General features: G+C 47.6%; 2 protein-coding genes and 1 long non-coding RNA gene across 9 annotated transcripts in view; 2 read left to right on the top strand and 1 right to left on the bottom strand.

The window, feature by feature from the left end:
• The first annotated feature begins 12,520 nt into the window (after window positions 1-12,520).
• On the top strand, window positions 12,521-212,123 carry ZNF385A (zinc finger protein 385A). Of its 7 annotated transcripts, none has more exons than XM_028709213.2 (8): window positions 12,521-12,548; window positions 121,724-121,866; window positions 167,582-167,692; window positions 171,755-171,920; window positions 195,940-196,284; window positions 205,099-205,277; window positions 206,504-206,599; window positions 209,716-212,123. In XM_028709213.2, the coding sequence occupies exons 1-8, from the start codon at window positions 12,536-12,538 to the stop codon at window positions 209,944-209,946; spliced, it is 1,284 nt and encodes a 427-aa protein (XP_028565046.2). In that variant the 5' UTR covers window positions 12,521-12,535; the 3' UTR covers window positions 209,947-212,123. The 7 variants fall into 7 exon arrangements, with proteins under 7 accessions (XP_028565046.2, XP_028565043.2, XP_028565027.2 ...); XM_028709210.2 differs by having other exon boundaries at window positions 121,724-121,896; XM_028709194.2 differs by having other exon boundaries at window positions 121,724-121,908.
• Window positions 141,064-239,648, bottom strand: LOC114586183 (uncharacterized). The gene is made up of 4 exons (XR_003704074.2): window positions 239,196-239,648; window positions 215,263-215,324; window positions 147,163-147,240; window positions 141,064-144,470 (listed from the first exon to the last, which is right to left on the bottom strand). It is a non-coding gene; the product is annotated as an uncharacterized LOC114586183 (long non-coding RNA).
• A 2,458-nt stretch (window positions 239,649-242,106) lies between these two features.
• GPR84 (G protein-coupled receptor 84) overlaps window positions 242,107-248,015 on the top strand; it is an 8,098-nt gene continuing 2,189 nt past the window's right edge. The window contains exons 1-2 of the mRNA XM_028709180.2: window positions 242,107-242,346; window positions 247,400-248,015. The exon at window positions 247,400-248,015 is cut by the window's right edge and continues 2,189 nt beyond it. Of these exons, the coding sequence (XP_028565013.1) occupies window positions 247,475-248,015 (541 nt within the window). The 5' untranslated portion in view covers window positions 242,107-242,346; window positions 247,400-247,474. The remainder of the gene's footprint in view (window positions 242,347-247,399) is intronic.

The raw sequence follows: 248,015 nt of genomic DNA, 5'->3' as shown, positions 1-248,015 counted from the left end.
TGCCTTGCTCTGGCTGGCAGCGGCTGATGCCATTGCCAGTGGAAGCCGGATGGGCAGAGTGGAGGCTCAGCAGACGCTGCTGGCAATGTGGTTGTTTATGACTATGATAAAGTTGTGCGTGGTCAACAGTTTCGAGAGGCAATTTTTTCTAAAGCAGTATTGCGAAAAGAAATTTTGTCAGTTGATTCATGTTGACAAGCAGGGCTGATGATGGCAGGATCTTATATTTTGGAGGGTTTTTTTATCATCATCATCATTATTATTAGGATTGGAAGTTCCTTTTGGACCAAAGCTTTTGTGAACTGTATTTTCTTCCATTAGTTGCACTTGCCATAGTGTGAACCTATTTGGCCCAGGACTTTTCTCCTGCAAATGTGTTTAGGCTCTTCTGAGGACAGCCAACAAATGAAATCCAACTATTAGGCCGCTCAGAGACATGGCTGCATTAGGGATTCTGAGATATATCTGTACCGTATTTTTTGCTCTATAAGATACACTTTTTCCCTCCTAAAAAGTAAGGGGAAATGTGTGTGTGTGTTATGGAGCGAATGCAGGCTGCGCAGCTATCCCAGAAGCCAGAACAGCAAGAGGGATTGCTGCTTTCACTGCGCAGCGGTCCCTCTTGCTGTTCTGGCTTCTGACATCCAGAATATTTTTTTTCTTGTTTTCCTCCTCCAAAAACTAGGTGCGTCTTGTGGTCTGGTGCGTGTTGTAGAGCGAAAAATACGGTAACTATAACCATCCAGTTTTAGAGTAGTGTAAAGTAGCTATCTTTGTTTCTTTGGTTGGCTTAGCAATAAAAAGAAAGCAAGTTTTAAACACATCAGTTAGCTTACTTATGTGTGGACTTTGTAACGTAGGCATAGTGCCAAGTTTTGGTTGACTGGAACAGAGGGATTCTTCAGAGGGTTGTCCTGAATTTTGAAGAGCTTATGGTACTCTATGCACAGATTGTGTGTTGTCATGAAACCTTGTTTGTTTTTGTAGCAGCAAGACATCGTGATGCCATTTTCAGCTTTGGTTCTGGTGGCAAAATGCCCTGGGCTGGTCCTGGAGGTGGCACGATTTCACAAAAGTCTGTGATCAAAGACAGAACATGTAGTACAATGAACAAAGAGTACATGTTCTGCCTAGGAGCCATGCAGATATCAGATAGCATTGTGGATAAGATGGTACAGTGGTACCTTGGGTTACAGACGCTTCAGGTTACAGACTCCGCTAACCCAGAAATAGTACCTCGGGTTAAGAACTTTGCTTCAGGATGAAAACAGAAATTGCGGCGTGGCGGCAGCAGGAGGCCCCATTAGCTAAAGTGGTGCTTTAGGTTAAGAACAGTTTCAGGTTAAGAACAGGCCTCCAGAATGAATTAAATTCTTAACCTGAGGTACCACTGTACAACATAATTGCTGGGAAGGGAGGGGGGCAGTTGAGATATCCAATGAAACCAACCCTGGAGATAGGACCATAATCACTGTAAAACAGGGCTCCCAATGTCATATCAGAGAATCAGGGCTATTAAAAGCTGCTGAGAGATCAAGTAAGGAAAAACAGAGTCACACTCCCTCTGCCCTTCTCCAGATAAAGGTCATCCACCACGACAACCGAGGCTGATCCAATCCTATAAACAGGCCAGAGCCCCTGTTGAAATGGGTCAAGGCAATTGGTTTCCTCCAAGAATACTTAGAGCTATCCTACCTCAATCCTCTCTGAGAGAGGTTATTTGTGGCAAGGCGATGTCACCAGTCAATGGATCCAATGGAGGATTTCAGCAACTGTCAAATCACCACCTCTTTTAAGACGGCCAGGACCACTCCCTCCTGCAAGGATGTCTTGACCCCACAAATACCCCTTTGGGAAGTTTTAGTGAGCCAAGAGGGGCAAGAATCGAGGGAACATGTTGTAGGATGCATTGCCACAAGAACCTTGCCCTGTCATCAGGCTGCATCAATTCCATTGTGTTGGACACCTCAGTGTAAACATTGGCTTCAGACTAGGATGAGAAGCCTATTATTATTAATAATATTATTACTTGATATCATGAATGTAAGGTCCAGTGCAGACAACCAGCTCATCTAGTTGGAATATTATCTGCCAAAAATTTGCTCAGTTGTCTGCACAGACAAAAGTGATAAAATACCCCTCTCCTCCTTTCATGGTTCGAGGTTGGAGGTCTACCAGATGGCAAGCCTGCTACTCATTGACCAACTTGGTGAGATCTAGCTTGGTGACAAGCTGGAAATGGTGCAGAAGAGAGCAGTCAAGATGATCAAGGGTCTGGAAACCAGGCCTTATCAGGCAAGCTTGAAGGAGCTGGATATGTTTAGCCTGGAAAAGAGGAGACTGAAAGGAGACATGATTGTTGTTGTTGTTGTTTAGTCATTTAGTCATGTCCGACTCTTTGTGACCCCATGGACCAGAGCATGCCAGGCACTTCTGTCTTCCACTGCCTCCCGCAGTTTGGTCAAACTCATGCTGGTAGCTTCGAGAACACTATCCAACCATCTCGTCCTCTGTCCTCCCCTTTTCCTTGTGCCCTCCATCTTTCCCAACATCAGGGTCTTTTCCAGGGAGTCTTCTCTTCTCCTGAGGTGGCCAAAGTATTGGAGTCTCAGCTTCACGATCTGTCCTTCCAATGGGCACTCAGGGCTGATTTCCTTCAGAATGGATAGGTTTGTTCTTCTTGCAGTCCACGGGACTCTCAAGAGTCTCCTCCAGCACCATAATTCAAAAGCATCAATTCTTCGGCAATTAGCCTTCTTTATGGTCCAGCTCTCACTTCCATACATCACTACTGGGAAAACCATAGGTTTAACTATACAGACCTTTGTTGGCAAGGTAATGTCTCTACTTTTAAAGATGCTGAGATGATAACCACCTTCAAATATCTCAAGGGCTGTCACATGTAAGGTGGAACAAGCTTGTTTTCTCTTGCTTGGGAGGGTAGAACTCGAACCCATGGCTTCAAGTTACAAGAAAGGAGATTCCGACTCAAGATCAAGAAAAACCTTCTGACAGTAAGAGATGTTTGGCAGTTGAACGGTTTCCCTCGGGAGGTTGTGGACTCTCCTTCCTTGGTGGTTTTTAAGCAGAAGTTGGACGGCCAACTACCGTTTTGTGATTCTATGATTCTTTGAGATAGTAATCTGTATTAGCAGGCTGTGGAATGAGATGTTATGCTGCTTTTCAGGAAAAGTGAGATTTTTTCCCCTTCTGAGCAACGCAATCTCCACCTGCTTCCTGAGTTCCAAGCAAGTCTGAGAAGCCTGGGGGCAAGGAAAATTCTTCTCCTTTGCCCCAAACCTCTTGCTGCATTAGACAGCTCCCAGGCATTAAGGTTGGTCCATAAGGGCAAATAGGGCTCTGCCAAACAACCTCAGCCTGTTTTTAAAAAGTATTTGCTATAATATGGTGCACTTGCGCTCACATGCAGTTTTCATACACACATCAACTGCCTCATACATGCCAAGGAAATAGCATAATGAAACCCTCCCATTAAATAATTGATTTATATGCTGGGGTTGAAGATAACTCGTTCCAAGGAGGGAAATTAATTAAGGCGTTGCTAGCACTGGTGCAGAGAGCCAGAAGCAGGTACCACTTCAGGTCACAGCAAATTATTATTATTATTATTATTATTATTATTATTATTATTATTATTATTAATTTTTTATTTATACCCCGCCCTTCCCAGTTCAGGAAACTGGGCTCAGGGCAGCTAACAACAAATTTAAGACACTTAATTAATGCAACAAAACCAGCATAAAATACAGTATAAAATACACATTTTAAGGTAAAATAAGAAGAGCAGCCAAATGATTTTTTTTTAAAAAAGGCAGAACTCTTTAGAGGAAAGGACTTGAATTTTAAGACACAAAATTCACCACATCACGTCCGGACAACCTGTGTATTCAGCATTCATTCTGGGTTTTTTTGTGGGGAGGTTAGACAAAGTTGTCTTTCTCTCATGCTTCCCAGGGCCTTTTCTTGAGGAAGTGGGTCTGTTTCTCAAGAGCACCAAATCAACTGTCAATGCACAGCCTGAATTTACTAGCACATAACTGAAAACGGCAACGGTCTAACAAGAAATATTACATAAAAGGTACCCCTCCACCCCCGCTCCCACATCCATTTCCCCCCAATGTTGCATCTCCAAGCTCCATTGCCCCTCTTCTGAATTTTTCCATTTTTCTGGCCATTCATATCTCTATAGACAGTGGTACCTTGGTTCTCAATCTTAATCCGTTCCGGAAGTCTGTTCCAAAACCAAAGCGTTCCACAACCAAGGCACACTTTCCAAAATGGATTAATCCATTCTAGACTTTTAAAAACAACCCCTAAAACAGCAATTTAACATGAATTTTACTAACGAGACCATTGATCCATAAAATGAAAGCAATAATCAATGTACTGTACTATAAAATAAATAAGACAGTATTGTAGATGATAAAAATAAAAATAAATTTTTTTTCTTACCTGCACTGATGATAGTCATTGTTTGGATGGGGGGCTTTTATCCATTTCCGCAGTCACAGAATCAATCAATCCGTATCTGAACTGGGTTCCACACAGTCACAAAAACAAATTAACCAAAAGAGCCTCAAAAACAAAAACGCAAAATAAATAGCAAAAACAAAAGCACCAAATACAGTGGTACCTTGGTTCTCGAACTTAATCCATTCCAGAAGTCTGTTTGACTTCCGAAATGTTTGAAAACCAAGGCACAGCTTCTGATTGGTGCCTGCGCCTCAGAAACAATAGCCGACAGCCACATCGGACTTTCGGCTTCCGAAAAACAGAACACTTACTTCCGGGTTTTTGGGAACCAAGGCGTTTGAGAACCAAGGTACCACTGTACTGTTACTGCTGTGGCACATCTGTGGGCCTTGCCTAAATGTAACATTTTAGTCTCTTAAGAGCTGGCAGCTGCATATACCCTGCTCCACAAGGGTAACCAATTCGCAGGGAAACCAAAATGCTTGTTTACAAAGCTATTGTACTACCAACCTTACTATATGCTTGTGAAACGTGGACCACTTATAAGCGCCATCTCCAACTCCTCAGAATATTCCATCAACGGTGTCTCCGAAAAATTTTACACATCACTTGGGAAGACAGGCGAACTAATATCAGTGTACTGGAAGAAGCAAAGAACACCAGCGTTGAAGCAATGATTCTTCAACATCAACTTTGTTGGACTGGTCATGTTGTGCGGATGCCTGATGATCGTCTTCCAAAGCAACTATGCTATTCCAAACTTAAAAATGGAAAGCGTAATGCTGGTGGTCAACAAAAGAGGTTTAAAGACTGTCTCAAGGCAAATCTAAAAAAATGTAGTATAAACACTGACAACTGGGAAACACTGGCCTGCGAGCTTTCCAGTTGGAGAACAGCCTTTACCAAAGGTGTCACGGGCTTTGAAGACACTCGAACTCAGGACACAAGGGAGAAACGTGCTAAGAGGAAGGCCCGCTTGGCAAATCCACACCGTGATCAACTCCCACCCAGAAACCAATGACCCCACTGTGGAAGGACGTGTGGATCCAGAATTCGCCTCCACAGTCACTTATGGACTCAATGTTAAAACCATGTTTATGGAAGACAATCTTACTTGGCTACGAGGGATCGCCAAAGAAGATACCCTGTGCCACAAGATACCCTGCTCCACAAGCAGTGGCATAGTGTGGGTTGCCAGTGCCTGGGGCAGGGCAAGTGTTGCACCCCCTGGTGGACTAAGCAGGAGGCGCATTCCGGGGGGGGGCTTCCACTTGGGTGTTTTCTTGCCTCCATCCTCAGTGGGCAGCCCTGGTGCCCTCTCCCTCTCTCCCTCTCATCATGCAGGTGGCTGTGGTGTGGCACGGGGTTGGGGGCGCATATTGGTGGGCCAACACCAGGAGTGCTGCGTGGAGGTGCCACCATTTTGACTGCAGCAACCTTGGCTCGGCCTCTGCCACAGCCTCCTCTTCCCCCCTCCACAGGAACAGACTCTTCCTCCCCGGCCTGGGCCTGGGCCACCAGTGCCCAGAGCTCCCTAGGCCTTGCCCCCTCCATCCATCTCTGCCTCACAGGCTGGGCAGGCCCTCGCCTCTCAGCCAGCCCAAGAGCAGGGCATGCAAGGAGATGGAGGCACCTCCCCAGCCGTGAAAGTCGAAGGCCCAGTCTGGGTGCAGCTTGCCTCCCTGCGGCTCTGGAAGGCGGCAGGAGCACAGCAGGTAGCTTGTCATGGGGGCTGTTATGTACTGAGTGGAATAGCATTCTGAATCCTATTGTTCTAGGACCAACCAGACTGCTGCATTCTGAATCCTATTGTTCTTGGACCAACCAGACTGCTGCATTCTGAATCCTATTCAACTCAGTACATAACACCACATGCGTTCGAATCCCACCTTCGTCACCAGTGAAATATACTCGGAGTCGAGAGTGGATTTCATGCTCTTTATTCAGCTCATAGTGGTGAGGAGGAATGGAAGTTCCCCCAGAATGTCTGCTTTATATACCTTATTTACACAATGGGCCCCACATGATTGGCTAATTCTGGGATTCACCTGTAGGCCAATCAGGTTGCGGGTTCACTTCCACCTGGAGCTGGATTGGGTGGCTCCTGTGGACCAATCAGACTGCTGCATTCTGAATCCTATTCAACTCAGTACATAACGGGGCACCTGGTTGTGCCCCTCTCAGAATTTTGCGCCCGGGGCCACTGCCCCCTGGCCCCCCAAGCTTTGCCCCCTGCCACAAGTCTCAGACTGTGGGGTGCACGAACAAGGTCTAGCAAGCCAAAACTTCTAGGATCTAGCAGGAGGGAGAGAAAGGAGGCAGAGGTGGCTCCTTCCATATAGTTTGATCTTCCATGTCAAAACGCTTAAGGGCCGCTGTGTCAAATGGGACCGGTGTCTCAGATCTATGGCAGACATCAAGGCACTTGCTCCACTCCAGAGCTGGCAAGGGACTTAATTCCCTCCACTTATCATTTTTACATTAAGCTCGTTTTCTTGTGCTTGGCTAAAGTGTCTCTCTTAGACGGGTTATCAAATCTTAATTGGGGGATTGTAAGTGAAGGGAAATCCATCTTTCTCCCTAGGCAGCCTGCCCAGGCTTTTCTGCTAAAAGACCATTGGTGCCTTGTTTTCAAAAACAGAAAGAAAGGAAAAGAAAGGAATATATCCAGCTTTAGCTCCCAAATATTGATTCTTGGTCTGGCTTCCAGTCTAGTGGGTATAGCCATCAGTGTGCGATGCTGGATAAGACAAGCTGATCCAGGTTGTTAGACCTTAGTTTTCAGACTAAGCAATGGAGGCGAGTCCATTAGAGCAAAACAGGGGGCTGCCTCCCCCTTGGTCCCCTACCTACCTGTCTTCTTCTTCCCCCACAGGCTACACACATACTATACCTTTAAAAGCACATTTCCCCCTCAAAGAATTCTGAGCACTGTAGTCTACCCCTCGCAATGTTGCAATTCCCAGTAACCCTTAAACTGCAGTGCTCCTCTTTGAGGAGGAAATGCAATTCAAATGTGCTTTAAAGATACAGTGCATACACAGAGACCTTCCAAGTGTCTCTATTTTCCAGGGAGAGTCCCGGATTTCAGAAGCTGTCCTGGTTTCTGATTTGATCCTGGAATGTCCCGCTTTTCCTTTGTTGTTGTTGTTTAGTCGTTTAGTTGTGTCTGACTCTTCGTGACCCCATGGACCAGAGCACGCCAGGCACTCCTGTCTTCCACTGCCTCCCACAGTTTGGTCAAACTCATGCTGGTAGCTTTGAGAACACTGTCCAACCATCTCGTCCTCTGTCATCCCCTTCTCCTTGTGCCTCCATCTTTCCCAACATCAGGGTCTTTTCCAGGGAGTCTTCTCTTCTCATGAGGTGGCCAAAGTATGGGAGCCTCAGCTTCAGGATCTGTCCTTCCAGTGAGCACTCAGGGCTGATTTCCTTCAGAATGGATAGGTTTGATCTTCTTGCAGTCCATGGGACTGTCAAGAGTCTCCTCCAGCACCATAATTCAAAAGCATCAATTCTTTGGTGATCAGCCTTCTTTATGGTCCAGCTCTCACTTCCATACATCACTACTGGGAAAACCATAGCTTTAACTATACAGACCTTTGTTGGCAAGGTGATGTCTCTGCTTTTTCCTTAGGACTTCCCTATTTCATTGAAGAAATGTTGGAGGGTATGGATTGGACGTCCCCAGGGCTTTCCCCCCCAGCTGGAACTCACCAGATCTCAGTTCCGGCACCTCTCAGGTGGGCACCTTTGTGCTTCTAAGAGAGCGAGGGAGGTGTTCATGGTGAGTTCCGGCACCTCTTTTTCTAGAAAAACAGCACTGGAGATCCTTATTTTCATTAGACAAATGTTGGAGGGTATGCATAGCTGCAAGTCTCAGTGTTGCCCTTGTAGAACGCAGCATGGGAGGAGGATGGGGACAAAAATGAGACTTACTTGGCTCTGCCTGTCATTGGCTCCACCTGCTGTTGGTGCCTCTGCCTTCCACGTGACCAGTCAGCACTGCAGACCAGGGACCCCCCTTTAACCCAAACATGTGTTTGGGGACTGAATGCTTGTTATAATCTCAGGGGCTGTCACGTTGAAGGTGGAGCACGTTTGTTTTCTCCTGCTCTGCAGGGTAGGGCTCAAACCAATGGCTTCAAGCTATGAGATTCTGACTAAGCATTAAGAATAACTTTTTGACAGCAAGAGCTGTTCGACACTGGAACGCACTCTCTTGGGAGGTTGTGGACACTCCTTCCTTGGTGGTTTTTAGGCAGGGGTTGGCTGTCCATCTGCCATGGATGCTGTAGGGATGATCGGTGGGTGCAGAGCACATTCTCCACCCATGGGCAGCCTCAGCTGCCTGCACGCGTGACCTTGGGGTGTGGGGCACATTCCCCATCACAGATAAAGCCACAGCTGTCTGAACATCTTGCCCTCTGTCTAACATTTTGTGATCTCAGTAGACTGCGGTGTCCTGTCTGTGACCTTTGTCTCTGAGACCTTTGTCTCCTTTGTCATACACTGTGCAAGGGGAAAATGACATGGTGGAAACAGGTGCCAAAATAGCTTTGTACCACCCCACGATCTCAGGACTGGAAGACATGTAAAGGTCACAGCCCAAAATGTATCTGCCTGGGTTTGCATATTGTGTCAATAAAAGGAGCCTCCACAGAGCTGGACGGCAGCTTGCTTGCAGCTCACCTGTGTGCAGCTCACCTGCATTACCATCTCCTGCCTCATGTCCTTCACTTCAGATGCTTTAGTTGAGATTCCTGCATTGCAGGGGGTTGGGCTGGGGGGTCCCTTCCAACTCCATGATTCCATGAGGCTGAGTTATGGCAAACACTTGCTCCAATGAAGCCTTGCTCCAACCAGATATACTTCCATGCTATGCATTGAGGAGTTCCCAGGTTCAGTCCCTGGCATCTTGAGATAGCCCTGGAGGGAAGCATCCTGTCCTGCCTGAAACCCTGAAGAGTCGTTGTGTAGCTAGATGGGCCAGTGGTCAGAACTGGGCTTTGTTCACACTCTTGTTTACTGCGCAATCACTGTGTTTCCAGGGCAGGGCTTTTAGTCCATGAACCCAGGGTGCTATCCGAAATGCATACGTTATAAAACACAGTGGTACCTCAGGTTACAGACGCTTCAGGTTACAGACGCTTCAGGTTACAGACTCCGCTAACCTAGAAATAGTACCTCGGGTTAAGAACTTTGCTTCAGGATGAGAACAGAAATCGCGCGGCGGCAGCGGGAGGCCCCATTAGCTAAAGTGGTGCTTCAGGTTAAGAACAGTTTCGGATTAAGAATGGACCTCTGGAACAAATTAAGTTCTTAACCCGAGGTACCACTGTACTGCTGTTTGATGCATTGCTTCTTAGACCGGTTTTCTGCTCCAGCCAAGGTGTGGACATCTTTACGTAGGGTAAAGTCATTCCCACCTGTCAACACTCCCTCGGTGTGTACACAAACAGAAACAAATCTGACATTAATGAAGCTTTGCTGATGTGAACAGCTTGAGAGGGGGCTGAGAGCTGTGAAACACATCTGGGGTGGGAAGACTTCACTGCACTCTAAGGTGGTCATATGTGAGCACCTCTTTGCTATAAAGAACAAGCTTGGCAAACATTTCTTGTGTTCTTGAGCATAGGTTAGAAAGCCTCAGTGCAATAGCAGAGGACAACCGCGAGAGGGCAGTGTCTCATTAAAAATACACCTTGAACCCCACAACCCCTCCACCTGCCCCTATAAGCTGCTGCTGCTGCTGTTTTAATTAAGTGCTACTGATATCCTTGGCCTGCTCTTTATGGGCCACAGCTTTTTCTTAGAGGGGTCCTGCAAGGTTTTCAGGGGGGAGAAATCCCAGTGCTACATTTTAACTTTCTGGCCATCAACCATCAACGCTGTATACAGGCACATGATGTCTCCTTTAAAGGTTATTACAGCATAAGAAGGGGCACTGCAGGGTCATCGAATCCACCCATCTTTCTTTATTCTGTAGTGGTTAGCCAGCTGCTTCTGGGAAGTCCGCAAGCAGGTCATGAAGATAGCAGCCCCTCCTTATTGTTTGCCATAGAATTGTAGAACTGTAGAGTTGGAAGGGACCCTGAGGATCATGTAAAGGGATGCGGGTGGTGCTGTGGTCTAAACCACAGAGCCTAGGGCTTGCCGATCAGAAGGTCAGCAGTTCGAATCCCCGCGACGGGGTGAGCTCCCATTGCTCAGTCCCTACTCCTGCCAACCTAGGAGTTCGAAAGCATGTCAAAGTGCAAGTAGATAAATAGGTACCGCTCCGGAGGGAAGGTAAACAGCGTTCCCATGCGCTGTTCTTGTTCGCCAGAAGCGACTTAGTCGTGGTGGCCACATGACCTGGAAAAACTGTCTGTGGACAAACGTCGGCTCCCTCAGCCAGTAAAATGAGATGAGCACTGCAACCCCAGAGTCGTCCGCAACTGGACTTAACGGTCAGGGGTCCATTTACCTTTATCTTTACTGAGGATCATCTAGTCCAACCCCCTTGCAATGCAAGAATATAAAGCTGTTTTATATGGGCATTGACCTTGGCATTATCAGCACCACACTCTAACCAACAGGTGATATGCAGAGGTCAGTGGGACTTACTCGCAGGTAAGTGTGCACAGGATTGTGGCCTAAATTAATGGAGTGAAATAAACATGGTCCCCCCCCCCTTTTCATGTAAGAAGTGCATGTGTAAGCTACTTATCTTCTAGTTAGTGAGCATCATCCTATCTTAGCAATGAATTACGTATGCCAACTATGCATTTTATGAAAACACCCTCCCTTTCCTCTGTCCTAAGCAGACTGGCCAGTCAACTTACCTGGAGGACACAGAGGTTATGGGAGAGAACATGAGAGTTGTTTCCTTCAAAGGATCTGCCTTCTTGTGCCTTAAGAACGTAAGAGGAGCCTGCAGGATCAAGCCAATGGCCGGTCTAAGTCTACAGCTCAAGAGCAGTTTCTCCTCTTGTGGTTTCCAGCAACTGGTGTTCAGAAGCATCGCTGCCTCCAACTGTGGCAGGCTCCCTTCAATTTCCGTGTGACACCCGGACAGCGAAAGAAGAGAGATACTTGATCGCATAAAGCTTCCCTCGACAGGAAGATAATTGGGGAGGGAAGCCCACTACTCAGGTCATAGGAGCGAGGGCAGGCAGAGAAGGTGGCAACCCCAAGAGACTGCGGTCCTTTTTTGGGGACTGTGATTGGTGTGTGTGTAAGTTCAAGGCTTCCCAGTGTTGGTTCTGCACTGGGTAAGACCTGCTGCCCCTCTGCTGGTTTTTAGAAGGGCCCCCACGGCGGCTCACTTCCACCTCTCCCGGCGGGTGAAAGCCAACACCACTTCCCAGCTGTGCAAACTGTCCTGCCTCCTCTCGGGACCGGCTCCCAGAACTTGTTGGCTCAGCAAGGAGAGGAATTCCCAGCGCCCGCGTCAGCTGCTTGCACGGCCAAAGGGAGAGCTTGTGGCTAAGCTGAGCAAGGGAGACACCGGTCCCCATGCCCCGTCCAGGCCTCCTTTGGGCTCCGGGGGTCTGCCTGCCTTCCGCCTGCCTCTGCCTCCCTCTGCCAAAGGGACTGGTGAAGCCCTGACGTCCGCGCGCCGCCTTTCAAGTCCTCTCTTTGCTGTCGTCTTTGCCTTCTCGCTCTGCCTTTGATGAGAGATGCAGTGAGACAGAGCGGCCCCATTGTGTCATGCCGTGGTGGCTTTGGCAAGCAAACTGGGACGCACCCCGGTGGGATCAGCCTCCCCCCCCCCCCGCGCGGCTCCTTCTCCTTGTAACCCGCCTCTTGAGACATCTCCCACGGTGGGTTGCCATGTGAGGTCGCTTTGCATGATGGATCTCCTCCTAGTGGCTCCTTCTGACCAGCTCTGATGGTGGCAGACCCTGCAGGACTTCCGCTGGGGTTTTTGGCTCCTGTCTCTCTTGTGGTATCTGGATCTGCTTGAGCTTTCCTCCGCTGGTGACCTCTGACCTTTCCCAGATCTGCATCTTCATGTGAACGGTTCTTACGGCCCCGCTCTCTGGATTTCATCCACATGTTGGGCTCAGGTAAGGGATACAATAGCATTCCTCCTGCTGGTGTTTGTATGATTGCTGGATCGCTTAGGAAATATTCTCCTAAGGCAGGAGCGGACAACCCGTGGCCCTCCAGATCTTTTTGGATTCCATCTCCCACCAGCATGGCCCAGTGGTCAGGGACAATGATGGGATCTGATGTCCAGCCACATCTGGAGAGCCAGAGGTGAGCTGTCCCTGCTGGAAAGTATCGAGCATACTCTGCAAGCCAACTTTTAAGTCTTATTTTAAGTACAGGTTTGGTTGGCGGGTTTACAGAGGACTATATGAAACTGCCTTATACACTGTGATGTCTAGGAACACAGGGGCGCTGGTTCTAAACATTATGGGAAGCTGCCAGACCCTGCAGATCCAACATTGACTCTATGGAGTCCCCTCCCTCCCTAAATCTTCTTCCTCCCTGCGGCGACTGTGCTGACCCTTGACCCCATCCCTGCATTGGTTCACCTGGTACTTAACTCTGGCCCTGTGCTAGCAGGAGCTGATGAGGGGTTGTAGTCTAAAGCATCTTGAAGGGCCCAAGTTGGGGAAGAACGATCTGTGCTGACTGGTAATGGCTTTCCAGGCATTGAGATGCAGGGGTTTTCGTAGCCATATCAGGAGACACTGGGGATTATATATCTGGGAGCATTTGCATGTGAAGCAGATGCTCTGCCACTGAGCAAAAGCCTGTCCCTTTTATATTGGTATTTATAGCTGCAAGTGATACGGCAGGCCTAACGGCATGTGACATTAATTGCTTTGGTCCTCATGTGCCCCCTCAATTGTTAATTGGCATCTGGGTGTCCTCCTAAACACGGCTTCCCAGGAGTTCCAGGCAGGAGTATTTGGGCCTCTTTCATACCAGGAAGAGTTGTCCTAGCTGGTAGTGCTTTTCAGATTGTTGCAGTTGGTTTCCAGATCACAAGAGAGTCAGTGTGGTGTAGTGGTTAGAGTACGGGACACACACCAAGGCATCCCTAACCCTCTGTGTCCCACTTTAAGTCCTCCTAGCTGAGTCTACTTTTCCCTGAACTTGGGGCCAATGAGTGGAGAGAGAGAAATGTGTGATGGTTTGATCTCCACTGAAGTACAGAGCACGGTTGGGAGATATATGAATATTTCGTCCAAAACCAGTTTGAAGTCCATATCGTGATATCGGTTTCATAATTTTTGACCTGGAAATATATTGCAAATCATGGTGTGTGTGTGTGTGCTGTGCAAAAATCACAGTGTGGGGGAAACTGCCAGCTGATGCCTCTACATAGCTCCATCCTTATTTCAGGCATCATGATGTATCAGTGCATCACAATATTTAGTTGGTGATAGATCACAATGTTGAAAACCAGATATCGTCAAGCCCTACTGTTCGCTTCCACATAGTTCCATCCTTATTTCAGACATAATGATATATTGGTATAGTGGAACCTCGGTTGTTGAACACCTCCGTTGTCATATGTTTCGGTTCCCGAATCCCAAAAACCCGGAAGTAACTGCTCTGGTTTTCAAATGATCTCCGGAAGCCGAACGTGCTACACGGCTTCTGTTTTGAGTTTCCTATATTGTATTGAGGCTTCCGCTTTCAGTTTTCGGTTTTCGAATGTTTTGGAAGTCGAACGGTCTTCTGGAACGGATTACATTCAGAAACTGAGGTTCCACTGTATATCACAATGTTTAGCTGATGTTATATCGTGTTGTTGAAAACCAAATATCGCCCAGTCCTAGTACAGAGGGTCCTGAGGTGGAGAGAGTTTGACCGCTGGCGCTAATGTAAGAGGGGACGATTGCCGTTTCAGAAAGATGACTTGGAACTGTGAACTGCACTCTTGAGTTCTCGCACACTCTCCCACAAGGACCGTGTGGGTCTCCTGCTCAGCATGGCTGGAATTCCTCCATGCTTGAAATGCCGCCTTTGAAGTCAGAATGAGAGAAAGCCTTGCGCTCGCTGTTTGCCTGACAGCAGGAGACGTTCTCTTTGTTGCTGGCAATGACAGGGAAAGAAATGTTTACAGTATGTTTGCCTGTTGAAGGCGGGTGCGATGCACAGCCACCGTGCTAAGCTAGGCTTCTCCGGGGCTCAGGCTGGCCTGGAACAGATTGAGATGAAGAGGAGAATGCCTCTGACCATGTGCAGAGCGCATTCAAAGGCCATTCCAGGAAAAGCCTTTTGCAGTGGGTTCCCCACCCTGGCGAGGAGGGTATATTGAGACTTAACATTTTGGGTGCTATCTGTTCATTTACAAGCTTGCAAGCTTAGCAGCAGGGAGTCACCCTGGCAGACAATGCTAGTCTCTCAAACAATGTCAGTTCCCCATGGAGGAAACAGCATGAGCAGCCTCTCTTCCAAAGGTTGATTCTTGCCAGCGAGCAGCAGGATCCGCACTGCTGTCTTGTCAGGGACTGGCTGGATGCAGAGGAGCGGTGGGAGGCAGCAGTTGGGGAACCCCCCAAGAGAAGAAGACTCAGAGCTCAGGGAGCGGTGGTGGGGTGACAATGAGTGGTCAGAGGGAGAAGAGGGGGCAGACTGGGGGGAGGAGGTGTCGGAAGCAGAAGAGGCAACAGGGTTTAGTGAGTGGGAAGACTCTGGAGCAGAGAGCAGTCCAAAATCAGAGGCAGAAGCAGAGACTGGAGAGGAGGAGGGCCAACAGGCGAGACCAGGCAGGGTGCTTAAGAAGTCTCCCACTCCTGCTGTGACCAGCTCCCCTCTCCCCAGTCTCCTAGAACACACAGAGCAGAGCAGAGATTGGTTGTGTGCAGGGCAGGCACAGTTTGTGGATGCTTGGGGAAAACCCTGGAGAGGATGGGACAGGCAGATGTGGGGAGGCAGGGACCTTCACTGCCTCATTCAGCTGCCTTCTTGGGGCAAGACCTGCTGGGAAATGTTGCTGGGATCTCTAGGCCCGTGCTGTTTTGGTTTCTTTGAATAAAGAGTTAACTGACTCTGGGTGTTTTCTTGCTACTTACACCTGACTCCAGCTCCTGACAGATGTCTCTCTCGCTGGCTTCGTTCAGTTTGCCACCCTTCCAATCGAACACGTGCAAAATGTTCACTGCTTGTACTTTTTAAAATCTGTCCTCCTGAATCTCCTAGCGTTCAGCTTCATAGTATGTCCACGAGCCCTGTGCCAGCTGAGTTTTGCTTGAGCAACTTCTTGAGCTCTAGCGTGCTCCTGGTCTTCAACCCTGGCTTGTTCTCTGGTTCTGACCTAATTTCTGACCTTGCCTCCTGGTTTCTCCTGTTGGTTCCTGGTTGCTGGGTTACGTTGTATTACACATTACAGCCTTGAAAAGGCCCCTATTGGCTAGTGCCTGTGTCATCACTGGCTCTCGCGTCACAACCTCACTTGTGTTCTGATAACATTTAAAAGCAGTCATAGGAGTGATCATGTAGCCTTTTAAAAATAGGGTATGGGGAATCCACGCAAGGCTAAAACTTCCTTTACACCAGGGATGGGAACCTGTGGTCTTTCAGAAGTTGTTAGACTGCAGCTACCATCAGCCTGAGTCAGCATGGTCATTGGTCAGGGATAATGGGAGTTATGATCCAGCAACATCTTGGTTCTCCACTCCTGGTCTACAGTAATCTCCTACCAATTTTATGTGTCACTTTTCTATTTAGCTATAGAACAATGTGCTGCTGTTCTTTAACAATGGGAAGCGCATCTCCTGTGTTTAATTAAACAAAAGTAATGACCACAGGATGCCCGTGGCACAGCTAACCCTCTTTTATTACACTGCTTACAGTGCCGTTCTAGTGTCCCAGGCATCTCACCTACCTGTTCTTCGGCCTATTAGGTATATAGTTGCAGCAGAATGAGCTAGTAAAATGAACTGTACCACTAAAGACTGTGTGCGGTATGTGTTGGTGCATGATATTTTTGAATGCGCCATGTAACAACTCCTCGCAAGTAGAAAACTAACGTGTCAGGAAGAGGGCTAGCTTAAAACTGGACGCATCAGAAAGGAAGTTTCTAATGTACCTCTTCCAGTGTTAGTTTTCTACTTACCCTGAGTCTCTTTCTTTTTGTGTAGGAAAGCATTCAAAATTTTGCTTCCTGCCACTTGCAGCCTGAAGTGGCACAGTCCACCCTTCCATTTTGTTCTGCTGTGCTTGTAGTCTCTATAATCTTTGCAACAGCTCTGGAAATGTGGGTTGTATGAGAAATTCACATTAAGACACCGAAGTTTCATGAAAAGTTAAAAATACAGTGATCTTGGTTTTCGAACGTCTCTGTTGCTTCAGTTTTCTAACATGCCTCGGAAGTCAAACATGCCACACAGCTTCCATAGTGAGGTTTCCATATTGAGTTTTCAGTTTTTGAACATTTCAGAACTCGAACGGTCTTCTGGAACGGATTATACTCAACAACCGGGGTACCACTGTAATAATCGCAAGTTGCTGCTGAAATGTGGAGACCTGAGTTTAAGCTTAGAAAAATGAGAAACTGAGAGAGACCCAAATTGACCAATTGGCCCATCCATAGGGGCTACTTCCAAGTATCCTGGAATCCCTCTACCTTTTGTTTTAGCAATTTATAAATGGGACGGGAAACAGGCAAACATTGCCTCCTGCTTCACATGAGAGATTGCCATTTCGGGAGGCTAAAGGCAGCTCTCTAGCTGTCCTGATCGAAGCGGTTTTTGAAGGAGCCCGGGAATTCTGCCTCCAGCACCAGGCCACCTGCCGTCCATCCAACTTGCTTCAGTTCGCCCACAGCATGTGGGAGAGACCGCAGCCAATCCATGGGCTGGGCCAGAGCAGCTGAAGAATCCCAAACTTTGCAGCCTGTAAATAGCACTGGGAGGTTGGGACGTGGGCCAGAGAGCCCTGGCTCTACCTCATCCTAAGCAGCGAGGGAAGCCAAGGCTCGGGTCTTTCTGAAAGCATCCCATTGAGAAAGGAGCCAGCCCTGGGCCAGCTCCAGGGAGCTTGTCTCTTCCCCTGACTAGGCTCGGGGATGACCAAAGGCAATAAAGCAGGGATGGGCGGACTGACTCCCAGTCCTGCATGACCCACTTTAGTTTTAAATAGAATTCTACCACTCGGCCCACTAATGTATTTTGCATTGACAAAAGAAGGATGTGCACTCTCTGTTAAGTGATCTTGAGCACTTTGGCTTAGGAACATAGGAAATGCCTTGCCAGATCAGAGGAAGAGGAAGAGCCACCTAGACTGACATTCTTTACAGCAGGAGTAGCCAAAGTGGTGCCCTTCTGATGTTGCACAACTACAACTCCCATCATCCCTGACCGATGCCCATGCTGCCTGGGGCTGATGGGACTTGGAGTCCAGTAACATCAGAAGGGCACCATCTTGGGCTTTCCCTACTTACAATAACCCCAGCAACAAGGAAGTGCTACAGCTTGTATACATTTAGTCCAGAGGGCAGGTCTCCTAGATCTTCTGGCACGTCTCTGGGAGATTTGAAGAAGATCAACAAAAGGGGGCTTGACTCCCATTTGTTTCACAGGATGTTATGTACTGAGTTGAATAGGATCCAAATGGCAGCAGTCTGATTGGTCCTAGAACAATAGGATTCAGAATGCAGCAGTCTGATTGGTCCTAGAACAATAGGATTCAGAATGCAGCAGTCTGATTGGTCCTGGAACAATAGGGTTCAGAATGCAGCATTCTGATTGGTCCACAGGAACCACCCAATCCAGCTCCAGGTGGAAGTGAACCCGCAGCCTGATTGGCCTACAGGTGAATCCTGGAATCAGCCAATCATGTGGGGCCCATTGTGTAAATAATGTCTATAAAGCAGACATTCTGGGTGAACTTCCATTCTTCCTCACCACTATGAGCTGAATAAAGAGTGTGAAATCCACTCTCGACTCTGAGTATAGTTCACAGGAGCAACAACTAAATGATTTCCCCCACCTACATCAGGCTGCTGAAAAGAAAGCAGTTAAGCAGGCGCGACTGGCACGCTGGGGCTGTGCCCTAGAGCTGTCTTCCAGACCCCAGCATTGCTGCCACGTTCAAGGATGGTTCAAGGATGAGGCAGGGCACCAGCAAGTTCAGGGCTGCATGAGTATAGTGCCAACCCAGTACTCCTGCCAGTACAGTGCCCCCCACCTTGCCACTGCCCCACCCTGGTAAGGATCCGCCAGGCTAGCATTAGGATAGAAGGTTGGCTCTGTGGCACTGCCCTACAATGCCAGCTGCTTCTGCCGCTAACCTGGAGTGGATTTGGTGTTAAAGGACTTTGAGCCCAGGTCAAGTCTGGGACTGCAAACAAATTCCTTAGCACAGAATGTGCTCAGAGGCAGACCTGTTCTTTAATTCTTACTGGTTGTTGTTTTCTTTGCACTTGATTATAACACTGGTAGATCTTGGGGTTGTAGTAAAAAGTGAAGTAGATATGACAAGCCTGAGATCCATAGCTGTCAACTTTCAGATTTGAAAATAAGGGATCAGCACCCTCACCTGTCCCAGGGACAGTCTATGGGATATCTAACAATCTGGGATAGCAGCAGGAAGCAGCGAGAAACAGCGCTAGAATAAGGGAATTTCCCGCAAAAAAAGGGAAAGTTGACAGCTATGCTGAGGTCTGATTACTCTCATCCTGGGGTACCTTTATGAGTTGCGTAGAACCGAGAAGTGCTGGGATTTAGCAGCTTTTCATATCACACTGCCTCACAGGTGAGAATTTTTTACTTCCTGAAATTCCCTCTTGTTCTGGGTTGCTATTAAAAGAAACATCTTTTGCAGCAGCATGTTGTACATCAGACACAAAACATTGTTCCCACTGCTGACAGTGGTAGCCAATTCAGATTTAAACCTTATCAGTCCCTGCAGGCCCTAAACAAGCATAGCTATTGATTGGGAGCAGAGTTTTGACCAAAGTGGGGCTGGCAAGAGGGAGAGATAGTAAATTCCCAAGAGAGGGTGGCTCTGGAAGCAGGAGCAGCTGTAGGATGCCTCCAGACTTGTCACTATTTTGCAAGAGGCACATAAGCGCATAGCAGAACTGTAGGTTTGCTCAGTTAAAATGCATTAATGAGCTTTGTCACCCTACTGTAACAAATCCACTATATATATATATATATAGAGAGAGAGAGAGAGAGAGAGAGAGAGAGACTTTTTGCAGTTTGGAAAAGGTAAAGGTAAAGGGACCCCTGACCATTAGGTCCAGTCGTGGCCGACTCTGGGGTTGTGGTGCTCATCTCGCTTTATTGGCCGGGGGAGCCGGCGTACAGCTTCCGGGTCATGTGGCCAGCATGACTAAGCCGCTTCTGACGAACCAGAGCAGCACATGGAAACGCCATTTACCTTCCCGCCGGAGTGGTACCTATTTATCTACTTGCACTTTGATGTGCTTTTGAACTGCTAGGTTGGCAGGAGCAGGGACTGAGCGACGGGAGCTCACCCCGTCATGGGGATTCAAACCGCCGACCTTCTGATTGGCAAGTCCTAGGCTCTGTGGTTTAACCCACAGCACTGTTTGGAAAGTGATGGCTAAATGCACCAAAAAGAACGGGATGGATGAATGATTAATAGGAATGCTTATAAATACCCCACAAGCGTATCCGGATGAATGCCGGATAATTTCTCGTTGTCATATCACTGCGTCATAAACAAATAGGAAGGAATGCTCAACAAAGACTGGATATAATCTAACCACCTCCTAAAATTTGTGCCAGCAAATGAGGATAGTTGCTGGATAAACAAGATGTCTGAAGGGGCCTATGGCTCCCCAATATCCCACAATTTGCACCTCCAAGCATTTCCAGTGTCCCACCAGGAGAGTTAGGCAGTCTCTTGGCAACACTGCCAAGTTTTTATGTGCAGGGGCAATGGAATCTTCTCTTCTCGTTTTCCACTGGCTCCCACTCCTGGTGAGGACATAATCCTCTGCCAGTGACATCATAACCTGGCTGCCGTGATGCGTCTGCCTGCAATGTCATTGGGATCGAAGATGACGAGTCAATGTAGGGCAGTAAACAAAAGAGCTGCTTTGACTGCAGGCTCCCAGGAGGAAGATTAGCTAGGGCTGAGAGAGGCTGGGAATGTGTCCGGCATCCACAAGGGAAGCTAAATATAGATAGCTTAGCGAGGGAGGTATTCTCAGCTCTTTAATGAGGGAGTTGGAGCTGCAACCTGGAACTTGGCCTGGACACATGCACCTGGAACATGTAAATCATGTTTATACCCCAGCTGAAGTCTGCCCCCCGCCCCGGCGCTTCCTGCCCCAGTAAAAGTGGACTCTGCAATGTGACGAGCATTTTTCACCCCTGCCTGGTGCGTGCAGTTTGATGGATTCTCCCTTGTTAAGGGGCCTGTCACAATGGCTTTGGGCACTGAGCAGGCTTCCCGTTCCAGCGCTCGGAAATCTTTGCGGTAAAAATAGGTGCCTCTTGCTTTTGCTTGTTTGTTTGATTGAAAAGCTTTTTGATTCTGCCTTTTCCATTGCAAATACCCCGAAGACGCCTTGCGCGTTCAGTTTAAAAAGCCTTAAAATAATATGCCAATCACGAATAGCGTGAGAGCAGGTGAAGTAACCAGGCTAAACGAGTGTTTAAAAACCAGATCCATTTTAATTTGCCGCAGTCTTGCAGTGCTAACAGCATGGGCGTAGGTGTAGGTATTGGGGGGTAATCGTTCAAACCCCTTTAAGCACGAGTTTCACTGACGATTACACAGCATTAACAAAAAACAGGTTTGTTTATTTGGGGAACAATGAAAACAAATTCACAGTAAACTGAAGTTTGGTATGATTCGAATACTGATCTCCCAAACCAGGGGTGAGGACCCTCCAGGCCATGGGACAGATTCTGCCAATGGTGCCTCCCCTCACCACTTTCTGCTCATGGCACTTTTGGGGTGTGTTTTTAAAAAGTTTTCATTGGCATCATGGGAAATTCGTTTAGGAAGCCTAAAATCTACCTTTGACATCTACAAGTAATAATCATGGCACAAGGGGAAGATACCTAGGGTAAGGATGACAAAACAAATTTTCAGGGTTTTTTGTTTTTTTTTAAAAGAAGTTTATTATTCTAGCCAAAGGCCATGACAAACTTGTAGCAATGATATTAATTGTTAGGTTGTGGGTGAACATATCAGACGACACAGCGATTCTTCAAACAGCTCTTGTTTATTCGCAGGCCAGAACAGAACTGAACTGAACTGAACTGAAGGGTTCAGCCAGTTTATGTAGAGCTCCACTACAACGCAACAGTAACAACTTTCTGTAACTATCCAATCACTGAACGTCACTTTCAATTCCTTATTTGCATATGTGGACCTGAGTGAAAACTATCTACAGTATCCCCCTGCTGGCCCAGGGTGAGAACTTCAGTACATAACATTAATAATACAGAATATATATCCATAATGTGTGTGAGAGAGAGGACAGACACGAACAAGCTTAAAACTAGCTTGATTTCAGATTAAACCTCTGAATCACCACAACAATTTATAGCGATTTCATCGAACCCAAGGTTTCCCAAACTTGAGTCTCCAGCTGTTTTTGGACTGCAACTCCCATCATCCCTAGCTAGCAGGACCAGTGGTCAGGGATGATGGGAACTGTAGTCCAAGAACAGCTGGAGACTCAAGTTTGGGAAACACTGATCTAACTCCTTTTTCCTGATTTCATTATATTTTTTTGCAGCCAGTGCATAGAGGGCCACTCTGTGTATTTTGAAGCTATTATTATCACTCAAAAGAAACTGAACCATTCCTGATGGGGTGTACCTGTTTGCTTATGTGCACAAAGGTTTCAGAAACCCATCTCTTGGGTTTCTATATAAAGGGCAGGCTAACAGTTAATGAGTTATGTCTTCCACCTGATGTTGACCACAAGATACAGTCTGTCTGCATAAGGGACCTTGTTGTACTGGCCATCCAAGACTGCAGTGGGCATAACTTGGAAACACAGCTCAATAAAGACATTTCTTATGGAAACTGGTGAGAGTTTGGTCAGATTAGCTCTAAACTATAGGGCCACAGATTCCCCATCCCTGAGCTAGATGGATCCATGGTCCTCATCAATAGGAGGCAGCTTCTTAAATATCCTTAAACAGAAGAATTCTGGTACAGCATGATGGCTAGACTGAGGTATCTCTTCAAGCTGCATGCAGAAGTCCTGCCGTGTACAGTGGTACCTCTGGTTACATACTTAATTTGTTCTGGAGGTCCGTTCTTAACGTGAAACTGTTCTTAACCTGAAGCACCACTTTAGCTAATGGGGCCTCCCGCTGCCGCCGCGCCACCAGAGCACGATTTCTGTTCTCATCCTGAAGCGAAGTTTTTAACCCGAGGTAATATTTCTGGGTTAGCGGAGTCTGTAACCTGAAGCGTATGTAACCTGAAGCATATGTAACCCGAGGTACCACTGTAATCCTATAATTGTACATGTGGGCTGTGATCCCTTTGTGGTGAGGGAAATTAACTTTCCACGTCCTCAGAAGAAATCTCCTCTTCACTGTTGTTCCTGGCACTAGATGATGCAATTCAGGAGTGATTTTTGCTCTCTCAACCCTGGCTTGCTTTCCACAGCTAGTGTCGTGCACCCTCAGAAAAACAGACCCTCCCAAGTGTCCCTATTTTCCATGGACAGTTCCGGATTTACAGAAGCTGTCCTGGTTTCTGAGTTGATCCCAGAATGTCCTGCTTTTCCTTAAGACGTCCCTATTTTCATCAGAGAAATGTTGGAGGGTATGGAATTATACGAGCCAAGGAGATAAGTAACAACTTTTAGAAGACATCTGAAGGCAGCCCTGTATAGGGAAGGTTTTTTTAATTTTTAATGTTTTATTAAAACATGTTTTCATATATGTTGGAAGCTGCCCAGAGTGGCGGGGCAAGCCAGATTGGCGGGGTATAAATAATAAAATCATGAGAGAAATGTTGGAGGGTATGGGAAAGATCACCTGCCTTTCCACCTTGTCCCCTGAGTATATATACAGTCGTACCTTGGATCTCAAACGCCTTGGCTCCTGAACAAATCAGCTCCTGAACGATCGAAACCCGGAAGTGAGTGTTTCGGTTTCTGAACGATTTTTGGAAGCCAAATGTCCAGCATGGCTTCCGATTGGCTGCAGGAGCTACTGTCTGTGTCTGTGTATGGAAAGCTGATGTTGCTAAGTATGAACACACCCTCCACCTACCACAGAGCAGAGCTTCAAGGATACCTTCCCTCTGTCATTTATTTCAGTTTGGAGCAGGGAAAGGAGGTTTGCAGGAGAGGCAGGGAGAAACCAGCTTTCCATTTCCGGACACTAGAGGGCACTGCAACTTTTGCAAGAACCTTCAAACATAGGACTGAGACAAACGGGGCGACCTTCTGCTGTACCATCCGATGATGCAGCAGAGGAAAAGAAGGAATCATAGAATTGTAGAGTTGGAAGGGACCCTGAGGACCATCTAGTCCAACCCCCTGCAATGCGGGAATATTCAGCTGCCCCATACAGGGTTCAAACCTTCAACCTTGGTGTTGTCAGGGTTTGACATCACACACCGGAAATACTTGAGCTGCAATGGTGTGTAGTGCAGGCATCCCCAACCTGTGGCCCTCCAGATGTTTTGGCCTACAATTCCCATGATCCCTAGCTAACAGGACCAGTGGTCAGGGATGATGGGAATTGTAGTCCAAAATATCTGGAGGGCTGAAGGTTGGGGGGTGCCTGGTCTAGTGGCTTATGGGGACCCCTGGAGCTCCAGTGCCTCCTAATGCTGTCTTTAGCAATCTACTCCAATGTAATTTGGAGGTGGGTGGAACTTGTAGCCCTCCAGATGTTGTTGGACTCCAAATCCCATCAGCTCCAGCCAGCATGGTCAATGGTTGAGAAGAATGGGGCTTGTAGTTTAGCAACATCCAGAGCACCATATGTTTTAGATATTCTTAGAGCAATACGCCCCTTGCATAGGCAACCATATGGGTGGGATCTCAGCTCTTTCTAATGATGGCATCCATCTTGCTCAGTAATGTGCAGCTCATTGAGCATGTCTGCTGAACAGAAAAGCCTGCGGGTGCGCAGTTAATGCTAAAGTGCAGCTTTTTGACGCATGGGTCCAAACTGTAGGAACAATCTACAGAGGAAAGGGCGGATTTTGGTAATATGGTGTCCTGAGCCAGGATGAAATTTGGCAGTCCCCCCCCCCCCAAATGCTTCTTATTTTCACAAAAATTCTTTCTTTCTTTCTTATTATTTTGTGTCCCCTTGGCACAGCGCCCTGTGCAGGGGAACCACCTGCACCACCCTAAATCCAGTGCTGCCAGAGGGCTAACAGTGTTACTCTATTGCAGGCCCAAATGGGGTGTGTGCCAGAGCCCATGTCTGTCCTTTGTGATGCTGGGTGGTATGTACCACCAAGGATTTTTGGAGATACGTCTTGCTCCATGGTGCCTGGCCTTCATAGCAAGACGGACAATTTTTTGCAAGCGATTACACACTGCTCCAATAATTCCATGGTTAAACTATGGCATTCACTCACACAAGAAGTTGTGGTGACCACCAACATAGGTAAAGGTAATGGGACCCCTGACCATTAGGTCCAGTCATGGCCGACTCTGGGATTGCGGCGCTCATCTCGCTTTATTGGCCGAGGGAGCTGGCATACAGCTTCCGGGTCATGTGGCCAGCATGACTAAGCCGCTTCTGGTGAACCAGAGCAGTGCACGGAAACACCGTTTACCTTCCCGCCAGAGTGGTACCTATTTATCTACTTGCACTTTGACGTGCTTTCGAACTGCTAGGTTGGCAGGAGCAGGGATCAAAAAACGGGAGCAACCCTGTCGCGGGGATTCAAACTGCCGACCTTCTGATTAGCAAGTCCTAGGCTCTGTGGTTTAACCCACAGCGCCACCCGCGTCCCTGACCACCAACATAAAAGGTAAAGGTAAAGGTACCCCTGCCCGTACGGGCCAGTCTTGCCAGACTCTAGGGTTGTGCGCCCATCTCACTCTATAGGCCAGGGACCAGCGCTGTCCGCAGACACTTCCGGGTCACGTGGCCAGCGTGACGAGCTGCATCTGGTGAGCCAGCGCAGCACACGGAACGCCGTTTACCTTCCCGCTAGTAAGCGGTCCCTATTTATCTACTTGCACCCGGGGGTGCTTTCGAACTGCTAGGTTGGCAGGTGCTGGGACCGAGCAACGGGAGCGCACCCCGCTGCTGGGATTTGAACCGCCGACCTTTCGATCAGCAAGTCCTAGGCGCTGAGACTTTAACCCACAGCGCCACCCGTGTCCCCAACATAGATAGCTTTAAAACAGGGGCAGAGAGCCTGTGGTTGAACTCCAGCATCCATCAGCCCAAGCCTGCTCACGCAATGGTCTGGGATAACGGGAGTTGTAGTTCAGTGCCATGTGGAGACCATGGGTTCCCTGTCCCTGGTTTAAAAGAGGATTAGACAAATTCATGGAGGATCTCAGTGGCTTCTAGCCATGATGACTATGGCTTGTGTTCACTGTTGGAGGCAGTATGTCTCTGAATTGCAGGTGAGTTTCTGCTCTCAAGTTTACTGTGGGAACCAAATGCTAGGTTAGATAGCAGGGTGCTTCTTATGAGCATAAGCAATATAGATCAAATAGATGCCAGCAGTAGGGGCACCCGAGGCATATCTGTCATCACAGCTCCAGGCAGTGGTTCTCAACCTGCGGGTCCCCAGATGTTGTTGGACTACAACTCCCATCATCCCTGACCACTGGTCATGCTGGCTAGGAAGGATGGGAGTTGTAGTCCAACAACATCTGGGGACCCACAGGTTGAGAAACATTAGAATTGACTTTTTCCAAAAAGCTTCCATCTTCCCTGGAGCTTGTTCACACCCTCCAAGTGCCCTTATTTCCCAGGGATCGTGCCAGATTTACAGAAGCCTAATTGGTTTCTGATTTGATCCTGGAATGCCCCGCTTTTCCTTAGAACACCCCATCTTCATTGGAGAAATGTTGGAGGGTATAGGACAGGGGTAGGCAACCTATGGCCCGGGGGCTGGATGTGGCCCAACTGCCTTCTCAATCTGGCATGCGGATGTTCCAGGAATCGGCGTGTTTTTACTTGAGTAGAATGTGTGCTTTTATTTAAATGCATCTCTGGGTTATTTGTGGGGCATAGGAATTCATTCATTCCCCCCCCCAATATAGTCCAGCCCACCACATGGTCTGAAGGGCGGTGGACCGGCCCATGGCTGGAAAAGGTTGCTGACCCCTGGTATAAAGCTAAAGGGTAAAGGGACCCCTGACCATTAGGTCCAATTGTGACCGACTCTGGGGTTGCGGCACTCATCTCGCTTTATTGGTCAAGGGAGCTGGCGTAGAGCTTCCAGGTCATGTGGCCAGCATGACCAAGCTGCTTCTGGCGAACCAGAGCAGCGCACGGAAATGTCGTTTACCTTCCTGTCAGAGTGGTACCTATTTATCTACTTGCACTTTGCTGTGCTTTTGAACTGCTAGGCAGGGACCGAGCAACGGAAGCTCACCCCGTCGCGGGGATTTGAACCGCTGACCTTCTGATCAGCAAGTCCTAGGCTCTGTGGTTTAACCCACAGTGCCACCCACGTCCCAACCCCTGGTATAGGATGTCTCTATTTTCAATGGAGAAATGTTGGAGGGTATGGTAGGACATCCCTAGCTCTAGGAGCAGGGGTGTGATTCATCAGCTGGAATAGGCTTGGAACAGGTGATGGTCACCTGTCACACGAAGCCCAGGTGCTGCAATCAGCAGGCAAAGTATAAAAGGGAAGCAGAGTTGAGGTGCTGTGTCTGCTCAGCTGCCCATGTTAATAGACCTCAGCTTGGATGCTGCAAGATGTCTGCAGGACTGTGCTTCAGGCTGGACTTTATCAAGTCCCCCTAGTCTGGGAGACAATATGGGCTTGCTGCCAGGTAGGCCAGGGGTTCAGGACAATCTCTCTATGTGGGTAACAGGGTGTCCTCTGAGCACCCTTACAGTTCCCATGATTCTTGCTGGGGAGACACAACTGTTTATAATACGGCTTTAAATGTACAGTGCAGATCTAGATCTATATTTGTAAAGACAGTTCATTTTATTGATAGTTCTGTACCGCTTTTAATGGTTTTTATGTTGTTATATTGCTAGACATTGCCTTGACAGTTTACGAGAGGGTAGTATATAAATAAAAATATCTATATAGATATAGATGCTGGAGTCAGACAGGAATAACTTCTGCTTGCTTTCCAGAATGGTAGCTGTGTTGCTCTGTGTCACTAAACAAACAAGCAAATATATTCCATATACTTATTTGATAGTAAACCCCGTGAACTTACTTCTGCACAGATCTACACAGGATTGGGCATTTTGATCTGAAGTAGCCATGTTGAAAATTGAAGCAGAACAAGTGTGCTTTTTTTATAACAAGAATACAGTGGTACCTCTGGTTGTGAACGGGATCCGTTCCAGAGGCCCGTTTGCAACATGAAAGGAACGCAACCCGTGTCTGCGCATGTGCGGGTCGCGATTCGCCGCTTCTGCGCATGCACGTGACATCATCTTGTGCGTCTGCGCATGCGGGAGCGGCAAAACCCGGAAGTAACCCTTTCTGGTACTTCTAGATAGCTGTGGGACACAACCTGAAAAAACGTAAGATGAAGCAAACGTAACAAGAGGTATGACTGTACAAAGCTGAAAATGAATGAACTGCAACTAAAATATTATGTTAATTTTTCACATGGTCTAGTGTCCCTCCCCTGCCCACCCCCCTAATATTCTTAAGAGGGTCTCTTCTCCAGTCTTCAGAGAGTAGCTGGAAGTGGGGAGGCAGAAAAAGGTCCTCATTTCCTTCCATGCTGCAGTTTTACCGTAATTTGAAATTTTAGGCGCAGTACTGTGCTCAGAGCTCGGAAACTGCTTGCACTAATGAAATTCCCTGTTGAAAAATGTGCCTAGAACAATGGGAGTTTTGAACACTGGTTACAGGTATATATGCGCATGGGTAGCCAGGTAACTAGTCCAGCATCAGAAATATAAACACGGTTGTCTTAGCATTGTTGAGTAAATTAAGACTTCTAGACATTGAGGAAATCGTTTGTTGCTGTTCAGACACAAATGACCTTTTGGAACTTTTGAGTAAGTTGTAATTCAGTTTCCGGCTGGAGTTTCCCTGTTACGTTCCTTTGCTCAAGGATAGCCTCCATAAAGACCAATAGCAGAGTGTCTGGCTAGGCTAAAATGTTCCTGTACTGGTTTGTGATGGTTACCAATTCTCATGTCTGCTCTGTGCCCACTTATTCTTCTGCTTGGAAACCGGTGGAACTTAATATCCAAACAGAGATCTAGGTTTCCTGTGTCCAAAACAAACATGCTAGCCGCTGTGCTACAATTGCCTCTTAAAGAGAGGCGCTGTCTGGGACTAATTCTGCATGGAAGCCACAGCCTCTGGCTCTGAGGCCCAGGTGCTAGGAGAGAATGTGTTGTGGTTAGTGACTTGCAAGGGAAATCACACTATGTTTTCAGTCTCGTGATTATCAATAACGAGCATTTGTGTTTTAAAAAACCACCTTGGTACTCCTCACAACAACCCCATAAGCAGAGACGTACCTGGGGTCCCTTGTACCCCCCTCCAAAAAATCACTTTATCACAATAGCCACATTAGAAATGACTACATTTTACAAGACCCAAAGCGCCTGTAGTGAGAGTGAGGCAGGGAGGAAGGGCTAAAGATTTGCGTGTTTTTGTGTCGTGCGTTGCATCACCCCACAAATATGTCTGGATTTTTTTTGGTAATTTTTGTAATTGAATTTTCAAAAGTTTGACATATATACATAATCAGTTTTCTCGACTTTTCTCGACTTCCTGTCCCATTTCCTATGGTGTTTTAATTCCTCCCCTCCCCACTGCACAAACCCTTTTATTTATTATACCAACACATCAATACTGTGTTCTCTAATTCCTTCTGTTGCTCATATTTCAAATCTGGCTTATGAGTACCTCCAACTATTACATTCTTCCACAAAGCAATCATCATTAGGTTCTCTTATTTTTGCTGTCAACTTTGCCATTTCTGCATAGTCCATCACCTTACTTGCATTTTCTTCTTTGGTGGGAACTTCTTCCATTTTTGTGCATAGAGAATTATGGCTGCTGTTGTCTGATTTTTGTGTTCGCCCCCCCCCCCCGGCCTATGCCCATGGTGGGGACCGGTTGCACCAACCCCTAGGTACAGCTCTGCCTTAATGAAATCCTAAAGCTCCGCTGGCCCCCACAAATTTAATCAAATCATGGTTCTTACCTGTAGCCTAAAGGGAACCAAACCACTTTCAGCATCCCTGTCATCTGAGCAATGGGGAAGAAGAGGCTGAGAGATGGGGATTTGCTTATAACAGGGGTGGGGGCCTGTGGATCTCCAGTTTTTGCTGAACTATAACTCCCATCATTAGTTGCTGATTCATTTTTGGACCCAATTCAAGGTGCGCACATTAAAGCCCTAAACAACTTAGGCCACCAAATACCTGTGAAGATTGGCAGAGGTTGTTCCACTGCCCTCAGAAATTCAGGTTGCAGGTAGCAGCCTTGTTGAAAAGCCTGCCCACAGAGGCACATTTTGCACATTCACTATGTAGTTTCTGTAATATACTAAAGTTCCACCCTCCTTCTCCTCCGTCTTTGACACTTGTAACACAATATTTCCGGACTCGCCCTATTCTCTTGACTAGGATTTGTCCTAACTCTTTCTAATATTGCAATTTTAAATTGCTGTAAACCGTCCTGGGACCTCATGGTGAAGGGTAGGTAAGGAATAACGCGATGTCATCCCTGAACATTGGCCATGCCAGCTGGGGCTGATGGGAGTTGTGGTCCATTAACCCCTGGAGGACCACACAGCTTAGCCACAGCAAGGGAAGGGTGGGGAACCTTTGGCCTTCCAGGTACCATTGGGCCTTCCAGCTGACGACACCTCCATCCAGCATGGCCAATGGTTTGGGAGGATGAGAACTGTGGTCCAGCAGCATCTCAAGTGCCACCCAGGATAGCCTTCCCTGCCTTACATGTTTAACCATTCGCTTCCCTTGCCCAGAGGGCCTGTGACATATGCCTGGAGCAGGGACCCTATGGGATGCGGATGCAAGCTTCCCACCTGGTCCTCTTTTGCTGTTGGAAAGAAAGGCCACATGGGTGGAGCAGAAGGCGCCCTTGGGACAAGCAACACCAGAAGGTGCGAGGGGGGTGGAAGGGAGGGTCGGCCAGGAGGTGAAGCCTCGTCAAATTTCCCTGATCCCGTGGAAACCTAAGGCTCGCCCTACTGGCAATGCGGAGGGGGTGGGGGTGGCGTGCCCTGCTCCTGAGCCACGCAGCTGGCGGCACGGCTGGGTTGGGATCCGGCTCTCAGGTTTCCGCCTCTCATCATTACATCCATTAAAGTCCCGTTCGGCCGGTGCACAAAAGGATAGAACAGCAAATTAGCAGCAAGCTATTGAGCACGACACGGCCCGGCCTGCATTATTAATGTCACGGGAGAATGGGAAACGTGAGCCTCCCCGCAAGGTCGGCAGCGAAGCCTGCTTGGGGGTGGTCGTGTGGGTGACTCCCCCTGCTACCAGCACCTCAGGGCAAGTTGGTGGAAAGCTGCCCTGCAAAAGCAGTTGGCTCTTGGGTGCCTCTGAGTAACCCCATGTGCACTGCGGCAGGCAGAGGGGTCAGGACAAGATGGAATGACGCCCTTGGGAGGAATAGGGGAATCTGCTCCTCCAAGCCAGTCTTGGATTTCCCTGTTTTAGGAGAGATCCCTTTTTTAAAGGTAAAGGGACCCCTGACCATTAGGTCCAGTCATGGCCAACTCTGGGGATGCGGCACTCATCTCGCTTTATTGGCCAAGTGAGCCGGCGTACAGCTTCCGGGTCATGTGGCCAGCATGACTAAGCCACTTCTGGCAAACCAGAGCAGCGCACGGAAATGCCGTTTATCTTCCCACCGGAGCAGTACCTATTTATCTACTTGCACTTTGACGTGCTTTCAAACTGCTAGGTTGGCAGGAGCAGGGACCGAGCAACGGGAGCTCACCCCGTCACGGGGATTTGAACCGCCGACCTTCTGATCGGCAAGTCCTAGGCTCTGTGGTTTAACCCACAGCGCCACCCACGTCCCTGATCCCTTTTTTACCCAGTCATTATTTCATTTAAGCCCTGTTCTTCACGTCAGCTTTCAGCCTGTCTCATGGGAAGGAGAGAGTGTTTCTGAGTATGTGCAGAGGGCATGCCTTCTAAGCTGATATGAGCCCTTGCAGCTCTTCTTTAAAAGATGACTGCTGGGGTGGCTCAGTCAGTAGAGCATGAGACTCTTAATCTCAGGTTCATAGGTTGAAGACTCACATTGGGCGAAAAGATTCCTGCATTGCAGGGAGTTGGAATAGATGACCTTTGTGGTTCCTTCCAATTCTACAATTCTGTGAGCCACAGGACCTATCAACATATGTCCAGGGATCTTTGCTGCATCCTTTGACAGAGTCCTCCCTACTTCTGCAGCCTCTGTTTCTTTCTGGGAATAGGATGAGGAAAGGGCTCTTGCTTATCTCCTCCCTTCCACATGTCTCCAACAATGAACAAACACATGCACAGCTGCAGGTGCCAGTTTTCACTACAGACTTGGACTGATGTGTTACCAGCAATCTTATACAGTGGTACCTCGGGTTACATATGCTTCAGGTTAAATACGCTTCAGGTTACAGACTCTGCTAAACCAGAAATAGTACCTCAGGTTAAGAACTTTGCTTCAGGATGAGAACAGAAATCGCGCAGGGGCAGCACGGCAGCAGCGGGAGGCCCCACTAGCTAAAGTGGTGCTTCAGGTTAAGAGCAGTTTCAGGTTAAGAACGGACCTCCAGAACGAATTAAGTTCTTAACCTGAGGTACCACTGTATAGGCTTGTTTGAGCACTGTGGCCAGTGCATTTTTTCCTAAAAGAAATGTTTAGGGGTACAGTGGTACCTTGGGTTACATATGCTTCAGGTTGCATACGCTTCAGGTTACAGACTCCACTAACCCAGAAAAATTACCTCGGGTTAAGAACTTTGCTTCAGCAGCAGGAGGCCCCATTAGCTAAAGTGGTGCTTCAGGTTAAGAACAGTTTCAGGTTAAGAACAGACCTCCAGAATGAATTAAGTTCTTAACCTGAAGTACCACTGTACTCTCATTTTGACTCAAGAATATTACCATTTTATAGTTCAAATCGGGGAAAATAAATACAGCAAATGGACAAAAGTACAAAGATTCACAAAATGTTTAGGGGTATGCGTACCCCCAGAAAAAAAAGCACTGACTGTGGCCAAGAGGCAACCAAGCCATATGACCTGTAGCACAGGCCAGTTAGTGGCATGCCATTGGCATCTGCTTGGCATAAGCTGTACCCTCAGCTCCACATCAGATTGCCCTGCCTGCCAAGTGGGGCCATTTTCATCAGTATAAAACCTGATTTCTTTCTTTATGCATCATACAGAACAGCATATTGGCGCTGGGAAGGGTACTGCAGATGACCTAGTCCACTCCCCCCAGTGTTGCTGGAAATCTTCTGCTACAGCATCCCTGCTAGACAGCTATCCGGCTTCTGCTGAAAACATGCAGAAAAGGAGAGCCTGAAACTTTCCGATACTGAACTGCTCATACCTTCAGGAAGTTTTTCCTAATCTTTTGTCAAAATCCCCTTTCTTGTAATTCAAACCCATCGAACCCACTGAAGCAACAGAAAACAAATTTGCCCCATTTTCTATGTGACAGTCCTTCAGATAGCTGAGCAGGGCTAATCTCTCTTCCCCCAGGCAAAACATACCCACACTTTCTGCAGCAGAGCAAATCAGAGACCAAATCTTTCCTGGCTTGGGGACTATATATCATCCAGACATAGCAAAGCACTGGACTCTTCGCTTCTTTCCTTTTCTTTTTTGTGCCTGTTCCAACCATTTTGCTCAGCAGTTACTATGATTTTTTATTTTTTTTAAAGGATTTTGTTTTAGGAAGTGTGTTTGCGTTTATCATCTCCTTATATAGCCCAAGGCGATGCGTGCTAAAATACATAAGCCAATACAATAAAATAACACATTAAACCAAACGAAAACCTTTTTCAGAGGAGAGTGCTTAGATGCAAGCCGGCTCACAGCCCAAAAGCTTGCTCCGAGAGGAAGCTCCCGCTACCCCCACCTGCCTTCTGAAGTTGCAGGAAGAACAGGCTGAGGCAGGCCCAGCTGAAAGAGAATTCCAGAGGGCAGGGAAGCAAATCCCCCTTGATCTAACATCCAGAGAGGATGGGGCAGAAGGCTTAGCCCCCTCATACCCCCCTCAGGAAACTGGAAGGGGGTGTGCGAGAGTGTTCATATAGGTGGAGCTGTCCATCCCCAAAGATCACAGGCTGCGCTATAGGTAAAGGTAAAGGGACCCCTGACCATTAGGTCCAGTCGTGACCGACTCTGGGGTTGCAGCACTTATCTCGCTTTATTGGCCGAGGGAGCCGACATACAGCTTCCGGGTCATGTGGCCAGCATGACTAAGCCACTTCTGGCGAACCAGAGCAGTGCACGGAAACACCGTTTACCTTCCCGCCAGAGCGGTACCTATTTATCTACTTGCACTTTGAGGTGCTTTCGAACTGCTAGGTTGGCAGGAGCAGGGACCGAGCAACGGGAGCTCAGGGCAAGATGCAGTGACACCCTTGGGAGGAATAGGGGAATCTGCTCCTCCAAGCCAGTCTTGGATTTCCCTGTTTTAGGAGAGATCCCCTTTTTAAACATAAAGGGACCCCTGACCGTTAGGTCCTGTCATGACCGACTCTGGGGTTGCGCGCTCATCTCGCTTTATTGGCCAAGGGAGCCAGCGTACAGCTTCCGGGTCATGTGGCTAGCATGACTAAGCCGCTTCTAGCAAACCAGAGCAGCGCACGGAAACACCGTTTACCTTCCCGCCAGAGCGGTACCTATTTATCTACTTGCACTTTGAGGTGCTTTCGAACTGCTATGTTGGCAGGAGCAGGGACCGAGCAACGGGAGCTCACCCCGTCGTGGGGATTCAAACTGCTGACCTTCTGATTGGCAAGTCCTGGGCTCTGTGGTTTAACCCACAGCACCATACAGGTAACACTAGCCAAAAACCTTGAATTGTGTCTGGAAGAAGCTGGTGCAAATGCAGGAGAATTGCTGCTGCATGTTCACCCTTGTCTTCTCTCATCAGGAGAAGGGGTGCTGCTTTTTGCACTAGGCTGAAGTTCTAGATAGTCTTCAAGGCAGCCCCAGAGTGTGCCTTGACCATGCCTCCGAATTTACTATGGCATCGAGGCTATGCTTCTCAGTGCACTTTATTGCCTATGTTTTGTCCATTGCTTTCTTTCTGGGACAGCTGATGACTTAGTGTGTTGTGGGGAGGGGGGCATCCTTCCTTCGATTAGGACTAATTTGGCATATGGCATCCCATAAAGGACTGACACACCAGCCAGTTAATTCTTTGGTCCAAAGGCAGCCTGGCCCTGAATGGACCCCAATGTTCTCTTTCCTGTCGCATGGTGCTAACCTAGGGATGTGCAAATCTGTCATGTTTTGGATTCTCTGTTTCACCATCAGTTCATTCTTTCTTTCTTTTTTAAAAATAAAGCTCTCGTGAAAATTCATCAGCATTTTAGTGCAAACTTATCCTATTATACATATTTTTGTATGCAGTTTCCCATGATGTAATGCATTTTCCTATGTTAATTTCACTAATACGTCCATGCACACTTTACCCAAATACACTCCTGGTATGCCCCACGGAGGACCTTAAGGTTCATCAGTAGCAACACCCTAGTGGTCCCGGGCCCTAAGGAAGTTAGATTAGCCTCAACCAAAGCCAGGGCCTTTTCAACACTGGCTCCGGCCTGGTGGAACTTTCTGCCTCATGAGACCAGGGCCCTGAAGGATCTGATTTCTTTCCACAGGGCCTGTAAGACAGAGTTGTTCCGCCTGGCCTTTGGCTTGGAGCCAGTTTGATTCCCTCCCCCTCTTTCTATTTCCTTTCTCCTCCTGCGAAGAGGCTGCATCCTAATGTTTTACTGTTGTATTTTAATCTTGTTTTTTAAATTGTATTTTAATCAACTTGTTTTTATTATTGGTTGTTAGCCACCCTGAGCCCGGTCTTGGCTGGGGAGGGTGGGATATAAATATAAATAAATAAATAATAAATAAATAAATATATGAAGCATTTTCATAAACCTTACTTGGCTGGAGAACCACATTGCAAAATTCAGAAAAGTGCAAATTTTGAAAGCTGGGTTTTAGTTTGCGTATTGTTTTGGGACGTTTGATTTGTTTAAATGTGAACTGAATTTCTGTGCCATCCCTACTGATAAGAGCAAATTAGTGAACAGCCCCAAAATACCCAAGAGGGAGTGATACCTAGAGAGGACCTCTTCCCTATTATGCAATCTCAGCATCCAGACTGAGGTGTCTGCTCAGATGGGAGACACATAGAGATCAACACCAGAAGAGAGATGGCAGAAACCATGCCAAGGGGCTTTGGGGGGGGGGGAGGGAGGCAATTGGTGCCTTTCATCTTGGGAAGCGTTTCCCTTCTCAGGCCTAGGAGTCAGAAACTGAATCCCCACCCGGGCGACTGTAACCCAACCTCCCGCTGCCAATGGGACGTGAGGCCCGGAGGACGCCTCAAAGTCACAAGCTTCATCGGGAACAGGGAAAATAGAGAAGCATCTTGGTGTAAGATATTTAAAAGTCAAGGGCTGGAGCAGAAATAGAGGTGGAGGCTCAGGAAGATAGCATCCAACATCACCTTCATGAGTCCTAGCAACCTGTGGGCCCCAGTTATGAGAAAGAACATTGGAGGGTTTTTTTTAATAGGGGTTCATGGAAGCAGCAAGCTGTGTTTATATTGAGCCAAGACAATAAGAATTCTGCACCAAGCCACACCTAAAACCTGAACTTTAAGCCAACTTCAGGATGTTACACACATTAAATATTTTACATATGCTTCCCATTGGGCAGAATTTACTGATAGAAATAAATTATACCCCAAAAGGCAATGTATGTAATGAGTAATTCTTCTGCTAGCCATGGGCAAAATGCTATGCGGAAAACGATCAGTAGTTCTTCCCATTTCTCCCTCTGGTTTCTGAGAATCCACAAGACGACACCTACTCACCTGTGTTTTCAAATTGCTGTCTGCAAACTTGTGGACTAGAAACTTAAAAACAGTTGGGGAACTCAGATTATGTATTTTGATGTCTGAAACTAAATTTGTATGTGTGGTGCAATAGTGGGTCACAGCAGGGTGGGAAATGTACATATTGGGTGGTATTCAGTTAAGTTTTATTCTTGATATGTGTTTTGAAATCCATGGAGCTAACTTTGTCTTGTTAATTCATCTGAATGAGTCTACGCTGTGCGAAACCTGGCTGAATATTACCCATACTGTTCACATGGTAGGAGCCCTAAGCAGTGCATCCGTTGTGCTGGAGAGGAGTACAGTGGGCATGCAAACCGGTTATCCCACACCTTTTCCATGCCAACTCAGGAATGCAGAAAGAGTGAGCATGTGGATGAAATAATAAAAGGAATGACCTTTCCCAGGGATGCCCAAAGAGCCACCCAATAGAGGCATAAGCACAAGCCATGTCCCTTAGGATCTATGCCAGACTGCTTGAGAGTCCATCTCATCCTCTCTCTCCTGCACAATGATGCCTGATTGTCCACTCAGTGCTTCCATGATGTTGTTTATAATAAACCATGCTATGCTGAGGTCAGGGACACGGGTGGCGCTGTGGGTTAAACCACAAAGCTTAGGACTTGCCGATCAGAAGGTCGGCGGTTCGAATCCCCGTGACGGGGTGAGCGCCTGTTGCTCAGTCCCTGCTCCTGCCAACCTAGCAGTTCGAAAGCACGTCAAAGTGCAAGTACAGTGGTACCTCGCAAGACGAATGCCTTGCAAGACAAAAACCTCGCTAGACGAAAGGGTTTTTTGTTTTTTGAGCTGCTTCGCAAGACGATTTTCCCTATGGGCTTGCTTCGCAAGATGGAAACGTCTTGCAAGTTTGTTTCCTTTTTCTTAACACCGTTAATACAGTTGCGACTTGACTTCGAGGAGCAACTCATAGAACGCGGTGTGGTAGCCTTTTTTGAGGTTTTTAAAGACTTTGGTGATTTTTGAAGCTTTTCCAAAACTTTCCCGACACCATGCTTCGCAAGACGAGAAAAATCGCAAGACGAAAAAACTCGCGGAACGAATTAATTTCGTCTTGAGAGGCACCACTGTAGATAAATAGGTACCGCTCCGGCGGGAAGGTAAACGGCGTTTCCGTGCGCTGCTCTGGTCACATGACCCGGAAGCTGTACGCTGGCTCCCTCAGCCAATAAAGCGAGATGAGCGCCGCAACTCCAGAGTCGGTCACGACTGGACCTAATGGTCAGGGGTCCCTTTACCTTTACCTATGCTGAGGTCAGTTTACCTTCAATGGCAAACAGTTTACCTTCAATGCATTCTTGCCCCCCCTTTAACTTTTTCACTGGAAAACTTTCTCATTAAAAAATGAAAGAGGTAAACAAACCACATTGGAAAACTTCAAAAGCTATACATTAGACGAAATGATCCCTGTCTCATTCTCCTCCTCCTCCAGGCATTCCTGGCTTGAATCAATCCAGCCAGTGGGTTACCAGGATTGTGTGTTTGTGTGTGTATTTGGTTGCTCCCCAGTTGATTGGGAGCACCACACCCGCATTCCCTGAGCTTTTCACTTCCTTAGAACGTCTTACCAGACGCCTCCAACCCATGTGGGCTGGCTCCTTCCTTTTCCCTTTGATCTGCCTGCCTTTTTTGGACCCGTGACAAAAGTGAGCATCAGCAGCCAAGTTGCATGCCTTTGTCATGCTTGAAGAAACGACTCCGCCCCAGCAGAGAGCGCCTTGCTGTGGCAAAGTATGGGAACCATCTTGTCCAAGGGCTATTCCTCAATGTGTGTAGATAAATTTAGGATTTTTTTCTAGCCGGAAATCACTTCTGGCACCTCTCAGGTGGGCACCATCGCCTTTCTAAGAGAACGAAGGAGGTGTTCATGGTGAGTTACAGCAACTCTTTTACTAGAAAAACAGCACTGGATAGATTAGAATAGATGGATGGAGGGACGGACAGACAGACAGACAGATGGATGGATGGATCAATCCAACTTGCTTCAGGAGTCTTCCTACTCAAGGCACCAATCCGTTCCACACTTGCTTAGCTTCAGCAGTTCTTCACCATCAAATGTTCCCAAATTACTCACAAGGTTGAACTGGTTTGCAGTTGTCACTCAGTTGTTGTTAAGGGAGGGGACAGGAGGGCCCAAGAGAGCTCTTCTGCATGGTGGTCTGTTGCTGGAAAAATGTGATCCTCACTTCTTCTCCAGTCACTTGGGCCTCGTTCCACAATGGAGTTTAGTGTGGATTTAAAGGCAGGTGTGGGGAGCCTTTGGCACTGCAGATGTTGTGGAACCTCAACTCTCTTCAAACATCAGCAAGGTGGCCAAGGAATGATAGGAGCTTCAAAACAACCAGACTTTTTGCAGTAAGGGAAGTGATGGGAAATTGCACTGGAAACTGTGGGATAACAGTTGCCTGAGGTGGCATTGTATAACTTCCCCGCAAGCAAATCAGAATGAATGCTAAATAAACAGCTGGCCCCATATAACCTTCCTGCAAACAAATCAGAATGAATGCTAAATGGGTAGTTTGACTGGGAGCAACTGCAATTGGATTATCACCCATTGTAATATTGTGTGTGATCTGGATGCACAAAGGTTGTGGGGATTAGAGGATTACGCTTGTTGTGATGCCACTCAGTGTGACAGGGTGGCGTCACGCAATATGTTGTGGCAAACACACTTGTCATGTTAGCTCCACGCTAAAGTGGCTCCATGCGATCAGAGGCACCCTAGGCTGCCGGAGATTAAGGGGAGACACGATAGCTGCCTTCAAATATCTGAAAGGCTGTCATGCAGAAGATGGAGCAGACTTGTTCTTTGTTGCTCCACAGGGCAAGATTAGAACCAGGGAAAAATCACAGGGGAACAGCTTTTGGTAAAACACAAGGAGACATTTCCCAGTGGGATGAGCTTTTTCGACAGCAGAACAAATGGGCTCTTCTTCACTGGGGAGGCATTTGAGCAGAGGCTGCATGCTCACCTCTTAGGCGCAATGTAGTTGCATCATTTCCGTATTGAGCTAGGGGTTGGACTGGATGATCTTTTAAGATCCTTTCCATTTTTTTTAAATAAATTTTTATTGATTTTCCAAACACATAATAAAAACAAACAATACACAAAACAAAAACATACAAACATATAAACATGTATAATTTCATAATCTTATTTTCATACACCTTACTTCCTGGACTTCCCCATACCTCCCCTTTTCTGCATCCTTGTTTTACATTTCTTCAGCAACTCCTCCAATTAACTAATTATTTAATTCACTTTCATTAGGTTCTTTTTTCTTTAAGTTATTGATTACAGCTGCAATTCTCTATTTCTTAGTTCCTTAACATCTTAACACTCCTCAATTTTACAGCAATTTTTAAGATATATTTTAAATTTCTTCCAGTCTTCTTCCACAGTCTCTTTCCCCTGGTCACGGATTCTGCCGGTCATCTCTGCCAGTCCCATATAGTCAATCACCTTCGTCTGCCATTCTTCCAGAGTGGGTAGTTCTTGTGCCTTCCAATACTTTGCCAAAAGAATTCTTGCTGCTGTAGTGGCATACATGAAAAACGTCCTATCCTTCCTTGACACCAATTGGCGAACCATGCCCAGGAGAAAAGCCTCAGGTTTCTTAGGAAAGGTCCACTTAAGGACTTTCTTGATTTCATTATAGATCATTTCCCAAAAGGCTTTGATCTTCGGGCAGGTCCACCAAAGGTGATAAAAGGTACCTTCAGTCTCATTACATTTCCAGCATTTATTATTGGGCGAATGGTAAATTTTTGCAAGCTTGACTGGGGTCATGTACCACCTGTAAATCATTTTCATTATGTTTTCTCTTAAGGCATTACATGCCGTAAACTTAACACCGGTGGTCCATAACTGTTCCCAGTCAGCAAACATAATGTCATGACCAATGTCTTGTGCCCATTTAATCATAGCTGATTTCAGCTATCATCACTATCAGCTATCATCAGTTAAGATCCTTTCCAACTCTAAAATTATTTTACTCCTATGAGTATCAAGTGCTGAGGACAGAGAAAAGGGAAGGTATGTTGCAGGGGTAGGCAACCTAAGGCCCGGGGCCCGGATGCGGCCCAATCGCCTTCTCAATCTGGCCTGCAGACGTTCCGGGAATTAGCATGTTTTTACATGAGTAGAATGTGTGCTTTAATTTAAAATGCATCTCTGGGTTATTTGTGGGGCCTGCCTGGTGTTTTTTATGCCGCATCCTCACATTCAGTCCTCAATGTGACAGGAGCATCTACAATGTTTTGCATGCATACCTGAATCAGATGTTTGAAGCGAGGGACTCGTCTGCCATTTACTTATCTTTTTTTTAAAAAAAGATATTTATTAAAGTTTCAACGTTTTACAAAAATAAGAAAGAAAAACAGAAAATACAAAGTAAAAACAGTTAAAAACAGATCAGTTTTTCCAAATCTTAGCTTTCATTTACTTGTTTCCCTGACCTCCTCACACCTCCCTTTTTTGTATTCCAGTTCAATTAGTTAATTCAGCAAATCATTTCCCTCTTTGAATTTATCTTAATATTTTATCTTAATATATTATAGCTTTATATTATTACCTGTTAACAAACCATTTGACATATTCCTTTATAACATTGCTACTAAAAACCACTTAATTTCAATCCAACATCATTCTAACATTCATTAATTTTGCAGTGTTTCTGTAAATAGTCTTTAAATTTCTTCCAATCTTCTTCCACCGACTCTTCTCCCTGGTCTCGGATTCTGCTGGTCATTTCCGCCAGTTCCATATACAGTGGTGCCTCGCAAGACGAAAAGAATCCGTTCCGCGATTCTCTTCGTCTAGCGGTTTTTTCATCTTGCGAAGCAAGCCCATTGACAGCTTAGCGGATTAGCGCTACAGCGGTCTAGCGGCTTTTCGTGATCAGCTGTTAAGCGGCTTATCAGCGGAACAGCTGATAAGCGGCTTAGCGCCTTAGGAAAAGGGGGGGGGGAAGCGGAAAAAAAAAACACGGGGACTTGCGAGATTTTTTCGTCTTGTGAAGCAACCCCATAGGGAAATTTGTTTTGCGAAGCGCCTCCAAAACGGAAAACCCTTTCGTCTAGCGGGTTTTCCGTCTTGCGAGGCGTTCGTCTTGTGGGGCACCACTGTAGTCCATCACTTTCATCTGCCATTCTTCCAGAGTGGGTAAGTCTTGTGTCTTCCAGTACTTTGCAATAAGTATTCTTGCTGCTGTGGTAGCATACATAAAGAAAGTTCTGTCCATCTTTGGCACCCGTCTGCCATTTACTTATCAGGTATTTTGCTGTACTCAATGTGGCCCACAGCAGTCTGCCTAGCCAGACTCCACGGGACTACTGCACACCACTTCCCCTTCCATTTAAATGCCTCCTTCTGCACTGCAGCTCCAGGGTCATGGAATCATGGAATCGTAGAGTTGGAAAGGACCGTGGGAGTCTTCTCGTCCAACCCCCTGCAATGCAGGAATCTTTTGCCCAATGTGGGGCTGAAACCCCATGACTCTGAGATTAAGAGATTGGAGATCTCTATCAGCAGTTTGCAGCCACAGGAGGAAAGAAGGGTGTGAAATGCGGATGGCAACACTGGCTGACGGCACATGGTCTGTAGGAAAAGGAGACTTGGGTAACAGGGCTGTTGGGTCTGGCAGGGTAGGAGAGCAGCTCTTCTGGCATGTCAGATTATTTCAGCACAGGGGAAGGAGGCTGCAAACGCTGTCAGCAGTTTCAGCGGGGAGGTGCAGGTAAATCTCTTTCCCCAGAATAAGGCTCTCTAGACTGGACTGACTAGCTCAGTTGGTTGGAGCATGGTGCCGATAACACCAAGGTTGCAAGTTTGAGCCCTGTATGGGATCGCTGCATATTCCTGCACTGCAGGGAGTTGGACTAGATTATCCTCAAGGTCCCTTTCGGCTCTACAGTTCTAGGATTCTACTGTACAGTGGTACCTCGGGTTACAGACGCTTCAGGTTACAGACGCTTCAGGTTACAGACTCCGCTAACCCAGAAATAGTACCTCAGGTTCAGAACTTTGCTTCAGGATGAGAACAGAAATTGCGGCGCGGTGGCAGCGGGAGGCCCCATTAGCTAAAGTGGTGCTTCAGGTTAAGAACAGAGCTCCAGAGCGAATTAAGTTCTTAACCCAAGGTACCACTGTATGTTGTTTTGACTATCTGACTGTTAGCCACCCTGACAGGGCCCAATGGGAGCTGGAGCTGGAGTCTAATGACTTCTGAAGGGCCACAAGTCCCCTTTCCCTGCCCTCAAGGAGGGAAATGAGCAGATTCCCTCATCCTGTGCCTGATGCCCACTCAGATTCTAGCTGCCTCAGTGTACAGTGGGAGGGGACAAACAAAAAAACAGGAGCAGATCGAAAAATGCTTGGGTCAAGAGGTCAATGCTGTGGAAGAGGGCAGGAGCAAAACTGGGTTGAACGACGTTGAGATTTGGTACCTGTGTGACAGGTGACATCCAACCCCTTCTTTAAAACAGTTACGAAGTTTCCAGCTGCAGGGCAGCAGAATTTGCTAGTTTGGTCCTGTGGCCTTAGTTTGCATGAGAAATGAACATGTGAGTAGTGTGGTCAGTTTCAGTGGCTCAACGGTATCAAACTTGCTGGAATAAGCACAGTTCAGGGGTGAGTTTGCGGGGAGGTACTTGTAGAAGAGGACGCAGGTAGCGCTGTGGGTTAAACCACAGAGCCTAGGACTTGCCGATCAGAAGGTTGGCAGTTCGAATCCCTGCGACGGGGTGAGCTCCCGTTGCTCGGTCCCTGCTCCTGCCAACCTAGCAGTTCGAAAGCACGTCAAAGTGCAAGTAGATAAATAGGTACCGCTCCAGCGGTAAGGTAAACGGCATTTCCGTGCGCTGCTCTGGTTCGCCAGAAGCGGCTTAGTCATGCTGGCCACATGACCCGGAAGCTGTCTGCGGACAAACGCCGGCTCCCTCGGCCAATAAAGCGAGATGAGCGCCGCAACCCCAAAGTCGGTCACGACTGGACCTAATGGTCAGGGGTCCCTTTACCTTTACTTGTAGAAGAAAAAGTGTAGCTTGTGGGACAAGAATATGCCCACCAACTAGGCCTTACTTATGGGGCTCTATTGTCCACAACTCTGACTTTAGAGGTTTTGAGCAGTGCATCCTAAGCATATCAGATTGTTGGGACCTGGACCAGAGAGACCTAAATTCATGTCCTGTTCGTCCATGAAGTGCACAGGATGGCCTTGAGCAAGCAAGCCCCCCTCTGTTTAGCCTACCTCACAGGGTTGTTCTGAGCGTTTTAAAAATGGTTAACTGCATGTATGCTTCTGCTAATTCTTAACACTACCCCACCTTTGCTGGAATTGTGATAACAGATGCTTCTGTTACGTATTATTTGATTGTTTATCTGCCAATTTTATTCTTGCTTTTACTCTGGTTTTGTAAGCCTGGAAATGCTATTGCCCTGAAGGGCAGGGGTGTGTGTGTGTGTGTGTGTGTGTGTGTGTGTGTGTGTGTGTGTGATTCTTTAGCTGAAATTCCTGCATTGCAAGGGGTTGGAGTAGATGACCCTTTGGGTCCCTTCCAATTCTACAATTCTATGAACAGAGGGGGAAAGAGAGGTGGAATGAGGCATATTTGTGTGCATGGTTCTTTGGGGATCGTATGGAAGTCAAGACAGATGAGACAGCAGCTCCATCATTAGACAGAGGGACCCCTCCAGATGCCCTGCTTGTTGCATGTACAACCTGATTTGCTTGCACAGAGTTTATGCAGAAGTTAGACTGCGTCTAGTCTTTATTCTGCATTTGTCCTGGTTTGTTTGCAGGGAGGAAATATAACAATGGACAGTCATCCCGATTTGCTTTCAGGGTATTAGCACATCTTCCCGTTAAACATTTGTTCATTCCACACTTTTCAATGCATCTACCTGTCACTTTCCATACTGCAAAAAGCCTGGTACTGTATTTTTTTATATATAAAAAAAATAGATTTGTTGTGCTAAGGCCTCTGAGAACCTCAATGCACTTTAAAAAGTGCAGACTTAAAGTTCTGCTATGTGATTGGATCACTTCCGAGCCCCACAAAAAGTGGTATAGGGGAGCCTTGAGGTTCCTTCAGTTTGTTTTAGTCAGAGAACCAGAGATCCCCAAAGGCTTGATGAAGAAAAGCAAGGATTGCCACTTTTTTCCTATCTGCCCGGCTCCCATGCAGCTTTTACCAGATGCACGACATATAAAGAAATTAAGCAAGGGAAGCTTTTCACGGCATAGACACAAATTAAAGCCATGGTTATAAGGCCATGGCACCCATCTCCTAGTAGATCTTTCTTGAACCGTATTTCTCAGAACTGATGATGGTGCTTTGGTGAGGTCTACTTGTTCCCTTTCATTCATTGTATTACTTCTACAATGTCATCACACATGACACCTATTAGCGTTTCATAGGCAGACTAGTCTCAGCTCCCAAGGAGCTTACAGTCTAAAGCAGATAAAAGGGAAAACAATGGAGTGGGAGACAAAGCGTGTTCTCCCTAACAGAGAGCACGTGTTGCGGTTGGGGGTAACAAGCCACCATGCCATGACTAGGCAGATTTGAGAAAGACCCAAGCCTCCTAAGGGGTTAAGATTGGGTTGCTGGGGCAGTTTGGTTGTTGCCAAATTTGGAGGAGGGGTTAGAGTCTTTAAATACAGGGGCCAGACGTTAGACGTCCTCTTGGCCGTTTTTGCATCGGATCACCCGCCCTCCCTCCCTTTAACGGAGTGGTTCTACAGTTCGCTTGACCTTGCTATGCCTGTCATGGGGGTCGTCCGCCTTGGTGTGGGGGCCTGGTAGGAATTTTGCAATCTGGCTGATTGGCTGGTGCCATTTGGTTTTCGCCTACTGCGTAGCAAATCGTCACAACTTGTAAGGTTGGCGGTTAGGCATTGGTTAATTGGTGCTTGGAGGGGTAAGTGCCTACCCCTCCAAATGATGCGATGGGAATTCCGTTAAAGGAATCCAGGGGCTTGCCATTCTTTCGTCCTTGTTCATGGAGATGGACCTGGGCCGTGCAAGCCCCACAGGAACATGAGGGTGAGTAGTGGGAGATTGATACCCAGCTTCACTTTCTCACCCAATACTTGTTTCCCACACTGGCTTCCGTTGGTGTCCGGAATGCCAGCTCTGTCCCTGAGGGCATGGACAGATAGTCATAACCAATGCCTAAGCAACCACTCACATTTTTTGTATTTGAATAAAGTTGTGGCCAAAATTATGCCAAAAACCTAAACAAAAATTGATGTGTGAAGTGTGAATTTTTTGGGGGTGGCAATTGTGGGACTCAACACGCAAAGGCTGGGGAGGGATGACCGCACCTCTCTGCTTACTGTGCCTTACTCTCTCCTATGCGGAAATGTATGCAGCTCTCTGTCTCCGCTGAGCTACGGATCAGCTTTGCCCTGTAGCGAAGTTGTGTCTGCCTGCTTGCTTTGCCATGTGCCCTGCTTCCTATTCTGTGCACGATGCGCTGAGTAAACTTGCTCCCTCGGCTCATTGTGCGATTAGCCTTGCATTCATCATTTGCCGGAATCAGCAGAATCAGTCATGTTCATAGGCTGAAAATGGAATGGGAAGTCGAGAGCAAAAACTTCTGATTTGAGGTTCCCACATATGATCTGCTGGCAAGTCCTGATGCTATAGGTGACGCTCCCTTTCCTGCCTATTCCCCTTTCATATCTGGGCTGCCAGCTGGAGGCGGTGCAAGCGGCGTTCTTCTGATCACTGCATTTTTGTTCAGAGGCCTCCGTTTGTATTTTGATAACACTGATGAAGCTCGTTTCGAAGCTGCACAGAATTCTTCCGTTGAAAAAAGAGTGCTGTGTAGCCTGAAAACTTGCCAACAAACCAACAAAGGGTACGTTATCACCACCTGGCTTTGCTCTCTGCTGGGTGCCAATGTGGCCTGGTTGGATTCATAGGTGTTCAAAGTACCTTGGAACTGCTGCAAGCCTCGCCACTGGCTCATAGCACACACCTCCCTCTCTCCCCTGCACTGAGACCAATTTGTTTTTAAGTGTGGGTGTTCTAGAGAGGTGTGATGGATTCCTACACTCTCTTTTACCAGAGCAAGAGATCCAGTCATGCTGAGTCATGGTAGGTTTATTGACTCACTTATGCAGAGGCTGCTGCCTTGAAGCACCTGCTGACGGAGCCGTGAAGAGCTGATGGAAAGGGCCCTCATCTTGGTTAGCAAAAGGAGGCACTGACTGCTAGGACTCAGCAGGCCAGCGGGATGCAGCACTCATATTCACACAAGTGATGGAGGAGGAGATGCACCTACATGCCACTCTTGTTCTGGACTTCCAGACCCTCCAAGTGTCCCTGTTTTCCAGGGACAGTCCTGGATTTACAGAGCTCATCCCAGTTTCTGATTTGATCCCAGAATGTCCCACTTTTCCTTAAAGGTAAAGGGACCCCTGACCGTTAAGTCCAGCCTGATCCAGTAGGCTCTTCTTATGTTCTTAAGGCACAAGAAGGCAGATCCATTGAAGGAAACAGCTCTCTTGTTCTCTCCCATAACCTCTGCGTCTTCCAGTTAAGTTGACTGGCCAGTCTGCTTAGGACAGAGGAAAGGGAGGGTGTTTTCATAAAATGCATAGTTGGCATATGTAATTCATTGCTAAGATAGGATGATGCTCACTAACTAGAAGATAAGTAGCTTACACATGCACTTCTTACATGAAAAAGAGTGGGGGGACCATGTTTATTTTACTCCATTAATTTAGGCCACAATCCTGTACACACTTACCTGCAAGTAAGTCCCACTGACCTCTGAATATCATCTGTTGGTTAGAGTGTGGTGCTGATCATGCCCATACGAGACAGCTGTATATTCCTGCATTGCAAGGGGGTTGGACTAGATGATCCTCAGTAAAGATAAAGGTAAATGGACCCCTGACCGTTAAGTCCAGTTGCGGATGACTCTGGGGTTGTGGCGCTCATCTTGCTTTACTGGCCGAGGGAGCTAGTGTTTGTCCGCAGACAGCTTCCGTGTCATGTAGCTAGCATGACTAAGCCATTTCTGGTGAAACCAGAGCAGCGCACGGAAACACTGTTTACCTTCCCGCCAGAGTGGTACCTATTTATCTACTTGCACTTTGACGTGCTTTTGTCCCTATTTTCATTGGAGAAATGTTGGAGGGTATGGACTTCTAATTTTGACCACTACTGAGTTTTCTCTGAGGATTAGGCTGCAGGGCACTTAGGGATGCTTGTCAGTTTCAGTTTCTCAATCCCTGTCCACAACCTTCTTGTATACAGTGTTGTATGCATGTTTTTGCAAAGCAGTTCCCCCTGATATAATGCATGTTCGTATGCCATTTTCACTAATGCATACATTTATGAGTGCACTTTATACTAGCATATGTATGTTGGTACACCTGACTTGGCTGGAGGACCGCAGTGCAAAATTCAGACTGCAAATTTCGAAGGATAGACACTTTTTTGGTTCGTATCACAGCAGGGTCTCAATGCAGAATCTTAACGCATGTGGCGGGTTATATTTCTCAGTGTGGCTTACTGTCAAGTAATCTTGCATGGAGTTCGGCTGCATGGAGATGTGGGACTGTCTTTGCTGAAGAATTAGACCTTATGGAGAGTCTTAAAGGAGGCAATGGAGGCAGCCAAAAGAGGAGACTCGGGCGTCCAGAACTGATTTTGACCCACGAGTCCTGGGATAACTGAGAAGCACTTACAAACCTATTTTCTAGACTTGCCTGAGCTCCTAACTACATGCTATGCAGTTGTTATTATTATTATTATTTATTACATTTGTATACTGCTCTTCTTCCCAAAATCACAGGGTGTTTCACAGCATAAAAATACAAAACAAGAAGACAAAATACACAATAAAACAAAGGCAAACCAATAACTCCTCTCTCACAAACACATTTAAAAGGCCATAGAACGTTAATCAGCCAAAGGCCTGTTTATAGAGAAATGCCTAAAGTTATGTAATGAAGGTGCCAGGTGGGCTTCCTCGGGGAGAGCATTCCACAAACGGGGGGCCACCACAGAAAAGGCCTGTCCTTGTGTTGCCATGCTCTGGACCTCTTGTGGAGGAGGCACACAAAGTAGGGCCTCAGATCCCAGGGTCCAGATTGGTTCTTATGGGGAGAGGTGGTCCTTGAGGTATTGTGATCCTGAGCTGTTTAAAGCTTTATAGGTCAAAACCAGCACTTTGAATTGGGCCCAGTGCAGTTGGACCAGGATTGGTGTAACATGTTCAAACTGTCTTGCACTGCTGAGCAACCTGGCTACCGAACTCTGCACCAGGTGAAGTTTCCGAACTGTCTTCAGAGGCAGCCCTATGTACGTACAGTGGTACCTTGGGTTAAGTACTTAATTCGTTCCGGAGGTCCGTTCTTAACCTGAAACTGTTCTTAACCTGAAGCACCACTTTAGCCAATGGGGCCTCCTGCTGCCGCCACGCCGCCGGAGCATGATTTCTGTTCTTAGCCTAAAGCAAAGTTCTTAACCTGAAGCACTATTTCTGGGTTAGCGGAGTGTGTAACCTGAAGCGTATGTAACCTGAAGCGTATGTAACCCGAGGTACCACTGTATATGTATGTGCCAGAAGGCATGTGTTTAGGGTATGCATTTGGAAGACCACTGGTCTGGAGTATGGGGAGGCAGGGAGAATTGGGGATTGAGAAGCAGTGACACCATCTCCCAACACCACTTCCCATTTCCAATTCCCTTTTCTGAAGATCCTGTTACCTTACCCGAAGAGCAACTATCTAGATTTTGTTGCATACGTACCTGGCTGCATGCATACCATACATTTAAAGCACATAGCTTCCCACAAGGAATTATGGGAATGGTTGTTTGTTAAGGGTGCTGGGAATTGTAGCACTGTGAAGGGTAAGCTACGGTTCCCAGGATTCTTTGGGGGAAGTCACACACTTTAAATGTACACGTTTTTATTGACCTTCTGTCCTGCCCTTCCTCCCAAAGGAACCCAAGGCACCACACATCCACAATTTTTTTAAAAAAATAAACCTAAAACATTCTAAAACAGTTGAGAACATCTATAAACAGTTTAAAACATTCAGAAAATAGTTAAGATTATTTCATCCAGTGACCTCAGGGTTGCCAGGATTGGAGTTCTTCAGCCACCAAATGCCTGAGTAAACAGGAATAGTTTCAGATTCCTCTGGAAAGTTAATAATGTTGAAGACAGAAACATACCATTAGGGAAGGAATTCCACAAGCAGGGAGCTACCACCGAAAAGTCCCTGTCACGGTTCAACACCAGCTGGGTAGCACCACCAAACAAGCTTCACTTGCCAAACTTAGGGTCTGAGATGGTTGATACTGGGGAAGGTGGTCTTTTGGGTACTTGTGTCTCAAGCCAATTAGGGCTTTATATGCTACTACTAACATCTTTAATTGGGTCCAGTGGTTCACTGGCAGCCTGTGACATATGATCTCATCAGGCTGCTCCACTTACCAACCTAGTACAGTCGTACCTTGGAAGCCAAACGGAATCTGTTCGACTTCCAAAACATTCGGAAACCAAAGTACGGCTTCTGATTGGCTGCAGAAAGCTCCTGGAGCCAATCAGAAGCCACGGAAGCCCCGTCAGATGTTTGGCTTCCAAAAGAACATTAAAAAACCAGAACACTCACTTCTGGGTTTCTATCATTTGGGAGCCGATTTGTTTGGGAGTTTGAAATCCAAGTTACGACTGTAGTCTCATTCTGCACTGGCGGCAGCCTCTGGACTGTCTTCAAGGGCAGCCCCACATTACAGTAGCCCACACATTACGGTAGTCCAAGCAGGACTAGGGCATGGACAACTGAAGCCAGGCTATCCCATTCTAGGAGTATTTGTAGCTAGGGAACAACTTAAGCAACCCAGTCAGACGGGCAGGATATAAATAATGTTGTTGTTGCTGTTAATAATAATAATAATAATAATAATTAATTTAATAACTTCTAGCCACAAAGCCACCTGAGACTCCAGTGACAAGTTGGAATACTCCCAGATTTTGAACTTCTTGCTTCTGGAGGAGTGCAATCCCTTCCAGAGCAAGTCGTAGACCTAATTTCCACTCGCAGGAAACACCCTGTTTTAATGGCACCTATCCATCAATGTTTCTAGAATCTGTCAAACACCTTCATATCCTCTCCTGATTACAATGGAATGCGGAGATAGAGCTGTCGAAGATGGAGTTCTCCTGTTAGGCAGATTCAGCACAGGTTGGGCAAATTTATGGGGACTGGGAAAGCTGTGAGTAGCTAGGATTGGAACAGGAGCTTCAGAGTCCATGTACGTTGCAGGGGATAAACACTCATCCTCACCACATGCTGCCTGTAGGTATCTAATGCAAGGATTCTTAGCCGAGGGTGCCTGGGTGTTGGTAGACTGTAGTTTCAGCCAGGCTGGGCCAGTGGATAGGGAGCTGGGCTGGATGGAGCCATTGCTCTGAACTAGCAAAGCACTTCTCATGTTCTTAAGCGTGTGGCAAGCACACCTCAGTCTGGACATGCTTTGATGTTCCTGACTATTCAGATCTTCCCCAGGTGCTATAACAGTGGATCTGTCATGTACCAAAGGGGAAACAGTGTCATTATGCAGTACATAGGCTGACTTTTGCTCCCTGGCTTTAAGAATTATTATGTACAGCTAGCTACATTTGCAGAAGGGGGTGGGGTGGGGAGAGATAACATGGGTATTAAGTCTGCACTTATCTCAGGAGGCGGCTGTGAGTGTTGCAATTAAATGCGGCTTTTGAAAGCATGTCTGCACCTGTCTTTGTGCACGAGTTGACATACAAGCTGGTAGTTTTGAATGGCACTCAGCTACTCAGCTTATTGAGATGACGGACGCGTTTGGCTGTTGATTTGAAAACAACAACAACAGCAAACCGAGAAATTGCCAAAAAGAAAATGCCTCAAATGATCAAAATCTTTGCTGGGACCCCACACTGAGCCGGCAAACTTCTTAGGCTGCGTTCTTCAAACAAGAGGTTATGCCACTCAAATGCACAATAAACCATTTATACCTTTTCTTGTGTTCTTATTCTTCTGTTCTCATAGTGGGCTGATTCACAGGACCACATTCGAGGCAGATGAATAACCACATGGCAACTTTCTGCCTCAGTACTCACATGACAAAATGGGGCGGGGAGAAAATAGTCTCCCACATAGTAAAAGCACATGTTTCAGAGCACTTGTGAAATAAGTGTCTGTGCTCACAAGTGATCTCAGCTTCCTCCCCCCCCCCTTCCACAAACTATTAGCCCAGGTGGTGGAGCCTCCACTGATGTCAACAGATTTTTCTTCTTTTGAGGCAAAGAGAAATGCTGGGCTGACTTTTGTCAGGGTCGTCACAAGGAATAAATCGGTTAAATTTCCCCTCTGAACATATTGCTGTCTTAATGACAACACGCCCCCCCCCCCACACGCATACAGGGTATGCTGCTGTTAGTGATTTTTAATATATATATTTTATTATAAAACCCTGGTCTTAATGCACAGATAGCGGTCAGGTCAGATTTCCTTTCCTGGGCAGAAATCAACAAATTAAATGTTTTTCTCATCACTGCATCATTGGCATCCTGTCAAATAGCTGTTAGTGGCACAATCTGGTGGGAATCCTACCTGACGGAAGAGAGTGCAGTTGGAATAATAGTAGTAGTAGTAATAATAATAATAATGTTGTTGTTTAGTCGTTTCCGACTCTTCGTGACCCCATGGACCAGAGCACGCCAGGCCCTCCTGTCTTCCACAGCCTCCCGCAGTAATAATAATAATAATAATAATAGTTTATTATTTATACCCCGCCCATTGGCTGGGTTTCCCCAGCCACTCTGGGCGGCTTCCAACAGAACACTAAAATACAATAACCTATTAAACATTAAAAGCTTCCCTAAACAGGGCTGCCTTCAGATGTCTTCTAAAAGTTTGGTAGTTATTTTTCTCTTTGACATCTGGTGGGAGGGCGTTCCACAGGGCGGGTGCTACTACCGAGAAGGCCCTCTGCCTGGTTCCCTGTAACTTGGCTTCTTGTAGCGAGGGAACCGCCAGAAGGCCCTCGGCGCTGGACCACAATGTCCGGGTAGAACAATGGAGGTGGAGATGCTCCTTTATAATCCTTTATAATAATCAAACGTTATAATAATCAAACGTTTTTTGTGTGTATGTGAACCTTACAAGAGCAGGATAGTCTCCACCTCTTCCCATCAGGAAGGATTATTTTGACTCCATGGCTTTGCTGAGCATTCAGCTGCTGGGGGTAGGAGCTGAATACTTAATTTACACGGAGAGCATGAGTAAGTGTTCCTAGGTCTAATTCTGAAGCACAAGTGAAAGTGGATGTGAAGAAAGCTTTTATCAACTACATGGATACACTAACTGCACCCCTTCCTGGAGGACTAGGACCACGTTTTGGTAAAATAGGGGATTGACTGCTGCAGTGCACTTTATGTGGGGCTGCCCTTGATTACTGTTAAGAAAGCAGAGCTAATGCAGAATGTTGTGGCCCTCCAGTTCACTTGTGTAAGTTGCTGAAAACAGGTAAGAATGGTGTTGCATTCATTTCACTGGCTTTCTGTTTGCTTCTGCTCATGAGGCAAGGTGCTGCTTTTTTTGCTGTGAAAGTTTACACTAGCTGCATACCTAAGGAAGTGTCTTCTTCCATACGAACCCACATAAGCAAATAAAGATTTTCATGAAGGCCTTACTCAGAGTGCTTTCTGCCTGTGAAATGAAATCTATTATATCACATGGCCTTTTTTGCTGTGGCACCCCAGCTGTGGAATTCTCTTCCTAAGAAGTCCTACCTGCAAGGGCTGGAAACCTTCCTGATGCTGCTGGACTCTAAATCCAATCATCCCTGCCAACTGGCTAAAGTGGCTGAGGCTGATGGGACTTGGAGTCCAACAACATCTAGAGAACCACAGGCTCCCTCTTCATCCATGTATTTTTAATCTTTTGTTGGAAGCCACCCAGAGTGGCAGGGGAAACCCAGTCAGATGGGCAGGGTATAAATAATAATAATAATAATCCCTGCCCTGCCGCACGTCATTTTAGAAGGATGGCGATTGCTCAATTGTTTCGGCAGGATTTTATCAGTCAATCAGAGTCAGTTACCAATGGTGTTTCATCGTGGTTTAGGCTGCTTTTTTTAAAAAAAAAAATCATAGCCTATTTGTTTGCTGCCTTGCACCTCCTTTTTTGGAGAGTTAAGATAGAAAACCATCACTGCGATGCATGCCCTGATACTCCTACACAGAGCCCTGTTTGTTTAGCCGCAGTCTTTGAGAGAGTGCTGCTCCACGCCCTGCCCCCACACCCCCGCCATATTCCTGCCCAAGCCTGCTGCTCCACGTCAGAGCGGTTTCCACACCTTTCCCCCGAGCCTGTCCCACGCTGGAGCCCTTTCCCACTTCTGCCCAAGCCCATCCCAAGCCAGCACCTCCTCACGAGACAGGGGAGAAGATGTGGAAGGAGCTAATGCAGCTCTCCTACGACATAGGTGAGTTGAGATTTTCGTGTTAGATCCAACTCCTGTTCAGGAAAGTCGGAGGCGCTGAGCCGGTTGCTTCTAACCTCCCATCTGAAGTAGCGTTCTGTGTAAGCAAAAGGCTTCTCTCACCTTCCTTTGCTATAAAAAGCAAGCTTCATGCTTGATGGGTGCTGTGTTACAGGACTTCAGCAGGCATAGGCAAGATAATTGTGGGGCTTTAAGGAGGTGGGTACTTTCTAATAACCAGCATGGAATGGGTGCTTGTCCACACGCCTCTTAAGGGCTGAACCACTTGTGTATGTGTACCAGTGTTTCATCACTTTGTGTCCTTACATCTGAACTTGTGAATGTTCTCCCTTGGAAAGTATTTGAGAACCCAGTATGTCTTCTTTGAGTAGAACTAGGAGAACAACCCAATGTGTGGAGTCCTTGGAAGAAAGGCAGCATCTCAGACGCTAATAGCAAATTCATTCTCCAAGTGTGGCTCCTTCTGTAGTCTCCAAAGGCACCACCCACATCCCAGAGGGAGGTATCAGCAGCCTTGAGGAAATCCCAGGGTTTGCAGAAGTTCAAAAAATCTTTAGGGGAACAGAACTTCTAAGAGAGGGAAATAATAATAAAGAAAAGCCAGTCTGATGAGAATCGAGCACACTAAGTGAACATAGAAATGTAGATGGATTGGTAGAAAGAGGGAAGGGAGGCAGCAGGGGCAGGACTGGAATCGATTATCCTGAAAAGGGGCATGGCTGGCTGGCTGGCTCCACACGGCAACGTTTTGCTACTAGCACCACTTGGAAAATTAAAAAAGAAAGGAAAACGAAAACCACTTGTGGTTGATTATTTTGTAATGACTCTTCCGCACGTGCAGGATATCTCTGGATATTTCTGTATTCATCAAGTAGGGTGGTCAACTTTCTTTCCTGGCCTTCCTCCAATGCCTTTAACAACTCAATAGCAAAAGAGAAACTTAGCAGGGGAAGCTTTCTCCATCACCGCACCTGCACTCTGTTGAAAAGCTCTGGCTGCTGTATTTCTGCTTGTCAGGCAGTTGTTAAAAATCAGGAGAGCCTTGCCAGGAAAAGAAGCTGGCAGTCCTATTGTTGAGCGGCGATGGATATTTTTGTGCAAATTAACCCTAAGAATCATACATATCCATGACTATTCAGGGCATGCCTAGATACTGTTCTGGCAGTAAGCAGCATGCAAATACAGGATGGCAATGATGAGCTGTATATGTGGGGGTTTGGTGAGGAGTTTCAGGGTTTCCTGTACTTGACAGTGTTTCATCCCATACTGGTCTTCTCTCTCTCAGTCCTCACAGCCAATAGGAACCTGACTGGATATGTAGCTCTTAAGGAGGTTGGTGCAGACTATGTTAATTGGATTAGACAGAGACCTTGGACAAGAGGCTCAGGGTCCCCCCCCCCCTCACAAGCCTGTCAGAGGCAACGCAGCAAGCAGGAGAAAAGATCTTTGACTTGTCTGTGCCCTATACTCCCCTGCCCTGGAGGATTAGACATGCTCATCAGACGTGCTGTCTGCAAAGGGTTTTTCCATGCTCCACAGTAACATCTACCTGGTGCATGTGGGCGGTAGCTTCTCTTGGCTTAGCATTAGCATATTAGCACCCTAATACACGTTTTCTGGCCATGGAGAACCTGTGGCCCTCCCAGAGGCTGAGCAAGGTGGGGGTGGTGGGGGCCGCTTGACCCTGGTGTCATCCCTGAGGGGGGGTGACATTGCCACGGGTGGTGCCTCCCCGGGATGCTACCTGCGCCCCCCCGGGGACACACGCCACCGCTAGCTCTGCCTCTGCCCATCCCTGGGTGCACTTTCCCAGGTGCCCAAGAGGCTTCCTCTGCCACTGGGCCCTCCAGACGTTGTTGGGACTCCCAACTCCATCAGCCACAGCATGATGGGAGCTGTAGTCCAGCAACATCGGGAAGGTCACAGGTCCCAACTCCTTGTATGCGTTGCACCAACATGGCTACCAATTTTGGAAAGTCCCCCCCCCCAGAACAGTCGGATCATCCATATTTATTTTTGTGGGTGCTTCCAAGTCTTATACAGTGGGGAGCACTATTCTCAGGGGCATCCCCATGACAAATGCAACAGGTACTTCGTGCCTCAGACAGGAAGAACAGCCTCACTCCTTGTGGCAGACTTGCAGTGTTTCCCAACCTTGTGCCTCCAGATGTTTTTGGCCTACAACTCCCATCATCCCTGACTAGCAAGACCAGTGGCAAGGGATGATGGGAATTGTAGGCCAAAAACAGCTGGAGGCACAAGGTTGGGAAACACTGGACTAAAGGACCCTCAAGCAGATTGGCATTCTGTCTCCAACAGTGCCCAACCATAGGTACCTGAGAAGTTCATAAGCAAAGTTATGACAGAGGCGTTCGTCTCTACTCATTATCAAAGCGGTATGGTTGTTTGGCATGGCTTCATTTCGATATCAGAGCCAGAAGCTGTTTCTGCTCCACCCACTTGGTTGACTAATACTGTATGTTCTTAAGCAGTCACAAGATGTGGCAAAGACACAGGCCATCATCCCATCTTGTGACAATGAATTCCACAGGTGAATGTGCAAAGGTGTGAAGTAATTTAAATGTTGCTTATGTAATTTGTAGTACATTGTGTTTGTTCTGTGCATATAATATTCCAGCTGCTATTGTCACATACATAAATGGTTTGGTCATCTTTGGACTTATTTGCTAATACACCCCTAAGCTGCCTACAAACTCATTTGGAAGCCTGCAGTGCTACGGGGCTTCAAGATGCATAGCCCGCCCGCCCTCATTCGCAGAATAGTAAAAATGCAAGTTTTATATGTAAAAGGTGCGATTTTCAAAAACGGCGGGAGGTTGCAAAATCCCTTTCCTTGGCACGGAATTTAGAAATCATGCTGCTGCTGATAATGATAATAGTCATATTTTAGCATTCTCCACCATGAGCTCTCCAACTAACCCTGCTGTTCAGGCAGAGATATTCCTGGACCCCTTTCTCTATCCCCCCTCCCCAAAACCCTCTGGCGGCGCTTTTTCGCCAGAAGTGAAGGCGCGCAAAGAAAGCACCGGCCTGCAGAAAGCGTCCCCGCCTCGTCGCGGCGCGCGGGCTGCTGTCCTGCCACGCCAGGTGTGCGCGCGTGCTCGTGTGCCTTCGTGCGCGCGCGCTTGCTGGTTCTGACGACCCGGCCGCCTCCTCGCGTCCCCCCTCAGCCCGGTTTCGGCGGCCGGGGGGGGCTCGCGGCGTGGCCCAGCGCGCGCGGCGCCCGAGAGGCGCCGAAGGTGGTGCGTTTCTACCTGCAGCCGCCACTGCGGAGAGAGAGCGCGTGTGGTGGGCCGGCTACGCAGACTTTGAGGGGCAGGAGGAGCGGGTCGAGGAGGGGGGGGGGCCCTCCCGCCGCTCGAGGGCTTTGGCGCTGAGTGTGCGTGTGAGTGTTTTCGGCGAGTTGGCTCCGGCCCGCTCTCATTGGGCGCCCGCCTTTGCGCCGCGGCCAATGGCGAGCCGGAGAGGGCGCGCGCGAGCCGCCTGCCGGGGGGTGTAGAGGGAGGGGGGGGAAGCGTGTGTGCTTCGCTGCGCTGACATTTTTTTGGCGATGCCTCCTGTTACTCCGGCTCTGCCGCTCGCCAGCCCTGCTGCAGCCGGCGCTGCTCCTGCGCCGGCGCTGCTACTCCGGCCGCCGCCGCCACCGCTGCTGTCGTCCAACCCAGCTCGCTCCTAGCGCTGCTGCTGCCTCCGCCACCACCACCAGCAGCACCGCAGCGGACACGGGGGAGGCGGAGGCGGAGGAGGAAGAAGAGGAGGCGGCGGCGGCAGCTGATCCTCTGCCTCGGCGGCTGCCTGCCATCCTGCTGCGCCGCTGCCAGACGTCAGGTGCTGCTCCGGCAGCGTGAGCTCAGCGGGGATGATCCTAGGTGAGTGACGCTGCTGCTGCTGCCTCCTCCGGCTTCTGCACCTCCTTCCTGCCTTCCCGCCTGGGTCTCATTCACTTTTTTGCCCCGGGAATTCCCCCCCCCCCGACACCCGTCCTGGGAAAAATCCCATACTTATTCCCAAGGCTCCGATCCCTCTCCGACCAACCCCTATGGAGAAGAACCCTACTCTTCCCCCCCCCCCCATAAAAATTGGGATCTTTGGCTGCCTGGGATTCGCGAAACGAAATAGAGAGGGGGGGTGGGAAGGGGGCAATGTTCCCTATTCCTTAATTTCTCAGCCGTCCCAGTGATGCTGCATAGGGCACAATCTAGACTCGTCTCCCCAAGATCCGGATCGGGAAGGGACGACCGTGTGAATGCCGGGTTGCAGTGCCTCTCGGGTGACGAGTGAAGGGCAATGCTTGGAAGATCGTTCTGCTCGCTTTCGCCCTCTCACCCCATTAGAAAAGGGGTTTGTGGTATTACGAGGGAGCCCGTCACCTTCCTCCCATCTAGCATTGCATCGCCCCCTTTCCCCCTCCCCAAACACAGCTCAGGTCTGCGTCACAAGGTGGAAGTTATTGAACTGTTCTGAACAGCGCTACTTGGGGCGGGGGGGGGGGGTAGAAGGAGGCACGAGGGCTGGCAATGCGGTGTCGGGAGCCGGGCGGGGGTGGGAAACACGGCAGAGGAGGGGTGCATTGGGGCAAATGTGGGGGGACAAACTACCCCGGGGACAGAGACAGGGCAGCCAGCGATTGCCTCCCTTGCACACCCACGGAAACAGGGCACCCAGATCTCCAGCAAGTTGAGAAACACGACCCCCCCCCCTCGACCTTTGCCTGGCTTATGGAGGGTCTCTCTGATGAGCTGACCCCACCACTGGGTTGTTTGCCCAGAAGCTGAAGAGGAGGGGTAGGGGGAGAGACAAGCTAGTTGCCAGGCAGGAGATATGGGGGGGGGGGGGGAGAGAGAGAGAAAGGAAAGAGATGAGATGAATCCCTTATTCTGACAAACTGTCCAAAGCTTGAAGCATCAGTGTTGACCTAGATCTCTGTGCGTGAGGAGGGGGGGGGGGGGACGACTCAGAGGCTCCTCCTCCTCTCTCTCCCCTCCTTCGCAGGCGCTTTCCTTTCCTGTTCCATGTGGGAGAAAGACAGGTCTGCTGTTTGAACCGGCTCCCCATCATAGGTGGGGCTGCTTAGCAAGGGGTCTTTTCCTTTCTCTTTCCAGGCCCCCCAACAGCAGTGTCATTGAGCTGAATGGTGGCTTGGTTGTTGAGCCATTGGGAACAAGGAACAGGAAGTGGGTTGGAGCTGAGAACAGGGTTGCAATCCCCTAACACGGGTTAGTTTCCCCCTTTAGGTACCCTTGTGTAACTAAAGGGGGAGGTTAAAAGGTAAAGGGACCCCTGAGCATTAGGTCCAGTCATGGACGACTCTGGGGTTGCGGCACTTATCTTGCTTTATTGGCCAAGGAAGCCAGCGTACAGCTTCCAGGTCATGCGGCCAGCATGACTGAGCCGCTTCTGGCAAACCAGAGCAGCGCACGGAAACGCCGTTTACCTTCCCGCCGGAGCGGTACCTATTTATCTACTTGCACTTTGACGTGCTTTCGAACCGCTAGGTTGGCAGGAGCAGAGACCGAGCAACGGCAGCTCACCCCGTCGCGGGGATTCGAACTGCCGACCTTCTGATCGGCAAGTCCTAGTCTCTGTGGTTTAACCCACAGCGCCACCCGTGAAAGGAGGAGGTTAAGGTCCTGCAAAGGGTGGCCTTCCTTCCCAAGCAAAAGCGGGGAGCAGTTTTGATCTGTGTCAAATGGCTGTGAGTACATGATCCACGGTTCTGGGTTACTTAATCTGGACCGAGGGACATGATGTTGTGAATGCAGTGAAAGAACAGCACTCCCCACCACAAACATACATCTTGGCCAATCTGGAGGTACAGCTACGGTGCATAAAATATATCCAGGAATGGATGTGCCCCTGGAGCTCCAAGCTGGAGCAGATCTAGGCTGCAGAGACCAGCTGGGCCAATGCTTCAGGTGTATGTCTCAGCTATAGTAAAGTGCATTGGAGGGAGAGAGAGAGAGAGAGAGAGAGAGAGAGAGAGAGAGAGAGAGAGAGGGAAAGACTTCACTTTGAAGGAGGTGCACAGAGGAAGCTTGTCCTCTGTTGAGTGATACCCCCCCACCCGCATTCCAGTAGACATAATTGAGAGCCTTCTTGATCCCCACTGCCTGGGGGCATAGATTCAATTGTAAAGGAGAAGCGAGGAAAGAAGTGACAGACCTTACAAATGAAACTTGGGTGGGGGGGAGATATTGACTTGGTTATCTCTTGGGTCCTTTAATGTGCTCTTGTTATGCTGCTGAGCACAGGAGAGGGGTGGGGAGCAATGTTTTAATTTCCCTAAGCAAGAAATCTTGAGCCAGGCCTGTTGGGCTGTGATCCGGTCTTATCGTCCCACACAAGGAAGACCTTGGGCAAAATAAAATGCAACTAAAAGGGATAACGTCCAGCATGCCTGAGTGATGCCTTTCAGAACCCCATCCTTCTCCCAGTCGCTCTTCCCCCCCGCAATGACAACCTCCTATCCAGCTCTGTAAGTGCCCATCTTGACCTTGCAAAAAATGCATGCGCTTTGGGTTGCCTGTTGGCAAATCTCTCTTTACTAGCTGCCTGCCTGCTTTGCCTTGGCAAATGCAGGCATTCTCTCCACTCCACCCTGCCCCCCCCCCCCCGCACTCCAGCCCAAATTGGCCCCTGGCCTCTATTGCCTGTGGCAGTGGTGTGGCCTGTCTCTTCTCACCCCACCCCCATCACTATGGATCACAGTAGCTTCCCCTTTTCTGGATGTCTTGCATCTCACAAGGATCCTAAGGAGGAGCAAAGATCTGACTTACGGGACTCTGCTGATCTGTGACCCATGTTGTTCAGGCCTGGCAGCCACTTGCCCACGTGTCTCACCCGACTCGTTGATAAAGGGGCTCCGTAACACTGCCTTCCTTCCATTCACAGTCCTTGCACTTGCATCCTTCGGCTCCGCTGTTGCCTTTTAACTGATTTGGGAGAAGGGCTGTGCATGCAGGTACTTCTCCCTGTAGGACTAGGGAAGACTCCCCTCCTGAAACTCTGGACAGCTGCTGCCAGTCAGTGCTGACAATACTGATTTAGATGGACCAGTGGTCTGACTCAGAATAAATCAGCTTCCCTGTAAGAATCTGCCTCGGGGATTGAAAGGATTGGGGGGAGAGGGGAGGGACTGACTTTATCTCATTCTTGGGCCTCCAGGCAAGGATTGGAGTTTGCTGGGGAAGCCCTCGCTGCATCTGGTCTGTGCTCACAGCCCTCCTTCTCTCTTGTTGTCTTTCCCCTTACGCTTCCTTGCCTATTTCTAATTCTCCACTATGTCCTAAACTTCCCTCCCCTTTCCTCACTTTCTCTTTTCTGTATCCATCTGTCTCTCTGCTCCAGCTCTGTTTCATGCTGCCGGGTAGCTTGTGTGTGTGAGACATGGAATCGGGCCAGAGTCCCAGGTATTTCCCAGGTAGGTGCCAGACTTGCCTCTGGGGTGGGAAATGCCGCACAAAGATTCCATGGCACGGCCCTGTGGCCTGTGGCCTTTAGCCTTTGTTTCAGCTCCGGCTAATGCAGTTCCACTTACTGATCTGGGCTGGAGAACCCGTGGCTCTTTAAGATGTTGGGCACCACCTCCCATCCCCCTGCTTGTATGGCCAGGGCAGATAGGAGTTGTGGTCTACAAACACCTGGCAGATGACAGGTTCTCTGTCGTCAATTTATTGCTAATTCTTTCTCCCACTTCCTCCTTTTCCACTGGGGAATCTTGTCATGGTCCAGCAGAGACATTGCAGCGAAGATGCTCCTAATCCAGAGGCTTCCCAGATTCAGTCATTGCATGTGGCTTGGAATTCCTCTGCGTCAAATTCCAACACAATCCTGGGCTTCATTGGACACAGTTGCGCAACAGCCAGCTTCAGTCCTGATCAGCCATTGAGAGGATTTGCAGATGCAGGTGACAAGCTACGTTGTGACAGAAATAGTGAATAATAGTGGTCAGGTGGCTGTGTTCTGAGCTGCAGGGTCATTCCAGTGAAGATTTCTGGGAAAGATGGTGGCACAGTCAGTTAACAAGGACAAAACGCACAGGCTCCGTGGGGAGCACCCTTGCTGCGGTGATCACGGGGCATGGAGTGTCTCCAACAAGAAGCGTTCAGAGGCAGTGTATGTAAAGGAGAGTTTAGAGAATGGCAAGGGTGCCTGTAATGTCGGTGATGAACTATGCTAGTAAGATGAGTGAGTTGGTATGGGATGAGAAGCTGGTGAGTACAGGGCAACAGAACAGCAGTGAGTGTGCCTAGGAAAGGGGATAATAGTGTAAAGAGCAATGACAGCCACTAACTGGGGTGGGGAATGCCATGCAGTGCTGAGGGGCTGATCAAAATAATGTGCTGTGAAAAGCAGTGATGGAAGTCTTGTGAGTAGTGTTGGTGCCTGGCAGGGCAATTGCGGGGCAGCAGATCTACCCGCTCTGCAGCATCAAGATGGACCGTGGGATCCCACTCTTGGGGCAGCAGCTTGGGCTGAAATTCAGCCCCTTTTCTTCCAAAGACTTAATGCTTTATGATTATGATTATGATTATTATTACTACTACTACTATTGGCACAAAACTTTGCAGGTTTATATCTTCCCAGACCATTAGATTTAGCCTTCCACACATAATGTAAACTGGGGTCAGCAAACTTTTTCAGCAGGGGGCCGGTCCACTGCCCCTCAGACCTTGTGGGGGGCTGGACTATATTTTGGAGAGAAAAATGAACAGATTCCTATGCCCCACAAATAACCCAGAGATGCATTTTAAATAAAAGGACACATTCTACTCATGTAAGAATCACTGATCCCTGGACCGTCCGCAGGCTGGATTTAGAAGGCGATTGGGCCAGATCTGGCCCCCGGGCCTTAGTTTGCATACCCATGACGTAAACTGTCCAGTGCGTCTCAGTGTGCAGTGTGTTATATCCCCTGGGAGTCCAAACTGAATTTGGCCCTCCTTGCTCAGGCTGGCTGGGGGAACTGGCCCTGGTGCTGTTTGCATTTTAGCTCCTTTGGCCAGTTTCTCAGCCAAGTTTGCTTTGTGCTGCCTTTGGCATAGCTGACTGGTTGTTGTCAATTATGCCAGAGGCTGAATGTGTCCAGGATGCGCTGTTAAAAGACGGGTCTCGTTCGGCTTTTGCTTGGAATTGGGACTGTCTTTTTCTTTCTTTCTAAGAAATCAGATTATTGGCCTGACTAGCTCAGTATTGTCCACTTACTGGCAGTAGCTCTTCAGGGATTCAGGCAGGGGACATTCCCAGCTCTACCTGGAGATGCCAGGAATTCCACCTGAGACCTTCTGCAAGCCAAGCACTGCCACTGCACTGCAGTCCTTCTCTCCTGATCTGCCTGACACCTCTCTTATCTCATCTGTTTTGAGAATACAGGAAGAAGAGGGGGTTTTTTGGGGGGGAGGAGTTTGGATGGACAGAAACCTCTAGAAGCAGAGTCAAAACACAGCGAATATCCCAGACGCTGGTGTTCAGGGAGAAGATGGAAGAGTAGGACGCAAGACGGTTGCGTTCTTTGAGACGATGGCCTTTGGCTGACGAAGTTATGTGAAATAAATATAGCTCATTCTGTGTCAATTTGTATCATTCCACATTAAGATCAAGAGTTCAGCTTTTTGTCCTAAAGGGAAATGGAAAGGCGCATCAGCAGAATGAAAAGGGGAAGTGTGTGTGTGTGTGTGTGTGTGTGTGTGTGTGTGTGTGAGAGAGAGAGAGAGAGAGAGAGAGAGAGAGAGAGAGCGCGAGAGACTTGTCCAGGTGGCTCCAAAGCTTCTCTTAGCATGAACTTGTAGGTCTAGGCTGGAAATAAGAAGTGGGATGTGTGGCCTGTATCCAGTCCTAGTCCCCCACCACACAGAGTGGACCCATTGGAATTAATGGACACATATAACTTAAATGACATTACTTTCAATGAGTTAACTCTAAGCAGGACTAGGACTGGAGAAGGCACGCCCCCTTTAAGTCAGTGGCATCTTGCAGCACACGTTACTCAAGAGTCAGGCTGCCCCTGCTGCTATTGGTCTAGAAGGGCTCAGTGTTAGTTTGTTTGGTGGTGGAGCAACTTCAGAGTTCCCTTTTCTCTCGCCACACCACAGAGCAGGACACTGACCAGATTTTCTATCGTTCTTTATGGAAAGCAAATGAAAATACACTGTGCTGGAAATGAACCACAGACCCTTCTTCCCTGTGGCTCTGTGCAAACTCTTCCGTGTTGTGTGCCTAAATGAGTTAGCTTAAGGCTTCAATGCCACAGCGAGGACTAGTACTGATGTTGCACTTCTTACAAGATTGGCTCCAACTCTTCTTTGATGCCAGAGTTTTCCAGCATCCTCCTGATTTAGGTGGCTGCCTTTTGGCCAGGATGCTGTGACAAGACTCAGCCTTAGCTTATTATAAAACAAAGAAATGTCTGAGCCTTCTGTTAGGCTGTTACAGCAACAAGACTCTGGGCCAAACTGCCTGTGATCAGGAGCTGAACTTGCTGTGCGTTGAAAGAAGTCCTTCTCTCATGGGTATTGTTCTTCTCTTGACAACTCTGCGGAACTTAGCGACTCTCTTCTCTCCAGCCTATGTGGTGGGAAAGGCAGCGTGTTGCCCTCCAGGTGTTGCTGAACTCCAACTCCCAGCCATTGTGGCCAATGCTCAGAGATTATGGGAGTTGTAGTCCCAACAACTACTAGAAGGCACCATGTTGTCTATCCCTGTTCTATGCCGTTCTTTCTTATTTTATGCCAGTGATTTTTCAAGCTTTAAACCTTTGGCAAACCCTTTTCTTATTGGCTGGGCTGCCAAAGAACTGTGTCCATGCTGCCAAGGATTCTGGAACATGTTCCATAGTATACATTTGGTACATGTAGGGCATTGGCCTAGATGCCTGGCTTTTGCTGTGTGTTGTCCCATGTGAACTTAAGGCACACTAGTTAGAACAGAGGAAGGGAATCAGATGTTGTCTTGGACCCACAACTTCCATGAGCTCAATCCAGCATAGCCAGTGGCCAAGGATGATGGGAGCTGTAATCCAAAAATATCCAAAGAGATGCACATCTCCATCTCTGGTTTAGATGGCTCCCATGTGGCTGTTAATTGCATGATTGGTGGACCAGCTCTCATTTCAGGGACTCTTGTCTGCCATTTCTTGCCCTGTCAGTCAGTACCCCCTGAAAAGTTTCTGAAAAGGACTCCAGGGATCACCCAAACACAGTCTGAAAACCACTTCTCTTGGGCTTGCAGCTTCCCCTCTCCCAGCAAATTCCTTGAAAAAGCCGAACACTGAAAGCAGAATAAATTACATAAGAGTAGGCCAATGCATGCAAATTCTTTTGATAACTGAATTTGGGTTTCCTGCATGCAGATTACACGAGGGAGGATTATTTCATTGTGGACTGCACAGGGTTGTGATGTGAGCAGAGTGGCAGCAAAGGCTTGGCTGTCCCTGGGCTTTGCTACACCAGCTCTGTGGGGGCTTGAATAATCCCTCAGCTGCTAAGTCCAGCTGGGAAGCGGGGTTAAGTGAGGATGCAGATGGGATCGGCAGGCAGCAATAGCAACAGGCCCTGACCCCTGATTTGACTTGTGGAGGCTGCTGCCTTCCCTTATCCCCATTCCTAACCAGTGAGCCAATGTGGTTCAGTGGGAGAGTCTGCCCTGACATCCTGACTGTGCCATGGCCACCACAGTTCCTTATCTGCAGAACTGAAATCTTACTGCCCTGTGACTTGTCTCCCCTCCCCTGCTTCCTAGGCATGCAGTGAAGGCAAATAAGACCATATTTGTTACATAAACCAGCATGATCTGTGATCAGGGATGATGGGAGCTGTATCTCAACAGCATCCGAGATAATCATGTTGCCTAGCTCGGCATTAGACCATGTTGGCAGGGTGGCAAGCTTTTGGATTTCACAGAATAATTTTATGTGAAGAAGCTTTCTGTGCAGCTTGAAAGCATACTTTACTTTATCATACCGACACAGCTGGATCGAGACACCAGAGGCCTTCTTTGAGCATTTTGAATCCTGACTTTATTTAAAGTGCATTACAAACAAGAAAAGGAAAGGGGAGGAAAAGAATTGCAGTGTGAGAGCATCCCAGAGGTGTCCCTGTAGTTTGAAACTCTTCCATTTGGCAATGCGCCTTTTTTTAATGGAAGGAATTGGCTGTTTTGAGACAGCTGCTACTTGGACGAAGGAGGCTGGGTGGTAGGCTCTCCCATTCTTCTCTCTCATGCTTACTGGCTTGACTCAAGCAGGGTGTTGTATTCAAATGATGCTTCCTGTAATTGGCCACCCACTAGCAGCTGCTGGGAATTAGTCCTGGGAATCTTGATCCCCAACATTCCAGTCCTGTTTCGCTTAAACAATGTTACATAACCCCATTGTGCATGAGGTGGTGGTGGGCATTCACTAGCCTGGCTCCCCAGTGGAGGTAAAGACTTGCTTTCCTGGTTTGCACCTTGGCCCAAGGGCATAGGTGGGTAAGATCTGGGCAGGGAGTGGGCCACACATGCGAATGAGCATTTTATACCCCTTTGAGGATCTCACTATGATTATCGGCCAATCTCCAGTCAAGTACAGTGGTACCTTGGGTTACATACGCTTCAGGTTACATACGCTTCAGGTTACAGACTCCGCTAACCCAGAAATAGTACCTTGGGTTAAGAACTTTGCTTCAGGATGAGAACAGAAATCGTGCGGCGGCAGCGTGGCAGCAGTGGGAGGCCGCATTAGCTAAAGTGGTGCTTCAGGTTAAGAACAGTTTCAGGGTAAGAACGGATCTCCAGAATGAATTAAGTACTTAACCTGAGGTACCACTGTATCTATACCTAAAGAGTGCAGTGGGGACCAGCGTGTTAGTTGTCTGTTTTAAACTAGCATTTTTGCTATTTATAATTGTCTCTCGCAATCTTGCATGTGCTATTTCACCGGATGTTCTTATCCAGTGAAAATTAAACTCTGGTTTATAACCATGGTTTTCAAGAAAACACTTGTGGCTGTTCCTCTAATGGCCTACTGATCACTGATGGCCCTCTGTTCTGGTTTGTTATGGGGGAGGAAGGGAAAGGAGATTGTTAGCCGCTTTGAGACTCTCTAGGGCAGGGGTCTGCAACCTTTAAGACAAAAAGAGCCACTTGGACCCGTTTCCGAGGAAAAAAAACCTGGGAGCCGCAAAACTCGTCATTATAAAAATAACTTTTTTGTCACTTTTTTATTATTTCTTTGTTTGACCCCTCAGAATTACTCCTCCTCATAGAAATAAACGTTAAATTAGCAAGTTACCTTTTTGTGTGTGTGTGTGTGTGTTCTTCACTCCCCTTCAAAACAGTGACCAGCGTACATGCCAGTACAGCACCTGCCACAGTGGGGAGTGTCGGGGCGCACAATGCGCCTCCTCCCCTCACTAGTATCCGCCCCGGAGCCGCGGCGAAGGTGTAAAAGAGCCACATGCGGCTCCGGAGCCGCAGATTGCAGACCCCTGCTCTAGGGTAATGATAAAGTGGGATATCAAATCCAAACTCCTCCTCCTCTTCTTCTGGTATAGAATTGTAGGTGGTTTGTAGTGATTAGATCAAAATAGACGTCTGTGCTCTTCCCAGGAACAAAAATTCCTTTGTTGGAATGTGAATTCCAATATGAAGAAATAGAGGCTCTTTTGTATTGGGAGTGGTGGGTCCCCCCTCTTTTAACTTGTTCATAAATGACCTGGGGTTAGAGGTGAATAGAGAGGTGGTCACATTTGCGGAGAGCACCAAATTGTTTAGGGTGGTATAAACCACAAGGGATTGTGAGGTGCTGCAAAAGGATATCATAAAAGCTAAGAGCAGGGAAGCAAGTTGTCTGCTTCAACATGTGGTCTGCAATTCAACAGAAATGGTGGCATGAAGTTCTTTTGATTCACTGGATCTCCAGCGAAAGCAGCTTATTGAATTTAACTCAGAAATCAGAGGAGCCCTCTTTTATTTTCAGTGCCACTCAAAATATTGTCTGCATCATTTGACCTTGGGATGGTAATGGGGTCCCAGAAAACAGTCCTCTCATGTAACCGTCTTTTCCACTGCTTTGACCTAAGCCGTGAGCAATATCTGGACATCTCCAGATGAATGCTATACTTTTGCAGGGCTGAAAAAAACAAATAAATTTAAGTGTCTGCTCACCCGGGCACTTTAAACATTGCTTCTGACGCCTAGAAAATCTTTCTTCTCTTTCTGCTGCCTCCTATTCATGTGACACTTTGAGATTTACCTAAAAGTTTTGTATGATAATGTACACACACACACCCAAAAAAGTTATTCATTTGTTGCACTCGTGAACAACCACACAAATATTTGTCAGCATATTGTTTCTGAGTTTGGATTTCTGTTGGGGGGATATTCCATTTCCCCCCCAGCACCAAAATTTCAGTATTTTGAACCTGGGAAATACATACCCCCCCTTCCATTTCTTTTGTTGTTGATACTGTTGTTGGTTTTTTTTAAAAAAAATAATGCTTCAGAAGTTGAGCTCTCCTGATCATGTCTATACTGCAGATTTAAACGGGTTGAGCAGTTATTCCCTTTCCCCAGGAAACCTTGCAAAATGTGCTTCTCTTAATAAAATTCTCAGCACTGTTATTCCAATTCCCCGTTTTCTTTGGAGTGGTATAAATGTGAAACATGTCTGTAGTGCAGATATTAAAAATTTATTTTAAAGGGAAGGTATTTGAAGTGATACGGTGCCCCTCTTTAATTACTGTATTTGCAATGGTGCTGGATTTGGGCTTGCATAGTGTAGGAATGGTGCTGTGCACACACACATACACCCCATTTACTCTGCAGCCTGCCCTCCCACTGCAGGTTTGGGAAGCAGTTAGCCACCATCCGTATCTATCCTGTATCTGTCCTGCTGTTTCTTAGGAAATGCTGTGTTTTGATGTGTTTCTTCTGCAAATTGAGGTAAAAACCACCTTCGCCTGCTATGTTTTAAGCCGGTAGTGTGTTCACAGCCTCAGTATGCTTAATGCCTAAGAAGACCTATCTCCTTCATCTTTAATAGTTGCGGAGAAGGAATCTTCAGACGAGCTCTACCTTCTGAAATTCCTCCTTCTGCACCAGGAGTGAGCAGAAAGTAGAAGGGAGCCTACCAGCAGGTCTCTGGGCGATTGCACTAGATTGTAAAAGGATTTCTGACTCTGTATTGTTTCGGCAATAGTAGGAGCAAAATTACTCTCCCTGCCTCCCAAATTAGACTGCTGAAATGAGGAGAGCTGTGGGGTAGCGCAGCTCTGGTACTCAGAAATGCCTCGGCTTGTCCGATGCTTTGAGGCACCCAGTTATGAATGCCTTGCACTGGACTCTGCTGCATCTCGTGGTTCTAGGACAGGGGTCAGCAACCTTTTTCAGCCGTGGGCCGGTCCACCGTCCCTCAGACGGACTATATTTTGAGGGGGGAAATGAATGAATTCCTATGCCCCACAAATAACCCAGAGATGCATTTTAGATAAAAGGACACCTTCTACTCATGTAAATACACGCTGATTCCTGAGCAGTCCCCTGGCCGGATTGAGAAGGCGATTGGGCCGCATCCGGCCCCCGGGCCTTAGGTTGCCTACCCCTGTTCTGGGAAGACGCAGATGAGGTCCCCACAAGCCAACCCTGCATGCCCAAGGTCAAAATGGAGTTGGGGCAGAACGATGTGCTGTAAAAAGGTTATTCTTGCCGTGACGGGGCCCGTGTGCTATCAAATTATATGGAAAGGAGACGATTCCTAAAGATAAAAGTGTGAAAGCAAAAAAAAGGGGAGGGGGAGTGACTTGTGAAGAAATGACCTGACTTATGCTGTTTAAACACAGATTCTTATTGATTATGGACCGTGGCAGTGGGGGGTGACTTTTACCACCCAGCATGCGAACGAGACAGAGTGGTTAAAGTGTGCGACATTAATATGCAGACATTGATTATTTTAGTCTACTTCCTTCTTGGGCCTTAAAGCAAGGACCTGCTTGGTTGTGCCAGGTTCAAACATGGGCCCCCACCCCAGTGGCTGGATGTTTGCTCAAGGTTTTCGTTTGCTGCTGCTGCTGCTGGGCTTTAGTAATCCCACAAGATGCTTGAGACCAGCCCATCTGAATGGAGGCTCCCAGCTGGGTCAGACTCCCCCCCCCCCCCGCCATGCTTTTGGAGGCTGAGCCGGGTGCCCAGACAGCCTTTACATAACCAGGTAACCACAGCTTTAGTGGCTATTTTTATCGCCTGAGCAGGATCTCATTTGAGGGCTGGTTTGTAACAATTGCCCAGATTTTCAGCTGCAGTAAATCTAGAGATAGCAAGCCACAGCGCTTCGCTCTGCTCTGTCCCAGAAAGGGAGGGAGACCATTTCAGGCACCGCCAACCTGTCCTGTCCTTGTCTTTGCTGCAACCTTGAGTTTTTTGGGGCCTGTGATATAGTGATGCTATTTTGGACAGGGCTGCAGTAGCAAGCTGGACCTGAGTATCCTGAGAAATCTCTGTGTGTCCATAGGAAAAGCTCTGCTTTTCTGTAGCTGAGGTACACAGGGCTTTGTATACGGTGTGTATGACACTAATTTCTCAAATTTCTTTTCTAAAAAGCGCAGGAATTTCCTGGTTTGGGAAGCACTTACTCAGAACAATAGCCATGGACCGACAAAAATTTGGATTTGTATCACAGGTTGGCCATGGGCTTTCTAGTTGACCATGGGCAATGTCCAGTTTTTGACTGTTGTGGTTCTGCTTGTAATATGAGAATAATCAGCGGTTGATTTAAAGAAGTGTTGGGACTCCTATTGGCTGGAGTGATGCTCTGTTTCATCGCAGTTGTTTGTGGTGACGGTGCGGCTCCTCAACTGGTATGGAAATTCCATTTTGCCCATGGCCAAAACATCCTCACATCTTTCCTGCATTGCAGGGTGTTGGACTACATGACCAGTGAGGTCCCTTCTGACCCTTTAATTCTATGATTCATTATTTGGTCCTGGTAAATGATGGCTCAAAGGAAATCCTATGGGAGGAGTAATCATAGGATCCACAATAAGGACAGTAATGTAGCTCTATCATGCACGTGCACGCACACTAAATAACACGAGCAGCATAATTCTTGGCCTTCAAATGTTGCTTCACATGTGCTATTTCAGCAAGTCTTAGGCAGGGCTAGTCCAAGACATTTTGTTGCCTGAAGTGAAGAGCAACATGGTGGCCCTTTGGGCAGAAGGTGACTTGACTGGCAATTTACTGTATTGGCGACCAGACAACGTCATCCATTCCACCTGAGAGCAGTACACTAGCTTAGGAGGCCCACTCAGTGCCAGTGGCGGTTGCCACTCAGGGGTGTGTGTGTGTGTGTGTGAGAGAGAGAGATGCCTGCTTTATGATCTTGCATAGGCTAAATAGCTCCTGTTCAGTGGGGCCCTAGAGTCATAGGTGCATTCACTTTCTCCTACAGCAATAAATGCTTGTCAGGGACTTCTGGGGCGCAGAATATGTAAAGCCCGCCATACTTACAAACTGTTTGCTAGTTCTTGCCTTGCTTTTTGCCCCTCTAATGGCAGCCTGGCTGGAGCAGACTTTAGAACAGAGATGGGGAGCGCTTGGCTCCAAACCCCATCATCCCAGGCCATTGGCCATGCTGGCGGGAGTTGTAGCCCAGTAACCTCTAGTGGGTCTCAAGTTCTCCTGTTCTTGCTCTAGAATCATTCATTTATAGCAGGGTTTTCCCAAACCTGGGGACGCAGGTGGCGCTGTGGGTTAAACCACAGAGCCTAGGACTTACTGATCAGAAGGTTGGCGGTTCGAATCCCCGCTACGGGGTGAGCTCCCGTTGCTCGGTCCCTGCTCCTGCCAACCTAGCAGTTCGAAAGCACGTCAAGTGCAAGTAGATAAATAGGTACCGCTCCGGCGGGAAGGTAAACAACGTTTCTGTGCGCTGCTCTGGTTTGCCAGAAGCGGCTTAGTCATGCTGGCCACATGACCCGGATATGCCGGCTCCCTCGGCCAGTAAAGCGAGATGAGTGCCACAACCCCAGAGTCGGCCACGACTGGACCTAATGGTCAGGGGCCCCTTTACCCTTACTTTTCCCAAACTTGGGACTTCAGCTGTTGTTACACTACAACTCCAATCACCCCTAGCTAGTAGGACCAGTGGTCAGGGATGATGAGAACTGTAGTTGGAGAACCAAGTTTGGGAAACCCTGATTGATAGGCTAAAACCACTATCTCTTGCTTCTGTTCCTGGCCAGGTATCTATTGAGGGTGGAGGGAACCAGGTCCAGGCCTGGTGGCAGCAAACTGTTACGCTTCCTAGATAGCTTCACTGGCTGCTACTTGCTTGAGGGAGGGAATTTTGTATTGAGTACCAACCATCAAGTTTTATTTTATTAAAAACAACAACACCCAGTCCCAAACCAAATCTTCTGTTTCCAAAGCTCAGATGTTAGTCTGCTGTGATTGTTTGTTCATTGGAAGGTCCATTTGCTGTGATTTGTGAAGTGGCTGTGCGATAGTGGCACCCTTTTGGAATTGTTCCTGAGCTGGTGAAGTTTTGCCCCCTCTCTTCTCTTCCCCTCCCCATCACTTTATCCCATGCCAGGAAAACCTTCACCTGCCCCGTGCTTGCGTTGAGCTTTTGACAAAAGCCCAGGAGCCACCTCCATCAAGAGGGTGCAGGGCTATGCTGTCATTATATGCCCCCAGCCAGGCCCTGAGGAAAACCACAAGATGTTCCCTCTCCCACTCACGCCGGAGAAGCTGAGTGGACTGGCAACTGAATCTTCAACACTGGCAGTGTGATAGCATCCTCCAATGCATCAGTTTCTGGGCAGGAGGCGTGTATGATCGATCCACAGGACATCAGCTCTAAACAGAGGGGAATGACCAAGGGGTTGGGAAGAACGGCTGTTGGGCTGCCACTTCTTTGCCCCATCCCCAGCATATGTCACCTGAGGCGCCTTCCTCATTCTGCCTTCCTCATTCTGCCTAATGGTAGGGCCGGGCTAGTGTCCAGCATATTACTGGTGAGGATAGGAATATGTAGCACCCCTGTTTGTTTATGGGTCTCATAACACCTCTGTTCTTATGCCAAGGATGTTTTGCAAGCCTCACTGTCTGCCAGCACACATTAACAAAGTTTTTTCATTCTTCTGTATTTGTTGACTTTGCGATAGCTTGTCTGCCTTGCCTTCAGAGCCACAGAAGCTCTTACTGACAGTTCAAAATATGCCCCATTGCCACAAGAAATGGCAGGCTGTGTTCCATATGGCATCTTGGTATATATGACTTGGTTTGTACATAATGCTAGTGGGAGATGTCCTACAAATGAGGAAGCAAACCATGGTTGGCTTCTCCAAAGTTGGTTTTGTTTTCCACTTGCTCTTGCCTTAGGTCTTTTATCACTTGGTGTCTAGTATGGGGTGGCCAAGCTAACCATGGTTATGGAAAGGTGCTGGTGTTGTACATAAATCTAAGGTGTAATTAATATAAAACAAGGTCTGTAAGCAAACAAAAGAACTGCAGCTTCAATTCATGATTCATTTGCAGTAAACGAACCATAGTTTGGCAGGCTATGGATGATCAAACAAACCATGTTTTGATAAATCATGGCTTAGCACTACAGGCAAACCTAGCCTTGTGTTCACAGTTGCATGTGTGTGCATTAGATGCAAGGTGTTTACATCCCAGTTAAGAGATATTGATCTCCTGGGGCAGGAGCTTGAACCATGGACATCTCTGGATCATGTGTGTTTTAACGTTATCATTTGATGCACAGCCAGTTCATGTACGAAGGTTTATTTCTGCATGCATTGGGCTTCACCCCAGTAGATGACCCTCAGTAGAACTCTATATATTGGTCAAGTTCAGACATAATGACCTCAGTCTGATAAGCCATTGTGCCTACGTCTACCTTCTTCTATTCTCTCTTGTGCCTTCATGCAAGACTTCCAGGATTTGTTAAACAGCAGAGTCCTCTTACCAACTCAACCAAGAAACAATGGTTTTCTCCTAGTTTGCAAGCCAGGGCGGATCTTAAACCATGGTTTCCAACTACCAGACTTTTAGAAGATATCTGAAGGCAGCCCTGTTTAGGGAAGCTTTTAATGTTTGATGCATTACTGTATTTTAATATTTTGTTGGAAGCTGCCCAGAGTGGCTGGGGAAGCCCAGCCAGATGGGTGGGGTATAAATAATAAATTATTATTATTATTATTATTATTATTATTATTATTATTATTATTATTATTATTATTAGATAGAATGGAAAACTAACAGATCCTGGAAATCCAACATTAAGGTGGAGAGGAAGTGTTAGGGCTTGATGCTTGCTTTTAGTTTGATAAACCATGGTTCACCAAACTGAGATCATAGCAACTGAATCAGGCCATTATGTGCTTCGCCAGCATTCTGGTACTGGGCACAGAATTCCATATTCTCAGACTCCGAGCTTTTGCTTTCTTTAAAAATGAAAACCTCTGAGGGCAAGCTTGAAAGGGTGTGGGCAACGACATGTAATTTCAGATGATGATGTGGGAGGGAAGACTATCTGGGGCTTTCAACAGCTAGGGAAAATGACCTCAGGGTTCTGCATATAATTTCATATAAATTATCCGGTCTGTGTAAGTGTATGCACACACTTGCATAATAAATGCAGGTTTTCGAAACTGGCATTTAGTGGCACATGATAGAAATTGTACGCAGGTGCGGGCGTAGCCTGGCAAGGTGAGTTCAGGATTCTCAGGAGGCCTTGTCTGGCCACCTCTGTGCAGGGCTTGTCGGGATATGGGAATTTACCCAGTTTCTCACCAGCCATATAATGTTGGTGTACACCTGGAGCTGATTTGTCTCCTCCCTTTCTCCTCCTCCCAGGAATGCATGGAGAAGTCCCAGGACAACTGCAAACCAAACCACACCTACAAAAGCACCAGTCAATATGGGTGCCTTAAGAATACCTTGGCAAGCAGCACAGGAAGCCCCCAAGCCACTGTGTCTTTTGCAGCCCCCCCCCCCCCCTGATTGGCTTTTAGTACCTGAAAACATTCACAGTTGCACCAGTCTGCAAGATAGTGGGTTGGGAGAACCTGAGCAAGGGTTGTGCCCAGAGGTCTTTTTAGTGGTGATTATGTCCAAGGTGGGATGCGGGTGGCGCTGTGGGTTAAACCACAGAGCCTAGGACTTGCCACTCAGAAGGTCGGCGGTTCGAATCCCCACGACAGGGTGAGCTCCCGTTGCTCGGTCCCTGCTCCTGCCAACCTAGCAGTTTGAAAGCATGTCAAAGTGCAAGTAGATAAATAGGTACTGCTCTGGCAGAAAGGTAAACGGCATTTCCGTGCGCTGCTCTGGTTCACCAGAAGCAGCTTAGTCATGCTGGCCACATGACCCGGAAGCTGTACGCCGGCTCCCTCGGCCAATAAAGCGAGATGAGCGCCGCAACCCCAGAGTCGGCCACGACTGGACCTAATGGTCAGGGGTCCCTTTGCCTTTACCTATGTCCAAGGTACTCTTTGTGCATCAGTGTCACGTGACAAGTCTAAAAAGGGCAAAGGCCCCTTTTCCAACCAATGCCATTTTGGAAGGAACAATGCCAATTCCCAGTACACAAGGCAGGTCAGGACCACTCCTCTTGCTTTTCTTTTCTTTTCTTTTCTTTTCTTTTCTTTTCTTTTCTTTTCTTTTCTTTTCTTTTCTTTTCTTTTCTTTTCTTTTCTGACATGAGGGACTATTGGGGTGGGGTGAGGTGGGAAGAAGCAGCTGTCATAAGGTGGCCTATTTATGATGCCTTTATTTATCAACTCTCTGTCTCAAATTTATCAGCTACTTAAAGGTAAAGGTAAAGGGACCCCTGATCATTAGGTCCAGTCGTGGCCGACTCTGGGGTTGCGGCGCTCATCTCGCTTTATTGGGCAAGGGAGCCGGCGTACAGCTTCCGGGTCATGTGGCCAGCATGACTAAGCTGTTTCTGGCAAACCAGAGCAGCGCACGGAAACGCGTTTACCTTTCCGCCAGAGCAGTACCTATTTATCTACTTGCACTTTGACGTGCTTTTGAACTGCTAGGTTGGCAGGAGCAGGGACTGAGCAACGGGAGCTCACCCCATCACGGGGATTCAAACCGCCGACCTTCTGATCGGCAAGTCCTAGGCTCTGTGGTTTAACCCACAGCGCCACCCACGTCCCTATCAGCTACTCAGCCCATGGTATTTTATTTTCTGCTTTTTCATTTGCATTGTGTTTTATTGTACAGTAGGGATAGGGGACCTGCATCCCTTTTGATTTCCTTGGACCCCCAACTCCCATCAGCCCCAGACAGCCTGCTTGTGGTTGGGCATGATGGGAGTTGTAGTCCAGCAACGTGCAGGGGTCTGCAAGTTCCCCCTCCCTGCTATACACTGGGCAGTCATGTATGGCAAAGCCCAGCAAACCTGCCTGTCACACATCAGCACGAATAGCTGTCGGGGATTTTCAATTTTGAAAGAGGAAGTGATCTCACAATTAAGGTAGCTCGCTTTTTCTTTTGATCGTGACTTTTACAAATGTCCTACTTCAGCGGAACGCATCCTACCCTTGGGGCTTAGCAACAGTTACAGTGTGTTTGCAAGGTCAGGCCGAGGCATGCACAAACTTCAGACCCAAATGGTGCCCCTTGTGGGTGATCTCACACAGCCATGTTTCCTCTCAATCCAAGTAAGCTTCTTGCTGGCTGCCAAGAGCGCTGCTTGCTCCCCAGGGGCCTTTGAGAGAGCCGGGTGCTTGTCTGAGCAGTAGATCAGAAAACACATGTAGCTGTGGTGATGGGATTCGTGCAGCTTTAGTGAGTGCTTATTCTGTGTAAAGGTTTGGAAAGAGTGGGGAGAGGTTGCTCCAAGAGATGGACAGGACCTCTCCCACATCTTTTCTGACCTACGTGTTGGATTTGTGCTGAAGTAGAAACAAGCCTCATTGGCTTGGCATTACGTACTTAACCCGAGGTACCACTGTATTGCAAAAGGAGCCTTTTCATCTCCAAGCAGTGGCCTCTCATATCTGGTGTGAGCAACCAGGCCTGTGGGTACCCTCTGGTGGGGGAAGGGAACTTGCTATGAAGTTCCCATACCAAATGTGTAATATACAGTGGTACCTCAGGTTAAGTACTTAATTCGTTCCGGAGGTCCGTTCTTAACCTGAAACTGTTCTTAACCTGAAGCACCACTTTAGCTAATGGGGCCTCCTGCTGCTGCCGCGCCGCCGGAGCGCGATTTCTGTTCTCACCCTGAAGCAAAGTTCTTAACCTGAAGCACTATTTCTGGGTTAGTGGAGTCTATAACCTGAAGCGTATGTAACCCGAGGTACCACTGTAAAGATATTCCAGTTTTTGAGCTTTTGGAAAAACTCCTGGAACTATTAAGTTCTGATACGACTCAAGTTGGTTTTGCAAGAGCTGGAGGAGAGAGGGCTTTGTATTAAGTGGAGCTGAATGAGTGAGGCCCCATCATTACACTGCTTTAGGCTATAGGTAAATTGTGTGTGTGGTGGTGTTGTTTTTAATAGGCTACTGTTTTACTACTTAGGGTGTTTTCTCTGTTTTAGCTTGGGCATGTGTGGGTGTTTAATTTGACAGCTATTTTGGAACTGTTTGATTTGTTTTCAGTTTGCATCAATACAGCTGTACCTTGGAAGGCGAACGGAATCTGTTCCGGAAGTCCGTTCGACTTCCAAAACGTTCGGAAACCAAAGTGCGGCTTCTGATTGGCTGCAGGAAGCTGCTGCAGCCAATCAGAAGCCGTGGAAGTCCCGCTGGATGTTCGGCTTCCAAAAATAGTTCACAAACCGGAACAATCACTTCGGGGTTTGCGGCGTTCGGGAGCCAAAAGGTTTGAGAACTAAGCTGTTAGAAAACCAAGGTACGACTGTACAGTGGTTCCCCCTTGTTAAGTACTTAATACGTTCCGGAGGTCCATTCTTAACCTGAAACTGTTCTTAACCTGAAGCACCACTTTAGCTGATGGGGCCTCCTGCTGCTGCCGCGCCACCGGAGCACGATTTCTGTTCTCATCCTGAAGCAAAGTTCTTAACCCAAGGTACTATTTCTGGGTTAGCGGAGTCTGTAACCTGAGCGTATGTAACCCGAAGTACCACTGTATTTGATTCTATGATTTAAGAATAATAATAATAATAATAATAATTTTTATTTATATCCCGCCCTCCCCAGCCGAAGCCGGGCTCAGGGCGGCTAACAACAATAAAACAGTACAAAAGTACAGCATAAACAACATTCTAAAATCATTCATTATAAAATTAATAATAATAATAATAATAATAATAATAATAATAATAATTAATTTATTATTTATACCCCGCCCATCTGGCTGAGTTTCCCCAGCCACTCTGGGCTGCTTCCAATCAAGTGTTAAAAACAACACAGCATTAAATATTAAAAACTTCCCTAAACAAGGCTGCCTTCAGATGTCTTTTAAAGAGAAGATAGCTGCTTATTTCCTTCACATCTGAAGGGAGTGTGTTCCACAGGGCAGGCGCTACTACTGAGAAGGCCCTCTGTGTGGTTCCCTGTAACCTCACTTCTCGCAATGAGGGAACCGCCAGAAGGCCCTCAGCGATGGCTGAACAATGGGGGATTGGGCTTCATTTGGGGAGCCTTGCTACTGCTTTGTGTGCCCCTTTGAGTTTCTTTGTAAAACCGGGCAGGATAGGGAAAGTTTTGAACTAGCCATCTAACCAGCTGAGCGCCAAGCCTCTTGATACAGGCTTATCTTAAGGACCGCATTGGGTGCCACTACTTGGTGTCACAGTGTTTGGATCTGGCCCCTTGCCATGTCATAGATGGCTGCTCATGCATGTTGGCAGTGGATGTGATGGAGGTCACCTTCCACGATGGACCAGGCAGGTGGCATCATCTGGTGCTTTGGCTGCCCTTTGCGGTTGTCGGCTGACTCCGACACGCCCGGGATGCTCTTGGGATGGTGGGAGTAGAGAAGGATGCATTGGGGAGGGGAGACTGGTCCCTTGCCAGGCACCTGCTCCTGGGGGGAATTTGGCTGAGACAGATTTCAGCTGCCAAGGAGGAGGAATTGCCTTGTGTTTTGTGTGTGGTGCCTGTCTTTGCTTTAAGCTGTTGGCAGGGAAACCCCCAGGATGTGCTCGTTGTTAGGGGTCTACTTGCTGCTTCATCTGCACAACCAATTCCCAGGCCACCCCATTAGACGTGTGAAAGTGGGATACATGCATTCCGTTTGTTATTCTGCGGTGAGGTCACGGAATGCTCTTGGGCAATTCATGGTCAGATGACCTCCAGTTCTGCTGTATGTTAATGCCTGGAAGGGCTGTTGGATGAATGAAATAGAGCACAAAGCATACTGCATTCTGGAAGTTGCATTTGGATTCTCTGGATCTGCTCTGCAGGGCTGGGTCCTTGTATCATTTACAGGAATGTAGAAGAAGTTTGTTTTTGAAGGCCTACACTTGGAACGAGGGACACGGGTGGCGCTGTGGGTTAAACCACAGAGCCTAGGACTTGCCGATCAGAAGGTCAGTGGTTCGAATCCCCGCGACGGGGTGAGCTCCTGTCGCTCGGTCCCTGCTCCTGCCAACCTAGCAGTTCGAAAGCACGTCAGAGTGCAAGTAGATAAATACGTACCGCTCTGGCGGGAAGGTAAATGGTGTTTCCGTGCGCTGCTCTGGTTCGCCAGAAGCGGCTTAGGCATGCTGGCCACATGACCCGGAAGCTGTACGCCGGCTCCCTCGGCCAATAAAGCGAGATGAGCGCCGCAACCCCAGAGTTGGCCACGACTGGACCTAATGGTCAGGGGTCCCTTTACCTTTACCTTTACACTTGGAACACCCAAGGCAAGTTCTTTGGGCTGGGGCAGAGATGGATTTCTTGATGGAAGTATAGATTCCAAATCCAGATTACTTATTAAATGAATTGTGCCATACCCAAAATGTGGCATGCACTGCCAACCTGAGCATCCCTTCCTTAGTGTTGAGAACCTACTTGAGTGTCAGCTGAGCATCAGCAAATGTAAAGAACAACAAGGGTGTACTGTATCTCAACAGTTGCTGTCCACATGCACTAGTTGTAATTCCAGGTTGCAGTGTGGATAAAAGAATAAGTTTCTGGTCTTTGGGCAGAAAAGGGGAAAAAGTTAGGCAGCATCTACTCAAATCTCTGAGGCTTGACAGATATTTACAACTAGATGAAGGTTTCATTTTTGGAATTATAAGTTTTCAGAGTAGTTTTTACAGTTATAACAAAAATGACTGATTTGGTTATACTATTAGAAATACATAGACAGATAATTATGAAATTATGGTGAGGTTTAATAAGTTAACTGTTTATATTTTGACAACTTTTCTGCTGTACTTTATTGGAAGGAGAAAAATAATTATTCCCTTAACAACAATTTAAACAATTTATTTAACTTAAGAATAACATTATAGCATATGTAACAATGTTTGTTAATTGATGTGGTTAAACATGAAAAAACCACACACAACTTGGACTGAGTTTTAGCACACAGGAAAAACTTATTTCCTGATGAATAGCCTTTGGACTACAGTGGTACCTCTGGTTACGTACTTAATTCGTTCCGGAGGTCCGTTCTTAACCTGAAACTGTTCTTAACTGTTCTTAACTTTAGCTAATGGGGCCTCCCGCTGCTGCCGCGCAATTTCTGTTCTCATCCTGAAGCAAAGTTCTTAACCCACTAACTTGGGTTAGTGGAGTCTGTAACCTGAAGCGTATGTAACCTGAAGCGTTTGTAACCCGAGGTACCACTGTACGTATAATGTAACTTAAATAGAAAACTATCTGTAGAAAGATTTTCCCTCCAAAGGCATTTTATTTTAAAAATCCGATTTAAATTAAAAAAAATCCGATTTAAATAAAAAAAATCTTTCTTTTTTAAAAATTGATTTTTATCCACCCTGCTTTGTATGCATAAGGTCTCGGATTCAGTCACCAGCCTTTTCATGTAGAACTCGGAGAGAACCCAGTCTGATATCTTGGGAGAGCCACTGCCAGCAGAAAAGACTTCTGACTGTAGAAGATGAAGCTGCCTTGTACACAAGCTTGTTCCATCTAGCTCAGCTTTCTCTATATATTGACAGGCAGCAGCTGTTCAGGGTTTTGGACTGAGCTCTCTCCCTGTCCTACCTGGAGATACCAGGGATTGAACCTGGGACCTTGTACATGCAAGGCATGGGCTCTACCCACTGAGCCACAGCCCTTCCCCAGCTTTCCCCCCCGTCCCTCTGTGCAAGGAAAGGCCAAACTAGGTAGGATACCTGGTGTGTTTGATCTCCCCCCACCCCCAGTAAATAAATAGGTGGAAGAGGGGCCCATGAGTCTGATTGCGACTATTGTGTAGAGGGCGAAGGAATTAACCCTTTGCCCTCCAGGTAACCCCTCAATTCTGCTATTAGCAGTTGGTGGAAAGCTCCCATTTGCACCAGTTTCATAACGAATGCCAGTTTCTTCGAACAGTAGACACTGGGAAGGAGCGGGGGCACAAATCTAATGAAAACCACAATGGGGCAAAAGGTTGAAACTTGTTTCCTCCTACATAAGGACCAAAACTATCTCATCACCTTTTTGATTTAATTAGGGTTTTTTTTATGTTGTAACCCGTCTTCTGGCCTTAGGGTGAAGGATGGGAAATAACTAAAGGCGGGAAATTAATACCTGTTGCCAGTTCTGTTGATATAGAGTGGAATTCTGCCCACGCCTGAGTCTGATTTATTAAAGCCTTTCATGATTTGATTTAGCACAGAGCATCTTTTTCATGTTCTACCTCCATGCGCTGCTTGTGAGCTTCCCATAGGGGCAGCTGGCTGGCCACTGTGAGAACAGGATTCTGTTCTCGTTCTCGTTACTATTCTTGCCCAATACGAATGGCATGCAGCCAAGTTTTACTCAAGAGTAGACTCATTGAAATGAATAAGCATGGCTAAGTTAGACCGATTTACTGTTCTAAGTCAAACTTTGTTGAATGCCACCATGCACATTGATTAGAGGGCTTGGTTCACCTGGTCATAGAATCATAGAAATGTATAGTCGGAAGGGACCCCAAGAGTAATCTTATCCAAGCCCTTGCAGTGCAAGAATCCTAAGATTGCAGCTTGCGGTAAATCAGTGTCCCTTGGGATTACCGTATTTTTCGCTCCATAAAATGCACCTGACAATAAGACGCACCTAGTTTTTAGAGGAGGAAAAGAAGAAAAAAAATATTCTTAATGAAACAGTGGATGTATGATTTTTGTGGTTCATGCTGTGGCCACAGACATGATATGTGATTTGACGGTGAGTTTGGGGTTGTTGCTGTTGTTTAGTCGTTTAGTCGTGTCCGACTCTTCGTGACCCCATGGACCAGAACACGCCAGGCACTCCTTGTTTGGGGTAGCCCAATGCAAAAATATTGAGGATCCATGTGGATCCGTGCTTTGTAACCATGTTTTTGCACCATTGCGGCCCCATGAAACAGTGGATGCGTGTTTTTTTGGGTGCAGGCTGTAGCCATGGACATGCTATGTGGTCTGATGGTGAATTTGGGGTGACCCAATGCAAAAATCCTGAAGACCCATGGGCTTTTACCTCCCCCCTCCCAGTCAGCCTCCTTTATCGCTAGAGTCCCTTATCTCTCTCCTGATTACTTGCCGATCAGCTGCTTCCTTTCAATACCCCCTTCCCTCTTGTTTGCCTTAGTGTCTTTTCCTTAGCTGGAGCAGTTTTTTGCTCCTCCTTTTCTTCCAATTTCTCTCCTCATTGCTTGTTTTTAGTATTCCTGTCTCCTTTCCTTGCAAGTTCCTTTCTTTATCTGGCAGGCTCCTTTACCAGCAGCCTTACCTCCCTCCCGATCGCTTGCCGATCAGCGGCTTTGTTTCAACACCCACTTCCCTCTTTCTAAAAAAAAAAAAAAGCATGATCTGCTTTTCGCCCCTGGGCAATTTGGCTCCAGGGACCACACATTCGCTCCATAAGATGCACAGACGTTTCCCCTTACTTTTTAGGAGGAGAAAAGTGCGTCCTATGGAGCGAAAAATACGGTAAGTCCTGGACTGTGCAAGTCACCTAAAACACCAAAAGTATTTTGCAGTTCACCATCACTTGTGCCAGGTTAGCTTCAAGAAAGGGACTGCAGTGCTTTCAAGTCTGTCTAACCCCCCCCCCCCGGCCCCACTCTTCAGTCCAAGATCTATCCACACCTCTGATTATAATTTGAAAGGCTGTAGTTGAACAGCAGAGCTCATACGATGCATGCAGAAGGTCCTTGGTTCTATCCCTGGCATCTCCTGTTAAAAGAGAATCTGGTAGCAAGTGATATGAAAGGCCTTTGCCTGGAGTGCTGAACAATACTGAGCTGCATAGACAAAAATAGTCTGATCAGGTATAAGGCAACTTCCTGGTTTTCCTCTCCCATTTGCATGCCACCCTCCCACTAAGATGCTTAGGATAGCATGCTTGGGGCATCCTATTTTATCGTCATGATGACCATAGATTAGGCTAAGAAAAGATGCTTTGTGGCTGATCAGGAATTTGAACCTGGCTACCCTACCCTCAGGGACGCGGGTGCCACTGTGGGTTAAACCAGAGAGCCTAGGGCTTGCCAATCAGAAGGTCGGCAGTTCGAATCCGTGTGATGGGGTGAGCTGTTGCTCGGTCCCTTCTCCTGCCAACCTAGCAGTTCAGAAGCACGTCAAAGTGCAAGTAGATAAATAGGTACCGCTCCAACGGGAAGGTAAACGGCATTTCTGTGCACTGCTCTGGTTCACCATGCTGGCCACATGACCCGGAAGCTGTACACCGGCTCCCTCGGCCAGTAAAGCGAGATGAGCGCCGCAACCCCAGAGTTGGCCACGACTGGACCTAATGGTCAGGGGTCCCTTTACTTTTACCTTTTACCCTACCCTCAGGAACTGGGCCTCAGCACAGGAACAAATGATGGGTTCTATCCCTGCCACACTGTACCCAGAACTGTATGCACTGTAACCCAGACCTCCTTCTGCGCCCAGATTCTGCACCAAATAACGAGACAAATGCTGTGACCTATATAGATTATGCAAATTAGGAAAGCCTCCCTAAAACAGCTTTATTTTGCACAACATCGTCTTCTAAACATGTTGATCGGCAAAGGGTTCTGCAGGATACATAAGTCGGTGGCTTTAGCCCACAAAACCTTATGCCACAATAAAATGTGTTTGTCTTTAGGGATTCCATTGTTGTTATTGTTTTTCCGTAACACACACACACCCTCTGGAAATTCCTGCATGCTAGAAATGTTACTTCTCCCTGGTCTGGTTCCTGGAATTTGAGCATGTATTGCTTGAGCATTTTCATGCTTATCACTGCAGCCGTGACACATAACAACTTATTATTATTAAGGGCTCTACCAGATTTCCTGAAAGGATATTTTTATTGGGTTGTATATTTCCTACTCTCTCTCTTTTTTTAAAAAAAATACTTTTTTATTCAAAATTAAAACAAAACATATTATCCTTATTTCCCCCCATTTTTCCTCCCTCCCCCCTCCTCCCACAGAACCCCACCCCACCCCCCGACTTCCCTCAGTTCCAATCTTTGATTTCTCTGAAAATGTTGTTTTCTGCATATTACACAGTTCTATAGATCCTCAAACTATTTAGCTGATTATTATCAATAAAAAGTTTGTGAATGTTTATTGAAAACCAGCCAAGGAGTCCAGTTCGCTTTGTTGCGTCTTCAAATACTTTGTAAAGGGTTCCCATTCATCTTTAAAGTCACAGTTATCCTTGTCCCATAGCTTGTATGACAGTTTTGCCAGTTCTGCATAGTCCATCAATTTTTCTTGCCATGATTCTTTAGTTGGGGTTTCTTCAGTCTTCCATCCTTGTGCTATTAAAACTCTCGCGGCCGTTGTCGCATACATGTAGATGTTTTTCAGCTTTTTTGGCAGATCTTTCCCTACAATCCCTAATAAAAATGTTTCAGGTTTTTTAACAAATGTTAAAAGGAACATTTTCTTCAATTCGTTATATATCATTTCCCAAATTTTTTTAATTACCTTACAATCCCACCACATATGATAAAATGTCCCCTCCTTCTCTTTACATTTCCAACATATATTTGAACTAGTTTTGTACATTTTCCCTAACTGCACTGGTGTTATGTACCATCTGTACATCATCTTCATGTAATTCTCCTTCAATAGGGAACAGTCTGTAAATTTTAAATCAGTTTTCAGTTTTCCATAATTTTTCCCAATCTTCCATCATAATGTTGTGACCTACATCCTGTGCCCATTTAATCATAACTGATTTTACCTCTTCATCTTTCGTCTCCCATTCTAATAGTATGCTGTATACAGCATACAGCGTATATTTCCTACTCTCCATCCCCATATCTAGCTGGGGCACTACCTGATTCCCTAGAAGAGGGGGGTGGGGTTCTGACCACTGCCAGTCAGTATAGATAAGCTAGATGGACCCCAAGGTTTGACTCTGTATAAAGCAGCTTCCTCTATTCCTATGTAAGCTAAAGATCCCATTCATTTATGTAGGAAGGAAAATCAAAACCCTTTTCTGTCTACAACTGAAGGCCCCTCAAAGAAAACGTTATCTCCAGCAGGGACAGACTTTGGTAATATAGTGTCCTGAGCGAGGTCAAAATGTGGTGTCCCTCTGCAAAAAACAAACAAACTTTGAGTAGCTACAGTGGTACCTCGGGTTAAGTACTTAATATGTCCCAGAGGTCTGTTCTTAACCTGAAACTGTTCTTAACCTGAAGCACCACTTTAGCTAATGGGGCCTCCTGCTGCTGCCGCGCAATTTCTGTTCTCATCCTGAAGCAAAGTTCTTAACCCGAGGTACTGTTTCTGGGTTAGCGGAGTCTGTAACCTGAAGCATATGTAAGTTGAAGCGTATGTAACCCGGGGTACCACTGTACTCATATAAATATAGGGTTTTAATAATTATTATTTTGCACCCTGTCGGCTCAGCACCCTGTGCTGGGAAACTTCTCGCATTGCCGTAAATCCGGTTCCATCCTGAAAGTCCTTTGCTAACACAGGTGCCTTGGGGAAACTATTCCTGGATTTTCTACACCTACGACTCTCCCAACCTGTGCCCATGATGGGTCTTGTCTCCCAGGTAAACGAAATACACAGTGGATGACAGCTTTGGGGCACATCTTTTACTGTAAACAAGGGGACCCTGTTCCATTCTTCCAGCAATGGAGTGGAACTGTTCAGTCTAGACAGACCAGGTGGTTTAGCTAGCCATGGTCCCCTCCTGATCCTACTATTGTTTTCCTGCCGACTTCTTTAGGCACAGGCTGTGGTCTAAACCACTGAGCCTCTTTGGCATGCTGATCAGAAAGTCAGCGGTTCGAATCCTCGCGACTACCATTGCTCTGTTCCAGCTCCTGCCAACCTAGCAGTTCGAAGCACACTTTTTGGGACCCGGGTGGCGCTGTGGGTTAACCACAGAGCCTAGGACTTGCCGATCAGAAGGTAGGCAATTCGAATCCCCGCAATGGGGTGAGCTCCCGTTGCTTGGTCCCTGCTCCTGCCAACCTAGCAGTTCGAAAGCACATCAAAGTGCAAGTAGATAAATAGGTACCACTCCGGCGGGAAGGTAAATGGCGTTTCCATGCACTGCTCTGGTTCGTCAGAAGCGGCTTAGTCATGCTGGCCACATGACCCGGAAGCTGTACACCAGCTCCCTCGGCCAATAAAGCGAGATGAGCGCCGCAACCCCAGAGTTGGCCACGACTGGACCTAATGGTCCAGTGGACCTTTACCTTTAAGTAAATAATGGACCTTTACCTTTCAGTAAATAATACAAGACTTCTGCACTCTTTGAGGTTCCCTGTAAGCCCCTAGACTTCATGTCTAAAATCTGGCTCTAGAACACAGGTTGATGTGGCCTCCTTGTCTAGCCACACAACCCTCTCACAACTGAACCTCTCTGCTTCGGCTATTCAGTTATAGACACAGCTAGCTACTGCTTGCTCCCTTTCATGCACTCTCTCATGTCACAACCAGCCGTCCCTCCCCCCCCCCCCCGTTTCCCCCTCCCCACAACTCCTGCCTTGCCACTAACCTTGGGCTCCCCCTTAGCTGCCTCCTCCACACCCTTGGCTGCTGCAGCGGCAGCAGGAAACTGGGCCAGATTGTCAGGACAGATCAGAGTCTCTTCTGCCTCAGCGCGTCCTTGCTCCGCACGCAGCAATGGTTGGATCGGGGTGGGGGCGAGAAGAGGAAGGGGGTGCATGGCGTGCCGGGCAGCCAGAACATGGGGCGGGGGGGGGGGAGGAAAGAACCTCTCGTTGCTCAGACATAGCAGAGCCGCAAGGCATAGGAGAGCTCTGTGTGGGTGGCCAAGTGATGCATGATGGGGAGAGGGGGCCTGATCCTGACTTGTTTCAAGGCTGTGAGTCGCGGCGGAGCTGCTTTTCATGACTCCCAAGGCCTTGGCTCATGAACCTGGGTCCACTTCGCCACGGCTGTGCTTTAGGAGACACTTACAATTTTAAGGGACACCCCCATACATCAGCATCTTCTCCCCCCCCCCCCCCGCTTCCATTTAGATCCGTAAGATTTTTGTTTTAAGTGGGGGGTGGGGGTGGAGGAGAAAAGGTCACCAGCTCAGCATCACACAAATCTCTTGAATCATCAGATCCAATAGATTTATCACTTTAATCAGCTTCGTCCACATAGAGACGCCTGGAAGGAGAATGAGACTGGAGATGGCGATAAGCGTATTCTGTTGGTCCCCCTTCCCTTTTTTTAATGCATGTTTTGCACCAAGGGATCCAAATTCTCTGCTCCAAAATGAATTAAATTATAAGACTGGAATAATTATGCAGATTAAGTATCTTGGCGTGTTTTCTTATTTTGTGTAATTTATTTTCTCCGATAAACTTGACCAGGAGGAGAAAGACCTGCGCAAGTTCCTAAAAGCATAATCTCTCAACCAGTGGAAGTCCCCAGTTTGAGATTTTCACCCAGTTATGAGGACTAGAAACCTTCTTTTAAAAAGAGAAGAGAGTACGGGGTGGGAAGGTGGGGGAGAGTTGAGGTTTTTGAAGTGCAAAGTATTGTGCTACGCTTGCAAAACGGGAGTGAGGTCACCTGGAATGCCCACGCAGCCCTGCTCACACCTAGAGGCTTTCTCATATGCAGGTGGGCTGTGGATTGCCAGTTTCTGTATAAGATGGGGCCCTAAGCCTTTTGATAGCTGTTTAGAAGGGAGAACTTTGGCAAGTGCGCCTTTTCTTTTGCAGTGCTGTGTAAACAAAAATGCCGCAGGACAAAAGTTGTGCATTCTGAATTTTCCTCTTAAATCATCCATTCTGTCAAGGCTTAATTTGAGCCGGGGATTAGCCCTGCAACCAGTGTTTAATGCCAGACTCAACCCGTTGCAATGATGACAAATGTGCGCTTCTGAACTTGTGCAATGCGCCTTTCCCCCCATCGCCAATTAACCGGTATCCCTTTACCTATGTGCCTCCACTTGTACGCCTGAGGTAGGCTTCCAATAATAGTAATATAGTGTGCATGAGAGAGGGGTGTGTGGAGGGGGAGGAACAATAGTGACATAAATACCCCATAAAAGTATTGTAGCAAAGTCCCAAATTCTCGTTGCTTGTAACCTGGTGTGCAACCCCCCCTCCCCCGCTGACCTGATCATTTGCTGCCTGACCTCATAACTCCCATTTTCCTTTTTTCCAGCTGGGATTATTTTGAATGTGCTGTACTGTGTTAGGCTGCAGGTGCAGGGATAATGAGAAGCTGCCTACACTGCTACAGGGTCAGACCTTCTGCCCTCACCAGGCCTCTGAGCAAGCTAATGTTTGGCTTTTCATCTAGCATTGTGCAGACAGGCTTAATTATTCTATACTGAAAGAACACATCCCTAGCTGTCAGTATTTTCAGTGTGTGGCTCTGTTTTGTTTTTGCATTTCCATTCCAGCTGTTCCAAGAAGAGGTGCTCTTATTGCTCCCTAGGGTTGCCAGCTGACTAGAAAATAACCGGCCTGGTTTCCTCTTGTGCCTTTAGCAGCAGTTGGATGTGCAGAAGCCACATCGGTTGAAGTTTTTCACAGCTGGAGGTGGAAGGTTCTCAAGCTGTTAATGTTTGCACATCAAACTGCTGTTAAAGGCACAGTGGTACTAGCATACCGTCTGACATTTCTCGGATGAAAATAGGAATGTTCCATACTTCTACTACTAATAATAATAATAATTCTACTATTTATACCCTGCCCATCTGACTGGGTTGCCCCAGCCACTCTGGGCGGTTTCCAATGTATATAAAAACATAATAAAACATTAAACATTGAAAAGAACTTCCCTATACAGGGCTGCCTTCAGATGTCTTCTAAAGGTTGTACTTATCTTCTTGGCTTGGGGGTCATGTAACCATACCATCCAACATGTCGCCAAGGAAAATAGGGACATCCTAAGGAAAAGCGGGAAAATTCTGGGATCAAATCAGAAACTGGGACAGCTTCTGGAAATCTAGGACGGTCCCTGGAAAATAGGGACACTTGCAGGGTCTGTCCTAGCTGTTCGAAAAGATGACTGCTCTGTGCCCCAGCCTTGTAACATTGCTGTATTGTGGGATTGGACACCTCCGTCTTCAGGTTACACAGTGTTTATCTCCTTGAAGGCTTGGATCCATGTATGATGATTTAGAAATTTAGCCCTCTGGTGCCATGATGCACTTAATGTAAAGGGTTAATTCAGCCCTGGTCCCAAATGAGGCAAAAGCACGATGATAGTAGTAATTCTGTAAATAGTCCATAGCCGGGCTTCTTCTTCTTCTTCTCTGTCTCTCTCCCCACTCCCCAAATTCACTGGGATCACCCAGTGAAATTGATCTGGCTGTGCATTCAGGGTTGCTGAAAGCAAGGAAGCAAGCCTTCATATACATAACTAACATGGAATTTGCTGTCACAAGATATGGGGTTGACCACAGGCTTAGATGTTTCATCTTCTTTTAAAGCCAAATTTATGGGGGATAGGTCCAGCTACCTCTTAGTCATTAAAGCTCTGAGGAACGATTTCCAGACACTATTGGGAGGAAGCCAACCAATTGCTGAGGGCTGTTTGCCTCCATGCTCTGCTTCTGCTTCGAGAGCCAATGTGGTGTAGTGGTTAAGAGCGGTAGTCTAGTAATCTGGGGAATCGGGTTCGTGTCTCCACTCCTCCACATGCAGCTGCTGGGTGACCTTGGGCCAGTCACACTTCTTTGAAGTCTCTCAGCCCCACTCACCTCACAGAGTGTTTGTTGTGGGGGAGGAAGGGAAAGGAGAACGTTAGCCGCTTTGAGACTCCTTAGGGTAGTGATAAAGCGGGATATCAAATCCAAACTCTTCTACTCTTCTTCTGGGCTTCTTAGAGGCATCTATCTGGCCACTGTTGTGTACCAGACTTGATGGACTCCCGGATTCACCTGGCAAGGCTGCTCTTAGGATTTATGCAGGCACAAATGTTTGTTCCCAGTGCTTGGGAATGGTGTGGCAGCAGATTTCCTGCATTGACAAGCCTATATTAATGGCTATGGTTCTGCAGACATTGTCAGAGACAGTATGCTTCTGAATACTGCTGCTGCCGTGTTCATGTCTTCCTTGTGGGCTTTGCCAGACATCTTTCTGACCACTGCAAGAACAGGATGGTAGACTAGATGGGCCGTTGGCCTTATCCAGCAGTTCTCTTTTTTATGTTCTTAAGGGGATGGACCAGGTGACCTCTGAGATAACCTTCCTACTCTGGGATTCTATTTTTTGACTGAATAGCGCTGCTGTTGCCTAGTTTTTGTCAAATGACCTTCTTATGCACTTTGATGAAGCTTGCATTGCATACTAAAGCTTGCAACCATTTTTCTTTTTTTTTTAAATTGCCTGGATGATGGCAAACGTGCTTAGAAAAGGTTCCTACCCTTGGCCTGCTCTCTAATTTAAAGGCCTCTTAATTTGGTGCACTGGTCTCCTCTACCCATGCAGCATTTAGGAACCTATGGCCTGGTTTGGAGGCCGAGTTGAGTGGGCTAATTCTGTGTTGTACACAGATGAAATACTGGGCTGCATGGAGCACTGGTTTTCCGTTTGTGCTGGGAAGGAGAGGATTAAAGAACGCCTCTCACCTACCTTCCCAGTAGTCAGCTGGCAGAGTCAGCGCTGCTGGCCTTTCAACCCTTTCTCAATTTAAAGTATGGCTCTGTGAGGGGAACAACAGGGGTCTCCTAATAACTTTCAGCATCTTTAACAAACTACTCGGCATTCATTGAGGGAAGCCATGACTGTTTAAAGTGGCACAAGAATGCTTTAAAATGTATGGTGCTGATGTCGACTTAGTTAAGTGATGCTGATTGCAGTCGGATAAATGCCCTCTTGCTCCCAAAGGGTAGGTTAGAGAGAAACCAAGGGAGCCGTTTGCCCAGGGGGCAAAAGATGAGCTTCTACTGGGCGCTTGAACGACATCCCAGCACAGTTGCTCCATCCAGACCTTCACATAACTCTTCCTCCCTTTTGAGCTGCTTCTCTACCTGGCTCCATGACAAAAAAGTCCACCAGTAGCCAAGTGATCTATCTTTGTTCTGTCGTAATTACAGTTGGTGATTATTATTTTTCTTCTTCTTCTTGGCCTGGGAGGCTTGTTATGGCAAAGCTTGAAAAAAACCATTTATCTTCGCTCACAAAGCTTGGATGGTCATTTTGTGTGAGTGAAGTAGGGGAGGGGGGGAGAGCGCGAGACAGACTCTGCAGCGTCTCCTGCTATGACAGAGACCCCTTGAAAAGAGCTGAGGTGGTGCCTGCTGGCAGCAGTGATTATGGGCAGGGAGCCATCTCTCGTCCAGGCCAGGGCAGTTTGCTGTCAAGGGCAGGAGCAGAGTTACACCGATTCTGTAGAATAAGATGTTACTGCCAAGGTGCACACTGTAATGTCATCGCTGCTGATGTGCGAAAGAGAGACAAATATGTCGGTCACTGCAGTGGCTGAGGTCACCCTGCATCTACTGTTATCTCTCGCTCTATAATTTCAGACCACCCTGATCTCCCACACCCTCATTTTTCTTTAAAGTTGTGGCTATGTGGTGAAGTTGTTGCACACTGACTTCAAGGGCTGAGGGGAGGGAGGTGGGATGAATGTGCCACAGATTGCCTCCAGCACGCCAATGGTTTCCAGTCTCTCTACATTCAAGGAGTCATTTCCATGCTAATGTGTCTGCCGGAGGACCTGCTAGGACCCTAGATTCTTTAGGGGCCCAGGAAAAAGCAAAGAACCGCCATCAATACATTGCGCTAGATGAACTACTAGCCTGACTGAGTCTTCACCCAGAGGAATGTTGAGACACCAAAGGAACTTTGGGTGAAGAGTCCTTAGCCTAGAATGAACCCAACACTCCACTACAGTGATGCATTATAGGGGAAGGTCACCAGTGCCAGGAAATTCCTGTTGTCAGGATATTGTCTTGACTGCCACGACTCTCGGAGAAGCCCCCCCATTCAGCTTTCGATGTTATCAGAGCTCTCTTTGAAAGTCACTCTTGTGTGTGGTTTTGTACATCTTGGGACAAGTGTGACTCCATCTTTCTGTGGGCCATTTTGGCAACATTTTCGATGGGCTCCTAACTCTACCTTTTCCTCACATATGGGAAGGATCACATAAGGGCCTCTAAGCTGAGCTTGCTTCCTCCACCTTTTTAAACACCAAGTGCCTGCACAGAGTCAAAAATGCTGTGGTTGCTTACTTATATAACCGGGATGAGGGACCTGCGGGGATCTAGGTGTTTATTGGACTGCAGGTCCCATTACAGTTTGACTCCTGGAAGCATTCAAAAACCAAGGCATGGCTTCCAATTGGCTGCAGGAGCTTCCTGCACTCAATCGGAAGCCACATAAGGTGCGTCGGATGTTCAGCTTCCAAAAAATGTTCACAAATCGGAACACTCACTTCCGGATTTGCAGTGTTCGGGAGACAATTTGTTCAGGAGCCAAGCCATTCAACAACCAAGGTTCCACTGTATTTGCTTTTCAGATAGCTCAGTCTCAGGGTTGTGGGTTTGAACCCCACATTAGGCAAAAGATTCCTACATCGCATTGGGTTGGACTGGATCACTTTCATGGTACCTTCCAATTCTACAGTTCTATGATCCCTGTCCATTGGCTGTGCTGGCTGGAGCTGCTGAAAGTTGGGAGTCTAGCATCATCTAAAGTGTTCACAGGCAGGGATACAAGAAGGCAGCATTACCTGTTTTACCCTACATTTGTTCCATGTAGAGCTGTTTCCATTCTTCTGCAGTTCATAGTCCACCCAAAGCTGAGCTATTCATCTCGCTGTCCGCTTTGCTGAATTTTTCGGCAATTAATTCGATAGCTACATAATGACATTGCCATTGCATTATCCCACCACATTCATTTCATTGCAAAGGCCATTCATTGCAGGAAGAACACTGCAAATGACAGGTGGAAGGGAAGCCATCTATTACCTACCACTTGTGGACTGAAGGCAACAGCAGCAGTGAATACTGATCATATTCCCTGGATTGATTTTTGTTCCGGACATGGGGCGAGGAAGCAACCACGCTTCTGCTTCCATTAGAATTCTCTGACATCCTCTATTCACAGGGTCCCCATTCTTCTCCTCTCTTTCTAACTGACAAATAAGAAAATACAGGGAGGATACTATGATCCGTATTGAGCTTATCACAAGAGTTCTCTGAAGCAGGGCGCTTGTAATTCATAGAATCATGGAACCATAGAGTCATCTACTCCAACCCCCCCTGCAATGCAGGAATCTCAACTAAATCATACGTGACTGGTGGCCATCCAACTTCTGCCTAAAAACCTCAAATGAAGGAAAGTCCACCACCGAGGGAACCACAACCGAGAACCGAGGCCAAGAATGAATGAGCCACTTGTGTGGGACCACATAATGAACCTATGGGAGGAGGATACTTGAGTCTGTAAGTTCAGCTTTCTCTAGTCTCTAGAACACCATTGGGCTTGCTGACAAAAAGCATGGGTAGCCAAACAGGTCCATTAAGACTGAATTCCAAAGTACCAGCAGTGCATTGCCTTTTGCATCAGACCTAGCTGTAAAAAAGTGAGCAAGCTTCCAAGAACTGCTCTAGAGGCGGGATGAACCATCATGCTCTGAAAGGTTTGCCTGCTGCTCCAGCTGGCCTCAATAATTAATTAATTAATTTAATGAAATTTATATACTGCTTGATTGCAGGAAAAACCCCTCAAAGGGGTTAAAGAAAGTATTATGTTTCTGTTGCTTTTGCATTGGCTTTCTGAATATCACTCCTGTATCCATTACGCTGCTTCCAAACAGCCCCCACCAACATGCCTGGACACTGAGGTCCAGCGCCAAGGGCCTCCTGGTGGTTCCCTCACTGCGAGAAGCCAAGTTACAGGGAACCAGGCAGAGGGCCTTCTCAGTAGCGGCACCCGCCCTGTGGGAGCGCCCTCCCACCAGATGTCAAAGAGAAAAATAACTACCAAACTTTTAGAAGACATCTGAAGGCAGCCCTGTTTAGGGAAGCTTTTAATGTTGAATAGGTTATTGTATTTTAGTGTTTTGTTGGAAGCCGCCCAGAGTGGCTGGGGAAACCCAGCCAGATGGGTGGGGTACAAATAAAAAATTATTATTATTATTATTATTATTATTATTATTATGCTGCAGCTGCCATGAAGAGGACTTCCCAGTCCCATTCATCAATGTGTTGTAGCCCCTTCCAAATCCCATTGCTGACTAAGCATGGGCTACAGTGCCGGATTACCAAATAAGCAGATTACCAAATTACCATGCCTTTTAGGAGTGCCACAACAACGGATCAAAACAATATATATTTGATCTTGAAAGAAAAGTATAAAAACCTATTAGGAGATCATTTGCAAGGCCCCCCCGCCCCCCAATATTCTGACTGCCTAGGGCAGGCATAGGCAAACTTGGCCCTCCAGATGTTTTGGGACTACAGCCCCCATAATCCCTGACCACTGGTCCTGTTAGCTAGGGATGATGGGAGTTGTAGTCCCAAAACATCTGGAGGGCCGAGCTTGCCTATGCCTGCCCTAGGGGTCTCCACAGGGTTTAATCCGGCACTGAGGGGCTAGCAGTCTCTGAGGAACTCCACGAGCAAAATCCACATACAGACAGTCCGGAAGTCAGGGAAGCCAGATGGTCACAGAGCCAGGGGTCCAGTCCAGAGGACAGGGAACCCAGATGGTGAGCAGGAAGCAGCAAGGTAGGGCCAGAAACTACAGGCATTGTTTTCCAGAAGGCCAGAGCCAGCTGGTTCTCATCAGGGCCTTCTCCTCTGTGAAGGGTGATGAGCTGCAGGTGGAGTCATTCCTCCTTCTCCTTCAGGCAAGGCTGACTTGGCCCATGAGACACTGCTGGTCCTGTGTGGAGGCTACAATGAACTATGTCCTGGAGCATCATTTAAAAGTGGCGTTCAGCTAAGAGGAGGAATATGTGGGGAAGGGCTGCGGCTCAGTGGGCAGAGCAAATGCTTTGCATACAGAAAGTCACAGGTTCAATTTCCAGCAACCCCAGGTAGGGAAACTCCTGTCTGAAACCTTGCAGAGTCACTACCAGTCTCTTTGTAGACAGTATTAAGCTAGATGGGACAAAAGCCTGACTTGGTGTGTGTGCGCGCACACATGCGCTGGGGGGTGGCCCTGTCCCGAGGCAAGATGAGGCAACCATCTTGGGCGACAGTCTTTGGGTGCCTTTTAGAAGCAGCCAAGAAGGAGGCAGATCTGACCCAAGAGGCACAATACCCTGAGTAATTTTTCTGCCCAAATCTTATTGAGGGTGAATAGCAGTGGTCTGATCTGGCTCTCCTCCCAGGCTGGAAAGTGTAGAAAGAGTCCTAGGCAAAATAATTTTGTAGTGGATTGTTTGATTGTGCCTCGTGTTAATTAGTGGAGGAGAGATGCTGCTATTTGCATTTTTTATCTCGGGCACCAAAATGTCTGCGAGCTGCGCATAATCACAAGGTTGCTTATATTAAATGATTGCACTGGGTAAGCATAGGAACTGTATTTTCGCATATGTTGCTGTGTATGTATTTTATACTTAATTAAGCTGCCCAGAGAAGTTTATGTTATAGCCTAACAATCTCATTTACTGTGAGTAGACCTATGTTTCTAGCTACTGAGGCTGTGAAGATGTGTGTGTGAGTGTGCAAGCAATATATGATAAACTTTGGGAAGCCTTGGAGGAGACCCAAGCAAGCTTCGGCTGCATACACACATTTTATTCTATAATTAATGGAGACTGAGGAGTTGGTGGTTTTTTCCCTTCTTAATCCAAACAAACAGTGCCTCTGAAACGCATTTCTAGAGATTAATCTGAATTACCCCGCAGTGTGCCCATTTGAAATCGGATCAAAGCCCATGTAGGCTGTCCTAGCAATGGAGGGTATCCCCCTTGTGGGTGGGTGGGTGCTAAGATTGCAATTGCCACTTCCCCCTTTATAGGCATGAGCAAGGAGGAAAATACTGGGTAACCTATGAAGAGGAGAATATTCAAATGTGAATCAAATAGTCATATTCTTGTGGACAGCAGGATCTATGTATCTATATGTAAAATCTAGACTGAAAGAAGCATGTTGGGGGATAAGCATAAATAATTCTGGATTAAGAAAAAACGACATTCTTGTGCTGCAAAAAGGCTAGTGTGTTCACTGCTTCGGTGATCAGAAAGACTTGGGTGGAACAAGACACAGTGTGAATTAAAATTGGCCCATGAGACATTGGGGACACAGATCAGGGTGGTGATCTGCCCCTGAGTCTTTGTGATGCAAGCCCTTTGTTCTTGGGACTCGCCATTTCAAGTGGGTAGTTCATCGTCTAATTAATATTGAAAGTGCCAATCAGGGTCATGTTGAGACTGGATCCTCTTTATTCATGGTTACCTTTCCTGCAAAGAAATCAAAGTGGTGCGCATGGGTGTCTTGCTTTCAATTTTATCGTCGCAAGAACCCTTTGAGGCAGGTTAGGTTGAGAGGGAGAGAGTTAATGGCCCAAGGTAACCCAGTGAGGATTTGAATCCTTGTCTCCTGGGTGCTAGCCTGACGCTTTAAACTACCACACCATGGTGGCTCAGCTGGGACTAAATCATTTCCCACCTTTTGAAGGCGATAGAACAGAATTCTAACTGAACTTGCGGAGGATTCTGTTGCTCGTGTAACCTTTTTTTACTGCCTGGAGAGCAACAACTTTTTCCTCTGAGTGGAATTTTGGGTTGTTTCTAGAGTCTGTGTAGCTTGAACTCGCATTCCTTCAGAAATTCAACTTGTGGTGACTTTGCCACTCCCCCTTCGGTCTGACGTCTTTGGTGATTCTGTAGTGTAGGGAAGGACTTAATTCCTCACCCCGGTCTTTGAATGTTGCAGCAGAAGATGTTTCGCAGCCAGCTCAGGGTTTCTCTCTGCCTCCTACATTTCCTTCGATTGCTTCCCCCCCCCCCCCCAACATATCCCATCAGATGTGGCTTGACTTGCTTTTGTGAGCCATCTGGAGGGGTTGCTCGATAAGCAGCTCTTGCCGTGCACCTGTTCTTTGTTGGTGGCACATGGGGACAAGGGGGTGGAGAAAATGGCTTTCCCGCTTCCACCCCTTATAGGACATATAAAGCACTCCTGTGCCACTTTCCTACCCCCACCCAAAGAATATTGGGAGCTGTAGTTTGTTAAAGATGCTGAGAGTTGATAGGAGACACGGTGTGCATGTGACCTCAGCCTCCAGCTTAGCCAGTTTCCTCTAACTTGTCACTAACGTCCATGCCGGAGCCTTTCGTTTTGCTGGGGTGGGTGGGTCCCTGCCACAGCTTTTGCCACCCTTGTGGTTGCAGCCAGGACTCTGTAGAAGCCTGGCTTGGTGCCTCATTCCCTGTGACCTTCACATCTTTGTTTTAGTTGCAGTTTAGTAATTTGAGCATCTCTTTGGTCCTAGCTGTTTCCCCTGCTGGCTAGAGAGAGAGAGCAAGTAGGCAATGGGCAGCCTTTGCTACTTGCTCTGTCTGCTGCTGCCTCCTGCTACCTTCTCTACACAAAACTACTGCAGATCGTCACCTCTGGGATTGTGGCACCGAAGCTGAAACTCCTGCATTTCTGGAGAGAGGACTTAGTGCACTGCAAGGCAGAGGGCTGCTTTGGGACTCCTGGGTCCTAATTGGTTAGTTGGCTTATCTCACATTTTGCTCTCCAGCCCCCTCCACACACCCCATCATACACACAGTTCGGTGCTGAATTCCCCCATGCTTCAAGGCTTCTGGTGCCTAAGTCTCTGTGTGCACCTGCATCTTCCAGGGAACAAAATCTTCTCCCATTCTGAGTGTGTCTCGGAACCGGTGAGTGTGTGTGTGGGAGGGGGATTGCAGAGAAACCTTGTACAGTCGGCTTCCCTGCCGTCCCTCACTCAAAGAGGAGTGGCACGGGCCATACCACTCCCAGCACCTGCCTTCCCCCAAACAAAGGGCTTTTGTCTTACCTGCTTCCCTCCTCCCTCTTGACCGTACTATGACCTGGCCAATGGCGGCAAGGAACAGAGCTCCTTTGAGGTTTGCATCTGGTCCTGGTCCTGGGCAGCAGAGTTGGGCTGAAGCGGGGTGGGTGGATGAAGGAAAGAGATGGGATCTGTGGCTGTTGGTGGCTCTGTTTTGCAGAGTGGACAGGAGCTAGAGAGCCATGCCTGGACCCCCCCCCCCACCACTGATGATTCAATACTGCTGGCACTTCTGTCTCCAGTGTTGCAGGAGGGGTTTAGGTGCAGAGATGATGTGCTTCCTGCAAGTGTGTGTATAGAAAGACACGTAGTTCTGCCTGCATGTGCGTACAGGGGAGCGATGCCTGTAAGTCTGCGAATTGTGGATTTTCGCTGGAGAAACAGGGCGAACTGGGTGGGGGAGAAAGAGCGGACTGCTGAGGATTTGTGGCAAAGGCATATTTGTGATGCGTTCGCCTGTGATACATGTAAGTGCATGCGTGTGTTAGGCATGCGTGTGAGAGAACGCAATGGTTAACACTGCTGTATGGCAAGCATGTACTGTGTGGCCTGAAAAGTGCATGCACTCACAGGTTAAGAATGTTTGGGTGCTTCAGTATTCCCTGTTCAGGAACACACACACAGGTGTGGGAACATGTGTGTGTGTGTGTGCATCAATGTGGGGTATGTGGACTTTAGGCCTCACCCCTGCCCCTGGTTGTTGTTTTTTGCTAAGCCTCACAAAACCAGGACTAGCTGAGCACTCCCTGCGGCTTCCCCCACCCCCAAGCCCAGGGACAAACTCAATTACACTTGGATTTCATTTCAGCTGTATCTTTTTCATGCTGAGACCTGCCTAGGGAGGAAAAGAGTTCTCAGAGGTGGCAGGATGAGGGGAGCCAACTCCCGGTAACAGAAGGGGATGGGAGAAGCCCCACAGGCATGCTGGGAGACCGGTGGGCAGGGAACTGGGAAGCTTCTCTCCAGGAGAGGCCCTGGCCTACAGGGGAGTCAGCAGAATGCAGTGTAAATGAGCCAGTGGAGCCCCAAGGGGGTGTTGAACAGACTGAACTACTTCAGACTGAAGGGCTGTGTGGGTGTGATGTCATTGTTTTTGTTTTTGTTTAAAAAATGCTCCCTTCCATAAATCGCATGCATGCACACATGCACAAAGCAGATAGGACTGTGTTAGGCTTTTTTCTCCCTGCCGCAATACCTTTGTGGGTTTTGTTTTTACTTGTAGGGATGTCTTTAGATGAGTAATTACAAGAGCAAACATTTGCTTGCAGCTTGAAGTGCCCCAATCCGTTCTGCTCCGAATGGGCAGACCAGACCTGCTTTGATGGTGTTGGGGTGCTCGGCACCAGATGGTCTGAAATAAGGATGGTGGGGGAAGACTGTGCCCCCCCCCAGATGTTGTGGGACTCTCACTCCTATTAGCCCCACTCAGCATGGCCAAGAGTCAGGGGTCAGGGCTAAGCATTCCACTTCCTTGTCCTGGATGGGCAGTGGTGTTGTTGTTTAGTCGTTTGGCGTGTCCGACTCTTCGTGACCCCCTGGACCAGAGCACGCCAGGCACTCCTGTCTTCCACTGCCTCCTGCAGTTTGGTCAAACTCATGCTGGTAGCTTCGAGAACACTATCCAACCATCTTGTCCTCTGTCGTCCCCTTCTCCTTGTGCCCTCAATCTTTCCCAACATCAGGGTCTTTTCCAGGGAGACTTCTCTTCTCATGAGGTGGCCAAAGTATTGGAGCCTCAGCTTCAGGATCTGTCTTTCCAGTGAGCACTCAGGGCTGATTTCCTTCAGAATGGATAGGTTTGATCTTCTTGCAGTCCATGGGACTCTCAAGAGTCTCCTCCAGCACCATAATTCAAAAGCATCAATTCTTCGGCGATCAGCCTTCTTTATGGTCCAGCTCTCACTTCCATACATCACTACTGGGAAAACCATAGCTTTAACTATACGGACCTTTGTTGGCAAGGTTTGTTGGCAAAACTCCATGGACAAAGATGGGCAGTGGTACTATGGGAACTATCCCATTACTCAATGAGTACTACTACTAACATGGACATCTGGTCTGGTTCCCATGTGGCCACATACACATCACCAAAAAAGAGGAAATACATCTCTCTCACGCACACACAAAGAACCCAGATTTGCACAGAAATTGCATGTGCTAATTGATGTGTCCAACACAACTCATCATGGTGGAGGGCAGGGCAGAAGACGGGGATTTGGTGACCTGTGTCCTTCCACAGCCTGCCGCCCAGGTACTGCTAACTCCTGGATAGGCAACTTCAAGACCCTCTCCTCCTCTTCTTCTTATGGTTCCTGCTTTTTAAACTAGGCTAGGACTGACAGCCCTTCAAACAGAGGACTGCTCTCTGCAAAGTGAAACACATGGGTTATGCCATCAGCAGCCCTAAATCTTCTGCCAAGACAGTAGTTTGCTAAACAACGGTTGGGAGGAATTGGCCCACTGGACTCTCTATCTGACTTTGACAGAGATGTCCTTGTTTATCTTTGTCCCTTCCCCCATTTTGGCGGCGAGGAGACGTAACTCTGCCAGAGAGGTCTGCAGAGATTCTGCGGGAACTGTTCAGAGATGGGCAAGAGAAGGCTGAGATGGACAGCAGAAGGATAGGTCCTGGCCGCTAGAAAAACACAGTGCTTTGGTCCCCTAGGCTTGCTGCCTCTTTGATCCTGACAAATGACCTAACAGTAGTTAAGGATCATATCCTTAGTTGCCTAGTAACTGTATCACATTCCCTTATGATCCAAAACACCAACTTAGAGGCAATAGTGATGGTTCCTCTTTCAAGCCAATGACACCCAGGGACAAATGTCCAGTGTTTGGACTAGCTGTTGGGAACTATTTCCTCTTCTCTTGCAAGAAATCTTCCTATGGGGCCACTATTTAAGGTAAAAGAATCATCCATTACTCATCCAACTCATCACAGGTCCATGGCTTGTAGGGGTGTGTTTCTTAGTCCTGGCATTCAAATCCCTAGAATTTCCTTTATTTTGATCCAAGCACCCTAAGTAGGGTCTTGTCCTTTGCTCCTCAAACATGACCGTCTTGAGGTGTGGGGCTCCCAAAAAGTTGGGACTCTGATATGAGGCCAGACAGCAATGTGCCCCATATACTAAGACCCGCTCAACACAGCCTTGCATTGGTGAAAGAACCCAGGAGTCCTGCCTCCCAGCTGCCACTTGTGCTGTCTGTTTCACTTCATTGGATAATATTTGGAGAGCCAATGTGGTGTAGTGGTTAAGAGCGGTAGACTCGTAATCTGGTGGACCGGGTTCGCGTCTCTGCTCCTCCACATGCAGCTGCTGGGTGACCTTGGGCTAGTCACACTTCTCTGAAGTCTCTCAGCCCCACTCACCTCACAGAGTGTTTGTTGTGGGGAAGGAAGGGAAAGGAGAATGTTAGCCGCTTTGAGACTCCTTAGGGTAGTGATAAAGCAGGATATCAGATCCAATCTGCAGAGAGAATTGTGTGTCACACAATTATTATGTGGGGTGTATGTGTATGTCATTCTGCGCCATCCCTCCTTTCCATTGGCTTGTCACCTGCAGTCCCTTTTGGAACCTGGGAGGCGGCAAATTGATTCTAGGGTGGTGGGGATGGTCATATCGCTATCCCCTATCCCACAAGACCCCCCCCCATCTGCAGTTTTTCCAGCAGCACCCCTCCTCCCTCTGCTGCATGCTTGCCCCACTTTTGAGCGTCTTTAATTGGCTGTGCTTTCCAGAGCCCCTTATGAGCGGTTGGGGTGGGGAGGGAGGGCAGCTCCATGGTGGTGGGGGAAGGGTGGCTTGGGTTCTTGATGGGGGGAGGAAAGGAACGGGGAACTGGGAATCACTGCATCTGGGCTATTTCCAGCTCTGTCTTTTTTATGTAATCGCCCTGCGTTTTCCTGCATGTGCGAGTGAGCGAAGCTACTGGGGGATGGGGAGGCCACGGGGTGGGGGTGGGGTGGGGCCTTTGGTCAGGTAAATGGCATGCTGCACCCCCCCCCACCTTCCCCTCTCCAAAAGAAATCCCAAGGGAGACATTAGCTGGGAGAATCGGTGGTGCTGTCGCGCCTGTCTGGTCCACTTAGTTTCGTGCCCTTCTGGGATTTGTTGCCGCTGCAGCTCAGCGGCATCAATGATTTTGCTCTGTTGCATCTCCTCCCGCTGCCCCCGAGCTTGTGAAATGCTTCCACTACCTGCTTATGAGCGGAGGGACTTGGATCACAAAAGTAGCTTGCAGCCGGTCTTGACCTGGGGACAGGAGCTCACCTCTGGCACCTCTGCAGTGACTTGGTAGTTCTTTGGTGGCCCTTGACATTGAAGCGGCAATGGGGGTGAGGAGCAAGGGCATCATGGCGTCTCCTGTGTTCTGCTCCCCTCTGAGGGGCCAGCAATACCTTTTGGAAGGGTGTTTTCGATAGGGAAAACGAAGATGGGAGGGGAAGGGTTAAGTGCCTCCCCCACCTCCACAGTGCTACTGCTCTTGTCCGATTCAGAAGGCTCTCACCTCAGCTTCTTTAAAAACTAGAGATAAAAATGTCGGGCAATCCAATTGGGGAATCTCCTGCGTGTGCTTGGGGGAAATGAAACAGCATGACTGCCTGCTAGGAATTGCTAAGAAGTCGAAGAGTGTTGAAAAGAGGCTGTTCCCTGATGCCTCCTGCTTGTTCTGTGCTCCTTTGGAGAGGCAGGAACAGACCCAGGGGGATAGACATGATGATTGGCTAAGCCAGCTCTATCCACTTCGCACTAAAGCCTGGGCCGGCTTGTTTGTTGGGCAGGTGGGGTATTTGCTCTGCGTGCTGGAACTGCAAAGGCCAGAGTGGTGCATATAACCCTGGTGACTCTCTTGCTGCTCCTGTTAATGCCATCTCTTCTTGGTTGGGGAAGAGAGTTTTGCATACGTTTTCCTCCTTAAAGAAAAATAGGCCCTGACTGACAGGCGAGTTGTAGGGTCTGTAAGAAAAGATGTGTGTGCTTGCCATAAAATTTTGAGTTGCGTTCCCTAAATTAATTGGGACCTAATTCGGCATGTTTACTGGACTTACCTTTAGTAAACAAAGCTAAGGAGAATAAATTCACCGTTTATTGGGAAGGCGGTTGAAAGGGTTTTGGCAGTAGCTGCGGTTGTTCTTGGATTGAACTGATAATCTAGGCCCACTCCATTCTAGGTTCAGACCTGGTTTGGGGGCCAAATTGTCTTGGTTGCCCTGACGAACAGTATTTATTGAGTGAGGGGCAATGGGAGTGATACCTGGCTAGTAGTCTGTCTCTCTGGATTGGCTCCATGGGAACAGGGTCACTGTTTAAGGTGGTTCTGTTCCACTCTGCAGGGTCGAATACAGAGAGTAGCATTGGGGGAGTAATCCATGGCCCCCTTGTGCTATGGTGCTTTGTAGGGCACTATTCTGTGCTCCGTGTTATTTAATACCTACATGAAACCACTGGGGGCAGTCATCTGTATGCTGATGACACAGAGCTCCAGATCTCTTTAACATCTGAATCAGGAGTGACCATGCAGGTATCTGCAAGCAGTGATGGGCTGGACGAGGGCCAGTGAACCGAATTTGAATCCTTGCAAGATGGAGGATCTGAGAGTGAGTGGTCCCCGTGTCTGATAAATAGGCCAAGTTCCTGCTCTGAATGGGGTTGCAGGTGCACAGTCCAGGAGTGCTCTTCAATGCATCTATGCCCCTGGAATATCAGTAGCTAGGAGAGCCTCTTATCAGCTTTTGCTGGGAAGGCAGCTATGACCATTCTTGGAGCATGGGAGCTAGACCACAGTGGTCTTTGTTGTTTAGTCGTGTCCAACTCTTCATGACCCCATGGACCAGAGCACGCCAGGCACTCCTGTCTTCCATTGCCTCCTGCAGCTTGGTCAAACTCATCTTCGTATCTTCAAGAACACTGTCCAACCATCTCATCCTCTGTCGTCCCCTTCTCCTTGTGCCCTCCATCTTTCCCAACATCAGGGTCTTTTCCAGGGAGACTTCTCTTCTCATGAGGTGGCCAAAGTATTGGAGCTGTGGTCTAGGCACTGATAACTGCAAGACTGGATTACTGTGACACACCCTATGTGGGGCTTCCCTTGGCCATGGTCTGTAAGCTGTAGCTAGTGCAAAACATGGCAACTAGGCTGTTGCCTGGGGCATCCTCTCAACACCACCGCCAAGGGAACTGCACTGGCGGCCAATAGGGTACCAGTCTCAGTTGCTTCTAACACTGAAAGCCGTATGCAACTAGTGCCCATGTTACCTGAGGGGTCTCCTTGTCCCATACACACCTGGCTGGAACTGTGTTACTCTGGTGGAGCATTGTTAAAAGGACTGCACACCTGACATCAGCTAAAAACCAGTCATTTAGAATTGCAGTTCCAAGCCTCTGGAATCTGGTTCCGATTGAAATTAGGCAAATGCATAGCAGAGACTACCGATAACTTATCTTTTAAAGAGGGCCTTCCCTAAAGCTCGTTGAAGCCATTTTATAATGCATACTGAATCTGGTGTTTCTGAGATTTGCTTTTAAATTGCTGTGCATGTAGTTCTCGTATACATTAGGTTTGCTTACACCTTTACTGAACACTGCTTTGGAAAACTTGTTTGCGAAGCAGCTTATAAATTCTTAATCTAATAAAAAGTACCCCCTGTTAATATTACCTGCTGCATAAATGTCTCAAAATATTCCCCCTCCCTTCTCTCATAATCTAAAGTATTTGAACTGGAAATATTTGATTCGGGAAGGAATTCAATAAAGCCCAGCTATTGTGGTTTTTAAAGTTCTACTCATAGTATTACATGAAAATCATTTTTTATGAAATACTTGTAAATATTTTAAGATATGACAGCTCAGCAGCATATAGTATCTTGGGAATGCTGGAGAGAAATAGACTGGGGAAGGGAGAGTGAATCCCTCTGAGTGCGTACTGCTCTCTCCCCCACCCTTCCCGTTCTGTGGGCTTGTAAGGGATTGTGAGGGCTTTGGATCGAGCAGATCCAGTTTTCACTTTTTGCCCTGTCTGCCATGAGACGGGCAACAGCAGGGGTCTTTTCATGTGGCTTGGAAGGGAGATCTGAGGACAGCCTCCCTTTCAGACCTGCAAAATTCCAGGGCCTCATGGACATTCTTCGAACGACTAGAGCAGGGGTAAAGGTAAAGGGACCCCTGACCATTAGGTCCAGTCGTGACCAACTCTGGGGTTGCGGCGCTCATCTCGCTTTATTGGCCGAGGGAGCTGGCGTACGGCTTCTGGGTCATATGGCCAGCATGACTAAGCCGCTTCTGGAGAACCAGAGCAGCGCACGGAAACGCCGTTTACCTTCCCGCCGGAGCGGTACCTATTTATCTACTTGCACTTTGACGTGCTTTCAAACTGCTAGGTTGGCAAGAGCAGGGACCGAGCAACGGGAGATCACCCCGTCACGGGGATTTGAACAGCCGACCTTCTGATCCGCAGGTCCTAGGCTCTGTGGTTTAACCCACAGCGCCACCCGCGTCCCTTAGAGCAGGGGTAGGGAATCTTTATGGCCCAGTGGGAAGTTCAGCCCTGCTTTCTGCAGGGATCAGCTGTGCAAATAAGCCAATCCTGCAAGGTCTCTACCTTCCCTACATCTGACGTCACGTATTACATCAGGTGTGGAGCTGGTAGGTGTGGTTTAGGGCAAATGAACTGTTGGACCAAACTTGGTCCATTCGCTAGAGGCTCCCCACTTCTGGACAGAGGGTGGGGGGTGAAGGAAACTGGCAACATACCAATTTCGGCACGTAACGTTTGTTATGTTGCTAATTAATTTTACAAAACAATGGCATTTTAAGACATTGATTCCCCTCCCACAATGTAGCAGATTTCTGTGGCTAGTTTTGCGCCTTACATCACAGCACAATGGTTGGGAGGGAGAGAAGGGAAAGAGGGTATAAATTTTGTAACTTAATTGCTAAAAATAGAGGAGCTGAATGTCAAACTTAATTAAAAAACTACACCCTTTGATCTTGCCCCTAATCCCAGATGTGACAGATGCTGTTGTTCGATGGTGAACAAAAGCTACTCTTCACAAGCTAAGATGCAGTTTCTGGTTTATCACATTATGTGGTCCAGAGCTCAGGACTTGCACGTTTCACTTGGTGTGTATGTTACTTTTTAAGCTTCTAAGGCCATGCAGCAGCCCGCTTCAGGCTGCACCAGGGGAAAGGTTAGATGAAGACCAGAATGTGTTGTCTTAATATTGCAGCAAGAATCCCTATAAGTGCTGGTCCTAGCCTAAGGGTGGGGAAGATGCTTCATTTCGACTCCACTTTAGAGAGTGAAATGTCTTGGGCACACACTTTAAATATTCAGGCCTCAACTGCATGCTGGCACATGTTCTGCTTTGTGTGGGTTTCAGAGAAGAAGGCGAGAAGACGAGGACTCATATGGGGCCTTAAGGCATAGAACTGGCTCAGTCTAGAACATGTAACATTTCCACTGTCTTAATAGCTGTTCTGTACCTATATTGTACCAGTTTCACTGTGTGTCCAGGCCCAATTCACAGTGCTGATATTGACCTTTAAAGCCCTAAATAGTCTGGGTTTACCTAAAAGATCAAGTTGCCCGTGCATTAAGGTGTACTTCAAAGGTCCTGCTTAGGTGCCAAAATACAAAGGCAATCCCTGTGGTGGGCATACAGAACAGGGCCCTCTCAATGGTGGCCCCACAGTTGTGAAATGAAGCTCCCTCATTGTGTGATCAAGTCCCGACCCTCACTGTGTTTATGCATAGGCCTTGAAGGACCTTTTTGTGATGTCCTTCAGTGGTTAATTGCAAACAGCTGGAGAAATGGTGTTGTGGGTTTGAGTTTTATATGTTTAAATAATGCTGGATAATTTGTTGCGCTGGCTTTTAGTAGTATTACGAAAGAGAGGTTTCGAAAAATATTTTATTGTTTATGTGCTGATGGTGTGTTTTGTAAACTGCCTTATGAATAAGGTTTCTTAAAAGGCGGGTTAGCATTTGCCTGTACATAGTTCCATCCTTATTTCAGACATCGTGATATATCGGTATATCGCAATGTTTAGCTGGTGATATACCGTGATGTTGAAAACCAGATATTACCCAGCCCTAGTTATACATCTGTTAAATAAGCTTAATTATAAGGTAGGTGAATATTCCTGTGGGTTATCTTGAATGAGCTTTCTAAATCCAGAAATAGGTTCCTGGAGCAGTGCTCTGTCACTGTGCAAGGAACCATGGCAGTCCAAATAACAAGGCCAAACATCAAGTAAAACATGGCACTGCAATTTGTATGGGTGACAACTGTTGTGGTTGTTAACAGGTGGCAGCGGCGGCTAGGGAATGCCCTCAGCCAAACTAGCCTTCCTACGAGTTTGGAAGAGTGGGAGATGGGGGGATTCTGTGCAAACCCCACTGATGACTAACATTGATTTTAGTGAAGCTTAGGCTCAAACCAAATGTTAAAAGTAATTGTTTGGCTAGTAACCACATCTTGGTAGTTGTTTTTCTAACCCCCCCCCCCAAATTAGACACAGCGCCAGCACCTCTCAAGTTTCAGTGGTAGCGCAGCAAGAAGGAAGCACAATCTTGGTGCAAATCTCTTCCTCACTGCCCCCTCCCTTCATTCCTTGGTGCTGAAAACAGCCTGGGTAGGTGGGATGGGGGGGGGGGGCTTCCATTGATGCCAAGGGGAGCTTCCCGTCCCATGGCTAATTCTAGCACCCTTTGCTTCCTCCTCTTTGCAGTATCATCAGTGCAAGGTGGGAAAGTATGTTGGTGGGGAGGAGGTCTAAGGGGAGAGGTTTGGTGAGATGCAAGGGGAGGGAGTTGGTAAGGTCTAAGGGGCTTGGTGAGTGGAGCAAGCAAGGACGCAACCGTGTGTGTGTGTGTGTGAGAGAGAGAGAGAGAGAGAGAGAGAGAGAGAGAGAGCGCCACCTGGCTTTTTCACCTCCCAGGTACCAAAATGTTCTGGCTCAGTTCTGGTCCCCTCAAATATCCAGCAGTATCAGTTTCTTAGGTGCCAGCCTTGTTCAGGCTTGTGGGGAGAGAGGGTGTGTGTGTGTGTGTGTGTGTGTGTGTGTGCGTGCATGTCCACTTCTAGTATCATATTTCTTTTTCACAAAAACAACAACAGCAGCAGCACCAGGTGCATGACATTTTCCCAGCCCCAGATCATTATTGCAAAGCGTCAGGCCTTCTCTTCCTTACTATACACAAGCCCAAACACACACACACACACACACACACACACACACCCTTCTGTCACCACCCACACAAATTGCAGTGCCATCTTTTATTGATGTTCTGTGTGGCCTCGTTAGGGAGGAAAACATGCTTGCATTAACACAGGCAGATGGTTTCGGATGGTTTTCCTCCCTCAAAATAAATTTTGCTGCTGCTGGTGGGCATGATGGGTAGAAACTCAAATTGCTCAACTGCTGAATTCGGGGAAATCCCCCTTCTCTGTATTTAGATCTTTGAAAAGCTGTCAGTCAAGCGACTTGTGGCGCTGGTGATGGGCAAGTCATCCCGTCTCGTCCCCCTGTTCCCCCCACCACCTCCAGACTTCATTTTCATAGCTGTTCCTTTCTGGCATTGCTGCAGAGGCTTGCAGACATCTACGGTAATTCCTGAGCACCATAGTTGGTCTCCTGACATTTAGGACTTGCTCAGAGGGTCAGATGGTTTTGCTCTGTGTTGTAGCCATTGAAGAACCAAAAGTACCAATGCAAAACACAAAATTGCAACATTGCACGTCATGGGTAAGAAAGGAGCTGTTTTACTGTGAGGAAAGAGGGGGAAGATATCTATAGAGAACAGATGGGTTTTCTTCAACCCCACAGTGCTCCCTTCAAACAAGCTTCGGATGCAATTCCTAACTTGTTAGGGCAAGAGTGGGGGGCTGTTTTTGGCTTGGCCAGATCTTCACCCTCCCCATCCCTGCAGCCTAATTTTGACAGGTGAGTGGGACAACCTGCCACAGTCCTTTGTGCAGTTCTCCAGAAATGTCTACAACCAGGAATTAGGGTGTAAGCCCGAGGGAACAAAGTGGGACTTACTCCCGAGTAAACATGCAGAAGATTAGGGCATTCATTTCTAAATCTGAGATGTGCTAGAGTTCAAGTCTACCTGGAAATCATATCCCTTAGTTTGGATTGTCAAACTGCCCTGAGATCTTTTGACGAAGGGCGGTATGTAAAACAAACAAACAAAAAATAAGTAACACTAAAGGGTGGGTTTTCACGGGGAAAGCTCCAGAGCAGAAAAAGAAAATGTGCAGACATGGAGCTTTTAAGGACAGACCTGTGTCTGGAAAGCTCAAGGCAAAAGGTAAATGTGGATTAGCCCTTAGTTTATAGGTAATAACTGTGGATGTATTAGGTAAGTGCATTTGGCTTCATTCTCTCTCTGTGTGTGTATGATTTGAAACCCAGAAGGCCCTTATTATCTCCCTGGTCTTCTGGAGGGATCCTCTAGCTCCTGTTCTGGAACTTTGCCACTCTGCCTGCCGGGTAAAAGTGGACGCTAATCTCCTTTAAGCCCTCGCGCCATCCTAGTCCTCCCAAGCAACTGTGACAGGGACAGGCCGGGCACAGCAAGGACACAGGCGGCCTTTAAAGCAGCAGGTTGATTTTGACTCTGCACTTCTGCGTGTGCCCGGGCTGGAGGAACGAAGGGATATCAGGGCACGATTCAGCAGGGCAAGTTTCACTTCTGGAGGGCTAAGGCCGTGTTTTAGCTTTGTGGGAACTCCATAAGCTTAGGAGGGCTTCTGCCATGGGGCAGGGCTGGTGGGGATGGGCTTCTCCCTCGTGCCTGTAACAGGAACCGAGAAGGCAGTCGCTGCAAGGACAGCTGACCCTCTATCTCTGTGGCTGGTTCCTCACTTCCTGTTGCACCGTTGCTCTCCTCTGCCGGGGCGAAGACCACAGAGGTAGGTGGGGGAGGCTAGAATCAAAGTTACTCTGCACCTTGGATATGATGTTGAAAACTGCCTATGATTCTTTGTGAATGCAGAGAGCGGCGTTGTTCTATCCTTGCATCATAGGCGCTGACTCCATGGGGCTTGAGGGGGCCCGAGCCCCCTCAAAAATTCGTTTGGGGGGGCTCCGCCCCCCCAATAATCTCCGGCGCCCCTCCAGCAGAGCGCCATCGCCGCCCCTCCCCCAGCCCAAAATGCACAGGGAGGGGCGGGCTGCATGCCTCCTGCCCTCCCTCCCGAGCAAAAGCTCCACCCAATTTCCTTTGGAGCTGATTAATAGGCGCAGCACGCTCTCCCCTATTCGCTCACGAGGAGGCGGCGCCACTTTATTTGCATATTCATGAGCTTATTTATTATTCATGAGCTTTCCCGGGCCCCCCCAATATTTTTTATAAGTCCGCGTCCCTGCCTTGCATCTCTGGGGTGAAAGCTGGGGCTGAGCTGAAATGCTTCCTCCAACTTCACCATCCATTTTGGGAAGTTGGTGTGGCATTTTTGGTGGTGCAAAAGCTAGCATATGGAAGCAAGGGAACCTCTTATTAATCCTGACAGCTGGCTTCCCCACCCAGCAAGCCCTTATGAGGTGGACAGGAAGCTTTGCCCTCTAACTGGTAGGCTTTATGATGACACAAAGTGGTGACACCGTGTCGCCATGTAGCCCAAGGGTGGCCAATGTCCTGCTCTCTGAATGTCGCCTGACTCCAGCTCCTATCAGCCTCAGCCAGGATAGCCAACTCATCGTGACCCCATGGGCCTGAGCACGCCAGGCACTCCTGTCTTCCACTGCCTCCCGCAGTTTGGTCAGACTCATGCTGGTAGCTTTGAGAACACTGTCCAACCATCTCGTCCTCTGTCGTCCCCTTCTCCTTGTGCCCTCCATCTTTCCCAACATCAGGGTCTTTTCCAGGGAGTCTTCTCTTCTCGTGACATGGCCAAAGTACTGGAGCCTCAGCTTCAGGATCTGCCCTTCCAGTGAGCACTCAGGGCTGATTTCCTTCAGAATGGATAGGTCTGATCTTCTTGCATGGGACTCTCAAGAGTCTCCTCCAGCTCCATAATTCAAAAGCATCAATTCTTCGGCGATCAGCCTTCTTTATGGTCCAGCTCTCACTTCCATACATCACTACTGGGAAAACCATAGCTTTAATAGCTTGATAGCCTTATCATCCTTCCCCCCCCCCAATCCTCTTTCAAAGCTGTCCAGGTTGGTGGCTGTTGCCACATCTTGTGGCAGTGAGTTCCACGGTTAAACTATGGGCTGTGTGAAAAAGTGATTCCTTTTGTCTGTCCCAGATCTTCCAACATTCAGCTTCCTTGGATGAGCTCTGTTCTTTTAGATTTGTGAGAAAGGGGAAAAACTGCTCTCTATCCACTTTCTCTCTACAATCCACAAATTTATATACCTCCAACAAGCCTTCTTCCCCACCCCCACCTTTACATGCCTTAAAAAAAATTAAAAAGACAAGAAAATCATAAATAGCAGACAGGATGATACGACGTACCTTCAAGAGGGTGACCTAAAAGAGTAGCTGTAACATATTCTTACAAGGGATGCGGGTGGCGCTGTGGGTTAAACCACAGAGCCTAGGACTTGCTGATCAGAAGGTCGGCGGTTCGAATCCCCGCGACGGGGTGAAGCTCCCGTTGCTCGGTCCTTGCTCCTGCCAACCTAGCAGTTCGAAAGCACGTCAAAGTGCAAGTAGATAAATAGGTACCGCTCTGGCGGGAAGGTAAACAGCATTTCCGTGCGCTGCTCTGGTTTGCCAGAAGCGGCTTAGTCATGCTGGCCACATGACCTGGAAGCTGTACGCCGGCTCCCTTGGCCAATAAAGCGAGATGAGTGCCGCAACCCCAGAGTCGGTCACGACTGGACCTAATGGTCAGGGGTCCCTTTACCTTTAACATATTCTTACAATACATCTAATAATACCCAGGGCATCCACTGAGCTAACAGAGGAAAGGATCAAAAGGACAATGAGCAAAAGCTTAAAAATTCTGTCCAATAAACTCAGATAGAATGAAAACCTGAAATGGTTGTTCATGCTCGTGTATGAGATAAAACTCCCACCAAATTGCAGCAAAATTCTCTGGCTCTGCCTGGGCTCTAAGAGTCTTTAAATGATGGGTTAGCTTCTCTCAAACAGTAATAAACAATGCCTTTGAATGCCATCTATCTAAAGTAATGCGTGAAGAATCTTTCTTGCCCTATGAAATGACCAATCAAGCTAGGACCATTAAATAAATTACTAGTTATTTTCCCACAATAGCTACATTACTCTCCTCAAACACTGGTAGCAAACACAATTTGGACTCCAACATCACACTTTCCCCAATAATAACCCCAATTTGTTTCACCACGTGTTCCCCAAAGTCGTCCACTCCTGGACAAGCCCACCAGAGGTGCCGTCAAGTCCCCTTCTCATTTCGGTTCTGCCAACATAAATGGCATTGCCCAATGCTTGAACTCTGGCAAGCAAGAATGGAGTGCAACACCAGTGGTGAGCATTCAATGAGTTCTCATAAATGGTGGCTGAAACAGAGGACAGAGGCTTAGGGGTCCAAAGGTTATTCCAAAGACCAGGACCCACTTCCTGTCCAGTACCTCTCTCCCAAAGGACCATAAGGCCAGAAAAAGAAGAAAAAGTGGTCTTCAGTAGAATACCAGGCCTCTTCTGCACTCTGGAGTGGTAGCAATGAGAAGTTTGTAAGCTGTATGGGGACTTACGGTAGTTGCTGTTCTGTCAACAGAAGGCTCCTGCAAAAACGGGCTAATTTAGTGAATCCTCAGTCACTTAGGAGAAGTGCCCCTAAACTTATCTGTAACTTGTTGTGCTGACAAAGGGATAGATCGATCAAAGATGTCCCGCAACTAGTGTGGCAGCCCCAATTTGTGCATTGTGGCACTCAGAGCACACTTGCTTGATGTGGCAGATGAAATAGGAGAGTGATCACTGCAGAAAGAAAGGGTTCTCATTTCTTGTGCCATTTGTGCCAAACTGAACAGTGAAAGAAAGGATTTGCCACTTTCTTCCACATTACCTGGGTGGCTGGTAGGGAAAGAAGTGCCCTAGGACCCTCGTACCTACGGGACCGCCTCTCCCGGTGTGCCCCACGGAGGACCTTAAAGTCCGTAAATAGCAACACCCTAGAGGTCCCGGGCCCTAAGGAAGTTAGATTAGCTTCAACCAGAGCCAGGGCCTTCTCAACACTGGCTCCGGCCTGGTGGAACACTCCGCCTCATGAGACCAGGGCCCTGCAGGATCTGATTTCTTTCCGCAGGGCCTGTAAGACAGAGTTGTTCCGCCTGGCCTTTGGCTTGAAGTCAATTTGATTCCCTCCCCCTCTTTCTTTTTTCCTTTCTCCTCCTGTGATGAGGCTGCATTTTAATGTTTTAATGTTGTATTTTAATCTTGTTTTTAAGTTGTATTTCAATCAACTTGTTTTTATTATTGGTTGTTAGCCGCCCTGAGCCCAGTCTTGGCTGAGGAGGGCGGGGTATAAATAAAATTATTATTATTATTATTATTATTATTATTAAGGAGCTGTTGATTGATTCATTGCCTCCAACCCTACCCAAGTTTTAGTCTTGACCCCAAGAGGCCGTAAAAAGAATCTGCCCTAATTGAAAGGCATCAAAATACAGACTGACTGTCCCTCTCTCACACCCACACTCGCCCCAACTTGAGATTTAGCGTAAGGAAGTTTGGCCGGTCATCTTGCCCTCTTGTTTCACAAAATAAAACAGTTTAAAATTGATTGCCGTTGTTTCATAATCCTGTCTGAGATCAAAATTGAGAGGGCTTGGAAGAAAAAAAGAAGTCGTGGGAGGGCTATTATTTTAATAGCAGCAATCCTGCCTAATAAGAATAAATTGAGGGGATGCCAGGATCATAAGTCATATGTAATACATTGCAAAACAGGTACATAATTCAACCTAAGTCCAGACAAATTCTGTGACATACGAACCACCAGGTATTTCAGGGAAGTCAGACACACTTTGATACCAAAAGCGCCACCTAATAAACAGCCATGTTCTTGGCCCCAGCTTCCAAAACATTGTCTCCAATTTATCAAAATTAATGCCCAGCCCTGTCACAGAGCTAAATTTGCCAGTTTCTCTTGCGGAAGAGGCATTTGGGGATCTGAAAGAACAGTGAGGTTGTCAGCAAGGAGTCTGAGGAGCTGTGAGCGACCTTTATAATCATAACCCTGTATCAATGAGTTCACCTGCAGAGATCCTGCCAGAGCATAAATAAGAAGGAAGACAAGAGAAATCCCTAGATAAAGTAAAAGGCAAAGAATCTAAATGATTTGTTCAAACCACAGCTCAGATCTAAAAACTAAAAGGCCCTAATGTTGTGAACCTCCCTCTTAAGAGAGTGGGGAGTGTTCCACAGGGTTTGCAACTTGCAAAAGTTTCAGATTTCGCATGGAGCTGCCGCCACTTGCAAATGGGCTTTTGGGGCACCCTCTTTGTGAAAGCTGTAAAGGTTATTCTTCTTTTGGTTATTCTTCCACACGGGTGTGATCTTCTCTGTGCATCCTCAAGGGATGTTTGCACCCGACACCAGCTGCTGTTCTTGATCTGTTCATACCCTACAGCATTTCTCCAATGAAAATAGGGACGTTCTATTAAACAGAGAAACTAAAAATTGAAAGACTTGCCCATTCCTAGGCCAGTTCCATGTGACAAGGAAAGAGAACATTGTGGACCACTTAAGGTCCAGGCTGCCTTTGGACCAAAGAACTGAGGTCCAGCTCCGAGGGCCTTCTGGCGGTTCCCTCGCTGTGAGAAGTGAGGTTACAGGGAACCAGGCAGAGGGCCTTCTTGGTTGTGGTGCCTGCCCTGTGGAACGTCCTCCCAGAAGATGTCAAGGCAATAAGCAACTATCTTACTTTTAAAAGATATCTGAAGGCAGCCCTGTTTAGGGAAGTTTTTAATGTTTAATGCTGTATTGTGTTTTTAATATTCGGTTGGAAGCTGCCCAGAGTGGCTGGGGAAACCCAGCCAGATGGGTGGGGTATAAATTATTATTATTATTATTATCATTATCATTATCATCATCATCATCATCATCATCATCATCATCTGGCTGGTGTGCCAGACCTTTAGGGGATGCCACATGCCAAATTAGCCCTACACCAAGGAAGGACACCCCCCTCCCCCCGCCCGCAACACACAAAGTCATCAGCTGTCCCAGAAAGAATGCAATGTACAAAGCAAAGGCATTAAAAACATTTTTTAAAAAAACTTCCCTATATAGTGCTGCCTTTATATGTCTTCTAAAGGTTGTAGAGTTACTTATCTTGGCTCGTGGGGTCGCATAACTCCATGCCCTCCAACATTTTTCCGATGATAATAGGGACGTCCTAAAGAAAAGCAATGACAAACCTAGACAGCATCTTAAAAAGCAGAGACATCACCTTGCCAACAAAGGTCCGTATAGTTAAAGCTATGGTTTTCCCAGTAGTGATGTATGGAAGTGAGAGCTGGACTATCAAGAAGGCTGATCGCCAAAGAATTGATGCTTTTGAATTATGGTGTTGGAGGAGACTCTTGAGAGTCCCATGGACTGCAAGAAGATCAAACCGATCCATTCTTAAGGAAATCAGCCCTGAGTGCTCACTGGAAGGACAGATCCTGAAGCTGAGGCTCCAATACTTTGGCCACCTCATGAGAAGAGAAGATTCCCTGGAAAAGACCTTGATGTTGGGAAAGATTGAGGGCACAAGGAGAAAGGGACGACAGAGGATGAGATGGTTGGACAGTGTTCTCGAAGCTACGAACATGAGTTTGACCAAACTGCGGGAGGCGGTGGGAGACAGGAGTGCCTGGCGTGCTCTGGTCCATGGGGTCACGAAGTCGGACACGACTAAACGACTAAACAGCAACAACAACAAAGAAAAGCATGACATTCTGGGATCAAATCAGAAACCAGGATGGCATCTGTAAATCCGGAGCTGTCCCTGGGAAATAGGGACATTTGTAGGGTCTACTGATCAGTTGTTGTATGCCTGTGCAGTCCACACATGACAGTTTGCCTTCTTCTTGTTTACTCTGTCTCTGAATGACCAGGACGGGCAGCAAACCAGTTTAGCAGCCCGCTTGCTCTCACACTGTCATTCCTAGGCTGTGTAGCACATCAGTGCAGCAGGCGCTGTAAGCCCCCAAGGTGAGGGGAGCAGCTTTGGAGTCAAAGCCACAGCTGTGAAAGTCCAGTAGCAGGAACGATGGAGATTCTCTATGGATTCAGGCCTAACAAATGTCAGTTCTGTTTGTGCTCAGAGCAAGAGAAGCCTCCATTCTGCGTGGCAAATAAGCGCATTGATATATCATATGCAAGTTAGGCCTCTCATCCAAAGCAAAGGTTTTTTGTTTCAAATCGATTAACTGTCTGGCTTTTAAGCAATCGGTCAATCAATCACTTGCATTTAAGTTCGTTTTTATACTCGGAAGCCTTTTGAGGCTTTTGAAGGGAGCGTCATAATTTTATGTTACCCTTTTGCTGTGTTCAGCTATCTGCCACTCTTTACAGAGGCCAGAAGGCAAAGCTGGGTGTGAGGAGTGGTTTAACATTAAATGTGGAACAGCAAGGATGGTGTCGGCCCTTCTGGATAGAGATGAGCCCTTACGAAAGTGCGTAATGCCAGAGTTTCCTTATTGTCAGCCCCTGTGATCTGGCAATGTGTTGACGGTGGGGACTTTTTACCTGCATGTTAAGCTTGTGGTTGATATAAACACAGCAATTAATCATTTAATACTTGCAGCTGTGCTGCAGCTTCACTTGATTTGCATAAATGTGCTGCATTGGTATATATTATAACATCTGTACAAGTGTATACCCAGGGCTGGGTGTCATACAGACATAATCCAGTTATGCACCCAGGCAAATCCAAGTTCTGCATCCAGAGAGGTTGAATTTTGCAACCTGTATATAGTATGCAAGCTTTTGCAGACTGCCTTACTTATTCTGCATTTTATTTTATTCACTATCCTTCATTACATATTCTGGTTTGTTAGTTATGGGGTGGGGTATGTGGAGGTGGGAACTATGAAGGGCAATGATATCCTGTTATTAAAACTTATTCAGCTACCCCTTTTGCTTCTGAGATTTAGGCTGTGTAAGCCCCACTGGTTTACTTTAAGTAGGCATATACCGGATCACACTGTTGGCAGGCTTCTTGCCATATATACATACATATAATTTAAATATATATTTATATATTTGCAGCCATAAGGACTAGAAACTTGCTTTAAAAAAACGAAACCGGAAATTCTGACAAAGCTTGAATTTTGCAGCTGATGCGGGCTTTAGCACCCCACCCCAGCCCCTCCCCACTTCTCAAATTATTCTCTGGCTCAAATAAGCTCTAACAATCTTAGCCCTCTTGCAATCCCCTTGCACAATACTGTAACGATCCACTTTCTCCTCCATTGTGAGATTGTTCATGACCTTGCTGTTGGAAACGGCCCAAAAACCACGGACCAGTGAGTGTCGGGGTCTGATTTCTCTCTCTCCTTGCGGCGTCACAGTTGTGTTTTACTTAATGCATTCTGCTGCTTTGCTTCATCACTGAATTAAGCTCTAGGAGGACACATCCAAGCACACCAAGGCTTTGGGGAAATAGAAAATCGTCCCTTGTGACTTTGTAGGGGTCCTTATCAGCAACGCCTTGTACAAGTTTGGGGGTTTGCCTACAGGGGCTGTGAAGAGCGCTGGCAAAACTGACCAATTCCTCTTCTGCTCACCTCAAGACCCCTTTCCAATTTCACCTCCACAGTGAAAAGGCATCTCCCAGCTTAGTGCAGAGCGGGGAGCGAAAGAATGCCAGTTTCACTGTTGCTCTTTTCCGCCTTTGCAGTGGCGACTAGATGATGTGCAATTACCACTGAACTTTCCAGGACTGACGGCTGGCTGCACAAATGGTTATGTAAGCAATCGAGGAGGGAGAGAGAAACAGCTTTTTTTCTTTGTTTTTTGGCGGTGTGCTTGTGGTGGTGGAGGGAATGCGCATGCCCATGCAGAAGCCTTTTTTGGGGGAAACTCCACAGATGTCAGACACTTTGCAGTGTTTCCATTGGCTATCTGGCTCTAGGTGGGCTGGACCAGTTCAAAACATCCCTAATTGTATAGTTTGCTGCTGCGCTCCAAGTTTGTGCTGCAGATTTGCACCCTGTTGTGTAAAGCTGCAAGGTAAGTTTATGGCACCCAAGACAACCTGTTTGCCATTTGCAAGGACTTATCAGTCATAGCCCCAAGACTCACTGTGCTGGGGAGCGTGGCTGAGTGTGCTTGCTAAAAGCATCCCTAGAACAGAGATAGCAAACCTTTCAGGCTCTTGATGTTGCTGGGCAACACTTCCCATCTTCTCTGACAACTGGCCATGCTTCTTGGGTCTGATGGGAACTGGAAGCCCAACAACAACTAGGGGGCCATAGTTTCCTTTTTAATTCAATTATTTTTGCAACTTTCAGAAGTTTAACATACACACTCCAATACATAATAATTCTTTGTTTTGTTCTGTTGACTTCCCACCCTGTTTTCCATGGTGTTTTTACTTCTCCCCCTCTGCTGCACCCTAGGAAAGGTAAAGGGTAAAGGGACCCTTGACCGTTAGGTCCAGTCGTGACCGACTCTGGGGTTGTGACGCTCATCTCGCTTTATTGGCCAAGGGAGCCGGCGCCCAGCTTCCGGGTCATGTGGCCAGCATGACATGGCGAACCAGAGCAGCGCACGGAAACGCCGTTTACCTTCCCACCGGAGCGGTACCTATTTATCTACTTGCACTTTGATGTGCTTTTGAACTGCTAGGTTGGCAGGAGCAGGGACCGAGCAACGGGAGCTCACCCCGTCACGGGGATTTGAACCGCCGACCTTCTGATCGGCAAGTCTAGGCCCTATATCATAACAACAATACAATAATCTCTCAATCCTTCTGTTGCTCATAGTTCAAATCCCGCTTGTGAGTTCATCATGCTAGAGTATTTCTTTAAGTAATCCAAAAAGGGCTTGCATTCTTCCACAGGACAGTCATTATGTTCTCTTATTTTGGCTGTTCTAGGATATCTTTCATGTCTGTTTCTGTAAGTCTCAGCTAGCAAGGTGACAATGAACATCTTGACTGTGCTAGGCAAATGCAGGGTTTGATTCCTGGGATCCACTTGCCACCCACAAGAGTAACCCGCTTGTATTTCTGTTTTTGTTTTGTTTTTTAATAACTTTTTATTCAAAATTAAAACAAAACATATTATCCAGAAATATATCATCCTTATTCCCCCTCCATTTTTCCTCTCTCCCCCTCCCCCCACACAGAACCCCCACCCCCCGACTTCCCTCAGTTCCAGTCTTTGATTTCTCTAAAAATGCTGTTTTCTGCATGTTACAGTTGTATAGATCCTCAAACTATTTAGCTGATTATTATCAATAAAAAGTTTGTGAATGTTTATTCAAAACCAGCCAAGCAGTCCAGTTCGCTTTGTTGCGTCTTCAAATACTTTGTAAAGGGTTCCCATTCATCTTTAAAGTCACAGTTATCCTTGTCCCGTAGCTTGTATGACAGTTTTGCCAGTTCTGCATAGTCCATCAATTTTTCTTGCCATGATTCTTTAGTTGGGGTTGTATTTCTGGAACCTTCTTTTGCTTGTGACAGTAGCGCTTGACAGGTACTACCAGCTAGCATACCACAGGACACCGGCGCCTAGGCCTAATTTATCAGGTGTGCAAACCTGCAAACTCACCTCTCTCATTTATGCTGCTGGTTTCCTTCGACAGATATGTGCATGAAACACATAGCTAGCACGTGTGTGCTCAATTCAGCATGCTGTAATGTAGTGAACAGGGAGGCGGGTGGCGCTGTGGGTTAAACCACAGAGCCTAGGACTTGCCGATCAGAAGGTCGGTGGTTCAAATCCCCGCAACAGGGTGAGCTCCCGTTGCTCGGTCCCTGCTCCTGCCAACCTAGCAGTTCAAAAGCACGTCAAAGTGCAAGTAGATAAATAGGTGCCGCTCCAGCGGGAAGGTAAACGGCGTTTCCGTGCGCTGCTCTGGTTCTCCAGACGCGGCTTAGTCATGCTGGCCACATGACCCGGAAGCTGTACGCCGGCTCCCTTGGCCAATAAAACGAGATGAGCACCGCAACCCCAGAGTCGGTCACGACTGGACCTAATGGTCAGGGGTCCCTTTACCTTTAATGTTGTGAACAGTATGTTGGACACCATTGGGTAGACGCAGGGTTCAAATAGTATGAAGTCCGCTTGGGTATTTCTCTCTGAGTGTTTCCCCACAGCAATTTATTGTGGACTTGGTCTGATTGGGCACGCAGGTTCTGCACAGTGTCCACACACAACCTCCTTGTCACAATGCCATCCTATATTTTACCCGTTTAATCTGGAGTTGCTGTTTATACAGGATTTGTGTGTTTATGTGCTGAATCTGAGCAGCACTGAGTCCACAGTAAACTGACAAACTGACATGTGGAAGCCCCCCCTGTCTTGACATAACCTACTTTGCAAGATTGTGGTGCGTGAGAATAAAGTGGGCCAATCTCATCTATGCTGCGAAGGAACATAAAAAACCTCCCACCAAAACCCTTCAAAATCTGTGTTTAACTTGAAAAGATTTCTCTAGTCCACTCCCCAAATTAAAAATACTGTTGGATTCAAGCTCAGATCTGAAATGCATAGTCTGAGATGAGTTTTCTGCAGATTTGAAATGTGAGGCCCTGTCTGGGAATTTGGATGTTTTTAAGTTTGAGATATTGATACGTGCAACAACCAGTTATTGTACTCTTTGGAAATGTCCAGCGTTGCTGATAATAGCTTGATTTAAATCTTCAACCATTCATTTTTGCTCTTGTTCAGCCTAAGCTTTCATTTGCATTCCTTGCTGCTGCTTTCATGGATTGTTGTTACTGCATATTTTTTTTATATACTCCGCAAGTCTCTTTGAGAAAGTCCTTTTTGTTTGTAAAATTTGTGCAAGTTTAAAATCATTTGGTCCTAGCCTCTTTTCCTCTGCCCTTTGCCCTGACCCTCTGCATCGCCCACATCACAGGGCAAACTGTTGATGCTTCCCCCTTGTCTCTCCTTGCCTAGGCAGCCTGAGCCGGGCGGGCCCAATCCCGGCCATCCTGCGCCCACCACCTGCCATGATGCAGCAACCCCTGGATCTCAAGCCCTTCCTGTCGTTCCCTATGGAGGCGCAGCCGGCCGTGGGCCTCTTCGCAGGTTTCAACACGGTAAGGCCGTGGCTGCTTCCGGCCCAGGAGGTACAGGCTCGGGTAGGACTGTTTGTATAACTCCTCCTACTTTCCTTCTTCTCTTCCTCTGCCCCCACCAGAGAAAGGGGCTTTGACCTGGACACCTGGCCCCTGGGAATGCCAGGTGAGGCACCCAGGGCTCACAGATGAGGGTGCAAGAGGGGTTATGTTAGCCCTGGAGATAAGTGATGGCTGGGGCCCGTTTGGGACTGGTAGGGTGGAAGGCAGGGAGAGCAACAGTAGGTGGCGCCAGAGAGCTCATGGCAGGTCGTATCATAGAGTTGAAGGGACCCTGAGGGTCATCAACTGCAAACCCTGCAATGCAGGAATATGCACCTCAGCCCAGTATACCTGAACAGTCTCAGCCCAGTATACCTGAAGGAGTGTCTCCACCCCCCATCGTTCTGCCCGGACGCTGAGGTCCAGCGCTGAGGGCCTTCTGGCGGTTCCCTTGCTGCGAGAAGCAAAGCTACAGGGAACCAGGCAGAGGGCCTTCTCGGTAGTGGCGCCCGCTCTGTGGAACGCCCTCCCACCAGATGTCAAAGAGATAAACAACTACTGAACATTTAGAAGACATGTGAAGACAGCCCTGTTCAGGGAAGTTTTCAATGTGTGACATTTTAATGTATTTTTAATCTTTGTTGGAAGCCGCCCAGAGTGTCTGGGGAAACCCAGCCAGTTGGGCGGGGTACAAATAATAAATTATTATTATTATTATTATTATTATTATTATTATTATTATTACCTGTCTCATATGGGGATCGAAGCTGCAACCTTAGCTTTATCAGCACCATGTTCTGAAGGCAGTCAGGTGGGGGCTGACTGGGGGCCACGCTGGGGTTGGTGGGTGAGCCAAATGGATCAGCCTCCAGGGGAGATCTGAACGCAGACCCCGGCCAGGGAAGCTAGCTATGCCTGCTTTAAGCACACACTTCAAATGGGTCACTTAAGGAGGCTGCAGCACCACATCTCCTTAAATCACAAGAGATCTCAAATCATAGAGCTGCACAGTTGGAAGGGGCCACAAGGGTCATCTAGTCCGAACTGCGGCAGTGCAGGAATATTTTGCCCAACGTGGGGCTACCACCCATGACCCTGAAATTAACCATCATGCTTCTGCCGGTGTGGGGGGGTGGGGGGAGGACAACTGGCTTGTCAAGTGTTTACATGCACTCCAAAGCATCTTGACACTCGGTCAATGGTTTCCTTCCTCTGCCCACTCACTGCTGCAGCAGAAAAATGGGTAGGCTTCAGCAAGTTGTTGGGAGTCAGGTTCTATAGGGAAACTGGGACTCACTAGCCTTGCTTGGGAGTTTCGCTGGCTTTGGAAGTTTGCTAGTTTTTCAGTCTGTCTTGTCAGGCTAGTAAAAAATAATAATACAGTAGTACCTCGGTTTACGAACTTAATCCGTTCCGGAAGTCCGTTCTTAAACCAAAACCATTCTTAAACTGAGGCGCACTTTCCCTAATGAGGCCTCCCGCCGCCGGTGCCCTTCCACCATTCGGATTCTGTTCTTAGACCGAGGTAAAGTTCTCAAACCAGAACGCTATTTCCAGTTTTGCGGAGTTTGTGAACCAAATCGTTCTTAGACCGGACTGTTCTTAAACCGAGGTACCACTGTAATGGCAGGTTGGTACCACAAATAGGTGAAGAAGAAGAAGAAGAAGAAGAGGAGTTTGGATTTGATATCACTCTTTATCACTTACCCTAAGGAGTCTCAAAGCGGCTAACAACCTCCTTTTCCCTTCTTCCCCCACAACAAACACTCTGTGAGGTGAGTGAGGCTGAGAGACTTCAGAGAAGTGTGACTGGCCCAAGGTCACCCAGCAGCTGCATGTGGAGGAGCGGGGAAGCGAACCCGGTTCACCAGATTACGAGTCCACCACTCTGAACCACTATACCACACTGGCTCTCGTGAAGGAATATAGTCTTTAATGTATGTGGGTTGAGGAGATCAGATCCACCACATGCGTGGTGCATCATAGAATTGTAGAGGGAGGGAAGGGAGCCTGAGGGAATCTTTTGCCCATCAGACCACCTCAACTTGTATGCCAGGAATGGGGAAGCAGTTTCCCCCCCACCACCACCAAATGTTGCTGGACTACAACTCCCATCATCTCTGACCATTGGCCATTGTCTGGGGCTGATGGAAGGCCACTGGTTCCTCGTCCCTGCTGTACACCTTTGAGGGCAGCCTCCTCTTCACTGCATGTGTGCCTGGCCTTTACGATGCGAAGTACCACGTGAGCATGCCTGGTAACGATTTGCCGCCTTGTGGAGAGTTCTCGTCTCCATCTCGGGGGACAGCTGGAGATCAGTGATTGTGCTCAGGTCATTGGTTAGGAACCAAGACACGTGTATGTTTTAAAGAGCAGTAATCGGGCTCTTTTGCAGTGACTCCATTCCCATTCCTGCACGGAGGGAGGCAGGTATTCTCAGCTGGTGATGGTGTGTTTAGTCATTTGGTCTCTTTGCCTATGTTGGAGTGACCTCTGCTGGAGAAAGAGAGAGAGAGAGAGAGAGAGAGAGAGAGAGAGAGAGAGAGAGAGAGATGAAAAGCTGTATTGGCTACTGGCTCCCTAAAGGCTATTTTTCTTTTTAATGGAATAAGCTTTCTTGGACTACAATCTACTTAATCAGATGCATGAAGTGTTATTCCGAGCTGCAGGAATATGGGTGTGTATAATTGTAATCAGTGCGGTCAGAAGGAAAGGAAGTGAGCAGAGGGTACAGATGGTGGTGATTATATCCTTAATAGTGGCCATTCACAAAACAAACAGGCAGGCACAGATGTGACGATAGCACAGACATCCTGGCATTGGTAAGCCAATTAACGTAAGCAGTGTGATTGTGCTGATTCAATCCGCTAGCGATAGCACGGAACCTCTTGAGGAATTACAATTCAGCAGTTTCATGCTGCAGTCTTCCTTTGAAGGTCCTTTGTCCCAGTATGGCCCCCTTATGGTCAGATACAGAGTGGCCTGGGAAGTTGAAATATTCCTCCACTGGTTTCTCAATATTGCCATTTAAACTTTTGCATAGAAATGGGCCTGTAGAAGGACTTTGTTGGCAGATGACGACATATATCTTGTTGCAAGATGTGCAGACAAATGAACTCCTGGTGTTGCAGATGACATTGCTGAGTCCCAGGGACGCGGACTTATAAAAAATATTGGGGGGGCCCGGGAAAGCTCATGAATAATAAATAAGCTCATGAATATGCAAATAAAGTGGCGCCGCCTCCTCGTGAGCGAATAGGGGAGAGCGTGCTGCGCCTATTAATCAGCTCCAAAGGAAATTGGGTGGAGCTTTTGCTCGGGAGGGAGGGCAGGAGGCATGCAGCCCTCCCCTCCCTGTGCATTTTGGGCTGGGGGAGGGGCGGCGATGGCGCTCTGCTGGAGGGGCGCCGGAGATTATTGGGGGGGCGGAGCCCCCCCAAACGAATTTTTGAGGGGGCTCGGGCCCCCTCAAGCCCCATGGAGTCGGCGCCTATGCTGAGTCCTATAATAGCGCTGGTAGAGAAGACATGGGAGCAGTGTTCAATCTGGGTCATACACATAGCTGCAATTTAGAATTACCGGTACCCTGAATTTGTTCGTCTTTGAAGGTGCCACAAACCTTTAGGTGGTTTTAGCTACAAGAACCTGGCACTGCTGCCCCTCTGAAAGCTGTACTGCGTGATTGCAGGGAAGGCAAGAGAGCATGGGTAGGCAAACTAAGGCCCAGGGGCCAGATCCAGCCCAATCGCCGTCTAAATCCACCCCATGGACGGTCCGGGAATCAGCGTGTTTTTACATGAGTAAAATGTGTCCTTTTATTTAAAAGGCATCTCTGGGTTATTTGTGGGGCCTGCCTGATGTTTTTACATGAGTAGAATGTGTGCTTTTATTTGAAATGCATCTCTGGGTTATTTGTGGGGCATAGGAATTTGTTCATTATTATTTTTTCAAAATATAGCCCGGCCCCACACAAGGTCTGAGGGACAGTAGACCGGCCCCCTGCTGAAAAAGTTTGCTGACCCCTGCTTTAGAGTGACTTGAGGGTTTATTTCGATCCCATCTACCTTCCTTCCAAAATCACATCTGGATAGAGTTAGAAATAGAGACAGCGATAGATTGAGAGAGAGAGATTAGGTCTGCAACCTGTAATCAGCAGGCTGAAACCCTGCTAGACTATACCTAAAGCTTTAATTCCAGGAAGCACTGGCAGAGGGAGCAAGGTCTGCAGCAGAGAAGCAGCAGGTGGGCCATTAACCCTTTTCTTGGTTGACATTCCCCCCCTTCTCCCCCCAAAAACCCCCCCTCCTAGAATGCACATTTGCCACATTGCAAGGGAAAGTGTTTTGAATTGGGTAAAGGGTTAAACTGCCACGCCTGCTGCTTCTCCCACTGCAGATTGCGCTCACTGTTCTGCAGCTCTTCAGCAACCTGGTTTTGGAGCTGGGGGTCCAGTTCAGCCTTTTATGTATTAAAAGTAGAGGAAAAAGGAAAAAGTGGGTTTCCTTCCTGTGTTGCCAGGCAGCTGCCTGCAGGGGGAGCCACAGCCCTTGTATGTCCCTGCTGGGATGGTGGGTGCTCTCCAGACATATCTGTCTGGAATGGCGCATGTCCAGGCAGAGATGACTTTATACTTGGGAAATGAGAAGCAACAGGAGGGTCATCTGTCCCAGGCTGAGACCCCCTTAGAGAGTCAGGACCCCGCTGTGCAGGGCAGCAAATTCTCTTGCAGCAGTATCAGCAAATAGTAGAGAAGGTAAACTTTTTAATGAATTCTCTTCCACACCTGCCACTCAGGGAGTGCCCTCCGCATGTAGTCGGACTCCAGTTCCCATCAGCCTCGGCCACTATGGCCAGTGGCCAGGGATGATGAGAGCTGTAGTCCTGGAGGACTCCCCTGATTGTCTCTACCTTCACAATAACCTTGAGAGGTATGTCAGGTTGAGGCTGCTGCTTTGTGTTCTGCACGGATTGGAACCCAGGATCTCCCAGTTGCAAACGGAGCTCCCCCACCCACATCAAGGAAACTCCAAACAATCCCACGAAACACATTCTCCACATCGTTACTCTTGTCACTTTGCTGAGATGGATTGTTGATGGTTTACTTTTCGACTTTATTTGCTTTCGTTTGTGAACTGCTTCCCATCAAATATCTCAAAGCGATTTCACAAAAGAATCATTCTAATCCTTTTTATGCTTTCGCCTCTCCCACTAGGGAGGTTTTCAACTACCTCGTTCTGCTCGCAGAAGCCTGCATCGGGACTTCCGCTAGTGCAGTGGGGCTTGCCTGTGTCCTCCAAATCCATTCAGGAGGGTTAGGAAATCCCTCAGAAGAGGGTGCAGGCGCAGGGGAGGAGAGGAGCGGGGAGATAGTTATAGAGTCATAAAACTCAAAGAATCGTAGAGTTGGAAACGACCCTGGGGACCGTCTAGTCCAACCCTCTTCATTGCAGGAATCCTGCCCCAGGCCTGGGCTCGAACCACCGACCTTCTGGTCAACAGTCAGATGCACTGACCCATTGTGCCACCTGGAGAGTAAGCTTGTATCGGGCAAGCAGAAAAGCTTGCGCTGATAGAACAGTCTCCTTAGTGCTACAACTGAGCTGGCATGATGGGCTTTTTGGTGGGAGCGGGGACTAAAATTTCAAACCGGAATGTGGGAACCCACCTTTCGAAATCCACATTTGACCATTTGGCCTGGCTTTAAATGTGTGGGATAACATTCCTACTTACAGTCTTGCTTTCCCTTTCAAACATTGCTCATCACCATCGCCTTCCCCTACACCAGGTTGATGATGCCACAGGAAATCTGCAGAAAGCTAGCCTGTCTCTGCCTATCCCAGACCATCTAGCTGTCCCCTAAAGACTTGGTTTTAAAGGAATTCAGGCTAAGGGGTAAACTGAATCCAGATCAGCTCCAAAGCTTGCATGATATACAATGAACATGTCTTTAAAATTAGATAAGCCATCAAGAAGAATACCAAGTGTCTCTGGCCATTCTGTTCTTCTTGAGCTTTGGTCTGTTCTGACATTCTCCCCGCCCCCCCCCCCCCATCCCTGAGTTCCCAAGGTTTACATTGTCCTCCTTCTTCTGAAGAATCTGGTTGTGATATCCAGATTTCCTAGACCATTTGCAAGAGAGGATTCTTGCAAAGGCCTCTTCCCTTGTCACTTCAGCACTGGGACTGGAAAAGCAGCAGCACTGGTAACTTACACTCCGGATACCTCTATCCTTAAAGCCACAAATGCATGAAATCCAGAAATACAAGCCATCACACGTTTGGCCCATGTTGCGTGTCGAGACCCCGCAGCCACCCCCTCGTTGGAAAAACTCACACAAGGACACAGATATTAGGTTTATGTTATTGGGCAAATTTTGGCCACAACCTTATTGAAGTTACAGAATGTGAGCGGTATTGGCTTAGGCATTGATGCTGCGGATTAAACCACAGAGCCTAGGACTTGTCGATCAGAAGGTCGGCGGTTCGAATCCCCACGACAGGGTGAGCTCCCGTTGCTCGGTCCCTGCTCCTGCCAACCTAGCAGTTCGAAAGCATGTCAAAGTGCAAGTAGAGAAATAGGTACCGCTCCGGCGGGAAGGTAAACGGCGTTTCCGTGTGCTGTGCTGGTTCGCCAGAAGCGGCTTAGTCATGCTGGCCACATGACCCGGAAGCTGTACGCTGGCTCCCTTGGCCAATAAAGCGAGATGAGCGCCGCAGCCCCAGAGTCAGTCACGACTGGACCTAATGGTCGGGGTCCTTTTACCTTTACCTATATCTGACTCCTGCCCATTGTGCAGGAAGTCCAGTAAGGGTAAGCCACCGGTAGGGGGAGCCCTGTCGTTGCGAACCAACTCAAGCTCCCCCTGGTGTTTCCATCGGGGTCGTGTCAAGGCCTTAGCCCCCAGCCGGGCTTCAGACTAGATCAACACCCCCGGGTTCCTTAAATGGAATACCCTTAAGCATGGAGGGGCAGGTGATGGCCACACCTCCCCTCCCCCACACAAGGTCAAACAATGCCTAACCGCAACCCTAACAAAATTGTGACGATTGCTACGAGGTAGGCGAAAACCAAGTGGCCAGTGCCAATTTGCCAAATGGAAAAATTCCTACCAGGCCCCTCGGACAACCAAGGCAACCAACCGAAGTCCATAGCAAGGTCATTGCCTAACCTGCAAAATAGGGAGGGAGGGCGGGTGATTGAGGAAGCGAGCTAAGAGGAAGTCCTCTGGCTCGCTCCTCCGTTTAAACGGCTCCAGCCATGCCCCCCCCCCCCAGCCAGCAGGGCTCTGGCTGGGCTCTGACGTGACAGGGATCCCCCAGGCAATGGGGGACAAAGTCCCCCGCCCCTGGTGGGGAGTGGGTGGCCATGCAGTCCACCGCAACTCCTCCCCACTGGGAAGTGGAGCGGATCTGTGCTGTTAAAGGATGGGAGCCTTTCCCCCCTTTGTATTTAAATCACACATACACTTGGGGCCCCCCATGGCATGACCATACAGTCCTCCTAAAGAAGACTAAGACTTTCACAGGTTTTATAGGGGATGCCATGCGTGCACCTGATGCAGAAAACCACACCTGCCTGCTGTTTCCTTTAGTGTGTTAAGTAGGCCACTTAAGACCTCAATTATTAAGAGCCCCACTGATGACTCTTCACTGTGAGAGGTCAGCGGTTAACTCAGGGGTGGAAAAACTTTCCTTTTTTTCCTGTTGAGGCCCACATTCCCTCCAAGGTAATCCTTTGAGGACTGCCGGAGCCCGTGGTGAGCAGCAAAAGAGTCAAACGTGAGTTGGGTGCCCCCCTTTGCTTCTCTCTCCACCCCCTTTTGTACTGTTTTATCTCTTGCTAGCTGTCCGCGTGCAGTCGGGTTCAGTGTCACATGAAATTAGGCTGCAAGGCGCCCACCCTGCTGGCTTTCCTGTTTGCCCTGAATTCCTGCCTGAGAATGAAATTGACATGCCTCTCATAACCTCACAGTGAAAACGGCCTGCAATAGATATATTTTTTGGAATTTGTATTGGCTTGATTTTTAAGACATTGCTTGTAAGACCAGCAGTGTTTGAAATTAGCCAGGCGCCAGGTGCGTTTTGCAACTGACGTGGGTCCAATTGTTGTTGTTTTTTTAATATATATATATTATTCAAAATTAAAACAAAACATATTATCCAAGGGTCCAGTTGTGACCACGTGGAGATCTCTAGATGCCAGCCTGGCAACTTGGGAGAACAAAATGTCACTTAGAGAAGGACCTGAAATATTTTCCTTGAAGCTTGAATTAGTTTTATTCTGGATTGTTTTGTGTGATGTTTTGTAACATTTTGTGTGATGTTTTGTACAATGTGTTGTAAACCACATTGAAATTTGTTCTTTAAAATATATGGTGGTAATAGAAATGGAAATAACAACAACAACAATCGCTTAGGGGGCGGAGAACAGTGCCTACTGTGATGGGATAATGAGCTGCTTGTGCGTAAAATGCAAGTCCCTCAGAGTTTGGTCAAGTTCTCAAACCTCTGCCTGCGACGGAGCCCCTCCGGCATGGCTGCGTCAGTCGCTAGCAGAATCCGAAAGTGGTCGCTTTCGGAATCTCTTCCAACATAAAAGCTCCTTAACGGAAACACGTCTTCTGGACTCTCGGCGTGACAGTTTCCGGCGAGGAGTGGGTGTCCCTATAGGAGGTCTTGAGACCTCCCCACTGTTTTCGCTGGAAGTGTCTCTGAGCCATCCCTCCGACTCACTTTCCCTTGGAGTCCCTTCTCTCCCCCTACTGGTTCCCTCTTCAGCTGCTACGTCTCTCTCAACCTCAGTGAGCCTTTCCACCTCCTGTCCTTCCGATGGCAGTTCCCTGACACCTACACATTCCATTGTGGTGACCGCAGCCTAGGTTAAAGGTGCCATTTGGTGATTAGATTATTTACAGCTACAATAATCTACCATATAAAAATAAAAATAAAAATAAATTTATTTATTTATACCCCGCCAATCTGGCTGAGTTTCCCCAGCCACTCTGGGCGGCTCCCAATCGAGTGTTAAAAACAATACAGCATTAAATATTAAAAACTTCCCTAAACAGGGCTGCCTTCAGATGTCTTTTGGAGATAAGATAGCTGCTTATTTCCTTCCCATCTGATGGGAGGGCGTTCCACAGGGCGGGCGCCACTACCATAAAATTATGGACTGGTCATTTCTTCGTCAGAGGGCAAACGGGCAAATTTAGCAGGGGATCAAATACTTCCCCCCCTCACTGTTTCTGAGTTTCCAACACTGTGTAACACCCACGTTGGCAAAAGCCAAGGAGCCCTCCTTCATTTTCGCTCTCGTCACTTGCTTCCCCAGGTCAAAATAATCCCAGGTAGAACCCCGTGGGCCAGGCTGCACATGAAGCAAATAATCCACAATCGAGATCTCCCAGCGTGGTGTTTTTATTGTGATTGATATTTAAATGCAACCATGGAGAGATGGGGCGTTATGATATTTTTTTTTAGAGCTGGAGGAGGGGGCAGCACTGTTTTCTTCTTGCCAATTTCCTCCATCTTAATCGCCTCTTCCTTAGCAAAATGCTAATTAGTCCCTGCAAAAGCAGGGGGGGGGGGAGAATCAGATATCATCTAATGGCAGCTTTGGGCTAGGATTTGAGGAGAGGGGGCTGATTGAAGCAGAGATAAAATTTCAAGTGCCTCCCCTCCACACAGCTGCATTAAGTAAAAATAAACATGACAGAAAATCTAACCATGGATCTTTTCAGTAACATGGAGTTTGGCCCCAAATAACCCTACACTTAAGGTGGGCGGAGATCAGGATGTCCTGGGGCAGGACTAGCCAAAGAATCTTTGGTGCTCTGTTTTAGTGACTTTCCCCCCAGCTTCTTCTATTCCCCGCCCCCTCCTGGGAATATAGTTGCTTTATTCCAGAGAGTACCAGAGCACACAGACTTCGGTACTCTTTGCACAGAAAAACAGACTTTCTCAAAATTGCTCTTGGCTCTCCCCAAAGATGAAACGTTTTTCCAAGATGAATTAACCTTCTGGCCCGTCCAATCTCGCTTCCAAGCTGTCACCATCTCAAAACTCTTCTGTTCTCCCTCCTGCCTTCGTTGCTTGCTTCCTTCTCGCATCCCTTCCTGAAAACAGCTTCCACACTGCCTTTGACCCCTAAGAGCAGTGGTGAAGAAGTATTTTGTTGTCGTTGGACCATGGCTCTAATAATCCCTGACCATTGACCACGCTGGTTGGGGTTGGAAGGAGTTGGGGTCCATTTAGGCCTACAGTTTCTCCACCTCTGCTTCAGAGTCTGGAAGCGGCCTCACCTTGAATCATTATCCACAGGGCAGCAAATACCATATAGTTTCGCTCTATAAGACGCACTTTTTCCCCTCCAAAAATTAAGGGGAAATGTGTGTGCGTCTTATGGAGCGAATGCAGGCTCCTTGGCTTCAGCGATAGCAACGCGAAGCCTCCGAAGCGCAGTGGGAGCGCTCCCGCCGCGCTCCGGAGGCTTCGCATTGCTTTCGCTGAAGCCTGGAGAGCGAGAGGGGTCGGTGCGCACCGATCCCTCTCACTCTCCTGGCTTTGCTTCGCTGGAGAGGTGCTGCCCAGCTTTCCCTCTCTGCACAGCGCCCCTTCAGCGAAGTGGGAGGAGAAATGGAAGGGGCTCCGTTTCTCCTGTCGCTTCGCTGAAGGGGCGCTGTGCAGAGAGGGAGAGAATTTTTTTCTTGTTCTCCCCCTCTAAAACAAGGTGCGTCCTATGGTCGGGTGCATCCTATAGAGTGAAAAATATGGTACCTTATCTTACAACAACATCAACATCAATACCCCCCCTTGAGTTAATGGAGCAGTGGTCTTTGGGAGCCCCCAATATGTGTGTAAATGGGATGCATGGAAGAGGGGCTGCAACAATGCCTCCGCTATGTTCTGTGGATAATTCACTCTTCTTGGGAAGCACATTTCCTGGATTCAACTCCTGACTTTTAAGATGAAACAGATGCTGGCATGAGCAAGGCCTGATATATTAGGGTTGGCACGCTGTTCAGTTGACCAGCCCAGTGTTATCAATATTCTTTGAATACATGATGTTTGCCGAATTGGCCCCCTGTTACGTTGCGTAACGTCTTGAAGGCTGTGTTGAAATGATAATTTCTTTTCTTTTGCTTTGTTTTGTTTTCTTTAATGTGAAACTAGTGTTCCGGGATGAAAGACAAAGAGAAGGTCAATCACATTGCTCACATTTTTATTTTCTTAAAAAACAAACCCTTACCTTAATGCTGCTTAAGTTTTAAAAAATCGCAACGAAACATTGCAAGTTATTACAGTGGTACCTTGGGTTAAGAACTTAATTCGTTCTGGAGGTCCTTTCTTAACCTGAAACTGTTCTTAACCTGAAGCAAAGTTCTTAACCCGAGGTACTATTTCTGGATTAGCGGAGTCTGTAACATGAAGCATCAGTAACCTGAAGCATCTGCAACCCGAGGTACCACTGTACAAGTGTCTGTTGGTGATTAAGCATTAACATTTATTAGAACAAGGACAATACTTTAAATTCTTGACCATTATTGGACCAGTTGATAGGCTGTATCTTTCCTGACTGATCAAGTGCCCAATCCTGAGATTTAATTATATTTTTATCCTGCTTTTCATACCAGATACTGTCTCCCAAAATAGTGCACAGACAGACAGACAGACAGACAGACAGACAGACAGAGAGAAGCCCTGCCTTCAAGCTTACAAAGTAAAAAATGGCAAGACTAGAACAAACTTGCCTTTATACTCATTTGCAGCTCTTCTGGTCTTTCCTTCCTGGTCTTCTTTCTTGGGTAGGAATAGAGGAAACTGCTTTATGCAGAGTTAGACCATTGGTCCCTCTCGCTCAGTATTTTCTACACTGACTGGCCGCAGTTTTCTGGGGCTTTAGGATGGAGTCCTTATCTGGAGATGCTGGGGAATGAACCTGAGACCTTCAGAATGCAAAGCAGGTGCTCTAACGCTAAGCTGTGGTCTTTATCCTCAGATATAGCTCCTTAACTGCCACAGCAGTCCTTGTTCCTTTGGCTCTAGGCAGACGCCAGAGGATGCTCTCTACTCCCAGGGCAACTGGCAATAGATATCTACATGCAACTGGTTGTTTTTTTAAAAAAAATACATTTTTTATTAATTTTAGCATACAAATTATAAAACATACCCCACATATTATAACAAATGCATTCTTTTTGGACTTCCATCAGCACCTCCGATGATCTTCCGTCTTAATCACTTTTTATGCATTACTTAATTTTATATTGTCTTTACCTCTCTTAACCTATCATCTTCCCTTCTCCGATTTTACAATATTTCTAGCAATACTCCTCACAGAACTTCTTGCAAACCTACAAACGTCGTTTGTTCATCACAAATACTTTTCATATATATCATAAATTTACTCCAGTCTTTGGTAAATCTCTGGTCCCGTCGGTTTCGGATCCTTCCTGTTAATTTATCTAATTCTGCATAGTCCATCAACTTCATTCTCCATTCTTCAATCGTCGGCAATTCTTCTTGCTTCCATTTCTGTGCTAATAATATTCTAGCTGCTGTTACTGCATATAAAATTTTTTTACATTCTTTTCTATTTATATCACTTCCCACCATTCCCAATAGAAATGCTTCTGGTTTCTTTGTAAATGTATGTTTCAATATTTTTTTCAACGCGTTATATATCATCTCCCAGAAACATCTCACCTTTTTGCATTCCCACCACATATCATAGAATGTTTCCTCTTTACATGCAACTGGTAATTAGGTAATCTGCAGGCCTTAAATAAAAAATATTCGTGCAAGTCAGCTCATGGATGGGTAAGCTGTGGCCCTCCAGATGTTTGTTGAACTACAGCTTCCATCACCCCTGGGCGCTGACTGGGGCTGATGGGAGTTGGAGTCCAACAGGTTCCCTGTGCATGTTTTAGACCCATGTTTTTAGACCTGTGTTTCTCAAACTGGAGGGACACGGGTGGCACTGTGGGTTAAGCCACAGAGCCCAGGACTTGCCGATCAGAAGGTCAGCAGCTCAAATCCCCGCGACGGGTGAGCTCCCGTTGCTCGGTCCCTGCTCCTGCCAACCTAGCAGTTCGAAAGCATGTCAAAGTGCAAGTAGATAAATAGGTACTGCTCCGGCAGGAAGGTAAACGGCGTTTCCCTGCGCTGCTCTGGTTCGCCAGAAGCGACTTAGTCATGCTGGCCACATGACCCGGAAGCTGTACGCTGGCTCCCTCGGCCAATAAAGCGAGATCAGCGCTGCAACCCCAGAGTCGGCCACGACTGGACCTAATGGTCAGGGGTCCCTTTACCTTTACCTTTTTCTCAAACTGGGGATGATGGGAGCTCTAGTCCAACAACAACTGGGGACCCAAGTTTAAGAACCACTGTTTTAGACACTCCAAGGTACCAACAGAGAGGATGGATCTGCCCATTGGCTCCCATTGTCTGCCTTGCACACCGGTCACCTGCGGAGTGAAATTACTTTCATTGATATTTTTATTCCTGGCAGGGCTTCAGCGCCTTTAACAGCTGTCTAGAAGGTAGAAATTCTCCAGGTTAATCTCTTCCTGGCATCTATCAGAAGGGACAGGATAAGTTTCGCCTGTTTAATTTCTACACACAGAATGCTTATGCTGCTAAAAGGTTTTGGCAGCAGGGAGCGGGGAAGTTGCTCAGTTTGGAAAAGTGTGGCTCTATGGCCCCCACTCACCCAGCCTTCACTTGGGATAAGAAATCCTTTGGGAGCTTTGGATGTTTGTGAAATCCCCGGTAATGAGATATCAGCGAAGGGGGAGGAGCCTGCTGTGCTTATGCAGATCCGATGTGGTGTGGATTAGCTGTTCCATGCGTATTAAGTGTCTCTCCTAGGTGCATGGAAGATAACTCACGAGATTGTTGCTACAGTGCCACATGTCACAAACGTATCTTGTCCCAAGGACTGCAAACATCCTCCCAACATTTCACAGAAAGCGGGGTGGGGGTGGGGATCTCTCCCTCCCTCCCTCTCTCTGGTGCGCAATGTGCCGTCTTCTTACACCAAAGATTGTGGCTGCCCTCTCCTCCTCCACCTCCCTGCCACACTTTTTGGGGTGTATATTCAGTAAGGTGGTGCTGTGGGTAAAACCTCAGTGCCTAGGACTTGCTGATCGTAAGGTCGGCAGTTCGAATCCCCGCGGAAGTGTCCTCGGATGGCGCTGGCTCCCGGCCTCTTGAGTGAGATGAGCGCACAACCCTAGAGTCGGTCACGACTGGCCCGTACGGGCAGGGGTACCTTTACCTTTACCTTTTTATTCAGTAAGGAGCTGGGTTTCTTCCAGTCACCCTGTTCTGGTTGCACCTGTTGCAGAGCACACATGGCTTGCCCAGCTTTGCATCTGAGTTGCCTGCTCCTCTTTTCAGTAATGCTCCAACAGCTGGTTCCAGTGAAATGATTGGTGCTTGTGCAATGATCCTTTGAAGCCCACCTGCCAATCATATTCAGGTGAAAATGTTTACACTGAAAGGGTTCTCTCTCTCCCTCCTTTAGGGTTAGAATTGTTTTCGCTTTTTTTAAAGTGATTTGCTAACTCAAGTCACTTAACTCTCCTTGTAGCACAAATACCTTAAGCATTTTTCCGGCTAAAAGAAAGATGCCCAGTCTCTCTCTCTCTCTCTCTCTCTCTCTCTCTCTCTCTCTCTCTCCCCCTAATGTGAAATAAGTCTGGACTTTTACATGCAGACAACAGTGGAGGTAGTAGACCTGCTAATGGATCATATACTTCTTCAGATTGCAGATGGGGAATTGGGAACCAAAAACTCTTTCTTATCTCCACAGTCTTTCCTTTTCCTCAAGCTAGGAGAAGGGAAGCAATTCATCTGCGCGGGGCCAGTCCTTTTAGGAATTCCAAATCCCCACTGCTTGTCAACTCTAATATCTGAGGCACATTTCCTCCCCCAGCACCCCACAAGTTGAAACTGAAAGCACACTTCATTCTCGTACCCCCGAGTCTGTGCACATGTAAAGATTACGTAATCTTGGAAGCATCCATCTTGCATGTTACTGTTCTGATCAGTTCCGCATCTGTAAAATGGACCTAAAAGTGCTTGACTGCTAGTGGTGATAGTCATGGTAGCATCAAAGGCTGCGAACCTTTTCTAAATAGGGTTGCTGGGTCCCAACCTAGAGAATGCATTTTTATTATTTATACTGTATTTAACAATATATCTTGTATGGATAGGGTACAACTTGAGAACCATATGTAAGGGTCTTTCCAGATTCCCTTCTTATTGTGTATTCATTATGATTTGTCCTTGTGATGGTATTGAGGGGGGGGGCAATTCCACACAATCCCGCTTTCAATATCCTTGGCACCTGCAAAGGTTTTGGGGCAAGCACACCGCTTTGTTTCTAGTCACTGCCTGCTATGCATGCCTGCTCAGAAGTTGAATGAGACATACTTATTGTAGATGCATATAGCCTCGATCTCACTGGCACTGGTGAAGGGAAAACGCTCTGTACATGCTCATTGACCTCCGGTTACTGCCCATGTTACAATGCCAAAGTACTGGCCCTCAACATAGCCTCTGGGGCTGATTACAGATGGGCAGAAAAGAATATGAGCTGAGAAAATAAGGATCTCAAAACATTACACTGTCTTATTTAAGCCACTGTTCCCCAGCTATAATATTGAGATGAGTTTCTAATACCTGGGCTGCTTCTCATATATTTCTGAGATTGGGGTATTGGAGCAGGGGTCCTAGGAGCAGAGTTGCTTGCGGAATATTTTCTGCATGGCACAAATGCTACTTATTTTTTAGGATTTCCCTACCAGGACAGACTTTGCTCGTGTGCTCAAGACAGCGATTCCATAAAACATATTTTTTTGCACTATGCAAAATATGAGCAAGCCAGGGCTGAACTGATATTACCCTTGCTGGTACCTTTCCCGGGAAAATCAGAGGCTCACTATGTCAGGTTCCTATTGGAAGACCGAACAAATGCTAGAACATTAGCAGTGGCAAAGTTTTTATCGGTGGTTGCAAGAACCAATGATCCCTATATTCTGAACAAAATGCTTGTTTAACCTGGAGGTAGGCTGTATGAATTGTGTATTGCTTTGTAACGATTTGTTGGGTCTCTGGACCGTAATAAAGGTTGGGGATGATGATATTCTTTAGGATTTTATTAACCCCATTTGATCAGAGCTTCCCCGTGCCCGGGGCGGTCGGAAGTGCACTCTGCACTCTCTTAGAAACACTCCTGTCTTCCATAGCGCTGCAGATAGGGTCCCGGGGCTGAGAGCTTGGTTCAAAGCAGTTCCTGCCTAGTGGAGTTGGAAGAGGAGATCGCTAATAGATCACCTGGCGATTCCGAGGGAAGGAGATTGAGAAGGGGAGAATTCCCGAGGGCGCCCCCTTCTAGCCGGGGCGACGGGGGTCCCATCCATTCTCCCCCCCCCCCCCCCGTCGCCCGCCGGCTCTCGGGGCGGCAGGGCTTGTCCGGCCCCGGGGTGGGGGGAGGGAAAGAGGGAGTCCCCTTCGGTCGCTCCTCCCCAGCCGGGGAAGGGAGGCGGGCGCCCGGCTCACACTCTCTCCGCTGGCTGGCGGGATGCGCCGGGGGATTCGGCCGCTGCGGGCAGCGCGCACTGAAGCTGCACGGGGTAAGAGAGGCGCCTGCCCTGATCCGGATTAAGCGGCTGGGGGGGGGGGCGGCGGGTTGCGGCGCGAGAGATCCGAAGTGCGGGGGAGAGGGGCTTCTAGAGGTAGGTAGGTGGCGGCGGGGGCTACGGAATAAGTTACTACCCCCACTGCGCTCACTCTGGTCCATTCAGCGGCACCGCTTCCCTGGAAATGCAAAAACACCGCCAGCCTCTGCACTCCGGAGTCGGTTCTCCTCTCCCAGCTTGCGTTCACTCCGTTTCCCCCGCCTTTTGCCTCCCGCCGTTGCTTTCCTAGACGGGGAGCAGACTTTGTAAGCAGGGATGCTTTGGAAGAGGGAGAAGCCGTGTCGTAACCCCTCCTCACCATTTAATCACCATCCCTCTGCAGAGCCGGGGGGGGGGGGAGTCTCCATTTTCTCTTGGGATTTCTCCTCCCTCCACAGTCAGGTAAAAGGACTGCCTTGGGGAGCATTGCCTTGGGGAAAAACCAGGGGGGTGCTCTACCCACTAGGTAGCATTGCTTCCTTCTGAGCAGGAAAGGGTAGCTAGTTATCTGTTGAAATCCATTTGACCCAGTTTTGCCACCCCCTGGTTCTTTCATCTAGTCTCAGCCTGGGTTGAAGCACTTGTGGCCCTCCAGATGTGGACCAGTGGCCAGTTTTGCAGTCCAGCAACATTTGGAGAGCCTCCTGAGGATCATGGAATTGTAGAGTTGGAAGGGAGCCTGAGGATCATCTAGTCCAACCCCCTGCAATGCAGGAATATGTAGCTACCCCACACGGGGATCGAACCTGCAACCTTGGCATTATCAGCACCAGGCTTTAACCAGCTGAGCTAACCAGGTTCCCTGTCCCCTGCCTTCCCAGGGTTTGGGGTTACAGCCCAAGAGCCTCTTGGCCCTCTGTCACAGGATACACTACTGCCCCCCTCTGTAGATAACTGGTGGCAGTCTGGAGTTTCAGCGTTCGAGGGCCCCTCCACATGTCATTTTTATTGTGTGTTCATGATAATCTGTCCTCCTGACGGTATGGGGCAGTAATACGTCCCACCTCTGTTTTCAATACTGTTTGAGCCTGCAAAGGTTTCAGGGTGGACATGCTGCTCTCTTTCCAATCAGTGCACCTTGTGTAACATCCAGCGGAAACCCTGTAACTTTCTATACCACTAATGATCCGGGTTTCTTTTGCCCCCCCCCCCCCCGTTGCACCGCAGAGCAAATGCCGCTCCAGGCAGCAAACACGCAATAACTTTAGGAAAGCATCAGGGAACAACCAATAAAGCAGAATAATTTGTAGGTGGTCCAGTATAAAAACCACCGCTAATATTGCACCAGTGACGAGTTGTGGCATACACCCGCAAAAAGTCCTACTAAATCCTGGATAATGTATTTGCAGGGTAGCGTCAGCAGATCTTTTGAAACAGGGAGGATAGTAGCAGCCACACGTCTCTGAGTTTGACTCTGACTCCAGTCAAAGCATTTGGGCTGTGGGTGCTCTTGTGAATTATCTCTCCTTATCCCTCAGCTGCAGTATTTTGTGCCTGGCTTCCAAAGCAAAACAGGTGCCTTTATGCTCAATCCTAGTCATGGCCTGTCTGTGCCAAACAGCCAATAATCAAAATGTTGTGCTGTACTCAGAACACGTGCAGATTCTAGGTTACAACCTCCATGATCCAACTTAGGCTGTTTACGCTCTCCTGTTCCCTCTCCAACCCGAGCTCTCCCACAGCTTGTTTGGGAAGCAGTCTCTGCAGGACATTAGCCACAATCCTTTTATATCCCATTGGTTCTTATGAAATAGTGTGATTTGATGCATTGCAGCCCCTCCACAACCAGATTTAGAAAAAGAACAACCTAGCTGCATTTTAAGATGTTAACGTGTACACAGCCTTAGTGGCTGATGAGCTCTGAGACCCCAACAGCCCTGCTTACTAAGAACAACCCCGTCTTCTTCCGATTGTGCTTTTGCACACAGGATGCTGAAGCAGGGACATGGTTAGCGGGGATGGCTTTGGGAGCTTTTGCTCTGGGCCTTGGATCTCCTGTCCTGCAGGCCTGTTGTCACCCTCTCGTCCCCTTTCCCAGGAACTGTCGCACATTCCCTGCCCCTCTTCTGAGCCTTTCAGCTGGCAGCTGGCTTTCCTGTCACTATTCTTCATTGATGCTTGATCCCCCCCCTCCCCCCAACGGCCTGCCAATTCTGGTTCATTTTCATCCCTGGCATTTTAAAATGTTCAATCTCATGATGCTCTGGCCAGGCAGCAGAGAGAGGAGAGAGAGAAAGAAAATGGCACTGTCTAGAGGCAGGAGTAAAAACCTGATAGGTAACTTGACTTCTAACCCCTACAACCTGTATGGACCCTGTTTCATTTTCTCCTGGAAAGAATGGCATAATTGAGCCAAAGAGTCTTGACTTCCCTTCCTTATCTCACCCTTGTAATGCTAGAGTCACTGATAGGTATTTGTTATCTCCCAAGGCAAGGGGAGTCTGGCTCCCAGGATAGGCCTTACCTCCCAGCAGTAGATTCCAATAATAATAATAATAATAATAATAATAATAATAATAATAATAATAATTTTTTATTTGTACCCCACCCTCCCTGGCCGGAGCCGGGCTCAGAGCAGCTAACATCATATAAACAATACAATATGCATAAAAACAAGCAATCGATTAAAATGCATCCCAAAAATTAATTCAAATAAATTAAAGTTAAAGTTTAAACTGGACAAATGACAATCCTCAGGTTAAACTTGAAAGCGGTTAATACTAGCCAGGACCCAACTGTTTCCACTGATATTATAAGGACCTGTGAGCAGGCTGGGAAACCTCCTTCATGCTTGTTCTTATACAAAATGAGTCAGACTGAACCCTGACCAAAGGCCTGGCGGAACAGCTCCATCTTGCAGGCCCTGCGGAAGGATGTCAAATGTCAAAATATTTTCCATATTTAAAGGCAGAACCAAGGAATCCTGGTTTGCCCCACCCAATACTTCCCAGGAGCCCTGGCTCTCTTGACACATCCACATCTAGTAATTCCCGAATTGTGCCCAGTGATAAATTTATTTGAGAATGAAAACTGCATTGAGGAGGCTGCCGCTGCATCTCAGCACGATCTGTTGCTCTGACCTTATTCCTCCGAGTCAACCTCTGTTGAGAGGGGCTGGGATGCTGTTGCTTCTCTGCTTAGGGTGAGATCAGGTCTCTTGTGCTAGAACTGCAGCAGTTTTTCGCATTCAGAGTAAACTATATGTTGCAGCTCTCTGTATGAGTCACTGCTCTGGACACTGCACTTTTCATCCGGAAGGCAAGCTCACAACAGTGACTTGGACGGGAATACAAGAGGGTGAGCTCCTTTGAGGATGGGTAGTTCCTGCTCCTGCTTATATTCCAAGCAAACCTTTTCAGGTGCACCTCCCATTGTAGAAGTGCATTTTGGCATTCAGAAGTTTGCAGAAACTTAGTTCCCACTGGGTACTACACCTCTCCCAAAACTGAAAATGAGACGACCAGCTTTAAGCCTGTCTCCCCCTTGCTTTCTCTTAGGTATACACAGTAAATACCCAGAAGCTTTTAGAACACAAACCCTGGTCTTCACCTAGTAATAGACTCTCAATTCCCAATCTATTAACCTCTTTCTGCGATAGATGCGCCCTTCGGGGTTTTGCTCCTCTTTGAAGCTGGGAATTCAAGTTCCCAGGCTGCAGAATGGCACTATTTTGTCATCCCCATCCTGTCTTTGTAAAAAACCTCCCTTACACTATCTTCCTCATTTCATCAAGTCTTTTAGTTCTAGAAGGTACACTGTGTATTCAGGCGGGACGTGTTGTGAAACTGGTGTGAGAATGCTCAAAGGATGATGTTTGGAAAAGCAGACGTGGCGGTTTGGGAACACAGAGGAGCTTGGGTGTCATATATAATACCTTTGTGGTGGAACCTCTCCCCTCTCCCTGAAGAGGGAGGCACAATTCCTGAGGTTGACTGGAGTGAGGTGTGCATCTGTGACTTAGCTCACAACCTTAGTACAAACTACTGTATGTATATCTGGGCTGCACCACTTCAAGCTACAGGAAAAGGCTCACATGACTGATTTCCTCTACACACACCCACACACCTGCATGATAGAAAACCAGCATCCTAGGGAGCAGGATCCGGCCACCCCTTTTCCCTGACATGCTAATTTACTGTGTGCCGGGACTAATTTTTTTCCCAATGCAAGAGACGTTCCGTCACGTGAGCCCTCACCTGCGCTCTGAAGTGTCCCAGCTCAGTCACAGGTTTACCACCCCAGGGGCCTGTTCCTTTCTCCGGTCCAGGAAGGTTTGAAAAAGAAAAAGTGAAAGAAAGAAAAAAAGTCCTTACCTCCTGTCCTGGGCCGCCCACAGGGTCAGATGCTAAGACCACAGGGGCTATTTATGGCTTGGGTATTATTTTGAGCTGTTATCTGCTGAACGCGGGGTTTCTGCTTGTTGGATGTCATGACAAGATGTAGTTACATCCCCACCCAGCGGGTGCCAGCTCTGTGCTCCAGAATAGATACCGCAGGCTGCCTGCAGCCAAGCGCAGGCAGACTGAGACAATCGCCATCCTTGCTTGCTCGCTTGTCATGACAGGGGATGAGGTTTGGGAAGGAGCGGGGCGGGAGATTGCTGGCTGCCAGCTCTCCTAGGATCATCTTGCAAAGTTTGGGGAGCCCAAAGGCATCTAATAATGAGACATGCTTCCCTGCCTGGAAAATCTTCTTTCACAACAAAAAGCTCTTGGGCATGCAGCTGCTTCTGGGGAGGAGCTCTCCAGGCGTGTGTGTGTGTGTGTGTGTGTGTGTGTGTGTGTGTGTGTACGTGTAGTAAGAGAACATGCTACTTGCTTTCACAGCAGAGTATCAAAGAGAAGCAGGCGGGAGTCCCTGGGAACTGTCCCCAGGCTAGCTTTGCTCCCTGCCGAATTGATTGTGCTGGCCGTTCCAAATCCCCGAGTTCACAGGAGCCTCTCGCTTTGCCCGGCTCCTGCTAAAGCAGCGTTTGAATGAAGCCGACGCCTGTGCTCATGCCCCTGGGTTGAGCTGCCTGTCCTTTGTACAGCACTGCAAACCTGGCTTGAGAGCAAACATTTTGGGGGCAGGCAGGAAGATGGATGAATGGAAGGTAGGGCACCGGAGCATCTTCTGAATGGTTGGACAGAGAGGGTGGGTGGTGTGGTCAGTTTCAGCTGCCTGGAAGGGTGTCAGGGCAGTTAAAAAGGCTATTCGGAAGCGGAGCTCACGCAGGGTGGTGGGCATATTTAGAGAACTCCAGATCCATTCTGCATTCCTAGGAGAGGTGTGTTACTCCAATAGCAGACAAGGAGTTCTGGGTTCTGTTCTCGCAGTGGCCGGCTAGATGCCTTTGGGAAGACGGTAAGCAAGCCAGATGGGAGCCCAACAGCAGTGCCCCACTAGCAAGTCCTCATAACTCATATTCAGAGGTTGGCTTTTTATGGTTGGGGAGATTCTAGTCTGGGTGTCAAGATTCCTGCGTTTTCTCCCTGCAATTGCTCCTTGGTGATAGTCGTGGTGGTATATTATTCTATGATGTCCTATTCGTTCTTGGGAGACGCTGGTGGTGCTGTGGGTTAAACCATTTTGCCGATCAGAAGGTTGGCGGTTCGAATCCCTGTTGCTCAGTCCCTGCTCCTGCCAACCTAGCAGTTTGAAAGCACGTCAAGTGCAAGTAGATAAATAGGTACCGCTCCGGCGGGAAGATAAACGGCGTTGCCGTGCGCTGCTCTGGTTCGCCAGAAGCGGCTTAGTCATGCTGGCCACATGACCCGGAAGCTGTACGCCGGCTCCCTCGGCCAGTAAAGCGAGATGAGCGCCGCAACCCCAGAGTCATCCGCGACTGGACTTAACGGTCAGGGATCCCTTTACCCTTTACCTCTCCATTCTTGACAGGCTGCAATCTGAGATCAAACTGCATGAAACAGAAAAGTAAACTCTGTTACAAAGTCTGTAAGGGGCTCCCTTTGGTTAATTCCCATTAATTCACATTCCTTGCCTCCCCATCCTCCCCTGTTTGCAATCTGTAGGTGAGGGCGATAGTAGCCTACACAGTGATGGGATTTAAAGGTGGCCTGTGTTGTTGGGGTGAAAGTTTTGGCTTTTAGTGTGCTCTGTCTCTCTCTCTGTCTCCCTTCTCAAAATGGGGCTTTGGAGAAATCAGTTCCCGACTTTGAGCATATGCTGTGCTTGCATGTTGGCTTCTATTTGAGTCAGGGGATTAACTATCAGAGCCAATGCAGGGATGGAGGTATGTTGGGTCAAACAAGTGTGCAGCAGGCAGCAGAAGTGACTCCAGAATCCCAACCCTTTTTCTGCCACAGGGGAACCAGGAGCAGCTGCTGTGCCTTGGTTTCCCCATTCGCAGTGCTCTGTGTGGTTGCAGCCCAGTGGGGAACATAATAAGGCTTGAAGTGCCCTTGGAGCAAGGCAGATCCTGGAGGAAGAACTCAGCCAGGCCAGGCCAATTGCAGCTTTGCAAACTTGCTTTTGGAGGGAAAGGGGTTGTGCAGAGTTTCAGCTCTCTGACCTTCCTGGCTCAGTGTGCTGCTGTGATAGGCAGCCTGCCACCTCATCCCAGTTGGGAAAAAACACCATTGTACCCTGCAGTTGCAGCCTGTCTTGCTGACTTGCAACTATTCCAAGGCTCTGCCCTATACGGGGACATTGTTGGAAGGACCGGGATAGGGGAGGGGTTGTTTTTGTTTTTGTGGCTGGCTTCTTTTCAGTAGATATAAAAATCTGTTACAGCTTGAGCATTTTAAGATTTAAAAAGAACGTTTCTAAGGGACCAGGCATGTGTGGCCCTCCAGATTCACAACTTGCAACATCCCTGACCATTGGCCATGCTGGCTGGGGGCTGATGGGAGGCAAGAGTCAAAAGGCTCCCCACCCCTGTTCTAGCCCAACCTAAATCTAAATTTAACCCAACTCGGTGAAGTCCACAGAGCTCAAAAGGAAAATCCTTCAACACCAAGTGGGAAAGGTACGTTAGAGTGGCAAGAGCATCAACCATTCCCCCCCTTGCATATAATAGAAACCCTTAATTCGTTTAGCACTGCTTGCCAGTGCCACCCAGATACCCTTGCTTATCTTGGCACTAAAGCGCCACTTGGGCTGCATTGAACCTGACACTCCAGAAGTCAGCCTTTCAGGTCAGAAGTCATGGCTGCCAAGCAACGTAACTCTCCTGTTTTTAGATGCTAACCACAGAGTCCAACTCTGTGCAACAGCTACGGTTGTTTAGTTCTTAAGCTGTCTCTGAGAGCAGCAGCAGCTTGCTCATCCATCTCTTAAAAAGTTCCCCCAAAGTCCAGAACTATGTGAAGCAGCTTCTTTCATTTTCTGCAGTTAGGACATAGCAATGAGAACTGCTGGCTCATCCCTTCCAACCTTTTGCCCTGAAGTTGTGATGTCTTCTTCCTAAAGCAGCCTTCCCCAACCTAATGTCCTCCAGGTATTGCTGGACTACAAGTTCCATCATCCCTGACCGTTGGCCATGCTGGCTTGGGCTGTAAAAGCAGACTGTAAACCCTTTTAATTGCCACCCCTTCAAACGGCTACCAGAAGGTCAACTGTGCTAATCCGTTGCAGCACAAACCAACGGTATGGTGGCACCTTAAAGACAAACTAATTTACAATGACATCAGCTTTTGTGGACTTCAGCAGATGCAGAATGATGAAGTGTGGACTCCAGTCTGTGGAAGCTGCTGTCAAAATAAGTATTGCTAGTATTTAAGATGCCACAAGACTTTCATTGCGTCACTTAAAGTTTAGATGAATACTCTTACTCACCCCAAATTGCTCTGAAGGCAATTGAAGATGCTTTTGTCGCATCCCGTAGGGCAGTGATGGCCAAACCTGGCCCTCCAGCTATTTTGGGACTACACCTCCCATCATCCCTAGCTAACAGGACCAGTGGTCAGGGATGATGGGAATTGTAGTCCCAAAAATAGCTGGATGGCCAAGTTTGGCCATCACTGCTGTAGGGGTTTCTTGCTGTATACTATAACATCTTCACAGAACAGGTAATCCATGAGAGCTTTAAATCCAGTCCAAAATAATTGTTTATGTAGCTCAGATGTGGGAAATTTGTAGCCCTTCAGATGTTGCTGGATTGTGACTGAACATCCCTGCCACTTGCATCATGACTATGGCTGATGGGTCTTAGAGTTCAACAACATCTGGAGTTGTAACTGATGGAACAGGCGAGGACTCCCTCCCGCTACAGTTTGGCAGTTGCCCATTTTTCATTGAAAACTGCCCTAGAAATCTGACCTACGGCCTCATATCATTGCTTTGGCACAGGGTGACCATAAAGGCATTCAACTAATCATCATATCTCTTTATAAACACACAGCCTACTGAAAACTGTTTCCTCACTAGAGAGCACCTTAGCTTCTTCACTACTTCAAAGATTTGGGCTGTTCACACCTTGTTCCCAGGGAATTAGATAAAAGAAGCCCCCTCAGAAGGGAATTTGCCTGCATGCTTTCTGGAGTGTGCCGTCAATATTTAACAGCCCCCAAGTCTGAGGTTCCTAGGCATTTAAGCTAATATGCAGACAAGGAATGCAATAGTCCCTCAATCCCTGATAGATTGATTACCTGTGATACTGTCTTGCCATTCTCAGGCTGCTATCATAACGTCCTTATGCAAATTATGGCGCAGCCACACGTGGAATCCTGTGTAATAATAATTTTATTAATTATACCCCACCCATCTGGCTGGGTTTCCGCAGCCACTCTGGGCAGCTTAAAGCATATCTAGTCTCCTCGCCTCGAAAGGCTGTTGGGAAAAGGTTGATAACCAATACTGTAACCGATAAAGTTGGGGCCATATTCAAGCCAGAACCCCCCCCCCCAAAAAAAAAAGATAAATGGGCAACCAAAATTATCAAGCAGATGGAGCCTTTCTTTATGATATAGCTGATATAGGCTGATCACTACTTGGCATTCCAAGGGCATGAAGAAAATGCACAGAAAGTGGTGGTGTTTGCAGAAATCAGTTCCATGAAAATTTCAGACTTTTTAAAAAAAGTTTTCTACTCCTTATGGCTGTGCGCATATGCTTTAAAGTATATGTATATGTATGCATGTAAACAAATGTCAGCTCCCTCGGCCAGTAAAGCAAGATAAGCGCCACAACCCCAGAGTCGTTCGCGACTGGACTTAACTGTCAGGGGTCCTTTATCTTTTTTTGTAGGCATGTATGCATTACACTTTTAATCTCCCCTTCATCTCGCGGGATTCTAGAGAATTGCTTTTCCATTAGTTTTGCCCCATCGATAATGACTAGCAAAACTGGGATATATACAAAAGGAAAAAACCCGATTATTAGGGGAGGATAGAAATAATGCAAATACGCAGAATAGATATACAAAGTTCAGATGTCCCTTTCCCGATGGTTTGCTATGAATTGCAACATTGTCTGAGCTCCCCTGACACAAGCAGCAAACTTGTGCACACTGCGCGGTTGCAGGCCATGTTCCGTGATGGGAATTGAGTCTGCATCTTGCAAGTGCCAGAAAGACGCTGAGCAGGCATACGGTCCTTGGCCTGGTTGCTGTGTGGAGGAAGGACATGTTGGAGTAAAACGTGGGGGTAGGGGTGGGATGGTGAGTTCTGTGCAGCTTTTCTTACATAGAATGTGTGAATGCACATGATCACCTGTGCTGTTTCCAGTTCTGGCCTCCACACATGTGTATGTACAACCCTGCTGTGCAGTCAGGGGTTCTGGAAAACCAGGCTTCTCCATTGCTCAGAAATATACTTATATGGGTACACTCCATGTGCATAGATCAGAGGTAGACAGCCTTGTGCTTGGTGGAACAGCTTTGCTTTTATTGGCTAGATAGATCGCCAAGGTCGCTGAGGTCCACCAGCTGGCTCAGGAAGATGGGCACTGAATTGCTGGACATGTTGCTCTGAGCACATGCTCAGCCTGGAAATCCAGCCTTCCTAGATTTCAGCAGCTTAATTTTGGAGCGGGCCTGGGGGAGACTTTTTCTTGATGCTTTTGTTAAGCCATTAGGAGTTTGAAACCCTAGCTGATCTAATACAAATTAGCTGGAGATTTACTAGTAGATGCAGGTGTAACTTTTGCTCCATACCGTGTAGATCTTATATACATAGGCTAAGCTGAGTACATGAAAGCTGGGAGGGGGTGACTTGTGCAACCTTCCCTACAAGCCCTGGCACATATGTTCACCGTAATGTGCAAAACGTATTCATGAATGTACTGTACAATGTGGACTTATGAGGAGAGGTGTCAGTAGGGCAGTTGAGGTTGCTGCAATGAGTTTGGGGAGGAAGATCAGCATGGTCTCTTGACCTTGTCATAGGGTCTTCTGGCCCCCACTTCACTCCACCCATAGCCCCCACCCCTTGGGAAATATGGGAAGGACCAAGAACAAGCCAGAAGGAAGGAGCAAGACCAGTGACCGAATGATTCCAGATAGGTGCTTAATATCACAAACGGGTCGTTGGAAAAGGTTTTCGTTCCGTTTTTGGGTTTTTGCTTTTTAACATCAGGTTTTCTGCAGAGAGAGTAAATCCAGATTAAATGGGGTGGAAATACAGGCTGTCGTTTTGATGCTGATGACTTTGTATGGATGCTGCAAAAAAAATTGCACGCATGAGCAGATCCCACAATAAACACCAATCGGAAACACCCTAATGTGTGCAGAGTGAGGCACTGCCGTGCGAGAGAGGTAGAAGAAAGGACGTCATAATGAAGGGTATATAATAATAATAATAATAATAATAATAATAATAATAATAATAATAATAATTTATTTATATCCCGCCCTCCCCAGCCGAAGCCGGGCTCAGGGCGGCTAACAACAATAAAACAGTACAAAAGTACAGCATAAACAACACTCTAAAATTATTCATTATAAAATTAATTAATTCAAGCCACTGGCAACCATTGGGCCAGAACTCCGCGAAGATTGCCGAGGGAGGGAGTCAGGCTGTGCCCTGGCCAAAGGCCTGGTGGAACAGCTCTGTCTTGCAGGCCCTGCGGAAAGATGTCAAGTCCCGCAGGGCCCTGGTCTCTTGTGACAGAGCGTTCCACCAGATCGGAGCCAGATATGGAGTATGAGGGGCATATATAGGGGCTAATTTCAGAGGCAGAAGGTATATTTTGTGGCTCACTGTCCCCTAGCGCCACATTTCATTCCCGCACCCGATAAGAGGGCATACCACCTGTTCAGTTAAATGGGGCAATGTAAATGGGGTGTTTTCTGGCCTTGAAGACCCTCACAGTCATCGAGATGGAAGCCTGCTCTGAACTGCATAGGCCTTCTTTGAGTTCCATTTCTGGGTTGTGTTAGAGCTGCTGGTATCCTAAATTTGTAATTGCATTGTGATGTCATCTGATGGTGAAAGGCCGGGTGACGAGGGCTTACCCAGTGAAGTTTCCCAGTGGTGCAAGAATCAGGGTGCACATTTATTTAGACGCACTACTACAATGATTGTACACACACACACACCTTCCAGTTGGATCTTGGTCTCTTTGCAGTTGTTATGTGTACGGGGTTTGATTTCATTTTTAATTTTTTTCTGTAACTGTGCTCTCTCTGGGGTTCTGGGATGAAAGCCAAGAGGAATTGTTGAAATTCCTTGGTCATTCGCATTCATTTAGCTTTGTATAACAGTGTTATGAAAAGTAATAATTACAGTTGTTGGGAATCTGATTTCACTGCTTCGGTACAATGGTTGACTAATTTGTGTGTGTGTGATTGAACAGGAGTTTTAACAAATTAATAGAATAGTTTTAACAAATTAATACTGGGAATGTTTGGGCGCTTAATTGGACCAGTCAAATGACCAGCTTTAATCCTATGGTTTATCAAGCAAGGCTGGGTGGGAACTTTGTGCCGCATAATGCAGTTTTTTAAACATCACATGAAATGGGCCAAAGAATATTAATTTAAACCTTTAGATCAGTAACCATGGAAAATAAAACCCTTTTAAGTCACAGAGATTTCACAGGTGCTTAAACAGTCCCTTTGTAATAAATGGAAGTGAGCAGTTCTTAACTTCCAAATGCTGCTCTATTTTGGCACTCTAGAAAGTCTCTACTAGCCTACTGCGAAAAAGCAAGTTCCATCTTCCTCTCAACTTTTGTTTAAAACATCTTCCATTCTCAGTTACCTTCTGTCCCCTTCTACACTGTATATCACACATCGACTGGAGGCATTTGAGCTCCTAGACTCATCCCCTGAGGGCTAGAAATTTTCAATTCATGAAAATTTAAGAGTTTCTGAATCTTGAATTGCTGGCTTCTTAATTCTGTGCATACGCAGCCCTCCCATGAGCATGCGAGATATTGCAATTTCCTGGTTCTAGTTCCTACTCTCCATCATTTTGGGCCGGCTGCCTGTTCTGCAGAAGCGTCTGCACATAACCAGTGGAGGTCAGTGTCTAAAATGAGAACCCTTTCCCCATCTCTCTTGGTGAGAGAGAGGGCGTGATGACACTCTCGGCGGCCTTGAGGAGCACTGGTGTCTGTTACACGCTGGGCAAAGGCAGTGGAAATGTTAACAGGTAGAGTGACAGGGCCTGGGAAGTTGCCAGCGGGCCTCGGCTGGCAGAGGCAGGGGCCAGCTTGTCTCAAACTCAGCACTCCTGGGTTCCTTCTAGAAGTAGATCTGTGGCAGACGTACGAGAATCCTTGGCCCTTGCCGTGACTGTGGCCGTCACCCTGGGTGACCTTGGAGAACCAGCTACCTTGGTTTGCTATCCCATGACTTCCAGGTCACAATCCATCTGGCTCAGGGCCGAAACAGGCATGATGTGGGAGATCTGCAATCCAATCTCCCAGCTTTTTTATTAATAGGCCAACCAAAAGGAATCTGATTTTGATCAGGGCAGCCCCTTAGTGCCTGTGTTGTTTTTAGAAACTTCATGTTTTTCCCATGCATAAAACCTTAGAGTTTTAGGGTGCTGAATTTCAGGATTTCTTCCTCCCACACCATTTTCTCTGTCTAAGTAACCCCCCCCCCTCTTTCCAAAGCTCCCTGCTGGAGGGGGAAACACAGGTGCCTGTCTTTTTCCACCAACAATTTCAGTTGGGAAACATGGCAGCGGAAGGAAAGAATTAAATACGGTATACCCTCCCCAGTTCAAGAGGGAGGGTTAGTTAATTGAATACCTCCTCCCAAATGCCACTGCTCCAATCAAAACAAGCGCCTTCTGGCTGCTGCTTTAAAAAGCTGGGAGAATTGATCACAGATTCCTCTGTCTGTGATCCATGTCTGTTTTCACCCTCAAAGGCATGTGTTCTCTGCACCAAAAAGAGGGGAGCCACTAATGTTTAAAGTCATATAGAGATACACACAGGACTATGATTTGCTGTTTGTTTGGGTTTATGTCCTATGGTGTGTCTGGGTAGATTCTTTGGGGTGAAGACAGATGTCTTTTCTGGAGTGGTCGTAGCAGTGAGCCCGCCTGTAAAATTGGCAATACAAGCCTGCACATCAGCACAACAATCACTGGGTTGGTGAAGGAATCAATATGTATCAGGTGGGATGTCTCACTTATTTAAAATGATTTTTTTAAAAAAAGAGGAACAAGCTCATTGATGTATATGTACAATGGTACCTCTGGTTACGAACTTAATTCGTTCTGGAGGTCTGTTCTTAACCTGAAACCATTCTTAACCTGAGATACCACTTTAGCTAATGGGGCCTCCCACTTCTGCCACGCGATTTCTGTTCTCATCCTGAAGCAAAGTTCTTAACCTGAGGTACTATTTCTGGGTTAGCAGAGTCTGTAAGCTGAAGCATATGTAACCTGAAGTGTATGTACCGTATTTTTCGCTCTATAACACGCACCTGACCATAACACGCACAATGTTTTTAGAGGAGGAAAACAAGGGAAAAAACATTCTGAATGAAACAGTGGATGTATCATTTTTGTGCTTCATGCTGTGGCCACAGACATGTGATCTGATGGTGAATTTGGGGTGACCCAATGCAAAGATCCTGAGGATCCATGTGGATCCATGCTTTTTAATCACGTTTTTGCACCATTGCAGCCCCAGGCAACAGTGGGTGCGTGATTTTTGGGGGGCAGGCTGTAGCCATGGACATGCTATGTGATCTGATGGTGAATTTGGGGTGACCCAATGCAAAGATCCTGAGGATCCATGTGGATCTATGCTTTGTAACCACATTTTAAGTGGGGAGGGAAGGAAAAACAAAGAAGGGAAAAGGAGCATGAGAGGGGTGTGCAGAGAAGCAGCTGGCTAAGAATGCAGGAGAGGGATTTAACGGGAGGGAGGAAAGAAAGGCAAAAGTTTTCCCCCACCCAAGCACCCAAACCAGCCATATCTCTCTCTCTCTCTCTCTCTCTCTCTCTCTTCTCTCCCCCACTCCCACCTGCATGTTGCCTGCTAGTCCCTAGACGCAGCACCGGAGCACAGAGAGGAATTAGAAAGAACGACACTCTGCTTGCCTGGAGGGGAGGGGCTTTCCCTGCTCTTTGTTCCGTTTCAGCAATCACAGCAACGAAACAGAGGAGGGTGGGCAGTAAGACCCTGAGGCAGAATGCAGGAAAGCAGCCACTTCTTCTTTTCAGGTTTCCCTTCTCCGTGACTCGCGATTTTATTTTTGTCTGATTTTATGGCTCCAGGGACCACACATTCGCTCCATAACACGCACAGACATTTCCCCTTCCTTTTTAGGAGAAAAAATCTGCGTGTTATAGAGGGAAAAATACGGTAACCCGAGGTACCACTGTACTTGATCACATTTGAATACTCTCTAAGTTCTTAACCTTAAACATTTGAATACTCTAAGTTCTTAACCTGAGGTACTACTTCCGGACCAGTGTGCGGTTTCAGTCTCATCCTGAGGTAAAGATCTTAACCTGAGGTACTACTTCCGGATTAGCGGAGTCTGTAACCCGAAGTATTTGTAACCTGAGCATAGCTGTCAACTTTTCCCTTTTCTTGCAAGGAATCCTATTCGGAATAAGGGAATTTCCCTTTAAAAAAGGAAACGCTGACAGCTATGAACCTGAGGTGTTTGTAACCCGAGGTACCACTGTACTTACCTTCACCTTACTGTACATCCTTCACCAACCCCCCCCCCCCAGAACAGCTCCAAAGATGGTTCTCTCTATTCTTTTTTAAACTGTCCCTTCCTTCCTTCCTTCCTTCCTTCCTTCCTTCCTTCCTTCCTTCCTTCCTTCCTTCCTTCTCCTCTTCCAGGAGAAAACACTATCAAACCACACCTACCACTCATTAAAATAGTATATATGTCTTCACCTGAGAAGCTTACTTGTGTGTGTGTTTTTATCTTCTTAGAGTAGCCCTCCACATGTTACTGGACTCCAGCTCCCATCCACCCCAACCTTTTCCTCCTCATTCCTTGCTCGTCCTTTTGTAATGTAAATTGGAGGGTCTCTGGTTCTGGACGCTTTCTTGTTCTGAACAGCACCTACCATGCTGCTGAAGTTGACTAAGTGCTAAACTAAGTTGACAGTGCTAAACAGTAGTAGCCAGGCAACTGCTGTCCCATAATTAATCCTTGCAACGTCCCACTTCTTCAGTGGCTTCACTGCAAAGGGATCGATAACAGCTTTGCAGTGTGGCGCTGACTGCAGTGGCAGTACGGCCCTGTGAGCCCCCTCCCCTCCGTGAGCTGACCTTGCATCTTCCCTCACACGCAAACACCCTCTCCTCCCTTCATAGCAGGGAGGGCTTGCATTTTGTATCATCTCATACTCCTATTTGGAAAAGCATGTTTATTTGGGGTGTTTTTATATAGGGACTTCCTTAAAACAGTTGTGACCTCACCTGCACTCTTCGTTTTTCCTTTGTCATTCCAGTCATTTAACTGTCATCCCCCCCAAAAAAACAACAACAATGGGAAGGTCAGAGAGGCTTTTGCCAAACCAGTGTCCCCTGGAGAATAGACCATTGAAGGCATAAGTATACAAGCAACCCCTCGTTTATTTGTGTTGAATATATGCGTGACCGTGCATAACGCCAAAGTGAATTTTAAAATTGCAAAAGGAGCCCTAAAAGAGCCTAGTAAGGGTAAAGGGACCCCTGACCATTAGGTCCAGTTGTGGCCGACTCTGGGGTTGCGGCGCTCATCTTGCTTTATTGGCCGAGGGAGCCGGGGTATGGCTTCCGGGTCATGTGGCCAGCATGACTAAGCTGTTTCTGGCAAACCAGAGCAGCGCACGGAAACGCCGTTTACCTTCCCGCCGGAGCGGTACCTATTTATCTACTTGCACTTTGACGTGCTTTCGAACTGCTAGGTTGGCAGGAGCAGGGACCGAGCAACAGGAGCTCACTCTGTCGTGTCTTTGTCCATGGAGTTTTCTTGGCAGGGATACTGGAGTGGCTTGCTGGTTCCTCCTCCAGGTGGATCACGTTTGGTCAAAACTCTCCACTATGACCTGTTCATCTTGGGTGCCCTGCTCAGCATAGTTCATAGCTTCTCTGAGTTATTCAAGCCCCTTCGCCACGGCAAGGCAGTGATCCATGAAGGGTCCATGATGGAGGGCACAAGGTGATCCATGAAGGGATCCATGATGGAGGGCACAAGGAGAAGGGAACGGCAGATGAGATGGTTGGATGGTGTTCTTGAAGCTACCAGCATGAGTTTGATCAAACTGCGGGAGGCAGTGGAGGACAGAAGTGCCTGGCGTGCTCTGGTCCATGGGGTCACGAAGAGTCGGACACGACTAAACGACTAAACAACAACAAAGTGCTACTGTTTAGGTTTTTGTTTTTTTAAAGATTTTGCAAAGGTTTAGAGAGTGTTTGCTGTCTTTTCAAATGGTGTTTCAAATATATGCGATTTCACTTAAATGCAAGGTGCCTCGGAACGTAGCCTCCACATAAATGGGGGGCGGGGCGTTTTGCCTGGATAAGAAACAAAATGGCAGAGTCAGATAATCAAAAGCCATTTTGCCCAGGATAAACAGCATGCCCTCAAGGTGCGGATTACAGGTACTATCAGCCTCAGCCTGCACAGCCAGTAACCAGGGATGATGGGAGTTGTAGTTTAATACCATAAGGATGGCAACAAATGATCTATCTCAATCTAGCCCAACACTGTGGCTCCAATGGTTTTATTTATTTTTACCATTTATTTCCTGCCCTTTTTTCTGTAGGCCTTGGGTGTGTGTGTGTGTGTGTGTGTGTGTGTGTGTCAATGAATTCAAACCAAATATTAAAATCAATTAATATGTTCCATCAGTTATAGACATTCTCTGGTGGCCAGTCAGATGGCCCAAAGAACTTATATAATCCAGGGAAGAGGTGGATAGCTGTCTCCTCTTGTTTTGTCTCCCAGTCTCCGAACAATTCTGGTTAATAGCTTGCAGCAGATAACTCAGTGGAGGATTTGGCCTAATTCATTTTAGAATCCATCTACGTCAGTGGCCTTCACAGCACCCTGTAGCAGTTAGGAAAGGTTTAGTTGAGAAACCATCTGTCACTCTGCTGATTAATTAATGAAAGCTGGGTAAACTCGAATATTCTCATCACCTTTCAAATCGTTAAAAGGAAGTTCAAGATAACTTGCACATTAGATAAAAAACATTTGCTCCCTTTTAAGAAAATTTGTGAGCAAACACAGCTACCCATCATTGAATTTTTTTCCCATCTGCAACAGTTTCCTGCTTTTAATTCTCTATTACAATAGACTGCTTGGCAAAATCATCATCATCATCTTCTTCTTCTTCAGAAATTGCACATGTACTCTTTCTGTGCAGCCCTGCTGATAAATTTAAGTCGATCTCTCAATTAAACTGCTTAAAACTCGCAGAACTGCTTAGATAGCATAAGTTAAATGTGGTTTGTGCTTCTTGTCCTGAATTGCAAGCCAGTCAAGTTGGTTTGATGAGTGTGGTGCTGCCTAATGCCAAGGTTTCAGGTCCGATCCCTGTATGGGATAACTGCATATCCCTGCATTGCAGGGGCTTAGACTAGTTGATAGGGTCCCTTCCAATTCTACAATTCTATGACGGCTACATTTGGACCATCAATTTCTGTCTTACAGAGTCAGGATAATCATGAGCTCTGTGTAGCCACACACGGCTCCCGTGCAGCCACTTCTCTCCTCCCTTCAAGTGAGCAGCCATCCTGAGCAAACCAGGAAGTCAGTGAACCATAGCTTCCTGTTACATCTGAACTGGGAAACTATGGTTAATGGCTTCCAAACAACTCAAGATCTGTAAGCCAAGCTTTGGAAGCTGCAAACCCATCAATTCTTGGTTCAGACAATGGGGAAGCTAGGGTCAGCTTTGGTTTCCTAGTTTGTTCAGACACTCATTTGAAGGGAGGAGTGAAATGACTGCAAAGGATGTATGTATTTTTCCAGGAACTGATTGTCCAAGCTAAGTCAGTGTGTTGAGGGACAGTGAGCAGTTTTCTCTCTCCCGGCTTTCTCTGTTACTGTGTGTGTGTTCTTAAAACCTCTTTCATGTTCCCCCTTTGGGCAAATTTGCACATATATGATGATGGTTGCACAATGAGTCTGCAACCACATTTGTTAAGGTGGGTCACCCAAGATCAAATATCACAAACATAACTTTTCATATGTACCATCTTTGAAGTGGAAGCAGTTTACACGTTTAGCGATGAGTAATTGAGTGACGAATCAAGTTTTGTGTGTGTGACTCCGTCCTCAATTACCGTAAACTTTTCCTCTAAACGGCATCAGCTCCTGAGGGTATGTTCAAGCAACAGCTTGTTATGTTCCTTGTTCGGTGCCCTTCTGACTGTGCATATCGGAAGCACCATGCCCAGTATCTAAAATGACAGCCAAATAAGGATGCTCAATTTACAGAGTTATTGTAGAAAGGGTTTTTTTCTCCATATAACAAGCAACAAGGCCCATAGCTCTGTGGCATAGTGCATGCTTTGCATGTGCAAAGAACATTGGCTTATTCCAATGGTGAGTACCTCCAGGCTGTTTCACCTAATCACACCCACCTGTCCAACGTCTGATATCATATGTGATGTCAAAGTGTGGAACAGGTAAAAACATGGTTGTGATGGGCTGCTCTCGGCTACTCGTCCCTCTCTCGTCCATTTGTTCAAAGGAGCTCTTCTCAGTGCCCATCAGCTGATCAGCTTTGAGAACATCAACATCTGATATCATAATGATGGCAGATGACTAGGCAGGTGCAAATCGCATTAGTGAAATCCAGTTTCCCTACCCTGTTTTGGTCCTTGGTGTCTCCAGTTAATAGCTCGCAAGCAAGTAGAGTTGGGAAATAATTCTGTCTGAGATCCTGAAGAATTGCTGCTGGTTAGGTTCATTTCAGACTGGAAATACTCTGTGGCCTCAGATGCTTCCTTCCTCTTTCCTACTTCTTCTCTTGCGTTCTGTGCAACATAGATGTTGAGAGAGTGGTATTTCGGTCAGGTGGGACTGTGCAGGTGGAGTACCAGTTTGAAAGGGCATCAGTTTAGTTATAGGCAAGAGTTTGTGCATTGAAAAGCATGTCACACACAGCATTTCACATTAAATGCTTTAAAGGCTTAGGTGGGCATTGTTTAAACCAGGCTTCCTCAACCTCGGCCCTCCAGATGTTTTTGACCTACAACTCCCATGATCCCTAGCTGGCAGGACCAGTGGTCAGGGATGATGGGAATTGTAGTCTCAAAACATCTGGAGGACCGAGGTTGAGGAAGCCTGGTTTAAACAGTCTGGGGTGGCATGGCTGAGAGAGCCCTCTGTTTCAGAAGAACCACTCCTTGTCAGAGTAGAAAATAGTAGCCGCCTGAAGCTTGTCTAGCTCTGTTTGCAAGGTGCAAGCAGAGTAAAGCATCCACAAATTCATGACTACATTGAAATTCAGGTTTAGAACCCCACATAAAGACCATGCTTGTCCCGAGTCTGTAAGAGGTTTGTTACATGGCCAGGAGAATTGCATGGCACAACTAAAGCTGGATTGTACCTTTTCAGACAGCAGGTGGGAGGTGTGAATGAACATGTTTGAATGCTTATTCTTATGGGGTACAGGGAGGGGAGGAAACTCGCCGAACACAGAAAACTAGCAATGCACAGAGCATCGCAGGTTCAATCCTTTCCTCTAACAGGCCAGTTTTCAATGCTTGGGTAGGGACAGGGACGTGCCGCTGCAGTCTAAAGTGCTCCAGTTTTGTGAGTGCTACTTCATGCAATCATGTGAAGCTGAGGCTCCAATACTTTGGCCATCTCATGAGAAGAGAAGACTCCCTGGAAAAGACCCTGATGTTGGGAAAGATGGAGGGCACAAGGAGAAGGGGACGACAGAGGACGAGATGGTTGGACAGTGTTCTCGAAGCTACCAGCATGAGTTTGACCAAATTGTGGGAGGCAGTAGAAGGCAAGAGGGCCTGGCGTGCTCCGGTCCATGGGGTCACGAAGAGTCGGACATGACTAAACAATTAAACAACAACAACATCATGCAATTCTGCTGCCTTGCATCTCAGTTGTTAAGCATCTGGGAAGATGCTGCCTTTGTCCAAGAGAGAAAACAGAGGCTGCAAACCATTTCCAGCCGCTTGTAAGCTGCGGCGTCTCCCCCACTCCACATCCCCCTGTGAATCTCTAAAGTCCTGGCCAAGTGTGCAATGAAGTGGGAGCTGTTTAAACAGCTGCCGCACCCTTTCCCTATTCTCTCTGTCCCTGTGGAGGCGTGTGAAGGGATTCCAGTTTATGCAAAGCCCCAGGCTCTGTTACTGGCTGGGCTGGGAACAGTGCACTCTCTCTGTCTTGTTCTGTCTGACATGTGTCTTCAGAGCAGGGCGGCTCCTCTCCTAAGAGGCTGGGAAATTCTTGCCTCCCTACCCAATGCCTGGAAAGGCCTGCAAGGCTTGGCCACGCACCCATTCTGCTCATCCGACCCGGTGGCTTTTCTGTCACTTGACAGATTTTGGGAGGGATAGGAATTTTCCGGCACCCCATGGGACAGCCTGGTTTGGCTGTTCTCCACCGTGACCAGAGTCACCTTCCTTACCAGAGCTGGGCTAGCACTGCTGGGATGAGGCAGGCTTGCAAAAACAGCCCAAGTCCACATGCACTGATGTACGTTGCTTTGATTTCACAAATGGTGGGTGCACTTTAGCTCATGTTCTGTTTCCTATGAGAAAGCAGTTGGAGCAGGGACGGGGAAGTAGTGGCCCTCCTGAATCCAGCTCCCATCAGCCCCAGCCAGCATGGCCAATGGTCAGGTTTGTTGTTGTTGTTTAGTCGTGTCCGACTCTACGTGACCCCATGGACCAGAGGACGCCAGGCACTCCTGTCTTCCACTGCCTCCCACAGTTTTGTCAAACTCATGCTGGTAGATTTGAGAACACTGTCCAACCATCTCGTCCTTTGTCGTCCCCTTCTCCTTGTGCCCTCCATCTTTCCCAACATCAGGGTCTTTTCCAGGGAGTCTTCTCTTCTCATGAGGTGGCCAAAGTATTGGAGCCTCAGCTTCAGGATCTGTCCCTCCAGTGAGCACTCAGGGTGATTTCCTTCAGAATGGATAGGTTTGATCTTCTTGCAGTCCATGGGACTCTCAAGAGTCTCCTCCAGCACCAGAATTCAAAAGCATCAATTCTTCGGCGATCAGCTTTCTTTATGGTCCAGCTCTCACTTCCATACATCACTACTGGGAAAACCATAGCGTTGACTATACAGTGGTACCTCGCAAGACGAATGCCTCGCAAGACAAAAAACTCGCAAGACGAAAGGGTTTTTGGTTTTTTGAGTTGCTTCGCAAGACGATTTTCCCTATGGGCTTGCTTCGCAAGATGGAAACGTCTTGCAAGTTTGTTTCCTTTTTCTTAACACCGTTAATACAGTTGCGACTTGACTTCGAGGGGCAACTCATAGCACGCGGTGTGGTAGCCTTTTTTGAGGTTTTTGAAGACTTTGGTATTTTTGAAGCTTTTCCAAAACTTTTCCGAAACCGTGCTTCGCAAGACGAAAAAAATTGCAAGACGAAAAAAATTGCGGAACGAATTAATTTTGTCTTGCGAGGCACCACTGTATGGGCCTTTGTTGGCAAGGTGATGTCTCTGCTTTCTAAGATGCTGTCTAGCTTTGTCATTGCTTTTCTCCCAAGAAGCAGGCATCTTTTAATTTCGTGACGGCTGTCAGGTAGGGCAGAGATGTAGACCAGCAACTTTTGGAGGGCCATGGGTTCATTGAAACTAAATCAGAATGAAGAAGGAGGCAGAAGCAATAGAACCTTTCTTTCTTTTTTAAAAAAGTTATTCTCTCTTTCATTGGTTAGTTTCCTACCCGCCAGCCCCAACCCAACTTTATGTTGAATTTTTGTACATGAAAAAATGTCGAGCCACCAGAAATAAACCCAGTACCTGATTTAATTGTTAGTTAAATGGAGAGTTATTGGCAGGGCTTTTTTCAGCTGGGACTCACTGGAACTTGGTTCCGGCACTTCTCAGGTGGACACCATTGTCATGATAAAAGAAGGGAGGTGTTCGTGGTAAGTTCTGACACCTCTTTTTCTAGAAAAATAGCACCTGGATGGGGTTTAGAGGTCATCTCCAGTCTTACCACAAGTGCCCCTGTTCTTCATTAAGAGTGTGACAACTTCCTCTAGGAAGTAAATGCTCAATAGCAGTTCCTTTTTAGCATATGAATGGGGAGTGTGTTCAAATGAGGATGCCTCCATGAAATCCTGATTTTGGTGCGTCCGGATTGCACGGTGCCAAACCCAGAAGTAGCCCCCAAATGTCGAAAAGGTGTCGTGAAAAGAGGTGGCCTTACGTGTGCTCAGGCAGCACATGTCTGGAGCAGAACCCCCGGGCAACACGAGAATTGCCTGTACTTGGTTCTCCTCAGAAGAGTGTGGCTGGCCATTTCATCACACATCTATGAGTACTCTGTTGTTAAATTTTATTTTATTTCTTGGCAAGATGATACATATGACCAAGCTACTTGAGAAAGAGTGAGCCTGGGTCATTTGTACTGGCCCATTGTACCTCCTGAATAATATCCCTGAGATCTACCTAGTGAAGATGGTGTTAAGCAATGTTGTAGCCTTTCACACAATCCTAATAGAAAGTGAATTGACACAAACATGCTGCAGATTTAAAATTATACATACGTACCATAAAAACAATACAGTGCGTGTATGCATGCAAAGCAGTAATTTTGTACACATAGAACTGGCTGGTGGAACTCTCTGCCACTAAGACTGAAAAGCATTGTGGAACTGGCATCGGAAGAGAGCTAAACAAATTCATGGGAGATGGAAAAAGTCAACAGGGCATGCAATCAGGGATGGACTTTGGTCCTTCGAATTTCAGTGGCACCCGGTGCAAGGCCAAAATTCAGCACCCCCGCCCCCCCCCAGGGCTGCTGGGAGTTGTAGTCCAAAGCACATGAAGGGCACCAGGCTGGCAAAGGGTGAATTGGGGTATCCTTAAGCAAAAATATTTTCAGTCCACCAAAGATTCAGTCGAAGATTTATTTCTGTAATAGACTGGCAAAACCCAGATTTAAAGCACTAAATCGTCATCTTTCCTCCCAAATCCTTTTTGGTCAGTGTGGAATCTTTTTCCACACTGAGATCCCCTATAGAAATAGGAGTGTGTATGTTTGTTTGTTTATATTCCCCAGAGTGGCTGGGGAAACCCAGCCAGATGTGCGGGGTGTAAATAATAAAATCATTATTATTATTGAGATATTTATAAGCAATGAAATGCTAAAATAATTCCACAGCAGCGAACAACAGAGTTCAGCGAGTTCAAACAACTGCTAGGTCTCGATGAATTTCTTTTGCATATAAACATCCTGAACTTGGGTCATGTCAGAGCGGGGCTTGTTGCAATTACTCATTAATAGAATCCTCCTTTTAAATAGTTTCACACAAATAGAAAATGGCTATATCCATCTTGGTGTGTCAACTGCAGAAATGTCTAAAGCTGAACAAACTAATGAAAGCTGTTCCTTTGCAGCTATTCATATATTACTTGGCTTAGGAATGGACCTGGGACTTGCATGCTCTCCCCTTCATTCCACCTCATTTTAGGCAGAAAATGAACTTTTGAAACCCCACAAGGAAAGCAAGATCCATCTCATTGGGTCAGGGAGATCCTGCATTTAACTTTTAAATCATCACAGCATTTCCCCTGTTCATTAGTTACCTTCTGCCCAAGATCAGGCACAGAGGCAGAGAGGGGAAGCTCCAAACCTGAGACCTGCTCCAGAATAGAATAATTTCCCCTGAATCCCTGAAGTCAAGTAATGTCTGAATAGGCCTCTTATTTCCAGCTCTTCATTGCTGTTACCATAGTGCATCCAAACATTTATCCACAAACCATGAGCAAGGATCTATTCTAGATCAGTATTTCTATTGCATTTTCATTTAATTTTAATTTTTGCTACTCGTAGTCCCAGGACAAATCTTTGCACGCTTTCAATACATACATCCTTCCTTTTCCTGGATTAGCACACCTTAGGTTATTGTGCCTTCTCCTCCCTAATAAGAAATGGAATTTGTGCAATTGGGTCATACACAACACACAGCACCCCATAAATTTGATCCAGATTACTAGAAAAACGTGGGGAAGTGGGGAGGGAGACATTTGAGGCAGGAGGGTGAACTATTTTGGTTCTGGATTTGTAATTAGCCAGGTTTAGCTTCTGCTGGAAGAAGTTAGCGGATTCTATTCACAATGAAACCTGACATCAATTTGCCATGGGAAAAACAACAATAATAAATGGTTAATGGAGGAAAGGCACGACAAAAAAAATATTGAAAGGGCGGGGGACGCGAGTTGCATTCAATGAGTGTACGATCCGTGTACCTGTGTGCACAAATAGTTTAGTTATACACTCAAACAGTTTTTCAATGAGTGTGCAGTCTTTGTGCCTCTGCGCACAATAATTGAGTTGCCCAAATCAAGCATACAGTATACTCTTTCACACAAACACTTGTACGTGTGTACAGAGAACGTGTGTTCAGTGTAACATGTGAACAAGGTAAACTAGACCAATCCTGCAAAAGTGTGTAATACCTTAATAAAAGAAAAGCTTTTCTGTTACTAACCTGCACACCACCCCCAATATCTTCCCGAGAACAAGAATGAAATAAGTAAGTCTCAGAAGGAGCTATGAACCGTATATATATATTCTCCTTGGGTAAGCCAGTGGCCATTTTTCCTACATGGGGCTTAAATAGCCTCTGAGCCGCTTCTGCTAACCTAAATGGTCACTCTTCAAGTGGGAGAGAATGTAGGAAAGGGTCATTTGTAATGCAGATGAGGATTTTGCCTAATGTGACGTTTTAAATTTACATTAGCCAACCCAGCTGAAGCAAAGAGCTCTGAAATCTAAGCCTTCTGTCTGAAAATGCCCTGACCGGCTGCCAATTTGGATGGACATCCGCAACTGAGATGATGCCATTTCCCCACTGTGGACCTTGTGGGCAAACACTAGACTCCGCTATCATTTCTTGAGGGTCCCCATATGGCGCTGTGTCCTCGATTCCTGCCTTTCCCCTGAATACTAAATCTCTCTGTGATGAGGCAATTGGCGCTGGAGTTGGCTCCTGCCTTTTCAGCAGCTGCCTGTTGACAATTTATATTGTAATCACAGAAACCGGGGCCAAACAGCCAACCAAGGCTGGGCCCTGCTCCAGCTTTATGCCAAGAATTTATTAATTATGTTCTGCGCTGTCGAGATCCTTATGGAGGCGTGACTGCCCAATGAAGTGTCCCCTTTGCAGCATTTCAAAGCCTAGTCATACTTCCTTGCGATGCAGCCAGCAAGCCAATCAAACCTTTGCCTGTGCTGTCAGTGGCTGGGGTCTCTGCATGGAAGTGTCAGCATGGAGTCCCCCAACGCAACATGCGATGATAAGGGTATAATATATGCAGTCCAAGATGTGTCAGCCGGGGATAGCGAAAGAAGACTGGAGCAAGACCCAGGACAGAGGCGTGAGAAATGGATGGGCCAGAGCAGTAGCCCAGGGAACTCCCAGAATCTTTGGCCCGCTGGCTAATGGACCGAGCCCGGTTTCAAATTCAGTCAACGTCGCTGCCAGGTCCCAAAGGGAGTTAGAATCACAGAATCGTAGCGTTGGAAGCGACCCCAAGAGGCATCTAGTCCAACCCCATGCAATGCAGGACTCTCAGCTGAAGCATCCATGACAGATAGCCATCCAACCTCTGCTTAAAAACAGAGAGAGTCCACAACCTCATGATGGAGATCATTTCACTGTTGAACAGCTCCTACTGTCAGAACATTTTTCCGCATGTTTAGTCGTATGTGCAGAATCACGGGGGCTTGCTGCTGTTTGTGTGACCGGTTGGAGTTTCACAGGCCGGAGGGCAGTAGATAGGTTTTCTGGGGGGACACTGGGTGGCTAAGCAACTGGATTTCTGTGGTGTTCACAGGTGCAGTTCCGTTGAGAATTAACAATGCCCTTCCCTGCCTTCCCTGAACCTCTCCCTCCCCACCCCAAACGAGTGTATCATGTTGATCAAGTGATTATTATTATTATTATTTTTAAGTTGCAAATCTTTCATAATTCCTTTGCAGTGGAGTGGAGGGTAGCATGACTACTTAACATGCATGGAAAACTTAAAGGTAAAGGGACCCCTGACCATTAGGTCCAGTCATGACCGACTCTGGGGTTGCAACGCTCATCTCACTTTATTGGCCAAGGGAGCCGGTCTACAGCTTCCGGGTCATGTGGCCAACATGACTAAGCCGCTTCTGGCAAACCAGAGCAGCGCACGGAAATGCCCTTTACCTTCCCGCAGGAGCAGTACCTATTTATCTACTTGCACTTTTAACGTGCTTTCAAACTGCTAGGCTGGCAGGAGCAGGGACTGAGCAACGGGAGCTCACCCCGTCGTGGGGAATCGAACTGCCGACCTTCTGATCAGCAAGTCCTAGGCTCTGTGGTTTAACCCACAGCGCCACCCGCAATGGAAAACTTACGAGCGTACAAAGCACATCGCATATGTTCAGTGCTTTTTTTTACACCACTTTTTTTTTAGTTCTTAAAAAGTGTGGCACTTACTGTAACAACTTCATGTTGAGTGCCAGCACCTATTTTACAAGAAAAGAAAGCACTGCATATGCTAACCTGGTAATCCTTACAAGAAGAGAAGGAACTGTTACAGAAGCCAGTGTGATGGAGTGGACGGTTTTTTGGGGGGGGGCGGGTATCAGATCTCTGCTTGCTGGCCAGCCCCACCCCCCAAACAAATCACTATCTCTCAGCTGATCTACCTTGCAAGATTGTTTTGAGGATATCATGGGATTGGCCACATCTTTATCACCCTGTACTCGTTGGAGGAAAGGGGGGGGGGATAAAAATGTGATAAATATAACAAATATTATTCTCTCACATCCATGTTGCAGTGGAGAAGGGCGATTTGCCTCCGGCCACCTAGCAAGTCCATAGCTAAGGCAAGATTTGACTCAGGAACTTCCCAGGCTACGGACTCCACCAGCAGCCATCTTTTTAAAGTCACAGGGACCCTAAAACTGTGTGCTGTGTGCAGTTCTGCTTAAGTGCCGGTCACCCTGCAGTACACACATTCCTGTTTAAAGTAACTGTGACAAAGTGCAGTTTAACACCTAGTGTCACCAGTAATAGTACACGCAAACATCACCCATCCATTTGCATGAAGATGAAACTTAAAATGTATCATGCTTTGTTCTCACTTTTCAGTTGGATCTCTGGGTTGCTTTTGTCCAATAATAGCAAATGAGAGAAATCGAGATGTCTTAAGTTACAGGGTGGCGATGATAAAATAAAGGTTAAGAAGTGAAAATTATCAAATACAAGTGGGGAAGGGGGGAGGGTGTTTTCCAGTTGGGGATTCTCAAGGAAAGGGCAATATAATACGGATTTCCACAGCATATGGATGACTGGTATAATATGTAAATCTAGGTCATCGTGGAAATAGGTCATAGGTGTCCCTAGTGAGATTTCCACAACCTGGTGGTGTTCCCCCTCCTCCCCGCTCTTGGTTCTCTCCCCCACAACTATGCCAAACCATTATTTATCTGGGCTTCCGTCCCAGCAGGGGCAGACTTTTGTAATATGGCACCCTGAGCAATGACAAAATCCCCCGCCCCTCAATATTTCTAACTTTGAGTAGGTACTCATATAAATATAGGTTGCTGCTGCTGTTGTTGTTGTGCGCCCCCTCAGCTCAGCACCATTTTCTGGGGGAACTGCCCACAACACCCTAAATCCGGCACTATGAGGTACTTATTTTCACCCTGAGGGCCTCATTTTGTTTTGGGGAGCCTTCGGGGGGGGGGGGGGGGGTTACATGCCTCCAGAGGCAAAAGCTGGCAAGCAACAAATTTCCATTTTTCTTTTGTTCTGCACACCCCCCTCTGTAGCCTCCATCTATGCAAGCGGGGATAGATCCTAGCCAGGCAAAAACACCTGAGGAAAGTTTGATGCAGGCCCAATGAGGGGAGTGTCTGGAGAGTCCTGAGGGCCGGATAGAGGCCTGGGGCCAAATGCATGCCCCCCAGGCCAGAGATTCCTTACTTACCCTTGCCTTATCTCTTTGTTCTTGGAGACTGTCCAGTGCTTGTTCTGTTTCCCCTTCCCTTAGTTCCTGGGGTTATCACATACATAGAACCTCTCTGTGTAAATGGTGCGAATGGGGGTGGGCAGCAATTTGCTCAATTCTCTCAGCTCTGTGGCAGCCCAAGACATTTCATTGCCTAATGCAGAAAATCCAGTTCTCTGCCCGCAGCAGTGATGGGGGAGGGAAAGCTAACCATAGTCAAAAGTAGCCTTTCAGTGTTAATTCTGAAATCTTGGCCACCTCTCCCAGCCCAAGCTAGGGCTATTCCCACCCCACTGGAACTTGTTGATTTACAGACAGCGCATGACCAGCTCACCATTGGGTGTCTGGCTCAGAAGCCTCAAAACTAGCTGCCATAGGGTTACGTGGTTTTACCTTCAGTTAGATTAGTTGGTAAGAAGTTAGCCTTGTAGGCATAGCAGGCTATATTCACTGACCACCATTTCTTCCTCCTCCTTCCTCCTTGTTTTCCTCTGGCAGATGGACCCAGTGCAGAAGGCAGTGATCAACCACACCTTTGGGGTACCCATAGCCAAGGCCAAGCGCCCAATCATCTCTTGCAACGTCTGCCAGATCCGCTTCAATTCTGAGGTGAGTCTTGGAGGGTCTGGCGACCCCAGGTCCCAGCCCTTCTCTTCATAGCTTTTTCATGCTGTGCGGCCCGTGGTGGTGGGTCTCAGAGAGCGGCAGTGGGCTGTTGAGGGGCGGGAGAAGTGCAAATCCCATTGAAGATGCATTGAGAGACATTGCTCAGGTCACATCCCACTCACGCAAGCCAGGGACTCAACGAGGCTCAGGGAAATGGCATGTGGTTTAAGAAATCTGGAATGTGGGGGATCTCTGTAGGGCTGGTTTCAGAGATGATGGTGATGTCATAAGAAGAACCTTGCTGGATCAGGCCAAAGGTCAATTTAGGCCAGCCTACTGATCTCACAATGGCCAACCAGATGTCCCCATGGGAAACCAGCAAGGAGGACCTGAGCACAACAGCACTCTCCCCTCCTGCCATTACCAGCAACTGGTATTCAGAGGCATACTGCCTGTGACAGTGGAGTGGGAACATAGTCATCCTATCGATCGCTTTAGCCTCTATGAAATGGTAAGCCTTATGCGCCGTATCTGAATTGTAAGATGCAAAGGCCAAGTTGGTTATTGCCCAGCCTCTTGTCCCAAGGCAAGATTTTCTACCATAGAATGAAGAAGGCAACAAAGTACATCACTTCATGAACCCGCAGGTTGACGCGTATGAACATAAGGAGTTGCCTCACTCCGATTTCGCCCATCTAATCCAGTGCTGTCCTAACTGGCAGTCAATCTTCAAGGTCTCAATCAAATATCTTTTCCATGCCTATTACTGGTGATGCCTGGGAATGTGTCCAGGCAGTTCTACATGTAGCGCATGGCCCCTCCACAGGTGATGGGAGCAGGTTAGCCAAGATGCTTTCGAAAGGAAAATACAAATAGCTATCCTGTTTGACCTGAGAAGCCATTTAATTCAAGGTCAGGCCATGTAACTTCAAGATTCGAGGAAGGCTGCTGTCTTGGAAGCGAGGGCCGTTGACATCAGTGAGGCCTGCTTCTGAAGAAACCTGCTTAGGTTCACACTGTAAGGATGAAACTACAGTGGTGCCTCGCAAGACGAAAAGAATCCGTTCCGCGATTCTTTTCTTCTAGCGGTTTTTTCGTCTTGCGAAGCAACCCCATTGGTGGCTAAGCAGATTAGCGCTATTAGCGGCTTAGCGGGCTTAGCGGCTAAGCTGTTAAAAGGCTATTAACAGCTTAGCGGCTTTGAAAAAGGGGGGGGAAGCGGGGGGGGGGGAAATGGCGAGACTCGCAAGACGTTTTCGTCTTGCGAAGCAAGCCCATAGGGAACTTCGTCTTGCGAAGCGCCTCCGCGACGGAAAACCCTTTCGTCTTGCGGGTTTTTTGTCTTGCGAGGCATTCGTCTTGAGGGGCACCACTGTAGATACAACCTGCAGTGTGATGTCATTTCCCTTGTGCCAATAGCCAATTATGTGAGACAGGCAGTGTGGAAACGCACAAGGGGATGAAGACTAGGGAGACAGACAGTTGCAGTAACCCTGTTACTTGTAATGTAAGGTTACCAGACGTCTCTGTTTCCCGGGGACAGTCCTTGGATTTACAAATCAGTCCCCTGACAAAATCCTATCATTCCTGCTGAAGTTGAAAAGTGTCCCTGGATTCACTGGGGGGAAAATCTGGTAACCTTATTGTAATGCCTCGTTCCATCCCAGCTGCACAGGATGAGACAAAAAGCTCATGGCATGGTCATTCAGGTTTGGGAGATCAGTGACAAAATAGCCTCTCTCAGGGCTCATTTACACTTCCTGCTTGTCCCATACTTTATAGGCAAGGCTCCGAGGGGTTTTGCCTTTGGTCTGCTCCCCCAAAAAACCCAGTCTTTAGTGCTGAATCGAAACAAACTGCAGTCTGCAGAAAACCTGATTGCCATTTGTTCTGATTTAGCACTTAAGATCGGGTTTCCTGTGGGGATTGGTGGGGCAAATAGAGATGCAGATAAGCCCTCCGTTGTTTATATTTCATGGGGGAAGACTTTTTTTTATTATTACTTCTCACTTTTTCATGGAAGTATGAAAAGCAAAAAGAATGTTAATCTACTATTACACACTTTTTAAAAAAATGTTACCCAGGAAATACGCCGTCTAGGATAGTGTTGCTTGGCTATAAAAACAATGGAAAGAAAGAAATTAGAAAGGATAATGAGAGGAAATAGGTAATTAAAGCGTCTTCAGCACTCCCCCTTCCCCCAAGAAAAGGGGGGGAGAGAGAGCGCAATTAAGAGAGGCTATTCAAGGAGCAATTAAGAGGCTATTTATTGCTAATCCCCCAGCTGCAATCACAAGCAGGCAATAAAACGGACAGGACCTGCAAACATTCATTAAACCTGGAAAGCCTTAAAGGTGCTTTGCTTGTCCGCACGGGACAGGGCTGGTGCTGCAGCATTTGTGTTCACAGAATCGCCCACAAATTGGGTGTGCGGAGCTCATGGGAGGATTTCACAGGAAACAACGTGGCTTAACAACAGCAGACAACCCAAGTAAACAAAGGCTGGCCATTCCAAGGAGAGATGCTCGTATGTGGAAGTCACATATATTTATGCATAGGGCTTCCTGCTGCTCTTGGTCACCCTGGATCAGTCAGGTGTGAGCTTTTAACATGCTCAGGAATGGTTATGGCAGTGGTAGGCAACATGGCAGCCTTCAGATGTAGCTGGCTTGCAGTTCCCATCGGCCCCAGCCTGTGTGGCCAACAGTTAAAATAAAAATTTGGATGGTGAGGAGCAAGTGGATGGAGAAAGGTTTTTCTTCCTCTTTCATAGAACTCAGGGACATTCAGTGAAGCTGAAGGTTTAGGATAGGACAAAAGAAGTACAGTGGTACCTCGGGTTAAGTACTTAATTCGTTCCGGAGGTCCGTTCTTAACCTGAAACTGTTCTTAACCTGAAGCACCACTTTAGCTAATGGGGCCTCCTGCTGCTGCTGTGCCGCCGGAGCACGATTTCTGTTCTCATCCTGAAGCAAAGTTCTTAACCTGATGTACTATTTCTGGGTTAGCGGAGTCTGTAACCTGAAGCGTATGTAACCCGAGGTACCACTGTACTTCTTTCCCTCTGGATTTTGCTCCCACAAAAAGAAGTGATGGCTTCAAATGAGGATTAGACACCTTCATGGAGGAATAAGGTTATCAATGGCTACCTCCACTGTCAGAGGCAATATGCTTCTGCATGCGACTTGCTTGAAACCACAGGAGAGGAAAGAGCTCTTGGGTTCTGCTTACAGGCTTCTCACAACCATCTGGTTGGCCCGATGATGTTCTTACAGTTGAGGATGAGGAGAGATGTAGTGCAGCATCTGAAGGCACGAGCTTGGCTACCTCTGGGCTCCAGACTTACAGCACGATGTGATCTGGCTTCAGTTTTAGCTGAACAGTATTCCTAAGGGACGGGGGTGGTACTGTGGGTTAAACCACAGAGCCTAGGACTTGCCGATCAGAAGGTCGGCGGTTCGAATCCCTGCAACGGGGTGAGCTCCTGTTACTCTGTCCCTGCTCATGCCAACCTAGCAGTTCAAAAGCATGTCAAATGCAAGTAGATAAATAGGTCTGGCGGGAAGGTAAACGGCGTTTCCGTGCGCAGCTCTGGTTCGCCAAAAGTGGCTTAGTCATGCTGGCCACATGACCCGGATGCAGTGGCGTAGCGTGGGGGGTGCAGGAGGGGCCGGCCGCACCGGGCGCAACATCTGGGGGTTAGGGTTAGGGGCGCAAATCCACGGGTTAGGGGGCGCAAATCCATGGGTTAGGGGGCGCAAATTACTTGCCTTGCCCCGGGTCCTGACAACCCACGCTACGCCACTGCCCGGATGTTGTACACCAGCTCCCTCAGCCAGTAAAGCGAGATGAGCGCCGCAACCCCAGTCGGTCACGACTGGACCTAATGGTCAGGGGTCCCTTTACCTTTATTCCTAGGAGGACAGGTTTGTGGCAGGGGTGAGGGGCTGTGGCTTCACGCTGAGCGGTACTGACAGCTGGCTCGGTTGCAGAGGCAGCACCAGAAGTATGCAGGCATAGGCCTGTGGTTTGCCGGATTGCTTACGTGCTTTCTCCTTTCCACAGAGCCAAGCCGAAGCACACTACAAGGGGAACCGCCATGCCCGGCGAGTAAAGGGAATTGAGGCCGCCAGGACGCGGCAGAAGGAATCAGGAGCCCGTGAGGGTGACAAACCGGGACCTGTGGGCAGTCCGTCCTCCAGCACCGGGGAGAGTGACTCTGACCGCACAGGTACTGAGTTTCCCATTCTGGTCTTGCCCTAGAGCCTGAGGAATGTGTGTTTGTGCAGTGTTCGAAGTGCTGTGTATTCCCAGAAGAAGGTGACTGGGCTTTGTGAGCTCCCTGTGGCTCAGTTTGCACCAGAGCTTAGCTCCAGAACTTGTCACTCCAAATCTAGGACCCGTTTCCATACAAGAACTCTGCCCTGAAACACCAGGAAATAAAACTGAAGAGGCGTGGCCCTGATCATTCACAGAGAGCATTTCCCTCACCACTAAATACAGCCCAGTCACATGTATTCTCTTGGCTGTTTTTTTTTTTAATCAACAACAACAAATGAATAGCTCAGTGGTCAGATAGCTCAGCTGGTTAGACCAGGCTTCCTCAACCTCGGCCCTCCAGATGTTTTGTGACTACAATTCCCATCATCCCTGACCACTGGTCCTGCTAGCTAGGGATCATGGGAGTTGTAGGCCAAAAACATCTGGAGGGCCGAGGTTGAGGAAGCCTGCATTAGAGCATGGTGCCGATTACACCAAGGTTGCAGGTTCGAGCCCCGTATGGGACAACTGCATATTCTGGCATTGCATGGGGTTGGACTAGAATGATGATCTAGGATTCTATGAATTCTATTGGGGGGGGGGGGGGACTTGCCCTTCATTCCCAGTAGGAGAGTGTGTTGCTCTCCCCACATGCCCTGCAGGATTTTGCAGCCTTTTCCTTCCCGCAGTGCAGCCAGGCAGGTGTGGCGAATATTGACAATGCTGGCTAAGGAAGAAATACAGGGCCCTGGGCATTGCCTGTATCCCGCCTCAATTACAGGGTTCAATAAGACATTAGCCGTATTCTGCATCAATTATAGGGTCAAGGGCGAAACCTTTGCTCAGAAGGTGGGGGGGGGGGAGGAAGGCCTGGCTCTCGCATCCTGCCTTTGACATCTTGCCTGTCCTCTCTGTGCTGGGAACTTGAGCTCACTTGTCAGCACTGGTGACGGAGGAGCAAGCGGGTAATTAAATCGCATCTAATTAAACATTGATCACGGCTCTGATGGCTGGTGGAAATGGAGCTGGGGCTGTAGCCAAGTGACTCGCCTGGGGAACTCTGCCTCCCAGCTGTGGAGAAGGGTGCCAAGTAACTACTAAACCCATTCCCCCAGCCCCACGGCACTCCCCACACACAACCTCAGATGAGATGGGTTGACGCCCTCCTCCCTGCTGTGCTGCTGCCAAGTACAATAGCTAATCTGAGAACTTTTGTGTGCTTTAAGGAAGGAGGAAGAACAAAGAGCAGGGGGCTAGTAGATGCCTTGGGGACTCTGGTAAACTGGGAGGGAGCACAGGTAAAAAACAGAAGCCACCTTGCCAGTAGCAGGAAGGCTAAAGACAAGTGCAGGGGTTGTCATCCCAGCAAGAGGCTTTTGTTTTTATGGCAGGATTTAACCCAGGGCTGAAATGAGAGCTTTCTCTGCCGTGTGACTACACTTTATCCCAGGGATGGGGAACCAATACTCCCCATATGTTGTTGGACTCCCAAGTCCCACCAGCCCCAGGCAGCTTGGGCCAGTGGGCAAGGATGACAGGAGCTGGGAGTCCAGCAACATCAAGAGTTGCCAAAGGTTCCCCCCTTCTGATCCTTTGAGAAAACACCAAATGCCCTGCAGTACCTTAAAAAGTAGGGACGCGGGTGGCACTGTGGGTTAAACCACAGAGCCTAGGGCTTGCCAATCAGAAGGTCGGCAGTTCGAATCCACGCGACCGGGTGAGCTCCCATTGCTCGGTCCCTGCTTCTGCCAACCTAGCAGTTCAAAAGCACGTCAAAGTGCAAGTAGATAAATAGGTACCACTCCGGCGGGACGGTAAACGGCGTTTCCGTGCACTGCTCTGGTTCGCCAGAAGCGGCTTAGTCATGCTGGCCACATGACCCGGAAGCTGTACGCTGGCTCCCTCGGCCAATAAAGCGAGATGAGCGCCGCAACCCCTGAGTCGTCCGCGACTGGACCTAATGGTCAGGGGTCCCTTTACCTTTACCTTTTACCTTAAAAGCCAGGAGCTTAACAGGCAAGAAGAAACTGTGAAGATGTTCTTCTGGGTGTGTGTTGTGGGTGCTGTATAAATAAAATTCATAGACTCAGCGCCTCTCTGCTAGGTATCTGTAAACACATGCATGCCTGCATCTGGGAGTGTGCAGAGTCTATATTTTGCAAGGTGATTTTAAAAGGCAACGAAGGAACACGTTCTGCAAACAGGCACAATGCATGACTCAACCAAGCGAAATTAACATTCATTTAGAAATTGACAAGCCCATAAATGTAGACAGGCCCCAGACATAACCAACCCTCTCAGGCTGATGTTCAATCTGCATTACATGTGAGGGTAATTACTGTTTGCAACCACTTAACCAGCCATGTCGCCATTCAAACCCAAAGAAATGATGTCTATATAATGAAATGGTGTCAGATAAGGACATGGTCTGAGGGCACAAGAGGCAAATGCCTTGCTAATGCTAAGCAAGCGCAGGCCTCCTCATTGGTGCCTGGATGGGAGACCATCTGGAAGCTCCCCGTAGGCAACTTTTGAGTTCTGCGATAGAAGAAAGGTGGAAAATAAATGTACACATTAAATAAAATAAAGCGTCCTATCTGTCACTGGACTCCAGTTCAGCAGGCTGGCACTCTGTTGATCTTGAGCAGAGAAGGAAGCAGTATGTGAAAATTGCCAAGCTGGTTTCTTTTAAAGAAAATGTATTTCAGACTTTAGGTCACATCCACACCATACATTTAAAGCTTGATTAACAGTCATTGAGAATCCCGGGAACTGTAGTTTGTTTAGGGTGCTGGGAATTAGTCGCTCCAACAGGGTAAAGAACAGCTTCTATCCGTGGGCTGTTAGGCTGCTGAATGAAAAGATAACAACTGGGCAACTGACTTTCGGGTTTGATGTGTGTGTGTCAGTAAACAAGGGGAATTAAGACTAAGAGAGCTGAGTGGGGGGTGCTTGTGTAATCTCACTGTATACAAGTTGTACAAGTGACAAAAGTAAAGGATACAGATAGGTAGCCGTGTTGGTCTGCCATAGTCAAAACAAAAAAATTCCTTCCAGTAGCACCTTAAAGACCAACTAAGTTAGTTCTTGGTATGAGCTTTCGTGTGCATGCACACTTCTTCAGATACGCACACGAAAGCTCATACCAAGAACTAACTTAGTTGGTCTTTAAGGTGCTACTGGAAGGAATTTTTTGGTTTTAAAGTAAAGGATGTGAGGGCGATCTGGCTGCGACATCTGTCACCCCATTGATCGCCAGGGTTGATTTGGCTGATCTGGCTGGCTAGGCGGGTGTCCCCTTCCTCCCTCACCGCTCCATGTGCGTCCCTCCCAAAGCTGCGCGCTCGGTGGAAGAGGACGACCATCCCAGATAGAAGGAGTGTACCGTTCTTCGGTCAAGGGTATACGATAGCTGCGCTCCCCTGCTAGAACCTCCAGACAATAAAGTATTTCAATTCTAGCTCACCCTTAAGAAACCAAAGTTCCCAGGATTCTTGGGGGCGAGCCAGGCCTGCTAAAGTGGTTTAAGAGTGCTTTAAACATGTGGTATGAATGTGACCTCATATTCTGCCTTTTAGCCTAGAAACAGGTGAAGGATTAGCCCAGGATAAGTTCTGTATGGCAGGAGCTAGGCCTAGAATATGTTGAGCCATGCCTTTGAGCATGCACAGAAAAAGCACCTCTGATTGCCATGCAATTGATGGCAGCCGGCTAGCCCCCAGATTTTGCCGTGTGAAGTGAAGGACAAGTGCAATTGGCAATCGGATCTTCCTTCACCACTGGTGACGTAACAGCACCCTTCACGGCCCCTGATGGAAACAGGCTAGCTTAGGGGGCTCAGGGCAAGTTGCTGTCCCTTCCCCAGCCCTGGGTATTCTGTTGCCTGAAGCAGCCGCCTAATGATAGGGCTGGCGCTGCCAGAATATTTTGGACAAAATGGCATAGGTTGCCAGATTAGAGGATTAAAGCCCCTTTTAGAAATTTAGTCACTATATGGTTTGATTTGCATGCATTACCTCACGTTGCTCCACATTCTTCTCTCCCCTCATCCGCCTTCCCCAATGGCTCAGACCAAAAAATGATGAAAACACACAAAACAAAAACTAGGGGAAAACAAGAGTATTAGCACCACATGAAACAACCAACTGGAATCAGCTGGGGGCCAGAAATGCATGTGTAAACAAGATTGTTGTTGTTGTTTTGCCGAACTCCTGAACACCACCCGCGGGTGAGCTCAGCAAGCTCCCTTGGGAAGCAGATTCCTCAAAGAATTTATTGTCTCTGGATGCTTCAAAAATACATAAATCTCAATACTTTTAAATTCTTTAAAAATATTTTTTAAAAGCAAACATTGGGGAAAAAACTTTTTTAAATGATTGATTTTTGACATTGTGTGCAATTCTAGTTCACCTCTGCTGCAGGTGGCTTTATACAGCATACAGCCCTAGATTATATGGGAAGGGCTCCTAGCTGAGTTTTACATGTAGAAGGTCCTAGGCTGTATCCTTGGCATCCTCAGCTAAAGCGGATCAGGCCATAGGTGATGGGAAAGACCTCTCTCTGCCCAACACCCTGGGAAGCTGCTGCCAGTCAGAATAAGAGAAAATATGCTCTGTTTCCTAATCTCAGTTGTTTGTGGTGACATTGCGGCTCCGCAACTGGCGTAGGAAATCCATTTTGCCCATGGGTTTCTTCCAGCTCTGCAATTCTGTAAGTCCATGAAGCTAGGTGGACAAATAGCTTGCTCTGATATAAAGCAGGTTCCTTTGTTTCTGATGCTAAGATTAAAATAAGTACCTTTTCATCCCAGGTCCCGATACCAATTCTTGGGGACTTCCGTTCTCTCCATTCAGACAACTGTCCATTTAGTCCTACTCTTAACCAATTCCTGATCCCCAAGAGGACTTCAGAGCCCATCAAATCCACTCTTTAAAACTGACTTAAACACACACACAAACACCTATTTAATGTGAGCTTTTGCTGTTATTTTCCCATCTTGTAAGGTGTGTCTGAACTCTGTAGGGCTCCATCAGCCTGTTGCTGGACATATTCTCAAGGTCTAGCAAATGCTTGGCACAGATGCTGTTGTCTTGAGACATAGAAATTATAGGAATAATTACTCAAAGCTGCTGGGATCTTGCCACCAATGACCTCAGAACTATATTTTTGGGCTTCCCTCCCCTCTCCTGAGCAAGACCCTGTTGCTTTTGCTCAGGATTTGGGCTGAGAGGAAGGGGTAGGGATTATGAGAAGTGCATCTAGGTGACTCACCAGAGAAGGGTGTAACTTACAACAACACAGAGCACTCAGTGCTGCCTGCGTGCTCACCATGTGTGTCTTCTGGCTGGTGGTGTTGTCATAACAATCCCAGGCAGGATTCCAAAGCCATGTTCTCACCGGGGGCTCTTGTTCAAGACCTTTCCCTCAGGCTCCATCCCAGGGGAGCCCAGGTGCTGCATTCAAGTTGTGCAGGTCTTATTCACCCACTTGGCTCAGCTGGTGTGTGCTTTAGACTGAGCCTGGCTTTAAACAAAATGAAAAGCAGCAGAATCTTCTATAAAGCAAGCACATCCCCGCTAGTCCCTATGCCCTGCGGCAAAGCCTAAATGCAGGAAGCTGAATGCAGGAAGAGTCGGGGCAGACCAAAGGAAGTCCTCTTTCATGCAATGCATGGTCGAACTATGGAGGCAGTGACCTAACTTAGATGACTTTAAAAGAGGATTAGGCAAATGGGTGGGGGGATGCGTCTATCAATTGCTGCTAGTCACAATGGCTATGTTTGCAGGGAATCACAAATTGGGAGAGTACTGTTAGTCCTGCTCATGTTTTTCCCATAGCCCTCTGGTGGGCAACAGTGAGAAAAGGATGCTGGACTAGATGGGCTCCTTACTGGCCTGATCCTGCAGCGCTCTTCTTCTGTTCTTTCAAATCATTTCAATACTTGCATTTTTGACGGTTTACCCCAGCTTCGATTTCCCTCCTCTTGTTTTGTTTCTGGATTGCAAGCCCCTTTAGGGAGGAGCCCCCTCCTCTGTGAACCACGATATACATGGATGGTGCTGCTGTATAGATAACATTCATAGACTTGGTGCCTCTCTGCTAGGTATTGGCAAACCCTTCTTTGGGAGATTACAGAGGGTCCCAGAGGCAACACATTTATTGATTCTGTGTGTCAACCCGTTTTCCCTGAAAGACTTGACTCCTTCACTCTGTAGGAAAGAAGCTTTGGGGTTTATGGTTGCTGTGAAACACAGGCCTTCATATAGACTCATCAATTTGGAAGGAACCTCAAAGGTTGTCTAGCTGAACCTCCTGACAATCCGGAATATCTACGGTCACAGCATCCCTCCTAGGTGGTCATCTAGCTTCAATTAAAAACCTTTAAGGAGAGAAAGAGGCCATCACTTTCTGAGGCAGCCTTCTCTATTGTCTAGCAGTATGAACATAAGCGGAGCCTTGCCAGGATCCGGCCAGTCTAGTCCAGTCTCTTGTTCTTGCGATGGCCAAGCAGATGCCTATGGGAAGCCTGCAAAGCAGGATCTGACCACTACAGTCCTCTCTCCACTTGTGATTAATCATAGAAGTATCTGCAGTACTGAGAAGGAAGAAGAGCCAAACAGAAACCAAAATGGTCACATAGGAACCAGTATGGCCAGGCAGATAGGGGGTCCAATCCAGCTTAAGTTGTGTGTAAGGCTGTGGTCCTGTGAATTCTTACTGGGAGTAAGAATTGAACAAAGTGGGCTTGAGTACTGAGGATTGATTGAAGACCCATTGATTGAATCCAGAGGAACAAAGATAGCTCAGCTAACTTAAATCAGTCTGCCTTCAGAGGGATTTAATCACAGCAATGTTTAGCAGGATTGGGTCAACAGGTTTGCAACCTTCTTAAGTGCCTTTAACAGCAACCCGCCATACAGAAATTACGCAGCTGAAGCTTTCCCTGTCACTTCTGTTTCTATGCTTGGAAATCTCTCCACGCTTAATTTTCAGTGTCTCAGGTTGCTGTTAGGGGCATAGGCCAATGAAACGGTTCTAACCCCCAGTGAGACTTCAGCCAGGTAAAGTTCAAGCCTGCGCTTGACAGCAAACCAGTTTCATGGCATAGGTAAAGGTAAAGGGACCCCTGACCATTAGGTCCAGTCGTGTCCGACTCTGGGGTTGCGGTGCTCATCTCGCTTTACTGGCCGAGGGAGCCAACATACAGCTTCCGGGTCATGTGGCCAGCATGACTAAGCCACTTCTGGCGAACCAGAGCAGCGCTCGGAAACGCCGTTTACCTTCCCGCCGGAGCAGTACCTATTTATCTACTTGCACTTTGACGTGCTTTCAAACTGCTAGGTTGGCAGGAGCAGGGACTGAGGAGCAACAGGAGCTCACCCCGTCATGGGGATTCGAACAGCCGACCTTCTGATCGGCAAGTCCTAGGCTCTGTGGTTTAACCAACAGCGCCACCCGCGCCACCCGCGTCCCAGGCACTGAACAAAACCGGCAACCTTTGGTGCTCCATGTTATCTTGATTTCTGTCTGTCACAGAGGAGGAGCAGCGAACAGCTTCGCCAGTATGATTATGCAGATGTAAAAAGATTAGATCTGTGGAGGAGCTTTGTGTACTAAAATGGGTACGGAAATAGTTGATTGTAAGCGTTCACTGTACTCCGGGCTGTAGTCTCTTCAGCGAAACAGTCCCAAGTTCTCTACCCCAAAACACCAAATTGTATCAGCTGAGTTGTTGTTGTTTAGTTGTTTAGTCATGTCCGACTCTTCGTGACCCCAGGCACTCCTGTCTTCCACTGCCTCCCGCAGTTTGGTCAAACTCATGTTTGTAGCTTCGAGAACACTGTCCAACCATCTCGTCCTCTGTCATCCCCTTCTCCTTGTGCCCTCCATCTTTCCCAACATCAGGGTCTTTCCCAGGGAGTCTTCTCTTCTCATGAGGTGGCCAAAGTATTGGAGCCTCAGCTTCAGGATCTGTCCTTCCAGTGAGCACTCAGGGCTGATTTCCTTCAGAATGGATAGGTTTGATCTTCTTGCAGTTCATGGGACTCTCAAGAGTCTCCTCCAGCACCATAATTCAAAGGCATCAATTCTTTGGCGATCAGCCTCCTTTATGGTCCAGCTCTCACTTCCATACATCACTACTGGGAAAACCATAGCTTTAACTATACGAACCTTTGTTGGCAAATCAGCTGAGTAAGTTGTACCAATGTGTGCATACTGGGGTTCTGCTTAATTCATATCTGCACGCTCACGTCCAAGGAGGAACAACGACTTGGGATGAATACTGATGACTGAACTCCCTTTGTATTTGCAAGCTTATCTTCACAGCCACAAAGATTACAAACTCGTTTAAAAAGAAAGAAGGGAAGTTGGGATCCCTGGGGGGGGGGGGTGTTGCGGGTTGAAATGGGCACCAGACATCACACACATTTGGTGCAGAGCAACTGCAGAGGCAGAGCATCCGTTCCTTGCTCCTTGCATCCTGGCAACGCTGCTTCTGTCCCAGCCCTGAACCAGCTTGCGCATTAAGTGAGATTACTCTCCGGAGGGGGAAGAGGGATGCAGTTGGGACAGGAAGTCCGCCTTCCCAATTCTGCTCATTTCTTCCACATTTCTTCCTTTCCGGGAGAAAGCAGACAACCAAAGCCTGGTAGGCTAGGATTCACTGATCTTATGTATGAATAGGAACCACATGCTGGGCTGGCAAGCTCGCAAGTTCTGTCTCGTGGGGTGTGGGGGTGCGCCTGTGCAGTATCACACGCACACGCCTTTTTGAGATCCTGAAAGGCAGACAGGGTAAGATGCAAATGAAAACAATGGAAAGCTGGGAATTTCAGGAATCTCACGGCTGCACCAAGCCAAACCCTTTGTTTTATGGCAGGATCACAGCCTTGAAGTAAATAAAGTGAAGGTTCTTGGGGAAAGAGGCATGGCATGGGGAGTCTAGGCTTAATACAAGTGAGAGATCAGACTGCTAGCTCTTTTTTTATTAAGGGTCTGTTCCTGCACCTTGGACAACAGTTTGAACCATGTAGATGTAGGTGGTGAAGTTTCTTCCGTCATTTTTCTTCCAGGCCACGGAAGACTTCAGTTGCGTCACATTGCTGTTAAAATATACAGGGCCGGGGCTAGTTTTGAAAGAAAGACCCTTTGCTCAACCCCAGAACATCCTGCCTCTACACATCTGAAATAAAAAGCCAGGAATTGCAGACAGGCTTAAGCCAGGGGGAGGGGGGGTACTCTCCTATATGAGAGTGGATTTTGGCCAATAACACAGTGCCACAGGGTGGTAGAGAGGCACATGCCAGAATTTCCTCTTCTTCACAGCTGTCACATGTCTTCTCCAGCATCAGATTGTGCTAGCTTGACCTCTGTCCATTTAGAAAGAGATCACCACTCTCTCTGCTCCCTAGATCAGTGACATCCATCCTCCTTGGCCCTGGAGTTCCCAGGTTGAAACCAGAGCTGTGTTTTAATGGGATAAGTTGATCCTTTAAACCAGGAGCAGAGCGAGCGCCTGCTGCCTTCCAGCTCCTACCAGCCCCAGCCAGCATGGCCAATGGTCAGGCATGATGGGAGTTGGAGTCTGTCAATATCTATAGAGAGACATAGGTTCCTTGTCTCTCTGTAGGGACCTGAATCTGTCACTAGGCAGTGGCACTTAAGCCTGACCCTCGCCTTCTCTGCAGAAAAGGAGCCACTGTAATGCCTTAGCCCCGTTCTTGCTGTCCATGCTGCATGCTGAGCTAGGGAGCCTTTTTGTTTCTCTTTTTATTGCAGCTGTGTTAATGAAATGATTGCTTTTGGGGGACGGCATAATTCGGAGCACATGCCTGGCTCCCGAGCCAGGGCCGCTGTTTATTCTGTTGACACGTTAATCTGGGCCGGGCTGCTTTGGTTTCGACTGAGCTGGGCCAAGCAGGCTTCTGCCTGAGCCCAGAAACCATCCCCAGCTCAGTCTGATTGCAATTCTTCAAAATTGGATCTAATAATAGCTGTCTGCTTCAAGCTAAATAGAGCAACAACTGTGATCCGGTGGTGATGGAGCATATAGACAAGGCCGGCCTGAGACATTCTGCAGAGCAGCCAATGGCACCCACTCTCACAAGTCGAGGTGCGTGGCAGGCGTGGCTTGCTGGTATGGCAGAGCTGCCACACTGGTTTCCCAGCAGGTGGATTGCCGTTGCTTGCAGGGAGAGAGAGGGAGAGATGGTACGGAGACAGGTGTGGTGCAGACACATTGGCAGAGGCAGCCTGGCACTCCCGAGGGTGCATGCAGAATTCATCATGCGAAAGGCTGGGCTGGATGAATCCCTAGCCGGAATTAAGATTGCCGGAAGAAATATCAACAACCTCAGATATGCAGATGACACAACCTTGATGGCAGAAAGTGAGGAGGAATTAAAGAACCTTTTGATGAGGGTAAAAGAGGAGAGCGCAAAATATGGTTTGAAGCTCAACATCAAAAAAACGAAGATCATGGCCACTGGTCCCATCACCTCCTGGCAAATAGAAGGGGAAGAAATGGAGGCAGTGAGAGATTTTACTTTCTTGGGCTCCATGATCACTGCAGATGGTGACAGCAGGTCACAAAATTAAAAGACGCCTGCTTCTTGGGAGAAAAGCAATGACAAACCTAGACAATATCTTAAAAAGCAGAAACATCACCTTGCCAACAAAGTTCTGTATAGTTAAAGCTATGGTTTTCCCAGTAGTGATGTATGGAAGTGAGAGCTGGACCATAAAGAAGGCTGATCGCCGAAGAATGGATGCTTTTAAATTCTGGTGCTGGAGGGTCTTGAGAATCCCATGGACTGCAAGAAGATCAAACCTATCCATTCTGAAGGAAATCAGCCCTGAATGCTCACTGGAAGGACAGATGCTGAAGCTGAGGCTCCAATACTTTGGCCACCTCATAAGAAGGTAAGAAAAGACCCTGGAAAAGACCCTGATGTTGGGAAAGATGGAGGGCACAAGGAGAAGGGGACGACAGAGGATGAGATGGCTGGATAGTGTTCTCGAAGCTACCAGCATGAGTTTGACCAAACTGCAGGAGGCAGTGGAAGACAGAAGTGCCTGGCATGCTCTGGTCCATGGGGTCCCGAAGAGTCGGACACGACTAAACGACTAAACAACAAAAAAAACCTCCTTTCCCTGCCTGGAAGTGCTCCACCTGCCAGGAGGTTAACGTAGTGGCCCCTCCCCACCCAGCAAGTACAGGACAAGCAGAAGTGTGGATGAGCCCTCTGTCTCCAGCTTCCGCAGGGCAGAGGAGCATACTGGGTAGATGAAACCAAGGAAGGAGTCAGGAGGGAATTGGTGCCATGTTCATATTGATATTTGGAGCTGGGAGCTACCTGTTTCGCCGCCGACTCAGAATTCTGCAGAAATGTCCTTATTTATAGATCTGACCCTTTGTCCCTTCTGGCTCAAGGCTGTGGTGGGTTGCTAATATGCCGAAGGGAGCAACGCCTTCCTTTTCAAACGTCCCGGAAAAGTGCCAGCTTGCCTTAAAAGGTTCTTGTCTTGAGGGAGTTGAGTCACATGCTCGATGTCTCTTCCCTAAGTCTTCTAAACCCCGTGACCACAGCAAACAAGGTTCAAATCACAGCTGAAGCCAAGGGAGCTGAAAGCCCTAGAAGCCTGGGCTCGTTCTCTTCTTTCTGCTGCTGAAACCCAACTGGCGGAAGGGAAGACAGGGTGAAACGAAGGCACCCAGCACGAAGCCTTGAGAGCATTTAGGGCAGTGTTTCCCAAACTTGGGTCTCTAGCTGTTTTTGGACTGCAGTTTCCATAATCCCTGACCACTGGTCCTGCTAGCCAGGGATGGGGGGAGTTGTGGTCCAAAAACAACTGGAGACCCAGGTTTCGCTTGGTCACCATAGGTGACCAGGAATTCTATGCAGGTGAGCAGGAGCACAGGTGGGAGAGGCCACTTGGTTTCTGTGCTAGCCATGGAGGAAGGAAAACTCTTTTTTAAAATTCTGAGTATAGAAATGCAGAGTGTTAGCAGAGGTGGAGGGCTGGGTGACTCTAGAACTTCACCAATTCACTTGGTAGAAGGCTTCTTTTTGTGGAGAGAGGGGGGACAACACTTGCCTGCGAAGGGATGAATAACCTGTGTTTCAGCATGAGCCATAGAGAATGGAGCTTCCTTCTATGGCATAGAACTAGGCCTCCCACTACTGCTGCACCACCGGAGCACGATTTCTGTTCTCATCCTTAAGCAAAGTTCTTAACCCGAGGTACTATTTCTGGGTTAGAGGAGTCTGTAACCTGAAGTGTATGTAACCTGAAGCATATGTAACCCAAGGTACCACTATATTTGTAAGACTGTATTCAGCTGGCAGCATTGAGGTAGGGAAGCATAGGGACAACATCATGGCAAGTGGAGAAGAAAACATTTTGCTGCTAGGCCTGTTCCCAGATCCAGGTCATTCTGTGTGGGGAAGGAAGGTGTCAGGAATGCTTTAGGTCACATTGGAAAATCCACACACATTGGACATCTGCTGTGGGCTGTTTACTTTATCTGTGTGCAAGGGTGTCAAAGCTAACAGTCTTGCCTATATTGGGCTGTCAGGACAATTTTATTCGGATGTCTGTAACAGCCCTAGCCATCATATATATATACAAGTACTGAAGAAATGAACCTACGCTGCCAATTCTCGTAATAGACCAGTATAAAGTAAGCAGCATATAAGCGGCACACAAAACACTAGAAAACCATTCTGCATTCTAAATCTTATATTAATAATCCAAAAAATGAGAGAGCTATGTACAAGATCTGCTACAGAAGCCACAAACAGAAAACTCATTCAAATTGTGTCCAAAAGGAAGATTCAGTCTTTAAAGTTCCTTTAGCCAGGCTCCTGTAGATATCAACAAAGGTAAGTTGGATCAAACAGAGTGTCGGCGATGTTACGCTCAAGGGTTAGATATCAACGAGGATAAGTCTGATCAAATGAAGTGTCGGTGATGTTATGCACAAGAGTTAGACAGGGTGCCGGTGTTTGTCACCTGTTTCGCCCATGTAGAGACTCGGGCTTCTTCAGTAAATTCTCTCTCACGGTTTTGATATATTTATAAACATTCAAGTCCATATGTTACATTTCTTCTTAGACTAAGCTATAATATTTAATTTCTTTCTTCAGGAAATTCTCCCATTTGAATGAGTTTTGTGTTTGTGGCTTCTGTAGTAGATCTTGTACATAGCTCTCTCAATTTTTGGATTATTAATATAAGATTTAGAAAGTAGAATGGTTTTCTAGGGTTTTGTGTGCTGCTTATGTGCTGCTTACTTTATACTGATCGTATATATATACAGGCTATTGCTTTAGCACAGGGATGGGGAACCAAGAGGTTGCTGAACTCGAGCTCCCAGGGAAGCATAGGGAAAAGGGCACCATGAAGACCCAGTACTGCAAAACGGCAAATGGAGCTAAGGGCAAGCGGGAAATGTTGCACATAGGGACAAAAAATAAAAATATCAATCCTAACTTTGCATATTCAGGGACTGTCTGGGAAGAGCTCATGAGCTTATGCCAAGTGGCTCAGTGAGACCAGTGTGCAGCCGCTGTGAAGAAATCCCATGCGAGGGATTATTAGGAAAGGGATTGAAAATAAAACAGCTGCTCTCCTAATGCCTTTATGTAAACCGATGGTGTGGCTGCATCTGGAATACTGTGCAAATGTCTGCTTGCTGCTTCTCAGAAGGGAGGGCATAGTGCTTAAGGGGGGAGGGTCCAAATGATCAGGGGATTGGAGAACTTTCCTTGTGATTTTTAGTGGGGCGGGGAGAGATGATGGGGTGGAACCACACCTGAGATATGTTTTAAAAATATGCATGGTGTTTAGAAAGTGGATGGAAAGAAGTTTTACTCTCTCCCACAATGGTAGAACACAGGGCCCTTTATTTTTATTTTTTTCCAAAAAAATTATTAATTTTCAGCATTTGGAACATCACACAAACACATAAAAACATAAAAACATAAAAACACTCAACAAAGAAAGCACAACTAATAACTAAACACATACCAAAAGATTATTTCTTCTAATACCCAACTTCACATTAATAGGTGACTTCCTCAGATCCCCTCTTACTGACTTTCATTATATCACTTTTATAACAGTTTTCCAAATTCATATTTCTAATAATAATCACTCCTTTCATTTACAAACCTCTTCTCGTATTATTATTCTGATCCATAATACTTACTAACATTTATTCTTATTCTACCCCTAAGTCTATTTGATACTTCCAAGGATTTTCTATTTATCTAGAACACAGGGCCCTTTAGTGGAATTGATTGGTAGGAAATTGGAAATGGAAGGGACCACAACAGCCATCTGGTCCACACACACACACACACACACACACACACACCCCAGCCAATGCAAGAAATCCACTGGAACAGCACCCCTGCTAGGAGGCCATCTAACCTCTGCTTAAAAAGAAAAGGGGGCCTTGCTCTTCCTAAGAATTAGTCTAAATGATCTACCTCCCGTAATTTGAGCCCATTGGTCCTGGCTCTACCATCTGAAGCAATTGTAGTGGGGTTGTTTCATCATCTATGCGACAGCCCTTTGGAAAAGACAAAATAAAACCCTTCTCCCCACAATAAATAGTGAATTTTGATGGACTTTGGTGCCTAAGTGTGCAGGCTCTTAGAAGAGTGTTGGAAAGTTTTCCTCATGCCATTCATAAACGTGCCAGACCCATGAATAGCTATTGCCTATGACAGCTGCCAGATCCTGGTTATTCTTTGCCTGTTGCCTTCGACTGTTTAGGGGACTTCTTGTAAACATCTGGTTGCCTACTGTGGCCAACAGGACGCAAGACTTGGTGGGCCTCTTGTCTTCTCAACGAGGAGCATGTTCATGCTCTCTGGTTGAGCATTAAGAGAAACGTTTTGATGGTAGGAACACTTTGAGAATGGAAGCGGTTTCTTGGCCAGGTTGGGTGGGTGTGTGCTCTGCTTCACCGGAGGTCTCATTCTGTACTTTCCGTATCGGGATCTGAAGAGGTGTTACCCAAGTACATTGTCATAAGGACAAACCACACTGCCCATTTTAGAGACAGAAGCTCTGTGTTTCAGAAGGCTTAGCTAATGGCCTCACGAGTCAAGGGTGAAAGTTTTGGGTTTTGTTTTTAGGTTTTTTTTAAAAAAAAAACCAAATCAGAAGAGTTTCACAACACAATCCAATGTGTTCAGAAGTAAGTCTCATTCTGTTCAGTGGTGCTTACTCCCAGGTAAATGTGTTTAGGATTGCAGCCTTCCAATGTTGTTCTATTCATGTTTACTGACATGTAAGTTACACTTTTGTTCAATGGGATGTACTCCTCAGTTATGTGTGCATTGCATTGCATCTTCAGTTACACTTTTGAAGATAGACATTGGCTTAACAACGAGCCTGACTGATACCACTTATCAGGATATATATATATTTGTTATGTTTCTATGCCTCCAGGGAACAATTGCCTTTGTAGCAATCCTTGTAGAGCACCAGATGTTGTTGGGACTACAAGTCCCATCATCCCTGACCATTAGCAATGCTGGCTGTCTGGGGCTGATGGGACTTGTAGTCTGACAACAACCCAGAGGGCCACAGTTTCCCCATCCCTGTTCTAGGGACACCATCACACTTGGGTGTGTTAACAGCTTCACAGATCTGAATGGATGTAGAATCTGTGCAGTGTGCATATGCACATATCTGATATATGTGATTTATTCTTCATTTTAATCAGTCACAACAAATGACTGTTTAAACATCATTTTTATATTGCACTTCATCAAACATTGGGGTAATTCAAATGAGGCATAGTAGTTAAAATAAGACAGGCATTTCTTGCACCCAATTTACCCCCACTGTCACAAATTGCACGCCGACTGCAAGAAACTTCTAGAAGTACCAGCAGCTTTCCCTTTAAAATGTTCTGCCGTATACTTACCATCCAGTAATAAATACATCACTTTGGAATATGGTAGGATGATGAAGTGTCTTTTTAAAAATTAGCTCAAGCAGTTCTTCCCTGATTGAATTTTAAAAGCACCATACAAATAAGTGGAGAAGTAAACCGTCCACTTCTTGCACACTGCAGATAAAGAGCTTTATCCCTGGAGAGGTGGTTTTTTTCAAGTGTGTGTGTATTCCACATACATTGGCACAAGGAGGTGAGGGAAAGCTTGCTGAAAACAACTGGTAGCTCATTGTGCTTAAAAAAGCAAAAATAAAGGGCAAATTTTGTGTTAGGAATTGTGAGCTGAGCAGAGGCAGGTGCTTGCTTTAACTCCGCCTGTTTGAGAGTATTTATTTATTTGTGAGCATGTTTACTTCAGGGGTGCGTAAGAAGTGTCTGCTGCTAACAAGCATAGCTGTCAACCGTCCCTTATTTAGCGGGAAACTCCCTTATCCCAGCGCCGTGTCCCGCTGCTCTCCCTTATTGATGATGTCCCTTAAATTTCCTGGGTTTCATGCTTGCCCTGCTCGGGAGGGAAGCAGTGGCTCGGGGTCCTCTGCCACGTGATAGAGAGTGCGCTGGCGCCGTCGTCCTGGCGCGAGGAGTTCCATCGCCCCTTCCCCGCCCGAGAGAGAGGGGGGAGGGAGACTCCTGCCCATGCTGCCCGCGAGCCCGGAGGCAGCAGCGGTGGTGGCAGCTGAGGAGACAGCCTGAGGGAGGAGGAAGAGGAGGGGATGGGGAGGGATGCAGAAGGGCAGCGCTTCAGTAGCCGCCGCCACGCTGCAACTGCCTCATGCTGGATTGACAGCATCTGTCAATCCTACCAATGTATGCAACTCTTTACAATAGCAAAATCCCTTATTTGGGCTGCTGATCCCTTATTTTCGAGGTTGCTGGTCCCTTATTTTCAAATCTGTAAGTTGACAGCTATGCAAGCAAGGCCCATGCAGTCTGCATCTTCTGCACCTACCACTGCCTCCTCTTCCTTGGAGAAGGGCCATAGCTCAGCAGGAGAGCATCTGTTTTGCATGCATAAGGTACCAGGTTCCTGGAAAAGACCCCAGCCTGAAGCCCTGGAGAGCTGTTGCCAGTCAGTGCAGGCAATACCAAGCTGGATGGACAAATGACCTGACCCCATATAAGGCAACCACACTTAAGTTATCTGGTGCACAGGAAGGGGGAGGTGGTGGAATTGCTGCAGCTCCTCAACAGAGTGATGTTTCCTACTGAGGCCATAAGTCTCAGCCCCTTTGGCAGGGATTTGTTATTTATTTCATTAAAAAGATAATATGCTGTTGGCGTCAGTTTCTGCCAATCAGTGGCCTCCATCCCTGGTGCCCTTCCTTGGTGAGAAATGCCACTCTGCTGAAGAGGGGGGACCACTGTCACTGCTACCTTCTCCCTGTGGCCCAGGTGAGCATAGTGGATCCTTGAGGGAGGGGGACTTTGCTTGGAGGACACACATCTGAACTCTTTTGGGCAAGCAAAGGGGTGTTAATACTGGCACTGTGGTCTAAACCATAGAGCCTAGGGCTTGCCGATCGGAAGGTTGGCGGTTCGAATCCCCGTGACGGGGTGAGCTCCTGTTGCTCGGTCCCTGCTCCTGCCAACCTAGCAGTTCGAAAGCACTTCAAAGTGCAAGTAGATAAATAGGTACCACTCCAGTGGGAAGGTAAACGGCGTTTCTGTGCGCTGCTCTGGTTCACCAGAAGAGGGTTAGTCATGCTGGCCACATGACCCGGAAGCTGTACGCCAGCTCCCTCGGCCAATAAAGCGAGATGAGCGCCGCAACCCCAGAGTCATCTGCAACTGGACCTAACGGTCAGGGGTCCCTTTACCTTTTTTAATCTCCCTTTAAAGTAGGTGTGGGGAACCTTGCACCCTCCAGATACTGCTGAACTACAACTCCCATCATCCCTGCTTATTGGCCGTGCTTACAGGGCCTGATGGGAATTGTATTTTAGCAAGATCGAGTGGGGGGGGCAGGTGTTCCCCACAACTACCGTACTTTAAAGTCATCTAAGGCAGTGACCATCGCCTCATCTTGTGGTCTGTAATGCATTGTGAAGAAGTCCTTTCTTTTGTCTTTCCTGAATCTACTGCCAATTGGTTTCATTGACCCCCAAGTCTCTGTTGCTAGGAGGAGAAAGGAAGAATCCCTTCTGGGTTTCTCTCGTGGCAAAGGACCTCCTTTGTCATGCTCTGGTTTTGAGCTTCCCGGAGCACATGGCAGTGGCTGGTGTTGGACCAGATAGGCCTTGGGCATGATCCGAGGAGGCGAGTCATATGCTCTCAGGCGTGAAAACAGGGAGCCAATCTTCATAGCCATGTTGCTTTTTAATTACCGAGAACTAACAAGAAAAATAGGTCCTATTAATAGACGCAAGGTCACACTTAATCTCCATAGCCTGAATCCTCTCTTTGTGCTAGAAGTTTGCGGACTCAGTGCTTAAAGACTCCAAGTGACTCATCAAAAACTCATGCAATGGGATAGTTTTTCTCTCCACCTTACTTGCCCTAGAGTTTTTGCATGCTTTGTGATATGTTCCACAGGATATAGCTTTATAAGCCTGCCGTGGCTCCTTGCTTTCAGTTGAAATTTTTTTTTTAACCAGTAGGTAATTATCTATTTGAGAGCAGCTGAAAATTCACTCATTGTAACTACGAATCAGGGCTGTATTAGCAAGCAAACCAGTGATTGCTCCAAATAAACGTATTTTATAAGATAGCCAGCTTCTGGATGTGGCCATCACCGTTTTCTCTCAATATTTTTTGTTTTGTTTTCAGAGAGCTGGAACTTCCTATTGATCTCCTAAATCACATTGTTTAAACCCCCCCCCCCCCTACTCAGATTGGTTTGCTCTATGTTCACCCTGCAGGGACTGACTGAAGCAAAACCTTCTGTTTTCTGGAACAGGCAGGAATGGAACCACGGGGAGTGCTGTGAAATTGCGTGGGGAGAATGGTTGCTGAGAACAGGGATTTAAAAAGGCAAATATCCTCAAAATGGAGAAGAGGGTTGGGAAACAATTCAGATCTCCCAAAAGTCTTATCCCACCCCCTCCAACTTTAAACTGCAAACCACAACTGTCAGATTTATTTGCTGGCAGTTATTTAGCTGCTTCTTTGACAGCCCCTCCTTTCCTCCCCATCCATCATCTGTTGCCCTTCTATGTGTGCCTCCTCTGCGAGAGGTCCGGAGGGCAGCAAATGAGAACGGGCCTTTTCTGCGGTGACTCCCCAGCTGAGGAATGCTCTCCCCAGGGATGCTTGCCTGGCACCTTTGTTGCATATCTTTAGGTGCCCGGCAAAAACATTCCCAGGCCTTGGGAGGATTTATAGGGGAGTTTATTGTTTTTGCTTGTTGCTATGGTACATATTAGGGACGCGGGTGGCGCTGTGGGTTAAACCACAGAGCCTAGGGCTTGCCGATCAGAAGGTCGGCGGTTCAAATCCCCGCGACGGGGTGAGCTCCCATTGCTCGGTCCCTGCTCCTGCCAACCTAGCAGTTTGAAAGCATGAAGTGCAAGTAGATAAATAGGTACCGCTCCGGTGGGAAGATAAACGGCGTTTCCGTGCACTGCTCTGGTTCGCCAGAAGCGGCTTAGTCATGCTGGCCACATGACCCGGAAGCTGTATGCCGGCTCCCTCGGCCAATAAAGCGAGATGAGCGCCGCAACCCCAGAGTCGGCCACGACTGGACCTAATGGTCAGGGGTCCCTTTACCTTTACGGCACATATTGTTGTGTTTTTATATTGTAAACTCCCCTGTGATCCTTGGATGAAATTTAATAAACAATAATAATCATCCACCATGATTGACGAACAAGTTTCAGAGGCGAGAGGCATATAAGCTCAAATACATATTTCCTTAGAAAACACTTGCCCCTGGAGTGGGTCACCTGGCGGAACAGAGCCTCAGAAGCACCCTCCCTGCAGAAGCATCATTGTCGCTTACCGGGGAGGAGTAAGGTGGTGGCAGGGTCAGGGCAGTGATGGAGCCGATCCGCCATTCCCACCAGTGCCGGCCCCAACCTCACAGCAGCCTTGGCCCTCTTCCTCCCTTTAAGCTGCAGCAACACTTCTGCCAGGAGGCTGTTGCTGCAGCCTCCCCCCCCCCCCACCAGACAGGCAGCTCCAGCTCCTGCCTTGGCCCATTTTTACTCACAGAGCTGCTTGCAATGAATAATGCATCGCATTGCAAACAGTTTGTTTTCTGCTGCCAGGTACACACCTTAAAACTCCTTACTTTCTCCTGCCCGCTCTACCCTTCTCTGAGTTTCTCAGCTTTTGGCTGCTTTCTCTGCTGCAGCTCTCGTTTTTCCAGAGGTTCGGAGCCCAGCTTTGCCTCTTTTATCAGTGATGCTGACTTAGAAAGAGAAGAGGGGCTCAACAGACACTTCTGCTGGGTCAGTCAGAGGACAGAGCCATACCTCAAGCACAAAGTCATACTCCACACTAAATTAATCTGGACAACCTGCCAGGCACAGTGGGTCCTCTCTCCGTGGTCAGTCGCTAAAGTGGGTTCGATTAAAAAGGCTTGGGAAAGTCCCTGTTGGTGAAGGTGGCGAGGTGGATAATCTATGTTAAAAGGGGACTAATCTGAGTTAGGGACGCGGGTGGCGCTGTGGGTAAAAGCCTCAGCGCCTAGGGCTTGCCGATCGAAAGGTCGGCGGTTTGAATCCCCGCGGCGGGGTGCGCTCCTGTTGCTCGGTCCCAGCGCCTGCTAACCTAGCAGTTCGAAAGCACCTCCAAGTGCAAGTAGATAAATAGGGACCGCTCTGGCGGGAAGGTAAACGGCGTTTCCGTGTGCTGCGCTGGCTTGCCAGATGCAGCTTTGTCACGCTGGCCACGTGACCCGGAAGTGTCTCCGGACAGCGCTGGCCCCTGGCCTCTTAAGTGAGATGGGCGCACAACCCTAGAGTCTGTCAAGACTGGCCCGTACGGGCAGGGGTACCTTTACCTTTACCTTTAATCTGAGTTAAATGATCTTGGATGTGCATTGTGGCAGGGATCAGAGAGATTTAGCAACTGCCCACATCTCCCTAGGGAGGCACACTTCACACATGAGAATTGGTGCTTTATTAGACCATTCAAAGCCACCTCCTGACTGTTCATAATTGATTCTGCTCCCAGCGTGATCAGACGAGTCCATTGTCGTGCCCTGTGGGGACTGCCTGCTATAAAGTCATCTCCCTAGCTCCTGGGTGAACAAGATCTGCATCTGTGTTCAGACATATTCTGCTATTCACTCTGGAAGTTTGAGAATCTGGGGTATTTGGCGCAGGATCTGTTGTCCTGAGAACCCCAAAGGACCGTTATAACAATCCTCATTGCAGGAGGAATAACTGTGTGTGTAATATATAAAATATATGGGCTCTGCTGTGTTATATTAATAGGAAATAAGAGGGAAAAGAGAATAACCATGTTAAAGATTGCTCTTCTGGCAGAGAATAGTAGATTTTATTTATTTCTGTTCTTTCTTCGTTAGCTTCTTTGATCTTTGAATCTACATTTGTATGATAAAACAGATTTTAATTTTCCATCTTGGCAGCAGAATAAATTATGCCAAGCAAATGCATGTGCAATATATATTTGTGTGTTCTGAGGATAAAACTGAGGACTCCTGGGCATGGTATTTGCATTTTAAATAATAATAAACTAAAATATTTAGCAGGCGGTATTTTACAGCCTTGCTCCTCTCGCTCTCGTAAAGAGGTCTCCATAATCCAGCCCCAGAGGCAAGGTTTAATAAGGCAGGGCTCAGCTTTGGAACCTGTTTTGAATGCCAGAGCTCAGATCTAAGGCATGCCAAATATTAATGCATTGGTACTGGCACCCCCTGCTTAGGAGCAAGAGTTTCCTAGCTTTGTCTAAGATGGAATGAAATAGAGAAATATACAAGTGGGACTTCAAACAAAATGGTGAACTCTGGTTGGCTAGCTGGAACTCTGCCCTCTTCCACAATACACCATTCCTTCTCTCTCTCTCTCTCTCTCTCTCTCTCTCTCTCTCTCTCTCTCTCTCCCCCCCCCCCCAGTTTTCCATTCCTACCCCCTCCAACCATCAGCCTGCCTTCCAAGACCACTGGGCATGCTCAGTCCTCAGTGTGGTAGCCCTTTGATCTGACCCAATTTCCATACAGAGTGGCAGAGCTAGTCCTGATGCAGGGAAGGTGATGTGTGCCATGCCTGCAACACAGACCTGTTAATGGGATGCGTGTCTATAAGGCAAGAGTGGGGAACCGGCAGCCTATCTTTGTGCAGGGGGCAAGGAGAGAGAAAATAAGGAAAAGGGGGCTGGCATGGAGAGAGAGAGAGAGAGAGAGAGAGAGAGAGAGAGAGAGAGAGAGAGAGAGAGAGAGAGACATATAGCTCAGTCAGTAGAGCTTGAGACTCTTAATCTCAGATTGTCCATATTGGTCAAAAAGATTCCTGCATTTCAGGGGGTTGGACTGAATGACCCTCGTTGTCCCTTCCAACTCTGATTGTACGTGGCAGGGAGAGAGGAAATGAGGGAAAGGGGGTTGGCACCAAGATAGAGAAAAGGATACCCTAAGTTTTTGCATAGACTCCATCCACCAGGAGCTCCAGCCCCTATATGCTGTCAGCATGCAGCCCCCAACACTTAACCCTCAAACAAATGTGGCCTTTGGCAGCACAAAGGTCCCCCATCCCTGCTGTAACAACAGGGAGAGGCTCAGGGAAGGCATTCGCTGAGATAGCTGCTAACTGATTCTACTTCTATTGTAGCTGATGAGCATTCTATACAGCGATTAAACAGACTGCTGTAATCAAGTGGTAAAGGTAAAGGGATCCCTGACCATTAGGTCCAGTCGCAGACGACTCTGGGGTTGCGGCGCTCATCTCGCTTTACTGGCCGAGGGAGCCGGCGTACAGCTTCCGGGTCATGTGGCCAGCATGACTAAGCCGCTTCTGGCGAACCAGAGCAGCGCACGGAAATGCCATTTACCTTCCCGCCGGAGCGGTACCTATTTAACTACTTGCACTTTGACATGCTTTCGAACTGCTAGGTTGGCAGGAGAATCAAGTGGTATATAAAATAAATACATAATGGCACCTTGCTTTGGCTCTCTGTAGTGAGGGGCAGGAATCAGAATTGTAGAGTTGGAAGGGGCCCTGAGGATTAGTTAGCCCAAGGTAAACGGCGTTTCCGTGCGCTGCTCTGGTTCGCCAGAAGCGGCTTAGTCATGCTGGCCACATGACCTGGAAGCTGTACGCCGGCTCCCTCGGCCAATAAAGCGAGATGAGCGCCGCAACCCCAGAGTCGGCCACGACTGGACCTAATGGTCAGGGGTCCCTTTACCTTTACCCTGCAATGCACGACTGTCCCATATGGGGATCAAACCTGCAACCTTGGCATTATCAATTCCACACTCTTAACCAACTGAGCTATCCAGTGAGCCATGTGTTCTGTGTTTACTATTACAGTGGTACCTCTGGTTACGTACTTAATTCGTTCCGGAGGTCCATTCTTAATCTGAAACTGTTCTTAACCTGAAGCACCACTTTAGCTAATGGGGCCTTCCGCTGCCGCGCTGCCGTTGTGCGATTTCTGTTCTCATCCTGAAGCAAAGTTCTTAACCCGAGGTACTATTTCTGGGTTAGGAGAGTCTGTAACCTGAAGCGTATGTAACCTGAAGCTTATGTAACCTGAGGTACCCCTGTATACAGAGACTTTTGCATTAAAATGCTTGCACTTAAAAAATAATAAAAAAATAATGTAACCACTTAAAAAATAATGTAACCTGAAGCATATGTAACCCGAGGTACCACTGTAGTGATGTGCTTGGCGTTGCTCTCTGCTTAAGCCCTGCAATTGAAAAGTTTTTGGGGCAGAGCCCTGGTAAGCTTGAGCTGAAATTAATCATTACTTTCAGGCCCCCCCCCCCCAACTTGGCATTTCGTAAATTAAGCACTGGCCATAGGTGTGTGTGTGTATATCTCTGTATCTATATCTGCCCTGTTCCTGCTCCATCCCTACTTAACTGCCTTCTCTTTTTCTCACGCAGCCGAGCAACTGAACGGCATCGGAGGTTCGGTGACGGTGCCCCCCGTCCCTGCTCCCACCTCTCCAGATAAGCAGCCCTGTCTGGTGTCTCCGGCGGCAGCGGCGCCCCCGCCGCCCCACTCAGCCCCCTGCCCAGAACCTAGCCAGAGTTCCAAGAGTGGGCAAACCTGGGCGATGAAGGTGGGAGAGATCTCTACGGCGACTGCAGTTCCAGCCACTTCAGGGGCGGCACCCAGTAGCAACGGCAACACCAAGCCTGACGAAGAGAAGGCCAAGAAGCTGTTGTACTGCGCACTTTGCAAAGTGGCTGTCAATTCACTGTCTCAACTCGAGGCCCACAACAAAGGTAAAAACTTTTTTTGGGGGGGGAGCATGTTTTCATGAGATAGGAATTCTCATTACCACTTCATGGTCCTGTTCAGGGCTCACTTCTCCTTTGCAAAGTGCCCTTGTGAGGAGGTGGTTTGCAGCACAGATTTTGAGAAGTGGGTAGTACTTATCCCAGTCAATTTCCACTTGAAATTAAAGGTAGAGGTAAAGGGACCCCTGACCACTAGGTCTAGTCGTGGCCGACTCTGGGGTTGCGGCGCTCATCTCGCTTTATTGGCCAAGGGAGCCGGCGTACAGCTTCCAGGTCATGTGGCCAGCATGACTAGGTCACTTCTGGCGAACCAGAGGAGCGCACGGAAACGCCGTTTACCTTCCCGCCGGAGCGGTACCTATTTATCTACTTGCACTTTGACGTGCTTTCAAACTGCTAGGTTGGCAGGAGCAGGGACCGAGGAGCAACAGGAGCTCACCCCGTCATGGGGATTCAAACAGCCGACCTTCTGATCAGCAAGTCCTAGGCTCTGTGGTTTAACCAACAGCGCCACCTGCGTCCCATCCACTTGAAATTAGGGCCACACTAATTTCCACTTGAAATTAGTACCTAAGCTGCTTTTTCTGCTGCAGGATTGCAGACCCATCAGCCCAAAATCTCAGCAAGGATAAAAGCAACTTGGTAGTAGTGGTATGAATCAGGTGAAAATCAAGGGGCAAGGGGGGGGGGCATGTGCTCCCATTCCCCCTCCCTGCCCCTCTCACAGCTTCCCTGCTTTAAAGTTTTTTGCAAAGGAAGGAGGTTGGGCATCAAACTATCATTACATGCATCAGTGTAATAACATGGTAGTTTGGAAAAACAGTTTTATGAGTTGTGTGTTCCAGCTGGTGATAACCAGAGCTGTATAGTCTGCATTTTAGAAAACAACATTCCCTGTTCCCACCCCTCATGTTCTGCACCCAGGTATTCCAAATCCTGTATCAAAAAAAAGGGGATTCTGAAACCCATTTGCTTAGCTTCTTTCCCCTATTCTGTGTAATTAGTTCTAGTTTTGGAGAGACTGGTAGGAGCAAGGAGCTGTGCTCATCAGTACTAGAATTTGCATTCAGCCTCCCCTTTGGCTTCTCGCGAGGTGTCAATCCCCACTTGCTTTCCAGCGGAACTTCAGAGCCATAGCCAGAGTCATTCAAAATCTCTTAGCGCCAATTGAACAGCACACTGAACAGCACTGAAGTGCAGTGTGTAAATATTTCCTTTAGCGTCTGAAGATGAAGCTTTTGTTTTCTTTCTTTCTACGGTAAGAAATGGTGGAGATGAAAGAAAAGTGTTCCATGTGAAGGCCCTGGACGGCAGAGAGATGTGAGAGGACCAAGCAGATCTCTGAATGTGCAGGATAGCTGATCCAAGGCTGTGTCCACGCTCAGGGATTCATGCGCCCGTTCATGGGTTGCTATTCCCATGTGTGCACTTGTGCTTTCAGTTTTATACCTCTGAAATCTTTCTCGGTATTTCCTGTCCACACTCGTGGGCAGTGCTTGATGAGATGTATTCATGCTGTGCATTGTCCCCTCCTCACAAGTAGTACTTCCCCATAAGTTCCAGAAACCTGAGGCCCATTGTGGCTGTGCGTACAGGTATTTCTTTAGCTCTGCATGCACCTTTAGAACAATATGCAAGTTTTCGAATATACCCAAAAGAGCAGTCAAATATAATTTTAAGATGTGTCTAAAAGAAAAGTCTCTCTCTCTCTCTCCCTCTCTCTCTCTCTCTCTCTCTCTCTCTCTCTGTGTGTGTGTGTGTGTGTGTGTGTTTTGCTCCAAGCATGGCAAGTATTTGAATTCACTTGCATGAAAGACTGCCAAATGTTTCCTTTGCTCTCCTTTTTCTTTCTCACCTCCTGTACATGCAAGGCCACATTTTGTTTTAATTTTGAATACAGCTACTCCGTGCAAGAGCAGTTCTGCGCAAAATGGCTGTTTAAAAAATAATGGCGAATGTGCCTTCAGCAGCAACCAGCGTCCTTTCCTTTGGGCTGATGGAAACAAAATAAAAGTAGCGGGGGTGGCACTAGATGCCCACTCCAAGTGAAATGTGTAAAAAGACAAAAACAAGCCTGCCCACCCACACAATGTGCTTCAGTGCATCCAGTTGGGTGACATGGTTTTATATTTGATTCCCCCCCCTTTATCAGATTATCTCTGCATCCATAAGATAAGAATTTAGCAGGGGGAAGGTGCAGACTGCCACTTGAATGAAGACGATATGCAAACACAACTGCAATTCCACATTAACCTTGTGTGGATGAGCCCCAGATCGGAATAGAACAAGAAGGCAACACCTGTTCTGCCACTGCCCTAGTAAGGGGGGGGGGGTAACCTTAGGGTGGCGCTGTGGGTTAAACCACAGAGCCTAGGATTTGCTGATCAGAAGGTCGGCGGTTCGAATCCCCACGACCGGGTGAGCTCCCGTTGCTCGGTCCCTGCTCCTGCCAACCTAGCAGTTCAAAAGCACGTCAAAGTGCAAGTAGATAAATAGGTACCACTCCAGCGGGAAGGTAAATGGCGTTTCCGTGCACTGCCACATGACCCAGAAGCTGTACGGCCAATAAGGCGAGATGAGCGCTGCAACCCCAGAGTTGGCCACAACTGGACCTAATGGTCAGGGGCCCCTTTACCTTTACTAACCTTAGCCCCTCCAGACACTGTTGAACTCCAGCTCCCATCACCTCCAGCCGGCATGGCCAATGATTAGGGGTTATGGCAATTCTGGAACATAAGGATTCTTCCATCCCTGTACTAGTCTTTGCTGATCTTAAGTAGTCTCATGCGCATCTTCTACACCCTGCTCGATCTTAATAGCCATTTTCCTACTATGCCAGTAAAAATTGCTCCATTTCTCCTCCTAGCCCAACTTTCAGCAGCTGATAAAGACACAGGAGCCCTGCCAGGGAAAAAAGTGGCAACCTTCCTGACACTCCTTCCTCCTCTCTTTCCCCTGCCCCAAACTCAGCTCTTTCGTCTCCTTTCCCCATAGTGCTTTGCAGCTTTGGCTCTGTCACCATGGAAACAATAGCTGGAGCCTTGGGTGCGGCCCCTGTTGGCATCCTGTCAGGCATTCCCCACAAAAATGAGCTCACAGGCACAGGAGCTTAAGTTTCCTGTGGAAACCCCTGCTCCCTTCTCCCAACCAACTTTCCAGGTCTGGAGAATCAGGAGACGAGAGCAGCGCAGCAGCCGCTCTTGAGCGAGGCCGTGCCTTTCAGCAAGCTGTATCCTTTCTCGCCCCTTTGCATGCCTCACCTCGGCCTGTATCTCCCTTCCACATGCATTAGCATCTAGTCAAGAGCCGCAGCGCTCTGGCCGAGAGGCCGCTAAGCAGCTTCGAAGGAAGCTGGAGACTTTGGAAGGGTCCGGAGGGTCAGAACTGTGATGCCTCAGCAGCAAAGCCAAGGCCATCGTAGCAAGCAGGATGACCCAAGACATGTTAGTGCCTGAGGAAGGAAATCCGAATGGTGCTTCTCTCCCCTTCTCTATCCTCCTCCTCCTTGCATAGAAATATATATATATAATAATAAAATAAGCAATGGATCATTTCCCACCTTGTGCTGGCAGCCAGCATTTGCTGCCTGTAGGCCTACTCTGCTCTAGCCAGCCCTGGCGGGCGGGAGGGCAAGGCAAAGAGAAGAGCTTTGCCTTCCATTTTGGTAAAAATAGAAAAGTTGGGTGTTCTGTGGTACTGAGTCATTACCTGGAAAAACTGTATACTTTGCTGAAAACCGGTAAAAAAAGAAGGAAGGGTTTGTTAGAACAGGGCTGGGCTTAACTATTGTGCCAGCAAGAACAAGGCTCTGGCCTGGTTGGCACCTTGTCTGCGGTATCGTATTCTGAGGCTTATCCCCTAGTCCAGGGGTCTGCAACCCGTGGCTCCGGAGCCGCATGTGGCTCTTTTACACCTTTTCCGCGGCTCCGGGGCAGATACTAGCGAGAGGAGGAGGCGCATTGTGCGCCCCGACACTCCCCACTGTGGCGGGCGCTGTACTGGCTGTGACGTCGCATGGGGGCGGTGCGTGCGTTAGTCACGCACCGTCCCGACGTCACCTTCCCGCCCGCTGTCAGATCGCGGCTCTGGAGATATATTTGTTTTAAATGTCGCAATAGTTTTGCAGCTCCCAGTTTTTTTTCCCTTTGGAAACGGGTCCAAGTGGCTCTTTTTGTCTTAAAGGTTGCAGACCCCTGCCCTAGTCCAGTGATAACCAAACTTGGGTCTCTGGCTGTTTTTGGACTACAACTCCCATCATCCCTAGCTAGCAGGACCAGTGGTCAGGGGTGATGGGAGTTGTAGTCCAAAAACAGCCAGAGGCCCAAGTTTGGGAGGCTCAGCCCTAGTGCCTCTCTCTGTTATAGACAGAGAACTGTGACAGCATGAAGGGGCTGTTATGTTTTGTTTTAATGATAATGCTTAGCACTTTATACAGCACATTTCAATTATTCAAAACCCTCACAGGCATTATCTAAGGTCCAAGCCACACATTGTGGTGAAAGCCTTTTAAAGTAACATCCTTAGGATGGGGGGGGGGGGAGCTGCTGGAGCCCTCCAGTTTGGATGAAGACCATGAAGCAGGTGAAAGGGGAGCTTAACCCGTTCCCACCCGTATATTTCAATAATAATATTTTTTTTTAAAATTATTTATACCCCACCCATCTGGCTGGGTTTCCCCAGCCACTCTGGGCGGCTTCCAACAAAACATTAAAATACACTCATTCATGAAATATTAAAAGCTTCCCTAAACAGGACTGCCTTCATATGTCTTCTAAAAGTCTGGTAGTTGTTGTTCTCTTTGACATCTGGTGGGAGGGCGTTCCACAGGGCAGGTCCTGCACACCTTTGGGAGCAAATAGTAGTTTGGTGGGAGAGGAGGTGGTGTTGACAGAAAAAACAGCACAGAGGAAGGATGGTAGTCCCTTTGCCTATCCCAATCTGGATCAGGGACCCCCCCCACCCATGGCTGATTTAGAAAAAAATGTGGGCACTTCTCAGCACGTTGGTGAAAAACACTTTTAATACAACCTGTAGTTTGACCCAAAGTAAACCTCCCACCAGCTCTACAAGTAAGTGTTGTAATTCTCCCCCACAATGTAGGGACTGGTGAAAGGACTGAGGTGGAAGAAGAGTGGCTTTTATTTTTATTTATTAAATTTGTATACCGCCCAATACCTGGAGGTCTCACTTAGGCCACCTCAGGAGTTAGTTGGTGGCTGAAGCAAGATTTGGGCAGCACCAAAAACGAAAGGAAGCCTCAGAACAGTACTGCAAAATTAAATCTTTTATCAAGTAATCATAATCCTTATGGAACAATAAACTGCCTAACGTGTTTTGGTTGATACTAACCTTCACATGAGTGGAGAGCCTTAATATTGAGCCCCTGAGGAAGGCTGTCATCAGCTGAAACACATTTGGCCTTTTATTGCCTCACAAGGACTGTGTATTATTTGAACAGGACTCGTTTTTCAGCGCATCTTCGAGGCTTTGCCTCTTCTTTGGCTCCCTGAGCTGGGATTTGAACCAGGCTTTTCCTGACTTCATAGCTCATACTCTTAACTGATATGCTACAGTAGGGGATTACTTTTCCCATCGTTTCCAGAAACAGCTGGATTTAGGAACGTTGGAAGCTGCCTTGTATCAAGTCAGGCTCTAGCTCTGTGTTGGTGGTTCTGCAGCAGCGGCACATGCCATGGCGGCAGCGGCGGAATCAAGGCAGTGGCAGGATGGGGTGAAGCGTGGGGAGCTTCAGTTTGGCGGCAGCAGTAGCACAGGTGTGCACATACCTGTGAGGGCCCCGGGCACTAACTTTGAGCTCTCCTGACCTTGCCGCTTCCTCACCCCACCCCACCCCTGGCCTGAGATGTCGGGAACTGAATTTGGGACCTTCTGTTCCAGAGTTACGGCCACCTCGCCTTAATAAAGCAGGCTCGTGTGAAGTTTAGAATGCTGCCTCTTCTCCTGACGATTTCGGGGGGGGGTAGGGGGTGATAACTGTACTTTTGGATGTTCTGTGTATATGTGGCTGCTTTAATTTTTCTCTGTCCCCTCTTCATGAACAGTGGCAGCTGGGTAGTTGCAAGGCAGGGGTGTGTGTATGTGCATTCCCTAACTCTGCAGACATACTATAAAGGGGACCCCTGACCATTAGGTCCAGTTGTGTCTGGCTCTGGGGTTGCGGCGCTCATCTCGCTTTATTGGCCGAGGGAGCCGGCATACAGCTTCCGGGTCATGTGGCCAGCATGACTAAACCGCTTCTGGCGAACCAGAGCAGCGCATGGAAACGCCGTTTACCTTCCCGCCAGAGCGGTACCTATTTATCTACTTGCACTTTGACATGCTTTCGAACCGCTAGGTTGGCAGGAGCAGGGACCGAGCAACGGGAGCTCACCCTGTCGCGGGGGTTCGAACCGCCAACCTTCTGATCGTCAAGTCCTAGGCTCTGTGGTTTAACCCACAGCGCCACCCGCGTCCAGATATACTATACAAATGCACAAATTAATATTGGGTGCAGAATTCAGCATCTATTGGGCCTCAATATAGAAAGCAGGCAAAAACCCAAGTGTTTGGCCCTTGTGGCTGCAGAGGCAGATTTCAGCAGGATTTCTGGCAGACAGAGAGCAATGTTTCAGTGCCCTCCTTATTGCTTTGTTCCTTGACCAGTAGAACAGTATAAATTTTCAAATAAAAGCATATTTGTTTAATTTGTACAAATTCAGCTTTTTGGGGACATAATTAGGGTTATCTTGGTTTAGGATTTGGATTTATTTTTTCCGCCCAAAATATGCACAATCCTAGTGTGTGGCAATGCAACTCTTCTTGTTACATGCAACATGCACACACCTCATTACCTTGTGTTAGAGTAGGTTATTGCTTCTCAGGTGAATGATTCCAATCATTTCTGAGCTAAACCCACACAAGAGGGGTGCCTGGCCCATGGGCAAGCATATTCCAGGACACTCTCTGTTTTTTGAAGACCACATCTAGCCCTCTTACTTAAAGCAGAGATAGGGAACTGGTGGCGCTCCAGATATTGTTGCGCTATGGCTCTCATCATCTTTGACCACTGAGTCATGCTGGTTGGAGCTGATTGGAGTCCAAAAACATCTGAAGGGCCACAAGTTTTCCCATCCCTGACTTTAAAAGGTGTAAGGGAAGATAAAGTGCCCAGGCAATACCCTACCCAGTGGCTCAGTAACATGGAAGCCTGCTCCTGCCAATGGGTCTTGCCTACTTAATACATGGACACTGGTACTTGTGAATATAATCTGAATATATTTTTACATTTGTTTTATTGTAACTTCTAAGAAACTAAGTGGCTATAAACTCATTACATCTCTTGAAACGAGGGTTTATGTTGTTTTGCACCGAATTACAGAGGGCCCTCAGTGTAACTCTAGGCCCCATCACTGCCACCAAGTTTCTGGCTATAGGCCCGTCCATTTTTAGGTTTCTTGACATCTGCTGGCTGTCAAGTTTGTTACCTCAGTGTCTTGATTTGATCCGATAGGCCTGCCCAGAGGTTCCTGATGTCATGCATCAGTAGAGTAGTTGTGTTTCGTGTCAGCTGCACACGCACGACAGTTTTTAACCTATGGGCTTCCTGGGTTTCCCCTCAAACCCCTGTGCGATTGGCATAAAATTAATGTATAGCTATTTGAAAGTGACCTTGATTCCTGCCGTAGGCCTTATATCCATACGGTGCAAGATTGGAAAGCAGACCCTGGCTTCCTTGCCTCTGCCCTCCCCCTCCATGGCCATTTTCTTATGCTATAGGTCATGAGTGGGGGACCTGGGCCCTCAACAGAGAAAGCCAGATGTTGGGGAGAAGAATGTTAACTTAGCTTCGTCCTTGACATGCTTGTTTTCCATGTTCTGGGAATGTTGTGCACTGTTTAAATCCCTGCCTGAAGCATGAAGTAGTGCAGTGATGGCCAAACTTGGCCCTCCAGCTGTTTTGGGACTACAACTCCCATCATCCCTAGCTAACAGGACCAGTGGTCAGGGATGATGGGAACTGTAGTCCCAAAACAGCTGGAGGGCCAAGTTTGGCCATCACTGAAGTAGTGCAACCCAGTACAGGTTTATCCACCTTAGTGAAAACTTGGTTATTACCATGCCCCCTTCCATGAGGTTATAACCTAAATTTGAGGTGAGCAATTGTAAAAGAACCAAGTAGGGAAAGAGGGCAGGAAGAGTTAAGCTTGCTGTGAGGAGATTTCTAATCCCAGAGGGATGTTCTGAGAACAAATGGAGGTTCTGTGGAGGGAGGTGTTAGGTCAATGTTTGAGAGGTCTGTTTTTTGCTCTTGTCAGTGAAGTTGCCAATTGTACTTTACTTGTGACATAAAAACAGGCAACAGATGTTAAATAAGACGATGACGTATCATGCCCCTTTGGCTAACCATCTCTTTGAAATAAAAACACATTCCTTTGTTGGTGGTTTTGCTGAGGGAGCTGGTTCTGTAAAGAAGGTGCCACTGCAGAAAAGACCCTGGTCCATGTCCCCACTGATCTTCCCGTGGGGACCCATGGGATGCACAACAAACCATAGGTTAAATTCCTTTAATTGTAGGACTATAATTTCTATAATTACAATGAAAATAACTAAAGTTTTCACTTAAACCCTTATATTATGGAGGGCTGGTTAAGAGTAATGATCCATTTTGTGCTTGGCACTTGCTGTGAAGCAAGCATCCCGCCTGGAGTGCTATAAATAAGAGTTCTGATGAATGGAAGTATCTCAAGAGGGTGCTTTGAGCCTTTATACTTACAGAACTGCTTCTTGTTCTCTTCCTAGGTACAAAGCACAAGACTATCCTGGAAGCACGCAGCGGGTTGGGGCCTATCAAGGCATATCCACGCCTGAGCCCCACCACTGGAGGGGAGCCAGGCAACCAAGACCCCAGTGCTCAGGAGAGAACCTTCCACTGTGAAATCTGCAATGTCAAAGTCAACTCGGAGATCCAGCTCAAACAGGTGGGGAGGCATTTTAATACCACGAGGGTCTATTTTGCTGGTGGAGGCCTTTGTGCCGCTAGAAAGAGTGTAAGGGACACAGTATAATCAAAGTTATTTTATTTTATAATCCTCAGCTATGAAAGAGCTATGTGCCTCTGAGCATACACGGAGTACATTTCCCTCTCCTCTTGGTAATGGCAGTCAGTCCAGGTTTAGAGAACAGCAAACTTTTGTGTCGAAAGAGCACAGCTTCCAGGGTACCTTGAGCTCCCTATCAGGACTTCCTATTGCATAAATTTAAGCACTGGCTTTAGCCCAAGTCACTGGGGCAGAAATCAGCTCACCGATGGGGGCAAAATGAAGTGGTTTCCCATTTTGATCTTTGTTGAGAGCTGCAGTGTGTGGGACAGATATAACCCATGGGGCACAGCTCCTGCCCACGAGGACCCTCATACCTACGGGACCCCCTCTCCAGGTATGTCCCAAGGAGGACCTTACGGTCTTCAAATAAAAACATCCAGGGAGGTTAGGCTGGCCTCAACCAGAGCCAGGGCTTTTTCAGCCGTGGCCCCAATCTGGTGGAACGCTCTGTCACAAGAGACTAGGGCCCTGGGGGACTTGACATCTTTCTGCAGGGCCTGCAAGACAGAGCTGTTCCACCAGGTCTTTTGCCAAGGCACAGTCTGACTCCCTCCTTTGGTAATCCACATAGAACTCTAGCCCACTGGTTGCCATTAATTTGATTTTGGTTTTAGAATGAATTGATTTTAGAATGCATTTCAATTAATTGATTGTGATTTTATGTAAACTGTTACTTTTATTGTTGTTAGCAGCTCTGAGCCCAGCTTCGGCTGGGGAGGGCAGGATATAAATAAAAAATTATTATCATTATTATTATTCAGTGGGGATCTCTCTGGTGGATTGTGCTCTGTTAATTTGGAGCGGGGAGAACATTGGCGCTGCCCACCTCAGGCACCAGACAACCATGGCCTACCCCATTATTTGCTGTCTGTGTACAAATAATGCCTGGGCGCTCCCACACCCCACTGACTCTCCCCTAGGTATGTGCACAAGGAAGCAGAAATTAGCAGCTCCGGTGAGCATGTCAGAACTTCACTTACTGAATTCTGTGCATGCTTGTTGATGGATTGGGGAAGGGAAGGAGATGTTGAGGGAAACCAAGTCAGGGAGTGAAGATTCCTTGGTTGCTCCTAAGCATTATGCCTGGTTCTTCCCCTTTGTAGCACATTTCCAGTCGACGGCACCGGGATGGAGTAGCTGGGAAGCCCAACCCCTTGTTGAGTCGGCACAAGAAGCAGCGAGGCATGGCAGAGCTGCAGGTGAGTGGCCTTTGCCAGGGTGGGCAGGGGCTGGGGGCATCTCTCCGTTTGGAGTGGGTTGGGGTAACTGTATTGGACAGACTTTGAGAGCTGCCACCCTGCACATTGTTGTTGTTGTTTAGCCATTTAGCCGTGTCCCCATGGACCAGAGCACGCCAGGCACTCCTGTCTTCCACTATCTCCTGCAATTTGGTCAAACTCATGCTGGTAGCTTTGAGAACACTGTCCAACCATCTCGTCCTCTGTCATCCCCTTCTCCTTATGCCCTCCATCTTTCCCAACATCAGGGTCTTTTCCAGGGAGTCTTCTCTTCTCATGAGGTGGCCAAAGTATTGGAGCCTCAGCTTCAGGATCTGTCCTTCCAGTGAGCACTCAGGGCTGATTTCCTTCAGAATGGATGCGTTTGATCTTCTTGCAGTCCATGGGACTCTCCAGAGTCTCCTCCAGCACCAGAATTCAGAAGCATCAATTCTTCGGCGATCAGCCTTCTTTATGGTCCAGCTCTCATTTCCATACATCACTACTGGGAAAACCATAGCTTGAACTATATGGACCTTTGTCGACAAGGTGATGTCTCTGCTCACCCTATACATACATACCCCTAAATCTCACCAGATGACATAAACCGAGCAAAACAAAATGTTTGAAGGCAGCTTTTTGCTCCAGGGTGTTTTTTATTTATAAAAATAGGCACCAACTCTACAGGGCTGAGGCATCTTCAGCCCCCACTCCCCATGTCTGTTGGGGAGGGGTCAAGCCCCCCCCCCCCAATATTGAGGAGGCTGACTCCTTCCTTGCTCCCCTCCCTTTGTCTGCTGTCTTGTGCTGCTTTGGGAGATGCCACATGGCCTGGCTGGAGGTCATCCTAGGCCACACCGCACAGACACGGGAGATCTGCGACAGTCGTGTGACATCACGCATGCTTAACAGCCCCCCCCCCCCCAATGTTGGGTGCAGCTTAGCTTCCTTTTCTGGTTGGGGAAGGGCTAGAGCATCTGCTTTGCATGTGGAAGGTTCCAGGTTCAGTCCCTGGCATCTCAAAATAATGTTGGGTGTCCAGCAATAAATCACACCAAGTGAAGTTAACTCTTTATTAGGAGAAACAAGGCTGCTCAATAGTTCCAGGCCTAATGAGCACAACAACTCCCGGTAGATCTTGCCCCTGGTGAGGACTGAAGTTCTCTACCAGGTCAAAGCTGCCTAAGTGCCCTCCTCTCCCTTGTCCTTCCCAACCTCTACCAGTGCGCCTGTTTGTACTTCTCCTGATTCTGGGAGACCAGGGGAGAGAAAAGCTTGTCGCAGCAGGAGGGGGAGACTCCCTGGAAGGCCTGGGCGATGTGTTGCCCACAAAGACAGTGGCTTCACCCAGCAGTATATTGCAGGGGTAACTGCTGCTGCTCCTGAATCCCCTCTGCTAACAGGGTCACTGGAAGCAGAGGGACTCGGGAGCAGCAGTGGTTTCACCCACTACATACTGCTGGGTGAAGCTGCCATCACACACTGCCCCTCCTAACACAGAGGGAGGAGCAAGCTGTATTGTTGGGCCAATGCAGCTTATTCCTCCCTCAGCTGTAAACGGCTCTGCTAAGGCATGGGCTCGCTCCTCAGCGGAGCAGTTTAAAGAAGCCACAGGTGGGGTGGGGGCTCTGTTAAACTGCTCGGGCCCCCATGCCTCGCACTTGAACCAGGACATTGGGACTCAGCTGGGGGGGCAGGAGCCTTCATGCCCCCCCAGCTGAATAGCACAAGGAAGCCTTGGTGAGGAGCCAGGGTGAAAAGACCACAGCTCCCTCGGTGAGAGTGGGGGCAGTTTCACCCTGATACCTTGCGGGGCTGGAGCCAACGCACCTTGTTCCTTCCTCCATTTCAACATCGTGGTGCCAGATCATGATGTTGAAAACCTGACATGGACCAGCCCCTGGCGTCTTCAGCAGCCTGCCTCATTTCTGCTCCTTGGCATGCCTCCACTTCTGCCTCTGATTCTGGACTACTCTGTGGCGCTGTGGGTTAAACCACAGAGCCTAGGACTTGCCACTCAGAAGGTCGGCGGTTCAAATCCCCAAGACAGGGTGAGCTCCCATTGCTCTGCCCCTGCTCCTGCCAACCTAGCAGTTCAAAAGCACGTCAAAGTGCAAGTAGATAAATAGGTACCGCTCCACCGGGAAGGTAAACGGCGTTTCCGTGCGCTGCTCTGGTTCGCCAGAAGCGGCTTAGTCATGCTGGCCACATGACCTGGAAGCTGTACACCGGCTCCCTCACCCAATAAAGCGAGATGAGCGCCGCAACCCCAGAGTCGGTCACAACTGGACCTAATGAATATTTTATTAAAATTTTTAGGTTACAGTATAATAAACAAACAAAATTATAACGAAACATAGCATACTTTCTTATCTTCTTGTGACCTCCTCACATCTCCCGCCCCTACCTTCCACGTTAAGAAAAAATTTAATCCAGCAAATTATCACCTTACTTCCATCCTTACTGTCTAATTATCAATTAAGTTTCATCAAATGTTTATCCAAAATAAAAGTTGTTTTTTCTTACATTTTAACTTATCTTCCTACTTCACATCATCTATTTTAATGGTGCCAAATTGTTTATAATCAAGCATCCTGCTGAACATTCATACAGTTTACAATGTTTTTGCAAGTAAATCTTAAATTTTTTCCAATCTTCTTCTACCGTCTCCTCTCCCAGATCTCGGATTCTGCCGCACAACTGGACCTAATGGTCAGGAGTCCCTTTACTCCCTGGCGTCTTCAGCAGCCTGCCTCATTTCTGCTCCTTGGCCTGCCTCCACTTCTGCCTCTGATTCTGGACTGCTCTCTGCCACCGCCTCTTCCTTCTCCCTAAAAATCCTATTACCTCTTTAGCTTTTGACACCATCTCCTCCCTCTGACCAGGCATTGTTGTCCCACCACCTAGCTCCGAGCCTTCTTCCCTTTGGGGTTTCCCAGCTGGTGCCTGCCATCACCCCTCTGTATCCAGTCCATGACAACTGGGGATGTCCATTCCTGGGACTGTGCAAAGCTGCTGCCAGACAGACACTACTGAGCTAGATGGTCCAATCTCCTACGTTGCCTCTGACGCCTGCCCCTCTCGTTTTGTTTCCACAGGGCTCCCTGGCCTTCCCTAAGGAGCTTCCCAAGTCGCTGGCGGCCGGCTTGCTGCCCAATCCGCTGGCTGTGGCAGCCGCCATGGCCGCCGCCGCTTCCTCGCCCCTGACGCTGCGACCAGCCCCGACGCCCCCGCTCTTGCAGGGCCCGCCTCTGACGCACCCGCTCCTGCGCCCGGCTCCGGGGCCCATCCGAACTGCACACGGACCCATCCTCTTCTCGCCATACTGATGCCGCCCGTCCACCCACCTGCCTGCCACAATCCCGGGACTCTTGGCACCACTGGAACCGCCCACCCCGGCAACTAGCAACAGGTCTCGGCAACGTCACATGGCGCCCGGTCCCATCCAACGGGAGCGATTTTTCCTTTCCTTTCTTTTTGTTGTTGTTTCTTTTCCTCTTTTTTTCTTTGTAACTAGAGATGGAAATATTTTTCTGAGAAGAGAAAAAGGGACAATCCCGCCCTCACACAAACACAAACACACACACACGCACCTGCTCTCAACCCCATCGGGGGTCCCTGGCCAAATCCGCACAAGAGCCAGGGTCTCCCACAGGCTGGGCCAAGGTGTGTTTGTGTGCATCTCTGTGTGTGTGTGTGTCAGTCACATCTCCCGAGGTACACAAAAGGTTGGGGAGCAATAGTGCCTCCCCAGGACTCTGTGGAGCATCGAAAGGGGAGGCAGTTCTGGTACCTCAGGGACTGATCAGCAAGCAATCTCCTTCCATCCCAGAGCTAAGGGGGGGGGCCCTTGCCTCCCCCACTCATACAAGCCATTGTCCACTTGCACTGAAAGGGGTTTGTGTGTGTGTGTGTGTGTGTGTGTGTGTGTGTGTGTGTTTGTGTGCACGGGACAGAAGACAGGGCCTCCGGAAGACAGAGCCCCTACTGCAATAATACTGGCCGGCACCTCCATGTACATACCCCCCCCCCCGATTCCCCCACGCTCCCCTGTGCTGGCCCCACCCTCACTGCGCTTCCATGCAATGGGGGCCCCCCGTGGCCCCACCACCGCTGCACCTCGACAAGAGACTGGCAGAGCAATTACTGTGCTCCCATTGCCCTCACCCCCCCCCCCCCATTCCTCTAAGAGGCAGACAGACATAAACAAACTCGGCATCGTTTTCTGTTCAGAAGTGACATCCACACACCTGAGTCAGACAACCGTTCCCTCCTCTACACCCCCCACCCTCCCTAGGTAAGGAAAATCAAGGGAATCTGGGCTGGGCTGTTTTTCTTCTTTTAAAGTTACGTTTCATTAAATCTGGAGGAATCAGGAAGAACTCTGAATTGAGAAAGTGAGTGTGAGCCCATCACCTCACCGGGAAACCATGTGAAGGGTATGGTTGTGTGTGTGTGTGTGTGTGTGTGTGGTGATGATGAAAAACTGGGACTCACACTGCTATCTCACTGAGTAGGAGCAAGGGCTTTGACTCATCTGACTGGGTCTGGGTTGTTAGCCTTGACTCTTGGCTCCTAAGTAAAGAAGAGCAGGGATCTCTTCTCTAAAGGAGTTCCTTGCATCTCGTTCTGCCTGTAGACCTTCCCTTTGGGTTATTTGAGCTGTTGCCATGGTAGCACAACATCTCTCTGTGTCTCCTTCCCCCTCTGCTTTTTTTCAACAGAGTTGGGTCCCCATCCCTCCACCCCTTTCTTGAGTGGGTGGGACATTAACCAGGAGGCCAGGCCATTAGTTTCCTGGAGATTAAACAGCCTCCTCCTCTCCAGGCCCCCTTCTCCTAAAGCCCAACCCCACCCGGAGCACATAAAATTCCAGATGCTTGTTAAATTCCCTGGCACGCATCCTAGTTGGCGCCTATCCGTGGATTTTGCGTGTGTGTGTGTACATTTGTGTGTTGATTAATGGAACAACGGAGGTTTGGGTTCGCTCTTTCTTTCACACACACACACGCATGCATGCACCATGGTCTGCAGTTTCCCATCTGCCCCAAGCAGAACAACAACGCAAGGCCCAGAATATGACCCCGTAGACCAGGGAGGAAGGTCTTCCATGCCATGGCCATTAGCCACACTCCTCTCCCCTTGCCCCTTTCAAAACTGTGACTGACGTTCAGAGCAATAGAGACACTGGCGTATGTGGGGGGAATGGGACCCACCTTCCCCCTAGCTGGCATGAATCACGCCAGTCCTGTCCCGTGTTACCTCAGTCCCTCAAAGCCCACAGGGCAATCTGTCCCCCTCCCTCTGCCCATCCCAGGTGTCCTGTTCACCCCAGAGTGTCTGTCTTTCCACCTGCCATCCGTCTGTCCATGCTAGACTTTCTCCTTGCCCTGTCTCCCCCCCCCCCCCGCCCACCTTTCTTGCTGACACCAATGCCTTTCTGCTTCATCCCATATAGCACCTTTGATCCCTCTGCCCCTTGACGACAATAAAAGTGATAAGGCTCGTTTTGCCTGCTTTCTTCGCCTCTGTCGGGGACTCCAGGGCTCAGCATGGCGGCTTCAGACTGGGAGCAACCCCTAGGCTCTGTGGGCAAGCGTGTGCTCTGATCCCAGAGCCCACTTCAGATGCTGAAGGGAGGGAAGGCATGGAACTTGCGACTGGCAGGCATTATGAAACCACTGCATTGGATAGGACTGGTATAAACATGGGGAAGGTGGCTTTCCGTTTTCTCCAGGTCAGCAGACCAGTGCATCCTGTTTGTTCCTGCTCCACTGACCTCAGGGACACTTAGCTAGAGAACTCACCCCCTGGATCTGGTCGTGAGAATGTCACTGTACAAAATCCCAGAGCCTTGGGATACGTGGTGGGGATTTCAGGGGAAGCAAATTCCCACTTCCACCCCTACTGCTCAGATCTGTGAAGATCTTGATAAGGGAGCTGCATCCATGGGCGTAGCCAAGGGGGAGGCAGGGGGCAGCTCCCCCTCCCCCAACCAATAAAAATCAATACAAATTTGAGGTCCTTCCCCTACTAACAAAAATCCTGGCTATGCCCATGGCTGCATCACCTATTAGCTGCTGAGTTGTACAGCTTTAGTTAGTTACCACTGGATAAGAAACTTCAATATAGATTGTTCTGATTATCTTTGCCGTAAAACGAGTTCATGGACTCAACTAAGTTTTAGTCAGAGCAGACCCACTGGAATTAATGAACATGACCAGTTCCATTAATTTCACTGGGTCTGCTCTGACTAAAACTTAGTTGATTCCCACCCCAAATTTTGACTACCACCACTCAACTCTGAAAACAAGAGTTCTGCTCAGACCAGTTTCATACATGACGATATGCGTTAACGGCAGGCACCCCCAAACCGGCCCTCCAGCTGTTCTCCGACTACAATTCCCATCATCCCTGACCACTGGTCCTGTTAGCTAGGGATGATGGGAGTTGTAGTCCCAAAACATCTGGAGGGCCGAGTTTGGGGGTGCCTGATTAACGGGTATACGATGCATCTCCACGCTGCAGCTGTTTATTCCTGAGAATGTTTCCATGGCATAGGTAAAAAGTGTTAAGCACACTTGAAACATTGCAGTTTCAAACCGATGCACGTTGCAAGTCTGTAATGTGCATCCATTGAGACTGTAACATGTGATGCGCCCCTCAGAGGAGGAGATCTTGACTGCCTACACTGTCTCAGCCTACGCTTGAACACCAATGTGACCCAGAGGTGGCTCTACCCTGAGGCAAAATGAGGCCATTGCTTCGGGCAGCATATTTTGAGTGCTATTAAGGAGAGTGGGAGTCAAGCAGATGTGACCTGCAGTGCCTGGTTCATTGGGATGTTCTCCAAGCGCCACCAAACTGAAGAGCTGTTTGAGCACATGATGCTCCCGAGCATTTTCGGTTCATTTAAGTGTGGCTTGCGCTGGAGATTTTCCCACTGCCTCGGGGCGAACAGTTTAAATATGTTATTCAGATTTCCTGCCTCAATCACCGAAATGTCTTGAGGGCAGCCCTGCAAAGAACTCCGATTGGCTCTGGGTTCTGTGTGCATGTCTATTTTTGACCTAGCCCTCTCCCAGAGAGAGAGATCATGCAGATTGCCGCCTCCCCTGGTTTTTAATCCTCCTTTTTCCTTGCTTGCTCAAGCAGTGCATAGAAAGTGCAAGCAAGGGAGGGTAGATTAAGGATTGGGCTGGGTCCAAGTTTCCATTTTATCAGTTCATGTGACTTCAGCCTGGGGCTGGCCCATGGGTCTGAGAGTGGGGCTGCCTATAGCACAGAATTCACATTATAGAATCATAGAATTGTAGAGTTGGAAGGGACCCCAAGGATCATCAAATTCAGCCCCCTACAATGCAGGAATCTCAACAGCCTCATGCACAGCCGGAGTGCCACAAGCATTTCCCAAGGAGCCTTCTCATGCTTCTTGATAATGTGCTGCAGTAAACTCCCCAGGGGCTTAGGAAGAGAAGGTGCCTTTGACCCTCTCAGCGCCTAACAAACAGACAAACCTTTCCTTGCTGACAAGCTTTCGCTTCCTTAGACATGCGGTGAGCAGTGCTGGCTCACGACAGCAGGGGGCAGAAGAACACATTTGTTCTCTGCACCGCAGCACCTTCATCCCACACGAGGATTGTCCCATTGATCAGGGCTCTTGCTGGGCTTGCAGCATCTTCTCAATCACTTGACTCAACACCCTTTCAATTCAAAATGACATGGCTCTTAAGGTGCGACAGCCCTTAAGAACCATGAATGTGGAGATATACAGATGTCTGTATATACAGGTGTCTGTTCGGTCTATGTACTGCAAACATCAAATACAGTGTATAGACACAGTATATTGTGTATACTGTATATACAGTATACAAAAGGAACGTTTGATGTGCAGTTTAAAAAAAAATATCTCTGCGACTGGATGATACAGACATCTGACAGCAAGTGGTTTGACCCCCATGGTGTTAAGTTATTGCTTGGCTATTGGTTGTCTATATCCACCCTGTGCCAATGGAACATTTCAGGCATTCACTTCCACAGCTCACAGACAGGAGGGGAGGATGGGCAAAAGGACCATTAGAGCAATTGGGCAGAAGGTATTGTTGCTGCTGCCTTTAAGCTCTTTAAAGGTTCGTGTAGTGTATAATGAACCTGTGGAACTCACTGTTGCAAGATGTGACAGCACAAGCTTAGATCAGAGGTTTCTGTCTTGCCAGACCTACTTGTGTGTGTTTTCTTCTAGAACTCCAATAGGGTGGAAAGACATGCAATTAGTATTCAATTAAAGGGGTGCCTCTGAGCCTAGGAAATAGTTTTCAGCAGTACTGGACTGAACACAAAAGCCCTTTCACACAAAAATCCAGTCCTGGTTAGCTTGTGTCATTTCTACAGCCTAATTTGGGTGAAAAGGTTGTCTTACAGTTGCTATTGTTAAACGGCGGGTGTCAGGAATCCTTGCTCATCTATGGCAAATCAACCAGAGATCTTCTACCAGTAGATCCCAGGCTACAATCTGCCCAACCCTGGCCTTGATAGCTTGTAAAAGGGATTACGCAAATTCATACAACATTGGTTGGTTAATTAAACATTAGTTATTATGACTAAATTACCATACCTTTGGGCTCATCTGTCAAGGCAGTACTTACGTTTTTATGAAAGGTGGAAAGACTCTTCAGGCTGGGATATGGCAGCTGTAGCCCAAGAAGCCCTGTGTGTATAAATACAGACACAGAATTAATTATTACTATTCTTATTATTTATTAAATTTCTATACCACCCTTCATCCGAAGATCACAGGGCTGGTGTAACGAAACAAAAACACATACCATATTATTACATCAAGGTCAGCAACCTTTGGAGGTCTGTGGGCATATACAGAGTTTTGAATGTGTGCTATGATCTCTTTTCTACCCCCTCCTGTGGATCAGCCTCCACAGAGGGAAAATGCGCAAACACACACTAGGATCCAGTAGAATTAATCTGAGCTTTGAAAAGCACATAGAGGTAAAAGGAGGAAGTAGGAAAGAGTGTCCAACTTCCTCCTCCAGCTCTCTGTACTTGTCAAGTGAGAAAAAGGTAACAAGTCTCACCATGACCAAGGGTGTGTGTGTGTGTGTGTGTGTGTGTGTGTGTGTGTGTGTGTGTTTATTGGGAGCCTCAAAGGCTTCATGGACACCAGGGGAAGACCTCAAGGGTGCCACGTTGGCAACTCCTGGATTGCATCATGTCTTAATTCCAAGCAAGCTGCTTCCCTTGCCATCGGTGTGTGAATGCTGCTGAGTTTGGCAGGAGAATAGATGCTAGATATCTAGAATGGCTTCTGGCCAACTGAGAGAGCTGGCTGGGGCCTGGAAGAATATCTGAAGGTATGCAATCTTGCAGTGAAAGTGCTACCCAGGCATCCCAGGATAAATCTGGGTGGTTTCTATAGATGAGCCTGTGTTCTGGTTTCATGGGTTGTCTGAACCTGACCTATAGCAAGCACTGAGAGCAGCAAGGCTTATACAGCAGCAGGTGAGAGCAGGTAAATCTCAGCCAAGCAGATTGCCCAAAGTTACAAAACAAAAACAAAACAAATACAGGACACAACTCTTTCACCAAAGGGGACCTGGATCCAAATCCCAGCTCAGTGCTTAATTTGGGTCAGCAATTCTTTTGTCTCTGCTTGGGGCAGCTCAATCCACTAGGAGATTAGGGGTATTGGAGTTCAGCAACATTTGGTTCCCCATCACTGAGTAAGGGACCTGAGGGCATGGGTAGCATTCCTTGTAGGAGTGTTGCCATCCTTTCCCTTGGGTGTGGGCCTTAAATCTTCTTCAACAGCAACCCGTTCATTTTCTCTGTCCACACTTTCACCTGTTTGTGCCAAGCAGGACTCCAGGTGGTGGTGGGACAAATGAAAGGACCGGGTACTAAATGAGCAGGAGCCGTTGTCGCTGCTTGGAGATCCACTGCATCCTGCTTTGCACATACTGCTGAACTGTGGCTTATTAAACCTCGGCTTAGTGTTATGTGCGAACTCTGCCCAGCAGCTTAACTATGGTTTGTTTACTGCCAACAACCCATGGTACAAACCCATGGTTCATTGCTGGCTTATGAAACTTGGTTTGGCATTACATGAAAACCCAGCACTCTTCCTTGTTTCATTACCCTGCCCCAGATGCTCACCAGACCACAAAGGCACAAGGCAAGAGCAGCTGGGAAATAAAACCAGTGGCGAAACAAGCCATGGTTTGCTTAATCATCTGTGTGACAACTTGCAGTTTGTAAAACAAACTGTGGCTGTGTGTTGAATGCCCACCAAGTCTATACTTTTCAGGTGTTTCTGATCTCTTTGAGATAGATCCGTTTGCACTACCTCTTTGCTCATGGTACGTCTTCAATGAAAAAGGCATTACATTCATTATACAGTACTTCTTCCCGCGTACAGCATGCCATTCCCTCATTAGGAATGGTGACCTTGCTTCTCCCCCAGAATTAAAAACAGGTGGAATTCAGGAAGGAAAGGAGAGAGGTCCAACTCATCTCATTACAGTAGTACCTCAGGTTACATACGCTTTAGGTTACAGACTCCACTAACCCAGAAATAGTACCTCGGGTTAAGAACTTTGCTTCAGGATGAGAACAGAAATTGTGCTCCGGTGGCAGCGGGAGGCCCCATTAGCTAAAGTGGTGCTTCAGGTTAAGCACAGTTTCAGGTTAAGAACGGACCTCCGGAACGAATTAAGTACTTAACCCGAGGTACCACTGTACTTAAAAAGTTGGGCACAGCCCACCTAATAATTATCATCTTTGGGGTCTCAATATTTAACTTATTTGTGTTAGGTTAACAAAAAACAATGCCAATATATTCAAAAATTAATTGTTCATCTCGTGGAGTCACAATTTGAGGTGATGTATGTGTTGCCTCAGACCTCCGGGGGGGGGGGGGGAGTCTCCTTCTTGAGTTTGAACCTCACACCTGACTAAAAGGCACAACTTCTTTCTAAGACAGGTTGCATTATTAAGCACTGCCTACAGCATGGATGAGGGCCAGCGACCCTACAAATGTTGTCCCATAGAGGATACCAATATTATAAATACGTAACAAAATACGAAAATACATAGTAACTGCAACTCAGGATTACAGCCTGGACATAATCCTTTCAGCTTCAGGTTGTTAATTTCCTCCATATTATCACTGCCATTGATAGGAATTTGGCCATTATCAATAATGTGCACTGGATTTTATTTCCCAGCAAATATTTTATACACACACATAGAAAGAGAATGAGAGAGAGAGGGAACTACATGTATATCCCACCTTTCCCCAAAGAGCTGAAGGTGGCAGACACACTTCCTCCTCTTCGCCATTGCATCCTCACAGCAACCCTGTGAGGTAGGATAGGCCCAAAGTGGGGATTCGAACCCTGATATCCCACATCCTCATCCAGCACTCTGACTAACACACCACACTGGTTGACCCATTATCTGCTGGTGAATTCCAGCATAAAACCTACAGAAGGACATGGCCCACAGGTTCCACCTCCTGGCTTGTGGGCATGCCTTTGTAGAGAAAGGAACACCAGCACAAAAACCTGTTGGATGACGGCTCCCATCAACCCTGATCATTGGCAACGTTGGCTGGGCCTGATGACAGCTGCTGGACTTCAACAACATCTGGAGGGCCACAGGTGTTGACGGCAACCTGAGAGCACAGGCCAAAAATGCTTTTAAAACTTGAGAAGCTTGTTGTGCTGGTTCCTGTGCTTAAATGCTGGGCCAGACATCTAATTTAACTCTACTTGTGTCTGGCTGTTGCCTAGTCCGAGCTAAATGAGATGTGTGACGCATGGATTCTAACTGATCTTCTGGGTCGTTGCCTCTAACCTAGCCTTCCTGCTTACTGCTGCGGACCTCCACAACTCCACCAACGGAGCACTTGGGGCCACAAAGAAATACAGCTCAACTCCCCCCTCCCTGACCATGCCAAACAGTCCAAACATGCAAACCTCTTCTTCACATGCTTTGGATGGCTGGTGGGCAGTGGGACAGAGGAAAAGGTAAAGGGACCCCTGACCATTAGGTCCAGTCGTGACCAACTCTGGGGTTGCGGCGCTCATCTCGCTTTATTGGCCGAGGGAGCCGACGTACAGCTTCCGGGTCATGTGGCCAGCATGACTAAGCCGCTTCTGGCGAACCAGAGCAGCGCACGGAAACACCGTTTACCTTCCCGCCGGAGCGGTACCTATTTATCTACTTGCACTTTGACGTGCTTTCGAAGTGCTAGGTTGGCAGGAGCAGGGACTGTGCAACGGGAGCTCACCCCGTCGCGGGGATTCGAACTGCCAACCTTCTGATTGGCAAGTCCTAGGCTCTATGGTTTAACCCACAGCGCCACCCGCGTCTCCTGTATTTTCTCTTTTGGGACTCTTAAACAAACAGCTCTCTTTCCCAGGGAAGGAAGGGTATTTCTGCATTGTTTTAGCATCATGCAAAGCCGCCTATATTTTGTCTTCTTGAAGAGTATTTTACACACACAGAAACAGATGAAGCTTCTTACACTGACCTAACTTCCATGCAGGGAATACTCAGCCACATCTGTATGCATTTCAACCGTGTCCATGCAGATGCTCTAACTGGCAGGGTGTTTCCATAAATATTTATATGCGGAAAAAGAGGCCTGTGTGAGTTGCATTTTGGACCGTTTGCATCAGGACCAGGTGCAGGAGGGATGTGCAAACCAGGGCTTGCTTATGTCTTACTGGCTAGACAAGCAGAAGCAACAAGACAGGAACTTAGCTGCCATTGCAATGGCGTCCGCAAGTGTGCCATTTTACTTTATGCCATAGATGTCAGGGATGGGAAAACCTTTGGCCTTCCAGATGTCATTGAACTTCCACCAGCCCCAGCCAAACATGGCCAATATTCAGGGATTAAGGGAATTGTAGTCTCCAGTAATGGGGTGCCTCTGAGTTTAGGAGTTTAGTTTAGTTTTTAGCAACCAGTACTAAACTGAACACAGCAACCTTCAGAGCGCCACAGATGTTTCCCCTGCCAATACAAGTGAATTATTTGGGTTCTATCCGATGGGAGATGTAAGCATTGCACTTTGGGGATACCTTTGTGGTGAAGAGGTCACTCACACATTCACATTCATACACACACACTTGGTAACAAGGTCTGCACAAATGGTGACTCCACAAGGGTGTATGTCCCCATCTGTGTCCATCAGGGGGGTCTCTGAAAGATACATACCCCTTCACCATACCTGTCATGATGATGGGGAAGAAAGAGAAGCAGGATGATGAGGTAGACATCCCACCTGCAGGTGTTTTGCTAGCACATCACAAAGAGCGGCTTTGCTAAATGACTTCCCTGACAGGTGTTCAATCACAGATGCTTAGATCTGAGCACTGGACTGATGTTCAAAGCATTGCACATAATGAAAGGCCACTTTTGTTTTCAACTGATAGCATTTAAAGTTGTCCCAGCCAAGCCTGTGGCTGAGAGGGTGGGTGGACTTCGGTCCAAATATACGTGACATGGAAATCTGACACAGACAAAGGAGACTGCAGTCACAAACAAATGAAGCTTGTTTGCTGCTGGTGGGTTTTTTTCTTACAATTGTCCCACAAGCTGCTTCTCTCTCTCCTGCAGTGGGACAAAGGAAATGGCATAGTAATTCAGATAGTGGGTAAGTTTTGAGTGGACAAATGGCCGGCCCTGGAGATTTCTGATTAGCATTGACAGTAGGGATGGGGAAGGGAAAATAATCAGTTCAGTTTGAATTTAAAAGCAAACCTACCCAATTTGCACTTCCTGAAACAATATGTGAACAAAACACAGCCATCCTTTGAAATTCTCACTTTTCCAAATTTTGCAATAAAACTATCCAAGCAAGTAATGGCTACAAAAGTGCACATACTAGATAAAATGTGTGTTTAAATGCATACTTCAGGCATCCCCCACTTGCACATGATTGCATAAGAAAATGTGTGTACAGTGGTACCCCTGGTTACGTACTTAATTCATTCCAGAGGTACGTACTTAACCTGAAACTGTTCTTAACCTGAAGCACCACTTTTGCACTTAAAAATAGTAATAGTAAAAATATGTGGGGATATAAATTTAAGACTGGGGAAACAAGCAACGGAATTAAATGGAAATTGACAGATTTGCCCACCCTCAACTTTGCACCCACCAAGTCTGAGAAATGCTTTTCCCAATTATTACTAAACTAGACATTGGTTAGTAAGAAGTCAGTAGGCATTTCCTCCTACACAGGCTGAAGGGTGCTATCATTAGGAGAGAGAGCCATACTTAAGTCCCTATTTTCATCGGAGAAATGTTGGAGGGTATGCTCTCACTGGCCATGCTCCCTACCCTTCTGGAATGCCTTTGCCTGCCTGGAATGGATCCTTCCATTGTGATGGTATCTCTTGCTTGTCTGGTTGGAGGATGGAGAGATGGGTGGGTAGCAAGTACTGACTTGTGTATGGCTGGAATGTAGCCTCCTGTACAAAGTGCCACGCCCACTGCCCCACCCACTTTTGCTACAGGAATGTGGGTCCCAGCACATTGCCCATGAGGAAATGTGGTCCATAGTAGGGCAGAAAAGGGTTCTTTGCCCATTCAGACATTTCTGCTATATCCAGGGCTTTCAAGCTGCAATCCTATATATGCTTACCTGGGAGTAAGCTCTATTGCACTGCAATTAGTAATGTCATTCTTGTTGCCAGCGGTGCAGCTTTCCAGTAACAAACTAATAAAATTTATGCAGCAACCAGAATGCTTTGCAGCAAAGATTCCGCTGCCCCTCCAATGACCAAGATCATCCAAAATTAAAGCTAGCCCATTTCAATCTTATGCTTGCTGTTTCAATAAATCAATTGTACCACACATGCACACCAATCATGGGGCAATGTATCTTAAACATACAGACAGCTCTGCCACACATTATTATATTCTGCATATTCAATGTGTCACATTTCTAACATTTAAAAGCATGTGCTTACACAATATTGCTTAACCTTGCAAGAGTCGGGCATTAGCAATATACAATTCTATGTTGCACTTCACTTAAAAGATGAAAACTGAATATGTATTTCCCTCCAAATTTTACATAAAATACCCATTCTCATGTCTCTGGTCCAAATATGTCTGTGAGTCTCTCGTGATTTCTAGATCTGATATTATCTCACAGAAATGTGATAGCCTCTCTTTTCTCCCTGCTATCAATTTCCCCCAACATTTCTTCACATTGAGTTAAACTTCAACTCATTGTCAGCCATTAATTCCTATAAGAGCAAATGCCATACTTGAAAGTACAATCCGAGGGCGGCATCCACTACTGTGATTTCAAATTAACCTCCTCGTGGGTAATGAAGCTGTTCTGTTCCAGCGAGTCTTTAAATTTAGAAAAATTATGATTTTCCCCACTGAGAAAACCACCCTACTGTGTCTTCTAAATTAAATGTGGAATCCCACATGGCTAATCCTAATGGGGTGATACCCATACTCAGCTTATTTCTGTTTTTCCCAGTTTTTCAATGACACCAACAGTATTCACTTTTGCCTTTAAAAAGCTTTGCACTTGCATTAACGCCTCTAAAGAAACTTTCCCAAACTGGCACCCTCCAGATTTCCATTGGACTACAATTCCAATCAGTCCCAGCCAGCATGTCTGATAGTCAGTGATGATGGGAGTTGGAGTCCAACAACATCTGGAGGGCACCAAGTTGGGGAAGGCTGATCTAAAGGAATTGCTTGTGAGTTGTGGCTAATGTTTGTTCTAACCGAAAAAGCATCCCATTTACTCTTGTGACGTACACAGTCCAAGCAAATAAATCTGTGCAGCTTCATAGTATCACAGAATGTGGAGAAACACAAGGTTGCCTTTTAGATTTCTTCCTGATTGAAGTTTTAAATCCTACATGTGATCCTATCCAATGGGGTTCAGGGTCCATTCCTACCTAACAAAACATGAATAAAAACTAAAATTCCACAATTGCAGTGATCCGAACAGAAGAGGCAATTCATTATTGTTACCGTATGTTTTTATTTTAGATAGCACCATCAGTGGTCAACATTGTAATGCAGGAATCACAACTACAGTGGTGCCTTGCAAGACAAAATTAATCCGTTCCGCGAGTCTCTTCGTCTTGCGGTTTTTTCGTCTTGCGAAGCATGGCTATTAGCGGCTTAGTGGCTATTAACGGCTTAGCGGCTTAGTGGCTATTAACGGCTTAGCGGCTTTAAGAAAAAGGAAACAAACTCGCAAGAACTCGCAAGACGTTTTGTCTTGCGAAGGAAGCCCATAGGGAAATTTGTCTTGCGGAACGACTAAAAAAACGGAAAACCCTTTCGTCTAGCGAGTTTTTCGTCTTGCGAGGCATTCGTCTTGCGGGGCACCACTGTAAAAGCATCCCTGACAGATCCATCCAACCTCTGCATAAAAACCTTCAATGAATGAGACCACCAATACATTCAGCTCTCTTGTCAATACGACATTAAAAAAAAATTCATCTAGATGGAAGCCAGTATCTGCACACAAAGATGTAATATAAAATCACACAAACAATAAAGGTAGCTAATATATGCATAGCACCTAAACAGACTCATTTGAATGGCAGTTATGTCCACTGCCCATTCCATCTTAAAACTTTCAGCGGATGCAGACTCCAGTTTCAACATCAGTCAAAAAAATCCCCCTCCCCACCAAATCCTATTGCTCTGCTTACCAGGTACTTAGATGAAGAGTTCGGCCAAAGCTGAAAGTCTGCACACTACTTTGTGATACTATGGTTGGCCTAATAAAGTTATTGCCCTACTACAGATTTTGGAACATAAAAATATCAATACAGGGATCCATGCTCTTTTTAAGAGAGACTTAAATCTGATATAATACCTCCTGGAAGGGGAATGGTGCATTTACATTTTCCCTGCCTTCAAGTAAAACTTGAGGGATTTGCAACTTATCTAAAAAAGAAGCCATCTAAGCTACTCCTGTGTGAGTGTCTGAGGGCCCTGCTCCTTCCTGCCACTCACCATCTGGCCCAGGGCGGGGCCTGAAGGACTCACAGGGACTGCTGCGTTCTGCTGCCCAGGAGGACTCTCCTGTGTGAGTGTCCGAGGGCCCTGCTCCTTCCTGCCACTCACCATCTGGCCCAGGGCGGGGCCTGAAGGACTCACAGGGACTGCTGCGTTCTGCTGCCCAGGAGGACTCTCCTGTGTGAGTGTCTGAGGGCCCTGCTCCTTCCTGCCACTCACCATCTGGCCCAGGGCAGGGCCTGACAGGACTCACAGGGACGGTTGCTGTCACTGCTGCTGCGGCCCAGGGGGATCCGGTGGGGCGCAGAGTTCCTTTTAAAATGTTTTAAAATTTTCCTTTTCCATTTCCTTTTATTTTTTTGTATATGTGGGGACGGGGATGGGGGTGGGATGGATGTTTAGTTGGGAATTTGTTTGATTTTAATGGATTTGTAATTTTTATAGTTTTTCATTTGTATTGCTTTTTGTTTTCTGAATTTTGTTTGTTTGTTTGTTTGTTTTTGTTTTTATTGTTTTAAGGTCTTATTTTGTTCTTAAGGGGAAGGGTCAGGACTGCCGAGGAGTGGGTCCCAGCCAACAAAATGGCTGGGGTATGTTCCACAGAGGGGGATGCGCTGGGACAACCGATCTCAGTGATCACGGGTAGGAGGAGGAGTTACGCTAAGACCAGACCATGTCATTACAGAGGAGGCAGGTTTAGTCGTTGTCTGAGGACTATCCCTGCCTCCGGGTCTGGTCCTGTCCGGACGGATACTAGAATCAGCAAGGGATACCCACATAGCCTGAAGGTGCTGCTGTGCAATGCCAGGTCAATGATTCATAAGACCACTGCCATCCATGACTTGATCATGGATGGAGGATTTGACCTGGCTTGTGTAACAGAGACTTGGTTGGATGAAGCAGATGGGCCTGTTCTTGCCGCTGCTTGTCCACCGGGTTTCTCTTACGCACAGCAACCCAGGCCTTGTGGGCGGGGAGGGGGGGTTGCAGTGATTTTTAGGAAGTCATTAGTTTGCACCAGGCGTCCTGTTAGGAAGACCCAGTTCTCTGAGTGCATGTTCTGGAAGTTGGGCAATAGGGGCAGTACAGGATTCCTTTTGGTGTACCGACCTCCCCGCTGCACCAAGGATTCCCTGCCCGAGCTGCTTCAGGTCGTGGCGGATGTTCTCCTGGAGACACCTAGTTTGGTTGTCCTAGGGGATTTTAATATCCATGCCGACACGACCTTACAAGGGGCCGCTCGGGACTTCGTGGAAAGCATGGCCTCCATGGGGCTGTCCCTGAATAACTTTGGCCCAACCCATAGCCGCGGACATGCCTTGGACCTGGTGTTTACCTCCATGGATGTTGGTGTTCTAACACTAAATAAAAGCGAAACAAAAGAAGTGCCATGGTCAGACCACTTCCTGGTGCAACTTGACTTCTCCGCGACCCTTCCCCTCTGCAGGGAGGTGGGACCGATTCGGATGGTCCGCCCCCGCCACTTAATGGATCCAAATGGCTTCCAGAGAGTGGTAGGGGATGCTTTATCCCATGTTGATGGCCTTTCAGCTGATTCCCTGGTGGCCCGCTGGAATGTGGAGTTAACCAGGGCTATTGACTGTTTGGCTCCGAAGCGCCCTCTCCGATTGCATGGAGCCCGGACAGCCCCGTGGTTTTCCACGGATCTGAGGGCAATGAAACAATCGTTGAGACGGCTAGAGCGCCGGTGGCGGATGACCCATTCTGAAGCTGACCGGACACAGGTTAGAGCTCAGTGTCGAGCCTACCAAGTGGCGGTAGCGACGGCGAAGAAGGCCTTCTTCGCCGCCTCTATTGCATCTGCAGAAAACAGCAGCAGGAGACTTTTTCAGGTGGTCCGCAATTTAGCGGAACCACCTGCTACATCGGGGCCCAGTACGGGCCACATGATCTCCTGCAATGATTTTGCAAAGTTTTTTGCAGATAAAGTCGCTCAGATTCGGGAAGAGGTAGACGCCAACGTGGGAGCAGGGCCAGGGCGGGAGAGTGCTAGAGTCCTGTCTAGTCAAATTGCGTGGGATCAATTCCAATCTGTTACCTCCGAGGATGTGGACAGGCTGCTTGGACGAGTGAAACCAACCACCTGTCTCCTGGATCCTTGCCCATCCTGGCTTATAAAAGCTAGCCGGGAAGGGCTGGGCGATGGGCTTCGTGGGGTGGTGAATGCTTCCCTCCGTGAGGGAACCTTCCCAGACCCGTTGAAAGAGGCGGTTATTAAACCGCTTCTTAAAAAACCATCTTTAGATGCGGCCACGATGGCCAACTATCGCCCAGTCTCAAATCTTCCATTCTTGGGCAAGGTGATTGAGCGAGTGGTTGCTGAACAACTCCAGGCACGCCTGGAAGAAGCGGACCATTTGGATCCCTTCCAATCGGGATTCAGGCCTCATCACGGGACTGAAACTGCCTTGGTCGCACTGGTTGATGATCTCCGGCGGGCTAGGGACAAAGGTGAGAGCTGTTTCCTAGTTCTGCTGGATCTCTCAGCGGCATTTGATACCATCGACCATAACATCCTTCTGGACCGTCTTGAGGGGCTGGGAGCTGGGGGTACTGTCATACAGTGGTTCCGCTCCTTCCTCCTGGGCCGTGTTCAGAAAGTGGTGGGGGGGGATGAGTGTTCAGACCCCTGGGCTCTCACTTGTGGGGTGCCTCAGGGTTCTGTCCTCTCCCCTATGCTTTTCAACATCTACATGCAGCCGCTGGGAGAGATCATCAGGGGGTTTGGGCTGGGTGTTCATCAGTATGCAGATGATACCCAGCTCTACCTTTCTTTCAAATCAGAACCAGTGAAGGCGGTGACGGTCCTGTGTGAGTGTCTGGAGGCGGTTGGAGGATGGATGGCGGCAAACAGATTGAGATTGAATCCTGACAAGACAGAAGTACTGTTTCTGGGGGACAGGAGGCGGGCAGGTGTGGATGATTCCCTGGTCCTGAATGGGGTAACCGTGCCCCTGAAGGACCAGGTGCGCAGCCTGGGAGTCATTTTGGACTCACAGCTGTCCATGGAGGCACAGGTTAAATCCGTGTCCAGGGCAGCTGTGTACCAGCTCCATCTGGTACGTAGGCTGAGACCCTATCTGCCCGCGGACTGCCTCGCCAGAGTGGTGCATGCTCTGGTTATCTCCCGCTTGGACTACTGCAATGCGCTCTACGTGGGGCTACCTTTGAAGGTGACCCGGAAACTACAACTAATCCAGAATGCAGCAGCCAGACTGGTGACTGGGAACGGCCGCCGAGACCATATAACACCGGTCTTGAAAGACCTACATTGGCTCCCAGTACGTTTCCGAGCACAATTCAAAGTGTTGGTGCTGACCTTTAAAGCCCTAAACGGCCTCGGTCCAGTATACCTGAAGGAGCGTCTCCACCTCCATCGTTCTACCCGGACACTGAGGTCCAGCACCGAGGGCCTTCTGGCGGTTCCCTCACTGCGAGAAGCCAAGTTACAGGGAACCAGGCAGAGGGCCTTCTCGGTAGTGGCGCCCTCCCTGTGGAACGCCCTCCCACCAGATGTCAAAGAGAACAACAACTACCAGACTTTTAGAAGACATCTGAAGGCAGCCCTGTTTAGGGAAGCTTTTAATGTTTGATGTATCACAGTATTTTAATATTCTTTTGGAAGCCGCCCAGAGTGGCTGGGGAAACCCAGCCAGATGGGCGGGGTATAAATAATAAATTATTATTATTATTATTATTATTATTATTATTATTATTATTATTATTATTATTATACTGGATAACGTTCTGTTTTATACAACTGTCTTTTTAAAATTCTTGTTAAAATTACTAGCTTGCCAGAGAGTTTTTTCAGCTTGAGCTTTCCAGTTAGTCGACACTCCCAATTTGCCTGCTTAAGCTCATTTTTCAAAATGTTTTCGTCTCAGAAATGCCACCATTCCCCCCCCCCCCAGTTTTAAGAGCATCCATTCAACCCGATTTCTTCCAAGCACAAGAGCACTGACAAGTACTGTCCAGATAATACAATTTCTTTCCTAAATGCCCTAACAATAAATCCATGTCCTGTCTCTCCCTGCTTTTGTGGCACAAAGAACCACTCACTAGTAATGACAGATTTAAACGCATCCCATACAGCTGTCCTACTATCTATAGCTCCATCATCATAATCAAAACAAGCATTAATATCACCTGCAACTTTTTCTGCAGCAAAGCGATAATGAAGTAAAGATTAAGGATTCTTCCAGATGACCTGTTTATTGAGCATTCATCCTGAACCGCTTCCGTAAATTTAGACTGGGGTCCCATTTGCATTTAAAGCACAGTTATGCCACTTTTAATTTTCATGGCTTTCCACAAAGAATCCTGGGAACTGTGGTTTAAGGATTCTGGGAGTTACAATCAGTCCCTCTTCCCAGAAAACTCTGAGAAGGGAATGGTGGTCTCTTATCAAATCCCAGCCATGACTGTTCAAGTGGTATAATAGTCCTTTAAATGGATGGTTCCATTCTGAAGGAAATCAGCCCTGAGTGCTCACTGGAAGGACAGATCCTGAAGCTGAAGCTCCCATACTTTGGCCACCTCATGAGAAGAGAAGACTCCCTGGAAAAGACCCTGATGTTGGGAAAGATGGAGGGCACAAGGAGAAGGGGAGGACAGAGGACGAGATGGTTGGACAGTGTTCGCAAAGCTACCAGCATGAGTTTGACCAAACTGCGGGAGGCAGTGGAAGACAGGAGTGCCTGGCGTGCTCTGGTCCATAGGTTCACGAAGAGTCAGACACAACTAAACAACAACAACAACAAATGGATGGTGCAAATGTGGCCCATGTCTGGTCTTTATTGAGCATTCCTTTTGATTTGTTTGCTGGTTGGTTATACAACAAAGAGCATTCTTTCTTAATTGCTTGTGGGATGCTTAAGTCTTCCCATTAGTCATTCATTCCTCCACACTTCTCAGTGCATTTACCTCTTCGCTTTCCAAACCACAGAGGGGTGTTTTTGCTTTTTGTTTTAAGTGGATTTGTTTCACTGGGGTGTTAAGAGCACTAAAGTGCCAGCATGCACTTGAATCCCTCCAACAAAATACAGACCGTCTAGAGCAGGGGGAGGCAATCTAAGGCCCGGGGGCCGGATGCGGCCCAATCGCCTTCTCAATCCGGCTCGCGGACGGTCCGGGAATCAGCGTGTTTTTACATGAGTAGAATGTGCCCTTTTATTTAAAATGCACCTCTGGGTTATTTGTGGGGCCTGCCTGGTGTTTTTACAGGAGTAGAATGTGTGCTTCTATTTAAAATGCATCTCTGGGTTATTTGTGGGGCATAGGAATTCGTTCATCCCCCCCCCCCAATATAGTCCGGCCCACCACATGGTCTGAGGGACCACGGGCCCACGGCTGAAAAAGGTTGCTGACCCCTGGTCTAGAGGCACATCCATGTCTGAATTATAGAGTTGGGAGGGATCCCAAGGGTCATCTAGCCCAACCCCCTGCAATGCAGGAATCTCAATTAAAGCATCCATGCCAGGTTGGCCATCCAGGGACCTGTGACCCTCCAGATTTTGTTTCAATTCCATTTAGCCCTAGCCAGCATGGTCAGTAGCTAGAGATGATGGGAACTGAGGTCTAGGAAGATCTGGAGGGCACCCTGGTCTAACTAAACCTGACACAAAAACGTTCAGTGTTCCACTTTCACTGCAAAGCAGCAAGGGGAAGGGGCGATTTAGAGCAGGGCAGCAGCAGAGGTGTTTTTAACCCTCCCTTCACCCAGCACAGTTTTCTCCCTGCACTTGCAGCTCCCTGCTGCTCACTCTGCCCCCCCCCCCCCGCCCACAGTGCTCCAGATAATTGCTTGATCTGGATTCTAGGGTGATCTTTACTCAAAAGGTTAGATCTCTCTCTCCACCTTCCTGTTAGATTATCGATCTGGAATTTATTAGTCTCAGCCAGGATAGCTCTAGCTAGGAACTGGAACGCTCGAAATTGCCTTTTACAGCTATTAGAGCATGGCTGATTCAAGCTTTGGAAGTTGCCGGATGCGATAAATTCACTGACACTGTATGTAAGGGAAATGGATTGATCTTTTTGTTTTTGTTTTTTTGTTTTTAAATATATATTTAATAAGGTTTTTCAATATAAAAGCATATTTAATAAAACAACGTTGATTATTTAACATCTTTTCATCATTACTTTGGACTCCCTCTCACCTCCCCCACACACTTGCATCGTTATACAATTATTTCCAAGCAAATTATCATTTTGGTCATAGTCTTTAGATTCAGTCATTAAAATATAGTTAAACTTAAATCTAGTTTAGTGATAGACAATTATTTCTGTTCTGGCATCCCTGTCAACATTCAGCCAAATTACAATATTTTTGTAAATAAGTCTTGAATTTCTTCCAGTCTTCTTCAACTCTCTCTTCTCCCAGGTCTCGAATTCTGCCAGTCATCTCTGCTAATTGCATATAGTCCATCAGCTGCATCTGCCATTCTTCCAGAGTGGGTAGATCTTGAGTCTTCCAATTCTTGGCGATCAGTATCCTTGCTGCCGTTGTTGCATACATAAAAAATGTTCTGTCCTTCTTTAACACATTCTGGCCAACAATGCCCAAGAGGAAGGCCTCTGGTTTTTTGGTAAAGGTATACTTAAACACCTTTTTTAACTCGTTATATATCATCTCCCAGAAGGCCTTCACTCTAGGGCAAGTCCACCAGAGGTGAAAGAATGTTCCTTCATTTTCCTTACATTTCCAACATTTATTATCAGACGAATGGTATATCTTAGCCAATTTAACTGGGGTCATGTACCATCTGTATATCATTTTCATTACATTTTCCTTCAGAGCATTACATGCAGTGAAGTTCAGCCCAGTGGTCCACAACCTTTCCCAATCTTCAAACATAATATTATGCCCAATATCCTGTGCCCACTTTATCATTGCCGATTTAACCATTTCGTCTTGTGTGTTCCATTTCAGCAGCAAATTATACATTTTTGAAAGTACTTTAGTCTTAGGTTCTAACAGTTCTGTTTCCAACTTCGATTTCTCCACCTGGAATCCTAACTTTTTATCATTCTTAAATACTTCTTTAATCTGAGCATAGTGTAGCCAGTCTCGCACTTTATCTTTCATTTTCTCTAAACTCTGCAATTTCCAATTGTCTCCATCTCTTTCTAATATCTCCCAATACTTTGGCCAGTTGGCCTCCATATTGGCTCTTTTTCGGGCCTTAGCCTCCAAGGGTGACAGCCACCTCGGAGTTTTATTCTCCAGTAAGTCTTTGTATCTTGTCCAGACATGGATTGATCTTTTTGTTTCAAGGCAAGTGCGTGCCTTTTGTTCTTTATTGGAACACACCCTGTAGCTTTACAGCATTCAACCATCATCTTTTGGGTAAACTTATTTTTAGAATAGTAATAAATAGATGGCTATTTGCAAGGTGACCGTGTGACTCGAACCGAAGATGAGAAAAGCAGTCTGGGGCAGAAAATAGAGGTGGGAAGACAGGCAGGGGCAGAAGGGTCAGGGCAATTCTGCGATTGCAACCCCACAGGTGGAAAAAAGCAGCTTCGGGTGGAAGAGGGAAAGCAGTCGGTGGGAGAAGGGTCAAGCACAGCTTTTCCCGCTCATTCCAAGCTGCCTCCTCCTTGTGCTGCTTTGCAGAGAAGCAGCCGGACTTGGGGTTTTTGTTACACCCACTCACAGGCGACATTTACATCCAGAAGCTTGTAGCTGTCTTCCCCTGTAAGAGCAAGAGGGTGCCTCTAAATTCTGTTCCGTTGAACCGATGCACAGGAATTAAGGAAGCCCCCAAAGGTAAAAACATCCAAGCTTCTTTTGGCAAACGGAAGATACACAGCTGTGCTCAGCTGTTAGGGCCCAAGCAGGCAGCCAAGCAGAGGATTGGAAACTGAAGACAGTATTTCCTCTCAGATGCACCCCTGGAGAACAAGGGGCCCGGGTATATGAAGGGCTGTTGTCAACAGATGTGGAGATTCTGTGAAGCAACTATCCATCTTAATTCACCCATTTGCAGACGAACCAGAAGAACAAGAAGATAAAGTGGGTAATATTTTGGCACACACATATTTTTGTTTTGGAGGAAGTTGAACGTAGGTAACAGTTTCTCTCTGCACTCAGACATTGCCCGAATCGAGAGATGGCAGCAGCAGTGCTGGAAACTGAGCTCTCTCTTGCCACAGATGCGTCCAGTTCAGAATCCACGTATTAATGAACGGATCCTTTCAATCCTAGTTCTCATGGACTGCTGTGTGACCTTCTCCTGGATGCAGAGAGAGCAGCTTTGGTTGGGTTTAGGAAACAATGAAAAATCAGCCCAACTAATTAACAAAGAGGGCATTGCAACACATGTAGATCCCATGTCTGCATACTTATGATTTAACTAGCCAAGGCAATGGAGAGCCATGACCGTCTCTTTGAATTTTAGCAAATGGCAGCCATAGAGGGTGATTTGGAACAGAACTGAGGCCCCAAGTGTGTGGGTGATTTGCCCCCTTTCCCCACAGTGCCATGTTACTGATCGGATTCACTCATGACAGAATAAATAATAACAGAATAAAATAGAGGCTGCAGGAGTGGGAAGAGATTTTCACTTTAAAAAAAATGAGTATTTCCTCCCCTGGCTGTGGTCCCCATCCAAAAGACCCCCCTGCCTTTAATGGTTATTTGCTCAAAAGTAAAAAGATGGGAGAGCCTGCAAAGATCAATGGGGCTTGCGGCCAAGAGTGTGTGTAAGGCTGTGGTCTTTGGTTGAGATCCTATGTTTTGCTTACTTGCCTGGGGGTAATTCCTAACGTACCATGAGCCTGGTGAGGAAGGCATGTGTGCATCGTTCTTCCCACAACCAAATCAACCGACTCTTTCCAGAGTATGTGCATATCTGTACACATTACTGTACAGTGGTACCTCGGGTTACATACGGTTCAGGTTACAAACACTTCCGATTACAGACTCCGCTAACCCAAAAATAGTACCTCGGGTTAAGAACTTTGCTTCAGGATGAGAACAGAAATTGTGCTCCAGCGGCGCGGCAGCAGTAGGAAGCCCCATTAGCTAAAGTGGTGCTTCAGGTTAAGAACAGTTTCAGGTAAAGAACGGACCTCTGGAACAAATTAAGTACGTAACCAGAGGTACCACTGTACTTGCTTGGAGAATTGGTTTGTTAAATTTGGAGAAGTGCAAATTTCAAAGGATGGCTGTGCTTTGCTTCATGTAGTATTAATTATTATTATTATTATTATTATTATTATTATTATTATTATTGGAAAGGGAGAAGTAGGTAGGTTTGCCTTTAAATGCCAAATTCCTTCTCCATCCCTAGCCAGTCGATTCTCGCCACCAAGTAAAATTTGTGGAAACAAATCAAGATGAATGCTGAATAAACAGGTCACACAGAGGAGTTCTTCAATTGACTTATGGGAGGTTCAATTACTTCTGTAGTTGCAAAGCAGACAGACAGACAGACAGACAGACAGACAGACAGACAGACAGACACACACACACACAGACACACACACACACACACACACACACTGACCAGCCTTATGCTTGTCTTTCTCCAGGCCCAGGTCCCTTGTTAGAAAAGGATGGGTCTATGTTGGAATCTGTCACACTGAGCCCTTGAAATCTCTGCCGATTTGGCAAGTGTGGCAAAACGACGCCAATGCTCATGTTTGCTTACACAGGGTATCTATTCTGCAGCGTCCAGAAAAGCTCAAGACAAATATGTACACTTGTAAAATAAACACATGTGACCTCCCAGGCTTCAGCCGCTCTGAAACCTAAAGAGGACACGTCGCATCACCCCTGAGAGTGAGGACGCTGAGGAGCAAAGGGAATCCGGGTTCAAAAAATCCCACCCTGACGGGCATCAGACACAATATTAACCGCATTATAAGGCTCCAAAGTTTATGAAAAGGAGCCAACTTTTTAAGGCTGCCAGCCAAAACACTTTCAGCTAGTGAGTAAAATCCACAAGGCTCCCTTCAGAGTAAACATACTGAGGATTGTGCTGTAGATCAGAGGTTTACATACCAAATGCACGCCCATGTGGAAGATGGAGACTTTAGACCAGGCCTCTGGAACCAGCAGATGTTGCGGAGGAAGAAGCAGAGCTGTCGTAGACATCAGTGTTCATAGCCTACCAAGACTACTAACTACACTGCAAGCATTTCCCCCCATCATGCAAAATGATGTCACAAGAGACTTTGCTCATAATGGGTATGCATGGAGATGAGGGTTGCCACCCGGCAGCGGGGGGGGGGCTGGCTGGCTTGGCTTGTTCCTGTGAAGCTCTGGTGGGTGATGCCAATGATGGGGTCTTGCTAATTGCTGCATATCAAGCCGCTGTTAAAGGGACAGCTAAAGAGGTTGCTATCAAATATGGCAACCTAGCAGAGATCCCATACCCTCCAACATTTCTCCAATGAAAATAGGGGTGTCCTATTCCATAATATTAATATTTTTAAAATTTATGTCCTGCCTATCTGACTGGGTTGCCCCAGCCACTCAGGGTGGCTTTCAACACACACACACACACACACACACACACACACACACACACAGAGTGGTACCTCGGGTTACATACACTTCAGGTTACAGACTCCGCTAACCCAGAAATATTACCTCGGGTTAAGAACTTTGCTTCAGGATGAGAACAGAAATCGTGTTCCTGCGGCGTGACGGCAGCAGGAGGCCCCATTAGCTAAAGTAGTGCTTCAGGATAAGAACAGCTTCAGCTTAAGAACAGACCTCCAGAACGAATTAGGTTCTTAACCCAAGGTACCACTGTATATATAAGCATAATTTAACATTTAAAAACTTTCTCATACAAGGCTACCTTCAGATGTCTTCTACAGGTTGTATAATTACTTTTCTTCTTGGCTCAGGGGTCACTGGAGGTCCATACTCTGCCAAGCTAAGCAGTTGGCTCCTTACCTCTCTCGCCCTGACCTGGCCACTGTGATCCACGCGACGGTCACCTCCAGGCTTGATTAATGTAACTCACTCTATGTGGGGCTGCCCTTGAGACTGACCCAGAAACTCCAGCGGGTGCAGAATGCCACAGCAAGACTCCTTACAAGGTCCTCGCTGTGGGATCACATTCACCCGGTGCTATACCAGCTGCACTGGCTCCCAGTGGAGTAGAGGATCAGGTTTAAGGTGCTGGTTTTAACCTTTAAAGCCCTATACGGCCTAGGACCCTTGTACCTACGGGACCGCCTCTCCTGGTATGTCCCACGGAGGACCTTACGGTCTTCAAATAAAAACATCCTGGAGATCCCAGGCCACAGGGAGGTTAGGCTGGCCTCAACAGAGCCAGGGCTTTTTTGGCCGTGGCCCCGATCTGGTGGAATGCTCTGTCACAAGAGACCAGGGCCCTGCGGGACTTGACATCTTTCCGCAGTGCCTGCAAGACAGAGCTGTTCCACCAGGCCTTTGGCCAAGGCACAGTCTGACCCCCTCCTTCGGCAATCCTCATAGAACTCTAGCCCAATGGTTGCCATTAATTTGATTCTGAATTGATTTTAGAATGTATTTCAATTAATTGATTGTGATTTTATGTAAATTGTGCTATTTTTACTGTTGTTAGCCACTCTGAGCCTGGCTCTGGCTGGGGAGGGCGGGGTATAAATAAAGTATTATTATTATTATTATTATTATTATTATTATTATTATTATACCCTCCAACATTTATCCAGCGAAAATAGAGGCAACCTAAGGAAAAGCGGGACATTCCAGGATCAAATCAGAAACCAGGATGGCTGTCCCTGGAAAATAGGGACACTTGGAGGGTCTGAGATCCTCTCTCACGCAATTTCTTGCTACACCAAAATGCACTGCAGTGGCCAGTTTTTCAAAGACGTTTTGTGACGCCTGGAAGGAACCCAAATCCTGCGCCTTGGGACTTAGGAATACAGCTGCAAATATAGCTTTTTAAGTGCATTATACCAGTGTTTCCCAACCGGTGTTCCGCAGCACACTAGTGTGCCGCCGGACGTTGCCTAGTGTGCCGTGGGAGGGAGGCGGGCGAGGCGGGCTAATCCTCTGACGAGCTCCACCTCCAGACCCATTGCTCAAATCCTTTAACCCAGGAGGGCGGGGAGGGGGGGGAGAAAGAGAAAAAAGAAAGGGTGGAAAAAAAGAAGGGGAAGAGAAAATATTTTTTTTAAAAAAAGGAAAGAGAGGAAAAAAAGCGAGGGATGGAGGAAGGGGAATAAACAGAAGGGGAGGACAATGAAGAGGGGCGGGGCTTGGCAGGCAGCAGATAACTGGGGAGGGGGGCGCGGCTGGCGGCGGCTCAAGGCAGGAAGGGAGGAGCTGCCTCGCGGAGAGTCTTGGGCTGCAGAGATTTCCCGTTCAGGAGCGCGGGAGGCCACGCCGTGGATGGGAATCTCCTCCTCCTCTTCCTCCTCCTCCTCCAGGAGAGAGGGTGGTCCGCCCCACCGAGTCGGGCCTGCTCAAGCGTGGGAGCCTATAGTTAGAGCTCAGCTCCTTTTCTTGCCTTCCCCGCCCCCCCACGGAGCACATTTTCCTCGCCCCCCCAACCCCCGCATGTAGAATAGAAGCCCTCCAGCCTCCACGGTGCACAAACTCTCCCCTCTGCAACGAAGCGCTTTGTTGCATATCTTTGGTGAGGTTTTTAGGCAGTCTTGGTGCACCTTAAATCAGTGCTAATTGCGCCTGGACGCAGTATTTACTTCCGAGTAGGCCCCCTTCTCCCCCCCCCCCCCCGGTAGCACCTGACGTTGCTATTCGTATTATCAGGTTTGTTTGTTGATAATTTAATTGTTTTAAAAGCATCATGCTAAAGAGCTCTCTCCCACCCCCAGACCCTTGGGCAAAACAGAAACACACACATACACAAACACAGAGATTGAGCCCTGCAGGTTTTATGAAATGAATGGATTCTGAATGCCTGTTTCAGTGGCTTGTCCGCCTTAGGCTGCTGGGCCAGACACCTGTTACACGGTGCAGTCCGTAAGCTGTGAGCGCTGCTACCTGCCGCCGAGACCACGTAACGACAGTCTTGAAAGACCTACATTGGCTCCCAGTACCTTTCCGAGCACAATTCAAAGTGTTGGTGCTGACCTTTAAAGCCCTAAGCGGTTTCGGTCCAGTATACCTGAAGTAGCGTCTCCGCCACCATCGTTCAGCCCAGACACTGAGATCCAGTGCCAAGGGCCTTCTGGCAATTCCCTCACTGTGAAAAGTGAGGTTACAGGGAACCAGGCAGAGGGCCTTCTCGGTAGTGGCGCCTGCCCTGTGGAATGCCCTCCCATCAGACATCAAAGAGATAACCATTACCTTCTATGCTGTTACTATTTTTTTATTTTTTTTTACATAAGTAAAAAGTGACCTTTCCCCATCTGGCATGGTGGTGTGCCTCGAGATTTTTTTCATGAAACAAGTGTGCCTTTGCCCAAAAAAGGTTGGGAAACTGCATTATACAAATGGGAGACTAAATGGTGAGCTTATGGCAAATTCAATACAGTATATTTTTCAAAACACATTATTTTAAAAAGCATTTTCACAGCATTTTTTATTTGTCTCGATTCCACCCTAGAATTCCTATAGAATTGCCACTTTTACTGCCCTGGCTCCTGATGCTTCTCAACAGCACCCTGCCAAATAAAAGTTAACCAGGTGAAGCTTTCCCCCATCTGCTTCATACCTCCTTGTCAGAAACTGTTTCACCTGCTAATGTCCCAATTGTGTGGTTGCTCTTAAAGGTGCAGGAACAGGGCCTTGGAGTGGTGTGTGCAGACATGGCAACCATAAATTTCTCCTTTTAACCCCAGAAAATTATGAGTGGATGGGGTGAGCTCCCCTTCCTCGGTCCCTGCTCCTGCCAACCTAGCAGTTCGAAAGCACGTCAAAGTGCAAGTAGATAAATAGGTACCGCTCCGGGGGGAAGGTAAACGGCATTTCCGTGCGCTGCTCTGGTTTGCCAGAAGCGGCTTAGTCATGCTGGCCACATGACCTGGAAGCTGTACGCTGGCTCCCTCAGCCAGTAAAGTGAGATGAGCGCCACAACCCCAGAGTCAGCCACGACTGGACCTAATGGCCAGGGGTCCCTTTACCTTTACCTTACCAGCTACTCAGTGATAAATGGAAAAGTACTTTCCCCATGTCCATCATTGCTCTATTGTTGCAGCACGTGTTCCAGGGATGAAGCCTTCGATAAGAAGCCCTGGAGGGGAGTGAGGCCTGGTTTATATGAAGCCATCAAATAATATTTTTGAGAAAGAAACGCTAAGAGCCGATTCCACCACTCCCAGTTTTTTATCCTCCTCTCGTGCTAAGCTCGTGGCTGCGGCGGTGTGCTGTGGCATGCTGTTTACACCAAGAAAAGTCTCTTTTCTTCCCTCACTTGACAGCCACAGCTTTGGCATGCTAAAAAAAGAGGAAGAAGAATCGTGGAAACGTCCCAAAATGTGCTAGATAAATAGCTCTCCTAGCCAACAGGCCTCCACCCATCCCAGGCCAAACCACAAACAGCCAGCTGGGGCCAGCTCTTGTTTTTTACCAGATGGGGAAGGGGGTGAACGCGGGAGTGTTTTTGTAGGATTTCTGCCTGAAAAGGTACTGGATATGTCCAAAGGATTTCTGAAGCTTCAATCTAGACTACAGGGGCTTATAGAGCTGACAAACCTCATCACAAGTGCAAGGCAAACAGCTGAAGCTTCTCCTGGCATAATGAAGGGAAAGGCTACACCTGTTGAATTGGTGCCTGTCCCACAGCAGTTAAAGGCACAGAGCCTCTTGACATTGGCCAACATAACAGGCCTATTCTAGTGTCCCATTTTGCCCAGGCAAGGGTCCTATCCTGTTAGCAGCTAGGGAAAGGGCAGTCTGAAATCTAACAGGTGAAGCCTTACCTCCCTCCCTCTCTCTCTTTCTCTCTCTCTCTCTCTCTCTCTCTCTCACACACACACACACACACACACACACACACACCTACTACTGTGTGCTCCCTGGGCTGGAGGTTACTTCCTATTCACATAATGACACACACAAAAACCCTTTTTGTGGTTGTCAGTTCATGAGGATTTGATTAGGGAAGTTTTTAATATTTAATGCTGTATTGTTTTTAACACTTGATTGGAAGCCGCCCAGAGTGGCTGGGGAAACTCAGCCAGATGGGTGGGGTATAAATAATAAATTATTTATTATTATTATTATTATTATTATTATTATTATTATTATTATTATGCAGAATTGCACTTGCACTAGTAAAACCCCAAATAAGTCAATGGATAATCTACAAAGAACAAGAAGTAACAATTTCTGCTGTCATCTGTGTTGGTGCAAAGGGAAAAAAAATAGGTATATAAAAGGAGAATTCCTGGATGCCAAGACCCATGTTTGGAATATGTACTTTTGTGAGAGAACCCTAGCAGAGATTTAAAAATCACAAAACATGCAACAAAGTGAAATATAGAATTATAGGTTGTTAGACCTTTAAAATATGCCCGTGAGATCCAAAATTTCCCTCTTCCCCTAGCAGAGGACCCACATTTGGTAAATTAAAAATGGTTTACTTACAAACTCTTCAAAGGTCAGTTTCCTGTCCTCCAGAAATTTGCACAGGCAGTAAGTAAAACTTGGCTTAGTGGTGAAAGTTCCTAAATCACTAGTAGATGAACTCAAGAGCAGCTTCTGAGAGCCTCCTCACACTTGAGCTTCTCAGGTAAACTGAACAACAGGCCTGATTACCCATTTCCTCCCAAGGTAAGGGGAAGTGACCTCAGTAAGCCTGGCAGGACAGCTTACTCTATGGTATTAACCCCTTCATGCATCAATTAGATTGAACCATGTTGGTTATATGAGGCTGGCTATCCCACAATCTGGAAATGCTCCAGCTGCTCTCCTTCCATTCTCTATCTCTCTTTCTCCCCCTTCCCACCTCACCTCTGAAATAAGACTTCTATTTTTGGACATAGAGAATTCATTATACTGTGTTCAAGTCTGTCTTCTACTTTGCCTTCCCCCCGCACCTATGGATCTTTTACAACTGCATGGTTTTATTCTTGTTAAAGTGTTTAACTTTTCTCCTGGTGGCCTCTCTCGTTTGGGTTGAGCGCTAAGCCTTTGTCTGAGTAATTTATCGCTGGAGATTAAAAAAATATAGACTTGTGCAACAGGCTTGAAGTCAAGAATTCATCAACATTGAGAGTGACCCCACTTCCCCTTACTTGATGCAACGGGTTGCATCGTTCTTGCTAGTCTGTATTCATCTTACCAGTGTTTACTCTTGAACCTTACGATGCAAGTGATCATCTGTCACGGTCAAATGAAATTTAGAGCTGATCAACTTTGTGGTTGGGAATACTAGTTCACCGAAGTGTGTGCTTTCAAAAGAAACACCATGCCAGTAGTCAGATTCAATGCATTAATTAATCAATCAGTCTGAGAATAGTTCATGGTTCATTGAATTGTAGGTGCTAAGGTCATGTGCTCCATTTGTTGATCTGCTATTTTGGGGGTGGAGGAAATCCTAGATGAGCTGTACGTTGCTTATGGGCTCTACAAAGCCTAAGGTTGCAGTCCAGTCTACTCAGAAGTAAATCCCACAGTGTTCAATGCTGCTCACTTCCAAGTTAAGTGTGCAGAGGACTACGGCCTTTTGCTGCTTTTCTTTGCAATTCCCTTTAACCACAGTATCTCTTACAGCACAGATAGGTGAAGCAATAGCACCACCTGCTGGCAATGAACGAAATGACGAAGCAATGATTTCAGCACACTTTACTGCTATTCAACTTGATCTAAAGCTCCTTGAACAAAGCTGAGGAAATTGCTATTGTGAGAGCTGTTTGTGGTTCTGAAAGAGACGGAACTGGCTGCTAAAAATGACCTTAATCATTGCTGCACTTAAATTATAGCACAGGATGGAGAGGAGGGAAGAACGGGAGGAGGAGCTCTACTCAATAAAGGTGTGTTTTTGTTGTTGTTTAGTTGTTTAGTCGTGTCCGACTCTTCGTGACCCCATGGACCAGAGCACGCCAGGCACTCCTGTCTTCCACTGCCTCCCGCAGTTTGGTCAAACTCATGTTAGTCACTTCGAGAACACTGTCCAACCATCGCGTCCTCTGCTGTCCCCTTCTCCTTATGCCCTCCATCTTTCCCAACATCAGGGTCTTTTTCAGGAAGTCTTCTCTTCTCATGAGGTGGCCAAAGTATTGGAGCCTCAGCTTCAGGATCTGTCCTTCCAGTGAGCACTCAGGGCTGATTTCCTTCAGAATGGATAGGTTGGATCTTCTTGCAGTCCATGGGACTCTCAAGAGTCTCCTCCAGCATCATAATTCAAAAGCATCAATTCTTCAGCGATCAGCCTTCTTTATGGTCCAGCTCTCACTTCCATACATCACTACTGGGAAAACCATAGCTTTAACTATGCGGGCCTTTGTTGGCAAGGTGATGGCTCTGCTTTTAGAAGGTTGCTATCAATAGACAAGCATCTCCACTAGCTGTAAACCAGTCTCAGCCTCCCACTTATTTAATTTCTGCTCAGAATCTTTGCTAACATAATTGATCGTTCCATAGAGAGAGAACTTATGGTTTGTCACTCATGGGAAACAAAACCATTCTAAGTATAGGGTTTCCATGTGGCCAAGATGGATTCAAGAAGTTAACACTAGCACCTGCTCACTCCTACTGCAACTGGCTGGAACTAACAAAGCTTGGAGAAGGAACAGGAAAGCAGTAAAAGCCTGAAAGGAAGTAATCCAGTTTACCAACAAGTAGCTACTAAGAGAGATCGGTTGAGAAGGAAGGTTGCCTTTCTGTCACGTGTCGCCTCTAGTGTTCAGCTAACTAACTGCAAGTATTTTAGCTTCACTTCCAATACCCATCACTTTCCAAATCTCAAAAAGTCAGGGTTTTCTAAATGTAGATTTATTGCACCTAAAGTTTCAGTATGAACTTGAATCACTCCAGCAAAATACTGCTAGCCTGGTGGCAGTCTGGGAAAAGACACCTTGTTTTGCCCCACTCCCTTTCTGGTAAAGGACCCCTGACCATTAGGTCCATTCGTGACCGACTCTGGCGTTGTGTGCTCATCTCGCTCTATAGGCCGAGGGAGCCGGTGTTTATCTGCAGACAGCTTCCAGGTCATGTGGCCAGCATGACTAAGCTGCTTCTGGCAAACCAGAGCAGCACATGGAAACGCCGTTTACCTTCCCGCCGGAGCTGTACCTATTTATCTACTTGCACTTTGTGCTTTCGAACTGCTAGGTTGGCAGGAGCAGGGACTGAGCAACGGGAGCTCACCCTGTCATGGGGATTCGAACCGCCAACCTTCTGATCGGCAAGCCCTAGGCTCTGTGGTTTAACCCACAGCGCGACCCGCGTCTCACTCCCTTTCTACCCCAGTCCAATTGGGGTTAATCTTTAATTTCTTCCTTCCTTTCTTTTTTTACATTTGTTTAAATCTCTGCTCTAAACATTTGTAGGCGAGCCTGCATAAAGGCGCACATGCAAGCATATTTCAAGCACTGTGAGTACACACAGGTCTGGGCGTCAGACATTTACAAGCCTGCGGGGAAAGAGGAAGTTGCTTCAGGGAGTTTAGACACTTGGGAGTTTTTCTCCTCTCAGCAGAGGCAGTGAGGAACCTTTATAAATAGCCGTCCAGAACGTAGAGGCACCCTATGGACATCAGGCACAATCTCTGGATCCAAACGCTCCTCTTTCCCCGGTAAGTTGCTTAACATTCTTAAAGTTTCCATATGAGAGAATCTAAAGTTTTTAAGTTGAAATATTTGGGTGGCTTTGCTGTTATTTTTCTGAAGGTCTCTCAGAGATGCGTAGAGTTGATATTAACTTTCAAGTCTGGTTTAGCGCCATGTCTGCTTAGAACAGGGGTAGGTAATGTGGTGATGTTCTTCATGTGTTTTTAACTACATCATCCCTGATCGCAGACCGACATGGCCAGGAGGACTGGTGGGAACTGTAGTTCAAAGCACCCGGAGGTCGTGACATTGGCTGCCCCTGGCTTATAAAGTTGTCTGCAATGGAGCCTTTTCTGGCACAGAGCTTAAACAAGAGATTAAAGGCTTTATGGACTGTATTCCTGAGTGTGAGGCTGGTGTTAAAAGCCACAGCGGTGCAGTAAGGATGGGGCGAAGGGAGGAGGCTCATAACTGATCTCTTAGCCCTGAGAATGCTGTTTGAACATGCCCAGACGGCATGCTTTCCTTATTACGCTGTTCATTTATGGGTAGAACACTGCCCATAGAGATATCTGGCGCTGTATAATCTCCAGAGTAATTTAAGTTCAGTTCCAAGATGGCTTGTTTATTGCACATTTATTGAGCCTCTGTCCTGATTTGTTTGTGCAAAGTTTGTGGGAGGTCACTTGAATTAGAGCAAGGGCGAACAATGTAGTGCCCGATAGATCAGGCATAGGCAAACTCAGCCCTCCAGATGTTTTGAAACTACAATTCCCATCATCCCTGACCAATGGTCCTGTTAGCTAGGGATGATGGGAATTGTAGTCTCAAAACATCTGAAGGGCCGAGGTTGAGGAAGCCTGTTCTAGAGGCTCTAAGGTTGTCAGAATCTGAACTGTGACCTGCAGCTGTGCCTTTGAAAGGGGCTTGATTTGCAGTCCTTAATATGTAGCAATAATTATCTCCATGCCCCTCCACACAGGAAGTAGGCTTTTCCTGTTGATTTCTGCACACTGAGCCAATATATTAAGCCAGGCATAGGCAAACTCGGCCCTCCAGATGTTTTGAGACTACAATTCCCATCATCCCTGACCACTGGTCCTGTTAGCTAGGGATGAAGGGAGTTGTAGTCGCAAAACATCTGGAGGGCGAGTTTGCCTATGCCTGTATTATGGCAAGGGTTGGGGGAACATTTTCTTTTTTAACCTCGAGGGTCACGTGGTCTCTGGGCAACCTTCCGGGTACTGCATGCCAGTAATAGGGGAAAGACATGGAGCAGTGAATTTAAACTTCACCTCTGTGCACTAGGCTAGCTTCTACACATGCTCACACATTCCTCCGCATTCCCTCCAACATTTATCTGATGAAAATAGGGGTGTCCTATTCAATAATAATAATATGATTTATACCCCGCCCATCTGACTGGGTTGCCCCAGCCACTCTGGGCAATTTCCAACATATAAAATAATTAAAAAATAAATAAAATGACTTCTCTATATAGGGCTGGGACGCGGGTGGCACTGTGGGTTAAACCACAGAGCCTAGGACTTGCCGATCAGAAGGTCAGCAGTTCGAATCCCCGCAACGGGGTGAGCTCCTGTTGCTCGGTCCCTGCTCCTGCCAACCTAGCAGTTCAAAAGCATGTCAAAGTGCAAGTAGATAAATAGGTACTGCTCCGGCAGGAAGGTAAACAGCATTTCTGTGTGCTGCTCTGGTTTGCCAGAAGCGACTTAGTCATGCTGGCCACATGACCCGGAAGCTGTCTACGGACAAATGCCGGCTCCCTCGGCCAATAAAGCGAGATGAGCACCGCAACTCCAGAGTCAGTCACAACTGGACCTAATGGTCAGGGGTCCCTTTACCTTTACCTTTATATAGGGCTGCCTTCAGATGTCTTCTAAAGGTTGTCTAGTTACTTATATCCTTGGCTTAGGGGTCACATGAACTTCATACCCTCCAATCTTTCTCCGATGAAAATAGGGACATCCTAAGGGAAAGCGGGCCATTCCAGGATCAAATCAGAAACCAGGGCAGCTTCTGCAAATCCAGGGCTGTCTCTGGAAAACAGAAACACTTGGAGAGTCTGCCCTCCCTCTTATTTCTTTATTAAACTTATTAGCCACTTGCCACTTCGCATGCACCCAGGTAACGTAACATTGAAGAAAGCAGAAATAATAAATGAAATATAAATGAGAATATGAGAGAAAAGAAAAGAAAACATATAATCATGACCATTCCGTACAGCATTTTCTTTTTTTAAAAAACCAGTCCCCACCCACTGGTAAAGGTAAGGGTAAAGGGACCCCTGACCATTAGGTCCAGTCGTGGCCGACTCTGGGGTTGCGGCGCTCATCTCGCTTTATTGGCCGAGGGAACTGGCATACAGCTTCCGGGTCATGTGGCCAGCATGACTAAGCCGCTTCTGGCGAACCAGAGCAGCGCATGGAAACGCCGTTTACCTTCCCACCAGAGCGGTACCTATTTATCTACTTGCACTTTGATGTGCTTTTGAACTGCTAGGTTGGCAGGAGCAGGGACCAAGCAACAGGAGCTCACCCCGTCACGGGGATTCAAACCGCCAACCTTCTGATCGGCAAGTCCCAGGCTCTGTGCCGCCCGCCCACTGGTAGCAAAGTAAACTACATAAAAAGTAAACTACATTCTTACCCACTAGCCAGTAGAGAAAAATAAAAGCTCAGACACCGACACCTCCCTTCCTAGCAGCAGAATCCCCAGCACAGCAATCATTTATTTAACAGTAGCAGGGAGTGCCAGGAGCCAGATAGGGAGGCCTGGATGATCACTTGAGGTTTCATACCCTTGTGTTAGGCAGAAGATGAGGCTCAGGCTTAGGGTCCACCTCCCGCTGCCCGGTCAGTTGGCAACCCAACGAAGTTAAAGAGCTAAGCAGAATGTGTGGCTACTTTTCATCATGAAGAGTGGGGCGTGTGTGTGTGTGTCCATGTCCTACAATAATAGATCCATTAGGGCCGGTTGCGGCTGTCTGGGCATTCCCAGCAGCTCAGGATGACTCCCTTATCTAGGGCTCTTTTGTGGGGGGCAGACGCCTGCCTTTCTGTCTCTACCTCCCCGGCATTCCGTCTCAAACTTGAAAGCGGAGCCATGCAGGTAGAGGATGGTGCCTGTCAGGACCGATTTGGAGACGTCTGTTTCCGTGGCAACGTCCCAATTAGGCTTTAAAAAGGAAGGAATGGGGTTGCGCTTTGATCTCTCTCTCTTCCCTGGAGAAAGCCGGGATGCAAATGAGAGCGAGTCTTGCGCATGTTGAAACTCGCATGCGGCAGAGGCCTCAGGCGTCCGGCTGGCTGGCAAGGAAATCTTTTCTGGCTCTTGATACACTTCTCACTGGTTTCCAGGTCTTTCCGGCTTTCTTATGCGCTGCACCATGGTGGCAACTGCTTAGCTGGGATGGGAGTCCTTTCACAGTGGCATGTGCCTCTCAGCTGCAAGCAGCATGTGCACTATAACTCTAAGGCAGTGTTTCCCAACCTTGTGCCTCCAGCTGTTTTTGGACTACAATTCCCATCATCCCTTGCCACTGGTCTTGCTAGTCAGGGATGATGGGAGTTGTAGTTCAAAAACAGCTGGAGGCACAAGGTTGGGAAACACTGCTCTAAGGCACATTCGAAGCCAGTGGCGTAGCGTGCGGGGTGCAGGGGGGGCCGGCCGCACCGGGCGCAAAATCTGGGGTTAGGGCAAATCCACAGGTTAGGGGGCGCAAATCCACGGGTTAGGGGGCGCAAATTACTTGCCTTGCCCCGGGTGCTGACAACCCACGCTACGCCACTGTTCGAAGCACATCCTTTCCCTCAAGGAATTATGTGGTTTTTTTGAGGGTATTTGCTGGGAAGCGTAACTCAGTGAGAGGAAAACTACAGTGCCCAGAATTCTCTGAGGGAATGAATGTGCTTCGAATGTGCCTTAAAAGTATCGTGTGTACGCAGCCTCAGTAGCCCACAGGCAAGAAGCCTGTAAAGGGGGGGCAGGGAGATGAGGCAGAGATGATGATGATGATGATGATGATGATGATGATAATTTATTATTTATACCCCAGCCACTCTGGGCGACTTCCAACCAAATATTAAAATATAGTAATACATCAAACATTAAAAGCTTCCCTGAACAGGGCTGCCTTCAGATGTCTTCTAAATGTCAGATAGTTGTCTATCTCTTTGACATCTGATGGGAGGGCGTTCCACAGGGCGGGCGCCACTACCGAGAAGGCCCTCTGCCTGGTTCCCTGTAACTTGGCTTTTCGCAGTGAGGGAACCGCAGAAGGCCCTCGGTGCTGGACCTCAATGTCCGGGTAGAACGATGGGGGTGGAGACGCTCCTTCAGGTATACTGGACTGAGGCCGTTTAGGGCTTTAAAGGTCAGCACCAACACTTTAAATTGTACTTGGAAACATACTGGGAGCCAATGTAGGTCTTTCAAGACTGGTGTTATGTGGTCTCGGCGGCCACCCCCAGTCACCAGTCTAGCTGCTACATTCTGGATTAGTTGTAGTTTCCGAGTCACCTTCAAAGGTAGCCCCACGTAGAGCGCATTGCAGTAGTCCAAGTGGGAGATAACTAGAGCACGCACCACTCTGGTGAGACAGTCTGTGGACAGGTAGGGTCTCAGCCTGCGTACCAGATGGAGCTGGTAAACAGCTGCCCTGGACACAGAATTGACCTGTGACTCCCAGGCTGCGCACCTGGTCCTTCAGGGGCACAGTTACCCCATTCAGGACCAGGGAGTCCTCCACACCCGCCTGCCTCCTGTCCCCCCAAAACAAAAATGCCACAGCTTCCTCAGCACTTGGCAATGTAGCAGTGACCATGACTACTACCTGGCTTGGACAGACCGGAAGTGGCTTTTTGGGGAGTCAAGGAGATCTGAAGTGGCTGCTGGGAAAGTTTGTTGCCGTGACAAGATTCTGTGCCAAAACATCTGACAAGTTAACTAGCTGTTGTTTGAAATATTTCCCTGTGCCAGCCTTGGAGTCAGTGCTAATGTGTGTGCTTGGAAGCTTGACACGCTTAAACTGAAATCTTTCTCTCTCCCATTTCCTTGTAGAGGTAGCATATTGGCCTGCTAGGTCCTGACCTTTCCACCAGAGGGCAGCATAGCCAAAATCCACTTCCTCCCAAGATGGCGGATCTTGCCAGCAACTTCTCCTGCTACGACCCGTCCATTGTTGGCTACCGCTACGTGGCAGTGAGTTGGGGCATTGTGGTGGCCATCGTGGGCACAGTGGGCAACGTGCTGACCCTGCTGGCCTACGCGGCTGAGGCCAAGCTGCAGACACGCTTCAACCTCCTCATTGTCAACCTGACTGTGGCGGACATTCTGTACTGCACCTTCCTGCAGCCCTTCTCGGTTGACTCCTACCTCCATCTCCACTGGCGGGCAGGGGCCGACTTCTGCCGTGTCTTTGGGATGTTGCTCTTTGTCTCCAACTCCGTCTCCATCTTGACGCTCTGCCTCATCGCCATCAGCCGCTACCTGATCATTGCCAACACCGCCCTCTTTGACCGCATCTTCTCCCGCCTCGGGACGATGCTCATCATCCTGGGCACCTGGGTTGCCGGCCTGGCCAGTTTCGCGCCGCTGTGGCCCGTCTATGTCTTAGTGCCCAAGGTATGCACCTGCAGCTTCCACCGCCTCCGCGGACGGCCCTACACCACCATCC

This window comes from Podarcis muralis, chromosome 2 (assembly GCF_964188315.1).
Source record: "Podarcis muralis chromosome 2, rPodMur119.hap1.1, whole genome shotgun sequence".
NCBI lineage: Eukaryota > Metazoa > Chordata > Lepidosauria > Squamata > Lacertidae > Podarcis > Podarcis muralis.
This window is presented reverse-complemented; position numbering and strand designations above follow the sequence as displayed.

Excerpts from the sequence above, each read along its gene's own strand:
- ZNF385A (XM_028709194.2), top strand. Across the intron at positions 205,278-206,503 it reads CGGAGATCCAGCTCAAACAG|CACATTTCCAGTCGACGGCA; the intron begins GTGGGGAGGCAT and ends TCCCCTTTGTAG. Across the intron at positions 206,600-209,715 it reads GAGGCATGGCAGAGCTGCAG|GGCTCCCTGGCCTTCCCTAA; the intron begins GTGAGTGGCCTT and ends TTGTTTCCACAG.